This window comes from Mya arenaria, chromosome 5 (genome assembly GCF_026914265.1).
Source record: "Mya arenaria isolate MELC-2E11 chromosome 5, ASM2691426v1".
Lineage (NCBI taxonomy): Eukaryota > Metazoa > Mollusca > Bivalvia > Myida > Myidae > Mya > Mya arenaria.
The window spans coordinates 52,332,998-52,555,476 of NC_069126.1; the positions used below are offsets into that span (position 1 = coordinate 52,332,998).

A 222,479-nucleotide genomic window follows, 5' to 3' on the forward strand; every position below is an offset into this window, starting at 1 on the left:
TCATTTTGATCATATATTGTACACATATTATATAAATTGATAGTTTTTCGTTTATTACGGTTTATTGACTGATCGAATTATATAAAAAAAAAGTTTAAAGATATAGTTTAGAATGAAATATATGAAACACAACGTAATAACAGCGCATTTATGGGGTGGGCGAATAATTGGTACAGGATGGTGTTTATTTAGGAGAAATTATAGGGGTACATTGCATGTGGTAATAATTGCATCCACTGTAGTTTTTTAAACACGAAAAACATAGTTTTTTAAGGAAGAGCCAACCTGTATGTGCATCAAAATTTTATTGCAATAGCTATCTTGTGTCAAAAGAAGCATAGGAAAAAACTCTGTTTCCGGCAGAAAAAGGGGTCGCCAACCAATACAGTAATTATGTAACTCTATGATAAAGTATTCTTAAATGTAAACGGATAGTTTACTATTGTGATGTGAGTATCACCAAAGTTAATATTTTTTTAAACCTTACCAAAAGAAAAATCTGAAATCTTAAAAATATAATCCTTCAAATTTATTATTTTATACTATTCACATGAACATGCAAATCCAAAACACCTTTTCGTTATCTTAACATTTCACGTGGTAGTCAACTGCAAGATGTTTTTATTCATCAATAAGAGCTCTTTCGGTAAAAAGGTAAAACACAAGTCTTTTACATAGTTCTCGTCACCATCTGCACTTTTAATGAATTTAGGACTGTTGATCCGATGATGGCAAGACACCTAATTTCACAGGCCCAGGAATAATTGATACGTTTTTAGTTCGAAAGTTTTTTTTAAGTTTGTAATGGTGACGGATCAGGAAGTCAATGTGATTTTGCGTGTTGCCGTTTGTATTTGATGCACAGTTATTTGTTTAACATGTGCAAGATTTATATGCACCAATTTCACCCGTTATTTATCAATCTCTCTATCTCTAACTCAAATGTTTTTTGTCTGATCATATCCAAACTTGCAAAAAACTAAATATATCTCAACAAGGTGTAATTTTGTCCACGTGAACTTGCCGTTGAATTGCCATTATTACACAAATTTTATATTGTCGGCGCTTTATTTTCGATCATCGCCAAACTTGAACAGTACGTGTTTTAACAGATTATCACGACCAAATTTTGAAAACCATCTTCAGTTGCGTTTGAGTTATTACCCATGAATTTCTTAAGTTACAAACATGTTATATTATCAGCTCTGTAACTCGATGAGCTTTCTTCCGATCATCACCAAACTTGAACAATAAGTTTATTTGCAAAATATCTCGACCAGGTGTAATTACTGCTCATGTCGCCCCCTTTATTTTCCAGTTGAATAGTTCCCTCTGGGTTTTGAAAAGATGTTGCCATTTTTCCGCCGGCGGTTCCAGGGCAGCATTTTAAAAGCCTGATATCACATGTTGATAAAAAACAAACAATTTGGAACTATAATGAACCTAAAGAAGGAATGTTATTAATTTTTTATTGTATAAACGGCACATTTAATTAGCTCAATTAATAAGCGCATTATTATGCAATTGAATACTTTGTTTTGTATACATAGCACATGTTAAAAGCACACTTTCATAAAATTATATATATATTATTTTTTATGTTTGACATATTTAATTGTTAAGTTTGAATAAAGAAAAATAAAAAATACATGTTATTGCAAAAAAGAAGACAAACATGCATTGTTGAATTATGTTCAATGCATGCATACAATTCTCTCATAGGAATGTTCAATACAAAATAGAAGATTAAGAATGAAACATTACTGAATTGTTATTGTTTAAAAGTTTCATCGACAGTCCGCGACTCTGAGTTATTTCTTTATTTGCCTAGATGAAGAATGCCTTTATTGTTAAGGTGGACTTTTCGTTTTAATTCATGCTATTTTACGTCTGTTTCTTTCTTAATTCGTGTATATAAAACATGAACATAATTAAAGAAATGGACACGTCTTAAACTTCGATCATCGGATGAACTGTATACTAGGAAGTTTCGATGCATGATATTATATTGCAAGCATAACTAAGCAACATTTGTAAGATACAATGTGTTTGGAGAGATTGAAAACTATTCATAGATAGTAGAGAATCGTAGCCCTTCAAGTTATCGGTTTGGTCTTTTCAGCAAGTTCATAACAGTTTGGTTTAACTAAAGTATATTACTGTAGACTGCTAAAAAGATAGTTTTAATAGGAAATACAGAACTACCTTGCTTATTAAAACATATTTACACGTGTTATCAACAAAATGACAAGTCGTTGCATACTCATTTTTCTCACATAAAAACTTTCCTCGATGTTATATGGTAGTACTATAAACCGAGGTTTTAGTTATGACGAATAAACGAATAAATCTACCGGCTGTATGCGATTTTTCCGTTTTGACATTTTTCTGAAGATTGTTAATTGATCAAACTTTATTCATTATAATATAAGTGTTTAATTCTGTTTTTGTATACAGTTGTATAGTATACTATTCCGATTGGAATTATCTTCGTAAAATACATTCACACTATTATTCTTTGTTGCCAGTTGTGTGTTCCTCGTCACTGTCAGGTAGAGGATCTGCCTTCTTTGTAAGATCTACCTCTGCGTACTCCGTCATGTCGTCTAAACCATGAATCACGAGTTTTTTCTGTCCTTTCGGTGGATTCGGAAACACTAGATCAGCGTAAACGAGTCCATCCTGGTTCACATTTTTCTGTAAGTTAAATCGGAAACATATGCTATACATGAAGATGTAATTTATGATGTGCTTTGTTCAATTGCGGGATTGCAAGCCAAATAATGTAGTTTGACTAGGTTCTTAAACACAAACAAAGGTAACATATTCACTTATATTATTCATAACTTAAGGTATTAGCCGCGTAATACACACTTTTTTAAAAGCTTTAACCGACAACATAGTTATAATCACGGTACACTATGGGACTTTTATCCAAATTTTGAAGATTTTTTACCGTGAATTAAAAAAGTAATTTATGTTTCATTACACCCACCCCCAAACTCCAAGGGCTACAAAGAGCGACAAGTAAATATTTTGTCTATATTTGATTTTTTTTCGCATTATCAGAGATTATGAAATAAACACAACAGTTTCTGTTAAAATAAACTTCAGTTAACAGAAAACTCAAGTTCAAACGAACACATTATTGATACACATGGAAAAAAATCATTTTTATTGATCTTATGATTCTTCGGAAAAGAGCAGTTTTTCGATGTTTGAAAATATATAGCAGTTTTATAAAATTCATAAAAAATAGTTAACTATAAGGCAAGCTGCTGAAATCATTTTAGATATTATCTATGATGTCTATCAAACAATTTAAAAGACAATTTATGATAGTTTACCGTCCAGTTTTGAAGAAAATATACATAATGTCATGTCACCATACATTTTTATAGCTAATAAAATGCTTAAAAATCAACCTTTTTCTTGTAAAAAATTATAACGCTTAATTGGACTTATTCACAAAATGTACTCTTTCAAATAAATGAATTTTACTTATGATACTAACTCAGAATACAGAGTTTAAAACAAATGAGTGTACTTTTAAACTAAAATATGTGAAGAAACAAGAACACTAAAGTGGGCTCAACCCTCCAAAAATATCAGAGTGAAAGTTCTCAACTAATGTTGTTTTTTTTAATATTATAACATGTAAACAATCTCTGTGGGTAATTTGATGTATGTCTGTTTTATTTTGTCATTGGTATTCAAACAATTAGTTTTTTTCACAATAATTCTTCACTCTTCAACATTTGAAGTTTGGTCTGTTCCCATGCTTTCTACTTGTAGTGTGTGCACAGATGATAACTACTCAATGCTGAGTCAATGCTGATTTGGTTTTCATGCACCTTCAGGTACTTTACCCATCAATGTTTAGTGCTGTAAAGGAAAAAAGTTGTACTTTAAAGCCTTTCTAACTAATTAGTATAGATAATTATACTGCCATACATATACAAAATAAAATATAAACAGTTTAATATTTCTCGACATTATTTTGAAAAAACAACAAGCTGATACATACATGTATATGTATAAAGAAAATTATTAAATTTATCAATAAAATTCATCATCATCATCATCATCATCATCATCATCATCATCATCATCATCACCACCACCACCACCACCACCACCACCACCACCACTTGACAGCCATCACAACCACCACCACCACCACTTGATTATTGAATACAGTAGGTTTATAAAAACAAAAACCAAGTCAAATATGTTTTATATGAAATACTCACATCATCTCGATCAGATGCGACTGCCTTGTGGATGGACATGGCTGTCAAATCCGCTCTCAAGGATCCAACATAGTATTTAATGCAGACTGGAATTCTTCATAACCCAGTGTTGTTGACTAAGTAATATTCAGTCATTTTCCTGCCTGGAAGAAATTAGACTTCTGATTATCAACCAGCAGAAACTACCACAGTAAAATAGAAATGCACAAGTATTATACATTTTGCACTAAAACTGTTTTAGCCAAGAGTAAGGGTTGGTAGGCACAAATGTGTAGTTGTTGTGCATATGGTTGATAATGATTCACAACAGTATGGGGTTTTAAAAAGACCTACACCAAGCCAATGAATTCAATAGTGTCCTAGCAGATGCGGCTTCAAGCCCCAAACCACATACAACTTTTTTTCACAGGTTAAATTTGAAAATATGCATTTTGTAAACAAATAACGGGTATGTACATGTATTGTGGTATGTTAGAAATAGGTCACGTACCAAAACACATCATTTTTAAACAAAATTTTAAGTTTAATATTTTTTTCTAAGATAAAACAATCAATTTAAAGATTACATACTCATATTATATCTTAAACATAAGTTATGTACATAAGTACATATAAAAATATGTAACATGTACATAAGTACATGTAAAATATGAACATGCTGTCTAAACATTTAGCTAATAAAAATGGTTTCAGAATTCCAAAGATAAATTAAAAAACAAACGTTTTTGAACACATCAACGTACAAAACTGCTCAAGGATACTTACATTCAGAGCCCTTTGATACGAATATCCCAGTTCCATGCCGATTGTTGACAGTTCGTTTTTTCGAGAGAAAATCTTCTCTTACGCGTATATTTCACTTATAATCCATGTTTAACTGGAATGACTCAAATTGTTAGATGTATCGTAATCAACTGTCAGCGTGTACTTTTAGTGTTTATTTATTTTAAACGTATATTCATGAGAAAACATCACAATGTTTCCATTGACCTATGAATAGCCGGGAAATACCTTCTGTTTCTAAAAATAGCAACAGGCCGAATACGCCCGATGTTCGTCGCGATCTGTTACGGCGAGTGGCGATATATGTCGATGTTACCCGATGTTTCCCGAGTTGTATTACATGACTAATACCTTAAAGTATTAATGTTTTGCATTTACAAAATTACAGTTTATAACATGCTATCTAACGATATCCGTAACTATACGATCATGTTCTATGTTTCAGCGAAAATAAAAAAAAAATCTAATACAATAGATATATGGGGGAGCAGAAGACGTATTCTCTACTGATGTGAACTTAACATCAGACATAATTTATACATCGATGGTCGTTTATGATTAACGATATAATATCAATGACTTATAAAAGTATATTAAGATTAACTAGTGCAACACATTTATTACTACCTGTTTCATTGATTCCGTTTGCATATTACAGGAAAAAAATAATCACAATTCTTATTATTTCTTCTATTTATTGTATTCTAAAAATAAAAAAGATTCGACTTGAAGAAAGACATAAATTTAATATCAACATTTAATATTCTCAACAGAGTCATACGTGAATCATATCACGTCGACAAGGGCATAGCGCTTGAGACAAAACCTAACATTGTAAACGACGATGTGGACAGCGTTACAACATTCGCATTCATAAACAGTGGTTAGATCAAAAGCCATCCTCAATGAAAACAAGTGACAAAAGCACTGCATAGTTTTCAAATTTTGATCACATAAGAAATGAAATTATGAGATATTCATTAGGAAAATTATACAAAAAAACGCTAATCTTATTATCAATATAACTTATATGCCCGAGCTGTTGGGATGTCTGGACAGGAGGAGAGGCTGACGGACAGATAACGGAAAAATATTAGGGTTATTAGTACTGCATTTTCATGCGGGAAGTTGTACTCGCCTCGTGAAATCCGAATCTGCCAAAATGTACAAGAATCGAATACGACATTTAGGATAATAACCCTTTTATTATATATATTACTGGTTAAATCACTTAAAAGCCACATGTTTTCATAACAAATGTCATTTTAACGACGCACTGTTTTGTTTTATGACGTCATTTTAACATCGCGCAACGATACTTGTTATGACGTAACTTCACAAGAGTGGAATACGGCCGTACTGCACTGGAGTGGAATACGGACTATCGTATTTTGCGATATGTATTGCGTGTTGATTTATGTAGGGTATTTAATAAATATATTTATAAGAGGTTCAGGAAAATATAGAAATTATCTCAACGCTAACTGAAAAACATATTGTTCAGTTGCCTGCAACGAATCCAATGGATTAACACCACATACAGTTAGTCAAGTAAGTATATTATTATTAGGTTGTCTGCTAGAAGTTGGTTTTAATGATAATCCGTAATTGTCTTTCTAAAAACTATATATTATTTTACAAATGTAAGGTAACGGGAAATAAATCCTGAACCAGGCAAATGAGCAATGTATCATGTTTGCAGAAGGGAATGATTTAATGATAAATACTGAACTGGCGATTCTAAAAAAATGAATTTACATTTTTTTTAAAGCAATTTCGGACAAGTGTATTTTGTTTGTAAGATCCTATATAGGTCTTAATTAAATATGTGACTCCTGGGACGCGGCCAAATTCTTGCCCTATTGGATATGATATGAGCAAACTTGGTAAGGACACAAAACCAATTCTATACACCACATATACAAGCTATACGCCTAGCAGAATTGGAACCAAAGAGTTAATTCCTTATATATTTCCCTAGTTTAACATGTGACTCCCAGGGTATAGCCAGTTTCTACCGAAGGGGCATAATTTGAAAAAATAAATGTTAGCTAGCAACTGATCAAGGCTCTATATCAATTGACTAAGGGTTAGATCTAGACGTTTCAATCACAAATTTGTCATTTAAAAGTCTTTGTAAAACTAGTGATTTCTAGGGCGTGGCCAGTTTTGACTTAAGTCTAATAATATTTGGAATCTTATAGAGAATCAGTAGTCCACCGAAGAAAATCGAAAACAAAGGTTTTTAAAAAGAAAATCCATTTATAGTTTTACATAAATACCTAACGCACAGTGTGTGACCAGTTTTGATTCAAGGGGCATACTATTAGCAAAACTAGCAAAGAACTAAAAGTCAACTCTTCAAAGTAAGTCCATAAGTTTTGGGACGAAAAGTGAAAGAAATCATTTATAATTCTAAGTGGGTGTAGCCATGATACAAACCAGCAGCCGATTGTATAAACGTGGATAAATCCTAACCGGCGGTTATCTTTTGGTTATATCCCTGGTTTGGTCAAGTTATCCGATCACCGATTGTATAAAAATTAGGTTATCCTTACCAGTGCGTGATTCGGATAACTTTTGGACAAAATGTAACCGATCTCTGGGAGTATTGTTAACAGACTCATCCAAAACAAAGATGGCGGACCAGACATAAATAAAAGCTCGATTCTCAACTACTTTCGACGATTTTACAGACACATGGACTCTGACTAAATAAAAAACAATTGTATAACATCGATATCCATGATAGTCATTAATTCAGAGGTAAGTCAATTTCTTTTTTGTGTTCGAATTTATGCATGAAACTTATCCACGAAACAATGAAACAAAAACAGTGACCCTAAGCGGCATTTTGAGAACGATATCGACCTTGTTAGTGTGTGCATAATATTCCAAAATCTTACACAAGTTACGAAACCAACAATTGCTTGCAGATCTCGCCCTTCCTGGTTATAGATATACCCACGCTGTGAACACATTTTGTTTCATTTGCACATATTTACAATAAAAATAAACAGCGTGTAAACATTGAGAAACGTTGACAGCAATGGCGTCATTTTCAAGGAATCCTACTCATTCTAAAGTCTATTTCTACAACTTTTTCTTAATACACCCTGGTAGAGGCACCAATATTATTGCTACTGTTCAGTTGTATGTAATGTGTGTGTCTGACATAAAGGAGTAAATGTAAGCATAATTGTGATTTGAGACCTTACTGTATCCTTCGAATAACATCTCTTAAAACACTGGTCATTGATAAAAAGATAGATATATTATTTATCACATATTGTATTAATTTATAATATATTTATGTTTCAGTTGATTGATTTTACAAGCCAACGTTGGAAGAACCAGTGTTGTTAAATTCTACACAAGTCTGCTAGGGAATGGAACCGACACCAGATATAACACAACAAGAGCTGTGAGATAATATATAGCATTATTTGAAAACATATTCCAAAACATATAGCAGTATACTCAAAACAGTCATTTGAATAAAAGCAAATATATATATTTTTATATATAAGATTTGTCTTCTTCATAATTTAACTTTCACTAATGACAATTAACAAAGATATCAAATAATAAAAGGAGAGAAATAATTTATAGGAATTATTAAGAATGCCTACCCTACCGAATGTTATGGGAAGGATATTGAAAATCTGTCTGTTTGTCTGACTGACTGATGTCAAATACTTTGTCTCGAATTCTCCCCTTACGGGAATATTTTGTCTAAATGATGAATGGTTGGTAGAAAAACAGGGTTTTCTTATAATAAATATGTTAAATATATATATTATTGCCAGATTGTGTGTAGTTTTGCTGACTTGCTGTTATTTTAATTAATTTGCATGTCTCTTTACCAATAATATTTAAGATTTGATTAATGTAATCTTTAATACATGTCTATGTTGTGTGCACTTCTGACTTTGAACTTATTTACATATATAGTGTTATGAAAATAAAGACAAGAAATTATATCCCAAGTCTGTTGATTTTGTGGTCCTGTAAAGTGCAAATGGAATAATATAATGGTTTATCTAAGCCTATATAGTGAATAAGTTAAGTGTGATATAATATTATGCTGAGAGGGATAATTTATAAACTAATCATTTGTCTGTTCTGATACCAAAAGTCACCTGAAATATAACTGAGTTTAAAATTAAATAATAATACCCATATACTATTACAGTCAAAGATACTGAGTTATTTAGAAAAACATATAACACTATACGTTTTAATGTCAACATATTAAAAACATGATAATTATATTAAAAAAGTATCAATAGGAATGGCCCTATACAAAACTTATTTGATTTTTCCAAGAACAGTTCACAGTTGTATAGACGATGCCATTGTAATTTAATTAAAGTGATTTTTTTTTTATTTCGGGTTAGCAGATACAATTTATTGGCAGCTGTTATTCACTTAAAACTAATTATGGTATATTGATGAAGATTATAACAATGATGTTTGCATGTCCATGCATTATTAGTTGCTGAAATATCAAGCCTACTGTGTAAAGTAAAAGTTCAATACCTTTGTTTCCGGAATGAGCTAATCCCATGAGATGTTGCATGTGTAATATTAATCAAACTATCATTGACAGAAGGAGCTGATATCTTGTTGACAGTTTTTTTCAGGTATTTGGTTGAATATTTAACATTTAAATATGATGGGCAGATTTAATGAAGTATGTCATTAACTCTGCCGATGCACAGAATTCTATATTGAGGATTTATGCACTAGGAACAGGTAAGTGCAATTTTATTAAATTGCTACCATGATATATTCCCTTTTCCTTTGTCATATTTCTTTTTCAAAGGTACACCATACGCCCTATATATTGGTGTATATTAAAATAATTGGTACATGTTTACACTAATGTTATTTCTTTCAATGACATTTAAAATCAACGACCTTTTCGGGATGTCGTGGTATTTGCCCAAAAAGTCAACGATGCTAACAGAAAAATGCGGTAATCATGCTTTGACCGAAACCATGTTTGTCAGTGCATTGTGGGATATGTTTGTAAGTTTTGGTTAGGTTAAAGTTGTCCAAGTTGGTTGTCTTAGGCACTGCACTGTTTGGATAAAATGGCCAACTTAGTTAAAATTAACCGCTGGACAACTTAAACCATCGGTTAAATCTAGCCAACGTTTATACAATTGGCCACTAGTATATAAGATCTCGCCTTATGGCTTTACTCAAGAGTATTTTTATATTTGGCAACTAGAGTTTTGCATGAACTTTCAAGCAGATTTCAATGGAAACCATCGAAGGTTTAAACCAGTGGTTTAAGAGATGTCGCTTTAGCGAAATATTGACGTACGACGCCGTAAGCCGGACACAGAATGAAACTTATGACTTATTTCTAAATTAGACGAGCAACACGTTTAAATGCAATTACAATTTGTCAAGGACTGCAATTATAGTCCTTACACTATGCGTAAGTTTGGACAGCCTTTTCTTGAAGTATATGAATGTTCCATGTTCCATTCCTTTCTATATGTAATTTAAAGTCATATACACTGGACAAAAATGGATTTATTATTATTCCCCTACGTATAATTGCACTTCACCTATACCTATAGATTTTCCAAATTTTGAACTAATTTCCTAAGCCTCTATACCATAATACCAAGTAGGTATGACTATTCCATAGTGTAAAACTGCATAGTGCCATCTATTCGAAGTTTCACTTAATTGATAATAACTTCAAGAAGTAAATGCGTTCTGCTCCGGTCAAAAGTGATTGGAAAGCAGAAGAGGAAGACGAAAAGGAGAAACAAAAACAGAAGAAAAAAGAAAGGAAGTATACAAAAATTAGCCTGCCTTCGTTGGAATGAAAATATGTTATTGATAAAAAACCATTATATTCGGTTTTGGCCAAGCTACAATTTCGGCCCAGACAATTCGGCGTCTAGGCATATAGATTTATTATTATAGACTAGGCAAGGAACGTTTGGTATAAAAGTTCTAATGAGACTGCGCATAAAATCAAACGAAAATGCTAGTTTTCTTTAGACTTATGAATGACATCCGGGAACTTATGTTGTACAAAATGAGCTATTTAAAGAAGGCCGAACAGTACTTGGGTAGCTTTTATCTTCCGGATAGTAAGCGGTTATGATGTATTGTATCACTTTGCCTCCAAATTGAATAAAACTTTCTTTCGAAATCGTAGCCGACAAATTCAGAAATAGGTGATAGATAAATATACCATATTCCTCAGGCTGTACATAAGAACCGCACATACAGAATGAACCACGTCTAAAATCGTGCCGATCAGATTTTGGATACGTCTTACCGCTCAAAACTTACTAATGTTGTGGATTGAATATATCACAATACCTTGATTGGAGATGTTTTTCTGCCGGTGGATTGATATCCACTTGTGCCTACTCCATCACTGTTTTCGTAAATGTCTGCAAAATGTATAATAAGATAATAAAAACAAATATTTTTTTGAAATTGAATGAAAAATTCAAAACAATACTATTGCTACCGATGTAAATGATAGTTTTTGTAAATTCCGTTGGATAATGTTTTGTTATCAGCAATAAGAAAGAAGTATGCCTTGCAAATTGTCACATAGATTTTAAAGTAGAATTCATCTAGTATTTTGCCCAGATAAACATGCTTAGATTGTGTGCGAGGTGTTTTAAAGCAATCGTTCTGTCTAAGTGTAATGTCGATTGGGAAATAATGTGCATTCATGTTTTCTAGGGTATGATGACATGACCAAATTTTACTTAATAATTAAATTAAACTCATAATTACATTCTCTACAAGCTATGAAGCAGTAATTTCGTGACGATGAAAATATATGACTAAATAGGATTTATTTGGAAGGACGTAGTTTTACTTCAAATACATGCCTAAAACATCAAATTGATCGAACAAGTATGATCCTAACTATACAGATTATTTTCGAATTTATCACCTTTTTTAAAAACAAAACAACAAGAGACGTTTGTCGAACAGTATGCCACTTGAGCGCAGCTTTGTTAGAATCACGTGGAATTTTCATAAAGATGTGTTTTGATTAATAATTGCTGCACAAAAGAAATGTTTTAAGGAAAGTAAAGACATACATTTCAATGCAAGAGATAATCTGTACGGGGAATGATTACGTCATACGTTTTTTTTTTACTTTGTTTTCGCGTACAATAGGTTAATGAAAAAAACATGCATTTGTTGCAACATGCTTACGAATATATTGTTTAACATTTGTTTAATATCTTTCTGTATATTTTATTTAAATTTTTCGACAACAAAAATATATTTGAGTGTCACCATGTCTCATACTAATCAACAATGCCTTGTAACCCTTCTGAGATATTTCTGAATAAGAATTAGGATATTTATTGATTTAAGTGTACGAATGTTGTTTTTTTTATTTCACGATTGTCTGATAAATAATGAAGCCAAAGAGTAAAAATATAGTTTTGCTTTGATCACATTAAGTAGTATCTTACAGTAAAATCAGTATAGTTTCTGTTTTTGTATGCTTGAATTGAAGTTTTATTGGTATTTTCATTATGTTTTTTTAAATACTTCCGTTTTAAACAGAGTCTTTTCTACGTAGCTACCCGAGGGACGCCCCTCACGCAAAGGTTTGGAGACTGATAACGTAGCCATTATTTGACTGAAAATGGCAATCATCTATAATTTAATTGAATAACGTCGCTTTTCGTGGCATACACTTAAGTCGACTTTTTGACAATTAGTCAGCCCTAGATCGTTCATTTGCGACATACGCACTTGGCAATGAACTTGGTAACCAGTGACATTATGTAAAGCACGTTGTTTATTTAAACTTTGCTAGGGTGAATTTCTTATGTTTCAGGTGCGGATGAAAAGCCCAGGCCTAGGGCACATGCAAAAACGAGCCGTGTGACCGACTTTGTAGCGTGCTCGAAATCCGGATTTTCATTGTGTACTGGAAACACATATGTTCTTGCATGTCTTTGAATTACTAAAAACAAACAGTTTGAAATTAGTGTAAGCACATTGTATTCAACAAAAATATCATACATTGTAACATTAAATATCATACTATCATATACATTATACATTTGAAATCAGTGCTCGGTCGTAATTTTGTGCGTAAAACGTTAAGGAGACCAGCCCCAGTGCATAATCATTGTAATCCTTAATCAAAAATGGATTGCGGGTGGTGTTAGCCGGTGCGTCAGTTCAGGTTGCAAATCAGTGGTCGGTTGTTATGTTGTGCGTCGGAGACTATCCTCAGAGTTTAATAATACAAATGTGGGTGTATAAGCAGTGTCATCCGAAATAGAAATGGGGGGGGGGGGTTAAGCGTGTGCAGCAGTTTAGGTTGCATATCAGTGCTCGGTTGTAATGTTGTGCGTCAACTGTTAAGGAGACTATCCTCAGAGTTTTGAACTACAAATGTAGGTGCATTAGAAGCTATACAGTGAGGAGTGAGGTAAGCATTATCGGCATGATAGGTTGCAATGCAATGTTTTGGGTGGTATGTTCAGGGGACTGTCCTCAGTGCTTTAGATTACAATTGTGGGTCCATTAGCAGCTTTATCCGGAGTAAAAAAGTGGGGAGTGAGGTAACCATTATTGGAATGTTAGGCTGCAAATCAGTGCTCGGTCGCAATGTTGTGGGTAAACTGTTTAGGGGACTATCCTCAGTGCTTGATATAACGAATGTGGGTTCATTAGCAGTGTAAACGAGAATAAGAAAGTGGATATGGTTAAAGCGTTTGCGGCAAATTAGAGTGCAAATCAGTGCTCAGTTACAATGCTATGCGTAATAGTTCGAACGTGTTCGAAAAAAAATATGAATACATATTGAATTTGAAACCGTTTTTCCAAGTTTGAGGGTTTGCTTAATGCTACATGGATGTTCAATCATCCCGCACTGTCAGAGGCCAGCTGATTTCCTTGAAACGCATGTCGTTTTCCACATCAAGAATAAAAACCACGCTTGGTTGTTGACAAATATTAGGGTAGGTTTGGTAAACAGCAACAAGAGTTAATTGGAGTGGGAATTTGTTCAAGAAAACCTTTGAAAAACAGGAATACTATTTTTACTGCTGTCAATTCAATGATAAAAATCCGTATATCATCCAAAAGCATGCACATAATTATATAAGGTCTAGTACGATTAAAAAAAAATCACAAAACCACAATGCATTGTTGATTAGATAGTGTCAAATATGTTAGCACCTGAAACCATTCTTAATCTTGTTCAGTCTTGCGTCAAATTGCGAACAATTGTTGAGTCAAATTTTGTATAATCTTCTTACAAAAACTTTATTAAACTCTTAAAATACCTACATGAAATGACTAATGTATTATGCTTGCTAAATATTGATCATTTAAAATACATAACATTTACTTGAAGAAACATAAATATTCTGTTTTACGTATGTTTAAGTCAGTAATGTTGTAGCTATGAGAAATAACACTTTGTTAGCGATATATTTCTTTACGTCATCTTAACTAATTTTTGATACTAGAAGATATGTGTCTTTCGGTGCGAATGTGCTTAAACTTAAACTCGTATTACCTTGTTCGCTCGTTTTTTTCTGCCCGGTCTTCTTGCCTAGAAAATGAAAGAGAAGAATAAATATCAAAAGAGAAAACTTATTAACTTTACGTTCAATGTGCTGACAATTTTATGCACTGAACCAACCCTACACCATTGCTCCACTAAGTTGCCATGTATTATATTATTGCAAAATGTATAATGAGTGAGAATTTCGATTGACCATCATCAGCAACGTAAAAGCGAGTTATTCTACTCTTTGATTTAGCAATTTGCAACCTACCCCCAGGGCCATAAACTCTTGTTGATAACAGTGGCTTGATTTAGAACAGGTTGGTCGTGTTACCATTACAAGACAAAAATCATATCATTTCAATGCGAATGAAAATATTAGGCGTAGGGCTGGTGCGAAATCCGGCTACGAAACTTACAGTGTCTTTAAATTGTATCAGATTTGACAGTAAAAACATCAACTTGCGGATTAAAACGAAAGCAGAGCTTATTATGTTTCTCTCCGGTTTGTACATTGTACCAACACGCATGTGCTTCGGTGTAATCAGACGTCATAAAGCGCAATATTTTGTTCAAACTCGTTGTCAAAGATTTCCTAAGATCTTCGTATAAATAATATGTGTTTAAATTTACATGTTTGAAATGTCATGATTTAAGTTCCATAAACCTATGTGATTGGCACTTTATAACTGGCGACCCATCTTCAATTTGGTGTAAGATATTTTTCAAACACTGGTTAAATTGTCGGAAACACTTCTACAGTATGCCAGAAAAGATTCTCTGATGATGGACATGATCAGATATCCAAATAAAGTTGTAGGGACCATGATACTAGGTGGAGAGCAACTGCAACAAACCCATTAGCTTAAATTTAAATAATAGGTAATATGTTTTTGTCACACCAGATTGCATTGAGCTGAGATGAATTGACGAAGTGTTCTCTTATAACACACTGTCTTATTGAATGTGTTAAAACCATGCCTAGCCTTATACTCACAGCGTGATAATGCTTGGGTTGTTATTACAACATTTTTTCTTGTAAATATCCTATGTCTCTTATTTATTTAAAGAAATTTTAGTGGGCATTTAAACAGTTTTAATTTTGTTTAGAGCGCATTTTAACAAAAAAGTGTCACTTGAGATAGGTGCGTTTACTAGTAACTAATAGTTCACTGTAAGGAAGATTTCCTAAGTTGTCCGGCCTAATTCTTAATAATGACTCCAACTTCTACGAAATCTAGAAACTTCGCTCGTATAAATGAATGTCGTGACAAGTAAGTTAATCAGTTTAAATTCCAAGGGTTTTGTTAGCCCAAACATATATTTATAAAGACATGTTGTTTTTTATATGGTGGTAAAGAAATATAGATATAACCTGCCTTGTTTTTTGTTGTTTTTGTCGACAACGGCATATATATCTCCAGCTGGCGCACCTTCCTGATGTTTTCGTTTTTGTGGTACTGCATACAATGTCTGTGCTGTACTGGGAACACCCATGTCGTCAGCTCCAACATACATCGGATTTTCCACTTCGTCAGGCAAGGCTGTTATATACAAAACAATCACTGCAGCAAAACAAAGCGACCAGCTTTTTCACACTTGAGAAAATAAAGCTAGAAACGTTAAAATGAAAAAGGAATTAAATAACCAAACCTTGAAATGCGTTACATGAAAATGTTTCAAATACTAAATTGTCCTTTGGTTTAGGCATGAAGATACTGTTTTTTTCTTGCTAATGTATATGAATCATTTCTTATCTAGATTTGATAAGTTAAATCATTTTGAAGCGAAAATGAAAATTAGACCTTCCATTTGGTTTACACTATTACTGTACGAGTTGTCCTGCTGTGTAAGTTTTATTTTGGTCAAATGAACAGTGTACCCTCTCAATAGATTTCTTAGATTTGACCTTTCACTTAGACTTTTATTGACTTGGCATAACCCATAACCGAAGTAATAGTAAAAACGGTTATCATTTGACCATAAAATTATACATACTCTCTTCGTCATCTCCATCTGTTCCTTTTGTGAAAAATTTCCTCAGACGCCTAAAACACACAAAGTATTGATTTAGCAGTTTCGCTTTTATTGAAACTGTTCAAGAACCACTTAGGCTAAGAATATCCAAAACGACAAAGTAAAAACAAATCAGGACCAACAGAAAAAAAATGTATTAATGAACATGTTTCAAGCCCACAGACCAAGAAAAGCAAACACTCAATGTCATAAGAAGTGCCGAGTATTTATTTTTATAATTTTGTCCTTATCAATAAAATCAACATATTTAAAGGTAGTTTTTTGTTATAATTAAAGGCATTAACAGTTCAAAGTTGGTTGAAAAGTTTCAAATCTAATTAACGATGTCCTACCTTAATATGCATGTTATGCTAAATTTAACATTATAAGCAATGAAAAATGTATTATAGATCTACAACCTGATATACAGTCCATATTAATTAATTTTAAAAATTGCCTGATCGACTCAAAACATTATTGCAACCCTCATTTATTAAAATTATTTGCATCATGTTCATATTAGTATGCGATATTTTAATAGTAACTCTTTCATAGAAGGCACCATTTGGGTTAAATTGGAAGAGTGAAATGAAACATAGTAAGAATAGCAGCGTTCAAGGAGAAATAAAATAAGAAATTCTTGGCCGCATGAGTTTTTACACGCAGATTGCGGATTTGATGTGACATGATTGTTTAAAAAAGTCTTGCTGACTCATTAAAGACGGCCTCAATTTATTATGACATAAAGAGGTTTCTTTACGACTTAATGTATTATAATAATTGCCATGACTTTGACTGCTGAACTATTGACAAAAAAATTTGGTTTATGTTCATCAAGCCGGACAAGTGGGTTTCCTCCAGGAACTCAAGTCTCCCCCACAACACAAGACCACACTCTCGTGTAACATCGTACCAACGAGATTGATAAATGTTATGTTGTTACAACTTGTTTCACAATCGTTGTAAAATAAATAAGTTTAAACTAAACTTACTGACAAAAAACAACATAACTGTGTTATGTCCTTGGTCAAACTGTTTTAAGGACATATTTTAAGTAAGACTAGTAAACTTGCTCTTACATTTTGTCGTATTTACCTAAAAATCTAGATGATTCATCTGTCGGTCAATTACAAAAAAACCTAAGTCGAAATTTGCAAATTATATTCTTTGTAAACTATGATAGACTTCGAACATACTTTCTCAAATTAATAAGCGGGAAAAGAGATAGAAAAATTGTTTACAGTCCTATATATTTTTTAACTTTCTTAAGTCAGTCTGCGTTTATCTATGTTTAAACTCTTGTTCTGACAAGACATAGATTAACGATCTACCGACAACTAGCCAGACCAACGGACCATCCTACAGATATCTGCAAACCTACTTATTAACATTTCCAAGGCTAAGGCTTTTTCTAAAAACAGCTAGAATGTATTACGGTTTGTTGTACATGCACTTAACAAGTGTATCATTTGTAATTTTACCAAGAAACGACATTTTCTTGATTTTTATAATACTTTGTCATGTGAACTATATTTACAAGCAATATACTGCAAACTAAAAATATTTGACATATCTTAAAGTTGATTTTTGTGTAATTGTAGTATTGCAAGATTTTTATTTATGTTTACCGGGTGTATTGACCTCTTTTATGGCCGTTTAATATTTCTTTGAGATAGTTTAACAATAAAGCCATTCGGCAGATGTTCATTTTAAAAAACGAAAATATCAATTTAAATTCAACTTCTGTTCTCATTTTTTTTTTCGTTTTCCTGACTGTTAACACATTTTCAATGATGGAACTCTTAAATTGTTTTGATACATAATGTATCTTGATATCACAAAAAGATATAAAGATATACCAAAAGTTAGATTAGTTTAATGAATACACTAATATAAACCATCAGCTTTTTATTTAGAAGAGCCTTTTTGCACTACCGTGTCAAAAGTTTACACCAAGGCTTTGTTTGCCTATATTTGAGCATTTATATCCGGTGAAATATATGACCGATGTTAAAATGTCCGTCCGACGGTTGAGACGTAGCTTACACTTATCTTCAAACAAATAGAATAATGTATTAAATGCGCATATATATATGCACCCTTACTCCCAAATAATGTCAATAACAATGGTTATTATGAAGGATATCGAGTTTGAAATTGAAAGAAAGGTGCAGAAAACATGGGTTTTCTACTTTAAGAGGCGATAGTAGATCACAGTATATCTTTTATAACTCACTATTTTAATATTTATGTGTTTTAAGCTATTCAACACACGGTTACAACCTTGATATCAATAACTAATAGTTTTCACAAATGCATTTCTTAAAAATTAGTTAAAGGTTTATCATTTAAAATTATTTTTATCTCATAGATGTATATGCATTGATTTTAAATAAGAGTGTCACTTTGAAATAAAAAGTCCAACTTACTGGCCTCTGGTTAATCGATTAACGTCATCCTGTTTATCTCCTGGAAAGAATGTTTCCTTTTATAAACATTAAAAGATGATCAAGCTATGAAAAACACATTCGTATACCAAAGGGCAACTAGACAATCAATAACGTTATGCATTTTTTATAATAATTAGTTTAAAAGCAGTACAGTTCAAGGTTGAGAGCTCATGTTTATTTTTTCGGACGTTCGATTTTGCACGCTTAAGTTTATACCTTTTTAATGATGGCAATTTACTAAAACAAGAAATTAATTCAAATTAAGTATGGATTTAAAGTCTAGATGACACGACAAAAACATATTTCCTCGATATGATTGGTTGTGCCTTTGTTGTCTGACTGACAAGGTTTGAGTTGTATGCGCTTCTTCTCCATAAAAACAACACCTATATGCTGACCTTAAACACCTGAGAGACTGGTTAACCAGTCTTGTCGTTCTAATTGTCGGAACAGGCTCGTCGGTTTGATTTTTGTTGAGTTTACTTTACTAGTGTAACGCTTGTTGTGTTTGTGTCTTATCTGAAACCACTGCAAAGACTTTATGGTACCAAATCTCATTGTGCATTTCGTCAGAACGGTCATGTTGCATGATTTATTGTCAGAAAAAAATAACATCATTTACACATTGTCCGCACTTGTGACAGCTTAATTATGTGTAAGCTGTCGGCACGTTATCATCGAAATATTCACTGCGCAGTTAATGCTACCTCATATTATTAACGAGTGAATGAACCGCTTTCAAATTTTATCGAACTATCAACTTTTGATCACCGAAACCTTTTCAAAAAGTTTTGAAATATCTTACGTTGGTGATCGTTGGTGATCGTGTATACGTTTATTTCCCGGTAAAAGAGTAGGTTATTCCGCGAAATGACGTATATTTGGTTCGAAGTCAAAGATAAAATTTCAAGTGGTATATGTTAATCGTATGCGAAATCTTAGGAATTATAATTTGTAAAATGCGAATGAGACGACAATAATGAGAATGGTGGCTACGAAATTCCGTTCACAATAATGTTAGTTTTGATAAACAAGAGTCAAATGATATAAATAAAGATCGAGAATAGTAAGATAACCCTTCTGCTGAGGAATTTATTGTCATCGATAATGCATAACATGACACATTAAGGGAACCTCGTAGAAAATACCAAATTTTAGTCAAGTCTTGGAGAATGGCGATGAAAATGAAGATTTAGATTGGGATCAAGAATCCGATATAAGAAGAGACCTGGAAATACATGATCATGAAGCTTCCGATTGCAATGACGATATTGTCAAAGAAAAGACATAGAATGAGACCATTGATGAAGTAAAAAGAGATTTGTTGGAAATGAGGATGATTTTATCAAAAGTCGAAGAGAAAGAAAACAGTCGATTACGTTTAGAAAAAAACAATCAGGAGACAGGAAGCCGACGAAGAAGCCTTTGCATCTGCCTTGAAGATGAGCTTAAGAAATTGCAAAATAATTAATAGAAGAATGTACACAGGATGCAATGAAAGCTTTTGTTGACACGACAGAAGATCAAAGGCGATGTCAACGAATACAATCGAAAAAGATTCATGAATTAGGGATTTTGTTTGATATCGATTCTATAAGTGTGAAACCCAAACAAAATTAGTGATCAATGTAGATGGTTGAGTAGTCCTGAGTTCTTTGACACCTTACGGAATTGGAATTTTGACTCTGATTTGAATTATGTCCTTGAAGATAAGTTTAAAATATGTGAAGATCAGTGTTAGAAATTGTTGTGTATAAATGGAGATTTAGGCCTAAATTGTGATTTGTGATTCTTAACAAATGTTTTTGTTGAAGTGGAAACAACTAGTTCGTTATTTAATACCAAGTAGATAGCTATGTCTGACTAAAAGGAGGTTAATCTGTGTTTGCTTTAATCTAGATCTTATTAATTTAAATAATATTAATTTTACAAGATTTTGAAGAGAGTTAAAATAACTTCTGTGTCACTCTCGTTGGCACGATGTTGCGCGAGAGTGTGGTCTTGAATTGTGGGGAAACCGATGAACAAGGAGAAAACCCACTTGTCCGGCTTGGCTACCACCAACCAAACTCACATGCGTAAAGACCTGGAATCGAACCCGGACTGCCTTGGTGAGAAGTGAGTGCGCTAACCACTGCGCTAACCGAATAACCTTGATCTTGTGGATAATATTGTTGTTACTTTAGAATGTTTCAGCGAAATGAAGATACGTTCTTAATGATTGTTTTAATCTGAGCCGTGTAATATGGTTTACTGTAACCTAAAAGTTGTTTCCGTTTTTATTTGATTGTCAAATTGGCAAAACCTTTTACAATCATACACGTACTTTTAAGGTAAAAAGCGTTGTTTTGTATATACAAGAAAACATATTACATATTAACGACTAAAAACTTTCATTAAGATTTTTATGATTGATATATCGCTATTTTGTTTGCTTTACTATCCATAAGACGGTTAATGGTAAAATGAATAGGACATTTCGCATGCCAGAGTTATCTGTGATAGTCATTTAGATGAGAATAATTTTGTTCAAACAGAATGCTGATCGCGACTAATCAAAGTGTTTGGTTTTCAATAAATCGACGCTCAGTATGAATGACCAATGAAAGAATCGCTTTGCTCGAGCGCTTTTCGCGGCGTTATCTTTTTTGTTATATAATACTAGATGCAGTAACCAACCAGTTAACATCAAGAGTTATCAAGAGTTATTTGGTAATTAACTTGATCTTTGTAGTTGCGAAAAATTTTAATATAATAATAATATAATAATTTTAATTTTACTTTCTGATTAAGTGTTATTTTTTCAGTATCAAATATATGCACAAATATGAAAAATAAATATAAAATTAGTAACAGTGTTGCCATTTGTAGCTTCTATGTGGATCTGATATTCATAAGGTACGTTTGCTTTGATGAAACGTATTCGAAATCGGATAAAATCATGACTTATAGTATCCTTATATGTATTTTATTTATTGTAGCCCGGTGAGTTTTTAAGGTTGGTATTAATTGTATTTAACAGTAGTATAAAAGCACCTGTGGGATCATGACTGAATTTTCCAGTTTACTAGTTCTGTGATATTTGAACAGTTTTGAAAGTAAATAAAAGCAGACATGTATAATATGTTTGCGGTTACCCAATGATTCGATCCATATGTGAGTTGGTAAGTATTGGTTTTCATTGTTTCATTTTGCATTTGGCCACGGGATCAAAACAACAGTGATTTGAGAGCGTATACGCGAAACATAGTTGACAATGTGTAGGTGGCAACGACGACATAAAAAAAGCATATGGGGGGTAACAACGTCCACAGCATTTAAACGGCAAAACAATGGGCTTGCAGAGCGATGCTGCAAGTATAAATACAATGAGATCAGTGGTGTTAACAACTTAGATAAAAGGTAACCATGACGGCAAGGGTGTAAAAAAACAGCATTTAAAGGAGAGGCAATCGACGCATGAGTGGCAACATGTTGACTAAATTATTATTACTAATGATTTACATTTCTTAACTAAGATGCGTTGGGATTAAATAGTTTTCCCAGTTTTGCATCTGAAAACACTTATTTTATCATTATTTACTACGGTGTCGAAATTGCAGAACATATATAGTTATAGCTTAAAAAAGTATGTTTGTTTTAGTGGTGCGCAAACCCACGCCGTTAGAGTAAAGATAAACGAAAATTTCTTGCAAAATGAGATATTTTTACATCTTAACGAAACATTGATAACACCACGTGATAATGTCAGTCAACCAATTACGCGACAACAAATCTGTTTACGGTTATTGGAAAAGTGTAGTCTTCAAAAACGACATTTGTGCAAAATCGCTGATGGTTTCCAGCTTTGAGTATAATCTTATTCTTAACACTTCTAATGATTTGACACACTTTTTTCGTTAAACACAAGAAAGACATTTTACACAAACATGAGCGAGTACCAATCTACGATTTTTCACTAAACAATATTGACATGTTTCTATTCGAAAATACTTGTATCACATTTATTTTAGAAACAGAAGCTTAATTTCTGCATGTGTAATTTCATTTGAAATTATCAATATTTCTTACTTTCCAGTCTTTTCCGGAAGTAGATCAAGGACTGTTTGCTAAGCGCTATTGGGTGTCAATGATCCAGTTTGGAATTCCGTTGGTATTTGCCATACATTTCTTTGTACTTAAGCATCATGTGCACTTTGGAAATTTATCAGACACTAAATGAGACTCTATTATAGTTTTATACTCACGTTTTTCTCTTATAATTTGATATTTGATATAAATATAATTTGATACTTAGTGACACAGAGCTTTAAGCATAACTTCCTGATATGATTAAATTGTACATTTTTAACATATGTCTCCTTAATGATCACTAAATTTAATTTACGGAATAGGAATTTCACACAGATCTGAGAAGCAAAGTCGTAGTGTTATTTTGGAGGTCATACTATCATCAATTAGGCTCTTAAACCCAAACATACTGAATTAAGAAGGCACCTGTGACATTTTCCTCGAAAATATGGACACGAATCTTGTGCACGACACGTACTCATACTATGTTGGTGATTTCTGCCAAAGAATTTTAAATCCGACCATGAATGAGAGTTATCGGACACAATATAGTATTATATGTTTGTTGTGACCTTGACCTCCGATGTAAGAGCACCAGTTCTAAGTGCGACAAGTTATCATACAAAAGTGGTCACTACCGCTAGATGGTAGGACGGACGGACAAATGGACGGACGGACGTGACGATCTGCGTGACCTTGAATATTTGGTAACGAGTCTTGTGCAAGATACATCTTCATATTATGGAGGTTACATCTGCTAAATAATTTGGAAATTCGAACATGAATGCAAAATATAATGTACGAGTTATTAACAAATAAACTACGTTAAGAAGGTTTCTGTTAGTTTGTTCATAAAGGAAGTTAAAAACGGTGGGAAAAGAAAGGCTTAAATGCTTTTTGACTTCAAAAAATCGTTAAACATATAGGGAAAATTTAGTAATGTTTATACTACAAAATGTAGTTATCGATAAGTCTGCATATTGTCACTAAGCATTTGCTAAAAGTCATTAGTATACCTTAACTTTTATTTTGGTAAATTCATACATTTTACTCTTTTACCGGATATGAAGCCGAGATCATATTTCGTGTACTTGCTCTGCCTGGTTTTTTTTTAAATCTACCAATTCACCTGATTAAAAAAAATGGATGACTGTTGATTTTACAAAATACGTCAATGATAGATTTAAAAAATTCAAATGCAAACGATTTATATTACGATACCTTTTAGCCTCCTTCTTGCCAATAAAACAACACCGACAGTCACAAGTATCAAAACTGCCGAAATTCCCCCAGCAAGTCCACCTATCATCGCTGCTGGAGACGGTGTCGAGTCTGTGAATAACGTAAAATGATATTCTATTGAACATGGCCTAAATTTTACGACAATAAGTTACATCAAAATAATAAAATAAAAAAAAAACATTTATTGCAACAAAATGACTCTGATATGATTTTGAAATTCTCTTTTTGTCAAAAATATTGGGCGAGTCAATTTATACCTTCATCATTCTCTTAAAGGGATTGTTCACCAGATTGGCACGAAAAATGACTCTGATATGATTTTGAAATTCTCTTTTTGTCAAAAATATTGGGCGAGTAAATTTATACCTTCATCATTCTCTTAAAGGGATTGTTTACCAGATTGGCACCAAAAAAAATAATTTTGTAACGATTTTTTCGACAATTATTTAATAAAGTGCTTTACTCTTTGATATCGTAATTGTCAAACAAATACCGAAATGTAAAAAAATCAAGTCGGAGACCAGACTCGAAACAGTGTCGCCAAATTTTTAGTCCAGTGTTGTATCCACTATTCTACGAAGGCTAACCCTAAACGGCTGGAATATTTAAGCTATATACCTAACTCGGTAATATCACGTATTAAAATAAACAAGCCATCCACGCATTCGGAATGAATACTACAAGGTAGACATACCTAGTAACCTTTTTTAATGGAAAAATACGAAAAAAATGCGAAAGTAAATTAATTGTAAACTATGTGGTACTTCAGTTAGTAAGTTTCAATGCATTGTACACATCGATATCAAGTTTATATCAGTTTTCGACAGTTTTCTTTTTTTCGCTATTTCATCAGACGGAGTACAGCCCCTTTAAACCATTTGAAATAACTGTCTCTGTATCAGTTGGATTTATGTTAACAATTATTGTTGTTACATACCAGGCAGGTTAAAGTTTAAATATATTTGCAAGAACTAAGCTACGATAATATGCACGAACACAAACGGATGACAACATTCCATGGTTTTAGCATTATTGATAACACAAAGTTTCTTGTTACTTATAAATGTATATTACCCAGGGGAGCAGGAGTCGTAGCCTGTAAAGTGTAAGTGTGCTCACTTACACCAAGCTTATTGAACGCGTTCATGCGAAGATAATATTTTGTTGTAGGTTCCAATTGATCAACGTTTTGGTTGTATTGTTGATTTGTGTTCGGTACGGCTTCAGCAAACAATGTAAAATTATGCCAACTAACATCGTCCTTGCTGGTTTGTATAGCAAATGTCTGTTTGAATCCACCATTAAAATTTCCAAACCAAGAAATGGCTATTGAATTCTGCATTACTTCTTCTATCGAAAAATCCAGTGGGGTTTCAGGTGGACCTTCAATGTTTCAATTCACAAATACATATTTGATACATAAACGAGTACAGTATGTCTAAGATTTAAAATGATGCTATCGTTTCAACTGTATTATTGTAAGAAGCACTAATTCAAAACAAATATTTACGTATCAATTGAGACATACTAATTTAAATTTATCATGTGAATGATTATATTCAATGTATAGACATGCAGTTAAATGTACTTTTTGTACTGTATTTCATTTAATAACGGCATTTGTCGTAAGCTTGTTCATGACAGAAATTTTACAAATGCAAATAGTAATTGTTTCAATCAATTAAAAAACAAGTGCATTTCGAATCATAATTTGCATACCTTCTGCTTTAACTTCGATGTCTAGTAAAGTTGATTTGAAATCATTTTCAATACTGACAGGGTAGAAAGTAAAATCATCTGCTTCCTCTATGGTTATTGTGATATTTAAAACGAATCCACTGTCATTACGAACATGACCCATCACAGGTAATTCCACAGAAGTTTCAAAAACATCAATCGCAATGCTCGTGTTCTCGCTCGTATTATTATCGGAGTCCTTTAATTTGGCGACCACACTTCCGTAATTGGAGTATATCTTTACTTGTAATGATAGTGTGTCTCCAAGTTTGCCAGATAAAACGAAGACGCCATCATGCGATAATTGAGGAAAGAGTACAACAGGCGCATCTAAAATAACAAATAATTGAAGACGTGTTTTTTTATTTCTTTTTTCTCTCTGACAAAAATGCGTTCAAATATATAAATGGAAAATAATACTTACAGTTAAGGGCTAGCATTTTAAAATATGCTGCGAAGAAAACTAATTACAAAAAACATAGAAATAATAGAACAAATGCAACTACGATTTTCAATTCTTATGGAATCCCGGTCGATATATAAAACAATCACATTTACTGAGTTTACCTTTTTATACTTATGAGCATCGACCTCACAAGGAAAAGTTGCATATGAAATATGTGATAAAGGAAAATAGTATATGCCTCTCGGGTTCCTTACACGTTTGGGGAACGGACACAGCGAAACATATCAATATGACTTAACTCTAAGTCTATAACTCCTACACGGTTTGCTAATAAACAATATCAAATCCGTAAATAGCATAACAATTCAAAGTGTAAGTGGCGGAAACTCTTTGTTTTAAGTCAAACCCACCTTTAACAACCAATATTGGACACTTAAGAGAAATAGTCTGTTTGTTTCTTGTTTGTTTCCTTAAGTAAATTCTTATAACCATTTTATTTGTGCCATACGTTCTTTATTATTTATGTGACGTATGTTTTGCTGAAGAGCGTCGAATATAAGTTTAAAAATACATGTCGAATCCATGCTTCTTAATATCATGTTTTTATTCTATATATTATTTTATGACATTTGTCTTGTTCAGGCGTACCAATTATGAGTATTCATGACTATATCGTATGTTATTATCCTTATCATGGCTTATGTCGTGTGTTGTCACCTCCTTTTCCGTCTGTATAGTTTCCTAATGATTGAACTTATGTTAAGCTTATATGATTCTCTAGTAAGTTACTGGTATTTTTTCATTTAGTTGTCAGATATATCAGAAATGTATGGTTCATTTTAACTTGTGGTATTAATCTAGATAACTTGAATTACACAACATCCAATAGTGGAATGATTAAGCATACCAATACATCAATTAAGTGAAAACCTAATAAAACTTTGCAACGCTAATTTGATCCCCTGTGGCATTTACTTTACACGAAAGATTATTATATCTAGATATTGTAAATGCACTAGGCAGGCAAAACACTTAGTTGTTAAACATAGTGTAATAAACAGCCACAACAAACTAAAATACTACGTATGTACCTTTCACAAACAGGTACGCTGATGCTTCCATGACAGTCTCTGTAGTTGGATACTGCACTACGCCATTACTGACCGAGCATGTATATATTCCAGAATATTCGTACGAAAGATTTGTGAGGCGTAATGTGGAATATCCACTTTTAGGAATGTCTCTGGCTAAATTGAAACCTGGCCACTCCTGTTTCCAATTGGTGTATGTATATGAGTTTGGCACACCGTTTGCAATGCAGTTTAAGACAGCGAAAGTGTCATCGGATGTTGTGTTTGTGGTCTGTACGTGAACATCAGGGGGGTCTGAAGTTTTAAGTTTTAAAAGAGACGATTAAACAAAGGTTTAAACCATAAAAATGTTTAAATTGTTGGTCACCTGAAGTTAAAATTTTCCCATTGATTCACATCTGTATGGGGTAATACAATGATTTCATCGAGGGCTGCAAAGGAAACAAAATGAAGGTATACGCGTATTCTATTAAACTCAATATTTAAATAAGCTATAATGAGCATTTATTGAACGTGTGATCAAGGAACCTGACACCAACGACTGATCTGTCGCCTTACACTTACATTCGACTGTCAATATCAAAGTTGTCTCGGCTTTTTTCGTGTATTCTTCCGCGGTGTTTTCTAAGATGCATACATAGCTTCCAGCATTGTCTCTGGTAGCTCGCTCAAGTGAAAGTGTGCCAGAGGGTTGTATTGTAACATTTGCGGCGTTCATCCACTTCTGTCCACATACAGGCCAACAGTCGGAAGTGCATCCTATGCTTTGGATTGTTTCCCCTTCTGTCACAGTGAACGGGGAAGAAACGTTTAGAATAGCGCTCTCCGGACCATCTGCAGGCATATTTACATATACTCATATCCTGTGATGCCAAATAATAAATCATCGCTTAAGATAATGGACTCCATTTTAAGAAAATATTGACACAAAAGATGGTGTGCTTTTACATATGTTTGATAAAGCATTTCGATGAAAGAAAATGCAAAATTGTGCTTGCCAAGATCGTCATAGATTACTTAGAAACTATGAAATCCCGAACCGTCCATGCTCAAATATTATTTCATTTAGTAAGTATTAACAATCAAAACGTTAAATGTATAACAACTCATTAAGCAACAGTATATATTAAAATCGTTCAGTGTGCCAGTTATAAAAATAGTCGTATAAGATAACAGTGAGGTTAAATCATGGGTGTTAATTAATCTTGTAAACATTCTAGTTTTCGCGTTCTGGTACGTCGATGTATACTACAACAAGAGCTTTCACAGAAACAGCTCGCTCCACTTTTTCGCAGCTTTAAACCAGAATATTTCAGCAGAATAAAGAAGGGCCATCATTTGCATCATTTGGATGTGCATAACATGCAAAAAAAAAATAAACTGTCTTGGTTGAGTAAGTTGGATGGTTGGGAGCCATAAGCAAGCCACCAAATAGTTATTTCAACGAGATATTGACATACAAACGCTAACATGCAAGCCAATATCCAGGATTTCTTGCTTGAAACACATAACTAAAGTTTTAATGCAATACATATTGTATTTGCTGAGATATTTACTTAAAAATGTTAGCATGTAAAACCTAAACTAGAATGTCTTAGGCAAAACATAAACGGCCATTACTTGCATTGTACAAAAACTACCTAAAAGTTATCCAACTCGATAAATGAAGTTAGTTCGACGGTTGAGTACTGTCGTATAAAGCTTATTACATTACTAAATTGGAAAGCTATTAACCTATGTGTGCTTACATGCAAAACCTCTACCAGAAATTCTTAGTCGAATATTTTAAGGGCCATAATTGCATCATATGCAAAATAGAGTTATGTTACTTCATTAATTAGGTATGTTGATAGTTGAAAATACATATCTTAAGTTTCAATGCAAAATATGACTAAAAAAGCTATCAATATTCTTCGGAAAGCCGTGTTAAAATCATTGAGGAGGCAGACGGAGGGGTCTCTCTAAACAAATGTATATTGTTTTAATATGGAAAAAAAATCATGAACATTATTTACAAAAACTTATATATTGATCGCAAGAGTTCAAGTAGCATAACTCGTTCAAGTTACTGAATGATAATACATGTATATTTGTGACATTTCTCATCGTCTAACACGAGTTATGACCCTTTAATTAGTAAAAATTGTCTGAAATATCTTGTGTTGCATGTAGCTAAAAATGTTACATCTACACTCCTTAAAGTTTACAAAAATGTTGGTCAGCATTGGAAATTCTGCACTTGCAATTCTTCGTACATTTGCCATCTTTAACAAACGTTATAACGCTTGCAATTAAAGCAATGGTCATAAAACATGTCTCGCATATAGCACCAAATGGCCTGACCCTACACACGTAAAACTCGATGGATATGTTTGTCAGCATGTCTTTCTGTGCTCCTTCCATTTTTGTAACATTTCACTCGGTCAAACAAAATGACATGGACTTTTGTGCACCTGCCGGATTAACATGAGTAATGGCCCTTGAACAGGTAAAAACAGTTCCTTAAAGATGCACTCTTACTCCCAAATAAGGTTTACCACGAATGATGTATTTGTTTTTTTATACCAAAACAGTTGATAAAATGTCGAAAACAATGGTTTTTATTAAGGATACTGAGTTCAATTTGAAAGAAAGATGCAGAAAACAGGGTATTTCTACCTTAAGAGACTATAGTAGATCACAGTAAATCTTTAAGCATTCACCAATCATTTATTATTTATATCATTAAAACACGGTTACAATCCTGTTATCAGTAATTAATATTTTCCATAAATGCATTACTTAGTAAGTAGTTTAAGTTGTATCACTCAGTATTTCTGTTTGTTATACATGTTTATGTATTGATTTTGAATAAGAGTGTCACTTTAAAATGTTGAGTCGCTTTTAGCCATTCCTCTGTTCAGGTGGTGTCTGAGAGAAGTTTTATGATATCTCTATTCACTAAATATTATTATCGTCACATTTCAGTATCTCACACTGTCAACTTACATCTAACCTGGACTGTAATGGTAACATTAACAGATTTCTCACTCCATTCCGGGTTACTTGCTACACATGTGTACAGCCCGGCAGCCTCCTTGTGAAGGACGCCTAGACTGAGGTTTTCTTGGTAACTTGACGAAGACGGAAGCCACATAAGAGAACATTCCGGGAAGCAGTCAGATGAACAAACTACGCTGTCCATAGTGCTGCCGTCGTTCAGTACATACAGGGTATTGGCCGGAAGGACGGCCGCATGATCAGGTCCGTCTGCATTGTTTGAAAAATAGATATCCATACATAAATATATACGATGGTTTGCCGGGAATTTCATGCATACGGTTTAACACAACCTTAAAGAGAATTATTGTTTACAAATATGAATAAGATATCAAATTATTATTGTTGATAACAGACCCAAACCATTTTTAACAATTTACCATTGGTTGCCATAACAAGATCTTGCCATATACAGAGATTTTTGAATTTTATTGTATTATTTTTTAACAGAATGTGCTGATTCTCATTTCTATTAGTATTTATTACGTCAGTGCTTTGTAAAATTTATATGAGTCACTGCTAAGTTGTTTAAGGATTGATCACATGTGTTTGATATATGATCGAGGAAAGGCACGCGGATAAATTCAACAAACACACGAAATGCGATGTTTTCCTTACATTTACATTTTAAATTATTACTCATCACGATTTACAATTAGTAAAACTTTCTAAAGCTAAGTATTGTCAATGAAAGGTTATCGACTCTATATGTGTGTTTAATTATAATAACCGATTGTTGTTACGCCGCTACGTAACTGACGCTGAACAAATCAGAGAGCAATATCAAAATAACAATTTCGTCACCGCTATATAGATATCAAAAACAGCAAATGGACAAATAAAGAAATTAGCATTGTTTTTAAGATGTAAAATCGTTTATAAGTTAGTTAAAATGTACGATGAACATTTTTACATTAATTCCATTCAACGCAGGCTATTAGCATGAATTTTATTGCTTACTCTAAGATACTGGGGAATGGACGAGGGACAGTCATAAAATTCCCGGACGTTGCTTAAGATATCGAAACTGTTTACTTTAAAACCAAAATAACACAACAGTAAAATATAATCACCCTATTACACATAACCATGAACAACACGGAGCATTTTGCACAGAAATAATAACGCGACGTCACGTTTTACTTAGAATAGTTGAACCGTATATTTTGTAAGTAGTATATGGTAATAAGTATCTTATGTTCTTCACAGTTTAAAAACAAATATTTTGCTCACTTTTTTATAACATCAAAAAGTATAAACAATGACTAGAATGGAAGCAAATAGAACGCAACCCTAAAACACTTCATGAAATCATACATCATCAATTCAAAGTTCTCAGCAAAGTGGTAATTTGGAGTGGCTCATGATTTAACATTGTATGATATTTATTTTCATATTAAGTAGCCCTTCCGATATTTTACGTTTGAAAGGTTAACAATACAAGGTAAATATGCAGCTTAGGACACATATCATCAAAGACGCATTACGATAAAATATCTTAATATAAACTAAGTTCGTTAAACAATCAACATCGTTCTGAAAAAGAAATGTTCTAAAATGGCATGATGAAACGAGTGAAGGTATTTCGAAAGTGGTTTATACAATTTCTGATAAACATATCAAAATACAAAGCCCCGAACATGTATTTTAAATGGTCATTTAGAAACTTTTGATAATGATTGAACAGTCATTAATTTTGTAATGGAGGGCGTTACTAGCTTACATATAACTTGGACTACAAGTTGTTTGTCCATTGATCGTGCTCCAGTCCTTGACGCTGTGCACGAATAAACCCCAGCCTCCGATTTGTGTAAAGTAGCCAGATCCAATATAGCTGTGCTTGAAAACGGAACATGGTCCTTGCTCCATGTAAACGTGCAGCCCTTGCAATCAGACTGACATTCAACCGGTAGAAACAATGAGCCCTCCCTTTGTCTTATAGTAGCTAAGGATGTGTTGAAAGTAATGCTATCTGGTCCGTCTGAAAATATATATATCAATCTTATAAGCCTTATAACCAAATTGTCACCCTTTGATAATAGCAACCAAAGTATCTCGTTCCTAAATAAATGTCGTTAAAGAATTTAACATTGGTGCTGGAAATAGTTTAGCACAATTATGTACACTCATTGTAAACAAAATGGCGAATACAGTGTGCGTTTTATGAGCAGTCTCTATGAGAAAATTATAAGAAGAGATAATACAATTGCTCTGATGTAATGCTTACACATTTTATTGATAACCTTTGTCTGCACAAACTGCTGTTATCGCACACAGCATGCTTAGTTTGTTAATGCATTTTTTTAGCAAATCAAACACATTGTATATGTAACTCCCATGTAAATTTGCGATATTCTTTTAAATAACTTCCAGTGATAAAGATGATTCCAATTTACAATGATCATTACCACAATACCTTGCTATTAAAATGTGGATTTTACTGAAAATGTCAGCGTTCCTTTGAATCATCGTTTTCAAAACGTAGAACAGTTATATAATGGCAGAACAAGCTACAGACTAATTACTACCAAATAAAAGTCAGCCATTGTCTTTAATAAAAATACAAAAGATATAAGCGACAGTCAAGAAATGATTCACAGCAAAAAGTATTATATTTAAACATACTACGTTTAGGACTCAAATTACTGTCAAAAAATAAACATTTATGTTTTATGCAAGTTTGGTTTCATATTGTTTCATAATTATAACTCCAGCATTCTAGATTGGCCCAGTTTACAAGGTGATAGCCTGTATTCGATACAGCGACATTTGTATCTTGCAATAGTATTCATCTAATTATAATGAAACTTTGTCAGAAAACTTGTCTGTATGTAGTATTGCAATTTGTGAATTAATGCCATCTCATGTCAATAACTAGGTCACTAGGAAACCAATGATAATTGTCTCGTACAAAATATACATTGCGTAGGACAAAAGCAATGATGTGAAAGTGGTCAAATGAAATTTAAGATGTTCTCAGGACTTGAACGGACAGAGAAAGCAGAAAAAATCATCGTTATGTCACAGGTCTGTAGATATGGAGGAGGTGCACACGAATAACGCAGGAGTATTTTGAGTGTAACATGCGAATTATGTATCTTCGCATGAATAAGTCATTTTTGACAAAAGGTCGATGAATAGTTCGTGGAATAAAATAAGGCAGTTCGAATTTCAAGCCACGACTGATCGATCTATTGCCGCAAGACACCTATTTTTTTCCTACGACTATCGCACGATATCAAGTCATTATTTTCCCCAAATTATTATTATTATCAACATTATGTACAATTAAAAGGTACTGTACTCATGACCGGGAATACATTCCTTTCAAATGTTGGTCAATGATCGGGATCGCTGTATTGAGATTTTTTTTATTCATTCAGAAACTTGAACTAGAAGCATGCTCAGGTGAACATTCAGACTGTTTAAGAAAGATTGGAGTGTAATGCGCATGAAGGATGCATAATTTTGTTATTTTTTTTCGCTTTGGAACTTTTCTTGACATGTTTTTCGAACTCAAACCTTTTTATCCAAATAAATATGTTTGACGTTCAGATAAAAAGGCATTTCGAGATATTCAGACATTGTTTAACTGCAGTAATCGATTCTTATTTCATTCAAGATAGCTGGTAGTAATGACCCTTCTAATAAATCTGAATATAAAATAATATTTTAGGTTAAATGTCACTAAATCTTGTACAGTTCATATGACACCAAATCAGGAGTTAATTTTGTGTGTGCGTGCGTGCGTGCGTGCTTGCGTGCGTGCGTGCGTGTTGTGCTTACTTGAATAATGCAATGAACTATTGTTCAATCGATATTAAGCAACAAGTCACGTAATAAGCGCTACCGATACATATGCATCAACGTATTGATTTTTCGTTTATCGCAAAGACATAACCGTTTCTAAACCAATTATTATCTTCTCTGGTGTTCTTCTTCCATCTTCCATTGGTAACCGATGAATATTAGTTTCGATCGATAGCTATTAGCTGATTTCTTTTACATAAACCCATGTGTGAAGTTGTATTTACCCTCAACAATCATGTTAATGATAAGATTTGCTTTGCCTATATCATGATGTACACCTGTCACATGCAATATGTATATATGTTTGTGTATTAGCTACCTAAATGAACATTAGAAGGACGTCACTGTTTATATTTGCCATATTTCGTAAGCCAATCCGTAAGCTTTATCATAAAAATGTAAGATGCTTTTTTTCTTTTAGCACAGCCAGAGTTTATCTCCAAAGGATTTTAACATTTTAGTCTAAATGCAGTTTTTACGTCGCTTTTTTCAAGATTTCTCAAAGGCCAATCAATTTTTTGTTTCCACAAAAGAAAAAAAAAGAAAAAACATTATTGTATAAAAATCTCCATTTTTCGATCCTGATTCTTGTTTATAAACTTCATGGAAATCTAGAAGTTTGAATCTATTGATAGATATCTTTTTTTATGATTTACACATTCATTAATAATACGCTACCTTAAATGCTTACAATATTTTTGAGGCAAGAACTTATGTAATCGTCTGACTATGTATTTCGAATATTTGGAAGCATAAAAAGCAAAGTTAGGTTGTTAAAAGCGTTAGGCTGAAATCAATAAATGATAAAATCAATAGTTTTTAAAATATTTAAAATTTACGGTTCTTAAACATTTAAGGTCAAGATTTTACGACTCGGGTTTTTTATGCCAAATTTAGATAAATTAATAAACAACTTACAAACAACGTTAACATCAAAGTAGGTAGAGCTAACGGTTGACGTCCTGTCATTGGTTGCAGTACATGTATATCTCCCGTCCCACGCCTTTGTAGCTCCTTGTAGACTGATAGTTTGCCCTGAGGAAGAAAAATCCCCGGGCCCAGTCCACATGTATGAGCAAGGCCAACATGACGCTGAGCAGGTTACTGTAGCTAAGGTCTCACCAATTTCAACTGTGTAATGTGTGTCAGCTGGATTCAATGACCCACTGCTTGGACCGTCTGATAAGAAAAGTCATTGATTAAAGTTACACCTGTTAAATCATACAAAACGCATTGGTTCTCATTTTGGAATTACATGCTTAGGATTTTAAATATTGACTTTTAAGAGTATAAACGTTCGTGTTGTTTCAACAGTACAGCTCATTTGTTTTCAGATGATTTTCGCTTTTATAAGCTGTATAAAAAAAGAGAATAAGATGTTTTAGTCTGACCAACAGCAGTGTACCCTCGATAAATACACTTAATAAATCTTTAAAATAGTACTTTCAAAAACGTTACACTCACGAATGACTTTAATACTGAGTGTTTTTTCCTTTGTCGTAGCCCCGGTCCGAGATGCCGTGCACGTATACTGACCAGCTTCATTAACTAACAGCGACATCAAATTCAGAACATCTGTGTTTACAATGGTAGTTTGTCCGCGTGACCACGAGAAGCTGCACCCGTTACAGTCAGCTTGACACATGACTGGGTCGAGTACAGTGTTCAGGAGCTTTTCATAAGACGTGATATTGGGGCTGAAGCTTACACTGTCTGGACCGTCTGAGGAAAAAAAAAATACAGCATCCTACGCAGACGAAGGGCTTGGGCATGAACGACACATACGGCTTTTCTAAAAAGACGTGCCTGGATCTTAGAATCCGGATCATCTGACGGAAATTTAAATAACATAAATACAGCCCCGTCCGCAGACACGTGATTGCAGCAATAGAAGAGTTCATGGCCTTCTGGAAAGACGTGGCTGCAGCTGATACTGTCTGAACAGTCAGAGGGAAATAGAAATATAAGATAAACACAGCCTTGTCAACATTCACGTCACTGGCGCAAGAACAAAGTTGAGTACGTTATCATAGAACTCGGCTGTGGGGCTGACGATTACACTCTATGGACCTTCTGAAGAAAATAGAAATATATCATAAATACAGTCTCGACCACTTAAGTTTGACTTGGGGCAACCTTTTAAAATGCCGTAGAAGCGGATCTCACGCTTACATCTCTTGACCGGCTGAGGGAAATATAAATACAATATAAATATACCTTCGGTTGATCCCAGCGTTGATGGTCTTCTTCAAGAACGTTGAGGCGGAAGAGAGCTAAGAGTATCTAGACCGGCAAAAGGCAATATAAATATCATAATTATGAATATAGCATAGTCAAAAGACACTGGTGATGACAACGTTCAGTGTCTAGTTAAACGCCATTAAAGCGGGAATAAAGTTAACAGTCTCTGGACCGGCTGAGGGAATTGATGATTTTTCATGATTTTCTTAAAAGACTTGGAAGCGGGAATGAAGCTTACAATCACTGAACCGTCTGTAGTAAAAATAAATAATATATATATATATGTATTTTCCAAAGACACGTACCTTGGGAGGACAAAGTTCATAGTCTACTTAAAAAACATTAAACTGGAGCTGAATCTTATAGTATCATGGCCGGCTGAAAGAAACATCAATACAATATTAAAATTAAATGACTTCGTAGCGGGACTGAAGCCTACACTTTCTGGACCGTCTGAAGGAAAAATAAATACAATGTGAATTTAGCTTCGTCACGTGACTTGGAAGGACAGATATCATTGCCTTTTAAAAAGACGTTGCATCAATGCTGAAGTTTCCACTCTTTGGACCGTCTAAGGACAAAAAAAACATAATATAAACATAGACTCGTACTACGAGACGTGACTGGGAAAAGAACATAGTTCAGGACTTTCTCATAAGACGCGTCAGCTAACCTAAAGCTAATATAACCAGGTAGTCTTTCATAACTAGTGTGAGTGTTTTTCAGGTGTATATGTTCCGTTATGTTTGAATAGCTTCAGTGTGATAAAAGTCTCACGGCAGTAAACACCATTTTCTAACATATCATGTATTCACTGTCATTGCACAATGCATTAAATCCTTTGTTTCTTTTCCTTTCTTATTTACTTTTGACTTGCTTCTCTTAAGAGACAGAGCTATATATAAGTGATTCAATAAATACAATTATTTATACAATGTGATAAGAATCTTCAAGATTGTGTATCCTAAGTCAATGAGAATTGGAAATGATATTGCAATACTTTACATATACCTCAAATTACAAATTAGAAAAATCACATAAAAAGAATCATTTGAAAGGACCTATTAATAAAATAAACAAGCACTTATTTATTTGTTAACGATATAAATATGTTACATGAAAAATATTTTAATAAAACTTGTATGTACTCCAATACTAATTTACAATATTCACGATGTTTGAAATGACATATTTACTGTAAATATAATAAATTGCAAAAATCCTCATAAAACGCTTTGTTGATAAACAACGGTACATACACAGAACGTTTAATGTTAATCCTAAACTCTCGGACGACGTGTACCCGTTAGTAACGTTTTCAGTTGCCGAACATTTCATGACAATTGTGCTGTCCGTCTTCCGCACATCAGAAATAGTGAGTTGGTGTCTGGAAGCAGAGTACGTGTAACGTGTGTTGGCTGGGTTTGTATGACCATCTATTAACCAGGTGTAGGATAAACTAAGCCCGTGGTTTGTCGGTATGGTTGTGGAGGTACTACTGCACGTGACAATGACATTTCCACCGACGGAAGGGTCATTGTTTGACGAAATGATAGGTGGTTCTGGATCTCCTTCAAGCAATAAAATATACATATTACTCTAGTATTTAATTATTTATTCGGTAAAAACTACACAAAAATGCTCCATTCGTGGCTTAAGGGTGCATGTGTTAAAACAATTTATTTCAAACACAGAACGTCTAATGGCTGAATATCAATACGCTGAAAAGAAAACATTTCTGAATATCCTAACAGTCTAGTGTTGGTATGGAGCGGTATTCAGTTCAAAAATGAAATTGGCAATTTGTTAACTTTTCATGCTTTATTAATAATCTGTTTCAATACATTCCACTTATGTATTGTTTAATTCGTTGTAAAAAAGTGTTAAATCGTAATTAACATTTCTGTAACTGGCTAGCAAATTTCATGATGTTACAAACCGTTATGTGTCTAATGCTAAACGCCAAACCGCTATGTGTCTAACGCTAAACGCCTAACCGCATTACGCCTAACTCGATTTCGATTACGAAACTAAACTTGTAAATGTCAACTTATCACTGAAATGTTACTTCGTTTGATTTCAAATTGTCTTCTTAAATTGCAAATCGGAATGTAAACCGTGATTCGATATTACTAGAATTTGATTGACGAAACAGAAGATGAAAAATCACGGAAAAGTTACGTTCCCTTACTTTGAAATTGCCATTTGTACTATAGTGGAAATCACAGGCATCTGGAGCATTGAGTTCCTAAAATACCTCGGCCAGTATCAATAAGGAATTGGCCTCGGAAATAATAAGGTCCATCATGGCCTCCCAAGGAGATGTTCAAACACCCAAGCGATATGTTAGACCAAAGACAGAATGAGGGGAGAACTATAACCACCTACTTATGTGTAAGTGTTATTTTCACAGGTGCTCGTCATATTGCCTGGATACAGTAATACATACTTATTTTCTTTTATTTTTTTATTTTATTTTTTAATTATTTATTTATTTCGGTCAAGATAGTGAATACATGTGATTTAAAAAATTATTCCACAATTTTTCATGAAAGAAAATTAGTATAATATATAAATAAATATAAGGTAAACATGTGCAAAAAATCATCAATTCCAAACGGACCTAATTAATAGAGCATAGTTCCTAAAATAATAGAGATAATCTAATATTTTTTACTGTTCTGATAAGGTTAGATTCCCATCTACAAGAAAAATATAACTTTTATGCTAGTAAGATTGATCTTTATGGCATATTCAAACAAAATGCACCGACCAGAAGCTGAAATTCGCCATTACAATAGCACCGGGAGGTTGAAAATTAACGGATTTTTCCCCCTAAAACACGTTAAAATCAGACTGACATGCAAACTTTCCGTATGCATTACAAAGAGAAGCTTAAAATATAATTCCTACCGTTAAAACCTCGTTGAGTAAGACGCGTATTTATCAAAATCGAACGTTTTTTGTTGCAGTATTTCCACTTTCACTTCGAATCACCTTTTTGCAATTTTGACCATGACCGCGCACTTGGCTATGGCTTATATACACGAAGCGTTTTCATTGGACGGCTACCATCGACTTTCCTTGTTTTAATGACGTAACTGGAAAAACATTCAAATGTTATCCAAAGTGAAAGTAGAAATACTGCAACAAAAAACGTTCTATTTAGATAAATACGCGTAAATATTCACTATTTTGACCAAAATAAATAATTGAAAAAAAATAAAACAATATAAAAAAATATATATATAAAATGTATTCCTGTATCCAGGCAATGTGATGAGCACCTTTGGTTATTTTATATACATGATATATTTTTTTTTAAATATAAAAAGTGCCCATATGAGAAACTTAATGGAAATGTCTTTTATTTTTAGTGGGTGGGATTAAGTCTGCTTCCAATTGACAGATCCTGAGATAGTAAATAATAATTTTTGAGCTCCAGTGACCAGTGGTAAAATTAAGAACACAAATACTTTATAAATTTGATTTCTTTGAAATACAAATAAGTCTGAATCTGACTTTACTTAGATTGATAATAGGTCATACTTCTTATAAAGCACCAGTCAATTGTAACCACGGCCCCCAGGTCTGGGGGTATACTGGGGATAACCGAGGAAACGGGCTGTGTTTTGGCCCTGCAGTGCCGCGTGAATGCGTTGGTTTTATCTTCGCTTTAAATATAGTGGGGAATGAACCTTACCTAGGGTCCCTGAGGTGCAGGGTTTTTTGGCGGGGATTTGACCACCTGTAGGTTCCCGAAGGGCAAGGATTTAAGTCGGGTTGGCTGGACCAGAAGTCAAAGTCCCCGCTATTCCCCGGACCTGGGGGGAGGGGGGCGGCAGTGGTTACAATTGACTGATGCATAAACACAGTGTTTTTACAAACATAATTTTTTATAATTAAAATTTACTTTTCTTTAAGTTTAACCATAGACGTTTGGTTTATATGTCCGTGTTAAAACATACCTCTTCTTCAAATATAATGTTTGTTAGTGACATAGTTAAATACATTTATTCATCAAAGTTGTAGAGTGTTTTGATAACTGAGAGCTCAATGTAATGGCACAATAGGATGTCTGTTCACTAATAAAGATCATTATGCTAGTGGTCTAGCAAAATGGGTTTGAACACAAAAACCAGCACACATTTCTTTCAAGGTTAAATTCTATAATATCAACCGTTGGTGGTGATGCAGAAACATTGCAAGATGCTGACATTTTTACTCTGTCAATGAATATTGCAGACATTTAAATTTCAATCTTATCGTTATTTTCAAAGGACAGTATGGTACAAGTGGTGCGACCGGCTCTGAATTCCTGGCTTGTTCTGATAAAAAATGGCAGAAGGGGTAATGGTTGTGTTTTTTTCAAAATTCGGACAATTTAAAAATTCGGACAATTATTTAACAATTAAGTACCCTACTGGTTTTAACCAAAATGTACTTGCATGTTTATATAATTAATCAACAAAGAATGATGGTTATATCAGCATTGTATTGGAATTTCAACATGATAACAATTTCATTTTACATCAAATCTTAAATTTGGTCCAAAGCTTAAAGCTGCTCTCTCACAGATTGACAGTTCTTCTTGGTCGTATCTCAAAAGCCTTTCAATTGATATCAAAGTAGTAAGGGTAAGGGAGGTGAATATTTAAATTAAATGTATACAAATAGATGGCTTAAAGCAATATGGAAAATGATTTTTTCAGCAGTTTTCCAAACAATTGAAATCTGTCATATTATGTGTGACCTTATATGACTAAATTGAAGGATTTATGCCAAATTTTCAAACTTGAATATAAAAGGCTGTGATCTGATATTATGTCAGCAGTCTAATATAACTTTCTAGACAATTGCACAATAATTGCCAATTTGCTTGTTAAAAGACAAAAAAAGGTGTCAGAACAGTAAATCTGTGAGGATGCAGCCTTAAAATGGTGTGGCACTTAATAGTTTTTGAACAATTTCTATATATATATGTTATTGTACAGGCTTTTCAAATAATTGATCTGAATATCTCATTCCTATTTGTTCTGTTATATTTTATGATTTTTATTACAGGCAATGGAATGTAATCAAATGTGCCATTGTACTGAGGATTGACCTGCAATACATGGAAAACATGTAACACAACTGCAAAGCCAACCTGGAAGGGAAAATAAGTACAAGATGGAAACAAAGTGGAACAACATGTTCAGTGGAACATCTTGATATTTGATGACTAACATACTGATGTGAAGTTGCATATAATAGTTAACTGTTGGCCAGTGATTAGTAAATACAAAAATTATCATTAAACCCTCGATGCAATACAATCCGAAGCTGGACATTTACTTTACAACCTAGATAGAGCCAGACTCCTTAATTACGCTTGGTAGTGCTACTCAGTGGTAACCCTCTTGCAGTCAACTTTTAAATAGTTAAACTTATTTTTCAGAGTATTTGAGTGAACTTTACATTTAATCCGGACACATATATATTTCATTGTGGATTATTTTAACAATGGAAAGTGCATATTTATATATATTCATGCAACTGTGTGGTAAAGGATTCATCTACGCTTAAAACGGTTTTCATAAGAAGGAGAGAAGATAACAGAAACAGAAACAGATCGAATTGGCAGACCAAATAAAGAAAAACGATGTTGTTTAGTTCAATTTAAAATACTTAAGTCCTAATAGGGCACATGCCATATTGTAAATTGGGCTCTTTAAAATGTGAAAAGGTGCATGTGGTCTAGAGGATAAGCCTAGGTGTCAGCCTCAAATCCAAGGTTGTGGGTTGACGGTTCAAGCCCCACCGAGATACTTTCTGATGGCCTCAGAAAAAGGATGTCTGTACTAGTTTCTACTAAGGCTACAGACTTGAGAGTGATTATGCAAGCTTTCAGCTTGCGTAGCAATCTAGCTGAAATGATTAGGTTTAAAATAAGATACTTGCTGACTTTCAAACAGTTTTTTCCATTTGTGTTGATTTGTTTTTCAGTCTGTTAGAATGCTTATTAGAAGTGATGAGCATTGCTTACTGCAACTAATATTCATTTTTAGCTCGACTATTCGAAGAATAGGTGGGCTATACTAGTCGCCCCAGCGTCGGCGTCGGGTTAAAGTTTTAGGGCAAGTTGGGATTTTCACTTATAAGTCCAATACCCTTCATTCAATTGACTTAATACTTCACACAGTTGTTCAGGGCCATCACATGATGAGGTTAGATAACTCCATAATTCCATATTATTCTTTACACAGATTATGGCCCATGATTGACTATGGAACTTAGGTTAAAGTTTTAGGGCAGGTTTGGATATTTATAAATAACTTCTATACCCTTTATTCAATTGACTTTATATTTCACACAGTTGTTCAGGACCATCACACAATGAGGTTACATAACCCCATATTATCCTTAATACAAGTTATGGCCCCTGATTGACTTAGGTTAAAGTTTTAGGGCAGGTTAAAGTTTTAGGGCAAGTTGGGATTTTCACTTAAAACTCCATTCATTCAATTGACGTAATACTTCACACAGTTGTCACAGAGCCATTACATTATGAGGTTAGATAACTCCATATTATCTTTTATACAAATTATGGCCCCTGATTGACTATGGAACTTAGGTTCAAGTTTTAGGGCAGGTTGGGATTTTTATTAATTACTTCTATACCCTTCATTCAACTGACTTAATACTTCACACAATTGTTCAGGACCATCACCCAATGAGGTTACATAACTCCATATCCTTAATACAAGTTATGGCCCCTGATTGACTTAGGTTAAAGTTTAAGGCAGGTAAAAGTTAAGGGCAAGTTGGGATTTTCATGAAAAAAACTTCTATACTGTTCATTCAATGCACTCAATAAGATTCAAAATTATTTTCGACCATCTTTCAACAAGAAACATAACTCCATTTTAACCCTAAATACAAATTATGGCCCTTGATTTTTAAAAAAAAAAATGATTTCTTTTGAAAGGCATATTTGTATATTCTTAACCACATTTTCATATGGGAAATCAAGTTATATGAATGACTTGCGTCATTGTTCGGGCGGGCTGGTGGGAGGGCAGCATCAAAGTCACCTTATGTATCGAAGAATTTTAGTAAGGTTTGACATAAAGAGACCAAACTTGGTAATATTACATCGGTATTGTATTCACTTCTAAGTCAAAGCGGCATAGTCGAGCGCGCTGTCTTATGACGGCTCTTCTCTTTATTAAGTTAAATATAACGCACATAACATGACTTGTGATTTTACTGATACAATTTTAGCTCACCAGAGCAGGATGTGCTCAATGTGAGCTATTGTGATCAGTCTTTGTCCATCATCTGTCCGTCAATAATTCCTTAACAAACACCTCCTCTGAAACTACCTGGCGAAATTCAATGAAACTTCACTGGAAGCTTCCTTGGGTGTCCCTCTAAAAATACAACAAAGGGTTTCGATTGATTAATAACAATAACAACAACAAAATGGCCTACTTCCTGTTTTGCTTAAAAAACCAGCTCCTCTGAAACTACCAGTCCAGTTTAATGAAACTTTACAGAAAGCTTCATTGGTTGACCTTCTACAAAATACAAAAAGGGGTCATAAGTGATCAGCAATAACAACAACAACAACAACAAAATGGCTGACTTCCAGTTTTACTTCAAAACATCTCTTTTGAAACTACCACTCCAAATTCAATAAAACTTTACAGGAAGCTTACTTGGATGACCCTCTACAAACATACAACAAGGGGTCACGATTGATCAACAACAACAACAAATTGGCCAACTTCCTGTTTTGCTTAAAAACCCCATCATTTAAAACTACCACTCCAAATTCAATGGAACTTTACAGGAAGCTTCCTAGGGTAACCTTGTACAAAAATACAACAAGGGGTCACGATCAACAACAACAACAACAATCTGATGTTAAAATCTTTTTTTAGTTATGTAAAGTTTACTCGTAAGCAAGGGCAGCTAACCTTGCTCTATGGTCTCCCTCTCTGTTGAACAGTGTATTGTGTATTTTTAGTTTTTCTATTTTTAGTAACAAAAGATTAAATGTTATATTTTTACTTTTTTAGGTAACAAAAGCACGAAGTGCTCAATGTGAGCTTTTGTAATCGGTCTTTGTCTGGCGTCCGGCCGTCAGTCCATCCGTCAGTCAGTCAGTCCGTCCGTCAACAATTGCTTAAATAATTTCTCCTCTGAAACTGCCAGGCTAAATTCAATGACATTTCCCAGCAAGCTTCCTTAGGTGACTATCTACTAAAACACAACAAGGGATCACGATTGATCAACAACAACAACAACAAAATGGCCGACTTCCTGTTTTGCTTAAAAAGCATCTCCTCTGAAACTACCGCTCCCAATTCAATGAAACTTTACACGAAGCTTCCTTGGGTGACCCTCTATAAAAATACAACAAGGAGTCACGATTTATCAACAACAACAACGACAGCAACAAGAACAAAATGGCTGACATTTTAGCTTTAAAAATAATCTCCTCCTAAACTACAGTTCTAAATTCAATGAAACTTTACAGGCAGCTTTCTTGTGTGACCTTCTAAAAAATACATCAAGGGGTCAAGATTAATCAACAACAACAACAATTACAGCAACAACAACAAAATGGCGAACTTCCTTTTTTGCTTTGAAAAAATATCTCCTCTAAACCTAAACCATTCTATTTAACTTTACAGAAAGCTTCCTTAAGTGACCCTCTACAAAAATACACCAAATATCATGATTGACCAACAACAACAAAATGGACAAAATGTAAAAACTGATAGTTATGTAAAGTTTACTCTTGAAGCAAGGGCAGCAAGTCTTGCTATATGGTCTCTTTTGATGGAGATTCCACTTCTTTCTATTTTAGTAACAAGGGAGTAGATTTTAAATTTTATTAAGTCTTCAACATAGCCAACATTGCTCATTTTTTAGGTTCATAGATTCAAATAATTATTATAAACTTTATTTAGAAGGAATTTCATTTTTACTAAATAATAAATTTAATAATTAGAATTTCCCATTGAACTTCATGTAGATTTTTCTAAGCTACAATCTTATCTTCTGTGTGGGTAGTGAATAAGCCTTTATGGATTTAAAGAAAATTTGGTTTTGAACATGTGAAGGAAGGTGATGTTGACATAGATGGAAGAAGCAATGATATTAGCGGAAGGTGCTTAATGTGTTCTGATATTTGTTTATTAGAGCTTAAGGCACTTTATTGATTTTATTGGATGGTGCATTGTTTGTTGTCTGTGTATCTATACTAAAAACTCTTTCAGTGTGCAAACAATTTTACATAGTTTTGTTAGTGTGCAGGTAATTGAACGAAGTCCTGTGTGTGTGCAGGTAATTGAACAAAGACCTGTCAGTGTGCAGGCAACTGAAAAAGTCCTTTCATTGTGCAGGTATCTGTACCAAGTGCTGTCAGTGTGCAGTCAATTAGCAGGTCCTGTCAGTGTGAAGGCAACTGAACAAAATCCTGTCAGTATGCAGATATGAGAATCAAATTATGTCAGTGTGTAGTCAATCATCAAGTCATGTTAGTGTGCAGGCAACTGAATGAAATCCTGTCAGTGTGAAGTCAATCACTAAGTACTGTCAGTGTGCAGGAAACTGTGACAAGTCCTGTCAGTGTGCAGGCAACTGTGACAAGTCCTGTCATTGATTATCCAGGCAACATGTTAGATCAGTATATTTTTCAATATTCTTTGAGAACAAATATCAAGCTTTATTGATTACAACGGTTAAACTCTTTTACTCAGGTGAGCACTTTTAAGGGCCATTATGGCCCTCTTGTTATTTCATTGATTGTATGGGTGTATTTTCTAAAATCATTAAATGATATAATAAAAGTTATTCTGAGTTTCCTTGTTCTTGTTTGAAGAAAATGTGTTGAGGTTTTGGCAAAGCATAGTGTCCTCATCATTGTTTTGTGCAAATCAAAAACATTCAAACAATGTAATAAAAAAACACACGGTCAAGCGAAGTACTCAAGAGGCATAAGGTTATTGCCAAAGAGACTGGTAATTTATTTAGACAAATGAAATGCATAGAAAGATCTATAACTCTGACCCATAGTTATGTTTTAGTTCTTTTATTGTGAGTTTATGAAGAAGACTTGGACATTCAGTAGTTTTTATTATTAAGATTTAATTTTGTATTGGCAACTTAAAGCCATGAATAAGGGGTAAAAAAACAGAAAGATTGTGTAGTCTCCCAAAATACTCAATGCACTTAAAAGGGCTTTGCACAGAATGAAATTAAAAATAGGAGAAAAACCTAAATTATAATCAATATTACATTGGATTGCATACTGCTGGCTCCATCATTGCTTGTCTAATATTTGAAATAAAATTAAGGGACATATGCATGTTAATCAAATCTGAGAGTTACTGGAATTACCAGTATACTTGTTTGCATTTTATGGAGCTGGACATTAAAAAGTCATTATGGAATAGTGATCTATTAAAAAGGCTAATTATTCAAAAACGGTTGTTAAGTGTTATTGAAAAAAGGTCTGGTGAACATTGATGAAAAGCTTAGTAACCTAGCTAAATAGTTTGTTTTAGGCTTATTTTACCAAAAATGAATGTTCACTTGAGTATCTTATCAGTTACTGTTTTGGTTGTTATTTTTTAATAAAAAAGGACAATTTACTCATATATATTAAGACTAATAATTATTCATTTAGATAAATATTTTGTGTATAGAAACTTTTAATGAGTGTTTATTCAAAGCCTAAAAGAACAAGAGCTGTCACAGAGACAGCGCGCTCCACTATTCCGCCGCTTTTCAATGTAAGGATTGAAACGTTTAGGCGAAACATGTAGGATCACTGTTAGATTAGATTTCAATGCAATACAAGGTGTGCTGAGGTATTAACATAAATGTGGTTCCATGCAAAATTTTAACGAGAGTTTCTAAGTATAATAATAAAGGGCCATTATTTGCAAAATACAGTTATCTAACTTGGTTGGGTGGTTGAATATCATTGTATAAAGTCTCAATGTAATACATCAAATAGTTGCTGAGATATTATCCTATGTGTGCTAACAAGCAATACCTTAAGAATTCCTAAGTCGCATAATAAAGGGGCAAAGATTATTAATATAAAAGATCTTACTTGATTAAATAAGAAGATTAAATAGATGGGACCCTGTGTGTAAAGTTTAAATGTAATATAAGATAAATTCGCTGAGGTATTGACTTAAAAGTGGTTACATGCAAAACCTTAACCAGAATTTCTATGTCGAATAAAAAAGCGGCCATTATTTTAATTTAATGCAAACTCGAGTTATTTTAATTGGTTATTTAAGTAGATTGGATGGTTGAGTACCATTGTATAAAGTCTCAATGCAATCCATTAAGTAATTGCTGAGATATTAACCTATGTGTGCTTACATGGAAAACCTTAACCAGAATGTCTAAGTGAAATAATAAAGGCCCATAATTTGCATTATATTCAAAAAGTGTTATCTGGGAATACATATCTAATGTTTCAATGCAATACATGATATATTTGCTGAGATATTGACTTAAATGTGGTTACATGCAAAACATTAATTTAGTATGTAAGATAGTTGGGAATACATATCCAAAGTTTCAATGCAATAACTGATGTATTTACTGAGATAATGACTTAAAGGTGCTTACATGCAAAACCTTAACCAAGGTGTGACGCCGACGCCGACGCTACCGCCAACGCCGACGCCAGGGTGAGTAGTATAGCTCTCCTTATTTTTCGAATAGTCGAGTTAAAAAGTGAGCTCTATGTGAAGCATGATCTAACGTGATCAAATACTATTTGAAGACAAATCAAGTTCTGCCATCTTAGCCAACACAAAGATTTGGACGAATTCCAACCCAAAATAACTTATTACACAAAAATGTTCAGTTTGCAGTCCGAACCCAATAATGCTGCATGAAAGGCATGCATGGGTATTAACTGATAAAGCTGACTGGGGGGGGGCAAGCTCACGCCCACTCTATTACAACCCACAGAGTTCTGGACAATGCAGTCAATGTTGTTGTTTTTAAACAGAATAGTATTTTTTTTGAATGGCAAGGAAAGCTGAAACACACACGCAATCTATGACTTCTAACTTACTTTACATAGGGTAATCGTAAGCTGGTTGAGAAAATGCTGACATTTAGTCCATACAAGCATTTAATCTGATATATTGGTTAATGCATGCCATGAACAATATGACCATTTTGAATATTGGCAAGTACATTTTCTGTGTTTTCACCATTTTTCTAGAGGGAAAAGTGTACTTCTGGTATAAAAAACATCTTAGTATTCAAATGCAAACATTCTTTGATGTTACAATAAATCTCTTCTCTTAAACAAGCACATTTAATTTGACACTATCCATTTCCTTGTTGTTACAATGGGCCGAATTGAGAATAGTTTTAATCGCCATATAGTAATTTCGTATATCCCTAATACTATTTACGTGGTCTATCTCTTTGTTCCTAAAATCGTGCCATTTGTCATTTTCTGATATTTCCAAATAAAAATGTATTATCTATTTACAGAAGTATAAAATCACATCAATATTTCTGTAGTTGTTTACACGGGGACAAATTGAAATTTGGAATTTGGTGACTTATACGTTCATTTGGGCAGTTGTAGATAATCGTTTCATCGGCCCTGTTGTCCCAACTTAGTATAAATGGCAATTTTAAAGTCAGGGAAAGTAACTTTTCCGTGATTAGTTGAAGCTAGCATTGACAAGCTCATCTTCAGTTTCGTATTGATCAAATTCTAGTTTTATCGTATCGCGGTTTGAACTTAAGCAATAGACACATTTCGATTCGCAATATATGAAGACAATTTCGAATCAAACGAAGTAACATTTCAGTGATAAGTTGACATTTACATGTTTAGTTTCGTAATCGAAATCGAGTTAAGCGTACTGCGGTTTGGCGTTTAGCGTTAGCCACCTAGCGGTTTGGCGTTGAGCATTAGACACATTCAGCGGTTTGCAACATCGTTAAATTTGCTAGCATGATACAGACAATGTCTATTCATGAAACATGGAAACCATAATGTAAATAACGATATAGCACTTTATAACAACGAACTAAACAATACATGAATGGAATGTATTGTAAGAGTTTTCTAATAAAGCATTTAAATGTTAACACATTGCATATTTCATTTTGACCCAAATACCACTCCATATGTTGGTGCGTACGATTTTTAAAAAAAAAAATTGTTCAGGAATCACCTTTTTTCAAACCTTGGATTTTCACATATCCAAATGAAATTTGCTAAGCCATAATGGTTCTTATCCTGTCCCTAAAATAGTCCACAATACCATTTCTAAAATTTATACACATAAACTTCTAGCGTTAGAACACTGTTTATATAGAACGAGTAGCGTTCTGTTAAACAAATATCAGATAATGTGGTACTTCAGAGTTTACACCTGATATCAACAGTAAATACATGTTATATATAGTAACACGTGTGTGCAGGGATTCCGCGATTATTTGCATGACTCAGCGATTATCAGTTTTGCGGCCGAATATCATTTTGCGGCCCAAAGAACGTACTAAAGTGATATGGGAATCAGTCACTTTATCTATTATAATCTATTTAGATAACCAGTCTAAAAGAAGCTCACGTAGGGAACCAGCTAACAGGAAAAAGAGAGACTTTGACAGTCGACGACTGTCACCTGACGTACATTTACGTATTCAATATGCAACTTAAGTAAATCTTATGGTCATTCACCATTGACTTCATTCGCTGTATTGGTGTGTTATTTATACCTCGTAATCTAAAACGCTACATGATTCTTAGATCCAATTAAGACCAATATTGAATACTACCCCTGTTGACTATCACTCTTTACATCCATCATCATCCTTTACAATATTCGACGCTTGAGCTCATCTTTATTCAGGTATGTTATTTGGATGTTAGTTTATATGTCGGAACAACAATAGTACGCACGTGAATTCAATTTACGTCTTTAAATCCAATTTTGCGACTGTAAAATAATGTCTCAACTTAATAATCACAATTTATGGATCTGCCTGAACAAACTCATCAGTAAAATCTTAAAGGTAGTCAAACGCGAACGCAGTTTAGAAAATTATGCTTGTGTTTGATAAACAGTGTGGACTATACGGCGGCGTTTTTATACAGTGTGGTCTGTTGACATTCTTAATCCAAAACAAAGGTAGCGGTAAAATTGAATTTTCTACTTGAAAACAACAACTGTACATACATGTTGGATCGGAACATTAAATGACAACACGGAATTGTTTGCCTTTTGGCTGACTCTCAAAAACTAAATTTTCCAGAGGAAATAAGAATTCACAACTAGATTGCAGGTAAACTTTTAAAGAAGCCTTCAAACTTACAAAATAAAAAAAAAACAAGCATATGTATTAAAGAGGTTAATACACGGCGTGGCCAGGCTGTTGAATGAAAATTTGCCCTCGTACTCAAAATGTCCCTCGACTACGTCTCGGGCCATTATGAGTCGCCTGGGCAAATTATCAATCAACGGCCCGGCTACGCCGTGTATAAACCTCTTATTACCACACCCAATAGCAAATATATATAGGAAGCTTGTGAACAATATAAATATATAGGGAATCATTTTGAGGAATTGATAAAACAGCATTATTATTTATGTGCACACAGATAACAGTGACGGCAAAGTGATAAAACATAGGGTGATAAATACCAAGTACAAAAAGTGTTTTGCACGCCTTTTCCTCTTTGGATTGGACTTCGATGAGTTTATAGGTCCCTGCTGACGTTATCTGTACATTAGATAACGTAATAGAAAAGTCACCGTTGGCAGCATTTCCTGAAAACGTGCAGTCTGTAGGTTTGCATGGCTCTTGTTCCATAATCGCACCGTTATAGAAATCTATATTCATCAAATTGGTTTCGTCCTTCCGAATCTGGTAGCTTATAACGCCTTGAGTGTTCACAGTTGTACTCAATGAAATTTTTAAATCGGCATCATGTACCCTTTGAAATAGTCGAGGAGAACTTGTTGGACAAGCATATACCGTACCTGAACAAAACAAATATTCCCAGTATATTGTCGACAGGAACAATGACAAAAAGAGAGTACTATAATCCCCTATCATACTTAAGATCACACAATGAGGCACATGACAGCTCACAAGAGACGTAGATGGGTATATAGAGGATATCTGTTTGTTGTAAGATCGTAATATACTTCACCGAACAAAATCCAGAAGTAACTTTTGGTGTTCATAAGGTTAAATATATTGCTTACACTGCAACAAACAATTTTCTTTGTACAAAACGCCTAAATTATTGAAAGACATGTATTTACATTTTATACGAAAAACACGCTTATTTGTGTGCATACGTAGCGTCATTTGACATCGTTGATATTATGTCCACTTCATTGAACTGCTTCGATTTACCCCAGCCGCCTAAAATTGTCAACAACTAAGCGTGGTAATCAAGCGAAATCTAGTCGTCATAGACAGTGAGTGGTGAATGACTATTCTTGTGTCACTAAACTCTTAAACTAGGTTAAATGTTTAAAATGTATTTTTTAGTTTAAAGGAATATTTACGCGTTCGACCTTTTCAATTGTCATTCAGAAATGGTGACCAGTGTTATTTTCGTCAAGTATGCATGTCCATTTCAACTTGAAATCATTAACTGTTACTATTTGGAACATAGACGCATTCATAAATGTTCCTTTATGCAAGGTCATAAAATATTTGCATTAAAAGCGCGCAAATGACATAAATGAACTCTTCAGGATTATTTCCCGACTCGTCGGAAATAGAAATGTCAGTCCATGTCATTAGCTGTCAGACTGAGTGATCAGCGTTCCAAGGGTAGCGGCGTTACAATCGCGCTTTCCAAATAAGGGGGTTTTCAGAAATGACACTAGCATTCATAAATTTTACTCGTTGCCATAGAAAACACTATTTTGTCTCATGGCTTTGCCACTCGAAAAATAATGCTTTTCTCTGACACTCGTGAAATTGAACAGGAATTGATGAATCTTTAAAACCACCACCATCAAAAGCATGTTATACATTTTCATTGCCTGGGCATGATCTGAACAATGCAATTTGTTTGTGCTTAATATTAAAGTTGCACTCTTATAGATGAACCGTTTGACATCTTGTTGTTCACTTGCGTAAGTACATACTAACAACCTTTAACCATTCATCCATGGATACTTTACACATTTACAATAAAATCAAAGCGTGTACATACTTTCGGCATTCTACATTTTCATATAATGCCGAATGTGTATATGAAGATTTCTCAGTTAATCTCGGTAATTTCAGACCAGACTCTTCAGCATGTTGCAAATTTATAAATCATTATCGATATTAATATGTTAATTTGTCCACGAGTGATATAGGTTGAGGTAACTATTACTTATCAAATCATAGTATGTGGGTGATTCGATTCAGGACTTTTGAGCGAGGATCCTGTCATTGTAGAAATATACATTTATCATACACTTAATTGATATGTCCAGTGCATTTTGTTGGATACATTTGGTTCAGTGGTCATACCCTGGTAGTAATTTAAATAGAAGTGTACAGGGACTTTCCAAAAAAATGTTTCAATGCTTTATCCTTGAATAAGCATTGTTTATAAAACAAAAATTCCAGATACGGTTTCATATGCTATTGAACATTACTCTATAGCTTAGTAACTATTAGGGTATTCCATGTATTAAATTCACAGTCACTTGTATTCCATGGCTTTAATTTAATTGAGTAGCAGAATAAAAATCTAAAAATATTTGCGAAGGAATTCATGATCGTGCATAAACTACCTTAAAGGGGCTGTACTCCGTATGTAAAAATAGCGAAAAATAAAAGAAAATTGTCGAAAACTGACATAAATGTTTCTGTAGCTTTTTGCATATATATTGGCATCGATGTGTACAATGCATTCAAGTTTAGCCATTATTTCGTATTTTCTATCAAATAAGATTACTGGGTGTGTCTACCAGGTATATTTCATTCCTTATGCGTGATTGGCTAATCGGTGTTATCACGTGATATTACCGAGGTATATATAGCTTAAATATGTCACCCACTTTTAGTAAGCCGCCGTGTCTCAGTGGACTGCTATTTTGGCGACACGGGTTCGAAACCGGTCTCCGACACATTTTTTTTTTAAATTTTGGTATTTTTTTACAATAATGATATCAAAGCGTAACACATTCTATTAGATAATTGTCCTGAGATTCGTTACAGAAAAAAATGTTTTTGAGGCCAATATGGTGTACAGTCCTTTTAAGATGTTTATGTTAATTTGTTTTACAATTGCATGACTATACTCACAAAATAAAAATGGTCAAAAACGGTCATTCTATGAAAGTGCAGTTTAATGACCCATGAATGTGGTAACAGAAAAAAAGAGCTCTTTTATATTTTTGTTTTCATTTTAATACAATAAATGGCCTATGCTATTGGGTATTTCTCAACTTAAGCAGAATCATTGATAGGGATAAGTCAAATTAAATGATTCTTTGGAAGTTAAGTTATGCCCTGCACCATAGCTCATCTAATGACTGATTTCGCGCACAAACTAAATACGCCCATGGAATAATATTGTTAAGCCCCTTGCGAATATAAGGGTTTTTTTTTTTATTTCCAGAAGTAACAGAAACGATGGTATCAATTCATATTTAAGAAGTAAAAACTCAATCATATTAAACTGATGAAAATGACTGAATGTAATAAATCTATGACAAACTATTTAGTCATGGTAAGATATTTAACTGACTGACTGACAGACTGACTGTTTGACTGACTGACTGACTGACTGACCGACCGACCGACCGACTGACTTAATTAAAATGCAACACAAGACTCCGTCAATAGTATGCGCAAAATGTCCTATCCTCAAAAGTATCACAGGCCTAACATAACGCAGTGAAACTTTCACAAGTGCTTGAGAGTGGATTTTAAGATATTTGACGTGAGTCGCATTATTTAAGAAATGGCTGGAATTACTTAACCAATATATTATTGAAGGACAATTTCATATAATAATTTAAAATATCCCGTGACATCATAATTATATAGTAGTAAGCTATCTTGACATATTTGAGTTGTCTATGATAAATTGATAAAACATTAACCACACCGTTGTTTCAAAAAGGTAATTTCGAAACACTTGGTAATAAGTCACTTCTAAAATTCTCAATTAAGCAATTTTACCTGAAATTACAATAAGCCAAACACACACCAAACACATAGTTTTACTCATGGTATGAATATGTTCACAAGTCCACTGTAAAACTGTCGATAGGCTTCTGTATAAAGCTCCTCAACTTTATCTCTTCAATACATGGTATAACCTTAAGGTTTAACCACATAAACTATTTCTATAGTATGCATATTTTAACTGTGATTCTCACCCTTACGTTTATGCCACATTTTGTCAAGCTTTCAGAATGGTACTCAATGTACAAATTTGTATTAGTGTAATTTATAAAATATTTTCTAAAAAAAAAATTCAACAGAATACACCATTATAATATAGATGTAGATCAATATATTATTTTTTCAAAATTTACAAGCAAAAAATTAATCATGCAAATATATCGCTTATACGACGACTCTTTTCCATTTTTGTTTTTTTGGAAAAAAATCGACTCCCATAGATAAAGAGTCCCTTGCATTCTTTAACTTCGTGAAGAAGTGTTGAAATATTACGACCCGGGAGTCGATATATTATGAACTGGGGTTACTATTTTTGAAGAAGATCGACCAAAGGGACGAGATTCTATGATGGGGGTAAAAGTACTACTAGGCTGGAAGGGCTGATACATATTTTTAAAAGAACAACACTAAATCATGAAATTGCTATTGTTATTTCATGGCTTAATCATGATAAATAAATAAATGAAGTGCCATCATTGTGATGAACAAAGCACTGGAAGTGCTGAGAGGCTGGGGAATGATAGTAGTAGTAGTAGTAGTAGTAGTAGCAGTAGCAGTAGCAGTAGCAGTAGCAGTAGCAGTAGTAGTAGCAGTAGTAGAAGCAGTAGTAGTAGTAGTAGTAGTAGTAGTAGTAGTAGTAGTAGTAGTAGTAGTAGTAGTAGTAGTAGTAGTAGTAGTAGTAGAAGTAGTAGTAGTAGTAGTAGTAGTAGGAGGAGGAGCAGGAGGAAGAGGAGCAGCAATAGTAGTAGTAGTAGTAGTAGTAGTAGTAGTAGTAGTAGTAGTAGTAGTAGTAGAAGTAGTAGCAGTAGTAGTAGTAATAGCAGTAGTTGTAGGAGGAGGAGGAGCAGGAGGAGGAGGAGCAGCAATAATAGTAGTAGTAGTAGTAGTAGTGGTAGCAGCAGTAGTAGTAGTAGTAGTAGTAGCAGCAGTAATAGTAGTAGTAGTAGTAGTAGTAGTAGTAGTAGTAGTAGTAGTAGTAGTAGTAGTAGTGGTAGTGGTAGTGGTAGTGGTAGTGGTAGTGGTAGTAGTGGTGGTGGTGGTGGTGGTGGTGGTGGTGGTGGTGGTGGTGGTGGTGGTGGTGGTAGTAGTAGTAGTAGTAGTAGTAGTAGTAGTAGTAGTAGTAGCAGTAGCAGTAGTAGTAGTAGTAGTAGTAGTAGTAGTAGTAGTAGTAGTAGTAGTAGTAGTAGTAGCAGTAGCAGTAGGAGGAGGAGGAGGAGGAGGAGAAGGAGCAGGAGGATGAGGAGCAGTAATGGTAGTAGTAGTAGTAGTAGTAGTAGTAGTAGTAGTAGTAGTAGTAGTAGTAGCAGTAGCAGTAGCAGTAGCAGCAGCAGCAGCAGCAGCAGCAGTAGTAGTAGTAGCAGTAATAGTAGTAGTATTGGTAGTAGTTGAACATTTCAAGAGAAACAGTGGTGGAAAGGGGTCGTTCTATAAAGCATGTGGAACAGTATACAAGCATAGACTTAGACAAATGGACACGCATATGGCACAGTCACGCATAAGAAAAGGGTTTTATTGAACGGGTTCAGTATTGTTTTCATTGATACTTTTATATTATTTTTTCGCAAATTGCAATATAAAATCAGTAAATAGTTTTCTATTTTCTAAAAGATAACTAAATTGCGTTTTGTATTGTAGTTTTCAATAGCTTTTACAAAATGATATCAATGTTAATACAGTTTTATTGTTTATTAAATTTTAACATTTAAAAAAGGTTAAATCATACTGTGAGTTTATCTTTAATACTTACTCTTTAAATTGTAAAAGTACTCGGACTGTAAGTCTGATTAAAACCAGAGTAAAGTACGCTTTTAAATAAACATATCGCACAGACTATCACTTTAAATATTTTGAACCGAAATTTTTTACACCACATATTGCATCTAAACGTAACGCCTCGTTTTCTGTGAACAAGATTTCTTTATCATAAACATTATCTAGAATACATTGTACAAAACTATTTTAAATAACAAGATTGTTCCATTTGTAGTCTTGCATTATAGGGCCTCATCAATTTAAGTTTGGGCAAAGTTATTGTCTGACCAAATATTCAATTCAGTACCACTCACCGCTACCGTTTGTCTTGAGGAGCGGCTTTCGATTTGGAAATTATAAATGAAATGCGTCAAAATCTGTGAAAACGTTTGTGAATATAATCACAAACTACTTTTTGTACATACAACCTTAGAATTAGCCCTTACAATTTCAAAACCAATTTAGACTATTCTCTCAATAACCGAGTGTAGGGTACACTTGATTCCCCTTTAACTATGCTATGATTCAATAAAACTGATAAAAAAATAAAAAGAAACCTATAGCGGTTTTCCTTTTATAATCAGTTCGCTTTTTACTTTCAGCAAATACGAATGTTACGTATCAAACCATGTGGTATGACAACAATGATTACAAATGCAATCGATTTTGCCGTACGACTTTTTATTGGGGAAAACAAAATAAAGACAAATCTGACGCTGATTCGTCGAGAAATATATACTAGTATGTGTTAAGAATGTTCATGATACCCATATACAATGAGGACAAACAATATTAGTTTACATTCAAATCTGGTCACAATGTTAAAGAATTCCGCCGCAAAAATGAATTGTGTTAATATATGCAATCACACCTGGTTGCAACTACCAAGCGTATTGTCCCCATATTTCTAACTGGGACGTAAGTTTCCAATCACCATGTCGGTTGTAGGTTTAAACCGAAGTGATCCAATATCCATAAGTGGGTTGTAGGTTTCCAAGCGAAGTTACCCAATATCCCAGGTAGGTTGTATCTTTGCAAGCAAAGTGGGAAGTAGGTTTCTAAGCGAGGTGTCCCAATATCCCTAGGAGGGTTGTAGGATTCCAAACGAACTGATGCTGTATCCCTAGGTTGGAAGTAGGTTTCCAAGCGAGGTATCTCAATATATTTAGGTGGAAAGAATGATTCCAAAGGAGGTGTCACAATATCCTATAGGTGGAAATTAGGTTTCTAAGCGAGGAGACTCAATACCCCTAGGTGGTTTGAAGAGTTCCAATAGAAGTGTCCTTATATCCCTAAATGGGTTTTAGTTTTCAAGGCGAAGTGTACCAATATCGAAGCAAAGTAATCCTATATCAAGAGGTGGGATATAGGTTTCAAAACTAAGAGTCCCTTTATCCCTAAGTAGGTTGTAGGTTTCCAAGAGAGGTGTCCCTATTCCAAGGTGGGAAGAAGATTTCCAAGCGAGGTGTCCCTATATCCCTAGGTGGGAAGTAGGTTTCCAAGCGATGTGTTCCTATATATCTCGATGGTTTGTGGGTTTCCAAGCGAGGTGTTTCTTTATTCATAGGTGGGTGGTAGGTTTTCAAGCGAGGTGTCCCTATATCCCCAGGTGGGAAGTAGGTTTCCAAGCGAAGTGGCGCAATACCCGTAAGTATGAAGAAGGTTTACAAGCGATGTGTCCCTATATTCCTTAGTGTGAAGTCGTTTTCCAATCGAGGTTCTACTTTATCTAAAGGTGGGAAGTAGGTTTCCAAACGCAGTGACCCTTTAATCCTAGGTTGGAAATAGGTTTTAAAGCAGAGTGACCCAATATCCCTAGGTGGGAAGTAGGTTTCCAAGCGAAGTGTCCCAATATACCAAGGTTGGCAGAAGGTTTCCAAGCGAGGTATCCCATTATCCCTTGGTGAGAAGTAAGTGTCCAAGTGAGGTGTCTCAATATTCCTAGGTGGGGTGTAGGTTTCCAAGTGAAGTGTCCGGATATCCCTTAGTGGGCTGTATGTTTCAAAGCGAAGTGTCCCATATCGCTAAGTTGGTTGAAAGTTTCCAAGCGGAGTGATCCTATGTTTTGAGGTGCGTTGTAGGTTTCCAAGTGAAGTGTCCTTATATCCCTACGTGGGTTGTAGGTTTCCAAGTGAAGTATTCATATAACGCTGGGTTGGAAATACATTTCCAAGCGAAGTGACCCAATAACCCTAGGTTGAAAGTTTGTTTCATAAAAGCGAGGTATCCCAATATCCCTCTGTGGGAAGCAGTTTTCCAAGCGATGTGTCCCAAGGTTGGAAGTAGGTTTCAAAGCGAGGTATTCCAATATCCGTACGTGGGCTGTAGGTTTCAAAGCGAAGTGTACAAATATCCCTAAGGGGGTTGTAGGTTTCAAAGAGAAGTGTCCCAATATCCCTAGATGGTAGTAGGTTTCCAAGCGAAGTGACAATATATAATGCGGATGGACGAGGTTTTCAAGCGAAGTGTCCCTATATCCCTAAGAGGGAGGTATATTTACACGAAAATTGTCCCTATATCCGTAAGCGGGCTGTAGGTTTCAAAGAGAAGTGTCCCAATATCCCTTAAAATGGTTGTAGGTTTCCAAGCGAAGTGTCCTAATATCCCTACGTGGGTTGTAGGTATCCATGTGAAGTATTCATATAACGTTAGTTGTGAAATAAATTTCCAAGCGAAGTGACCCAATATCCCCAGGTTGAAAGTTGGTTTAAAAAAAGCGAGTTTCTAAGCTAGGTGTCCCAATATCCCCAGGGTGGATGTAGGTTTCAAAGCCAGGTATCCCAATATCCATATGTGGGTTGTACGTTTTTAAGCGAAGTGTCAAAATATTCCTAAGGGGGTTGTAGGTTTCAAAGAGAAGGGTCCCAATATCCTTAGATGGGTTGTAGGTTTTCAAGCGAAGTGACACTATATCCCGCGGCTGGTTGAAGTTTTCTAAGCGAAGTGTATCTATATCCCTAAGTGGGAGGTATGTTTACACGAAAAGTGTCACTACATTCTAAAGTGGGGTGTAGGTTTCCAAACGAGGTGATCTAATATCCCCAGATGAGTATTAGGTTTCCAAGCGAGGTGTCCTAATATCCCGAAATTGGAAGTAGGTTTCAAAGCGAGATATCCCAAAATCCATAGGTGGGTTGTAGATTTCCAAGCAAAATGTCAAAATATCCCTAAGTGGGTTGTTTGTTTCAAAATGAAGTGTGTTAATATCCCTATAGATGGGTTGTAGGTTTATAAGTGAAGTTTACCTTTATTCCTTAGTTGGTTGTAAGTTTCCAAGCAAACTGTTCCTATATCCCTAGGTCAGAAGTAGTTTTCCAAGCAGTGATCCAATATCCCTAGGTTGGAAGTTAGTTTCCAATCGAGGATACCAATATGCCTAAGTGGGAAGAAGGTTAAAGCTAGGTGTCCCTATATCGCTAAGTTGTTTATAGGGTTTCAGGCGAAGTGTCCATGTAGACCTAGGTTGGAAGAAGGTTTCCAAGCGAAGTGTCCCTTTATACATAAGCGGGTTGTAGGTTTCCAAGAGAGGTTTCCCAATATCCCTAAGTGGGAAGTATGTTTGCATGCAAAGTGTACATATATCCCTAAATGGGTTTTAAGTTTCAAAGTGAAGTGACCCAATATCTCTAGGTGGGAAGTAGGCTTCTAACAGAGGTGCCCCAATGTCCCTAGGACTGAAATATATTATTAAGCGAGTTGTTCCTGTTTCCCCGGGTAGGAATTAGGTTTTCAATCGAGGTATCCTTATATCCCCAGACGGGTTTAAGGTTTCCAAGCGAGGTGTTCATATGTCCCTAAGTGTGGCGTAGGTTTCCAAGCGACGTGACCTAATATCCCTAGGTGAGAAGTAGATTTCCTCGATGGGTTGTAGGTTTTCAAGCAATGTGACCCTATATCCGTAAGTGGAAAGTAGGTTTTCAAGCAAGGTGTTCCTATATCCCTAGGATGGAAGTAGGTTTCCAAACGAGGTGACCCTATATCCCGGAGTTGGAGCAAGGCTTCCTCGCAAAGTATCTCAATATCTTATGTTGGAAGTAGGTTTCAACGAGGTGACCAAATATCCCTAGTTGAGAAGTAAGTTTCCAAGGTGGGAAGTAGGTTTTAATGCAAAGTGACCCAATATCACTAATTGGGTAGTAGGTTTCCAAGCGAGGTAAGCCAATATCCCTTGGCGGGTAATAGGTTTCCAAGCGAGGTAACCCAATATCCCTTGGCGGGTAATAGGTTTCCAAGCGAGGTAACACAATATCCCTTGGCGGGTAATAGGTTTCCAAGCGAGGTAACTCAATATCCCTAGGCGGGTAATAGGTTTCCAAGCGAGGTAATACAATATCCCTAGGTGGGTTGAGGGTTTCCAAGCGAAGTGTACTTATAATCCTAAGTAGGTTGTAGGTTTCCAAGCGAAGTGCTCCTATATCCCTAGGTCGGGAGTGGTTTTCAAAGCAAAGTGACCCAATATTCCTATGTTGGGAGTATGTTTACAAGCGAGGATGCCAATATCCCTAAGTGAGAAGTAGGTTTCCAAGCGAAGTGTTCCTATTTCTCTAGTTAAGAAGTAGAATTGACCCAATACCCCTAGGTAGGAAGTAGGTTTCCAAGCGAGGTGTCCCAATATTCCTTGATGGGTTGAAGGTTTCGAAGCGAATCCCTATATCAGTAGGTGGGAAGTAGGTTTTCTAGCGAGGTGACCCAATATCCGTAAGTGCGTTGTAGGTTTCTAACCGAGGTGTCCCTTTTTGCCTCAGTGGCATGCAGATTTCCAAGCGAAATGTACCCAAATTCCCAGTTGGAGTGTAGGTTTCAAAGCGAAGTGTCCCTTAATATGGGAAGTAAGTTTCCAAGAAAAGCGACCCAATATCCCTAAGTGGGAAGAAGGCTTCCAAGCAATGTGTTTCTTTATTTCCCTATTTTTTTGTAGGAAGTAGGTTTTAAAACGAGGGGTCTCTGTATCTCTAAGTGGCTTATAGTTTTCCAAGCTAGGTGACCAAATATATTCAGATGGGAAGTAGGTTTCCAAGCCGATTGTCTTCATATCTCTTCTTCGTTTTAGGTTTCCCAGCGAAATGATCCAATATGCTTAACTGGAAAGTAGGTTCGAAGTGTCCCTTTAATCCTTAGAGATTGTTTCCAAGACAGGTGACCCAATATCAATATGTGGGAAGTATGTTTCCAAGCGAAGAGTCGTTATATACCTAAGTGGGAAGTAGGTTTCCAAGCAAAGTGTATAACACTAAGTGGGAAATAGGTTTCAAAACGAAGTGTCCCTATATCCCTAATCGAACTGTAGGTTTCCAAGCGAAGTGTTCCTATTTCCCTAGTAAAGAAGTAGATTTTCAAGCAAACTGACCCAATATCCCTAGGTGGGAAGTAGGTTTCCGAGCGAGGTGTCCTAATATCCCTAAGTTGAAGAAGGTTTTCAATCGAAGTGTCCTATATTCCTAAGTGAGTTGTAGGCTTCCAAGAAAGGTGACCCTATATCAATAGGTGGGAAGTATGTTTTCAAGTGAAAGGTCGCTATATACCTAAGTGGGAAGTAGGTTTCCAAGTATCCCTATAAACTAGTTGGGTTGTAGTTTTTCATGTGAAGTGACCCAATATCCCTAAGTTGGTTGAAGATTTCCAAGCAAAATTTTACCCAAATCTTAAGGTGGGTTGTAGGTTTCCTGCGAAGTGTCCCTATATTCCTAAGTAGGAAGTAGGTTTGTATATACATGCTGATGGCGGTCTTCAATGATATTGGCCCTATACTTACAAGTGGTTGTCAGTCTTCACAGTTATGGTCCTAAAACTGGCAAGTGAATGGTTGTCGGTCTTCAAAGATATGGTCCTCATACCAACATGTGAATTTGAGTCTTCAACGATATGGTTCCCATACTAACAAGCGGTTGTCATTCTTTAAGTATATGCTCCAACAACCAGCTAGTGGTAGTCGGTTTCTATGGCTCCCATACTTAAAATTGATTGTCAGTCTTTAAAAATATTGTCCGAATACCTCTTAGTGGTTTTCTGTCTTCGTGGATATGGTCTTTATCCCAACAAGTGCTTTTTGGTCTTCAATGATATGGCCCCCATCAAAATAGGTGGTTTTCAATATTCAAGGATATGGTACCGAAACCTATAAATGCTTGTCGATCTTCAAGAATATGGTAATCATAGGTACAAGGGGTTGTCGATCTTCAAGGAAATAGTACCTATATAAACAAGTAGTTGTTGGTCTTCAGAGATATGGTCCCCACACCTACAATTGGTTCTAAGCCTTTAAGTGTTAGAGACTAGGTGGTCTGTGACCAAGTATAATAATGACTTTGTTGTTTTTCATTAGGTGTAATTAAACGTGTAGATCGACATTGTCTATCAGTTCGTTCCCTTATCTTTGTCAGGCTTAATCCACGCCCAGAGTTTAAGCGGGTTGGAGGACGTGAAAAATAACAGTTATTGAGCAGTTATTGAACGTGATTATCATGTGAACTGATTATTGCTTTGCGGCAGCCGAGCCGACCAACGTGGCCGAGACAGCAGCTAGATTTGGAACATCTGTAGCCCGCGTTAAAGTGAGAGCTCGAATTACAAGCCGTATAAGACGAGCTTGTGCGAACTGAGCTAGATGACGACAGTGACTCAAACTCCAGTGTTTCGAGTGCACCACAAACCAAAATCCGATCAATCCATTTGCCAAAACACTGTGCTTAGTTCCGACAAAATGGTTCGGAAATATGTAAGAAGTATTAGCAGTGTTTCACAAACGTTGGGTCTAAGTTAAGCCCCGATGCAGCCCAGTTCTAGAGTGCGGATTTATTCAATGGACTTACGGCTATGACCAAAAGGGTGAAGGAAAGTTTAAACCTACCAAAACCCGAGTTACTGACTCTCACTGGGAAACCAGTCGACAACTGCAAATTCATAAGCATTTTGAGCCGAATGTTGAGTTATTTAATTCAGTGTTGTCAGGCTCGCAATAGTGTCGAAGATTGTGTAGTCTTGTCGTCAGATAAAGAATTTACTAGCCCCAAATGTTTTGCTGACTTGATATGGTAAGACCCATCTTGTAGCTAGGTCCCATGTTAAACGACTCATTAACGGTAGCCCTGTTGAATCTAACGATATGCAAGGTCTAATGAATATGTCACTTGATATGGGAAAGTGTCTGATCACGTTTTCTCAAATAGGATTTATGTCTGATATAAATAACACCGAAAATCTAAAGAAAATTGCTAGGAGATTGCCTATGCATATTTGATGAAAATGGTTCGAAAGGGCTAGCAGATTAATTTAACAGGGGTCTGAACCTATTTTTAACGACTTTCTAACGTATGTTCAAGGTAAGGCTCTTGTTGCAACTACAATGTATGGTCAAAACCTAGCCAACGAGACCAAACACTCGCAAGATTCGAAATTCAAGTTTACATCAAAACCACTTCTCAGCGTGGGAAAGCTGTGGCGTTGTACATCAGCGCTCGTGGTGCTGGTAGTAAATTTCCAGGTAATGAGTCATATGTAAACCACCAGAACGGCAATTTATCTTGAGTGTATTGTAAACAGAAAAAACTTATCGACTGTGGCAACTGCTTTAAACTGCTTGATTAGAGGGAAAAAATGAGCATTATATGGCATAAAATGTGCGAAAATTATCTGAAAGGCCATTTAAATGGTCTTACTTTGATGAAAATTAATGATAGCCATGTGTTTGATGTAAGCTTCAAAGAAAAGAACCATAGAAGACGTGGCATATTGTCAGTCGCGAGGTCTTTGTATAACCCTTTTGGGTAAGTTACACCTGTGACTCATATCCCAAAGTTGATATTACAGAATGCATGCCGACAAAAGCTTCAATGGGATGAGAAAATATCCAATGCCATAAAATGGACCGATTGGTTGCATTGCCTTCCTGATATCTCGAATATTCGAATTGACAGGTACCAGAAGCCAGGTAATTTAGACAATATTCCCCTAAGGTTGAGATGCACATATTAAGCGATGCATCTGAGGTAGCATATGGTTCTGCAGTATATTTGAAGATATATGACGCAACGGGAAACAATTTCAGCAGTCTCGTCATAGGTAAGCTCCAATAAAGGCTATGACAATAGCTCGGCTCGAGCTAGCAGCAGCAGTACTAGCTGTCAAATTGTACCAGTAAGTTACAAATGAATAAGATATGAGTGTTGATGGTAGGTACTTTTGGACGGATTCGATGAAAGTCTAAGGGTACATATAGAATGAGAAAATGTGTTTCAAGACGTTTGTTGCACATAGATTGGCAACTTTACATGACGTCACGACTCACGTTGGAGGTATGTACATACGGAAATAAATCCTGCCGGCTTGGCTTCAAGAGGTATACCACCACACGAATCTGAAAAACTTGCAAAAATGCTGCATGGGCCAAAATTTCTAGAGAAGGATAACATGAATGGTCGGAGATTGCAAGTCCAATTACTCTGGACGATGGTGGCTCAGAATTTAAAACCGTGCTTCGAATGCAGGCGGACTAGATAAGGCCGTTTCAAGTTTAGATGATTTGTTAGTTAAATACTCTGACTGGCATAAATAACTGTAGGCTGCATACTTAGATTCAAGACATATCAAGTAAGAAAGTATTTGTCTGGAGAGGAGAATGATGGTTTTGCGTTTGCCATATCTATACGTGGTTTTCGATCTTCAAGGATATCGACCACATACCTATTAGTGGTTTTGGGTCTTTAAGGATATGGTCCCCATTACTGCAAGTTGTTTTCGGTCTTCAATGATATGGTCCCAAAATAACTTTGTGTTGGTCTATAAGATAGAAGTGGTTGCCATTCTTAATTAATATGACCCTCATACCTACATGTTGTTTAAGGTTTTAAGAATATTGTCCTCATACATACAAGTGGTGATCGATCTTCAAGGATATGGTTCCCAAACATTTAAAAGGTTTCAGATTTTCGAATATATGACCGTCATACTTACAAATTGTTAACGGTTTTCAAAACTGGCCCCATACATCTAAGTGGTTTTCTGTCTTCAGGGATATAGTCTCCTCACATGCAAGTAGTGTTCGGTCTTCAAGGATATGGTCCGTAACAAGTACATGTTCGTCTTTAATGATATGGTCCGCATTACTTACAAGTGGCTCTCCATATTTAAGGACATGGTCCCCAAACCTACAAGTGGTTTTCGGTCTTCAGTGATATGGTCCCCTTTCCTACAAGCGGTTGTCAACCTTCAACATTATGGTCCCCCATACCTACTAGTGGTTTCCGGTCGTCAAAGATATGGCCGCCAAACCAACAAGTGTTGTTTTTTTGTCTACTTTGATATTTACCGCATACCTATCAGTGGTTGTCAGTATTTAAGGATATCGTCCCAAAACTGTCAAGTTGTTGCCGGGCTTAGGATATGATCCCATACCTGCAATTGGTTTTTGGTCTTCAAGCACATTGTCCCTATACCTACAAGTTGTTTTCGATCTTCAAAGATATGGTCCCCATGCATGCAAGTGGTTGTCGGTCTTCAAATATATGGTCATTTGACCTACAAGTGGTTGTCAGTCTTCAAGGATATGGTCTAATACTTACTTGTGGTTGTCAGTCTTCAAGGATATAGTCCCCATACCTACAAGTGGCTGTCAGTCTTCAAGGATATAGTCCCCATACATACAAGTGGCTGTCAGTCTTCAAGGAGATAGTCCCCATACCTACAAGTAGTTGTCGGTCTTAAAAGATTCCCATACCCACAAGTTGTAGTTGATCTTCTAGGATATGATCCGAAAACCTATAAGTGTTTTTTGGTCTTAAATGATATCGACCCAATATACCGAGTGATTGTCGGTTTTCAAAGATATGGTCCCCTTCCGGCGGTTTTTGGTCTTTAAGCATATGGTCCCCAAGCATAAAGTAAATTTCGGTCTTCAATGTTAAAATTGTCATACCTGAAAATGGCTGTCGGTCTTTAAAGAAATTGTCCCCAAACATGCAAGTGGCTGTGGGTCTTTAGAATAGGTGTTCTCAAACATCAGAGAAGTTGTCGGTCTTTAAGGATATGGTTTCAATACCTACAAGTGGCTGTCAGGCTTTAACGATATGGTCCCCATACCAACAAGTGGAGTTTGGTATTAAGGGATATGGTCCCCATACCTACAAGTGGTTTTTGGTCTTCAATGGTATGGTCCTCATCCCTTCATACTACTTATGTTCTATCTTCAATGAGATGGTCCTTATACTTTATTATGGATGTCGGTCGTCAAGGATAAAGTCCCAAAACCTAAAAGTGTTTGCCTGTCTTCACAGATATGATCTCAAATCTGCACGCGGTTGTCGGTCTTCAAAAATATGATCTCCATACCTGCAAGTGGTTGTCGGTCTTAAAAGAAAATGTCTCCAAATATGCAAGTGGCTGTCGGTCTTGAAGGACATGGTCCCATTACAAACAAATGGTTGTCGGTCTTTAAATTGACACTCCTATTCAAAATTAATACATACACATGTATAACAAACATTAATTTTGACAGATAAACCTTACTAAATAATGCATTTATGGAAAATATTACTTACTGACAACAAGATTGTAACAGTGTATTTAATAGCAGAAAGCGCAAAAATATTAAATATTTGGTGAAAAGATTAACTGTGGTGTACTATAGTTTTATAAGGTAGAAATAAGAAATACCGTGCTTTATGCTCATTTCTGTCGAATTAAACTCGGTATCCTTCATGAGAACAATTGTTTTCCACATTTGTTCATCCTATTGGAATATTGAAACAATGTTATTAATTGTGGTAAATCTTATTTGGGATTAATAGTTTATCTTTAAGGATATGACCCCTATACCTACAAGTGGCCGTCGGACTTCAATGATATGGTCCCCAAACCTGCTAGAAATTATTGTTCTTTAAAGATATGAGCCCCATATCTACAATTGGTTTTCAGCCTTCAAGGATATGGTCCCCACACCTATAATGGTTGTCGGCCTTGTAGAAAATAGTCCATATACTTACAATTGGTTCCAGTCTTCAAGGATATTGTTCCCAAAACTGCAAGTGGTTGTCGGTCTTCAAGGATATGGTCCCCATACCTTCGGGAGTTTTTTGTGTTCAAATATTTGTTCCTAATACCTACAAGTAGTGTTCGGTCTTGAAGGATATGGTCCACAAATCTGTAACTGGTTGTCGTCATCAAAGATTTGTTCCTCATAACTGCAAGTAGTATTCGGACTTCAAAGAAATTGTCACCAAGCCTGCAAGTGGCTGTCGGTCTTCAAGGATATGTTCCTCATATCTGCAAGTTGTACTCGGTCTTCGAAGAAATTGACACCAAACCTGCAAGTGGTTTTCGGTCTTTCAGATATGGTTCTCATACCAGCAAGTGATACTCGGACTTCAAAGAAATCGTCACCAATCCTGCAAGTGGTTGTCGGTCTTCAGCTATATGGTCATACATGCAAGTTGTACTCGGATTATTTCAACGAAATTGTCAAAAACCTGCAAGTGGTTGTCGGTCTTCAAATTATGGTCACCATACCTGCAAGTTGTTTTCGGCCCTCAAGGAGATGGATTCAATCCCTACAAAGGTTTTCAATTTTCAATAATATTGACCCTAGACATATTATAAGTTGTCTGTCTTCAAGAATGTGGTCCTTATACCTACAAAGTGTTGTCGGTCTTCAATGGTATGGTCCCCTTACCTGCAAGTGGTTTTCGATCTTCATGGATATGATCTCGTCTATACCTACAAGTGGTTGTCGGTCGTCTAGGATATGGTCATCATAAGTACAAGCTGTTGTCGGTCTTCAACGAAATGGTCCCTATATCTGTACGTGGTTGTCGGTCTTCAATGGTATGGTCGCCATAAATGCAAGTGGTTGTCGGTCTTCATAGATATGGTCCCCATATCTACATTTGGTCGTCGGTCTTCAATAATATGGCCGCCATACCTAAAAGTTGTTGTCGGTCTTCAGAGGTATGGTCCCCAAACCTACAAGTGGTCGTCTGACTAAAGGGTTATTATGGTCTTTCTACACACAAGTTGCATTCGAGCTTTAAGGATATTGACCCAAAACCTATAAGCAGTTTTCGGTCTGCAATGATATGTTTCCCATACTTACAAGTTGTATACGATCTTCAATAATATGCTCCCCTTCCCTACAAGTGATTTTCGGTCTCCCAGATTATGGTCCCCAAACCTACAAGTGTTTTAAAGTCTTCAAGAATATAGTCCCCTAACCTACAAATGGATATGGTTCCCAAACCTACCGGTGGAAGGAAAACGGCAACAAACCATATTGTTTTCAATTTGTTTACATTATTTCCCGAAATATTTGAATAAAAAGCAATAATGCAACGAACAACTCTTTCTTTCACGTTTTTTCATGTTTTTTAATGAAATATGGAGATTTATCAGTGAAATACCTACAGTGAAAATATCAATTTGATATTTTCACTTCAAAACAAGGAGTGAAAAATCAACTTTCATAACTACTTTAAAAAATTCATTGTAAAGTAGTTACTTCCCCTTGATCAAAACAGAACATTGTCCGATGCTTTTTCTTATTTATGTTTACGATATTGCCGACTCCCTTGTTAATACAACGCGACTCTTTGCAGACGATAGTTCTCCAGCCGTTTCTACGTCAGATACCAGCTATTACCAGCTAGATATTGAATCTACATTAAAGAGTGATCTTTAAAAGATTTCAAATTTGGCAAAACAATGGCTTGTACAGTTCGATCCCCTAAAGACAGAAGTTTTTTACGCTGTGCAATCAGATTCTACAAAATATCGTGTTCGAGGGCAACTTGTTGAACTTTGTTTATCTTGTTTATGCGACCTTTGCTTAAATATTCATCTTTAGTTTGGGATAATTGTGCCGTCTACAGGGAGGAATGTTTAGAAAAAATGCAATACGAAGCGGCTAGAATTGTAACTGGGTTAACCCGATCAGTTTCTCATCATAGACTTTTAATTGAAATCGGTTGGTATCCACGAAGTGAGCAGGGAAATGCAAAATTTAAATTTCATATATCGTCAAACGTTCGGTAGCTTGCCACAGTATCTTCGCGAACAAATACCACAGACAATTGAACAAACAACCAATTATCCGCTTTGAAACAGATATAATTATGTCACCATACCTAGACGTTTAAGTATTTACTCGAAATCAACAATCCCATCTTCCATAGATTAGTGGAACCGGCTTGATGTTCGCCTTCGTAACAGTAACACGTTTAATGAATTTAAGGCACGTTTAAAAGATACAAACAAAGCCTCATTTGTTCCGAAATATTATCTTGTTGGGGATTGACTTTCAAATATACACCATACAAAAGTCTGAAATGCTTGTAGCAACCTTAATGCACATCTCCACATAAATTTTCTTCGTGATAATCCTATTTGTGACAGTGGACAAGGCACAAAAGATGCAGAACATTATTTCTTTAAATGTAGTAGATACGACGAAGAACGCGTGTTATTTTTTCGAAATACTCGAATATTTCATCCTTTAAGTACATCTAAATTATTGTTCGGGATAGAAGATAACACAGTCGATGAAACAGTGTGCTTTTTCTTAAAGTTCTCAAGTACATAAAATTAACGAAACGTTTCTTTTGATATAACCCTCACTCACGATATAAACGGTCTGGGATGTTATAATATTGTATTTTCTTTTGGTGGTAACCAATTCTTTTTTTTTCAAAAGTAATTAAAGTTTTCTCATTTTTCTAGTTACGTTTAATCATAGATTTAAACGACATTGACGCAATATTGACGCCTGGGAAGGGCTGAAACTAATGTTGTAATAACTTGTAGCCCAACCCATTTGATCTTTTTGTTTTATTTGATTGTAATTGTACGTTTAAATTGTATGCAATTATATCCAATGATTATCTGCAATTGCTTTGCCAACACATTTGACATTTCAAATTTTTATTCAATTAATGGCGGCGTAGTAATTTGGTTATGTTTTCATACCACGCTTTAAATAAAAGTGTTTTCGTTATTTTTCGAAACATGGATCTTTAAAACTTCATTGATTCATTGACAGTACCTTAAAATATTTGCACTAAAAAACGAGCGTATAATAAACTATAAAAAGAATATCAGAGAACTCTTTTTCAACAAACCGGAAATAGAAAATTACCAGCTATAATTTTGCATGAGGGGCGCCCACGGGTAGCTGCGTAAATAATACCCTTTTCAAAAAGGGGGTAATTAAAAAAGTTAAACATTCTGATTGCCATAAATGATTCCACGCCGACGCAGATTCCCGGCGGACGTCATTAATATATTTCTCATAGCAGAAAAGGGGTGTCGTTAACAATGGAATTGGAGATATTTCAAGTTCCTTTCCATGATGAATTCGTCAGTTTGCATGTCAGTTTGTATTTTACTAGCTAAAGGAGGGTTTTTGACATATAGGTACAAATTCGTACTTACAGTTTATACAATATGTAGTCTGAATTGAGTTGTTTGTAGTCTGGTTTAGGCCAGAGCATTTTGGGAACATTTCAATGGTCTTTACAAGAGTTTCAAAGTAATGTTTTGCCATAATAAAAAAAATGTAAAATCACTTGCAAATATAGATTGTTTTATAATTGGGACCGTGATCTGAATTATTGTAATGTATCAGCTGAGTGTAATATAGTTTGTAAGCAGATAATATGTCGTAGAAAGCGGGCAGCCCTGTCGAATGTCTTTCTCATGTCAAAAGGTTGTTCAATATAAACTGTCATACTCTGAATGCGAGATATTAGTGTATATCTTTTCAAAAGAGATTACTAATGTCTGCAGGAAATCCGACAGATTCTCGATTTTTAATATTTTGCATATCCTTAACAGCTACTTTTCATTCGGAGCTGGTTGAAAACAATTTGAATGTACGATTTACCATAAGGGTGGTCTAGTGATGGTTTCATTTCGTCAGTGTTAGGTTGATTAATATCAGAATTCATTTTTGTAGTTTTATTTTCTTTTTTTATAAGTTCAAAATATTATTTTATTCCTGTTATTGTTACATTCTCTACTTTAAATTTGTTAATAGCTTTTCCTCCAGCGGGCTTTTTCTCTAGTTTGGCAAAATAGTGTGATATTTGTTTTCATTGATTACAGCATGAATGGATACAGCTCTAAGTCAACACAACTAAAATACGAAAACACGATACGAAGTTATACATTGACAGTAAATTGACGGTAGTGGGTTAATGGCGGATCAAGGAGTTGACGTCGAAGAGGGCGCAAATTTATGGCACACTTTTTTGACATTCGTCTCTCCCATCGAACCAAAATTCAAACAGTTTAAGTGTCGATTGGTTTTTAATAATTTCACCGAAATGGTGCTTTTTGAGCGTTCCGTTTAACTTCCACTCTTTGACATTGACTTGGAAGATTTAGGGGGCTGTGTGTGTGCGTGCGTGCGTGCGTGCGTGCGTGCGTGCGTGCGTGCGTGCGTGCGTGTGGAGGGGGGGGGCGTGCCAACTAAATTTATTTTACTAATAGGCCATTTTTCGGTTGAAAATGACCTACTACATTTGGAAATGTATTCTGCAGTTTGAAATGGATTTTTGATTGATTGAGCGAGATAAAAAAGAACAGAACAGAACAAATTAAACAGATTTACGTAAGCATTACAAGCTCATCATCATAAAAACTGATTTACAGATAACAAATAGTATCTTTTAGAACGATACTCGGCTGTAGTTAACAAACGGGATGACTAGTGTAAAAATGGTTTCAATGTTCGACATGTAAAAGATATTGTTTGGGTTTGGTTTAATTGTAATTGGGTTATTCCTGAGCCGTAACGCCTTTTAAAGGGAACACCATAGCCATGTACAGTATTACAGAGTACTGCTATGTTTGACTAAACACGTGTTATTTTTCAATACAGAAATGCTTTTACCCCTAAATAGGTAAGGAAACGCCATGTGTTCTTATTAATTATTTGTAGGGCTTCAATATATGACCAACAGAAAATAGTTCTTTTGAACATTCGCTTAGACGATAAAGATCTACCTTAACGGTAGTACGCCAGTCTGCTTGTGGTTATACACTACTAATTTATTTCCCTTCTTATTTCAATGCAAACAGCCAACACTTCGGATTGGAAAAATCCTTTTTTGGGGTTTCGCGAATATGACAACAATACATTTCCTTAAATTCAGTTAAAACCCAATTTATTTAAACAATAAAAAGGTATGTCGCGTTTCTCCTCATGAGATTTATTCACTTTTTAGCACCTTTGTTTTTCGGAATACAGCCAAGTTCTGATCCAGCAAAAATATTAAATCTCTGAAATTTTATTATATTGTTCTCTGTGTGCCGGTTTTGGACTGAATTTAAGGTATGACAGTTTCAAATTGTGTGCATCAGGCAGACATTTAAAAACAAAATATCAATCGGCAGTATTTTTCTCAATCTTAGATATAAAGAGGGCATCCTGGACCACATGTTGTACTCCTGTATTTACTCCTAGCATTTAGTTATAACGTATCTTGTGGGATGAAACTAAAATTAAATTTAAAAACAAAAAATCAGTAACAAGGTATGCTTGAGTGTTAAGCAAAGGCATAACTAAAATACGTACAGAATTTTTATAGATGTCATTAAATAATAGCCTTTCCTGTTTGATTTCTTGTTGACAGTGTCATTTTAAAGAGATTTGTTGATAATCATTATCTTAAGAAATGGTTGAAAAAGTGTTAGTAACACTATTTCACTATTTAAGGTTTTGATTCACCAAAATCTGTTAAATTGATATGTCAGTGCTTGATGGGTTTTCTTCATAAATTAAAGAAAAAAACACAGTTTGAACGAAGTTGGAAACAAATATTGCTAAAACAAAGTCTGTGCGTGAGTCTTTTTAAGATTTGTGAAATTCTCAGAAACATTTGCATAAATTATCATCATCGGTGGGGAAACGCTCGTTTTTAATCTTCATTATGTAGGAAACAGGTTGTGTTGCATCCACCAACTCGTGTACATGTTACCTGAAGACAATATGTATTGAAGATTAATATTTTAAACCAAAAACAATCATTAGCATGCATTCAATTCTTCGGAAAAAAGGAAGCTTTCAAATGATATTAAGAATACCCATTTCTTAAATATTTCAAAATATGTGAATAATACTCATTTTTCAAATATTTCAAATGACATGAAGGGTACCCATTTCTCAAATGGTGTTTAGAAACACTGAAAAGAGGTCAGCAGCTGCCTTAGTATAGTATCATAAGCCCCCCTCACCTCCCCCCCCCCCAAAAAAAAATAAAATAAAAATAAATAAATAAAATTATCAGCTATTTAAACACTCCAAATAAATGAGTGCACTGCATATTTCAAATTCTTTAGAAAAATTCTTTAAAAGGACCTACAACAAAATATTGCATTATTTGAATACCACAAAATGACGTGAGTCCTAATATACTTCATAATTGTTAACGCAATGGAGATATTTACTCTAGTTATAAGATAACTCTGGAAAAACAAATGAATGCTGACTTCAATTTGATATAAAAGTATGCTTTTATTAAAAAAAGATTGGTTCGTCAAAGACCTTCGTTATTACACATCATTACACACCCCCTGACAAATACGCAATGCAATGGTTTTACACAGTATACAATTACTTCCAATATCCATAGTTTTACACAGATAATAATAACTTCAAATGCCCTATACAATGGTTTTACACAATATATTACGCATAATTATAAAAAGCTCAAAGACCCGCACTCTGTTTTAAACATAGTAACTTTTCACGTGTACTTGCAACTAAAGAACTATATGACTGGTTGCCATGTCTGCTGGTTGACATACTTTTTATTAGCATTTTGTCTCAAAATGTATATGAAAAACTGCAGAAACAAGCTCAGTAACCAAAAGTTTAAACATAAACCTCGTTTAATGGCATAGGGTAAACGCTATAGACAAAGAACACAAAAACAAAAAGATTACAAACATGGAACAACAGCACAAAAATAACAAAGTGCATATCTACTATATAAACAAACTAGGTATGTTTATCAACCAAAGCTTAACATATCGTCAAAAAGGACTTTTGTTCTATTTACAAAAGTATGATCATCCAGTCTACAGAACTGAGAACATAAACAATTGCTTTTCTTTTTCAAACTATTCATGTTTTTATTTACATTAATTATAATTAAACCATTAATGCAGCGAATTGGCTTTTAGGTTTGTTAGGGAAATACCGTTTGTAATATTGACTATATCAGATGGGCTGACTGTTAAAACTTCATTATATATAACATACTAATATCTGATCTCTTAAACCTTTTAGTACCAGTACTATGCTATTTTGCAACTACAAATTATTGTCAAATATAATTTTGACTAAGGTGTACAAGTTGCAAGGTAATAATCATTCATTAAATTTATATTTTTCTTACCATAATAAATTACAACAGTGTCCATTTATGAAATTTTCTTCAGAGCAACAAGATCCTTTGATTTTTCTGAAAATCATGTAAACATTTATTTAACGAGTTAAATGTGAATCAACAAACATTTTGACATATGAAACATTAAGTAAGCTTTAAAGCTTCTATTAATTTGAATGCATTTTGAAAGGAAAAAAGTAAATAACCTAATGCAACACAGATAGGATATCATAGGATAGCATATCCTTTTTTTCGGTGAAATAACATAACTACCAATTTTTTTAACCTGCACTTTTGATGAGCCGAATACCCAAAGCAATATGCTATTTCACACGCTATTTTAAATTCTTAATGAATAAGCCAAGTACTTAATGATTGCCTATCAGTAATTTCAATTGCTTAAATGGATTTTGTACTAAAAGCAGAACGCATAACAAGATGATATCCAGTAAGAATCATTACATAAACACTTTAAATAGTGACATAATGCATATAACAAGATGATATCCAGTAAGAATCATTACATATACACTTTAAATAGTGACATAATATCTGGTAATATGACATCATGATTTGTTGTATGCCCATAAGGTCAAGTGCCTAGTTATTAATGACTGGCTATCTGTCATGTTATTGGCTGAAAATGTAGGTTGTATTCAAAGTAGAACGCATATTAAGATCATATCAAGTAGGAGTCATTAGATAAACTCTATACCGGTACTTTAACAAATATTGCTTTTTTAAATAGTGAAACCATATCAGATAAGATGTCATCATAATTTGTTGTATGTTCATGAGGTCAATTTGTGTTTAAACACATCAAGGATTAAACATATTTAAGCAGATTGTTTTACGAAATTAGGAGAAAATGTCACGTTTACCTTAACAAATTTAAATACAAAATAAACCCTTCATATCATGAAAACAAAATGAAAAATAAGTGTATGAATCGCTGAAATATTGCCAGTAAAGCAACTATTTTTTCAACTAAATTGATTATTTTCTGACCAATGAAAAACCAAAAGTTTAATACTAAACAATAAGTGATGGTTAAAACCAGAAACAACATATGACATATACCATAAATGTACATGTTGTCTTTGGCAACTTAAATTGAATCATGTTTGAGAATGTTCTCTGTTTTCGTCTTCACATGAAATCCATATCCGAACGCTATCACAAGGAATGGGCGTTACCTGTCTATAACTACTGCGCGGATGAATCATATCTATTCAATTAAACTGCTAATTATATAGAGGATAATCGCTTGCTTCAGTGTAAGATCGTTATATATTTAACCAAATGAGCACCAAAAGATATATTTCAGGAGTAGCGTAGCCACGGGAAGTTAAATATTCGATTTTGGTGTTCACGAGGAAAATTATGTTGCAATCATACACTGAATCAAACATTTTTTTTATTTTATTATATGCCAAAAATTGGAGTTAAAGGTCGTTTTTTTTTCTTTGAGGAACGCACCAATTCGTATGCGTGCGCCACGTACTTTTTGGAAATGCCGTCGTAAAAATAGTGTCCAAGCCCTATGCGCTGACGTATAACTTAGAACAGAGAGCGGGGTAAAATTTCAAAACAGTAAATAATATCAATTTTATATTTCCTCTAATTCAAACAGTGATATATTAATTTTATTTCACTGATAAATCTCTATAAACCATTGGAAATCATATGATAAATACGTGTCTTGCCAAAATAGTACAAAACAAAACGCCATCCGCAAATTCCTTGATTTAAACTATACCCTTGTGCCGAAGCTCTCGTTTACAATCTCATTTATTAAAGCTAAAGGTGCTGTTACTATGACTCAGCCAAAACCGTCAATTGCTAAAAATTATAAGCGGGATTTAGATCAGAACAAATGTATTTAACTTGTAATAAATAAGCTATTATCTAGCTACTTAATCAAATTAATGTTTACACACTGCATGGAATTTATTTTATTCCCATCTAACCGCAAATGTCTTCAATTGGTGTTTTTATGAACTGCATCCAAAAAATCAGTTCAAAATGATGGACGCAAGATCCGCTTGCTTCTCTGAAATTCATGTTGACTAATATTTAACACTTGAAAAGAAACTGATCCTATCCTTACAATAATTTAAGTGGAGCATTTTTATTGGAACACGTAGAAAGTTTCATGAGAAATTGCCATAGTTTAAGCCAAACTAAATCTTTTTTTAAATTAAAATAAATGAAATAAATGTCAAAACTTTAAAGTTAAATTGAATTACTTGGTTGAACTACATGAGTAGATCATTAAAATACCAATGCTTGGGTGTCGGTTGGAGTGTTCTACTGTATGCAAGTTTTTGAAATGAAATTTGAAGCAAACATAGGTTCTGGAAAAAAATTAGGCATTAAATTTATACTATCATGGCAGGTCTATATATTGGATTTAACTCTTTAGATAGTCAATGAATCTGGATGGATGGAAATTATTCATTTGAAAAGGCCCGCTGATCCCCTCCCCCGACAATTAGACTTTTATTTTTAAAATGATTTTTGATGGCAGAAAAGACTCCAACAGCAGGAATTAAAAAAATCCATTTCAGGAGTTGGATTAGAAAAAAATCTCAATCTACAATAATTATATTTTACGATCTAATTTAAATGGACTGTTTTTTAACCGTCCGATGCAAGGTAAAGGTCTGAGTGTTTTATTTATCATTTAACCCATTAACTCCAATACCCGTACATAATAAGTAAAATAGGCACAACCGTTCTATTTAGACTGTGTGAATAAATGCATCGTAAATCACTCATGGTTGCTCCATGCTCTAAAACAATGGCATGTACCATGACCCTAATACGGATTGTTTGTATGTGAATAGAAATACATTTAACTGCTGAGTTATTCACAATCTTAAATTTACACCAAAATAATTGTTCTGAGCAAAAAAAAAAAAATTGTAAAAGGGAAAAGGTTTTTTTTCTAACAATATAACTAGTAAAGGCTTCCTGAAGCTCACAATGTTTGGTCTTCATGTAAAATTATTAACATTTTTTTCCACTTTTTCCAAATATCAACCATTGGGGTGACTTTGCTAATCTATGAAACGCATAAGTGTGTATAGGGAAATTTGCATTTAAGTTCAAACAAAATTAATCGATTTTACTTATCGCCAGTGAATAAACATGCATCTGTCACGAGACAAATTGTTTAATTGCTCAATGTGATTTGCCGGGTTCAGATGAACATAAGCCAAATTTTGTTTGGGTATTACAATTTAACCGAACATTAGTACATACGAGCACTTTTACGCTAGATAATAACGTATAACCTTAATCACGAAGTTTGTGGGTGACGTTATTGTAATGGTTCATACATTACAACTGGCAGAAAAAGAACTTTTGACTCAAACCATACGGCACGAATTTGAACAAACCTCGGTTATAACGTCAGTAAGCCAAGGCGGATGTCTTATGTTGCCTTTTGAATGTAGAAAAAAAACAATGTTGCCATATTCAGTGACATGTTCGTTAATATAATTTAAGAAGGGTAAATAATTTTAGGATGAGGCTATGAAAGATTTACACTTTACACACATTTAACTTAAATTAACATCGTTCAAATCATATGCAATACATCAGTTATTCAAAGGTTGTTGTCACACAATGGTGACTGAAAAAATCCAAAAACTGATATGTTCGTTATCGGACTTTACATAAATATACAGTTTACACTCTCTTTTTAACTCGCTGACGCTTAGCCTTGTGCTTAATATTTTATATATTCAAAAGTTAACATGGCGGAACTTTCAATTCTCTTTAAAGCATACACTATTTTGAAATGTTCGTTACTAAAACATAAATAAATAGGTGTAGTTATTTTTGTACGATCATGACGATTCATGCTTTCGACATTCGAGCGGGAAATATGGCCGAGGCTTATGTTTTTAGTGTCAAACAAGTGTTTAACACGATATTGTTTGCTGTTGCGAAGATAGGTTTATTTATATACACCTATTGGCTATTTTTAATTGTGCTCATAAACATCTGTTATCAAAATGGTTTTGAAATCTTCATTTGTACCGCTTTTAAACTTTCCATGGAAGTGCATATACAAGAATACTGGTAAAAGTATTTAAAATATTTGTATTACACCGTTTAACGTCATGTTAATCGAAATATTGTTTATGTTAATAAGATGGTCATTTTAGAAACTTTAGAGAATTTAGTCTGGTTTAACCACTGTTAAATGATCTTATAGCTATTGTATATTTTTGTTAAATTAATAATTCAACATTGTTTTCTTATGTTGAAGTCTGATGTCGCAGAACAAAGTATTTTAAAGTTCTGAGTACAGAGAGAAGAAGAAGGCGCTGGAACGAGCAGGGGTAAACAACAATGGTGCTGAACATGACGGTCTAAGTACTAGCAGGTAGGATAGCTCATCTTCTATAGAGACACATCAAGCAGGACCTAGTCGATTTGTAGTACAAATGAACTTTCCTGCACGTGCTCGTGGGTCACGAGTTAGAATGCAAAACAACCTGAATTAATACCATAAAAGATGAAATCCTTCAGAGAAATAGAAATACGAGAACCTTCAAACAAAGTAAAGAAACAGATTGAAGACATACAAAGATCTTGAAAGAGGTTCATGGTGATCAATTCACTCCAAGATCAAAGACAGACATGCAAGTATGAGTAAGACATAAAAAAACTCAATCCAAGACAGTAAGAAAATAACTGTTGTTTAACAATGGCCTTTTTAAAGAAGTGGATATTGCGAGAGAGCAGGTACAGAAACGCCGATGGTAAAATTCTAAAGAAGTACTGATGTGTGAAGATGGCGAGTAATCGAACCGGAATATGCAGAAACAAATTAGGTCGTGTTTCGACTAAATGCAAAGCAATCATTTATTTTATGGAAAGAGACGACAATAGTCCAATGATGCCTGGGAAGAAAGATGTTTAAAAGGAGTATAATGAGAAGAAACAAACACGAGACCTGACATATTACATGTCGAATGTGCACCAAAAGTTTCTGGCGGAAAACCCAACGATCAAACTGACGCTTGCCTCATTATGTCGAATTCGACCAAAAAACATATTGCTAGCTTCATTTATTAGCAGATTGACATGTCTGGGTACTCGACATCAGAACATGTCTCTCACATTGAAATTGGCCAGAAATGAGAATGTTAAAGTATCAGTGCATGCAGAAAATATGCTTGACACTGAGGAAAGCTTCATTAAAGATACACATTGAAGTTGAAGAAAAGGGAAAGAAGAAAATGGTTATGAGGATAGTGGATCAATAGATGACAAAGAAAGACTTCTTAGTTTATACAGAAGCACAAACAAAATATTTTGAAGCTCATGTAAAACGCGTTAGAGTACAGCACGAGGATATCAGACGTTTGAAAGACAACTTGTCTGAAAACAATGTAATTGTGCAAATAGATTATACTGAAAATTACAGATGCAAAGCACTGACTTAGATCTAATTATCATATTGGAACATGACAAATGTAACGTTGTACCCTTTTGTCGTCTATAATCGACTATCAGGAACAACTGACACAAGAGTGTTGTAAACGTGTCGGATGACCTTGCTCATTCCTCCAATACTGTATTGAACTTCATCGTGTATATCCTAAGGTAAGTAAGACTTATCTGCTTATCTGCTCAGGTGTGCCATATATTTACTACTGGACAGATAGTCCTACTTCCTAGTACAGGAATAATTGCATCTTCCTGGAGGTTGCAAACCACAAGGAAGACCATGGCTGTGACGCTAAATAAAATTATTTTGAGTCCGGCCATGGGAAAGGACATTGCGACGACCTCGGAGAAATAACTTTGAGAATGGCAGACGATGCTGTTAACACTGGAAAAGCAATAATTCAAAATCTCCAGGACTTCTATGGACACCGACAGATATATGTTATTTCCAGAACATAAAGTTTCTTTACGTTGCAAAGGAAGAACGTGAGGCGAAGGCTGTAAAACTGAACCAGAAGAGAGACATAAAAGCAATAAGAGGAACAATGCAACTTTAAGCCATTACAGGTCGCGGTATCGTACAGTTTGCCTATCGGAGGAGTTAACATGCGGCTCTTGGAGAAGAGAAAACATAGAGTAGGTTAATACGAGAGCTACTAGTGAAACTGAAACTATTGAAAGTGTTGAAGGTAAACTTGGAGAAAACATAGATGCATACTCAAAAAATGGACCGGATACAGTACCATATGAAATAAATGAATATAAAGCTGCAACATTGGTACAAATTGGTACAATAACAGACATAGATTAAGAAGATATGGAAGTAGAAATATCATCTATGGAAAAGAAAAAAAGAAGAGGCTAAGTCGTCCTGACATTAGATATCATTCAGACTTAGATGAACCAACCGGAAAGACAAAAAGGCTATTTAAACGTTCTCACTAAGACAAATTTGATGTTGAACAATTTTTTAAGGAACACAGTGGAAAGTAAAACTGGTACTTTACATGTGTCATTGAACGGAAATGTTTGTTACGATATACTGAATTTCAAAATCGTTGTTAGAAGTTGACTTAAACAGTGTGCCTATGTTCACAATTACAGACAAGTACAAAGTTTGAGCAATACTCTCAGGAACACTGTATAGAGTGTTGGTTTGCATAAATCACATATTGCGTATAACCATGAAAACGGTAACGGATTTTTCAAAGTAAATTTGGTACCATATTGTTGGTATATACATATAAAACATATTTGATTTAAGTTAGTTATCAGTTAAGTTATTTAAATGTTGTTGTTTTGTCGGTACTAACCGTGAGCAGTTTAACTATTTTCCTCTCATGTTTGCTTGATAGTTCTATACGTATAGAAATAGAGACTGTAATAGAAAAAATAGGCATTTATGTTGGATGTTCGAATTCGCAAAGTGTATCTTTTGATCAAGTAAATCAAAAACATCGTATTTTGCTTTGTGAACTAACCATGTTGTTATAAATACGTTGTTTTCCCGTTGCATAAGTGTTATTTAATTGTTTTCTGCAATGGTCATATTACACATTCTACGAAATGTTCGTTACGGTTTGCAAAATGTTAAAAAAAACTCGATAAAACCAGCTTAGTTTTATAGCAACATGCCAAACACTCATTTATGTAACATTTAATTGTTTCACTCGCGAATATAGTGTGCTATATATTGTTCATTTGCAGAGGAATCAACATTTAAACAATTAAAATCTTATAACATTTTACAAAATTAACGGCGTTGTATTTTGTATTTTTCAGGTTTCCGATTTTTGTAAATAATTCGTTCTTTTAGTTCTGTAAACATGTTATGTCAAACAAACTTTCTATGCATTATCTGCTTGAAAACTCTGTTTTAGCTTGCATTAAACTGTAACAAATGATCTAGAAACTGTTTTGAAAAAGAAAGTGTCATGTAACGAACATTCTTTAATCCAATATGTATTTTTATGGTCACTTTTTCCGATCCTTAAATTGATGTAAAACAATATCGTCTTCATAAGGTTATAGCAATTTTTTTGCTGACAAAGGTTCAAAGTTAGAAAGTCTTGATATAATAAAGCTATAAAAAGACATTTGAGATTCAGATTTTAACACCATTGAGGGGAAACGCCGCCCGAACACTCCCGTTTCAAACTTTTTGTCACACAAACACGGTGTTGCATGACAAACGGGGACACCCCGCCACAGAATTCCCGTACATACTGTTAGTTTCCATCTATCAATCAGCCATGCTGATGGTTGACAGGTGTTTCCATTAATAGCCTTTTTAAGTCAAAAACTCTAATTCAGTCTACAGTCAACCACTTATTTTTTCAGTCACAATAAATGAACTTCCCACTCGCTCAGTCACTGATTCAGTCATAGTGATGTAAACACAAAATTAGGGCGTCATTATTTTCATCAAATTCATGACCATCTCAACTGTGAAACTGAAAGTATAGAAAACAATCACACAGTACCTTTTCCAAGACCAGCTCTAATATGTATTGGCAATAGTCCAATCTTCTGAAAGTTGCAATGTCATACAGAAAAAGAACTAGTTCTAAGGGAACTAATCAATAAAAAACTGAAAAAATTAAACACGAGTATATTAGCTGAATTTTATTCAAAATTGATAATGCAAAGAAAGTAAGGGAAAGTAGGAAATTGTTGAAAAGAATAGAACGCTTGAATAAGAAACACATGTAATGAGTGACACAAAAAAAAGCCTGAACCTGAAAATCTCGTACAAAGTATCAACTCAAATCCCTGAAGTTAAGCTCGACAAAAGAACGGCAAATAAGAAAGCAGCTGATGTTTGGTAACGTGCTACAGGACGAGTTAAAAACCAAAACACCAGCATGTCAAAGATAAACAAAAAGAAAAACCAAGGTCTTGATAATAACACTTGTAAGAAAGTACAAGTTCTTAAAAGCTATTGGCAGTTTATTAAGTACCGATCACTGAGAAAAGATGGAATTGTTAGGCATAGTATATGAAAAGAAGAGGATTCTTATAAAAAGAAGAAGTTAAAGTTGAATCCTTTTTTGAAAGGGAAATCAATGCAACAATGATACCTGGAAAGAATGACGCCATAAGAAAAGAAAAGGTTCAGAAAAGAGTTCTAAATGACTACATGCAAAACCTAGCATTCCAAATTTAGCCTAGAAAATCATGGAACAAAAAATATCAAGGAGCAGTTTCTGCCAGATGCGACCGAAACATGCTTTACTTACATACTTCTGCAACCGAGCAACATGCCTATGCTTTCGCCACTTAAAGGTGGCATTAAAGTTAAGAGCAATTCACCAGTGAGTACCTGTAATAAGCAAAATTCCTGACACGTTTATTTCAAAGACAAATCGATTATATGAATTGAATGCTGAAATCATCAGTATGATTGAAACCGCCCATGTTAAGAGAAATGACATTTAAATTGCCAAGAGAAAGCTTCAACATTCAGTCCAGAGTCTTTATGCCTAGGTAAACTTAACAAATACATAACTATGATGGCATATTACTGCCGTAAGATAACCTGATAGCATCCGCTAATTATTTCGCGTTAACCACTTTATTTTCGTAATAATTACCTAGCTATCTAGTTAATATTCGCGATATGTTTTAGTAAGATAAATATCATCAGACTAAAATCAGGCTTGAAAGTGCCCAGAACTGCCACCCATTACCCTTTTTACATATTCCACTTATTAAGTAAAATGATTACTGGTAAACTTGATAAGATTCGTGTTACCAGTTATCAATAAATATATTTATACAACTGGTTATCTACTTCTGACTTGCGAATTTCACTTAGTAAGTGGTAACACGAATCTAGTTAACCAGTGAGTATGTTAGTTACTAAGTGGAATTCGCAAACAATAACTATATAACCTGTTAGCGCCTGGATCTGGGATGCATATATAGGTAACTTGAAACACGAATCTTACCAAGTTAACCAGTGGGTAAGCTACTTACTAAGTGAAATTCGCAAATCATAGATAACCAGTTACTGCTAAAAGACAAAATGCATACATAGGTAACTGGTAACAAAACCATAACTAGTTAACCTGTTAATGTTGTACGGCTAAAAAGGGTAACGGTTGGCAGGTCTGGGTACTGGGTACTTTAAAGCCAGTTTTTAGTCTGATAATAGTTATCTTGACGAAACAGTTTTGCGAATGTTAACTAAATAGCTAGATAATCATCGCGAAAAATAAGTGATTAACACGAAACAATTATGCGAACGTTCGCATGTTATCTTACGGCAGTTGTATGCTACCATACATAACTATGTATATTAGATCTCAATTACCAAAGTAGCAATTATAGACTGCTACTATGTTGTATGAAGTATGATGAGTCGCACATAAAATGACTTTTATAGTGTTGATTTCATGAAATCGTGTTCATGTTGTATGAATTATGGTGCTTTAGACACTAAATGATTTTCAAGTGTTGATTACAATTTGTTTTAGTAAACCGTACTTTAAAGCTCCATTTATTTATAAGAAGATCTATATATAGAACCATTACATGCATTTTCGAAAGAAACAAAAGCTAATTTTAACTTCCGTTACTATAAAGACATCAGTTTTTTTCGTAGTATATAAATACATGCTTAGTATGAGCCAATATGGATTGACCAAAGTATATAAAAACGTCATTTAGATAAAAAAAATGTCTTTATTGTTCAAAAGATGAAAGGTCCGTGTTTCGCAAATGGTGTTGATGAAGAAAAATTGCATGTTAAATTATTAAACGTAATCTAACATCCGTTACTTCATTTGTAAACTTATGCTATCACAAAAATACAACAAAGACATAAATTCTTAATTCTGTAGTAAGAGGCGTTGAAACACCCAATCAATCCTCTTTCTTTAGGAGTAAGTTTGAAAAATATGAAATGAACATAAATGTATATATATAGGCAGATATGAAAATATTGAAAGAAATGAACAGAACAGAACAAAATTTATTACACGTAAACTATACAGTTTTTTGTGTTTCATATACATAATAAATATATTACAATTACAATTATACAGTGTAGTGTGAACTATTAAATAAATATTATAATCAACTTTTTTAAGGATGAACTGGAATTGTAAATCACAAATCTATCAAACTAAAAAGTATACAGAACAGAACATATTCTATAACAAGTAAATTTAACACTATGTGTGTTATGTTTACATATAAACATATCAGCATACAACTAAATTAAGCTGATAGCGAATAGTATTATTGACATAAAAAGGAAGAACTGAAAAAAGTGTTATTGCAATCATCAAAGTTAGTACAAGGTTTTTATTTGACATTTGTATATGTATGCATGTTGGAACAATCATTTTCAATATGTAATTGAATACATGACGACAATAGAATTAAATATCATAACTTAAAGGCAAAGCGTGATTTAAATATTCTAAATGATAATGTAAAAAATCAAAAAAACTACTTATTACGATGAACAATTAATGATATGGTTTATATATTCATTAATAAAGTATTACGAATCTTAAATGTTTCCGATATATATATTTACCTAACATAAATGTTTCAGATTTATTTTGTGTATTTAACAGCTGAACAAGTTTAAACATACTAGGTCTAATTCTGTAATAACGTTTAATATAATTTTGTCTTAACATAACATATAATGAACACAAAGTGATACTCATCTTCTAATTCATTAGAATCACATAAATGACAATGACGCAAGTTTCTTTCCAGTCTATCATATCTACCAGTATGTATTCTTAGATTATGGGAACAAATACGTAATTTTGTAATAGCAATTCTCAGGCTTCTTGAGGCGATATTTTCTAAATAATATTCAAATTCAAATGAGGTTTTAAGTTCTCTATACAAAGTTAAAATACCATTTTCGTTGACATTTCGTTGCCATTGCTGTAAATATTCGCCTATAAGACGTTGTTTAAAAATACAAATAAAATGGTTTTCGTTTATCTGTGAATCATCACACCATACATAATAAAATCCATATCGTGTAAGAAGGTTCTTCACATTACTAAACCAGTTTGATTTATCATTATCAATATCTAACATAGCATCTTCAATGACCGATTGAATAACTATAGTATCACTTTTCTTAAGTTTAAACCAGTATTTTAAAATCCGTATATATCTATTAATATGTAACGGGTATCTACCCAATTCACCATATATAGCAACGTTGGATGTTGTTTGTCTAAACCCAAGTATACTTTTGCAAAACTTCAAATGTATCCTCTCCAACTGTGCAGATTTTGTAAATCCCCATATTTCACAACCATATGTAATAATAGATGAAACGAAGGCATCAAATAACTGCAGTGCTAGCCTTGGTTTACATTCATACCTTTTTAAATTAGAAAACAACGTGTTCATTGCTTTTAAACCTTTACGGTACAGTGTTTGGGTATTAAGATTAAAATTGCCAGTATAATTCAACGTAACGCCCAAATAGTTAAAATCGTTAACAATCTCCACGTTTTCATTTCCATATATCCAAGTCTCATTTGGTTTTTTACCACCCCTTTTGCGAAATACCACGATTTTTGTCTTAGCAATGTTTACCTCTAAACCCCAAGTACATGTAGTACAGTAATTATGTAAATATATTTTATGTATTCATAATGATATTGAAGACAAATATCAGTTTGTTTTGATTTGTCCACAGTATAATGATATAAGGAAAACTACATAGATAAATTATACTATGCAAGACCATGCAAGTACTTTTAAGTTTAAACAATTATCAAACTCTGAAAATACTTCATGTCTTCGAAAACTAGCTTTGTATTGCGACATGCTTTTAAGATATAGTTAAGTGACGCTATAACGCTTTGAATAATAATGCTCAACTTTATTGCTTTTAACATGTCATAATAAAACCATTGATATGTTTATACATGTTTATGCACTCTCGTATTTAATCGTTATGCCATGTGTTTTTGTTATTGTAATAACGATGAACTGTATATATTCCAGTTATCAATAAATGTTCTGTTCTGTTCTGTCAAAAGTAAACATTATGTGAACTTATTTTATCTGTTCACCACATCATGATGTTGTGCTATTTTCGAATGTTTCACATTTTCCTCCGTGGGCATGTAAAATTTGTTTTACAATGGCATATATATATGTTAATCAACTGAGTCAAACAATGAGCTGTTGTTTCGTTGTACACTGTGAGATGTTTTTGTTGCTTCTTTTACAAAGCCGTTGATAAATAGTTGCAAATTCGTTCAACCTACTACTTATTCATTTCAACAGTTATGCACTTGATGGGTATTTAAAAATTGTTTGTCTACATGGTTGTATATGACTACTTTCATACATTAGATGAAACAGTTAAACACGTTTTCATATTTGTGAAGCTAATTTAAAATGTAAACAAATCCTTTTAATATTCGGATGTTACATTGAAACTGCATTGGTTATTTTTAAACAGCAGCATTCTGTTTGTCCCACATAATAAGAAGACATAACTTTTAAACTTGTTACCTGAGAATACGCACATATTGCAAAATTTATAATATTATAACGGATTTTGAAAATATCAATTTTACTTCATTTTTCAAACTAACAAACATAATAACAACATACATTTCTGGTATGCCTGATCCACCGTATTGTGTGGGCAGTGTTATGGAAAATCAAGTATGGGAACTAAACGCTGCACGCGTATACTTCGGCATACTGGTACGATACAAGGTACGGCCACAAGAGAAGAGTTAACTATGCAGGGGAGATGATTGTACAATGTGAAAGAAAAATCAGCCTGAAAATGTGTACAGCTACTCTTTTGTTTTTTGGATTTTTAGCTCCAGGTATAAACGTTCTTACGTATTTTATCCAACAGATTTAAACTGAATGTATTGAATTAACTCATGTTCCTGAGAAATCTGGGTGGGGAAGATCAAATGATTTGTATTTTAATACTAACATTTAGTTTAATCTTTTTCAAGCGGTACTGGAGTGTAGTCTGTACTATGTCTTGATCAATAAAAAGTTTAAAAAAATCTTCGTAAATATGATCCCAAGCTTTTTGGGGATTATCAAATATACTGAATTAAATATGTTATTATGCCCCCCTTTGAAGAAGAAGGGTATATTGCTTTGCACATGTATGTTGGTTGGTAGGTCGGTCTGTTGGTTGGTAGGTCAGTCTGTTGGTAGAGTGATAACTCAACAATTCCTTGGCACATGGTCTTCAGACTTGACATGAAGGTTGGACCTGACCAGTAAATGACCCTTATTGTTTTAAGGGGTCATCATGTCAAAGGTCAAGGTCACAGTGTCCTTAAATGGTAAAAGGATTTTAAAAATGTCCAACTACTGATAACTCAACAATGCCTAGACATTTGGTGATCAAACTTGACATGAAGGTTGGACCTGACCAGTAAATGACCCTTATTGTTTTAAGGGGTCATCAGGTCAAAGGTCAAGGTCACAGTGTCCTTAAATGGTAATAGGATTTTAAAAATGTCCAACTGATAACTCAACAATGCCTAGACATTTGGTCACAATTTTATCCCTGATGTCATTATCGCGGATAAAAGTGAAAGCAGTTTGGCCGGTTAAAATATGTGTGGAATCCGAAGGACTTTCATCTGCCCAACTGCGTTCATATCCTGATAATGACATCAATCATACATTCTCAATTCATTCCTGAAATGATGTTACATAAATCCATATTATCCTAAATACAAATTGTGGCCCCTGATTGACTTAAGAACTTAGGTTAAAGTTTTAGGGCAATAAGTGTTTTAAATGTTACTAATTACTTTTATACACTTCATTCAATTGACTTATTGCTGCACACAATAATTGACGACCATTTTCCGATAGGAATCTACATGTATGTTAGTTACATAACACCATTTCATCCTTAACACAATTTATGGCCGCTGATTGACATAGGAACTTAGGTTAAAGTTTAAGGGCACATTTTATCTCGAGTTAAAATTTGCCACCAACTTCCATGAAATGCCATGGATTTGGTGAACTAGGTGGCACTTGGTGGAAAATAAAGAATTTCATCAATTGCCATGAAATTTCCACCCAACTGGAGGTGGCATTTGGTGAAAAATTGAACTCATTTCTTTTCATGTGGCACTTGGTGAAAAAGTTGAACTTAGTTAATTTTTGGGGTGGTATTAAGTGAAAAAGACTTAGAAAACAGTCTTTGCCTTAAAAAAGTTTCAGCACTTGTCCTTTTGGGCAAGTAATTTAAGAAAACCACTTGCCCCAAAACAGTTTTACTTGCCCAAAATAAGCAATTCATGCATAAATATACGAAAGATAATATTTCAATATAATAATAACGTTCAATCTGTGAATTGTTGCTGAAAAATTTATGAAAGCAGAGGGATCTAAATGCACTTGCCCCTCGGGCAAATTTATAAAAGCAGAGGGTATTTACACTTGCCCGAAACAGTATTTACTTGTCCCGGGCCTCGGGAAACCCAGTTACGACCAAGACTGAGAAAATCTCTAGAGTTCTGTATGGTGGAACTCAGCAGAATTCATCATTAATATCATCATGGAATTGAAGTAGCATTTAGTTGTGTTCATGCTGCTGTTTTGGCATCATTACATATATATGTGCTACTATTTAAAACTAACTGGTAGCACTTCTATTGAGGATTTCTCCCACTACTACTATAACAACATGCCCTACTACTCTTCGTCATGTTGCTGGTTCTATTGATGATGATTATAAGTTGGTGGTTCTATCGATGATGATTATGATGTTGGATGTTCTATTGATGATGATTATGATGGTGGTGGTGGTGGTGATTATGATGGTTATGATGGTGGTGGTGATTATGATGATTGTGGTAGTGGTGGTGTTGGTGAAAATGATGATTGTGGTAGTGCTGGTGATTATGGAGATTGTGTTAAAGGTGGTGGTGATTATGATGAATGTGGTGGTGATGGTTGACAACAACAACAGATGCTGATGATGCTGTTGCTTCTGCTGCTGCTGTTATTGCTGCTATTGCTGCTTCTGCTGTTGCTGCTGCTGATGATGATGATGGTGGTGATGATGCAATTTCCCCAAGGTGAAGGGATCCCATTAATGTTTGACCTCTCTGCTGGAAAATTTGCTCAAAATATTTGAATCTTCTGACAGTTACTAGCATTTGTGGAACTTTGAATAGTGAGAAAATTGAGATTTTTGTGCAATTTTGTTTAATTAAATGTAATGTTAAAAGGGTAATGTTTTTTTATGGAATTAACAACCAAAAAAGATCATGTCTTATCATATTTTTTTATTTCACAGGTATTAGGTTTTTTGTCTTTGTTAAAAATTTGACTAAGAGATATTAAGCTTTATACATGTGCTGTCAAGTATGTTTCACTCTTTTCCGAAAAAATCAAAGAATATTCAGTGTAGGTGTCTACTAAGTTTAAAAAGTATCATTCAATTTGTACAATGAAGTTGAAGATACAATGTACCTGGTCGAGATTCTAAGACCTTTATGGTAAATAATTGAATATTACAATAACTTGAAATGATTATAACTGACCTCATAGTAGTTTTATCATATTTCATTAGCTAATACTTATTTAAATGTGCCAAGCAAAAAGGGTGAGATAAACAATATGAAAAGTCAGACAAGAAAAGATGTAGAAGATGTATATGATCTATAGCTGAGTTTTTTTTAAGAAAAAAAGTTGAGGCTTCATGACAAAGCCTTGGTGTTAGGCCTAAAATAAAAAAATTCTTGTTTGGAGTAACGCGACCGACCCATAAAAATTGTTGCCGACTCAAATTTTATTTTGGCATTTTGATCCGCGAATTTTTTTTTCAACGCCTTTCCGCTTCTATTTTCTGTTTCTGCTCTTTTCTTCTGTTTCGGTTCTTTTCGATTTGTAGACACACTCGTAGAGCTTCGGTTTTTATCGCTGATCGCAATGAGCGTTTCGAAAACATGGCTGACTGCAAGTTTGTCGAACGTGAACCGAACGAAATTACGTTTTGTGTGACAATAAATTACTTAAATAAAAAAATTAAAAACAACTTTGTAAGAAAATTCAATGTCGACTACACATGGTACGATGTATTTGATATTTTAATGGAGAATGATGAAACAATCCCGGAGAGCTACTACGACAACTTCGAAAAAATGTCAAAAATAACGGTCTCGTCAAAGCCCTCAGAGACTGCAACAGAAAAATTTAGTCCACATTCATATGACAGGATTTCAGTCTTAATTGACTTTGATAAAACTTTAAAATATGTAACAATTGCCAATTTGTTTCACATTTTCGTTTGCTTATCTTGAGTGTCATAAGTTTGTTTTGTTGAGTTCATCTCTGTGTCAGTCTTAAGTAAATTGAAATTCTTTGAAATTAAAAAAATAACGGATCAGAAGTTAAGATGTTTGTTGTTCAAAAGTTTATTACAATGCCTTGAATAACTAGTGTTATGTAGTGAATGTACTGTACACAAGATCCAGTTGTCGTTGGAGAAAAAAAAAACAAAAAAAAAAACCTACATACCTACCCACCTTAAAAAATCTGGGTAGGGTTACTCCAAACAAGAAATTTTTTAAGGTTGGCCTTATTGTTGTTGTTGGTCACATTATTTGAAAAAAAATAAAGATATTCGAATGAATCTTGGTGTACACATGTTTCCAAAGACATTTGTATACAAAGTATATCCAGCCCATATTTCTGGCTTAAAATGTAGAACAAATAACATTTTTCTGTGAGGCAAACCCTGTGATATTGAACAGATTTACTTCGGTTTCCTTTTACAAAAAAAAATATGAATATAGAGGACTTCAATAGCAGAAGAAGTATAGCCAAACTTGCAGAAAACAACAACATGATGTGCAGAAAAGAAAAAAAAACATGCTATTTATCCTAATATTCAAAATGCCAATATTTAGTTAAATTAACTTTTTATTTTTTTAGTGGATTTTATTCAGTATTGTCATAGCTAAAACAACAGACAGTGCTCTTGTTATACATACTTGCAATGATTCAATGTGTAACTACCCTGAGAGTCGAAGTTCATGAATTCATGAATGGTTCATGAACTCCACAAACAGTTCATGAACAGTTCTTGATCGAATCCTGAAAAATAATTGGCAAGATTCACAGACATAGGTCATGAACTATTGAAGGGCAGTTCATGAACAGGTTGTTTTAAAGTTGTTGTTTTTTAAAAAGAAAATTTAATTCAAGAAGTTATGATGAACTTTTCAGGAACCTGATCAGTCATACATGGTTCAAGAAATGTTCATGAAATACTCTTACAAGTTAGGTGTTAAAGAACAAATGAAGAATTTTTCAGGAACCCAAACATCTAAAATGGTTCTGAAATATTTTTGATTGGTTTTTCTTGAATAAGAAAATATTTTAATTTTTTTTTAATAACCATGCTCTACATATATAATTGATTGGCATTTTATTATATAGTCATTTACAAGTAAATTCAGGGATGATAACAGAGCCAAGTTACCAATCCTGAAAATGTCTGCGTGGGGTTCAGGGGGGCGCTTAAGGCCCCCGATGGGTCCAGGGGGACAAGGGGGGGCAAAGCCCCCCGAAGCTTTCAGTATTTCAGGGATTCTAATACCCTTTTTTGCCTTAGAATAGAGTTCAAGGAGTCAATTTTTATGTATCATATAAAGAGTATTTATTCCATTTTCTGCACATTTGATGAGAATATAATGTTATTAATTATTATATATATTATTCCAAGTAATATCCAAATGGGACTTAAATGCTTTGGCAGTGTAGCCGTTGTGGACATGGTGGACTTTGACGTATTCTGGTCCCTAAGCCAGATTTTTTCCCCTCATGGTGTTACATGAGTCCAGTAGCACACAAACTAGATTGTCCCTTGGCAGTTCAAGTCTCTCAAACAGGCTTTCAAATTCTATGAAAATTGATTCAGAATCAGCCCTTGTGATTTTAAGGAGGCCAAATGTCTCAACACTATTTCTTTCTCTATAGCAGAAAAATAGCTGCAACAGTTTTCTCATTGTTTGTGTTTGTTGACTTGTCTTAGTTGAAACAAAACTGAGATCCATTAACTCCTCCACATGTTCATCATTGAAATGGCTAGCCACTCCGTAAGTCATCTTGTATGATGCTGTACACCTTTGAAGTTTTAATTCACCAAGAGCTTTTGTATCTTTGGCAAGCGTCTTAAGTAAGACACACTACTGTGGTGCCAGGGAGCATGTTCAGCCATAAGTCCAAGTATCATGGCCTCTGGATTAAATTGTCAGTCATTGACAGGAACAACTGGATGCACTGGCTGAGGTGTATGTTCATCCCTGACTTTTGTAACCATCAACATACCTGAAAATACAAATTACAACTATAGAATTTAAATCTCACTCAAACTGGGTCCTCAAGAAGTTTTGTTGAACTGTCTCAAAAAGAAAAGAAAATGACTGCCTCTACTTAATATGTATTACTACTACAAAATATTTATTCATTATCTTATTTTAATTTGAACCAAACCAATTTTCATTTGAACCTCCCATTATGGTCAACAGCCACTTCTTGTTGAGAACAATGCTTCAAACATTATGAGAATAATAAAGAAACTTTACAGCGCAAATAAAATTTGCAAAATAAAAATTGATTATTATGACACAATCCGAATCGGGATGTCCGAAATAATGCTACATGCGCAAAATTCATTATCAGTTTGATCACTTTCTATTATCTTAAAAAGAAACGTTTCGAGAATTTCTCTTAAAAATAAATGGCAAATATACCCTCAAAATTGACGAATCGATGTTTTTAGAAATTGGTGGTGGTCGTTTTTTCCAATTTTCCAATACCCGTTTATTCGTCTTCGTCGTCTGTCATATCCGGATACTGTCTTCTAGTCCCATCGGTAATTTCCGTAATCACCGGATGCTACCTTAACCAATCATATAGCTTGATTGCAGTGTTCTCAATAAGAACCGGCTGCCGGCCAAAATGGACGGTTCAAATGGCAATTGGGCCGGTTCAAATTTGGAAAACTAAATGAATTTTAAGTAGAATAAGTAGAAGCTAGTCGGTTACTTTACTATTTGAGACGGTTAAACTGAAACTTATTGAGAACCCTGGATTGCCAAGACGTAAATAGGTTCGTTAATTTCCGGCTTTACACTTCCGGAAAACTCATCTTTCATACCCATATTGTTGGAACTGAGCTCGATTCGCTCCCTGTACCCTTCCCCCCTAGAAAAAAACTAAACGGATTGACATTAATCTCAAAATCGATCCATGAAGCCTGTAAATTAAATTCCACAATTAATTAAAATACTGAATTACATTCTGTATATTAAATAAACAAATGCCTGGATTCTTTATTATTGCTTTGGTTTGCAATCGTCTATATGCCGAACAGTTACGTTTTTAATCTCCCCTATTAGACAGTGTGAAAATGAAATAGCTGTTTGATCATTATTTGATAGGATTTCTATCCTCAACAGCAATAAAACGTCCATTAGCTGTCTTAAAGCTACACTCTCACAGATTGAACGTTTTGACAACTTTTTAGCTCACCTGAGTGATCGGTCTATGTCCAGCGTCTGTCGTCCGTCTTCCGTCGTCAACAATTGGTAATAATTATCTTCTTCTCCTAAACTGCTTGGACAATTTTGATAAAACTTCATAGGAATGATCCTTGGTTGATGCATTTTCAAAATTGTTCAAAGAAATGAATTCCATAGAGAACTTTGGTTGCCATGGCAACCTAAAAGAAAATGTCAACAATTGGTTATAATCATCTTCTTCTCCTAAACCACTTGGACAATATTGATGAAACTACATAGGAATGATCCTTGGTTCAGGTGCTTCTTCAAAATTGTTCAAAGAAATGAATTCCATACAGAACTCTGGTGGCCATGGCAACCTAAAGGAAGAGCGTCAACAATTGGTTATAGAAATGAATTCCATGCAGAACTTTGGTTGCCATGGCAACTTAAAGGAAAAAATTATCAATCTTTTTTGGCAAATACTATGAAGCCTAGTGCTAAAATATTTGGTGTGTAACATTGTCATTTGGTTATCTACCATGTTTATTCAAATTATGCCCCTGGGGAAAAAATGGCCTCACCCCGTGGGTTACAAGTTCATTATAAATACATTTTGTTAAAAAAATCTGATAGTTATGTAAAGTTTATTTGGAAGCAAGGGCAGCAAGTCTTACTATATGGTCTCCCTTTTTGTTGGAGATTCCACTACTTTTGTAAAGTCTTCAACATAGTCACTTCTGAAGTTATTATTGTTCTTTGTTTAGGTTCATAGATTCAATGAATTATTATACACTTTATTCTTTAGAAGAAATCTCATTTTTACTAAATAATAAATTTAATAATCAGACTTTTCCATTGAACTTCATGTAGATTATTGTTCATGCAGATGCTACAATCTTATATTCTGTGTGTATAGTGTTATTCACTTAAAAGTTATAATTATGAAGAAAAATATTTGGTTAAAAAAAAAAAATGTCTGTTTCCTGTAACCCGACCGACCGTAATTTTTTTATGCCCCAAAATTTGAAAAGTCAAATTTTTAGTGATCTCTGGCCTGTGATGACAACGATAATTTAGTAGTGTCCGAATCGTCGCATAGTTACAAACGTTTCCGGTTTGACAAGTTGAAACAATGGCAAAAACCTTAATGGCTGTGACATTAAACTGCAGGGCTTTCAATTGACCCGAGCTCCCAGATTTTGACACACAGAAATCGTGCCCGAAATCAACGCAGCATACATTTGTAGTATGCGTCAGTTTTGACCCGGGATATTTCGGTGTGAGAGTCGGTATCATCTGAAAGGAGCCTCAATGCATGATCTGAATGTTTGTTTAACCCGCAAGAGCAAATAACACGCGAAGTGACAAGTGATTATCAATCTGGAATCTGATCGGTAACCATGTCAATTAGCAGCACTCAAACTCAATGACGTAATATTAACTCTGCCAATTATGCAAATTAACGGATACCTTCCGCTTTTTCGCTAAGTGCGATGGTTTTGAAAAACAACAATGCTAAGATATATTTTGTTCATTTATTTTAAGTTGTTTTATTATATCTCCGGTTAATTAAAAGAATATTCTTCTAAGTTTTTTAGGTCCCTACATCTAAGATGAAAGATGCAATGCTGAATATGTCAGGACATAAGAGTGTAGGCTGTCAAGTATAGGTCATATTTTTTTTGTTCAGAGGCAATTATAGACAAGATCAACTTTTCATGTACTTGTTCATAGGTCAATGTCACATTCGGGGGCATTTGTCACATACTGTGACAGCTCTTGTTCAATATTCTTTGAGAAAAAAGCTATATTGATAACAAAGGTTAAACCCTTGAATCAGGTGAACGATTTTGGGCCATCATGGCCCTCTTGTTTATTTTTTGTCTTGGAACGAGCCAATTTTTGCGAAAATCCATGGAAACCAGTTATATAAGACAGATGACGAAAAGTTAGATCGCATATTTTTATATTTAAGTTCAAAAATGTATGTTTTATGCATTTTTCTTAAACCAAGCCATAAAACATTAATTTTCGAACAGAAATATGAAAATCTACAATCTGATTTTTTGTCAGCAACCTAATTATATCATTGGTTTGCAGATATTTATGCAAAAATTTGCTCTTTCCAAGACAAAAAATTAAAAAAGTTGTAAAAATGGTAAATCTGTGAGAGAGTGCAGCTTTAATCACTGACCATTTTGTAAACACAGCTGAAAGACAACAATAAGCCACCATTTTGAATTTGAACTGGTGCACCGGAAATACATTTATGCAGACGATAATGGATGAACCTTTCAATTATTTTTGTGTAGTTTATTTGACCATAATGGAGAACTGGTGAGTTTTTACCAATCACTTGAACATAGTGTTGAACTAAATTGGTTTTGATTCCATTCTTAATGTACAATGTTATTCAATGACAAGATCAAGTGACTGTGTAAATTGCTGGAAAGAGCATGTTAATCGTCAGTTTACGTTTTACGTTTTCTACTTATAAATAATATTTTTTCTTACAAAACCATTTATTAGCGCTTATAATAATTTTGCATCATCATTTTTAAATGGTTTTCCTTGTGAAATACTTTTATTCGTCGGAAAAAGACAATTTAAAGAAGTCGCGAAAATATGTGACTGTTCAGATTTATGATAGTGACTGCATTCTGATTATGTTCTTGAGTGATTGGGTGAAGATATCATGTCTTACTCATAATTGTTCATGATATTCAGAAAATTGATTCTCCATTATAGACTCAATGAAGACAAGTTCTACAGTTAATCTGCTATGTGACGAAAGTGAGGATGTCAACTGTCCCTGTTACTAGAGTAACAGGTAAGGGGCTTATTTAAGAGATTTTAAAATTTATGACGTTTTTTCTTGTCATGAAAGGGCGTCATCATTGTTGATTTAATTTCAAAAATACTTTTTATATTTGATTCATTTTATTAAGCTGTGTATCCCAAGTTGTACCGTATTATATCATGTATAGGACGCTAGCATAGATAGGACGCAGGCAAAAAAATAGTTGAAAAAACGGGTAAAAACCCTTAATATATAAGATAGGACGCAGCGAAAAAATGTCAAAATCGGAGCCGAAAAATTGAGGTTGGTAAAGAATTTATAACATATATTGAAAAAAAAAAAAAATAATGTATATAAGGCATATTTCGATAACTGTCTTGTGTATTTCAATAATTATCGTCATATTTCGGTAATTTTGTGTACACAACAATGATATAAGTCTTGACATTTTGAGAACATTCACGCTTATATAAGACTTATACAAATGCTGTAATAGTCCTGAAACGCCTTCTGACTGACAGTCAACCGTTGCAATAGTTCCACATGCCTTTTGAATGACAGTCAACCGTTGCAACCATTGCAATAGTTCCACATGCCTACTGACTGACAGTCAACCGTTGCAATAGTTCCGACCTGCGTTCTGAATGACAGTCAACCATTGCAACCGTTGCAAAACTGTGTATTGTCAAAACTAATGATTGTTTTGATAAGGCTAATGTCGCTGCGCGGATTAAAGCATGTCAGGCATAATTAATGCGTGTCGGTAATTATCCTTGCCAGCGGAAGGCACGACGGGTCAAGTGCGAACCAACCAATTTATTTATTATTCATAACATAGGAATATATTGGATTTATAGTGACCTGAATTGTGTGAACTCCATCTCAGTGATCATGAGGGATTATCCAAATCACACATTTACCATTAGAAAGTATAGTGTTCATCAATTGGTGAGATTGTCCATAGTGCCTAGACAATGGATTATACCTGATCAGTGTGTTTTGACTAGATTAAAAAGCCTGGGTATATTGAACTATAGAAGGAAAAAAGCTGGTCGCCCTAGGAGTAAGAAGCAAACTGGTGTAAATATCAACAATCTTGTCTATCCAAAGAAGACGAATACACTTAATAAATACAATGAAAAAATATCATGTATAACTTTAAATTGCCATTCCGCAGTGCATAAAGATGTCATTATAGGCCAATATTTAAGAGAGGAAAGAATTGACTTCGCAATTTTAACTGAAACCTGGTTTTCAGATGAAAAACACAATCAAGTTGACACCTCTGACTTAAATCAAAACGGCTACAAACTAAATACAGTAAATCGCCAGAACAGAATCGGTGGTGGTGTAGCTCTAGTCCATAGGAACGGGGTTACTGTCAGCAGAGTACCGACCATACCTAGAAAAACTTTCGAGCATGGCCTTTGGAAAATAATATTCAAAAACATTTCAATGACAATCTTGGGATTGTATAGACCACCATCTTTGGGCACTGAATTACAGTTTGTCTCGGAATTCCTCCAATTCTTGGAAGAAATACTGCCCTCATATTCGAACCTGATGATTCTTGGAGATTTTAATCTACACCTGGATGACGGTACCAGTGCATCTACAGACTTCAATAACTCTTTGTATTCACTTGGGCTAGAACAACATGTCACATTCCCTACCCAAATTGAAGGAAATGTACTTGATCTTGTCATATCTGAGGTCACGAATGGCATCAATGTACTGTCATGTGAACAGGGCCCTTATATTTCTGATCACTGTGTCATCAAAGTCATTACTAATGTGAAAAAGGAAAACATTAAAAGTGAATCGGTATCATTCCGAAATTTTAAAGCAATTGACAAATCAAAGATTGCGAATGATCTGAACGAAATATCTCTCACGGAAAACAATGTAGATGGTATAGTTGAAGAGTTCGAAGATCAAGTTCAGAAAATTTTAGATACACCTGCACCTGTGAAAGAGATAACTTGTGTACGTCGTGCTCCAAAGCCGTGGTTTAACGAGGATATCCTGCAATTCAAACGAAAATCTCGTAAATGTGAACGATTATGGATGAAGTATAAGACCCCTGAGCACTATCAGTTGTTTAAACAAGCAAGAAACAAGTATCATTTCGAACTGAAAGAGGAGAAAAGAAGGACACTTAGTCAGACAGTACTGGATCTCAAAGGAAACTCAAAAAAGTTATATAAATTTGTTGCTGACATCACTGGAACAAGTGCTGATAACCCAATGCTGAATGGAGAAAACGACAACACCACAGCTGAGAAATTCGCCGATTTTTTCATGGACAAAATAAGCAAACTCCGAGAGTCACTACAAACATTTGATCAGTTTGAACCCCAAGTGAAGGATATACCATCTTTTGACAATTTTGATGAACTGACAGAGAATGAAGTTAAACAAATCATAGGAAACATGCAATCTAAATCATGTGAACTAGATATTCTACCAACTAAGCTTCTGAAACAGTTTTTAGGTGAACTTTTGCCATTCATTACCAAATTGGTCAATGTATCCCTTATGCAAGGTGTCTTCCCTAGTAAATGGAAAAAAGCCATTGTTCGACCTTTGATTAAAAAGATTGGCCTTGAACTTACATTCTCAAATTACCGACCGGTCAGCAATCTTTCATTCCTTTCTAAAGTGATTGAAAAGGCAGTGCTTCTAAAATTAAATAAACATGTAGATGAAAATAATCTACTCCCCAAAAACCAAAGTGCCTATAGACGTTATCACTCATGTGAGTCTGCTCTCTTGCGTCTAGTTGATGACATTCTGGGTGGGTTGGAGCTACAAGAGGTAACAGCATTAATAGCCATAGATCTAAGCGCAGCTTTCGACACAGTCGACCATAGTATTCTTGTAGATGTGTTGAACAAGCAATATGGCCTCTCCTCTACGGCTATTGCATGGGTTGACTCGTACTTACACCCTCGTAATTGTAGTGTTAATGTCAATTTGACGTATTCAACACCTCGAGAACTAAAATGTAGTGTGCCCCAAGGAAGCTGTCTAGGCCCATGGTTGTATCTCACTTATGCAGGTACCCTGTTTGATGTGATACCCCCGACCATCACAGTGTACGGTTTCGCCGACGACCATACTGCCAATAAACGTTTTCGGCCAAACATACCTTCTGCAGAACAAAGTGCTATTCAAGACATTGAACAGTGTGCTGTAATAATCAATGATTGGATGAATGAAAATAAACTAAAAATGAATACAGCAAAAACTGAGTTCATCATGTTCGGGAGTAGGCAGCAACTTGCAAAATGTCAAACAAAAAACATCAATATTGTTGGTGACAGTATCGAAGCTGTACACTGTATACGTTACTTAGGTGCCTTTCTCGATGAAACTTTAAACTTTAAGGAGCATGTAAAACGAAAATGCCGAACAGCCATGCTAAACTACATGAGAATTAAAAACATTCGAAAATATTTGACCAAAGAGGCAACGGAGATTCTTGTTCTTTCACTGGTAATGTCACACATTGACTACTGTAATTCCATCTTTTGTATGGCATTGCTGCCTGTGATATTCAGAAAATGCAAAGAATTCAAAACATGTGTGCAAAACTTGTGCTTTCTCGAGGCAAATATGAAAGCTCCAAACAATCTTTGTTTGAATTACACTGGTTACCAGTTAAAGCTAGGATAAACTTTAAAATTTTAACCATCATGTACAATTGCTCGGTCGGAAAGGCACCGGCATACCTAGTAGATCTGTTGACAGTAAAGCAACCACCACGCAATCTTCGTTCTTCGCTATCCAGTGTGGGGTGTTACGTCGTACCAACAAACAAACATAAAACATTCTCTGATCCGTTGCCGTTATAACTCAAACCAGTTAAAGTGCTGACTCACATCGAGTTTTTGTGAGTAGCGTCCCTTTTGTAAAAAAGTAAACACTCATGTTTGTTTTCAATTTATTTCTCAATAAATCATTTTAAAGTAAACATTTCTGCGTGTGTTAACTTGCGTGATTTTACCTATGTCAGTTGTTCTCTTCGGTGACGCAGTACAGATACTTACTTTTACCGCGTTCTTCCCCGGTCCGATATTTTCGACCTGAAATGGACTTGGAAAAAAACAGATGCAATTCTAATAGCATAGAAAGGACGCAGGCCCTATTTAAGACGAGAATTGGAGGTAAAAAAGTGCGTCCTATGCATGATATAATACGGTACATTTATTGTTTTTCCCTGGAGGACACATTTCTCTCAAACATAGCCTCCTACTCTGAGAGCAATGCCTTTCAACTGTCAACTTTGTAGCAGTCATATGACTCCAGGACTTGACGGTTGATTACAAATAGTTTACTTCTACCTTAGGGGAATCGCCCTGTACCAACAATGCTTGCAAAATGTGTTTCAACAGCACGATGAAACTTCCATGTGAACAGCTTAATATCTCTTCAATTTTCCTCGAGATAAAATTATCTTAAATTGGCCTGATTTGAAGAAAGAAGACTTTAATTATATTTTAAACTTGTTTATTATCATCAACATCTAAATTCAATGTCATATATTTTTCAGAGAAAACAAAAGAGGAAGACAACCACCATTTGAGAAACAAAGTGAGGAAATGGAGGAACACTGCAGTATAGAATCAACCCTGCCATAATAACTCCATGTCAGTTACTGCAGGCTTCAACATTGATACAGATGCCATTCTGGAAACTGTGACAAAAAACTGAGTTTGCCATCTTTTTAAACTAAGAAAGAAGTGAAAAACTGTTCCTGTATAGAGAAGACTAAACCCAAACCAGATGCAAAAGAGTTTGGCATGTTGCCATTTAGCAATTTGACACACTGTATTTTTTTTTGTTGGGTATTCATAAATTTCTTTGATAATTCCAGTATCTGTGTTTCATATTCTTGTATTCCAAAATATTTCCAAACATTCGTGAAGAGTTTCTGCGTTGTCATGAACAAATGGTCACATTGATGTTATTTGGTTCAAGAATAGTTTTAGAAGATTTCACGAACATGTACATTCATGAAATATTCTTGATATACCCATGAACAGAAATCATGAACTGTTCATTGAACATTAAATGGCCCATTTCAGAAAAAATCATGAAAATATAAGTTCATGAACAATTCAAGAACTAATGCAGCTATGAACAGATTTGTTCAAGAACCATTCATGAATGGTTCATGACTTTATAGGTGGCCATTTAATCTTCATGAATAGTTCATGAATAGTTCATGCACTTGGTTCATGAACAGTTCAAGAAAAGAACATGAATTATTCATGAACGATTCATAAACATTTCGCAGGGGAATTGTCTGGCTGGATTCTAACATTTTGTTATATCATTTTGTTGTAATACTTGGTATTATTATTGCTAGGGCCTAAAAAAAAAATGTTTGGTTAGGGTTACATCCTTTTCAGAAATAGGTAGGGTAGGTAGGCTTCTTATTTTTTTTATTTATTTTTTTTATTAGGCTTTTTATAAGAATGCATTTTCATCATTGGAGAATGGTGATAAAGTTATCTCCTGTATAAGCATTTAAGGTTTTAAACTCCATATTTAAAAACCAAAAAAAAAAAAGATTTTCATTTTTTTTTTCAAACTGACAAAAATGGTAGGGTCGGCGCCTATTCCGTAGGTAGGGTCGGGTAACCCGAACCAAATGTATTTTTTTTAGGCCTAGGCCTAAAGCTCAAGATATATATTTAAGAATATGTTTATAATGTTGTTATTTTATTTATGCATCTAATCTTAAAATTAAATAAATTTTGAATAATGGTATGCTTATGAAACCTCCAAATTGAATAATACTAAAACTGTTTTTTTTAGCATTTCTCAAAATGTAGAAATGCAGACAGCTCTTCACCATCAACTGTGACCCTTTGTATTTTTGTGTACATATGAAACTAAATAAATGCAAAGAATGATTATGTGTTTTTTGTTTTATGCATACTTCATAATCCTAAGTGCAACATTATTTCCACCAAGTGTCACGTTGGCGTGGCATTTGGTGAAAAAAAGATAAAAAAAACTGATCATGGCATTTGATGGAAAATTGTTGGAAAATGTTCCAATACTTTACCAACTGCCATGTGGCACTTGGTGGAAAATGTTCCAATACTCCAGAAAACTGCCAAGTTTGGGTGGCATTTGGTGAAAAAAAGAAATGTTGAAAATCATGTCAAAGTCCCATTGTCTTCCGTTTTTCATCGTTTTTAACAAGTGCCACCCATTCCAATACTCCACCAACTGCCACCCATTTTCCACGTCCAATTTGTGGCAAAAGGGAAGGAACGTTGGGGTTTTCAATACCGTAATTACTTACAAACCCTTCATTTTTGATACTGCCCTTGATTGATTTTTTTTTTTTTTTTCTGTTGCTTTTGACACATTTTTTTTCAACCAAAGTGTAACCTGGTTGTAAGAATGATGTACTCTGTTGTTGGGGCTAATTTTTTTGTTATAAGGTTTGAAAAATGGTGACCAAACTTGGTATATACATGTATTTCATTTGTACCAACTAATTTATTGTCATATTTATTCAAACATTGTAATCCATTTGTTTAAAAAATTTTTTAACACAATGTGAAGAATTTACTATTATTATGTTACGTGCTCTCTGATTGGACGAAAAATCTAATTTAACCAATGAAAATCCACCTTTATATCTCTTCAGTTAACTTGACACTAATGTGACGCAATATAAATAAGATGCTTAAAATCAAAACATTGTAACATGTGCCTTGATGATTGATTTACCATAATTACTATTGTAGTTTATACACTCCATAAATTTACCAATATTCAACTTCATTTTCAACTTGAATAGTCCTCTTGACTTTCCTTTTGGCGTTGGACCTTCAATACGGCAAATAACGTCTTTTATATTAAGTCCTAACTCATCAGGAGCATTTGGCCATCTGTACAATTTGACTTTAAACTTCAACTTTCTTCCATGAATGTTATGTCAATGGTCTTACTTTCTATGTCCATTCCAGTAACCTTTCCAACATACCATTTCTCTTCATAAATGGCAGCAACAAACTGTCCTGACTTTAGATCTGTAATTGAAAGACTATTCAGAGTGTCTAGTTGTGTGTTCTTGGTTTTAACTTCGTCTACCAACTCTTCAGATAGTTGTGCTTGTTTCTTTAGTTGATTTTCTTGCATTTCTTGTGATTTGATGTTGCCTTTCTTTGCTGCAACCTCCAAATGCTGCATAACTCACCCTCTATCAAGCGACCGTCACAGTGACACGAGACAACTGAACTGAGGTGTACAGTTTTTTCTTGTTGGAAAGGCAGCATATAGTTTTTTTGTTTCTAAAACATTGTCTCATACTCATTTTCAGAGTAGAATCGGTAGTTGCATGAGACTTTTGGTTCTGAACTCCCCATGCAAAGAAATCACTAGCGTTCTGAAGACTAATTTTGCATTGTTTAACAGCCTCAGATGCTGTTGTTTTGGCTGTTCCATCGACTACATCACATGGCCCCATACCCTGTCTGGCCTAAAAGTAATTCCAACATGCACTCATCCCAAAAAGCTCATTGTGCCACTCAACAACTTCTATGATAAACAGTTATGTACAGTATTGCGAGGATGGATTATCAGTCCAATAAATGTTTGATTTTCACGGTTTTATTAAAATAAATTGCATATATTCATACCTCATAAGATACGTTGACATGCATAAGATACGTTATTCATTTGCCATCCGGATACTCTTTCCAAACTACTACATGGTCTGTTTCATTTACCTTAAGTATGAATAGACCATTAATTACTAAAATCATATACATTAATAGTAAGTTATCCTAAAGTTATTGAGATATATAACAATTTCAATTGCAAAATGTACTCACTTTGTCCTCGTCATGTATCTTTGACGTTTCAAATGTTTGGCCACGTTCAAAGCGGGGACCAGGGAATGGGTCAAAATTCTGTGGGATTTTTTTCCCGTCAAGGGATTTGGCATGTATGGTGTCATTTTAAAAGTTTATGAAGACCTTTCATGGGATTGTGTTTGGGGTCCCTAGGGTCAAGGTCAAGGTCAGTCTTACTAAAAATAGAAAAACGGTTGAAACTGAATAACTTAAGTTAGGGTTGACAAATCTTGACCAAACTTAATCTATAGTAGGAGTTTATGGGTACCTTTCATGGGATTGCTTTTGGAGTCCCTAGGTTCAAGGTCACTGTTACTAAAAATAGAAAAACGGTTGAAACTAAATATCTTTAGTTAGGGTTGACAAAATATCTTTAGTTAGGGTTGACATATCTTGACCAAACTTGGTCTATAGGAAGAGTATATGGAAACCTTTCGTTGGATTGCATTTGGGGTCCCTAGGGTCAAGGTCACTGTTACTAAAAAAAGGAAAAAAAACACAGGCTGAACTTCTTCTGTCAATCATTAAAAAGCTGGTTTTGTCGCATTGCGGTGTTTCTTTTTTCTTCTTAAAAAGAGAATGATTGACTAATATTTTAAAACCTTAATTACATCACAGTCATGTATCTATGTAATATAAACAGCTTCATAAGCAATAAATCAATATGATCGGGCAATCACCGAATTAACCTATAATAAAACCCTCTGTGGAAAAAAGCAATTCTGTTAAACTCAGCAGAAATTAGCACGGAAACCGGTTAATTGCTCCGATGAATTCTGCAATTTACTTGTATAACTAGCAGCTTTACCATCAGTGTTTTTTTCAACTTTTTTTGTGAAACAGCCCATGCCTTTTCTTTTGTGAAATTTAAGCGTGTTAAAGTTCAAAATTGTGAAAAATTAACAAAACATTAATATCTTAATTCTGAAATACAACTCATAGTTTTAGTGTCTGTATTGACATTAAAAGGATAATATACAAGAATGAAACTTTGATAATTGTATATTTATTAAATGCAAAAGAGTTAAAGATAACAGCATTGTAGATTCTTGATTTACAACTTCAACTTCCTGTATGATTTGAAACTGTTAACAAAAAAGGTGTAAAATATTGTTGGTGTACTGGCAGCGTGGATCTTTTTTAATTTTTAGCTCGACTATTTGAAGAATAGGTGGGCTATATACTACTCGCCCCAATGTCGGCGTCCGGTTAAAGTTTTAGGACAAGTTGGGATTTTCACTTATAAGTCCAATAGCCTACATTCAATTGACTTAATACTTCATGCAGTTGTTCAGGACCATCACATGATGAGGTTAGATAACTCCATATTATTCTTTGCACAGATTATGGCCCCTGATTGACTATGGAACTTAGGGCAAGTTGGAATATTTATTAATAACTTCTATATCCTTTGTTCAATTGACTTTATACTTCACACAGTTGTTCAGGACCATCACACAATGAGGTTACATAACTCCATATTATCCTAAATACAAGTTATGGCCCCTGATTGACTTAGGTTAAAGTTTTAGGGCAGGTTAAAGTTTTAGGGCAAGTAAAAGTTAAGGGCAAGTTGGGATTTTAATAAAAAAACTTCTATACCGTTCATTTAATGCACTTGATAACATTCAAAATTATTTGCGACCATCTTACAACAAGAAACATAACTCGTTTTAAGCCTAAATACAAATTATGGCCCTTGAATTTTTTGAATTTTTTTTTTAATTTCCTTTGAAAGGCATAATTGTATATTCTTTAAACCACATGTTCATAATGGGAAATCAAGTTATTTGAATGACTTGCGTCATTGTTTGGGCGGGCTGGTGGGAGGGCAGCATCAAAGTCACCTTATGTATCGAATAATTTTAGATAGGTTTGACATAAAGAGACCAAACTTGGTATTATTACATTGTTATTGTATTCTAAGTCAAAGTGGCGTAGTCGAGCGCGCTGTCTTACGACGGCTCTTGTTTCTAATAAAACTTGACATTTTGCCTATAAATATCAATTTGTTTACAAATTTTGCTGTGTCATTTTGCTCCACGTGACCAAGCGCTTTACAGCCAGCGCTTTACTTAAAAGGGTGCGTCTACTTGATCGGGTATTGATAAAAGCCATCATACGGTATTCTATATGTATTCGAATTCGCAATCGCCGTAAATATTTTGACTAAAATCTTCAAAGTTTTACACAACTTTTACAAGTTTTTACACCGATTTAATTGAAAAACACTTTGTTAACAAGTAGCTCTTGGGATTTGTGAATTTTTCTTCATATTTTATGAATTTTGAGCAATTGTGAAAAGGCCGATATTCAGCGTCAAATTGTTTATAAGTAATAAAATCACTGACCGTGAAAAGTGGAAGTCCATGTGGTGTGGAAAGTGGACTCAATTTTGTGAACTGTGTGGTGGAAATGAATAGGTTGAGATGCAAATGTACTGTTTTATGCTTATTATGTACACAGGTTCTTAATAACACACCATGATACCAAGAATTGGTGACAAAAATTACAATAAATTTTGACTTATATGTTATTCAATCTTGTCCCATCATTACTAATGCCTTAAATAATCTATATTTAAGCATGATTAAAAACTATAAATGAAGATTAAAGTTTTCATTGAAATTTAATATTTGTTTCAGGGGTCCTATGCCAGTTCAACCTTCCCCTCCCCGAAGATGTAACGGCGACTGTTGCTGAAGATGTCACCTTAACTTGGGATATAATGCACTTCAGCCACATTTCAAACATTTTATGGAGTGTTACTTTAGATTCTAGTCCTTCAACATCATTTGATATCCTTGTCTGGTTTACTGCTTCTGGAAAAAGCATTGTTCAAAATAACTATAACGTTGAAAACACTACTGACGGGAGCCTAACCTTAAAAAATGTAGCTCTAAACAATACTGGAGTTTATAAAATCTTTGTAACATACAAAGCAACGTCACCTGGGGATGCAACTGCTGAGGATACTGTTAATGTGACTGTACAAGGTTGGTGGATTTGTTTTTACTTTTGGATACGTAAAATATGTTTCTATAATTTAATTATGGAGACAAATGTAACAACATGGCATTTTTAGACCTTCATAGTCACCCATTATGTAAATTAAAGGCAGGTTTAGCTAACTAGAGGGCTTTAAAAAACAGTAATGCTTAAATATCAAAATTGATATTTTATTCATTGCATTGAAATATATTTAATTTATCAGCTAAAATCTAAATATAAATCTCAATTTTTTAACAGAAAAATGTTTATTTTTCCCACATTGTTTAAAAAGCATGGGAAACAGGTGCCTGTTTACTTTAACCTGTCAATATTAATGAAAGTGTCAGAAAGGTGAACTGTTAGACATAATTAAGTAGTTGTCAGTGTACAGCAGGTTCTATTATATATATATATATAATATATATACCTTTTTATTTCTTTGCCATGTTTTTTTCAAAATTTACAATCATAGGAGTATTGGCAATATTAAGAGTTACATTGAATGTTTTGGTTTACTTCCGGAACTTGAAAGTGAAAATGAATGTAGAAAAGAGAACAATGATTTGGCACACTGGTTCATATATGATTGTCACAGACAAGGCTGCATTCAATAAAAGAACAAAGTCAGTTAGAAATCCACTTATCCCTTAAATTTTAACCTACTAAGGATGAGCCAGGCAGTGCAACCCCAATTGTAAAAAAAACTACTTTCAATCATACGAAAGTGCAGAGTTCATGTTTAAAGTTGCCATTGCCGAATACATGTTATTACAAAGTTGAACGACATTACTACTGAGGTAACTGATCTAGGTCAGAAATTTTGCGAACAAATGACCCGCTTTGATTTTTGTTATACCAGATTAAAAAAGTAAATTCAAGGGTAAGGATGGTTCATAGAAAACTTATTAAAAACACAATAAGGCGAGTTTGTATGTGGTTATTGGACCAGATTCAGTGGCTTTGGTATGACCATGAAAGTGATGCCATGCATTGTGAATCATTGTTTAGTAATTTTTGGGTATTCCACATATTTAATGAATATTTCGACTGATACTCCATGATTTCGATTTAATTTAGTGTATATATCCGCATAAAAAACCTAAAGGTATTTGCATGAAGGAATTCAAGAGCATGCATTCTTCATATATGTTGCAACTGGCACACACATGGGTCGCAGTGCTAACGTGAAGGTTATAGGTGGCGCTTGCGATTGGTGTTCTACGTCACGTCTATGGCGCTTACCATGAGGTTTTTTTTCGGCATTTTAACAATTGTACAGAGCAGATACGGCAATCATTGCGCTACCAATGCACTTCTCCCGCGTTGATCAGCGTTTACATGACAATGAACCAAACAAATAGTGGATCGAGTACATATATGCAATTAAACATTAATTTCACCATAACTGATGTGCAACATCAATCAGGGCTACTGCTTGCTTATATGTAAGTCCAGCAGATTGATGATGATGCAGATGCTTTGGATCTCATTCTAAGACAATGACGGACACGACCCCAAGGCATAAAAGGCTTTGGGTTTGATCATGGATGGATGAAAGCAGTCAGTTGCAGCATAGTCTCAAATGAAAGAATGGAGTACAGATTGAGATGTCGTTTTTGTGGGCAGTGCAAAATAACATGCAGACAGCGCAACCACCAACAAGAACTATGTAGGAACATAGTAGAATGCCATGGAACTCTGTAGAAATGCCAAGGTCACCATTAGAATGCCTTAATGTTAACATCTTCATGAAAAATATTATTTTTTCCAGCAATGTCACTGCGCTCTGGGAAATATAACACCACCCTGAAATCACAGTTGCTACACATCTCGGTGTGACAGAGGCTTAACATTTTGGAAAAAAAAAAAAAATGGAACGGAGGAATTTTACATATGCCTTCCAAAATTTTCTGTTGTAAAATAAGTTGCTGGTTGATTCTTCATATAATATAATTCAAAATCCAATCTTTTTTAGCTTACCTTAGCCGTAGGCTGAGGGTGAGCTATTAGGATCAATGAATGTCCACTGTTTATTGTCCATCCAAAACTTAGTTTGTTAACACACTAGTGGTCACATTTTTGCCTCAATTGTCAAAAACTTGCTCTGGATATTTGTCCAGGTATTTACTGGAAAGAGTTTGGTTATGGGTCATCTGTGATGAAAAAATAGATCACATGACCCAAAAATAGAAAAATCTTGAAAACACCCTAGAGGCTACTATTTCAGACAAAATATCCTGGAAATTTGTCAGAAAGGTTGTTTCGTTGATTTCTAGCTCAACTTGAAATATGGGTCATCTGGGGTCAAAAACTAGGTCACAGAGCCCAAATATGGCAAAACCTTGTTAACACTCTCGAGGTAAAATTTTCAGCCCTAATATCCTGAACATTTGTCAGAAAGGTTGTTTCAATGATTTCTTTCTCAAATTTCAAATATGGGTAATCTGGGGTAAAAAACTAGGTCACACGGAGCCCATATATAGTTAAACCTTGTTAACACTCTAGAGGTAATATTTTCAGCCAAAATATCCTAGAAATGTGTCGGAAAAGTTGTTTTATGGTAATTTGATAGTCAATTTCGAATATGGGTCATCTGGGGTCAAAAACTAGGTCACAGAGCCCAAATATGGAAAAACCTTGTTAACACTCTAGAGATAACATTTTTAGCCCAAATATCCTAGATTGGAAGAAAGGTTGTTTAATTGATATCTACTTCAAGTTCGAATATGGGTCATCTGGGGTCAAAAACTAGGTCACAGAGCCCAAATATGGGAAAACCTTGGTAACACTCTCGAGCTAAAATTTTCAGCCCTAATATCCTGAAAATTTGTCAGAAAGGTTGTTTCAATGATTTCTTTCTCAAATTTCAAATATGGGTAATCTGAGGTCAAAAACTAGGTCACACGGAGCCCAAATATAGTTAAACCTTGTTAACACTCTGGAGGTAATATTTTCAGCCAAAATATCCTGGAAATGTGTCGGAAAAGTTGTTTTATGGTAATTTGATAGTCAATTTCGAATATGGGTCATCTGGGGTCAAAAACTAGGTCACAGAGCCCAAATATGGAATAACCTTGTTAACACTCTGTAGATAACATGTTTAGCCCAAATATCCTAGATTGGAAGAAAGGTTGTTTAATTGATATCTACTTCAAGGTCGAATATGGGTCATCTGGGGTCAAAAACTAGATCACAGAGCCCAAATATGGAAAAACATTGTAAACAATATAGAGGTAACATTTTCAGTCCAAATATCCTGAGAGTTTGTCAGAAAGGTTGTTTCAATGATTTTTAGCTCAAATTCGAATATGGGTCATCTTCGCCCAAAACCCAGGTCACAGAGTCAAAATATATGAAACCTTGTCAAAACTCTAGAGGAAACATTTTCAGCCCAAATATCAATGTAATTTGTCAGAAATGTTTTTTTGTTGATTTCTAGCTCAAATTCGAATATGGGTCATTTGGGGTCAAAAACTAGGTCACAGAGCCCCAATATGGAATAACCTTGTTAACACTCTAGAGGTTACATTTTTAGCCCAAATATCCTGGAAATTTGTAAGAAAGGTTTTTAAGTTGATATCTACTTCAATTTCGAATATGGGTCATCTGGGTTCAAAAACTAGATCACAGAGCCCAAATATGGAAAAACATTGTTAACACTCTAGAGGTAACATTTTCAGTCCAAATATCCTGAAAGTTTTTCTGAAAGGTTGTTATAATGATTTTTAGCTCAAATTTGAATATGGGTCATCTTGGCCCAAAAACCAGGTCACAGAGTCAAAATATATAAAACCTTGTCAAATTCTATAGAGGTAATATTTTCAGCCCAAATATCCATGAAATGTGTCGATGTTTTTATGCCCCCGAAGTTGGGCATATTAAAATTGCACCGTCCGTCCGTCTGTCCATCTGTCCGTCCGTCCTTCCGTGTGTGCGGCTCAGTAACTCGTGTCCGTGCTCTAACTTTCCCTTGTATGGACAGATTTTAAAATAACTTGCCACATGTGTTCCACATACCAAGATGACGTGTCGCGTGCAAGACCCGGGTCCCTACCTCTAAGGTCAAGGTCACACTTAGTGTTTATTCACAATGGAGTGCTGCATATCGTGTTCGGGCTGTAACTTTCCCTTGTATGGACAGATTTTAAAATAACTTGCCACATGTGTTCCACATATCAAGACGACGTGTCGCGTGCAAGACCCGGGTCCCTACCTCTAAGGTCAAGGTCACACTTAGTGTTTATTCACAATGGAGTGCTGCATATCGTGTCCGGGCTGTAACTTTCCCTTGTATGGACAGATTTTAAAATAACTTGCCACATGTGTTCCACATATCAAGACGACGTGTCGCGTGCAAGACCTGGGTCCCTACCTCTAAGGTCAAGGTCACACTTAGTGTTTATTCACAATGGAGTGCTGCATATCGTGTCCGGGCTGTAACTTTCCCTTGTATGGACAGATTTTAAAATAACTTGCCACATGTGTTCCACATATCAAAACGACGTGTTGCGTGCAAGACCCGTGCCCCTACCTCCAAGGTCAAGGTCACACTTAGTGTTTATTCACAATGGAGTGCTGCATATCGTGTCCGGGCTGTAACTTTCCCTTGTGTGGACAGATTTTAAAATAACTTGCCACATGTGTTCCACATATCAAAACGACGTGTTGCGTGCAAGACCCGTGCCCCTACCTCCAAGGTCAAGGTCACACTTAGGTGTTTATTCTCAATGGAGTGCTGCATATAAAGGCATAGAGTATAGGTTGTCGTGTCCTGGCTGTAACTTTCCCTTGTATGGACAGACTTTAAAATAACTTGCCACATATGTTCCACATACCAAGAAGATGTGGCGTTCAAGACCCATGTCACACTTAGGTGTACCATGTCGCGTGCAAGAACCCTGTCCCTACCTCTAAGTTCAAGGTCACACTTAGTGTTTATTCACAATGGAATGCTGCATATAAGGACATAGAGTAGAGGTTGCCGTGTCCGGGCTGTAACTTTCTGTTGTATGGACAGATTTTAAAATAAATTGCCACATTTGTTTGACATACCAAAACGAAATGTTGTGTACAAGACCTATGTCCCTACCTCTAAGGTCAAGGTCACACTGAGGTGTTTATTCACAATTGAATGCTGCATATATAAGAACATAGAGTATAGGTTGTCGTGTCCGGGCTGCAACTTTCTCTTGTATGGACAGATTTTAAAATGACTTGCCACATGTGTTTGACATACAAAGACGAAGTGTCGCCTGCAAGACCCATGTCCCTACCTCTTAAGTTCAAGGTCACACTTAGTGTTTATTCACAATGGAGTGCTGCATATAAGGACACAGAGTATAGGTTGTCGTGTCCGGGCTGTAACTTTCTCTTGTATGGACAGGTTTTAAAATAACTTGCCACATGTGTTTGACACACCAAGGCAACGTGTCCTGTACAAGACCCATGTCCCTACCTCTGAGGTGAAAGATACACTTAGTGTTTATTCACAATGGAATGCTGAATATAAGGACATAACAGTGTAGATTGTCAAGTATGGGTGGTATTTTTTTATGTTCAGAGGCAATTTAAAATAACTTGCCTTGTGTATTTGACACCTAAAGGCAAGATCAACTTTTCATGTAATGACATTGTCATAGGTCAATGTCACTTTTGGGGGCATTCTTCACATACTGTGACAGCTCTTGTTTTGTTGATTTCTAGCTCAAGTTCGATTATAGGTCATCCTGGGTAAAAAACTAGGTCATAGAGCCCAAATATGGTAAAACCTCGGTCACAGAGCCCAAATATGGAAAAACCTTGATAACACTTTAGAGGTAATATTTTCAGCACAAATATCCTGGAAATTTGTCAGAAATGTTTTTTGTTGATTTCCAGCTCAAGTTCGAATATAGGCCATATGGGGACAAGAACTAGGTCACAGAGCTCAAATATAGAAAAACCTTTTGAACACTCTAGGGGTTACATTTTCAGCCCAAATATCCTGGAATTTTGTCAGAAAGGTTGTTTTGGTGATTTTAAAGTCAAATTCGAATATGGGTCATCTGGGGTCAAAACTAGGTCACAGAGTCCAAACATGGAAAAACCTTGTTAAGTCTCTAAAGGCTACATTTTCAGCCGAAATATTCTGGAAATTTATTAGAAAGGTTGTTTTGATGATTTCTATGTCAGGTTGGATTATGGGTCATTTGGGGTCAAAAACTTGGTCACAGGGCCCTAGTACCGAAAAGCCTTGAAACTATTTAGAGGCTACTTCATTTTCAGCCCACTGTCAAAAACTACTAAAAATACACTGACAGTCTACTGACAAGTCCTGGAAGGGTTTACAAGTTGATCTGCTTAAAGTAGACTAGATACAATTGGAGATTTTGTTCTCAGTGAAGTACACAAGCCTGTCAGGCTAAAATGCTTTATTGGATAATGAACAAGTCTGACAGGCATGTTATGAGTTTCAGGTATGCAGGCTTAAATTGTGCTAATTTCGACCACCGGGTCAAGATTCTTTTCAAAAGTCTATTAAAAACTTTTCTACTATATAACTTGTGAATGGTTTGACCTACAACCATGAAACATCAGTAGTAGGTTGCCCTTGATCAGTATTTTCCCAATTATTGTTTTTCTGGTCAAAGATCAAGGTCATTAGGTCTACACAGTCTGATGAATACTTTGTTCACACTTTAAATTAAGAACAGATTAATATATGACCAGGAAACTTCAAAAGTAGGTTGCCCTTGACCAGAGTAGATGATTCCTATGGTTTTTGAAGTCAGATCAAAGATGACGCCCATTATCAACAGTCTAAAGAAAACTTTGTGAACAGTTCAAACAGTGTAATGTTTGTCAAGATTTTTTATTTAGAAATCGAGTTATGATTTATATAGAACCAGAGAACATGAAGGATAAATAAAAATATATATTTAATAATCATTGTTTCTGATGCTATTGATAAAATTACTAACCACAGCTCCTTTTGATGTTTTTCATATCATTGCCATGTCTGTTGATACTCCCATCGGAATATTTCATATCATGCCTGTATCAGTCGATGTTTTCATCAGCATATTTTATAGTATTGTTGTATCCATCAATGCTCTCATCATTGTATTTCATGCCACTGCCATCTTCTCTGGTGTTTCCATTCTCATTATAATTAATGTCAGTTCCAAGTTCCTGTGTTATTTTATGTGAATCCTTGAGTTTATTTTATATCACTGTCATGTCTGTCAAGGTTCTTGTCAAAAGTAGTTTTTGCAAAGCTTATTTTTCACCACTTTTTAAAAAAAAGAAATTTTGTAGATACTTCATACAATAAATATGGTTGTGAAATGTTTCAATAAAGGGAAAAGCCTGGACACAGTTGACCAATTACCAGAAAACACAGTACCGATAGTTACCTAACTGTTACCTGACTATAGTACCGTAAATTCGAGTGCACATATTATCTTAGTGTGAACCAGACAAGTTCATATGTCTGGTAAATTTTCTAACCTTATAAGGACCAATAACTCACACTCATATGTTATTTACTCAAAGGTTACATGCAAAATTTATAAAAAAAAGAGCAACATTTTTCTTTCTGTCAAATAGTTAGATATAGTATAGTCATATATATATATTTATACATTAATTAGCATGACAATGCTGTTGTTTTTTACAAACTGTGGAACAAACCTTCACCATTGTTTCAAATAAAGTGAGGTTGAATGTGTTGTCACATGTTTAAACAATCGTTAGACAGTTGTAATGAAAGTGTTAATTTATATTACCGGTAATTCATATAGCGGTAAAATTAAATTGTTTTTACTTTTATCATATAAAATTTGTTATGCTTACCTTCAATTGTTCACATAATCAGTTTCATTACTAAAGCTGACTAGAATGAGATATTTCAAGAATCCACACCAGCATCAAATAGTTCCCTACCTGATGTAGTAACAATATTATGTAAAGCAGTAATTTATGCTGAAGCAAGTTAATTTTCACCAACAGGCAGCTGTACATTGGCATAAGTTAGAGGTTTCGTATAGGTTGTTTATATACCTTAACAGCACACTGGTGTAAAAGCAGGTGTAAACTGGTGTTAAAAGCACAAAAGCTGGTAATACTGTTGTTGTTGGCACTGAGGCTGAAATATTTTTTGTGCAAGCACAAATGTCTTCATCATTAACATTATAAGGTTAGGTTTACATGCATACTCTAGACATAGGGGAGACATACCTTCCAAATTGGTTAATAATTTAACCTTGAGATACACTTGCATGAATGTGTAATGTACAGCTAACTAATTGATAAACTGTGAGTAATTTACTTCCAACCTTTATCTGACCTATATCTGACACATCTGCAATGCATATTGACATATTTGGATGTATAAGACTCATGTCTGATGTTATGGAATACTTTTTTGAACATGCGGTCTGTGTATTATTATAATAAGGGGGCCTGTGAGTAGCTCACCACAGCAAGGAGATCATGAGTAGGTGAAATGTTTGGATGATGATGATGAGAATGATGGTGTAGATGGGATCATCTTTCCTCTAGTATGTACCTCGGCTCCTGGCTGACTTTTTGGTTGCTGCCTTTTTCATTTTCTTAAGTGCATGTTGATGTTGATAGCTTATTGACTACTCTCTGAACATAAGGTACTGTAGAGATCGACACCGAATTTATGCACAGCGTCATGTGATTTTCTGCAACACGCCAAGGGCTGTGCAAGCCCATAGGTTGGTTAGTAAAATATATGTATACTTTCGCTTGTCAGTGTGTGAATAAATGAATTAAAGATCTTCCTGTTCATTGCCAGGTCAACCTACCACTGCAACAACCACCATTACAACAACTACTATGTCATCCACTACAACAACCACGCCTAATACTACAACTACTACTATGCCATCCACTACAACAACTACGCCTACTACTACAACTGCTGAAACCACAACCACACCTACTGAAGCCATTACTACTACCACACCTTCCATAACCGCTGAAACAACTGATTCTACCGAAAATTCTTCTTTTACCCCTGGTATTTCAAATGAAAGTACAGTCATTATTGTGGTGGCCTCATCAATAGGTGGTGTTGTGTTGGTAGGTCTGGTGGTTTTCTTAGGTCTGTTTCTGTACAGAGCTAGGAGACATGGACATGGAAAACACAAGCATAATCACGAGAGAAACACCAGACGACAACAATCTGGTAGTGCATATATCCATAGTGGGCCAAACAATTTTCAAAATATGGAAATGTACCCCAGTAGGGCCTTCTACATGGATACCAGGCATAGTTATCCTCACTCTTCAAAGGGATATCCGGATAGGTGCCTTGGGGTAACCAATCAACAACAACCAACCCAGAGACATGAAGGAATTCAGATGAGAAGCACACACAATGTTAAATCAAGATATAGTGTTTACCCTGGGAATTTGGTTCATTCTGGAAACTCACAGAACTTCTCTCCCAATCATTACCCTAGGTATGAGGAAAGGCAAAGGCCTGCAACAACTGGCTACATACACCAAGGCCATGTTAACCATGCCCATCAATCTGGTTACACTTTATACCATCCTCAAGATTATTATGATAACTGGAATATGTACTGATGTTGAAGTCAATGGATTAAATGGCAGAGTTTGAGTTGACATTGACACAGTATAGCTTTTTATAAATTCAGACGTGAGCCATGATGTTGTGAAAAGCAACAAATTTTGAAATCCTTTTGAAGCGATGTTATGTACTTTAACTTATTTTGCACACTTTTGCATAATGTTTAGGGTTAGTTAGTGCAAAGCTGATGTAATTCTATCAATTTATACATAATTGAAACTCAGCCTATAAATACAGGGATTTCACTCATCCATCCCCAGTCAAGATTTCAGTGGTAAACCACTAGAATACAACTGGAATACCAGCTGTAAAGTTTGGAGGTATTCCACTAAAAGTTTACTTCTGATACTCCAAAATACCACAGGAATACCAGCGGTAAACTTTTCAAGGAATACCACCAAAATATATGGCTGGTTTACCCATGGAATAAAGTAGCTAAAAAAACAAAATAATTTCTAAAGAGCAAATATAATAGCAAATACATATACATATGTTGACTTATATGGAAAAACCTTGAGCCAAAACACATTTCTTATTCTTCTAAAATTGTTCCCTTTTAATATTGTCTACTTCTAGCGCAAGTGTAGAGTCACAACACATTTTTTATAGCTCCAAATGTCTGCATTGGGCAAGATAGGTGACATGCATTTATTAGAAACATTGTATATCCATATTGCATGTTACAACTTATTTACTTCCAGGTCAGTTTAAACAACAGATTTACAGAACAAAATCTTACAGAACAAAAGCATTTGAAAGATATTCAAAAACCTAAGTTATGCAATTGAACATACATTAATCTATAACACCTGAAATCACTAAATGTTTTATAATGGTTTAAGAATATATAATGGAACAAGACCAAACATTACAAAATACGACAGTTCCTAACTTCCTATGGTTTTGTCAGGAAGTCCAGAGTCCATTATTAACAGTTTTCACTTTTTATGACACAAAACACAATTGTTTAAAAGTTTGGCATGTTCATCATCATCTACAATGTTTGCATCACTTGGCAAGGAGTATATTCCTTGCCGAGTGATGCAAACATTGTAGATGATGATGATGAGTCTTCTTTAGGGTTCTGTTGTAAGTTGCAAATTTATTTAATCACTACAACATGCCAAACTTTTAAACATCTAGATTGGGTAAACCTTCACTATACAGGAACAGTTTTTCACTTCTTCTTTAGTTAAGATGGCATAACTCAGTTTTTTTCACTATTTAAGTTTGGACTAGTGCAATTGGTTTCGGGCTAGTAAAATTTCTTATCTGGTAACCTCGAATGGGCTAGTGAATTCAAATTTTGTACACTATTGCAGTAACTGTAAAACATCAGTGGTAAATTGCTTCACCTTTAGTGCTAAAATGTTTCCACTCATGCTCCATTTGGCAGACATGATTTTTTCGATGTTGGAAAAAATTAAGACCCAAAAAAAGATAAGGCAGTTTCTGTATAATAAACATATTCAAAATAACACTTTTAAAATAAAACACAAACATATATGGGAAAACTCTTTAAACGAAACACTTAATTGGAAGGAAGTATATTCCCTGCCATAAAAATTATAGCAACAATTGACACATGTATGTGAGCCTTTCAGTTTAAGATAATCAACAGAATTATACCAACAAATAAATATCTATTTAAATGCAAATTATCCCATTCTAGTTTATGCAACTAGTGTTCCAACTTTGAGGAAACAATAAACCACATGTTCTGGGAATGTCATATCATACAAGACCTGTAGAATGATTTGAAACGCTTTCTCCACTCAAAAAATATAAGAATTGAACTAAATCTAAAAAATGTTTTTAATATTAGGAATAACCGTTGAAAGAAATTATAGCTGCATTAACTTCATAGTTATACTTCTAAAATTCTACATTTTCTGTTCAAAAAATTTCTAACTTCCGAAATTTTGAAAAATACTTATATATTTGAATCAATATTGAACGTGAAATAGCTATTATGAAAGATAAAATTAAATGTCCATTTGCAAAAATGGGCTTTTCTTTTATAATAATCAGATATATAATTCATTTTAGAAAGCCAGATTGTCTCTTCTCCTTTTCTTCTTCTTATTAAAAAAATATGGGTATTTTCTTTCTTTCATTTTTTTTTTTTTTCGCCCAATTTCCCCCCTTTTTTTCTATATCAGAAAATCGCAAAACAATTGGTTCTTCATATGAAAGATACTTTTTATATACATGTCAAATGTTTTCTACGAATAGCTGTATGAAGTGCTTTTTGTATATGTTTGAATAAAAAAAAAGACATGATATTGTACATTGTGCCCGAAACTAAAATGATTTCTAAGCATGCATGGTTATATATGTAATAACCTTGATGTGTAGACATGACATAACATTGATGTATATAGTCATGACATGACCTTGATGTTTAGTCATGACATGACCTCGATGTGTTAATAAGTCATGACATGATCGACCATGAGGTGTAGTTATGACATAACCTTGATGTGTATAGTCATGACATGACCTTGATGTGGAGTCATTGAATGACTGTGATGTGAAGTCATGACATGACATTGATGTGTAGTCATTGAATGACCTTGATGTGTAGTTATGACATTACCTTGATGATTGTGTAGTCATGACATGACCTTGATGTGTTAATAAGTCATGACATGATCGACCATGAGGTGTAGTTATGACATAACCTTGATGTGTATAGTCATGACATGACCTTGATGTGGAGTCATGACATGACCTTGATGTGTATAGTCATGACATGACCTTGATGTGTAGTCATGACATGACCTTGATGTGTAGTCATTAAATGACTGTGATGTGTAGTCATTGAATGACCTTGATGTGTAGTCATTGAATGACCTTGATGTGTAGTCATGGCATGACCTTGGTGTGTAGTCATTGAATGACCTTGATGAGTAGTCATGACATGACCTTGATGTGTGTAGTCATGACATGACCTTGATGTGTGTAGTCATGTCATGACCTTGATGTGTGTAGTCATGACATGACCTTGATGTGTGTAGTCATGACATGACCTTGATGTGTGTAGTCATGACATGACATTGATGTGTGTAGTCATGACATGACACTGATGTGTGTAGCCATGTCATGACCTTGATGTGTAGTTATAACAGCTATGATTACATTTATCCTTTCTGGTTACATTTCATATAAAAATGTTAGCTTGAATAAAATGTGTAATTGAAAGGTCCCCTGACAGGGATTTGTTGTGCCATTTTTTCTGTGGTCTGATGATGCTTGTGTGTTTACAGAACGAGGAAAGAGTAGCAGCACTGCTTCAGCAATGGTTGAGGGGACTACCATTGTGACTGCCCTTTTATCTGTTTATTTGAGATGGAGGCTGTGCTGAAAAACCTGGTGACAAACAATTTTCTAGCATGCCCTTAAAATGAACTGGGAGAAATTATTTTTCTATTTGTATATATAAAATATATATACTGAATTAACAGATACATTTTCTCAAATTTGGTCGAATTTGGCCTTAATGCATGAATATCATTGGATGCATATAGATTTTAAGGAAGGTCACGTAAATTGAACAAAACATTTTATTTACAATTTTGTTTTGTTTCTTAGATTTTTCAGATATGGGTGGTTTAAGATGACAACCCTTTTCTTTTTTGATTTTTAGATTTTTCAGGGAAACAAATTTACCTTTGGCTTAAATAGAAAAGTTGTTAAATAGTTGGATGACTTAATTATGTGAACCATTGAAACACTTTATTATGTCTACCCCATTCATGGGGAGACATATTGTTTTTCTCCAGTGCTTCAATCCGTCAGTCTGTATTTTGAGATCACTAGGTCAAAGGTGAAGGTCGCCGTGAATATGAGGTGAACCAGGGAACTTCATACTTGGTATAGTAGATGACCCCTATTGATTTTGAGATCAGTATGTCAAAGGTCAAGGTCGCAGTAGATGTTCACTATTTAATACGGGTGAATAAACAAAACTTCACTATTGGTTCGTCTCCTGTCCAAAATTACAAATTTGATGGCCATCATTTATTTTTTCTCAGCTACGATCACACAATAGGGTAGACAAGCGCTTTTTCAAAAAAGCAATCTCTAGTTACTTTCTTAGGACAAAAATAACAAGATGAAGATGATATCCAAGGACAAAAACAACAACCTGAAGGTGATACTCAGTTTTAAAACTTTTTTTGATACAATGAAAGTGATGGGAAAACAACCAGTTCAAGTTGTGCTTATCGAGGTCTATGGCAATAAAGCACAAAAATAAATGAGTTTTCCTATTCTTACCAGGGCCAACCACTACAGCTACTGCTAGTACCAGAATTACCACTACTACCACTACTCCTACTACCACTACTTGTACCATTACTACCAATACTTCCCCACCCACTACATCTAGTACCACTACTACAAGTACTACAACATCTGCTTCTTCTACTTTAACAAGGACATCCAGACAACCTCCTCCCACAACCAGTAACGACATTCAAATAAGTGAAAGAACGATCATAATTGTGGTATCCTCAACAGTTGGTGGAGTTGGATTGTGTGGTCTCCTCGCATTCCTAGGACTGTTCCTTTACAGATCACGGACATCTGTCACAGCTAAACACAAACATGGCCACAAGAAAAAATATTCGGGACAAGCAACTAGTAGCTCATATTTCTATGGGGGACCTCATGGGTGTAGTAACTATTCTATTTATCCCCCAAATTACATAAATAGGAATATCATCATGGGACCTTGAAACCATCATTCTACAGATAGAGAACACAAACCAGTTGCACATGGACATGGCATGCCAAACCACAAATCAGCTTACAATAACTCAAATTATGCAGTGCATCCTCCTACGTCCTATCCTGGAAATCCACAAAGGCACAGGTCAAGTAGATTCTTACCTTATGAGTACCAAATGAATGAGGGAAGGCATAGGCCTGCAACTTCTGGTAGAGGACACTTGGCCACATATCCATCTGGAGGGATTTTTCAATGATAATACACATATACAGATAAATGGGATATGTATTGAGGACATTGAAAATGGCTGCAATAACAGGAATGATGAAACCATCAATACAGTTACTAGTGTTTGCAAAAAGATTTAGTTTTTAGGGATTTTGAAGCATTGGATTGACAGTCCACAACTAGCACAACTGCCAATGACAAAATGATTATAAACACGCAATCAAATCTGTTTTCACAAAGTACAAATGTTTAGCCTGACTGTTTACAGGTATAGGTGGTTTAAGATGACAACCGTTTTCTTTTTTGCTTTTCGGTATTGTTTCATTATGCAATGTTTTTTTTAAACTGACCAATCAATGTCTTGTATTCACACTGATCAAAATCATGTGCAGACTGATATCCAAAATTTAAAGCTCAACTGTTAAAACTACACAGAATCTGATGTTGCTGACACCATGTTACTTTTTAAGAACTGGATGGATTTGTTTTCATATCATATTTGTTTTTATTTGTTTAAAAATGAAAAGGTCTGATTGTTGCCTTCATAACATTAGAATTATGATGATAATATTTATACTTTGCATATATATCAAATGATAATTAAGATAATGATCCAAATACTGAATTTTTGGTTAGACATGATTCTCATACTGTTCAATTAATGGTTAATGAATTCTTGCTAGTAGTCCTGTAGATCCGTTTTGGTGTACTTTATAGTAGATAATATATATATATGTGTGTTGATTGAGATTATGAAATTATGACACTGAATCTTTTTCATATGCCCATTATGATGTGTTATATGCTTTGTGTAGCCTAAATGGAAAGTCTATTTTTTTGTCACTCCAGATACTATAGTAACATGATACACATGTAGTCCTCTTTGCTTCTGTAAGGGTCACAGGAGTATAGTCATGTAATACATCAACAATATTTTTCTTCTTATTTCTTAAAACAAACAAAAATGAATTTAAAAATAAGTTTATCACAATAGAAAGCAATAGAGATATTAAACTTAAAATGACTGTATGTGAACTATTATATATTGTCAACTTCTTTTTGAGCAATTTCCTGTGGGCAAATGACTGTCACTTAATTTTGTTAGAACATGAAGACCCTTAATGAGATTATGAATGTTCAAGATACATGTGCAATATTTGTATTTTGTATTTATACAGTATTTTAGTTTAAGCCTATTATATTTATGTATTTTTTTTTTTAATATACTTAACCATAATTTTATGCTTAATTTTAAACATGTTGGATAATCGTACACATTTCATAATCCATATTCAGATGAAAATGAACCACCAAAATTGATTATCATCATAGGAAATAATCAGCTACTACCAATTAAATAATACTAAAAGTTATTATGAAAATACTGTTAATGTTTATTTATATATTTCCCGAAATTGACCCAACGTATTGAAAAGCAGAAGAATAATTTTAAAATGTTGTTATTTTGTACATGCATAGCATCACATTAAGTATAAAATGTTGTGCACAAACGATTGATATTATGTACAGTCAAAACTCATTTTGTCGACTTTGTCGGGACCTAGGGAAAAAAGTCCAAAAAAAATATCATCAGTCCCAACACATTTGAGTTTGATTTATGTCCGACACTGTCTTCTGCCATTGAACGGTCTGGTTCTGACATGAAAACAATATATGTATAATTATTGAAAAATAAAATGAAATAAAAATTATTTGTATCAAATTATACTGGTTAAAACAAGTATGTTATGCCAGTTTGTTTTCTACATGCATTGTAAAGAAATTTATTATCAAGTAACTTTCGATGTTGTCGAATTTTTTGAGGATGTCATTGGCCTCTGTGTGCGTTTCAATGAATAGCTTGGGCAAGAAAAATGTCCTTTAATCCAAAACATAAACAGACAACTTCAATTCACACTTACCAAGTTACGTAAATCTCCAATTATGACAGTTTGTTATTTTGATATGCACGATAATTTAGCCACAAACCGTCATTAATATTTTCGAACCTACAACTCGATCTACATTTTGACATAAGGGACAAGGACAATGTGTGAAATTTGACCATAAGAGACTGAAATAGGAGGTTGACATAGCGAAAGAATTAAGATAGAAAAATTGACTCAAGCAGATTTATTTTTATATAGAATAAGACGGAATTAATTCGGGAACGGAGAAAAAAGTTACCACAACTGGAAAGTCGAGATATCTGATGTTGACATAGCATGTTTGGACCATAGATGTTGTTTTTTGGTTTGAAGTAACACACGTATGATGAAAATTAACTAGAAATAAATTAACATGTATGATTATTGATTTTTCCCAATGAATGCCTTGTTCAAGGGCTTTAAAAAGCCCTCAATCTGTCGGGGTCTGACCCCGCCATCCAATAAAATACACACCCAATTTCCCCCCCCCCCCCCCAAAAAAGCCAGTTCAAATGTCTGAAAAACAAATATGTCACACATTTTCGGATATGTGTTAATAGCTTTTCTTGATGTGGCAATACGTTAGCCATGCTATTTAGCAATCATAGCCAATTTAGATTTGTAATTTTGACTATTGACTATTGACATGCTGATCTTTCCCAAAATTGTAACAGACACTTGATGTTGTCATTAAATAACGGGGTACAAAACCAAATTAGTTCAACAATACTGTTCAAGTGATAGGTGAGAAATCACCAGTTTGTCATCGTGTTCAAATGACCCTACACAAAAATTGAAAGGTTCATCCATAATCGTCTGCAGAAATGAACTTCCGGTTCAAATCAAAATGGCGGCTTATTGTTGTCTTTAAACTGTGTTTGCAAATTTTGTCAGTGATGAAGACAACTAATAGCTGCTATCCCCTACAGCTCCAATGCTTTGTAGAAGGGTTGTCGATAAAATTTTGCTAGTTTTGGAAACCATTTGGGATCATTCATCAATAAATGGGCGGCGCTTTGCCATCGGGGCTGTTCGGCATGTATTCTGATACATTCACGGAGTGGCATACGAAAGGTTGCGTTATAAATGCCGAAAACCTATCTGAAGTAGCCGAATGCGATGCGGAAGAGTACCAACAGTTCCGGATGGCTCCCGAAAGTTTCTCGATCATGCGGAATGGTTGTGGTTACATTGCAGAATATGCTGAAGAGTTGTCAAATTGTCGGCGATAGAATGCTGAAATGTTGCAGAGTTGAGAGTAGGGGTATATAAATGATGCCGAACTACTATTCTGTTATCAGTAACTGTTGCTAGTGGGACACCATGTTAGAGGCCTTTACCTTGCACTTAAGTTTCAAATCCAAGCTGAAATGGATGCCATGCTTGGCTTCATTTACTCCAGGCTTTGTATTTGAGACAGAGAAGAAGAAGATGCCATTGATGGTAGTTACGCCCCTGGCTCCACAGACGACAGGAGGCTTCAGTGTGGACAATATGATACACTGATGTAAGAACTCCAAAATGAAGATACCTCCTCCTTCAAAAGTTATTTGAGGATCATGTCAACAAAGTTTGATAACATATTCCAGCGATTAATGCCTCACATTCAGAAAAAAGGACACCAGGTTCCGTATTGCCCTTCCTGCTGGCCTAAAGCTTGAGATGGCGCTGAGGTACATGGCATCTTGGGACACATACGCCGCCTTGGTGTATGACTTCCGTGTTGCTGTGGAAAGTGTATTCCATTTCGTCCCAGAAGTGTGTACTGCTCTGCTTCAGGAGTATAAGGATGACGTTCTGGCCATTCCCAATACTCCAGAGGCCTGGCTTGAAGTGGATGTCCGATTTTAGAGAAGGTGGAACATGCCTCATACTCTTGGTGCCCTGGTTGGCAAACATGTGGAAATCAAGAAGCCACTGTGTTCGGGAAGTTTGTATCACAATTACAAGGACTTCTTTAGCATTGTCCTGGTGTTAGTCGATGCAAACTATAAGTTTATCTGGTTTGATCTGGGGGGCATGGGCTTCGAGCCAGACTCCTAGATCTTTAATGAATCTGAATTGAAGGAATGTATAGCTAAAAGATTACGAAGCCTTGTAGGAGGCTTTCTGAAGATGCAGAGTAAATAGCAATTGGTTCCCGAACTTTGCGATTGGTTCCAGATGGTTTTCCAAAGATCCCAAGGTCATCCAGAATTACACCTTCAGCGTCCAAATTTTAAAACTATTAATTTAATTTAGATACCGATTTTTTTTTTGATCCTGATTTGGCCCAAAGTGCCAAGAAGGTTTCCAGAAGTGTTAATTAAGGAAGAACACAAAAGGGTTCTCGAACATCGGGCAGACATCAGCTGAAACATCCCGATTTTGCAAATTCCGCTTTGCGAACCCTTTGGGGGCCTAGTGGACGGCAGGTATAATGGACTTTGAATTGCTCTAGAGGATAGAAATCACATCTATTAATGATCAATTTTACCAGCTATCAGCTAATATGTTACATTTTAGACTGTCTAATAGTGGAGATTAAAACTACTGTTTGGCACATTGACGTTATCTCAGACCAAAGTAATAATATTATAAAGATTCCAGACATTTGCTGAATTTAATATTTAATAAACTGTGAATTATAATAAACATTTAAACGACTGTGAATGCCTATCAATTATATACCGTAAATGACTGGTTAAAAGACAATACAATATTTTTTTTTAAAATAATAGTCTTACGACACAACATATAACAAGTCATTTACGGTAGAATGTACAGCATGGTTACTAAAATAGAAGTTGTGTATGAGTAAACTATTCCTTACACCAATTCAAAAATATTTCTGATCCAGTTGTTTTGGTTCATGAGAAATTCTTCTCTTTTTTTTTTCAACACCTTGTTAAGAATATTTCTTGAGCCACATATGACTGATCAGGTTCGTTAAAAGTTCATCATTTATTCTTTAACTGAGTCTTCTTTAACAAAACATTAAACACACTGTTCATGAACTGCTCTCCGGTGGTTCATGAACCTATGTTCTTGAACATTTGTTCATCAAACTAGCCTATTATAATTCATTAATCAACCAAGATCTTTTAATGAAGTTGATGAACAAAAAAAGTAAAAACATGCCACATTCCCTCTTTTTCCCTGGTATACCCCTGACCAAGGGGAGGGAGGGCATGGTTACAATTGCCTGACTGGTGCATTAATAACTAGAAAAAGTATGTTTAAATGTGATTTTGGGACTAAAAATGCTTAATTCCCACTTAAGTTTCAAGAGGGCCAGACTACTGACTATTGATTACAATGTACCTGTGGAATGAACAATAGGTGGATAGGACCTTGCTCATGTTACAATTGTTGTCAACAGTGTGTTGTTTCGAAAGTTAAAAGGTGAAATATTTTATGTGCTGCTCATATATATTTAAATAAAACAAGTACAGCTGAAACAGTCTCAAATCTTTTTAGAAATTCTGCAGATCACAAGTGTATTAAATTTAACTTCCAAAGCAGTTAATTTTCTAAAGTTTGCAAGGATGACATTAACAATGAAAAATTTGTTAAATGTTCAAAAGTTCAAATTCTGGGTCCAGAAACTTCATACTTGCATGGTATGCAAGTTTTTTATGACCTAGGTATGACCCTATTGATTTTGAGATTAGTGGGCCAAAGGTCAAGGTCATGATCATTGAATATGGATTAATTGGCCACACTTCAAGGTCACACAATGGGGGAGACAAAGGATTTTCAAAAAAGCAAATTCTATATATAATTAAAATTGACAAACGGACCGATTTTAACCCTTTTTTACTGGATAGCTGAATTATTTCATTTGTATTAACAGCAACATCTACACAATCTACTCCAGGTAATAATTATTTATACACTGTATATCATAGTTTAAAATGTAAACTTTTCTCGTTGTCTAATGCATGGTACGTACACTCACACTCTTGCTATGAATCTACTCATTTTTTTGGCTGCATGGTGTTAAAACTATGATACTCAGACTGCAGCCAATCGGCGCTTGAAAATGTATGCTCCTTAACACAATATTCGTTTGGTAAATGGATTGATCCTTATAATCTATGCCATGTAAAATAAATCCGGGGATAGCAGGGGAAATGGGCCGTGTTTTTACCTTCCAGGAGACCCGGCAGTGCTGAGTAAATGCGGTGGTTTTGTTTTCACTTCGAAAATAGTGGGGAATGGGCCTTGTAACCTTAGTATCCTGGGTTGCGGGGGCATTTTGGGGGGATAATTGGCTGGACTGAAAATAAAAGTTTTCGCTATTCTTGGGGGAGGGGGGTGGGGCTTGGTTACATTTATTGTCTGGTTCATTAAAACAGGCCCGTAACTTATTTTTGCAGTCATGATATTACATGTATACGTTTGACTATTCAAGGACTAGCTCCGGTGATGTGGACATCATATATTCATGTGTATTTAAAAGAAAGGAAATAGCTAAACATTTAAAAGGTGCATATAGTTATTAAAAATGTTGTTTTTAAGCCACATGTATATCCCTGTAATTTATAACAGCAACCATATATTAGTATGCAGTAACAAAACACTGATGAAAGTCCAGTCAATGTGAATGTCTGTCGGACAGTGACAGACGTGTCTGGTATATATATATTATTTCCATTTTGACCGGCGAAAATTTGTTTTCAGAAAATTGACTTTCACTTACTATTTGATAGTTTTCAATAAATGTTTATTGTTATTTTCAACTATGATATCATGATTATTCAGCGTATTAGTCAGTGTATCACTATTTCTAAAAACCATTTTGCACATGTTTCGGTAAAACCTGAAAATACACGTAAGGCTCCGATTTTAGCTCGTACTAATTAAAAGACAGGATTTTACAGAAATGTTCTGAAATTGCAAAATTAAGTATGTATTAGTTCAGCGAAGTGGATCCCAGCAATCAAGCTAATTTAAATATGATGATGATGATGATGAAGAATATACCTTGCTGACACTCTTTCCGCTCTGTTTAACATTGTCAAAATGAATATAAACTCTAATTTGCTTTTGCATAAATGTTGTGTCTGACTTTGACTTGTAATACCATTCATTATGTTTTATAACCATTCTGTATTTTTAATTTCAAGATGAATAAAAAGAGTAAGATCTAGCTGCTTTATGGTTGGACGAACCGAAGGAGGACTATTAATATGAGTTTTTTGGGAGGCAAGGGAGAAAAAAAAAGATGACTTAAAGATCCAAAATATTGATTTTTATGCCTTGATGTTCAGCTTTCTTTTTATTTTATAACAGTAGGACACATATAACCAAGAAAATCTAAACATGTTATAGTGGGGAATTAAAAAAAATATAAATTTAAATAAGAGGCTTAAAATGACCATTTAGGCTGATGTTACTGAATACTGTTTGTAACATTGCGACAGGTATAAATTTGTTGTGACAGGTAAACTTTTAGTGTCACAATGTCCTGTAAAAAAAAAGTTTTTCGCATTGTCTGAAAGTCTAGGCATATAAAACAGTATTGTATTTTAAAAAGAACATGATATATTAATGCACATTATATAAACTTTAAGTTTAACTTAATAAAGTCTAGCTTATTGTTATATTTCTAAATTAAACTCCATTTGTGTAAAATATTAGAGAGCCTAAGCAAACAGCAGATTTACTAAGATAAACATGAACAGTATTTGTACCTTCTGAAATGTTGTTCATTTGAATCAGCCTTTTTGCAATGTGGTGTTTTTGCTGCATAAATCTTCATCCTGCCCAGTGCATGCTTGGCTATTTTCATGTACATATTTTTGATATACCTGTTGGATACTTTTTCACAGTTCAATAAAGGCACTGTACCATTATAAATTTCAGTATCCATTTATTTTAAAATATCTCTTTGGAACTATTTGGAAAGGCAATCATATAAAAGTGGCTTGTTGATGGCCAACAGTGTAATCACCATTAATATTTTAGCAATATTTTTCAGAGTGCAGGGAATGTTGTGCCTTGCAATCAATATCTGTCTTATGGGATAGTCTTCATGAGCATGTTCCTGTAGCTTTTTTCTGTAGTTTCTTTGTATTATTGTAAGTTGTATGTCTCATTTCAGAAAACACTGACTGCTGTTGCTGCAAGGACAAGAAGAAGAGAGATGCTGCCTGTGGCACAACCTTAGCTCTGTGCATTTGCGTAATGGCTGTGTTAGTGTTTTGCTTTCATGCAGGTAATAATTATATGATCATTGTTATTGTATGTATATAAGAAGAAGTGGTGGTCAAGGAGTTAAGCTTCCTGACCCAATTTGTATGAGGCCTAATATTAAAGTTATAGCTTTAATTGGTGCTTTCTGAAGGCCTCACAATATGAACACAGCTATTAAGCATAGCTCATATAACCTATCAGCTATGATGTTGTAATAATACTGTTCATATTGAGCCACTTATTAAATGTAAAGTTAATGAATATTTATTTTAGGAGGTATTTGAAGTAAACTCTTGAATGTATCTGTTATAAATGTATTAGATATGAAAATATTAAATTTATTGCATTGATATACAAAGCTTTTTTATTTCAGTTTTTCCTCCAAATCGGCCAATAGGAGCAATCCTATTGATTTGCGCCATTATTCTCTCCATTGCTGCATTGACTGGGCTGATTTTAAGTGCCATCTGCCTGAGCAAAGGTAATGTTTGCTACATCATTAACACAATTGAAAAAGTCAATGTTCGCTCACCTTGGCTTATACACTATACCCCAAGCAGAGCTATTGAAAAAGTGTCTTCTTGTTGTAAGTGGACCTGCACGAGAATTTTGAGTAATCCCATTAGCCGATACATTGTATTTAGAAAGGCCATGATATTAATCTAATGTTTATATTTTGGAAATTTATTTCTATTTATCTATAATTTATAAATCTGTATTTGTTTATTTATTAATGCATTTATTTGCTCACTAATATATGCAATACACTTATTATCGTATAATTTAGATACAGTTACTCATTTTTTTCTTCAAAAGTGCCCTTTTACAGACGTAAGAAACCGTTTCGCTGTATCTATTACATATTCACTTGTGTTTGAGTCTAGGTTTGAAACTCACAATCAGAAACAAAAAGTTCATTGTGTTGTATAACAGATCCAGATTTTTTTAAGGCAATATAGAAAAACAAATATGCATAGAATATACCTGAATGGATTATTTTATACTTAAATTGGTTAAGCATCTAAAGTCTGCCTCTTAAGGAGGACTCTAAAAATTAAGACCAAATTTGGAGGGATGAATCCAGGGGTCCACGTTGCATGGGCCCACTTTAACATCAAGTCCTGTATCTACCTCTGGGAATTAATTATAATAAAGCCTGTACCTGTTCTTTGGAACATGCTCAGCGATTATCACTATCAATGCTTTAGTAGTAGGACTATAACAATAAAATAAGATTTGCTTTTTAATCTGAAACTCCAGGGCTTTTTCTAAAGAACCCATGGATCTGACTATCAAACCCATTCCGAAAGCAAAATATAACATTTTTTTATTGTTATGAATGACTTTTTACCTGTACTGGTTCATTCAACATAATAATAAATTATGTGATGTACAGTTTTGGGGGTAATTAAATTAAGAAACCATTGATTTCCATCACATTCAGAGATCGGTATGAAAAATTATCTGTCATTATTTGTTGCAATTGATATTTCAGCCTTTTCAGGTCTTTTGAAAGGGAAAGGAAACTTATACTTAAAAATTTCCTCATTCGCAGGAGACTGGAAAGCTTGTTCTTTTAACTGTAAAATTTCCCAATTTCCGCATATTCCATGATGCAAGTTTTCCCAAAATAATTAGGGTCTTTTTCCCAAACTGGGCAGAAAAAGCCCTGAACTTAGTCTCAGGATGCTAGTGAATATATCTCTCAGTCAGAAAATGTAGTACTGAAGATAAACTTAGTAAGCCAATCAGTGTTTATGCTCTCAGGCAGTTTAAGGGAAACAAACTACTGTTTATAACACCTTATTACCCTTAAAATGCACAACGAAAAGTTACATTTACATTACCAAGATGCTATTTATAAAATCCCCAAGCATGGAGATACAAAGTAGTAAATAGTCCATCAGATTCTGTAACTATAGATCTCCACGGTAACTAATAATACTCAATTGTATTCAAATTTCATTCAAACATTACAGATATGTATAGCATCATAGGAAAGTATGTTTTGCATGGCATTCATGTTGTCGCCTAAAAGTTTATGGTCACAATGGGCTATTACTCCGACAAGGTCAAATATTTTTTCTTTCATGTTGTATAAAAAATGTAAAAATGTCAAGTTTGTTTATAAGACCCAAAATCGGGTTTCCAATGAAAATTGTTTTCTGAATTCATCATTCATTTGTGTCTTGTATTCTTTTGTTGTAGAATGTTGTTCCGGCATTGAAGACAGTTGTAAAGGTATGTCAAATTAAGTTATAATTATAAACAAGAAAACTATTAATGATTTATTGTGATATTTCAGAAAAGACATGTGCCTCTTTATTTATGTAAAAATTTAGTTTTAGAACAGAGAATGTTCACTTTTGTCAAGCTTGCTTCCAATGAGCTTGACATAGTTGTCAGAGTGTCAGTGGATGTGCGTGCATATGTCTGTGGGTCTGATTTGGACTTGTTCAGGCTGTCATTTGGCCATTTACTGAGTCATTTTAAAATAACTTGGCACAAATGTTCACCATGAGAAAAGGGCATGTCACATGCAAGACCCAGATGCAGTTAACAATGACAAAATTTTATTGTGCTGTGTCTATTTTGACTAGACGTATGGCCCTTTCTTGTTGGTTTTCTACTTTGAAGAGTATACATTCCAAACTTGTTATGTCAAAGTCATTGGAACCTAGGAAAAAAGTTTGAAATAAGGAACATTCGATACATCCAAAATACAAAAATATAGCACTAAACCCAACACATTTGTGTCCATATTATGTCTAAAGTTTACATCCGCCATTAAGTTGGTCTTGTAATATATTTTCATCGTGAAAACAGCTAAATTTATTATTTAAAATAAAAAAAGATTTATTTGTTTCAATTTTATTTTATTCACTTTTGTTGATTACACAAACACAGATTTAAAGTGACTCGCTCATGTTTTTGGACCAAAAAAAATGCAGAAAAAAATACAGTCATAGCATAATAAAGTATTTTGGCTTTAGTGGGGTTCAAACCCACGCAAGTAAAGTCAAGAAAAAAATAGAAAACAGCCGGCGTATCTACACGGCCACCAGGACTTTAACAAAAGTGGTGAATATGTTGACCTGTTAATGATTCATTGATAACAATACGGGATAATGTCAATTAACCAATCAAGCAACACCACAGCCGTAATTTGAGCAAATATCAACGTTTGCTAAAGGATTCCAGCTAAATTTGGTATTTTTGTTTTAACACTCCTTATGATTTCCCACAGTTATTTCATAATTAAAAGAGTGCATTTAACAAACCATGAGTGAGTTACTTTAAAACAATCATTTCATACGATGTCCTTCCTTAAATTGGTCGGCCGGAGCACTGGAACTTTTAAGCTTTTACATTTAAAAGTTATTTTTTCTGTGCCCATCATAGATTGTCATTTAATAAATGTCCATGTTTCATACTGTTTTGATCAGAATTGACACAATTTATGATGATACTTTAATAATTATTAACTTAATTATCATAAACCGACATAGAACACTGGTTATTATGATTTACAGTTTGCATGTGTGAAACGAGTTATGATATGTATACATTTCCATATTAATTTTCAAAATGCACTGATTTATATTTCTACGAACGGATATTTACATTGCATTCTTTTCAATATTTTTTTTCAATTTTGATAATGGCTGAAAATAAGACAAATTGAAAATGTTTCACTCTAAAAGAACGTGTCGAGTGTATACAATTATTATAAAACGGCCGTAGTGCTAGAAGAGTTGCCAAGAAATCTAACTGTGGACGGACTCAATCAATTTCTTGCTTAGGCATAAGCTTGAAATTGTGGAGGAATATCAGAGCATAAAGCATTCATCTTATACCTTTTATTTATAAATTTGAAATAAAGTTATTTTATCTACATCTGTTTTTAATCTTCTTTAATAATAATACTACTGATGATACTGATTGTGGTGTGAGGCTGTGATGAAGTTGCATAAAAGACCTCTGTTTGAACAAAGATAAAATGGCAGAAATGTCCAACCTTGATGAAGTGGCCACCTAGCAGCCACTTTGACCTTTTCCCAAGGGTGGTCACTTAATACAGGTTTGACTGTATACTCCAAATTATGACAGTTTGTTATTTTGACATGCTCAGTAATTTAGCGTCATGCCGCACACTGTCATGGTTTTTTTCCCACCTAACGCTATATCTGCAGTTCAACATAAAGAACATAGAAAATGTGTGAAATTCCACCACAGGGGTTGCAATATGACTTCGGCTTAGCGGGAAAATCAAGACAGACATATGAAAAATCTATATATAGCTATTGTGATAGTGTGACTGTCCGTTTTCCATCATCATTTCTCAGTTGTCCATCTATCGTCAACATTTTCCTTCAATCAACTTCCTCCTAAACCACTGGGACAATTTCAACCAATTTACTTCCCAGGATCCTGGAATTTCCATTCTCGGCCTCGTGCTTTTACATCACAATTAAAAGTTACACCTGTGATTGACAGTATAAATAAACACCTTCTGATTTTATCCTGTGATCATTCCAACAAAATATCAATACCCATAATGCTTAACTTTACTTTTTTAAACATCTGGGATATTGTTTACAAAAAGGAACTTGCAAGATTGAAATATTTAAATGACCCATTTGAGATGCAGTTGATGTGTCTGCATCGAGTAGTCAATAGAGTCGGCGATAATGGGCAATGTTGGCCAAACTTGTTCACATACGCTACATATTTTTCATGTTTTTATAAGCCTGTTTAAAAAACGGGACATAAAATATTTTCATCTGTGATGAACGGGTGGGAGGACTGTCAAGTATGTTGTCCAATCAATAACTTTAGAACCCTTTGTCCAATCAGGTGAGTGATATAGGGCTATCTTGGCCCTCTTGTTTTTATTTATAAGCCATCACTTATTACTTCTTTTTGCTTTGTTTCATTTTCAGCAAAGAATTGCTTTAAAGACAACACCATCGCAGGATTCAGTATGGCAGGAATCAGTGTAGTTGGAACAATTGTAGTAGTCATATGCATTCGGATTTTCCTGAATCCTGGAAATCCTGGAAATCCTGGTAAATCACATTTTGTTTCAGTTACTTTAAAGCCTACTGATTAATTTTAATAGCATTTTGAAGTTGTCTGATAAACATTAATTAATTGAATGTATTATGGTGAAGTTGGTTTTGTTCATTTTTGTTTTTCCGCTCCAGTTTTTGTGCTGCTTAGCTGTTAGTCACAATCTTGTTAACTTTTCCATTTTGATGTTGAATTCATGTCAAATGAAGGAAGTGAAAAGTTTTTATCTTGTCTGTCTGGATTTAAAAGAAAGTAGTAAAGAGTAATTGTCATAGCCCTGGTGTTGTTGGCGTTGTGACTTTGTGCAAAAAAATAACTTTGATATTCAACAAAAAACAGAACTATCAGAATTTAGAATACAACCTTTTAACATAAGAAATAGTAATTTATTCTGGTTTTCCATGATCAAATGTTAAAGCAAAATAATTTGACATATGATTCAAATACATGATGAAGCCAATTAAATCGCAGATAGGCAATCATTAAGCACGAGACTTAATTATTAAGAATTTCACCCTTGGCGGCTGTTTAAATGTCTGCCTACTGCCACTCATCCTACGTCAGATTTTGGTCAGATTTTGCGTTGTCTGTGTATGAGCCAATGAGGTAGTATTTTAAGTTAGTAAGATGACCTAAATTAAATTTCTTATTGATTAAAAAGGGCCAGTTCGCTACGATCACTCGGCCCATTCTTATTCAGTAAAAATTTACTTCATGTCATCTCACTATTACATAGTGTAAATTCTAACTCTCAATAAAATAAGGAAATAGATAGAACATAAAATAATTAAGTAAAACCTTATCAATTGATTAAGTTAAGTTTCATGACTGTTAAGTCTGGTGGCACAGAGGTGACATGCGCAATGACTTATATACATTGTGGCCACAACTTAGTAAATTGTGGCTTCTACTTGGTAACTTGTTGCAGCCACAATTTAAAAAGTTGTGGCCTCAACTTAGAAACTTGTGGCCAAAACTAAATTTAGCCAATCAAAACAGCTGTGTCATCTTTGACTCTTTGTGGCTTTTACCGGTGATAGCACTGTACTTATGATTGATACCCCAGATATTTCGCCTGCACATATCAGCTTTATTTAGTCCTGATGGAAGCAAAGGGAAGAAGAACAAGGATGGAATGCTGTCATGGTGGTGAGTTATGGTTTGGACATGGAGGATAAACTCAAACCTAATGCTCATTCCATAGCAAGCATCGTTGTCACATAACTCTGTAACCATGAATTTGTCTAGAATGCTCAATCATGTTGACAACAAAGTGTTAAACAGAACGAGCGTCACTGTGCCAGGTATTCTCTTCGTCTTAACGTCAACGATCTCAGTACTCTGTACAAATGACGTAAACTAATTTGAATTATATTATTTTGTCTCAAATCGGTTACACTTTTAGCATATTAGATTAGCATATTAGAAAGGCCTTCCTGAAATTCACAAAATCTGATAAAAAACTACGTATCCCTATCTTCATAGATATTTTTCACTTTTGCTGGGTACAAATGGTGTTTTAGTACCAGGGGTGTGAACTGTGTAATTACAATAAAGCTGGAAGGCAAAACAAGTGTTTTGATTAAATAAACTAAAGTTGAGGCCACATGTTACTTAAGTCGTGGCCTCAAGTTACTAAATTGTGGCCAACATTTACTAAATTGTGGCCTCAAAAATACAAAGTTGTGGCCACAATTTACAAAGTTGGGGCCTCAAGTTACTAAGCTGGGGCCACAAGTTACGAATTGTAAAAAAAGAGTTGCCTTTGTCACCTCTCTGCCACCATAGCTAAGATATCAAACTGGAATTTTTATCAATTAGTGGGGTACTGAATTGAAGTCCAATATGCAATCCCATTGCAAATGTAGGTTTTTATCTAATTTATGCTATTACCTTTATTAGATACAATATTTATTTAATAATCCTCTTCTGTATGATTATGTCTATATAAGATAGATTTGATAAACATTTCATTTTCTGTTTATAGGTTAAGGCAAAAAGTAACCTGATGCTCTGAATGAGGAATGAAATGTGTCTATTAATGCTGGATAATCATGTTGAATTTGATAATTGTTTGTTTATCAACCAAAAACAATAAATTAACAGTTAGAATGTTACCATGTAACAAAAGCTTACAGTTATTAAAACTTTATATATATTTTTTTAATCTGATGTAAAGCAAAATCAAAGAAAAAGATGGTGTTATTTTGAGTGGATACTCATGATTGTAAAAACCCGGCTGAATGAGGCAGTGTATTTGTTGAATTTTAAACAGATTACGGTATATTTAATTCATAGCTTAATATGTTTAATCAGTTTTATGAACAAATTTGTTGACCATAGATTTTTAAAGTTTAGGGTCATAAAAACTGAGACAAATAAAGGTTTCTACATGTATACCCTACATTCTTTTCATTTTGAGTGTATGTGTGGGGTATTATTTGCATGGCCCTGTTATCCTATCTGCTCTTGCTTAAACACATCTGATGTTGTATCTTTGCTTCATATAGGAGGGTCATGGCAAGTTAATGGCCTTGTATGCCCTTCACCATTTACCAGAATATTGAAAGATAGATTCAAGAACTTCTCTGCTTTTAGCACATGGGACTTTGCTTAATCAAATATATTTGGTCAATATCACTTGTTTGTGACATTAAAGGGGCTAGACACCAGATGATGCAAGAAAAAGAGGAAATTGTCAAAAACTGAATTAAACTCAACATTGTTTTGTACAGCGCATTGAATCTTACTTAAATAAACTGATGTATCACATACCTTACAACCCATGAATCTTTCGCAGTTTTTGCACATTTTTCCATATCAAAATTTACTGGGGTTGTCAGTATTAACCAGGTAAATCCCGGTAAGTTTATAAATAGCATCAGTATATTTATCTGTGCGAATAAATAGATATGGGAAACCATTATGCACTATTTTAAACAGGGAAACACAGATGACACAGATTGTTGCATTTATTGTTTTATTCATGTAAAATGATGTATTATCAGCCTCCTAAGACTGATTGATTAGCACTAAAATTCTATGTATATAAAGTGATTAATTATCCTCTTACCTCGCTAGTTGTCCACCTGTTTTGCACATCTTTAAGCACTCAAAATGAGGAAATGCTTGTCTTTCTTTAAACAGCACTTTTTATACAATACAACAATTTTTGTTCAGACCAAATGTACTTTTGATCTACCATATTTGTTATACCCAAGGATTTATACTCCCATATGTTACTCAGATATTTGAATCCATATATGGAACATTGAAATTTTGAAATATATTATTTGCAAAAAAATAAGTTAAATTTCTTAACATTAATAACAGCTAAAACTATGTGAAAATATGAAAGTAGAAACTGTTCATTAAAACAAAAACAAAACTCAATTATTTGTTACATACTCATTATATACAATCATGAACTTTTGCTGTTTTTAATCTAATCTTGATTTTAAAATTTCTTTTTACATAGCAACCCAAAGACATTCAGTAACTTAACATTAAATTGTGTAACACTTCTGCTAACGATGATATTTTTGGTTTAAGGTGATGCTGAAACAAATCTTACAAAAAAACTAAAATCATGAAGAATTAGATATGAATGTTTTAGATTTCAATATATTGTTAAATTACTTAAATTAATGTTTTATAAAAACTGTTTGGTACATTAAAATTATACCATACCCTCTACCAGGCTAAGTATTCACTTGTCTCTTGTACATATTACTAGATGTTGTTGCATGACTGTATAAAATATTTTCTGTAATGTCTCAAAATTGTATATAAAAAATTATTGCCTAGTCTGAAATGCCCTTATGCCCCCATCACACTTAGCCCTAGGCTACGTTCACACTACGTCCTCTAAAATCTGGTAGGATGCAGCGAGAGCTTGGTCAATGTAGAAGGAACGCAGTAGACACCTATAAGAATGTGGTATGGTCTTTATGGTCATGAAGGACGTGAGCGGACTTTAAACATGTTAAAAAAACGTAGTGAGGATGTGGTCGAATCAAGACCTAGTAAGAACTTAATAATAATGTATTGACGTTAGTGCTCAGGCGTAACTCAAACCTAGTAGGAATGGGAAATATTAAGTGGTGTTCTCATTGCGTTATCTCTAGATTGTCATTGCGTTCTTGTATGTCAATGGAGTTCTCACCACAACCTCTCCACGCTCATTTGGTTGTTAATATGTCCTTTTTGTGGTTAACACGTCTTAGGCACGTTTGTATCAGGTTCTTACCACGTCCGGTCAGGTTCTGAACAGTGATCATGTATAAATACGGGATTCAACTCCGGTATAACTTCTTTTTATACCAACACTAGATATGAATGAAAAAAATTGGCCAATTATAAATAGAACATGGTAATTCCATCTTGATTACATTTTCAAATAAATTCAAGTCATAAGAATGTAATGAGGACGTGATAATTAGCACTTAGTAGGCGCATGGTGCAATCTTCCTAGAACATACAAAGAACGCATTGGATGTGGTGCTCACTCATTAAGAACGAATTGGACGTGGTGGGCGCTAGAAGATGCGGGCAGTAAGAACATATTTGTAACGTGTGAGACTGCAATGAATGCCTGGCAGGGACGCATTAAGGACATTATTTGAACGTAAGTAAAGCATTTTTTGAGAATTTGTCTGCGTCCTCGCTGCGTTCGTTGAAATTGCTAGGACTTAGTGCAGTCTTCATGGTTTTCTTCTAATGTGATGGGGGTATTAGGAACGCTTAATGTTCAGATGCATTCATTGACAATAGAATTGGTTGTGTTGGCCAATGTTAGGTCATTGCTTGAATGTTGTGTTAAACTATATAACTTATAAATCATTTTGAAAGATCATCCACAAGAAACTTGGTATTCACTGTCACATTTATAATGACAATGAGCAGATGAGCAGCAAGTCCAATAAGTCTTAGTTACCCACGGAAAAAGGATGTTGTTTTTAAACTTACATCTGATTGAAAGAACTGAAAGTTGTGTATTCGTTAAAATGGTGGATCACTTAAATTGATATCTGAGGAGCAGTCGCCTTAATGAGAGCATACCTTATAGATGCTTCGTTCAATGTTAATAAAATCTTTGTAAGCTTTTCAATTATTAAGGTAGGACTGGTTTTATATTAATCTTAATCTTACCCTATTTTGTATAATGCTTGTTGATGCCTTTCCCGGTGATTGATGTGTATTGTAAGGAGGTTACAAATGACTGTCTTGTTAGTGTTACCATGTGGACTTCAAGGTCTATTCTAGTCTCCCAAAACACATTCTTAATGTAGTGATTATAAACATAAACACATACACAAATAAGGAAGGTAAATAGTTTTATTTTTATACAAAAAAGGACTACAATAAGATATTAGGCAAACAATTTTATGACTTTAGATACAACTTTCAGTATGTGATGGAACACAAACAAAAATACACATACAAGTTACAGTTTGTAACCTCATTATAAGAAAGATATGTATGTTTCTATTGCAATTATATCTGCTTGTGTGGTAATCCTGTGCTTAATCATGCATAGCACTCAAAATGAAAGTTGGACAAGATCGTCTTTTTGCATAAAACAATAAATCCTTTGTGTGTCAAATGATCATTTTAACATCTACATTGCATATTAATCTAGTGATACTTCCATTCAGTGTGTTATCCTATTTGAAGTTTTAGTTTCATCATGTTAATTTATTATATGACATTCAATAATGTACAATTTAGATGCAACATTGTATGTAGTAAAATCTGTGTTAAATGAATATATTGTAGAAGTCTTGTTATGTGACATCTATCCTAAGTTTTGTACATTCGTTACTTTTGTACACCTTCCTATTTATTAATACAACCAACTGGTGAATTATCCATTTGTCAGTATAACAAAATGTGTACTTGTTGTTTAAGGAATCATATTGTTAAACTGTGCAGTTATCAATTTTTGAGTTGATATATATATATTAGGGATAGCAACGAGTAGTAAAATTAGTACTCGAGTACTCGGACAATCTTTCGATCGAGTACTCGGGTACTCGATTACTCGGAAAAAAAATGAATTTGTTTTCGGGAAAGACAAGATCGTGAATACATTGTATCGTTCATGGCATATATTGTGCGTTAAATTATGCCCATTAAGAAATCAATGCTCATAACGGTCGCTACTCGTTCGCTCGTTAGCGTCCATTGTTTGGTAAAAGGTCTCTAATTGGTAAACAATAGAATTGTGTAGGTGAAAGTTCCGCTATCAAAACTTAGTTAATTGACATCAGTGCTAATTAGAAATAGGGGCCCTTTGTTGACAGTTTGCAACTCTCAACCAATTTATTTATATATTACATTATTGAATGTTTTAGTTGGGTGTTTTTCGCTCTAAATAACTTTAAAAGTATTAGTGTTGTAGTCTTTAAAACAACTGTGATTTGGACCTTCAAAACTGTGTGCCATTATATATATATTTGATCTTCATTTTTTTTACTTTTTGTCCTGTATCATGTTCTGTTAAACTTATATAATAAGATCATTTCGCATTGTCTGTTGAAAACCATGTGAGTGACATGAACTTTGTATTTGTTATTTTGGTTTGATTGTGATATTTATGATTGGAGATATTGACTGACTATTAGAAGGCTTATATTTAGTAATAGTAATTAGTAATGGAAAAATACATATTGTTATAAAGAAGTAAAACACTTTAGTAAATATGGAATTAGTTACTCTTTTTACAACTAGTAATTAGCCATCGAAACAATTCCATCATTGTTCTTATTTCTACAATCAATGGTGTATGATCAAGCCCTAACCACAATTTGACATTTTGATTAATAGAGTATTGTTTCAATCTTGTTATGTCTCCTGCATAGCCTGGCAGTTAGAGTTATTGCCTTTGTTACTTTTTTCTATTTCAAAGCTTAACTTTGAAACAATTGGATGGAATTCAATAAAACTTCATACAATGATAGAATATTATAATGAGAGGAAAGGCGGTGTACAAGAATTATAACTTGATTTCAGCTTATTACAGAGTAACTACACTTTGTTACCTTTTCATGTCCAGAGCATATCTTGAAAACTACAGAATGGAATTTAATTAAACTTCATTCAATGGTTAAGCACAATGAGCAGAAGTGCAGCATACAAGAACCATAACTCTATTTCAGCTAACTATTGAGTTATAGTAGCCCGATGTTACTTTGATACAAATTGTACTTATTTTTAATGAGGTATGTAAGATACTGTGGTATTTCAAATGTCAGTAAAAATGGCAGTTAACTGACCAATTATAATAGATTTGTTGGAATATTGAAAAAACACTTTAAAATAATTGTGGCGTTTTAATTCATGATTTTTTTATTAATCAGTTGATGATTTTTTTGTCACCTGCATAGGAATTGCTTTGTCTTTGGCTTCACATTTTTGTTTTCAATCAATAGCATTTAAACAGTTTTGTTTATTGTCTTCAAATTGCAAAACACATTGGGTATGGTTAGTAAATTTTAGTGTCAATAGGGCAAGGCCATGGGGACATGAATTGTGGTCGCTTTTGATTCCAGTTAATAACTTTTGAACAATTTTGTTAAGACTCTTCAAACTTGGTCAATATTAGTCAATAAATGACTCTAATTGATTTTCGGGTAAACACGTCAAATGTCATGGTCATGGTAACCTTGACTAGAAAAATTATGGTTGATATAATATAATAAATTTGTATACAATAAAAGCTGGTTTTGTTTCTGATCGATTATTTCTGAATGACCTGGTGTAGAGTCATGGTCAGTAAATGACCTCTATTGGTTTTTGGGTTAAGTAGATCAAGCTAAGGGTCAAGGTGACTAGAAAGATCATGAATGCACAGATAAGTAACACATCCAATTTGCTGAAATCTTGTATTTTGTTTCCCTAATATTACCTCAGTATCATACAACTCTTGATGGTGTGAACTTTCATTTCGGTTTGGAAGTGTAGCTTGTGTATATTTTTGCTGTAAGATTGTATTGTACAATACATGCTTTTGAAAGATTTTAATACAAAAGAGGATATGTGTAAGAACTTGTATTGTATAATATTGAATATCGTATACTTTTACGTACAATTACAGCTTTTTTAATGAATGCATAGTACATCATAATTTGCCCAATAACAAGGAGATAAAAGATTTAGAAAGGAAGTAAAAATGATTAGTTTAGATGCTGAATTGTTTGTATTGGAAACATGTAGTCTTGCTTTTTGTTTAATTATTTATTAATTTTTAATTTTAATAATATACTAGTGTGCAGATTTTTAGCTCAACTATTTGAAGAATAAGGAGAGCTATACTACTCACCCTAGTGTCGGCGTCGGCGTCACACCTTGGTTAAGGTTTTGCATGTAAGCACCTTTAAGTCATTATCTCAGTAAATACATCATGTATTGCATTGAAACTTTGGATATGTATTCCCAACTATCTAACCTACTAAATTTATGAATTTAGATAACACTTTTTTGAATATAATGCAAATAATGGGCCTTTATTACTTGACTTAAACATTCTGGTTAAGGTTTAGTAAGTAAGCACACATAGGTTAATATCTCAGCAACAACTTAACGTATTGCATTTAGCCTTTATACAATGGTACTCAACCATCCAACCTACTTAATTAACCACATAAGATAACAACTCTAGTTTGCATTCAATGCAAAATTATAAATTGCCCTTTATTATTCGACTCAGAAATTCTGGTAAAGGTTTTGCATGTAACCACATTAAAGTCAATATCTCAGCAAATACATTGTATATTGCATTGAAACTTAAGTATGTATATCCAACTATCTAACCTACTAAATTTATGAATTTAGATAACACTTTTTTGAATATATATAAGGCAAATTATGGGCCTTTATTATTTGACTTGGAAATTCTGGTTAAGCACACATAGGTTAATATCTCAGCAATGTATTGCATTGAGACTTTATACAATGGTACTCTACCATCTAATCTACTTAAATAACCAAGTAAAGTAATTCTAGTTTGCACTAAATAATTCAAATAATGGCCCTTTTTTATTCGACATAGAAATTCTGGTTTAGGTTTTGCATGTAACTGAAAAGCGGAGGAATAGTTGAGTCTATGTGACAGCTCTTATTTGAATGATTCTGTTAATCCTATTTCTGTTCTTGTTTGTGATATTTTAATGAATAAATGGTCTGTTGATAATTTCACTTTTAATGTACACCATGTACCGTATACTAAATAATTATGCATATTTATTATCAATATACTTCATAAATGTCATTCACAAGAGTAAAGCTATGAAACTTTTATCTTCAAAACCAAAAATATGTCTGTATAATTAAGGAACTAATGTCAGTTAGTAGAATACAAATTTATAACAAACAACAAGTCAAAAATAGATACAAAGAAACAGAACTACCAAAGAGTCGAGAAAGAGGGAAAGTTAATAATTAAACAACACCATTCTCAGGCACCACATCTGGCTGTCTTCTGACAAACATATTTCGCAACAATTCAAATGAAACCTTTTCAAACAGTTTACATAAGAACCTGTTTCTTCGAAAACAAACTTAAGAAATATGTAAGTATGGTACATTACATTACAAAATTGATTAAAATGAAAGTTTACCTTTGATCTAAATACAATCAACCTACACCTTGCACTGGACAACTAGTTTCAATTCAGAAGTTTAACTTTTTTAACTTATTTGGAAACATTGACATGTTTAAACATTTTAGACCAAATTAATCTGCATTTAATTGATCTGATAAAAATTGGTATTGATCTTTTTCAAAATAGGTATTAAAGCTTGCAGAAATGATAATGTGGCCTTCCTTTCTTTTTAATAATAATAATACTACTACTAATACTAATACTACCGTAATAATAATAATGTCGAAAAAAATGATAATAATAAAAATAAAGATAAAACTACATGTATAACATAACCATGACAACAGGGGACGGATGGGACTGTATGAGTCATTCCAGAGTTACCGATGCTCCAAACAAATCACCAGACAACAAAGACAAGCAAGACCAGGAAAAACATAGGTAAACTTACTGACACCTTGTTGTATTCTTTATCTGTAAATGTATGTGGTACATACATGTATTTATAAGATTTAGCTTGGCTGCTTTTCAATGAAAAAAAATACGTTATTTTCATTATAAAGCATTTGTGCAGTCTTTGGTTGTTGTTTTTTTTTTCCATTAGTGTTGACCATAAACTAACCTTGGCCATAAAATATGTGCGGTCAAAACTAGGTCACCAGGTCAAATCGAAGGAAAAGCTTGTTAACACTCTTGATGTCACATTTATGACTGTATCTTCATGAAAGTTGGTCAGAGAGTTTATATTAATACTCTTTAACTCAAGATTAAATCTGGGTTATGTGCGGTCAAAAACTAGGTCACCAGGTCAAATCATAGGAAAAGCTTGTTAGCACTCTAGAGGTCACATTTATAAATGTTTCTTCAATGAAACTTAGTCAGGTTGATAAGCTCTAGGCCAAGTTCGAATCTTGGTCATGTGCGGTCAAAAACTAGGTCACCAGGTCAAATTTAAGGAAAAGCTTGTTAACAATCTAGAGGTCACATTTATAAATGTTTCTTCATGAAAGTTAGTCAGAATGTTTATATTTATAATCTCTAAGTCAAGTTGAAATCTGGGTCATGTGCGGTCAAAAACTAGGTCATTAGGTCAAATCATAGAAAAAGCATGTTAACACTCCAGAGGCCACATTTATGACCGTATGTTCATGGAACTTGATCAGAATGTTATTCTTGATGATCTTTAGGTAGAGTTTGAAACTGGGTAATCAGAGGTCAAAAACCAGGCCATTAGGTCAAATCATAGAAAAACTTTGTAAACACTGTAGAGGTTACATTCTCTCTTTGATCACCATGAAACTATGTCAGAATGTTTGTGTTTATGAAATCTATGTCAAGTTTGAAACTTGGTAACCTGAGTTCAAAAACTAGGTCACGAAGTCAAATCATAGAAAACATTGTTAAAACACTGTTGAGGCCATATTTTCTACTTTATCTATATGAAACCTGGCAAGGTAAGGTTTTGCAACTGGGTCATCCGTGATATTAAAAAAAATCTTCCGTGATATTAAAAAAAACTTGGTCACTAGGAAGGATCAAACCCCCTGTCACAATTGCCCTCGCCCTGAAAACACTTATTTCACACTTGAATTGGACCAGGTGAGCGATACAGGGCCTTCTCACAATTTTATGGTATCAAATATTTTTATTAAGGTTCGTCATATGATGAACAAACTTGGTATATAGGAAGAGTTTATAGAGACCTTTCCTTTGTTACTGAAAATGGAAAAATTGTTGGTACTGAATAATTTGAGTTGGGGTTGAAATATTGCAACAAGAAAGGTCAAATAGTTAAGAAAAGCCCTTTGGATATACATACAAAAAATAAGTTTCCATCACTCAAACATAATGGGAATTTAAATATTTTGATTTGTTTTATGTAAATATTATGATGGCTTTTAGTGTGTCTACTTTTGTGTCAATGTTTGTGATGGATGAAGATGAGACATCATACACAGTAGTTTTTGCATCATTTCTACATATATAATTAAAATATGTTGTTGTTTTTTCAGAGCAATGCATTTGCCCCCATTAGGACAGCAAGGATATTCAGCTTATTCAGGGGGTGGAAAGGATGTGGTAGGTAAGAAGGAAAGGCTCCCCCCTATAGAACAGAAAGTCGGATAAGATGCAGAGGAGGGTGGGAAGAAGAGGTAAAAGGACAAAGGCAATTGTGATAATGAATTAAGCACACACAGAATGTTATAAGAGTGACTAAATTAGCTAGAGCCTAGTTGACATGGTTCATACTACCTGGACCCCCATGATCTGAGTCTGCAATAGCTGTGATATTACTTCCGTTAATCATCTTACACACATATATCAAAAGCAACATATATTAAAAGAAATACAATATACATGTACTAAAAGAAATAGAATAAATGTATCTTATCAAATTTTAGTAGTTAACAGGTTATTTTTCATAGTTAAAAAAAAATCTTGAAATGTGTTTCATTTAGACAATCTTATTAAATAAAACTGACTTGAAACTGGCCAACTACGGCAACTAGACTTGATTCAAAGAAATAGTTGGTGACTTTTTTAAACTTGCAAATATAAGAACTGATTTGTTACATTGTCATACATGTTTAATGCAACTCTTATTTTCATGCTTGAAGAATATAAGTTTCCAAATGGACGAAAAACAATTGTTATAACCATAATTTAACCATATTTAAGATACTTTTAAGATACTACAAGAGATTATCAATAAAATTAAATCATAAACTAAGGTTGTTTGTACGGGAAGAATTTGTAAATTGAATGATTATTTAAATATGTGCAACTAGCAATTAAAAAAACAAGGTCAAGTCCATGTAAGTTTTGTCAAATGTATGACCTTTCAAACTGAAGATTAAGTGCTGTACAGAAAAATATTTATAATGTGATATTTATGACCCTCAAAATGCAGACTAAAGCTTTTTATAAACGTAACATCTATAATGATGATATAACACTGGAAGTTTATTTATTCATAAGTAAACAAAGCTCTTCTATCTCAAGTACAAACAATGAAAATGTGGTGTCATTATGTAGAACGTTTATGTATAGTGGCGTGATTATGTGGAATTCCCCTATTTATTCCATGTTACAGCCGCTTATTGATTCTAAGCTACTGATGTAATACCTGCTCCATTTCCTCACAGAATGTCTGATAAGGTTGTATTGACTGAACGAAGAGTTTATTAAAAAAAAACAACTTTGTAAAGATTATTTTTTCTTGTCATCTGGTTGTGAATTTGGTTTCCAAGTATATAATATATCAAAGTATTTATTTCCTATACAGACATCAGTGTATTTGATATCATGATGATGTATATCAAGAGCATAATAATCATCCTTTAGTATGATAGTGTCTCATGTCATTCCTTTTGTTTGTACATGTAATGTTATTTGTCATTTAGATATATCTATATTTTTAGCTAGTCAAGTTCTTGTCTAGCCTTGGGGTTGTTGTCAGCAGCAGCATAAGTGCTTTGGTTTCCAATACTTTCAAGATATTCAAATGGCACTTGAACTTGGAACACATTTTGCTCGAGACAATATGTACAAGTTTGTTAAGGCCCATAACTCTAGTTTTAATGATTGTTGAGCTATATGCCCCTTTTCATTAAAAACAATATGTTTACAAGTGTTTGCTCTGTTTGTGTTCGCTCTGCAGTGCTGTTGGTAAACATTGATCCGTTATCCGTCCACAAGACCTTAGAGGTCTGTATGCTTATTTCTTGCTGTGCAGTAAAGTATTACTCAGTTTTAGTTGGAGTATTTTTTATATGCTTGTATGTTATTTATAAATGATTCAATCATGTGCATCTGATGCATTGTTTTGTGCCAAACTTGCTACTAATATGCCTATGTTTCAAGCCTTGTTTTCATATTTTAAATTCTTTTGAAGTTACCTTTCATTGATTTATATTACTGTGAATAAGTGTCCATGTTTACCGGTATATGATGATTGTATATGATGATGATCTATACACAAATATCTGCTGTACTTGAATCTTACCCAGAATTCCAGCAATGCATACAAGTTAATACACATGATGTGTATACATTACTATAACTGTGCTGCTACAAGTAGCTGTTTTGTTTAGAATGTTAAAAGTGAACATGTTTTTTTAGCTAGATACAGAATTATATAACCAAGAAATTTGAGGAGATATGATAAATTTAAAGAAAACGAATAGTTTATCTTTTTAATTTTTAAAACAATAGTTTAAGTGTATGATTACTGTTTGTTTATTTAGTATATTAAATCTTTTTACATTGTAAAACAATGGTTAAAGTATTTGTCTATATATCTGTGTGCAATGGTTAAAGTATTTGTCTATATATCTGTGTGCTGCATATGTCCAGAAAACATATGCTTATTGAGTGCCATAATAGCAAATTGTGTAACATATATCATGTGACAGTTAAAGTTTGATATTTGTGTCAAGGTTTATTAATTGCTGTACATGTTTTGAATGTTTTAATGCCTTGCATGTTGTTTTATAGCTCTTTTAAAGGAAAGCAAACCCTCTTTATGAAAGGCATAATCATGATGTAATAAACCATTGTGCTTCACTTAAAAATAATTTACAACATGTGAAGTATTATACTGTATGAACATTACTCGTAGAGTTTAATATTTTGTAAGCAAAAAATAATCTTCAAATTCAATAAGAACTTAAGAATCAGATTATGTTGATGAAATTCAATATGATAGGCCAATGCATAATGTGTTTGTGATTTATTGAATGGCAATTAAAGGCAATTGAAATATTATCAGCTGGCCACAACCTAAAGTATCTCAGTGCCATAAATATTTACCCAGTGTCTTGACGATATGGAAAAAAACACACCAATGTTTACCTCTTTGATTGGAAAATATGTTTTAAGTCTGGCCTGTAGATCAATGAGATACTCGTTTACAAATTAAACAGTTGAAACCAATTGCATTGCGGTAAACGTAAGTTATAATAATTTTAAGATATTCGAAATTATATATATTTTGTTAGTAACCCCTGATAATATTATTAGGAAGTTTCATCCACCATTTAGTGATAATTCAAGTGTTTGATAAACAGTATACAGTGCAGCATTCTTGTACTTGACATAAATGAAACGCCCTATTTTACTAGTGCATTATCATCTTAATAGTGCATCTGATATAAACATGCATGTGATATGCTTGCAATCTGTAGTAAAGTAGGCAGTCATTGTGCAGCATAAATAGTGCACCGTTGAAATTCAATCCTTGTAGGAATGTTAGGGGGGTTTCCCCATAATAACAAGAGCGAATGAAAAATGCTCCTTCAATCTGCATACCTTTGATATCTAATTTCATGCCAGGTTTATATTCAGCGGGCTTACTGCATCTTCAGGGTATGCTATTAAAATGCATATTTGAATACCTTATCAGTGATTTATATAGAGGTGATCGTTTTGTTACTTGATTTGCATGTAATAAACTCTTTATCAAAAGACATGATAAAGCATGTTTTCTACCTATCTATTCCTTTAAACTAAACATGAAATATGTTTTTATATATGTATACTGTCCATGGTAAATGTAAAATTAATGTCCATTGCATGCTGTTCTGTAATTGTGTATAGTTCCTGTTTTAAAAAGGTTTTATAGATCAAACCATTACAGCCGTTTTTGTTATGAATGCAGACTTGTGTTGAGTGTTACCATGTTTGTTTTCATTGTGCCATGGTTACGTAAATCTATGCCATTACGTAATGGGTTTGTTTATTGCCTTGAGAGAGTAGTGCTTAAAGACATACAAACATGAAGCCAATAACACTTTAATTGATTTAAGATCAAAGCGATCAAATGAGCATACATATGGCATTTAGAGTTTGCGCATTGTACAAGCATATATATATATATATCAATGTGTTGGTTATTGCTACAATGGTTTTGAGTAATTCGTTTGATTATTTGCAGTGCAATTAGTATTTTAATCATTGTTATATGTATAAGGTTGTTTAAATTTGCATTAAATGCTTTTGTTTTCTGTTATTCGTATGAATGGTTCTTGAATAAAAGTTTCTTTATCTTAAGTCGTGTTATTTTATGTCTCGAGAGGGCCAAATATAGTAATCGAACTGTCCCCACGGTTTCCGATCAATGACTTGCATATACCTAGGCCCAGAGATCACAAACTCGGTAGACATGTTGGTAATGACCAGCGGATGGACATTATTGATTTAGAAGTCACTGTGTATGAAAGCAAGGTCATGGTGACCAAGCTTATGCTGAAAATCTGTTTTTTATCAACCACTGATAAATGCTGGGACCTAAGGGCCTTACACTTCATAGACCTGTCTGATCATGATCATTAGATGAACCGTATTTATTATGAGGCCAGTAAGTCAAAGGTCAAGATCAATAACGAAAGAATGCCGATACCCAAGGTTATCAAACTTGGTAGACAGGTGAATTACGACCATTATATGAACCCTCATAATGTCCAGAGAACTTGTGCTTTTTGATTGCCATAATTTTGTATAACAAATTGTGTAACAAATTATATCATGTATGTATATAAGCTAAAAGGTGACAGGTTAAGTTTGTTATTGGTGTTAAAGTTTGTTATTGACTATACATGTTCTGAATGTTTTAAATGCTTGCATGTTGTTGTTTTTTCAATGGAAACCAAACGCAATTTATAGAAGGCATACTAATTTTGTCAATGTGCTTCAGTAAAAATGTTTTACAACATATGAAGTATATTTCTGTACATCACTCATAGAGTTGAATATTTTGTGAGCATGATCTTCAAATTCCATAAGAATTGATCAGATTATGGCATATGAAAAACGATATGATACGTCAATGAAAATGTTTAAATGAATTATTGAATGGCATTTGAAGGCAACTAGAATGATATCAGATTGTCAAAACCTAAGGTAGCTCATTGCCATAAATATTTACTCAGTGCCTTGACGACAAGGCAAAAACAGTGTTTACTAATTGTAATGGAAAAAAATACGTTTTAAGTGGGGCCTTGAAAAGAATGAAGGTACTTCTATACATAACAGTTGAAACAAATTGCATTGAAATACACATTGATTTAGTAAAAAAAAATGATTGTGAGACATTTCAAAGGATACATGTATAGTAAACAATGATCATATGATTCGGAAGTTTCATCCAACAATTGGTCACAATTCAAGTGTATGACTCATTGATAACAAGTAAACAGTACAGCATGCTTGTACTTGACAGAAGTGTTACGCCCTATCTTAAAAGTGCAGTAATATCTGATATAAACATGCATGCTTTATTATTAACACAGTGCATTCATGCTGTCATGCATTGCTTAAACAGTATTCACTTTTGTTTTGTAAATTACAAGGTTACATTTACTTATCCATTTCATGCATTGAAAGATATATATTTCCTGCTTATGTCATTCAGGAAGTAATTTGATACACTGTTTAACAATCTGTAGTAAACAGTGCATTCATTGTGCAGCATAATCTATTTGTATGAATGTAAGGGGGTTCCCCTGAAACGGAACGCCTATGAAAAATGCTCATTCAATCTGAATACTTTATATCCCATTCTATGCCAGAGTTAACTGTGCATATTTATAATGTAATATTAAAATGCAATGTTCGAAAACCTTTTGTAGGTTATAGAGGTGATCGTGTTGGTACTTGTTACGCATGTAATAAGCTCTTTATTAAAACGCATGATAAAGCATGGTTCTATCTAGCTATTCCTCTGACCCTAACATCAAATATGTATGTTTATTAATGTTTGTTCTGTCTCTGTCAAATGTATAGATAATACATGTGTTTCAAAATGTACAATACATGTGTTTGTTCATTACATGCTGTTCTGTACATAATAAGAGCATTTGTGTTAAGTACCTGTTGTTGTTTTTTAAAAAGCTTTTACAAATCAAAACATGACAGCCTTTTATGTTATGAATGAAGAATTGTGTTGAGTGCTACCATGTTTTCATTGTGCAATAGTCGCGTGAATGTGTGTCATTACGTAATTTGTTTGTTTATTGCATTGAGAGAGTACGTGCTATGAGACATAAAGACATGAAGCCATCTTGAATAACATTTTAATTGATTTTAATATCAAAATATTAAAGTTTGCACATTAAATTAGTATCTTTATATCAAGATGTTGGTTTTTGCTTGTTTGTAGTTGGCTTGAGTGTTTGCAGTGCAATAAGTATTTTAATAATTGTTATGCACCAGTCAATTGTAACCCCAGGGACCCTAGGTAACGCCCATTCCCCGCTATATTCAAAGCGAAGACGAACTCACCGCATTCACCCGGCACTGCCGGGCCACCTGAAAGGTAAAAACACGGCCCATTTCCCCGGTATACCCCCGGACCTGGGGGGGGGGGGGGGCGTGGTTACAATTGACTGATGCATTATTGATGCATTATATGCATTATGTTGGTCATATTTCCATGACATGTTTTTGAATTCTGTGTAATTGGTATAAATGATTCTTGAATAAAAGTTTTCTTTATCTTGAGTCGTGTTATTTAATGTCCCTGGAGGGCCGTCCCCACGGTTTCCGAGCAATGACTTGCATACACCTTGGCCTTGGGTCACACACTTGGTATGCAGGTTTGTCATGAACAGAAAATGAACCCCATTAATATAAAGGTCAATGTGTACAAAGTTAAGGTCATGGTGACTTTCAGTTTAAAAATCTGTTTCTGACCAATAACTGAACAATGCTGGGATCTAGGGGCCCAACACTTGGAATACATGTCTAGTCATGACAATTAGATAGATAAACCTCATTTATTTTGAGAGGTCAGTAAGTCAAATGTCAAGGTTGTGTTGACTTAAAGCTAAAAATCCTTTTCTGATCAATTACTGAAGAGGCAGGGTCATCAAACTTGGTAAGGCAGGTTGGACACGACCAGTATATGAACCTTATTGATTTTAAAGTCAGTGGGCCGAAGTATTAAGGTCAATTGTCTGATGAACACTTGGACCTTAGTAGCCTCATACTTGGTATGCAGTTTAAATCACCATTTGTTATGGAAACTAGGATTTCAATAATTAAAAACATGATAAACCATTTAACCTTCTTTGATCATTAAAAATATCAACTGCTAGTTATTTGGTTTCTTCAGCCTCGTTAACATTACTTTTTTCTGTCACCAAAAGTGGCAATATTATAATAGCACCATCCGTCCGTCCGGTTCAATGTCTAGTGTCCGGGAGGTTATGTTCTCTTGTATTGACTGATTTTAAAATAACTTTACTAGTGTGTTCGACATTCCAAGACAAGCGTGTCACGCGCAAGACTCTTGTCCCAACCTCAAAGGTCAAGGTCAGACTTAGTGTTTGTTTTCTATGGAATGCTGCATATAAGGACACAGGATATAGGAGGTCGTGTCAGCGCTATAACTTTCTTGTATGAACAGATTTTTTTTTAAAAACTAGCCAAATATATTCGACATAATTATCATATAGGGACATAGAGTATGAGTGGTCGTGTTAAAGCTGTAACTTTCTCTTGCTTTGACATGTTTTAGAATACATTGCCACATATGTTCGACATATCAAAATAACGTGTCGCGTTCAAGACCCCTATCCTTATCTTTAAGGTCCGTCCGCCCGTACGTCTGGCTCGATTCCATTCTTCATCCACACAGTTCATTGCTAAATGACATTTGAATCGCACTCGCACATACTTCGGGGGCAATCACCACTCATAGTGAAAGCAAATATTTCAGAACATTCGTAGCTCACTTGAGCACGAAATGAGCTATTGTGATTGGTCTATGTCCAGCGTCCGTTGTCAACAATTGCATGACGCAACATCTCATAAAATGCGTGAACAATTATTTTGAAACTTCACAGGGATGTTACTTGGGTGGTACCCTTTCAAAACGTTCAATTAAACAATTAGCAGAACCCTGTTTGCCATGGTAACTTAAAAGAAAAACCTTGACAAAACCCATACGGACTAGAGCTTAGATATTTTTTGTAATATTGTATACTGGTCCTATATCAAGCTTATTCAAGTTTAACCCTTGTGATCAAAAGTTTGTCTCTGGGGATCATCTGTCTTACATAACGATATATACGAAGATCTTTGGAAAATACTTTTGTCCAAAACAGCTTGGTCGAGACCCTTTATCCTTGGTATATAGCAACATATAGGGGTCCTGTACCATTTTTTTTTCAAATCGGGGGCACAAATTTTCTGTAGACTGATAAAGAGAAACCTTTGAAAATCATTTGCCTGAATCCGCTAGCCACTGACCCTTGATGTTTGTATGTAGCATCATGTACTGGTCCGCTACCAAGTTTGTTCAAATTATGCCCAAGCGGAAAAAATGTTACAAGTTTCTTATTTACTTAAACAAAGAAATCTTTGAAACATTTCTGGTCTGAAACTGTGCCGTATTACATTGACTAGTGGTATAAAGGTTAAATACTCTTACTCAGTTGAGCGATTTAGGGCCAAAATGGCCCTTCTGTTTCTTTACTAGGTTTTTATTAACAACTTGAACCCGTGCAAAAATATCTATTTCTAAAATATCTCTTAACATATTGTAATTTTTACATTTATATATGTGCAATAATATCCAACACGCTCATTTCAAAATAGAACAAACACGAATTGACATTCACTCCCTCTTGCATGACTAATCGTCTTCGTGTTCGTACTTTACTTTTTTATAAATGTTAGCGACCAATTTATGAATTACCGAAAAAAAACTGCAAGGGGAGTTGAACATATGTTTGATACTTAAGGCTATCTGTTCATACTGCCCTAAATACTAATGGCTGGCTGTCTGAGGAGACCTTCCGGGGGCATAAGTCACGTTCCAGTGACCTTGTATAAGTGCACAAGGATCATAGGCAAATATCGGGAGACACGAAACCACACAAGATAACCAACATAGTTTACAAGACATTTTGTTTACATAAATAGAGTGGGTACCTTCCTAAAACCATCAGAGAAGAGGAGTGTGGGTAAAATCAGTGTTCGTGCTCGTAATTGTTATATCTTCGATGGTTGAACAGCTATAGCAGTGTTGCCTTCTTGAACATTACTCTTTTGTGTCATTTTAATCATAACCACGTTATATTTAAGCTCATATATTATATCTTTTAAATCGGGGTTTAACCTCATGTGGTTTTGTCCCTAAGGTTAGAATTTGTCAGTTAGCAGAGGTTCACCATGTACAAAAATTACCTAAAAGTAATTTCAAGTACTCAACGGCCGAAAACCGACATCGCCTGAATTAACCAAGCCTATGCAGCACTGCTAGTAATACAATAATAATAGTACGTTTTAGGAAATGTCAAGTAAAATTAAGACAGATATAACAGTTTTTAAGTAACCTTTTCCTAGCGGTTGTTGAAAGAAGCACAACTCTAGCTTTAGTGGTATCAAACCTGAGGAGTTTGGCTGTCTTATAACTGAAACATTATCTGAGTTGAAATGGGCGATATTCCTTTCTAATTTCTTCCTGTTCAAGTGCAATTATACTCAAATTTGGCATTGAACTTTTTTATACCTGAAACGGATGGATTGCTCATATATGGACAAGGAAGTAAAATGCAGTTTTGTAGACAGACGACAATTCTCCAGCGCTCGGCTCGGGGTCATCTCAAAGAGTTTTAAAATAGTTCAAGACAACCGTTTCTGTATAAACCGATGATTCTCTGAAATATAATACACATAAAACGCATCACAACAGATGTCTTGGAGAATAAACATAATTCACAAGAGACCTGTATGTCGGAGGGTTTAATTATGGTTCCTTGGAAAAGAATGTTTTGAGATAGTCCATGTTGTCAAACTAAAGACTAACATTCTAAACACGCCACGAAGTCTATTTTAAGCTGTGTTTTATTTTTAGAAGAAATCACACTTAATTGAATCATAGCACTGGTATTTGAACGCCAAACTAAAACGAAAGTAATCGAGTTTTTTTTTTATTAAATGAGGGCCTGAGAGAAAGTCTCTTGACTTTTAACATATTTTTCTCCAGTTATAAATAGTTATGATCGAGGCTGGCGTTGAATTTTAAAAATTGCATAAACCAGTATGTAAAGCTATAAATAGACATGAAACTTAGTTATCCTATAACTTATGTAGTGCAGAAAGCTGTTTGATCTTTAAAATTACGTTATTCAATTTTCCCGCCTTCACAGGTTATGTTCTACCAAAACATACCATTAGAAGCAAATGTTCTATGTGCGGTAAGGACATGCACTGCGCTTAATTTTTATGGATTGAATGTTTTGGTGTGGTTCATCGGTGTATAAAAACATTTGGTCAGTTCATTGTGCACTGACATTATTTATTTACAAATTTACTCTTTCATAATTCAACTATAAAGCTGAAAATAACACTTCAAATCTAACTTAAAGAAGCATTTATTCGGCTGTTTGAACAGCGGCGGCTTCTATGATTGCACTTGTTTTGTAGACGTCAAAAGCATTTTACAGCGATAAAATTTGACCAGTCACAAAAGTTATTATCAGACGGTTTTCGAAGATGTTGCATTTGTCGAAACCAAACATCCAGAAATGTATAACAATTGGGAAAACGCAGTTTTACGGTGTAATCATTATGCTTCCTGATCTGTATTCAAAACTATCTCTGTTATGAACATGAAAAAAAAAACACGAAAAAATGAGGACACAAAAGACGTAAACAAAACGTGCTCCTGTTGATTCTGTTCTTATAAAAGTAATTGAAACTCTTCCTGATGCAATATGCCTGCTTTATATTTATGACATAGACTAACTGAAAGTCTTCCTGAAAAATATGCCTGGTTTATAATTATATCAGGAAAGATATCATCTAAGAGTCGATTGAAGTTACATCCTCGTACTTGTATGTTTCGAGTGATTAGCATCTTAAAATTAAGGAAGCTCTCACAAACAGGACGTATAATATGACCTGTCAACATTTAAGTAGCACTTTCAATCAGGAAGGAAACATTTTAAACCACCTATTTCTTCACGTAAACAGAACTTAACTCAAATTTAAAATTAGGGGTTAGTTCAAACGTGTTGATATAAATAAGAATGATAGTTTTGTCAAACACGACCACAGTTATACGATTTGTTACAAAATTATTTAGTACAGGAGAATAGGTTTTCATTGGCGTTTACAATGCACCAAGTCATTTCAATTTTAATCAATAAACTAGAGAATAGATCCCAGCTATTTGGTCATGGTCCCCCGTTACGAGGTTTCCTTCCTGGTATATGACTGATAATGTACACATATCCGGCGTGATTAATGAACGGGACAAAACTCGAACTACGTCGATCTGAAAATATGTTTGTATTCATGTCCCATAGACCAGTGAGCCTATGCTTTGCAGATAGTTACTATTTTCCCAGATGTCCGTCCGTCCACTTATGATTCCTCTTGTAACCGCGGGAAGGATTACGAATTATCATGGCCAAATATTCACCACACGGACGTGGCATTTAGAGTGCAGGTATCGGCCCGTTAACTTCAAGGTCAATGTCACACGTCATGACTTAAAGGGTCAATGGCCATTTTTGAGTGCGCACCAGAACTTATTTACCGATCAAATGGTCGCAGAATAATTTGTTATAAATGTTCACAACATTCGCAGACTTTCAGGAAACGGTGCCGATGACGTAAATTGCAATTTGTAATGCACCATGGTTCAATTTTACGTCGTTAAACACGGTCTGCTACACCAATGATATTGAGACTTTGATCCCGGTTCAATTGCATATCGTTTAGATTTGTCTATTACACTTTCAGGAACAATTGCAGACTTCAAGTATTTGGTGCAAATGATGTTAAAATTTATTTATTTTTGGTCCCGCTTTAATTTTACAACGCTCAGAACAATTTAAGACATTTCCGGGAGGAATCACATACTTTCCGGAACTGGTGCCAATGATTCTAGGTGGGACATTGAGAAGATACCAAACAATTATTGTTCAATCTATATTTATTTTTTTCAAAATATAACACAGGATGAAACATGTTACTAGGGAAGCGGAAGCTGTGAACACTATTGTGAGCTGTTAAAATAACGCCGCCCAATAACGCCGATTTTGGGCGAATTTTTTATCATCTCAATTTCGTTTTCTGTCTAGCATTCGACCTACTGTACTGGCTGTTTCGTTTTACTTCCCCTCCATCGCCCCTTCTCCTCCTCGCTGTCTGGATGATAATGGACGGGTAATCGCAGAGGGTTCGTATCTCTAAAATATCGTATCAACCAAGAAATTAAAGATTTAAAGCTGTATGATAATAAGATTTTCATTATAAAAACATAGTTGCACTAACGATGGGAATAAACATTACAGTACTATATTTGCTTGTGTTTTTTTTCCAAATGCCAAACCTCGGTATATTATTGGAATAATTCGACTTCATACGCTGAGACATTCCGACTGAACCAAAACGGCTCCAAATATTTAGGTTTTAAAGATAACAGGACTCTACACATGTCCACTATTGAAATCAAAGGACTGAGAGCTTAGTTATGTAAAGACGCGAGATAAAACTTGATATTTTTGTAAGGAATTATCATCAAACAAGAGCCATATCCCCCGAATTAACTACAGTGTCAAATTAGCCTTACAACAAAGGATGCCAATGCACATTCATTAAAGCGCGATTACCCTAAAAGTCTTGCAGCCAGAGTTATGGTTCCTGTGCGCTGCACTTCTCCTCATTGGGATATATCTTTATATGAAGTTTAAAATCAAAACCTTAAAAAAAACTTTCAAGTAATGCACATGATAAAGAATATGCATGAAAATTAACAAAGGGCAATAAATAAAAGAAATTTGCAGTTAGAGCTATGGTTCCTGTGGACTGTGCTTCTTCTCAATATATATATGTAACGTTGTAGTCAATACCTCAAGGACGTTTCAAATTATGCTCCGGACAAAATAAGTATGAATATTAACAGGAAAATAACTAAAATAGTACTGCCGCAAGAGTACTTGTTTCTTTGCACTGCACTTCTCCTCAGTGATATATGTATGTCTACGGTATATGAAGTCAATTCCTCAAAGACTTTTCTAGTTTAGCTCTGGATGCATGTATAATCACAAAGCGCAATAACAAAACAAATACTGCAGCCAGAGGTATGGTTCCTTAGCACTGCACTTTTGGTCAATGGGATATATCTGTATATGAAGTTTGAAGTAAATACCACAAAGAATTTTCAAATTATGATCCGGACAAAATTGACAAAGAGCAATAACTAAAAAAAACTGCAGCCAGCAATAAGTTTTCTATGCACTGCACTTCTTCTTAATGAGATCTATTTGCATATAAAGTTTGAAGTCAATACCTCAAAGACTGTTCGAGTAATGCTCCCGACAAAAGAAAGTACAGTATGAAAATACAGAAAGGGCAATTGCTAAATTAAAAACTGCATCCTGATTTATAGTTTCTATGCACTGGACTTCTCCGAAATGAGATAAGAAGCTCAAAGGCTTAACTCAAGGTCTTTTCAAGTAATGCTCAAGACAAAAAAAAAATGAAAATTAACAAAAGGTAATAACTAAAAAAAAAACTTCACCCAGAGTTATGGTTCCTGGTAAAAATATATTAATTTGTATTTAATTTTGTTTTTCAAAAGTAAAACATATATCCTTTTCAACAAGTTTTGGTGTTATAGGGAAGAGAGAGAAAAATACGAAGGAATATTAAATATCATAGATTTGTTGAAAATCCGTTTGCATTTTTACATAAAAAATGTTTTTCGACAGTATGAGTATGGTTGGTGTCAAAATGTTGCAGACCAGCCAATATACATATCGTGTGGCTTCTAAATAAGAAGGGTTTCAATAAAAAAGAGATCCATAAGGGCTTAAATTTATTGCATTTATACAAACATTCAAATATGGTTCTTAGAATGAAAGAACACATCTCAGAACACCTACACATTTTAAAAATGACACATATATTGTGCTTGCAAAATATTGAACCTTTAAAAGACATAAAAATAGACCTTTGACTTGATTTCTGAAATTAAATCAATAAAACAATGAAAAATAAATATAGATATCAGCTTCGAACGAATGACACTATTTGCACAATACGTATGGTACTAGCAATGAAAGAAAAGCAAAAGCACCGGTTCAAATGAATGAAGCACTGCAATCATGCAAGCATACATGGTAAAATGAATAGTATTAAAATCAAGCTAATACAAGAAGGGCAACTTAAACAAGATACACATACATAATACCAAAAAACAAAACAAAAAACCCCCCACAAAGAACCCATCTGAATAAAAATACATAAATCCATACTTGTGGATGCTGGTGAGTTTTTAAAACCGAATTACAAGTGAAAGAAAAAGGAAGCATATGAAGATGTCCTGGACCCCGTTTCGATGAGATATATTTGCCGTAAACCTTGCGCTGCTTCAGGGGGCTCAGGTAAACCCGTTAAGTTACAAGCAGAATCTATGCGATAAATGTCAAAACGATAGTTCCATAGAAACGCAATTTACGCCAAAAGCAAAGTTACGTCAGGAAATTTACGATGTTAAGCCTTACAATCTTTATTGAAACGGGACCCTGGCCAGCAAAAACATAACGGTCACGGTAAAAGCATTTATCAAAATTACACGAAAAAACATCAACTAGGCTTCGTTCATTTGTGATAAGCTTCATTTTTTCAATTGAAGCCCGTGCCTATATTTCGTTGCGATACGGTTTTACAGGCTAGAGCAAAAACGATGTTTGTGCCACGTCATAATTTACTAATTCTAATTTTGGCTTCTGGTTCATACTTTTGAACCGAATAGAACGAAACAGCAGCATAAAACCCCTGCTCATGCCGTTGTAATGGTTGAGGTAAAGCCATAGATACAAATTTGACAATCAATAGCGGTAACCCTCAATATATATCATGAAGCACATGCCTATATTTTCTTTTGACCCGATAATGTTCCATATTTCCTTACCAAGACCAAAAACTGATGGTCATGCTCCGCTATTACTTGGAAATATCTTTACTCTAATTTGGTCGCTTAGCGTTTTCCGAAACATCTCACGACTTTATCATTTAGCACTCTATGGAGCTATAACGCACAGTGGAAGTGACAGCGGTAAATTTGTACCATAACATGTAGTAATGTATAGGAAAAATCATTGAATTCGCAATGTCACAACCATGAACATCATGAGCTATAATAGTTTATACAATTGAACACCATTGTCTATTCCTGGTTGATAATCATTACTAATGAATGACGAAGCTCCGACCCGAGATGGAGCCCGTGATCCTATGACCCAAAGTCCGATACTCAGATCAAATTGCCATTTCCGCAGATGAACGTTCGATTTTCATTTGATTTTGCATTTCAATTCCCGGTTTAGTGGAGCAATGCCATTTTATAATAACCATGAGCGTTGTCGTTATAATTCATTATGTGTTGTCATCGGATCCTCTGCATGCTTATAGTGATAATTGATCATTTACATATTTTTCTTTTTTTCATGAGTTAATGAGTTTAGCATGCTACACGCCTGATCTATACTTCACCGGCGATATAAGGACTGTGGTGATTTCCAGCGTACTTAAATATACCAATTAACATTTCTGACAACCTTTCCTTAAGGTTTCTGCATAACCCGTACCTCGTCTAAGAAAGTGGCTTTTTACCTTCACCTATAGCAAGTTTGCTCCTGGCCTGAAGCCTCGGTTTCGTCTCAGCTCTCCCTAGGTCCTGATTCCTGGTTATATCGATTGGACTTATCTACAATCTTGGTACCAGTATTGAATAATACCACACTCTCCCCCATCCTATTATTAAGGTTGGGGATACGTGACGCTAGCAGACTTGTTTGATCCCGTTGGACACTGAGACTTCAAAGCTTATGACCTACTTTGATGCCTCAGATAGTTGAATCCCAGAGAGTACCTCTGAGATACTGGTTGTCATGACTAGGACCCTTTAAATGAACTGGACGGACTTCTTTGAGGTTTCACACGATACCGCAAAGTGACCATGTCTTATTACATAGAGAATCTCTATATTAGTTACTAATGAGCATCTCTTCTCATCAGCCCACTACCAACCACAGCATCTTTACTTAGAGAACAATTTGCAAGTTTGAAAATATCATTACATTATAATTACCAGATATATAATTACATTATTAGCGCCAGATTGTATTAGGTGAACCCCAGAGAGAACCTCTGATATACGGGTTGGCTTGACTCGGACCCTTAAAGGTGAACTGGACCGACTTCTTTTAAGCTTCACACGATACCACAAAGCATACATGTCTAATTACAGAGAGAACATCTGTACTAGTTACTAATGAGCATCACTACTCATCAGCCCACTACCAACCACAGCAGCTGTGTCTTGGAGAACAATTTGCCAGTTTGAAAGTGAATTACAAGCACTAGATTGTATTAGTACTTTAAAAGACAGAACATCACTCTCAGTGTGAATATGTAAAACTTAGTTAAAATACACTTCTACTCTAGTATAAGGCAGAACAGCTCACAGAGTTGGGAGCTTTAATTTGGTATTCAATATTAAACATCTCCTGAAACTCTCCACTCTTAACTCGTGGTGGGATAGAACATCTCACCAAGTATGAACTTGGAAATACCAGTTTTATGACAAATGACTCTTTTAATTTTACTTAAAATATAAAAATGTGAACATTTTAACATACCCCACAATAGCTCAGTTTTACAAAAGGTAAGTTGCTGACCGAAAATGTATTATTAAAGTCCATAATAAAATTTCCCGCCAAGACATATGATGCTACGACCATCCCTATAGATCCCATGTTAGAACCTTTTTCTCAAGATACCGCCGATCCAAGTTTGGGTTAAGCATCTGGAGGACAACCCTCAGGGGTAGTCTGAGGACCTCACCAACGCATTGCGCGGTGACCTCAAGGAGGCCGACAGATGACCTCCCGTGCCACCTGAGAGACCAACGACTGAAATATCCATACTTTCATTGCCTCAATCTTGGCGTTCTTAGAGGCCCACACAACAACCATATTGGTAACACAAAGAAGATGACAGTGACTATCAATGGCGGTCGCGTGCTTCATTTACCCGTTTTACACAGTGACTCGCCTAAAACTAATCGTTTACTGAACATACAGTGAATCCTGGAGAACCCTTGTTCACACTGTTACACAGGCAATTGACTACATTTCTGCGTGCATCCCAGTGGACGGCCGTACCAAGGTCTCGAAGACCTCCCGAACAGTCCTGACAATTGTTAGTTACAAACTGTACATACCGGGCTTTAAACAGTACAATGTTGTCCACTTCCTGAATCTCTGCGCAATATTAACACATTCGACCGGGTAACTTTGCTACCCCATCGTGGCAACCTTTGCACTATCTATGTAAGTGTAACCGGAGTCTGGACTCATCCATGCAAACCATAAGCCCAGCTTCTTTATCCAGCATACTCTGACAAACCCTCCTGGTAATTTGGGAATTCATAAACTTTGCAGGCAAGAAGAGCCAAGGGTCATAAATCAATTTCTGCTAGCTCAGTAATACCAAAACGTCCCTCACAGATTGGAGTACGAAATTGGCTTTCAAAACGTAATAATCAGCTGCTTTGCCTGAAAGGCACCAGCAGAGAGCATATAAACATTTTTCATCTGTCCTACTAGAATATTCAGCATAACGAGTGGACTTTAGACTAAACACACTCCATCGCTGCAACTATGGACATATTTTGGTGCAAATTCTGCCGGAGACATTAATTTCAGGCTTTGTTGAATCATTCTGTGGATTGATATTGACAGGCTTGTAAAATTCGGCCTTAAATCAGATTTACCTGACGACAGTACTTCTTATCTGAGGATTTAAACTCATTTTGTAAACAAATAGCGAAAGTCCAAGACATTGACGAATTGCAACCATATTGGTAAGTAATTAATTAGAGAAATACTCGATCGTAGACATACTATATTGTATAGAGCTTTATAAGACATATATTATCTTGAGTTTTATTGCATTGAATCTTGAAAAGCAAGCTAACATGAAATGTGACCAAGGCAGAACAGCTGAGTCACTAAGCTTCCGAGTGGTCGAAAATTACAACTGTTCTTTTCGACAAGCGCTGTCACCATTGTGGAGATTTGCAACTTACTTTAAGAAACCAATTTACAAAGGTTTCGTCACAGTTTTCCCGATGCCCTAGTTCCCGGTTATGTTGTCATTGGATCCTAATGCACCAGTCAATTGTAACCACGCCCCCCCCCCCAGGTCCGGGGATAGCGGGGACTTTGACTTTCTGTCCAGCCAACCACGCCCTGCGAGGACAAACAGATGGTAAAATCCCCGCCAAATGCCCCCGCACCCCAGGGACCCTAGGTAGAGCTCATTCCCCGTTATATTTAAAGCGAAGACAAAACCACCGCATTCACCCGGCACTGCGCGGCCATCTGAAAGGTAAAAACATGGCCCATTTCCCCGGCTATCCCCGGTATATCCCCAGACCTGGGGGCCGTGGTTACAATTGACTGGTGCATAATCATGCTTTTAGTGATACATTTTATTTTTTGGCATATTTTTCATGGGTTAAAGAGTTTGCACGCTGCGCGTCTTATATATACTGCATGAGCGATATACGCTGAGTAAGAACTCAATTAACCAGACATACAACCAAAGGCTTGCAGTCTCTATATAGAGAGGTTGCACCTGTGGGTGATTTTTACCCACGCACCGTTTGGCCGCCATCTTGGAGGGACAGATAAATGTAGCGTACAAGTAAACAAGTGATTATTATTAAGATTTGAAGTGACAGCAGAGTTATATGAACATTTATAGTGTGAAGTATGAAGCCTATGGACTCGCTCTCCGAAAAGAGACTCTATAGGGATCTTATTTTGCAAGAAAATGGGAAAGCTGTAAAGAACAGTAACCCCGCCAGAGAGTTTATGGGTACCGCTTATAACCGCATACTAGACATTACGTTTTCAGTTAACGGTGCTCGAGGTTATTTTTCGTTGGGTTAAATAAAATAGAAAATACCAGCGGCAAATTCGGACAGAATCAGTAAATCACCTTTCCTTATAGCTGTGCGGTTTCCCGTTATTCCGCTTTTATCATTTCTTTTCAACATGATCCGGCTTGTCAGCGAATTGAGTGGTACCTGTCAGCGACATTGTCATGCCATAGAATAACAAGAAAACCTTGTTGACAACTTCATGTAATTTTATGATGCGTAGTGTTCATGTTAATATCATTCACAAAGTATAAAGTTGTTTAGGATGCCATTACTAAAATTGTAGCTTTTTGTAATTCTGACATCTCAAACCAACTTAATGCTATGAGCGAAAAAAAGTCATTGAGGCAGGGCATGCTACTTAAGTAAACACAGTGTTTAACGATTTTATATTTGTTATGATTTATTTGTACAGTAGGTGTATATGGACATTTGTTGTTTGTTAATCATCAGGGCTCATTTCAGCTGTTATTAGCCATCATCTATCTCTATTCCTAATGCCAAAAAGTTTATATTTTTTACAATTTGCTAAAGAAAATAGAAGGTTCAGTTTGGCCACTAAAAGATTCTTCCAAATAGCAATTGTAACTTTGTCGATTATTTTATTACTATTACTTTATATCGTTCACTTTCATTTAATAACTTTGCTTAGTTTCTTGCTCTTTTTTCCCAATTTCTAACAGATCTAGTCAAAAATTTCCAATTTGTGAGTTATTCACTCAGAATAGCTGAATAAAGCCCTGTATATATAGACCTCCAATATGTGATAATCTACACATAATATTTATATTATTAGTAAGTTCAATTAAAAGTTTGTAGTAAAGCATTATACAGTGTACATATTATATTAGTATTCATAATTGCTTTCAGAACCAAGATGAACAGAGAAAACGAGATAGCAAGGCAGTTGCAAAATGGGCAACACAAGAAATACACTTCAACTTACAGTCCTCCGATTCAGCAGCGTTATCCAGACAAGTTCAAAGTGTATGTTCCATTTGCTGTGATGTTGGTATTAATTTCTGTAGTTTAATTTCAGTTATAAAATCACAATTTTCTTGAACAAACTAAAAAAACTCAATGTCTAGTTAGTAGATGTTCATATACTATTATATTAAAAAGATAATAACCTAAACACCCTTAAATAGAATAATCAAACTCCCTCACCATCTGCCACCCGTCCTGGTATAATAAAGTCCACAATTTTTACAGGTATTATGCTTTATTAATTCTTATGATGGTCTTATCACAATTAAGGTGATTCTCCTAAGTTTTGTATTCCTTTTGCAGATGGAAAATATTTCTTTACGCCTTGCATAATCAAACTCAAATTAGCTTCCTTGAATATGGTACAGTTTTTGTATTATCTGTATCTTACACAATGAAGTGCAAAATACTTAAAAACAATTTAGCCCACTCGGTGATTCACTTAAAGTACAGCAAAAGGCGGAACAATCGTGTTTTGTGACTGATATCAACGAACAAAGAATAAGGACATTTTCACATGCGTTTTAAAAAGATGTTATGATAGTACGGATTGTTTTGACATAAAAATGATTAAGAGCATCAATGTACCTGTGTTTTTTGGATTGTTTTGACATAAAAATGATTAAGAGCATCAATGTACCTGTGTTTTTTGGATTGTTTTGTAAAAATAATATGGTTGCTTTCAAAATAAATGGGCTGATTTCCAAAGTATGCTTTACATTTTTGTTCTGCTTTTCAGGTTGTTAAAGGGCCAGGAGCTGCAGTTAGGCAATGGGTGACATAGCATGTCAAGTCTACAGAGTAAGTCCTGCAAATTACAAGAGATTTTATAACAACACAGTCTTACCACTATGAAGTTGTACCATATTTGGAGGAGTCGCCCAATATGTATATTAGATAGTAAAACATAACCTAAGATGAAGATAATCTGTTTGGCCCTAGAGACCCTTTATTTGTGAAGCATGAGGGTAACAGCACCCCAGCAGAAAATATGGGGTGTGAAAACATGATATGCTAGCGCCAGATGCACCAGTAAACTTTACTTTCTCATTAACATAATCATACAAAATTATGTATGTTTGCAGATAAAAACAAATTATAACAGTCATTTTTGCATGCTACATGTTATTATTCCTTTTTTAGAACAGTTGAGGTACCTGGCATTGTATCCTTAAGGTCTCTACATGATAGCAAAGACCTCAACCAAAATGAAAGCTTTGTTCTAAAGTAAGTTTTGAAGAAAATCAATAAACAATTTCCAATGATAACAATTTTCATTTCAATGTTGACAACTTTCGGTCCAATAATACTAAATAATGCCGCAATTAAATAATGCCACAATAAAATAATGCCACAATTTTTAATTCAGTTAAAATGATACATAAAACTTTCAAGTCTATCTGTCTACAGTAGTGATATAAAACAAAATCAAACTGTTGAAATTAAGTACTCAGCTCCTGCCGCCAAGTTTTTTTAGAAAAGTTATACATTTGGTTCTATTAAAACAGCTCCTGATGGGGCCATAATAAACTGTTCATATTGAGAATAGTTTAAGTTACAGAAATATTTATTTTAAGTCACATTCATAAGTAAGTAAGGCAAGATGTTAGGAACATTTTAGCTTGAAAGGTAGAATGCAACTAGGACTTTTTTCTGATTTTAATGCCCAAGTTTGGTACAGTGTACACATAACATAGCATTTGCACAGTTTAAATCTGTTCTTATATAGCTTTTCATAGCACAGGATGTATTATAGTTTCACCTGCGGCATATGTCAAGCGGTGGCCAGTATGTTGTCTGCTTAATAACTTCAGAATGCTTTGTCCAAACATCACTAAATTTGGCCAGAATGTGTACTGGCATACTATCTTGGACAAGTTTGATAACCAGCCATGTCACTCTAGTTACTCAAGAGTAATCCCCCTTTAATTATAAAAATTATCTAAAATTGGTCTTGTCCCATCAATAACTTTAGAAGCATTTGTTCAATCAATACCAAATTGGGTCAGATGGTGTATGGGCATAATAACATGAAAATGTTTTATAACCAGCCATACTGCTTGAGTCCATTGAGCGTTATCACCCTTTAATTATAGAAATTACCTAAAATTGGTCTTGTCCAATGAATAACTTTAGAAGCATTTGTTCAATCAACACCAAATTGAGTCCGAAGGTGTACGGGCATAATAACATGAACATGTTTTATAACCAGCCATATTGCTTGAGTCAGTCGAGAGTAATCACCCTTTAATTATAGAAATTTCCTAAAATCAGTCTTGTTCAATGAATAGTTTTAGAATCTGATGTCCAACCATCACCAAATTAGGTCAGAAAGTGTATGGGCATAATATCATGGACAAGTTTGATATCCAGCCGAATGGATTGAGTCTTTGGGAGAGGTATTGCCCTTTAATTATGGAGTATTATCTACTAAAAATTGGTCTTTTTTGATCAATTACTTTAGAAGCCTTATTCCAATCATCACCAAATTGGAGCAGAATGTGTATTGGCAGAATATCTTGGTCAAGTCTGATAGCCAGCCTCAGTCAGTCAAGAGTTATGACCCTTGAATTGGCAAAAGCTGTCATTGCAGTGTCCACTCTCTAAATTCGGCTTAATGTACAACCACTTATCACCTAATTGTGGTACAAAAATAAGGACGGGTGTATTATGTGATAGCTGCTGCTCTTGTTTTACATATATTTATATAATAATTTCATCAAACAATTTGTGGACTATTTTTAAAGAAACCAACTTCATCACAATCTTTCATCTTTTCAGCTTAAAGTGGCATTTGAATATCTCCTTAACTATTGCTACATTGTAGTTAAAGCAAGACATCTGCTCCAGGTTACAAAGTGAACTACAATGTTGGTGGGGAACAGTTTGAGGACACCAAACAAGCCTTACTAGAGCAAAGAGCTGCTCTCACAGGGGAGATAACTACAACATCGAGAGATGTTGGCCATTTTGAGCACGAGGTAGAGAGAATGACAGCAGAGGTGACCCAGACAAGTGAGTAGAGACAAAGGAGAAATATAATACTGCGAGACTCTTTGCACTGCTTTGATTATGATGGCCTCTAGGTACATGATGTACATGATGGGTGATTGAAACGGCATACTGGTATGTTAACAGAATCTTTATGTGCATTTTTAACATTTTTCAGCCGGACCATGTTGATTTGCACTTCTTTCTTTTCCAAATGAATCTGCTCAGTGTGGCAACAGTATATAAAGGATGACTGCATGTATATAAGCCGTATGTATGTATATACTGGATTATTCTTACAAAAAAACTATCCAGTATTTTAAGTGTGAATGTGTAAAATATTTGTGTACACATAACAAACTGTTTGTGACCCTCCTGTGTGGAAGGGTATTGAAGCAAAAATTGCATCTTGCATTCTGACTTGTACATTTTGCTTTCAGACATTTACATCTTGCATTCTGACTTGTACATTTTGCTTTCAGACATTTACATCTTGCATTCTGACTTGTACATTTTGCTTTCAGACATTTACATCTTGCATTCTGACTTGTACATTTTGCTTTCAGACATTTACATCTTGCATTCTGACTTGTACATTTTGCTTTCAGACATTTACATCTTGCATTCTGACTTGTACATTTTGCTTTCAGACATTTACATCTTGCATTCTGACTTGTACATCTTGCCTTACTGCATCCCTAGTTTGTTCTCTGAGCATCTTTAGGGTTAAAAGTGATATTGGTCTTGTTGCTTCATACTATATTCTATTCAGTTTAATTTCAAAGTTAATACTGGATTTTTGATATCTGTTAGTTTAAGTTGCATAATGCTTTTTTAGGAATATACAAATCACTAAGAAACTTCACATGCTCCTAATGACTAAAGAGCACATGTAAAATGGCTCTGTCTTTGGACACCAGAGGGCACAAGTTCAGAAAGTTATGCAGAACCGCACGGAAACTCTCGGATGTAACTCTTGAATTTTGTATTAAGCAGTTCGTCGTCCGCCCGTATTTAAATTCTATTTCTAGAAAATTACAGAAATAGCCAACATGAAACACTCATATTATGACTATTTGTATGATGCTTGCTATATTCGGCTATGCAGTATTCGTCATGATGCTTGCTGACATTCGTCATTCATGTTGAGTATTGGTAAACAAAGCAAGGGAAGAAAGTTAGTCAGAAATTAAGCTGTTAAGCTAGCTAGAGTAAAAAGACAAAATAAGAATATTACACTGACATTAATGAATACATTAATAAATGACTGTCAAGAAATTCAGATAAATCTTTTAGCTTTAAGAACTACAAACTTGTACCTCGACATGATTTTTCCAATTTCGATGACTTCATGTCAGGTACAAGTTTGTAGTTCTTAAAGCTGCACTTTCACAGATTTACCGTTTTGACAATTTTTTATTTTTTGTCTTGGAATGAGCCAGTTTTTGTGTAAATATCTGCAAATTAGTGATATATGACTGCTGACAAAAGGTCAGATCGCAGATTTTCATATTAAAATTAATGTTTTATGTCTTAAACCGTTACTAACGTTACTCACAGTTTAAGGAAAATGCATTAAACATCAATTTTTGAACTTTAATATGAAAATCTGCGTTTTGAATTTTTGTCAGCAGACTTATATCACTTGTTTCCATGCATTTTCTAATAAAATGGCTCATTCCAAGACAAAAAAAAAAAAAATTGTCAAAACGTTCAATCTGTGAGAGTGCAGCTTTAAGGCATTTAATCTTGCTGCATATCTGTGTTCTGTGTTCAAAACTGTCAAAAAACTTTGTGGTATGAATGTTGTAAGTATAAAAGAAATTTTTAACTTGACTGCTTGTTTCAAGTATAGTACAACATTACCTATTTTCATATATATAACACTAGCGTAATATAACTTGACGTTGAATTTATATTTGTCTACATATTTAGCACTAAACTTTTTAATAAAAAATGAAATTTATCTTAATTATTGTCAGAAAATGTGTGATATGGTATAAGTTAAGAATACTAAATTCGTTGCCATTTTTTTATGAAAGTTGTTGCAGGAAAAGCTCAACAAAGGCTCACTTAATAACTTTTCCTATTTAAACTCATTTCATATTTGTTTGAATGGCAGCTCATGTAAAATCTTGTTTGTCAAATGTATTTTATGTAATTATTATCTAAAGAAAATATATCCCATCTTTTAGAAGTAGTTGAATTCTCTACTTGATTGTCCTTCCATGTTACAGAGCGGAAGTACCCGCAGGTTATGGAAGTCATCAACAAATCCCGTCATAAGGCAACCTTTACTGCCGACAGCTGCCTTCAAATCCAGGGTTCAGTAATTTTGTTTGATACATTGTTCTACTTATTCTCATTTCATATTACAGAGGGGTAGTACCAGGAGGTTAAGGGAGCCATCAACTACTCCCATTGTACGACCGCCCTCCTGATTCTGTTCTGTGTGAAATCTGCTGACTCAGCTTCACAGTATCCGGAATATTTGGGTTGTCTCCTCACCAGGACAGCTGCCATCAAAGCCAGGGCATAGTATGTGTGTTTGCTACATTGTTAATGTAAAATTTCCTCAATGTTTTGTGAATTTTATTTATCAAAACTTAAAAATCATTAGTTTTATGCTTAAAACCGCTATTAACATTCACTACACAGCAATCCACATGATGCCAATAGGAGTATAGCCACGCCTGGAGGCTGTTTGTATAAGGCTGTCAAAGTAATCCATAAAGATTATACAGACATGTGCTGTTATATATTGACAAAACATCATCCCTTAATTGGTCAATTGAATCGTTCAATTACAACAAGCATCGTTAGTTAATGACAACATCGCATTAAATTGTGCCGGTTATATAATGGATATATTTTTAGTTCCTAGTTACTTGATGACAGATATACTCACAAACGGAGGAGCATTTCACCAAGAATCTATTTCATAGTGATTTTCAACAGTACATTTCTACTGCTGAGTCTCTTCTAGGTATAAAATAACTGCTAGGAGTCTTGATAAATGCCCCAAGTTCTTTAGATCTCAGTTTATGAATCAACCATTAATGCATCTAATCTTTATCATTTTGCTTTTGCACTTGTACAAATTTCCGTTGTTATATCAGGAAAGGCTTTGGGACAGAAGAGTACTATAGTCGAGAGGCAGCTGGTGGAAATAGTGAAGGGGAGGAAGAAACAGAGGGAAAGACACCTGCACTGGAGACTGCTTCCATGGTAAGTAGGGGGAAGACGAGGTAAACAGTTTTGTATTATAGTGGAAAGTTGCACAGGATGGAAGGAGAAAGAAGGAGGAAATGGAAAGAATGTCACCCATATTGGAGACTGCTGCCATGGTAAGTAGGAGAAAACGAGGTAAACAGTTTTGTATTATAGTGGATAGTTGACCAGGATGGGTGGAGATAAAGATGAGGACGAGAAAACTGAGGGAAAGACACTTGCACTGGAGATTGCTTCCATGGTTAGTGTGGAGAAGCGAGGTATGGGTATGTATTATAGTGGATAGTTGGCCAAGATGGGAGGATAAAGTGACGGGGAGGAGGAAATGGAAAGAAGGCCACCCATATTGGAGACTGCTGCCATGGTGAGTTTGGAGAAAAGGGAGTAAGTTGTTCATATTATAGCCGACAGTTCACCAGATTGAGTGGAGATAAAGATGTGAAAGTAGAGACAGAGGGACACACACCTTCATTAAAGACTGCTTCCGCTGTGAGTGGGGAAAAATATAAATCTTGTGGGGTGGGGTCAGGGGGTGAATTGTAGTGGTCCAAGGGCTGGGTTAGGTAGGAGAAAGAGAAATTTCTATTTCTTCAAACATCCAGATGTTGTAGCTTTGGTGTTGTTGGCTGTGCCAATGTCATCTTTTTTAGATGTTGAATTTGTAAAGTTTCTTAAAACTGTATGCTTTCTTCACCAAGGAGGATTACTTTTCTTCTGCTGAGTCTCTCCTATGAACTACCGAGGTAACTCCAAGTTCTTTAGATCTCAGATTATGAATTAAACATAAATGAATTAAATCTTTGCTTTTGCACATGTACAAACTTGCATTGTTTTATTAGGAAAGGCGGAGGAGTATTAAAGTCAAGAGGCAGCAGGTGGAAAACTTGACAGAGAGGAAGAAACTAAGTGAAATACACCAACTAGAGATTGTTTTCATGGTAAGTTCGGGAAACGAGGTAAACAGGTGTGTATTATAGTGGATAGATGGCCAGGATGGATGGAGGAAGTGACCGGGTGGAAGAAATGGAAGGAGACACACGCACTGGAGATTGTTTCCGCCTTGAGTAGTGAGGTGTTTATTCTAGTGGATAGGTGGCCTGAATGGGTGGAAAAAGTGAGGGGAAGGAGGAAATGGATGGCACCCACACTGGAAAGTGCTTCCACAGTATTTGGGGAGAAACAGGGTAAAGGGGTTTGTAATATAGTTGTATTATAATTGTTAGTTGGCAAGGATGGATGGAGACACTGATGAAGAGGATAAAATGGAGGTAAAGACACCTGCACTGAAGATTGCTTTCACAGTAAGTGGGGAGAAACAGGGTGGAGGGGTTTGTATTATAGTTATTAGTTGGCCACGATAGAGACAGTGACAGGGAGGAGGAAATGGAAAGAGGGTCACCCATAATGGAGACTGCTTCCATGGTAAGTGGGGAGAAACAGGGTAAAGAGGTGTGTATTATAGGTGTTAGTTGGCCAGGATGGAGAGGGTGCTTTGAAAATCTTCTCCTCATAATTCGCTGGCCCGAAAAATTAAAATGATTTGAGAGAAATGATTTCTTTGGTGACCCTCTATTAAATTCCTTCACCCCATGTTGATTTGTAAAAAAAACATGGTTAACACAGACAGGGATATTTTTCACTGTATGTCTTTATGGAAAACTTTGAAATATTTTCCTCTAAATCCGTTGGCCTGATTTAAAATAATTTAACAGAAATGTTCTTTATGTGACCCTCTATCAAATTTCATCACCCCATGTTGATTTGTAAAAAGAACATTTGTCTGTATGGAAACTATTGGCCCAATTTCAAAATAATTTTACCGAAATGTTCGTTTGTTGATCAATCAGATGTCAAATTCCTTCACACCATTGTGATTCATAAAACTTTGTGAAATAATTCACAGTAACAATGTGCTCCTATGTTACAAGTTATATAAATTAAGAACCCTTTATCCAATCATCACCAAATTTGGTCAAAATGTGTATGGGCGTACTATCTTGAATAAGTTCCATAACCAGGCATATCGCTTGAGTCAGTCAAGAGTGATCACCCTTTAATTATAGAAATTACCTAAAATAGGTTTTGTACGATAAATAACTTAAGGTGCCTTTGTCCAATTATCAGCAAGTTTGGTCAGTATGTACGTGGGCATAATATTTTGGACAAGTTTGATAACCAGCCATATTATTTATTCCCTAAAGATTAATCACCATTTTATTATAAAAATTACCTGAAATTGGTCTTGTCCAATCATTAACTTTAAAAGCCATTGTCAAATCCTAACCAAAGTTGGTCAGAATTTATATTGGCATACTATCTCAGTAAAGTTTATAACCAGCCATTTGGCTGGAGTCATTCCATAGTTATCACCCTTGAATTTAATTATAAAAAGTGTCCAATCATCACCAAGTTTGGTCAGAGTGAGTAGGCATAATTTCCCAGAAAAAAGTTAAACAAATGCATATTTTTTCATGTTTTTATTAGCCTGTTTAAAAAACAGGACATATTATAGATTCACCTTCAGTGTATGGGTGGGAGGCGTCCATTATGTTGTAGGCTCAATAACTTTAGAACCCTTTTCCAATCAGGTGAGCGATAAGGGGCCATCTCAGCCCTCTTGTTTTAAATAAACAATAGATGCTGTAGCTTTGGTGTTGTTGGCTGTGTCAATGTCATGTTCATCTTTTTTAATGTTGATCATAGCTTCTAATTGTAAAGTTTTTACCCAGGATATGACTTCATACCAACTTATAGCTATCTGAGTGGAGGGTTCGACTGAATTGAGCAAGGATACGATAAGAAAGTATATAATACTTTGATACACTTGATCACTAGTGCAATATGCATGTGTGTACCAAAACCAAGCACTGTCATTATGCTGATAATATTTGTTGACTAATGTCAATTTATGATTCAACCGTTGAAAACAGATCAAGCTTGTAGGATAGAATGATATCTTGTGCCTGTTAATTAACTCACTGCCTTTCAAAATATTTCAAATAATGAAGTATTGAAATATCTGTAGATACTAATGCTTGAGAGCTATTCAGAGATTAGCACATTTCTACAAGGCAGTTGAAAGGAGCATTGGCGAACGATAAGGTCTTGTTGTAAGTAATAACATTTGGTACTTTGAAACAATATCATTCATTGTTTCTTGATTTCCTTTGAGGGTTATATTCCATTTAACCATACAATCTGACCCAGAGGCACTTTCTAAATAGATTGTCCCCATTTAGAAGTGAATTTCTTCTTTGTGTTCTGTAAAAACAAAACTGCTATCACAAATTTGAATAACTCTTCTTCAGGGCTGTAACTCCAGGACTGTTTATTTTTAACATATATTTTAACGATAGCAAAATCATAACTATGAAATTCCACAGAAAAAACAGTGTTGCAATAGTCATTTATTATTGGTAACTGTAATATTGTGTTTACAGATTCAAGTATGATGGTGGAGAAGTCATGGATCTGGCCAGACAGCCCTCCTAAATACGAAGTGTGTACATCAGTTATTCAGGTACATATAATATACTTATTAAGATTACAAACATTCCCAAGGATTTTTGCATTCCAACATAAATGTACCAGGAAGTCATGGCCTGACATTGTAGAAACATTTTTTTCTCTAAATACTGGTAAAGTTTTTGAGTTCTGACAAAGCATAGGTAATCAATCCATAAGTTAGTTTGCACAATCAGTATTGTGTATTGATTATCACTGATTGAATAAGACCCTTTATTTGTACCAATGCTGTCAAATTTTCACCAAAATCTGGTGAGTAGTTTTTAAACTAAGAGATATCTCCAATAAATAATTTAAAACACTGGATGTATGAATTTCCTTGGCATCAAGTTTTGAAGTCTTTCTCTAAAATCAAAGTATTTATTTATTTTCGTAAAAATAGTGGAAGTACCAGTAATACTACCACTTCATAATGTGAAGACAAACTTAAGATGGAAATATCAGTTATAAATTAAACCAAACTCATTTTTTTAACATTTCAATTTCTTTACATATAGAAATAACAGTGTTGAATTATTTATTACAGTAGCAAGATAAAACATGAGTTAGTGAGAATTATTCAACATATTAGGAAAGGGAGGCAAATATATCAATGGAAAATGAAAAAATTAAAATCGCAGTGGCTTCCCTTTGACTGTAGAATTTATTCTCTATTATCATTATTATTAATAATGATATTATTATTATTATTATTAACAGCTCTTCTGTATTTTGAAGAACAAAAAGTTATTGACGTCATTGTGGTAAGCGTTAGCTTGGTCATAGAACGAGGACATTTTGTTTTTCAAAATACAGACAAGTTTATGATAATATTATTGATATATTCAAATGGAACTTGGTACAAATGAGACAGTATAGAAAGGCATATGTACAGCATGTACCATAACTCTTGCTTTACTTATCAAATCAGGTGGCAAGGGGAGCTGTGGGCGTAGCCTGCCGACTGAAATGAATTTTAGCCCTTTTAGATTGACAATTCGAAGAGTAAGGAGGCTTTACTTGACATTTCAAAGAGTAATGAGGCTTTACTTGACAATTCAAAGAGTAATGAGGCTTTACTTGACAATTCTAAGAGTAAGGAGGCTTTACTACTGGCCCCAGCATAGGTGTTGGCATCCGTTTAAAGTTTTAGGGCAGGTTGGCATTTTACTTATTTATTCAATTGACTTATTTAATACTTCACACAGCTGTTCAGGACCATCACACAATGAGGATTCATAACTCCATATTATCTTAAATACAATTATGGCCCTGGTTGACTTAGGGACTTCGGTTAAGTTTTAGGGCACATTGGGACAGGTTTAAGTTTTTGGGCAAGTTGGGAATTTTACTTATAACTTCTTTACCCTTCATTCAAATGATTTAATGCCTCACACATTTGGTTACAGCCATCACATAGTTACTCCATATTACCCTCAAATACAAATTATGGCCCTTGATTGTTTTTTTTTATTTCTTTTTTGTTGCTTTTGACAGGCACATTTTTATTCAAGAACCATAACTCTACCTAAACTAATTACTGAGTTATTGCTCTGCATTTGTTTTTTTTTCTGTCAAGTTTTTTTCCAGACATTAACTTGCAAACTACTAGATGGAATTCATTAAAACTTCATACAATGGTTAAGCACAATGAGAGGAAGTGAAGTGCACAAGAACCATAACTCTATTTCAGCTTATTACAGAGTTACTGCCCTTTGTTATTTCGGGGAAAGTAGCGTGTATTATAGTGGATAGTTGGCCAGGATGGGTGGAGAGTGTGACAGCAAGGAAGAAATGGTGGATTTGACACCCACATTGGAGACTGCTTCCGCGTTGAGTGGAGAGAAACAAGGTAAGGGGGTGTTTATTATATTTGTTTGGTGGCAAGGATGGGTGGAGAATGTGATGGGAAAGAAGAAATGGAGGGGATAGACACCTACACTGGAGACTGCTTCCACGGTGAGTGAAGACAAACAAGGTAAACGGGGGGTGTTTATTATATTGGAATGTTGGCCAGGATGGGTGGAGAATATGACAGGGAGACGATAACTGAAAAAAGGACACTTTTGAGACAGCTTCCGCAGTAAATGTGAGAATCAGGATAGGGATGTGTATTATAGTTTATAGCTGGCCAGGATAGGTGGAGGAGGAAATGGAGGGTAAGACGCCCCCACTAGAGACAGCTTCATGGTAAGTGTGGACAAAAAGGGCAAAGATATTTGTATTAAAGTTTTCTAGTGGACAGTTGGCAGGATTGAGTGCATATAACGATTGGGAGCTGGAGTAGGAGGGCCAGACACCTGCATTAAAGTCTGCTTCCGCTGTGATTTGGTGTGGAGTGGTGGGGGCTTGAATTGTAGTTGCTAGGTTGGTTAGAGAAATAGAGGATGAAAGGAAGTGAACATCTGCACTGGAAACTGCATTCACAGTGAGTTGTGAGAAAAATTCCAACTACTATATAAGTATAAGCTTTATTTAAAAAAAGATCAAAACAAATAATATCCAGATGCTGTAGCTTGATTTAATGTCATTTTTTTGTGTTTTAAAGGTAATGATCATTGCTTTGATTTTGTAGAACACTATATACTTATCTTACCAAGGAGGATTTGGTTTGACCCAAACAAGGGGAACATTCTAGTGGCATTTCATAAAGGCTTCAACCAAGGAAATGATTCATTCCAGCTAATAGCTGTCTGAGTTAAGGTTGGGCTTGGATAAATTACTTAAAAAAATCACAATATCTTCGTTACACATGATCACAAGTTGTCAACTTGTGTTTACACCAAAACTGAGTACTATCATTCATTCTATCATATTTGTAATGCCCTTTTTATGCCCCCGAAGGTGGGCATATTAAAATCGCACCGTCCGTCCGTCCGGCTCTGTAACTTTACCTTGTATGGACAGATTTTAAAATTACTTGCCACATGTGTTCCACATACCAAGACGACGTGTGGCATGCAAGACTCGTGTCCCTACCTCAAAGGTCAAGGTCACACTTAGTGTTTATTCACAATGGAGTGCTGCATATAAGGACATAGAATATAGGTTGTCGTGTCCGGGCTGTAACTTTCTCTTGTATGGACAGATTTTAAAATAACTTGCCACATGTGTACCATATACCAAGACGACGTGTCGCATGCAAGACCCGTGTCCCTACCTCAAAGGTCAAGGTCACACTTAGTGTTTATTCACAATGGAGTGCTGCATATCAGGACATAGAGTACAGGTTGTCGTGTCCGGGCTGTAACTTTCCCTTGTATGGACAGATTTTAAAATAACTTACCACATGTGTTCCACATACCAAGACGACGTGTCGCGTGCAAGACCCGTGTCCCTACCTCAAAGGTCAAGGTCACACTTAGTGTTTATTCACAATGGAGTGCTGCATATAAGGACATAGAGTACAGGTTGTCGTGTCCGGGCTGTAACTTTCCCTTGTATGGACAGATTTTAAAATAACTTGCCACATGTGTTCCACATACCAAGACGACGTGTGGCGTGCAAGACCCGTGTCCCTACCTCAAAGGTCAAGGTCACACTTAGTGTTTATTTACAATGGAGTGCTGCATATAACGACATAGAGTATAGGTTGTCGTGTCCGGGCTGTAACTTTCCCTTGTATGGACAGATTTTAAAATAACTTGCCAAATGTGTTCCACATACCAAGACGACGTGTGGCGTGCAAAACCCGTGTCCCTACCTCAAAGGTCAAGGTCACACTTAGAGTTTATTTACAATGGAGTGCTGCATATAAGGACATAGAGTATAGGTTGTCGTGTCCGGGCTGTAACTTTCCCTTGTATGGACAGATTTTAAAAAAACTTGCCACATGTGTTCCACATACCAAGACGACGTGTCGCCTGCAAGACCTGTGTCCCCACCTCCAAGGTCAAGGTCACACTTAGTGTTTATTCACAATGGAGTGCTGCATATAAGGACATAGAGTATAGGTTGTCGTGTCAGGGCTGTAACTTTCCCTTGTATGGACAGATTTTAATATAACTTGCCACATGTGTTCCACATACCAAGACGACGTGTCGTGTGCAAGACCCGTGTCCCTGCCTCAAAGGTCAAGGTCACACATAGTGTTTATTCACAATGGAGTGCTGCATATAAGGACATAGAGTATAGGTTGTCGTGTCCGGGCTGTAACTTTCCCTTGTATGGACAGATTTTAAAAAAACTTGACACATGTGTTCTACATACCAAGACGACATGTCGCGTGCAAGACCCGTGTCCCTACCTCAAAGGTCAAGGTCACACTTAGTGTTTATTCACAATGGAGTGCTGCATATAAGGACATAGAGTATAGGTTGTCGTGTCAGGGCTGTTACTTTCCCTTGTATGGACAGATTTTAAAATCACTTGCTACATGTGTTCCACATACGAAGACAACGTCCGTGTGCAAGACCCATGTCCCTACCTCTAAGGTGAAAGATACACTAAGTGTTTATTCACAAGGGAATTCTGAATATAAGGACATAACAGTGTAGGTTGTCTAGTATGGGTGGTATTTTTTTATGTTCAAAGGCAATTTAAAATAACTTGCCATATGTATTTGACAGGTAAAGGCAAGATCAACTTTTCATGTACTGACCTTGTTCGTAGGTCAATGTCACATTGGGTGGCATTCGTCACATACTGTGACAGCTCTTGTTAAATCTACTGTTGAAAACAAATCTTGCTGGTAGGAGAGGATCTTGTATCTTGTGCCTGTTTTAAATTATGAATTATATCACCTGTAGAAACATGTACGAGAGACCTGTTCAGAGATTGGCACAATTCTACAAGACACATTGAATGGAGCCTTGGCGAATGATATGGCATTGTTGTAAGTATAAACTTTTGTTACTAAAATTGTAACAATATTATCCATTGCTGGTTTATAAACCAGTAGTGAACTAAATTTCAAGCAAGGGTTTTCATGATATCAACATTCTAAAAGGACTTTTAAAAACTTAGTGTATAAAAATCATCAGTTTAATGTTATGTTTTCCGTTTGTCTTTACGTGTATACTTGTTACTGGGGTCTTTTCTCAACCCTGGTTGTATTTTGATGAAGATACAGTATGCTGATTTGGTGAAAGAAGCCGATAAACCTATGTTTTGTGAAAAGGAAACCTATGTCATAGCTAAATTCACTTTATAAGATGTATAAAAGTATAATTGAATGAAGAGTTGAAATGAATCAACAATTTAACACATGTCATTTCCAAACCTCAGTGAAATATATTTTTTGATGGGGTTTTGAGGTTGTGTCTTACCCAGTAATTATTTCCTGGATCCGCCACTGTCAAAGTTAATACATGAAATTAAACCATCATGTTCACAGCAACCATAAACAATGCGGTAACAAGCTCTTTCTCCCTGTCTGATATTTCTTGATTTGTGCCCTTACAATAGTAATGAACTTTGTGAACTATATGCTTTGCGTTTTCAATAGAACTGTTTGTGGGTTCTTCCTGAGAGGACATTAGTTGAGATTGACAGGTAAACAGGAAGTGACATCATTTTGCTCTCTTTCTATTCTGCACCTTGTTATGTGTTTTTGTGCAGTAAAAGATGGGTAAAATTCTTCTTTGTGTTCTGAAAAGCAAAAACTATCATGTTAGATGAAAATGATCACAAACTGAAAGGACTCATTTTGGCTGGGCTAACACTACAAAAAATATTTTTTAACAATCCCACATCCTTGTACAAGAGTGTACATCAGTTGTCATCTAACATTGGTAATTGTAATATTGTGTTTACAGATTCAAGTATGATGGTGGAGAAGCCAGGGATCTGGCCAGACAGCTGTCCTTGTACAAGAGTGTACATCAGTTGTCATCTAACATTGGTAACTGTAATATTGTGTTTACAGGTTCAAGTATGATGGTGGTGAAGTGACAGATCTGGCCAGACAGCCCTCCTTGTACAAGAGTGTACATCAGTTGTCATCTAACATTGGTAACTGTTATATTGTGTTTACAGGTTCAAGTATGATGGTGGTGAAGTGACAGATCTGGCCAGACAGCCCTCCTTGTACAAGAGTGTACATCAGTTGTCATCTAACATTGGTAACTGTAATATTGTGTTTACAGATTCAAGTATGATGGTGGAGAAGTGACAGATCTGGCCAGACAGCCCTCCTTGTACAAGAGTGTACATCAGTTGTCATCTAACATTGGTAACTGTAATATTGTGTTTACAGGTTCAAGTATGATGGTGGAGAAGCCAGGGATCTGGCCAGATAGCCGTCCTTGTACAAGAGTGTACATCAGTTGTCATCTTACATTGGTAACTGTAATATTGTGTTTACAGGTTCAAGTATGATGGTGGAGAAGCCAGGGATCTGGCCAGATAGCCGTCCTTGTACAAGAGTGTACATCAGTTGTCATCTAACATTGGTAACTGTTATATTGTGATTACAGGTTCAAGTATGATGGTGGAAAAGTGAGGGATCTGGCCAGACAGCTGTCCTTGTACAAGAGTGTACATCAGTTGCCATCTAACATTGGTAACTGTAATATTGTGTTTACAGGTTCAAGTATGATGGTGGAGAAGCCAGGGATCTGGCCAGACAGCTGTCCTTGTACAAGAGTGTACATCAGTTGTCATCTAACATTGGTAACTGTTATATTGTGTTTACAGGTTCAAGTATGATGGTGGAGAAGCCAGGGATCTGGCCAGACAGCTGTCCTTGTACAAGAATGTACATCAGTTGCCATCTAACATTGGTAACTGTAATATTGTGTTTACAGGTTCAAGTATGATGGTGGAGAAGCCAGGGATCTGGCCAGACAGCTGTCCTTGTACAAGAGTGTACATCAGTTGTCATCTAACATTGGTAACTGTTATATTGTGTTTACAGGTTCAAGTATGATGGTGGAGAAGCCAGGGATCTGGCCAGACAGCTGTCCTTGTACAAGAGTGTACATCAGTTGTCATCTAACATTGGTAACTGTAATATTGTGTTTACAGGTTCAAGTATGATGGTGGTGAAGTCAGGGATCTGGCCAGACAGCCGTCCTTGTACAAGAGTGTACATCAGTTGCCATCTAACATTGGTAACTGTAATATTGTGTTTACAGGTTCAAGTATGATGGTGGAGAAGTCAGGGATCTGGCCAGACAGCCGTCCTTGTACAAGAGTGTACATCAGTTGCCATCTAACATTGGTAACTGTAATATTGTGTTTACAGGTTCAAGTATGATGGTGGAGAAGCCAGGGATCTGGCCAGACAGCTGTCCTTGTACAAGAGTGTACATCAGTTGTCATCTAACATTGGTAACTGTTATATTGTGTTTACAGGTTCAAGTATGATGGTGGAGAAGCCAGGGATCTGGCCAGACAGCTGTCCTTGTACAAGAGTGTACATCAGTTGTCATCTAACATTGGTAACTGTTATATTGTGTTTACAGGTTCAAGTATGATGGTGGTGAAGTCAGGGATCTGGCCAGACAGCCGTCCTTGTACAAGAGTGTACATCAGTTGTCATCTAACATTGGTAACTGTTATATTGTGTTTACAGGTTCAAGTATGATGGTGGAGAAGTCAGGGATCTGGCCAGACAGCCATCCTTGTACAAGAGTGTACATCAGTTTTTGCAGGTATCTATCAAAAAAGTATTAAAGCTACAAACCTCCAAGGATTTTTGCATTCCTACATGAATTCCTATATTAATGTACAAGGTTAATGACCTGACTTTTAACAAAAAAGATTTATTCTAATTATAGTAAAGTTTGTGATTTCGGACAAAGCATAGTTATTTGATCAATAATTAAAGCTTTGCACCATACTGATATTTTATTTGTTATCACTAATTAATACAGACCAGGGGCCGTGATTACGAACGGTCTCAAGTATGAGTCTGGACTCACACTCACTTATTACAGACTCTATTTTTTTAACGGTGTTTACAAAGAGACTCAGACTCAGACTCTGACTCAAATCATTGAGACTGAGTCTGAAAACGTGAGTCTACTACGTAGCTGTCTCACGTGAAGTAAATATCAACTGTCATGGCGGACAGACAACTTGACAGATATTACCGGTATCGTAGATTTAGGTTGCCTCGTCGACCGCGTGTATTTACCGACAGAAACAACCCTTTAGAGATTTTAGATGTAGAGAGTGTCCGGAAAAGATATAGATTTTTTCCGGACTCAATCATGATATTAGTTGGAATCGTGGAGCCAACGATCGGAACAGCGACGATGAGGAGCAACCCGCTCCCCCCTCTCCTGACGGGATTGTGCTGCCTTCAGTTTTTTGCAACCGGAGCGCATCACATCGTAATTGCACAGGCTCATGGCGTGTCCAGGTCGGCTGTCGGCAAGGCAATTCATGCCGTATCTGTTATCCTTGCAGGACTGTTGAACAGATACGTTAAATTTCCAACGGGGTTGGAAATTGAAAGTGTAAAACGAAAGTTTTACAGTGTCGCCGGTAAGTTTGGCTTTTTCTTGTTTTGATGTACTTCTTTGCTGATTTCACAGCCAAATATTTTGAGGTGACTCAGACGGAAATGTCATTTTATTGATTTGGATTTCTTTCTGTTTATTTTTTGAAGTTATGATGAGCAATATCGTATTTGTGGATTTATTAAAAGAATCAATCACAACAAAGACACTAAATTTATGATGACAAAGCATGTGGACTTAAACATTTATTTTTGTGGACATTCTATGTTGTAACGTTTGTGGATTTTTTTTAATGCACCAGTCAATTGTAACCGCGGCCCCCGAGGTCCGGGGATAGCCGGGGAAATGGACCGTGTTTTTACCTATCATGTGGCCCCGCAGTGTCGGGTGAATGCAGTGGTTTTGTCTTCGCTTCAAATATAGCGGTGAATGGGCCTTACCTAGGGTCCCTTGGATGCAGGGGCATTTGGCGGGGATTTACCATCTGTTCATCCCCGTAGGGCGGAGATTTTAGCCTGGTTGGCGGGACCGAAAGTCAACGTCCCAGCTATTCCCCAGACCAGGGGAGGGGGGCCGTGGTTACAATTGACTGGAACATAACTTGGGAGTGTGTTTTTAAAGATTGTGCCTGGTGGATAAATGGGCTACCAGACAAATCGGCCCCTTACCAAATCGGCCCCTAGCTCAAACGGTTACCTTTTCGGCCCCTTACCAAATCGTCCCCATCCCGTAGACGTTTCGGCCCCTGATTACCGAGACGTTTCGGCCCTTATTTTAATTTTATTTTTTATATCTAAATACATTGTTTAAGTAAAAAACATGTAATTTCATTTTATTTTTTTTTTAATAGACAAAGCTATATACATGCATACAAAGGTATAGATAAAAATAGTTTTAAAGAAAATATCTGTACACTTGAAAACATATATTTATTTTATTTCTAATTATAAGTAAAAAACATGTAATTTCATTTTTTTTTATTTTAAGAGACAAAGCTATATACATGCATACAAAGATATAGATAAAAATAGATTTAAAGAAAATATCTGTACACTTGAAAACATGTAAAGATATTTTTATAAGACGAAATAGAGTTGAAGAAGAAATGTTTAAACTTCATTTTTTTTAAATAATCTTTAAATATTATACATAACTATGTTGCTAATATTATGTATAATGACATGTCCATTGTCTAACATCAGTCTTCACCAAACACCCATCGCCCGCCGTAGATGGCACCAACATTTTTCAGGACTCCTCGCAGGTGACCTTATGCGAATCGTATGAGTCCCACTCATCCATGATCCTGGCGATGATGTCCCTGTAACGCTTCTCGATATAAGTTATAAATTTTATGAAATTCAGTTATTTATATTCAAATCAGGTAAGGATAAAAAACTATTATTAATCTTATATTGAATACGTATGCAAAACCATACTGGCTTAAACGGTGTTTTTAGACAGACGGTCTTATGGCGAATTGTCACATTCCACAGAGGTATTAGGCGTTGGAATTGTGACACTTTGTGTTTACAAGCTTATAAATACGTCTACAACGTTTGTTCCGACTTTCCCAACCGCTAATTCTCACACTTAAAGATTAATACCAATTATCTCTTCGCACCTCAAACAGAATATTATTTCACTTTTTTATTACGGATATATTGTTTTACTCTTTTTAAAATGCATTTGAACTATCAAGTTGTATCTTGTTTGCAATTCATATCTATAAAACAAACATTATTTCCTAATTATGTTTAGATAAAACACTAATTGTCAAAAATAATAATTAATAATTATTCTGGAGCAATAGTATACCACATAGATAACAAATTAATGGTTGAAATGTAAAGGCATTTTTAAAAAACGCAACACGTTTAAAACAAATGGTACCCACTTTTAGAAACGATTTAATATATATACTTACGTTGTTTATATTACTCAAATCTTCTTTAATCAACTCTAAATAACATTAACAAATTAAAGACAATTATTCATTCACACGTCTTTGAATGTCTTTTTCACACCCACAACACTAACAGTTTGCCTTGCAAAAAAAGAACGCATGGTTCAAAGACAAATTTTCTTTGAAGTCTTTAATGATCAATTAATAATTAACAGTTATAACAAATAAACTTTCTTAGATTTTCTAACATTTTATATTAAAAATCAGGGTTAATAGTTATTTAGATTTTAATTATATTTTTTATATCAGTCATATCAATGTTTTTCATGCATATCTGTCTATTTGTAAATTTAAAGATTTTATTTACAACTTATTTACAGATCTCATTGACATTTATAAGACGACCTACAATGTTTTTCTTTATACCCAAGATAAAAAATAAAATAAAATTAAGGGGCCGAAATGTCTCTGTTGAAAATCACTAAGGGGCCGAAACGTCTCGAGTCATTTTAATTAAGGGGACGAAATGGCAGGGCCGAAACGTCTTAGGGGCCGATTTGGTAGTAGGCCGATTTGGTAAGGGGCCGATTTGTCTTGCTCCCGATAAATGTACCATTATGAGAAGTTTATGCTACTGTACAGATTAATATTACTTAGTTTTTGATTTGAAACAATGTAATAAAATTATGTTGTTTTTGGTCAATTACTGATAATTCAACAATTCAACCCAGCTAATTTATAGTACTGAAGGTGCCATAAATGGATTACAGGATTTGTGTGTAAAGTGTGGTAAGTTTTTTACTTTTGAAATAACTATCATATTTCTATTCAGTATTTGATAAAATTTGTATTTTTCCATACAAGGTTTCCCAAATGTAGTTGGAGCAGTTGATGGCACTCATGTCAAGATACAGGCACCACCAGACAACGAGGCAGATTATGTGAATAGAAAGGGCTATCATTCCCTGAATGTACAGGTATGAAAATATTAATTTTATATGTTTTCGATTCATTTTGGAAATCTTTTTCTAAAACCAATACTTGTTCCTATGTTGAAGCTTGTTTTAACATTAAAAACTGTTGGTCAAGAAACAAAACAAATCATATTTGGATTCTTCATCTAGGATCTAATAATGGTGAAAATATGGTCACTAACTTGTACTTGTTATCTTTCAGATGGTATGTGATGCAAATTACAGGATAACTGATGTTATTGCTAAATGGCCGGGATCTGTGCATGACAGTCGAATGTTCTCAGAGGGGATCTTGTGCCAGAAGTTGGAGACTGGTAAGTGCATTTGACTTAGATGAAGCTGCAGGTTTATGATGTGATAACATGAATACTTCCATACGTATACAGTAACCCTGTTTGCTAATAACATTTGCTGATTCTGCGATTGGTTCACAAATTTATGATACTGTGTGTGTGTTTACTGATATTACCAACTTCAGTCCTGAACTGTATGAAATATTGAATGAAATTTTCTTAATTTTTTTTTTATGTACGAACCAAAGTGAAAACATCAAAATATGAATATAAAATAAGTCGGTTTTTAAAAGTATTACAGATAAGTGATATGAATGTTTCTCTTCGCAGGACAAATTGATGGACTGCTGCTTGGGGACAGTGGGTACCCATGTCGAAAATACCTCATGACACCCTATGCGAATCCTAGAAATCTGTCGGAGGAAAGGTATTGATAAAAAATCAAGTATATTCATTGATAATTGTTTTCTATCACATCAGTGAATATCAGATGATATTTTACCTGTATAATTATGATCTCATACATCTGTCTCTTTTTTGTTCACATAATGTTTATTTAGCAATGCATTTTAATAAAAAATAAATGACATCAGTGGTCCATTTCAAGTTTTTTGGTCAGTCGGACCTGCCCAGAAGTATCATATGGAATGTTGACGTCCTATAATATGGACAGCTGACGTCCTGCATTATGAACTGCTTACGTCATAAAACTGGTGAATGTTGCTGGCAAATTTCACGACATTTATCATTGATCACAATCCAGGGAAATGATATTAAAAGTAAATCTTGTGCAGCCTTTAAGTATTTCTGATATTTTCAGATTCAACACAACTTTGTGCCGCACCAGAGTGCTCATAGAACAAACATTTGGAATGCTGAAGAGGCGCTTCGCAGTACTGAAATACGGAATAAGAACGACACCAGACAGAGCGGCTGTTTATGTTGCCTCATGTGCAATGTTGCACAACTTTGGTTTTGAGCATGGAGATGTGTATGGACGCCAAACATACGAGGATGATGACATGCCACAAGTGGACAACCAAGGTGTTGATTAATGGGCGGACCCAAAGGGATTATATTACCCAAAGGCACTTTGCTGTTTGAACAATCACCCTGTCAATCATTTGTCATTGTTGTACGTGTATATTTTCATATTTCAGTTAAACAGTTACTAACTATTTAAGAAATAAGCAGAAATCATCTAATTTTTATAAACTTAAATATAAGATTCTGCGATCTAATTTTTGTCAGCATTTTTACATAACTTGTTTCCATGGATTTTCAAAAATTGGCTCGTTCCAAGATAAAAAATAATAGTTTTCAAAACGTTCAATCTGTGAGAGTGCAGCTTTAATATCTTTGATAATACCAATTATTGAATGTAATATGCAAGGCTACTTAACAGGGATATGCATTGAAGACAACAGGTTCCTTTAAGACATTAACTGGCTATATTTATCTATAGATGAATTGAAAAAAAACAAAAACTTTTATACTTTATGTAGCTGTAAGTCCATGTTTAACATGTTTAACAATAGGAGAAACTACATAAAACATGTGCTATACATTTAATGGCAAAAGTGTAAGTTGTGGATATCACTTTGAACATCTATCAACGATTGTATTTCTTATTCATTAACACATAAATAAATGTCAGTTTAACAAACAATTCATTATAACTATGTAACTTTACCAAATGGAAGACTGATAATAACACAACATTAACAATCAGATATTACAGTAAAGTGAGGTTCCATAATGAAATGAAATGAAAAACAATATTATACAATTATGTTATCTGAATTGTTACAGATTGTTTTTGATTCGTTATGCTCTTTTGCAATAGTTTATAAGCAATAAGGGATATTTTCAACTTCATTTAAACAGTAACATTCAGTTTCATGGTGTGTATTGAGTAAAGAATGTATACTGTTTATGTCATATCACAGTTCTGTTATTGATTTGTAAAAGATATTGACCAGCATTATTTCTCATCTTTGTTTTTGTAATGGTTTGCTTAACACAATATGGATTTTAGCAAAATTTGCTCTGCTCACCTTTACTGTAACAGTTATTTTGCACATTTTGTTCATCATAATGCATGAGTGTAATTCTTTCTGAAACTGTTGCATGAGTCCACTCGGTCAAATTTACACAATTTTTCATCAGTTGTTTTTGAGTTGTATTGAACAAAGTAAAACTTCATGAAATTATTGTAAGATATGATATATCAACAGTAATACCCCATATAATACCAATGACTAAAATAACCTAGACATTCAAGTTGAAACAATAAATGTATTACAATTTAATCAATAAATGTAGACTTATTCCTATTACACAAATAAGATTTTTTGATTGTAAATACTTTCCATCAAAATGATTTTAGATACATCATCAGAGAAAATACTTCTACACACTTAATAATAAAGGATAATTTCCATCTCAATAACACATGTTGTATATGTTGAAGAACAAATGAGTAGCTCAAATTGATATTACGGTAAATGATTGGTGAATGCTAAAATATTTACTATGGTCTACTTAAGTCATAGTATGAAGAAATAACTTGTTAAATGTTCATTTCTTTCGAATTAAACTCAGTATCTTTCATTAAATAAATTATTTTAGACATCTATTCATCCTTTTTGGAATATTAAAACAATATCATGGAGTGTGGTAAATATTATCTAGGAGTAAGAGTGGATCTTTAAAGCTGCACTGTCACAGTTTGAACAAGTTTTTTTATTTTTTATCTTGGAACGAGCCAATTTTTGTGAAAATCCAAGGGAACCAGTTATATGAGATTCATGACAAAAATTAGTTCCCATATTTTTATAATCAAGTGCAAAAATTGATATTTTATGCATTTAAGCCATGAAATATTAATTTTCGAACAGAAATATTGAAATCTATGATATAATTAAAGACAAAACATGAAAAAGTTGTAAAAATGGTAAATGTGTGAGAGTGCAGCTTTAACAATTTATACTGCATTCAAAAAGAGATCTTATGAAAAATTGTAACTTTCATTTCCTAATCCTGGAAAAGTAATGTTGAAATCCATGTTAGCATTTCGCATGGCATTCTCCAGAACAGATTTTTTCAATTGGAAAAGTTCACGTTGTTGAGCTATTTTTAAATCTAAAAGTTCAATCTCCTTTCTTGCTCTGCAAACTTCAAGGTCATGAAGCTCCTCGGTGAGCTCAATCCTATCCATGCACTTCCTACGACCTATGAAGAAATTGTATATTTTTGTTTTTAAGTTTATACATTTATAATGTACACAACAAAAATGCAAATATTCCTTAGCATGGATTATAATGAAAGCAAATTTACTCTAAATACATGCATATATTGCTGTTGATGATTTGAAAATGAAATAAGGCATTAAGACCACCAATGTTGAAAAAAAAAATATCTTTCAAATGCAAAAGGCAGTTAACAACTGAAATTAATATGTTTTCTTTTTTAACCAAATTTCATCTGCATCCATATCATTTCGTGTAAGTGTTTAATATTTATGATTTGACTGATATACATATATATCATATGTTCCTGATTTTGTGTTAAATATGAATATACCGTTGAAAATGTACTCATAGAAACATATCAAAACAATGAGTTATACAAATGGTTTACGTTTCTTTGTATTTGTCTGCATCACTCTGGGTTCATCTGGGTGTTCATGGGACACACTTGGATGTTCAATGGCATGAACTGACACTGTTTCTTGATGCGTGCTGATGTGCTTACTCTCTGTCACTGAAATGTTCATGCAAAGTTACAGTGATGTATAAGAAAATGTGTAAAACTTACTCTCATATTAGATTATGAAAAGTAATTGGACAGAACATAGAGTACCGAGCAGTACCACTTGTGAAGACATTGACAATTTTGACCACTTTCTTTCTTTAGAAAACATTCTAACCCCCTTTAGGATGCTATACTACATCTCAACTGGAGGCAATGGTAACATACTATAAAACTACTGTGTACAAAAACTAAACATCACTTCAATTGATATCATTCTACATGTAGAAATTGAAGATGAGAGAAGAAGGTAACTAACAAGAGCTGTCATAAGACTCGACAAACCCAAAACACAATATCAGGAAAGGTCTCTATAAACTCTTCCTATATACCAAGTTTGGTCACAATATGTAGACCCTTTCTTAGGTTATTCAATACCAACCCTTTTTCTATTAATAATATTAAGTCAATCGAAGGAAGGATATTAGACTTATAAGGGAAAATCCCTAAATCCCAAAATTTACCTTAAAACTTTAACCAGACGCCGACGCTGGGACGAGTAGTATAGCCCTCCTTATTCTTTAACATTGATTATAAGAATGGTGCCCTAAAAAAAAAATCATGACTATCATTTATCAAGACAAACTGAACTTTAATATAAAAGGCCTCATAAAAGTATATTATAAGACTCTTACTTGGGGCTTGTTGCACAACCAAATCTGCAACACTGGCAGCATCTTCCACAGGCTCTATCACTGAAAATAAGATTTGTTTCCCTATTAATGGTTCTTATAGCTACAAAACATCATGCAATACAGTGTAAACTAGATTGTGCCATGTTAAATGTTTTTTTACATTGTTTCCATTATATCATTTTACTTCCATTATGGGAATTATTATGTTAAAAGGTAACATCTATGATTGAAGCAGTTGCACATTACCATTATTTTAACAGGATAAAAAATGGCTGAAACATATAATTCAATTAAGTGATACATTCAGCAATTCTTCAAAGGGGTACCTCCAGATTCTATCCCGCCTGGGATCCCTATGAGTTGGGGCTTGTCCTTCAGAAATTCAAGGACAATTTCCTCTGCCAGTGTTATCTTGCCAACTGGACCGCCACCAGTGGCCATGTTTTCGTTATACTTTTTCTTGGCTAAAAGAATAATGGATTCTTTATACTGATGTTTAAATACATAAATAATTGAATGTAAAGCTTTACTGAATTTCCACCATGATATAATTCAAAGATTTTACTCTTAAGACTTTGCACATATGAAGTGTTTTGATTAGATAATAATGTATTATTAATTATGAAAATCTGTATAATATACCAGTGATAAGTATCAAAACATTTATTACATTATACCTCTACTTTTCACATTCTGGAACAATTTCTTAACCTCTGCAGGTGTCCGCTTTACATTGCTTGATCTGCAATTGAAATGGCCACCCTTCAGATTAATCAATTTTTTTTATAATGAACAGGAAATATTTTACAAGTAATTAAAATAATATAAATAAATTAATTCCACTTCCAACATAGATTCTATATAAATACAAGCAGTCAGAATTTCTGCAAGAAAATACTTTCCCAGAAGAGAAACATATTCAAATGAGACAAATGAGGTCTTTCAAACCACCTTAAAGCAGCAGGTACATGTAATGCTGTATGCTGTTAAAATCCTATTGCTCATAAAAGAAGTTCTTTAATGCAGACTTTGTATTGATATTTATACACTCATTGCGTTAAATTTAAGATGAAAATAGCCACTGAAAGCTTAATCATTTAAGGTAACGTTTAACCAGCTTATCTAACTTACGCATTCAAGTCATCGGCCACCTTATTCCAGGCGGCCGACTTTTCTTTGAATGTGATTCCGTCGGCAAATCCTCCGTATAACACGTCGTACTGTTCAATCACTAGCCGCACGGCACACAGTCGCTCTTTTTCATCCCAGGTCGTCCTTTGTTTTTCTAGCGACATTTTACATCAAACACAGCCGACAGTCACTCAGGAGCTTGCATTGTACAGGTATCTGATTTTGACTACATTGGTAATATGCGTCTAGAAATTCTGAGCAAAGTTCAAGAACGATAACGCTTGAAAAAGTAAACAATGGCCGCTTACGTTCATGCAAGTATAAATATTGCGGAATCGGACTCAGGCTCAACGTTGAGACTGAGTCAGAGACTGTTTGAAATCATGTAATATTCGACAAGCTCAGCTGAGTCTGGACTTGGACTCAGGTGCTGAGACTGAGTCCAACTTTCAGACTCAGTCTTGAGACTGTTCGTAATCACGGCCCCAGTTCATTTACTGATGCAGACTCATTTTTACCAAGATCAGGGGCCGGTTGCTCAAAACCTCAGTTAAATTTAACGGCTTGTTAAAGTTTTAACGGTCCGTTTAATTTTTAGCTCACCTGTCACGTAGTGACAAGGTGAGCTTTTGTGATCACTCTTCGTCCGTCGTCCGTCCGTCTGTCCGTCCGTCCGTCCGTCCGTCCGTCCGTTCACAATTGCTTGTGAACACAATAGAGGTCACAATTTTGACCTAATCTTTATGAAACTTGGTCAGACTGATCATCTCTATAAAATCTAGGCCAAGTTCGATATTGGGTCATCTGGGGTCAAAAACTAGGTCACTAGGTCAATTAGTAGAAAAACCTTGTGAACACAATAGAGGTCACAATTTTAGCCTAATCTCAATGCAACTTGGTCAGAATGGTCATCTCTATAAAATCTAGGTCAAGTTCGATATTGGGTCATTCGTGGTCAATAATTAGGTCACTAGGTCAATTAGTAGAAAAACCTTGTGAACACAATAGAGGTCACAATTTTAGCCTAATCTCAATGCAACTTGGTCAGAATGATCATCTCAATAAAATGTAGGTCAAGTTCGATATTGGGTCATCCGCGGTCAACAACTAGGTCACTAGGTCAATTAGTACAAAAACCTTGTGAACACAATAGGTCACAATTTTAGCCTAATCTCAATGCAAGTTGGTCAGAATAATCATCTCTATAAAATCTAGGTCAAGTTCGATATTGGGTCATCCGCAGTCAATAACTAGGTCACTAGGTCAATTATTAGAAAAACCTTGTGAACACAACAGAGGTCACAATTTTGACCTAATCTTTATGAAACTTGGTCAGACTGATCATCTCTATGAAATCTAGGTCAAGTTCGATATTGGGCCATCTGGGGTCAAAAACTAGGTCAGTAGGTCAATTAGTAGAAATACCTTGTGAACACATTAGAGGTCACAATTTTAGCCTAATCTCAATGCAACTTGGTCAGAATGATCATCTCTATAAAATCTAGGTCAAGTTCGATATTGGGTCATCCGTGGTCAATAACTAGGTCACTAGGTCAATTAGTAGAAAAACCTTGTGAACACAATAGAGGTCACAATTTTAGCCTAATCTCAATGCAACTTGGTCAGAATAATCATCGCTATAAAATGTAGGTCAAGTTTGATATTGGGTCATTCACGGTCAATAACTAGGTCACTAGGTCAATTAGTACAAAAACCTTGTGAACACAATAGAGGTCACAATTTTAGCCTAATCTCAATGCAACTTGGTCAGAATGATCATCTCTATAAAATCTAGGTCAAGTTTGATATTGGGTCATCTGCGGTCAATAACTAGGTCACTAGGTCAATTAGTACAAAAACCTTGTGAACACAATAGAGGTCACAATTTTAGGCTAATCTTAATGCAACTTGGTCAGAATGATCATCTCTATAAAATCTGGATCAAGTTCGATATAGGGTCATCCGCAGTCAATAACTAGGTCACTAGGTCAATTATTAGAAAAACCTTGTGAACAAAATAGAGGTCACAATTTTAGCCTTATCTTAATGAAACTTGGTCAGAATGATCATCTTAACATAAGCTAGGTCAAGTTCCATATTGGGTCAACCCAGGTCAAAAACTAGGTCACTAGGTCAATTAGTAGAAATACCTTGTGAACACAATAGAGGTCACAATTTTAGGCTTAACTCAATTCAACTTGGTCAGAATGATCATCTCTAGAAAAATATAGGTCAAGTTCGATATTGGGTCATCTGCAGTCAATAACTAGGTCACTAGGTCAATTATTAGAAAAACCTTGTGAACAAAATAGAGGTCACAATTTTAGCCTTATCTTAATGAAACTTGGTCAGAATGATCATCTTAACATAAGCTAGGTCAAGAACCATATTGGGTCAACCCAGGTCAAAAACTAGGTCACTAGGTCAATTAGTAGAAATACCTTGTGAACACAATAGAGGTCACAATTTTAGGCTTAACTCAATTCAACTTGGTCAGAATGATCATCTCTAGAAAAATATAGGTCAAGTTCGATATTGGGTCATTTGCGGTCAATAACTAGGTCACTAGGTCAATTAGTATAAAAACCTTGTGAACACAATAGAGGTCACAACTTAAGCCTAATCTAAATGTAACTTGGTCAGAATGATCATCTCTATAAAATCTAGGTCAAGTTCAATATTGGGTCATTTACCGTCAATAATTAGGTCAATAGGTCAATTAGTAGAAAAACCTTGTGAACACAATAGAGGTCACAATTTTAGCCTAATGTTAATGCAACTTGGTCAGAATGATCATCTCTATAAAATCTGGGTCATGTTCGATATTGGGTCATCCGCGGTCAATAACTAGGTCACTAGGTCAGATATTAGAAAAACCTTATGAACACAATAGAGGTCACAATTTTAGCCTAATCTTAATGCAACTTGGTCAGAATGATCATTTCTATAACATCTAGGTCAAGTTCGACATTGGTCCAACCGCGGTCAATAACTAGGTCACTAGGTCAATTAGTAAAAAAACCTTGTGAACACAATAGAGATCACAATTTTAGCCTAATCTTAATGAAACTTGGACAGAATGATCATCTTAACATATGCTAGGTCAGGTTCGATATTGGGTCAACCCGGGTCAAAAACTAGGTCACTAGGTCAATTAGTAGAAAAACCTTGTGAACACAATAGAGGTCACAATTTTAGCGTAATCTTAATGCAACTTGGTCAAAAGGATCCTCTGTATAAAATCTAGGTTAAGTTCGAGGTAGATGATTGCTGTCACTGTCATGATGTGCATCCTGCAGTGCCTGATGAGGGTGGAGATGCCCTTACAGATCCACTGGTGTCTGTGCCTGTGGTTGCTACTGCAGCTGGGCCATCTGGTTTGGGTGCAGATGAGCTTTCTAGCCCATCTGTGCAGGGTACTTTGAGAAAACAGATGGAGGTCAATACCCGCCTCTCTAAGCTCTAAGAGCCATCTGTGCCTTGTGATTTGCCTTATGAGTTGCCTTGTGATTTGCGTTATGAGTTGCCTTGTGATTTGCCTTATGAGTTGCCTTGTGATTTGCGTTATGAGTTGCCTTGTGATTTGCGTTATGAGTTGCCTTGTGATTCGCGTTATGAGTTGCCTTGTGATTTGCCTTATGAGTTGCCTTGTGAGTTGCGTTATGAGTTGCCTTGTGATTCGCGTTATGAGTTGCCTTGTGATTTGCGTTAGGGTTGCCTTGTGATTTGCGTTATGAGTTGCCTTGTGAATTGCGTTATGAGTTGCCTTGGCCTCACCCTGGGTGTCACAAGTTTTACATAGGCTTATATAGGAAAAAACTTTAAAATTTTCTTGTCTGAAGCCACAAGGACTAGGTCTTAAATATTTGGTTTGAAGCATTGCCTACTGATAGGGTCATGTGGGGTAAAAAACTAGGTCAGTGGGACAAATAAAAGAGTGGCCTCTAGGGGCCATACTTTTCATTGGATCTTTATGATAATAGGTCAGAATGTTCACTTTATTTAGCAAAGCTACAGGTGAGCGATACAGGGCCATCATGGCCCTCTTGTAACTATTATTGGTATGAGGTTGCTCAAAATAAAGTTAGAATTTAACAGCGGGTTTAACGGTTGAACCAGCCGTTAAATGTAACGGAGGAATAGACCTACGTTAAAACATTAACGGAAGGTTTCCAAGATGGCGGCTCTATTTGTAAATCATAGAATAGTGAAAGAATTTCGGCACACTGCACATGTACAGAATATGCTAGACAATGAGATGTATGCCAGATACAGATATACGAATGGTGGAATAGATTATCTAGAGGATTTGCTGAAGGAATCGCTGGAAAGAACGACAAGAAGAAACAGAGCACTTACTGTTAGACAGATGATTCTGATTACGTTGCGCTTCTTCGCCACAGGAGCATTTTTTAACATCATTGGTGATAGCATGGGCTACCACAAGTGCACTGTGTCACGTGTTGTAGCCCAAGTAACAGAAGCAATTTGTGGTCACATACATCAGTTTGTGATGTGGCCTGATGCCAATGCTCGAGCATGGAATATGACAGAATTTTTTAAGAAAGCTGGTTTCCCGAATGTTGTTGGATGTGTAGACGGAACACATATCCGAATCCAGGCGCCATCCGAAGACGAACCAGCCTTCGTGAATAGGAAAGGCTTCCATAGCATCAACATGCAGGCTGTATGTGACATCAAAGGTATAAAACTTTGAGTTTTCCACTTTTGTTTTCAGTATTTCCATCTTTTCTTTCGAACGCTTAACATAATAATTATATTGTCAATTCGGCCAAAACACGTCCGGTTAAAGGGCGATACTAAAAGGCTGACTGGAGCGCTGACAGTATACATAAAGAGGGAAAATGCTTAATTAATACAATAATTCAAGTCGACGTACTATATTATTTATCATTTTTTTGTTAAATAAATAACTCGTAGACATAGGTAACATATGGTACCGTACTCAAAAAGATTTTGTATACAGAGTCTATGCATACAGATTGTGAAGAGTTTGGAAGGTGCAGGACGAAGTGAACCATTACCCAAGTGAACCACTGCCATTTGCGGATTCAACTCTGATTATTACTGCACAGTTTAATTGTTTAATCATTTTACAGGAAAATTTACAAGTGTAAATGCAAGCTGGCCTGGGTCGTGCCACGACGCGCACGTCTTCAGAACGTCGGGATTGGCAGCCAAACTGACCATTGAACATGTGGCGTTTTCAGATGGTGTCCTTTTAGGAGACAGTGGGTATGAACATGAAAAGTTTGCTTGAATCCATTAAATTTCCAACTTTATATATCGCAGTAACTTAGAGCTAAGGGAAGTAACCGATACTTTAAGTTTTAACAGTACTTTCATTTAGTTTTTCGTTGCGTTCAAATCGCTTTATGATGGCGGACGGCCAGGGGGGACATCGATCTAAAAATATTAGATTACCCTGGATATTGGTCGTCCAGGTGCTGGAAAAGTGCAAATTATTCCAGCGAAATGGTTAGGGTCATTCAAGCCCAGATTCTTATAAAACTAGGCTTGATCGACCCCAGCTGTGCTCACATATTGAAATGAACGTCAAGATCAGTCGATGTAACAACTGTTTGAAGAATGGAAATGTTTACCGTCCAACTCCGAAAATACGTGAGAAAAAAAATTGTTTCTTTAATTTCCAAGTACTCGTTATTTTTTATAGCTAATGTCATCCAAAACCAATGTGTTATGACTCATTTTTTTCAATTTATTTTTAAAAACCGGTTTAATAATGCACCAGTCAATTGTCAATTGTAACCAAGCCCCGCCCATTCACTCAGCACTGTGGAGCCACCTCCAAGGTAAAAATACAGCCCATTTCCCTGGCTTTCCCTGGTATACCCCCGGAACGGGGGGGGCTGTGGTTAAAATTGACTGGTGCATAAGTCATTGACAAATTTGTCCAAATGACAAAACATGTGTATCATACAGGATAAGACATGGTTGAAAAATGCCTCTGGTAATTATTATGTGCACTGGGGCAATTATCAACCAAAAGCCATGGTCAACCATGTATTATCTTTATAATTTACATAATAATGTAATAGTTATAAATATATAATATTTTTATAATATTTATTTGTCATCTTAAGTAAACCTCACCATGAAGTGTTCCCTTACTTCATAAACCTTGGAATATTTTTTTAAAATAATTTTTAGAATTATTCAATATGCCAGAAATAATACCTGTTTTCTGACTGAAGCATAAGAAATGAAATACACATGAAAACAAAGGTCCTTATTGATATATACATCAGAAAATGATGCTTTTGTGATACTGTCTGATTACAGCTGATTAATCGGATAATGGATCGATCAGGGTCTCCGATTAATCGATTATGAAAATCCAAGGTGATTGCCCATCACTACTACATAGATAAGATTGATTTTGTTACAGTAATAAGAATATGTATTAAAGGTTCTTTATTGGATATATTACTTATGAATCAGAGACATCCATCCTTGCCAAGTTGCATTATTATGTCTTATTATATGCAGGTACGCCCTGAAACCATTCCTCATGACCCCTTTTATTAGGGTTGACAGTGAAGCATTTCCCTTGTATCGAAGTCTCCCATACATACCTCTATAATCAAAGTTTCACTAGCTGTGAAATTAGGTTTTTTTCTCCTTTTTTGTTTTTCAGTATCATAAGCAGAAGACTTTATGATGTCGGCCATCTTGGATGCTGAATGATGGTGACAGATGAATTATGGGACAGGAAGTTGGATTTAATTGACTGTTAAGCATTTAACGCTAGCGTTACTAAACGGCAGCGTTAAATAGCTATGAGCAACAATAATTAAACTGACCGTTAAGTAACAGTCAGTTATGGATTTAACGGATGGTTAAGGTAACGTACTGTTAAATTTAATTGAGGTTTTGAGCAACCGGCCCCAGGTGTGTAGTTGTTAACCTCAACAAAGATATATTTCTGCAGAGCTATTTAAAATTTGAAACTGAATGTTTGAATTTGCTTGCCGTCAATTTTGGAAGATTATCTCTGTGTGAAGATTAAGCCACATCAACACTAAAAAAATCCACCATTTTCCACATGCTGTGTAACAAATAAACATTTTGCAAGAAAACCATTACGAATTCATGTACTCAAAAATATCAAAACCTCATGTGTTGCTAACATGCAGTGTTAGATATTGGGGGGGGGGGGGGGGGCAAAATATATAATTTAACTTCCTAGCCTTCATCTTCTGAAGATTTATCCATGTTTATAGAAGTTTTGTATTTACAGAGACTAATTTTTGGACTTTTAGCCCATTTTTAGGGAGAAATACTACCAAACTTCCTTTAAATACTCTGAAGTTGTTACCTTAAACATTTTAACGGACATGTTCGTGATTTATGTCACAGTGCAGTCATTGCACAGATTTTAGGCCTGTCCAGGAAATAGAGGAAGTAAACTACCACTTCAGAATCTGAAGACAAAATAAGTTGGCTATCTAGTTATATGAAATAAACCAACACATTGTTTTTAATATTTAAATTCTATAGAAATAACCATATCAAGAATGTGTTGAAATAGTTAACTGTTAAAACATTACTGTTCAACATAAAAAATTTTGTTTTGGTGAGAATGTCAACATGTAAAGCAAGGGAGACAAATCTATCATGAGAAATGGTGAAAATGCAAATCTCAGTGACTTCCCTTTGACTGTAGAATTTATAACTTGTTATCATTATATTCTGATCATTATAAGCTCATCTGTGTTTTGAAAAACAAAAAGTTAAGTTATTGACATGAACATTGATGTCGTTGGCGTTGTTGTGATTTAAAAAAAATAATATTGCTATAACTCCAAAAATGTTCAAGATATTCAAAGAAAACTTGGCACACATTTTGCAAGAGACACTAGGCACATGTACAGCAAGTCCCATAACTCTTCCTTTAATTATTGTAGAGTTATACACCAGACCTCACCTGTCCATATCAGACCTGCTGTCTCCACTATACACCAGACCTCACCTGTCCATATCAGACCTGCTGTCTCCACTATACACCAGACCTCACCTGACCTCACCTGTCCATATCAGACCTGCAATCTCCACTATACACAAGACCTCACCTGTCCATATCAGACCTGCTGTCTCCACTATACACAAGACCTCACCTGTCCATATCAGACCTGCTGTCTCCACTATACACAAGACCTCACCTGTCCATATCAGACCTGCTGTCTCCACTATACACCAGACCTCACCTGTCCATATCAGACCTGCCGTCTCCACTATACACCAGACCTCACCTGTCCATATCAGACCTGCTGTCTCCACTATACACCAGACCTCACCTGTCCATATCAGACCTGTCCATATCAGACCTGCAATCTCCACTATACACAAGACCTCACCTGTCCATATCAGACCTGCTGTCTCCACTATACACAAGACCTCACCTGTCCATATCAGACCTGCTGTCTCCACTATACACAAGACCTCACCTGTCCATATCAGACCTGCTGTCTCCACTATACACCAGACCTCACCTGTCCATATCAGACCTGCTGTCTCCACTATACACCAGACCTCACCTGTCCATATCAGACCTGCTGTTTCCACTATACACCAGACCTCACCTGTCCATATCAGACCTGCTGTCTCCACTATACACAAGACCTCACCTGTCCATATCAGACCTGCTGTCTCCACTATACACCAGACCTCACCTGTCCATATCAGACCTGCTGTCTCCACTATACACCAGACCTCACCTGTCCATATCAGACCTGCTGTCTCCACTATACACCAGACCTCACCTGTCCATATCAGACCTGCTGTTTCCACTATACACCAGACCTCACCTGTCCATATCAGACCTGCTGTCTCCACTATACACCAGACCTCACCTGTCCATATCAGACCTGCTGTCTCCACTATACACAAGACCTCACCTGTCCATATCAGACCTGCTGTCTCCACTATACACCAGACCTCACCTGTCCATATCAGACCTGCTGTCTCCACTATACACCAGACCTCACCTGTCCATATCAGACCTGCTGTCTCCACTATACACCAGACCTCACCTGTCCATATCAGACCTGCTGTCTCCACTATACACCAGACCTCACCTGTCCATATCAGACCTGCTGTCTCCACTATACACCAGACCTCACCTGTCCATATCAGACCTGCTGTCTCCACTATACACCAGACCTCACCTGTCCATATCAGACCTGCTGTCTCCACTATACACCAGACCTCACCTGTCCATATCAGACCTGCTGTCTCCACTATACACCAGACCTCACCTGTCCATATCAGACCTGCTGTCTCCACTATACACCAGACCTCACCTGTCCAAATCAGACCTGCTGTTTCAACTATACACCAGACCTCACATGTCCATATCAGACCTGCTGTTTCCACTATACACCAGACCTCACATGTCCATATCAGACCTGCTGTTTCCACTATACACCAGACCTGCCGTCTCCACTATACACCAGACCTCACCTGTCCATATCAGACCTGCCGTCTCCACTATACACCAGACCTCACCTGTCCATATCAGACCTGCTGTCTCCACTATACACAAGACCTCACCTGTCCATATCAGACCTGCTGTTTCCACCATACACCAGACATCTCCTGTCCATATCAGACCTGCTGTCTCCACTATGCACCAGACCTCAGACCACACCATGATACTGTTTGTTAAGGGCTGACTTCTTTGTTACAGTGCCCTGAAGACAGGTGTTATGGACCTCACTATACACCAGACATCTCCTGTCCATATCAGACCTGCGGTCTCCACTATACCCCAGACATCTCCTGTCCATATCAGACCTGCTGTCTCCTCTATACACCAGACCTCACCTGTCCATATCAGACCTGCCATCTCCACTATACACCAGACCTCACCTGTCCATATCAGACCTGCTGTCTCCACTATACACCAGACCTCACCTGTCCATATCAGACCTGCTGTCTCCACTATACCCCAGACATCTCCTGTCCATATCAGACCTGCTGTCTCCACTATACCCCAGACATCTCCTGTCCATATCAGACCTGCTGTCTCCTCTATACACCTGTCCATATCAGACCTGCCGTCTCCACTATACACCAGACCTCAGACCACACCATGGTACTATTTGTTAACGGCTGACTTCTTTGTTACAGTGCCCTGAAGACAGGTGTTATGGACCTCACTATACACCAGACATCTCCTGTCCATATCAGACCTGCTGTCTCCACTATACACCAGACCTCACCTGTCCATATCAGACCTGCTGTCTCCACTATACACCAGACCTCACCTGTCCATATCAGACCTGCTGTCTCCACTATACACCAGACATCTCCTATCCATATCAGACCTGCTCTGTCTTCTTTGTTAGAGTGCCTCAACTTTAAGATACTCCAGGAACTGATGCAGATGAAACAATTTGAGGTTTAAAGGCTTCTTTTTTTTTTAGTTGCTATTGTTGTTGGCGTTGTTTACAAATTTTTAAACTTTGACCACAACTCAAACATGTTCACGATATTCACATGAAACTTAGTACTCAGTGACAATGCAATGACCACCATTTATTCCATTGCCACAGACATATTGCAGTATACATAATTACACAGTATATGTATAACACTGGATGTCAATACAGTGCGCACATACAAAGTAGAGCCTATAACACTGGATGTCAATACAGTGTGCACATACAAAGAAGAGCCTATAACACTGGATGTCAATACAGTGCGCACATACAAAGAAGAGCCTATAACACTGGATGTCAATACAGTGCGCACATACAAAGTAGAGCCTATAACACTGGATGTCAATACAGTGTGCACATACAAAGAAGAGCCTATAACACTGGATGTCAATACAGTGTGCACATACAAAGTAGAGCCTATAACACTGGTTTTAATAATTGTTGAGTTATGCCCCTTTTTCACTGAAAGCCATCATACAATGTAGGCATCTGCTTATAGTTTGCTGAGTTTGTATACACTGATCTTAGACATCAGTTACCATGGTACATAATAACATTAACATGGCATTTACTATGCTGGCATTAATTTGATTTATTGATGTCCAAAAGTTATGTTTGTCTCTCTGTTTCCAATTTACTTCAACTCAATACATATCTTATGTAAATTGTAGCTTTAAAGAAACTCATCACTCTATTCATGAAAGTATTGCTTTCTTCATTGTTCTGTGTAACAAGCATTAATCTTTTACATAAATCAACAAATACCTTCTTGACCTAAATATGAATTTGATCTATTTCTTAGGCTCCAGAGTGTATTTTGTCCAAATGCATACAAATACGGGCAAATAAACTTGGTGGGGGACATTCTACAAAGGATAAAAAAGGGAAGCCATGATAGCCTCTAGAAGAACAAAAGAAGATGTGGTCACCTATATCTTAGGTCACTGCTGGTAATATAATCATTGCAATGTATTAATGTTTCTTCTGATGCCAGTTTTTGAATTACTGTGGAACTTTATTTTAAAGACTTCAAAATGCTATTTGTCTAGGGCATATTTGCCAGTCAAGTTATTGATATGTAGGTGAAACATAAATGAGTATGTCTCCCCTATACAGTAAATGAGGAGACATATTGTTGTCGCTTCAGTTGTCTGTCTGTCCGTCACAAATCATGTCTGCTCCATATCTCTTGAACCGCTTGAAGGAATTTGAAATAACTTGCAACAAATGTCCTGAGACTATCTGCAGAGCGAATGTTACAACAGCTTGGTTCAAGGTCAAGGTCACACTTAGAGGTCAAAGGCCAATAAGACTACATTTCTTGTCAACTCCATATCTCGTTAACCGCAGGTCAGGATAATGATGAAACACTAAATATATATATTAACAGATATTGTGATGAAATGGACTCTCTGTAATAAACTGTTACAAGTTGAATGTTTATCTAGTGCTCTTGTTTGTAAATAATGTTTTATGAACTTAAGATGTGAGTGATAACAATAACACATCTCTTGCAGAGTTATGTGAGCGTGCACTTGAGACTGACAGTCATCTGCTGCGACAGACGTTATCATGGTTACAGGAGAAGACTTCCCGCACCAACCAGGTCCTAGACAACTGTACACATGCCAGGCAGGCAGCAGACAACTGGTAGAGAACAGTTTATATATATGTACAGGCTGAGTATTGTGTCAAAAGAAATAAGTTGGCCCCAACAGGGGTAAATCATGGTCACAGTTCTGGTTTCTACCCAGACAATGTACTTGACAGTGATGTTATAAGCTATCAGCTTTTGTCATAATTAAGCACAATGGAACTTATTATAAACTTAAATAAGATTTCCAGCAGTTGACTAGCAAACAACCAAGAAAACCCTTACACCAAGGGATCCCCGACGCTGCCAATATATGTAGCTGGAACCAATAGACAGGGATGATTCTTTTCAGAATTAAGCAGGGGATCATGATTGTTTTCAGAAATAACCCTGAAACGGGATTGGGAGCTTTCAGACTAACATACAGTTGTTAAAAGTTATTTTTTTGCTGGACTTTGCATTAAAAATAGTCATAAGTACCTTAAAATGGATATAAATGGCTTTGGATGTTTTTTCAGGCCTTAAGCTGATTTTGGCATTCATGACTTCCTTAGACTAAAACTGATTTTTTACCAGGTTTTCAACGAAAACCGGTTTATTAGAATGAGGTTGTCGTTTTCGTCAAACATTGGTTTCTGTTCAATAACTTTAGTTAGCATTGATAGATATTGATGAAACTAGGTGTGTAGGTAGCTTATGGGAAGAGCTAGCTTGGGATTGCTTTTGAGGGTGGGTGGGGCTAAGGTCAAGGTCACTGTTACTAAAAATAGAAAAATGGTTTCTGCCCAATAACTTTAGTTAGCATTGATAGATATTGACCAAACTTGGTGTGTAAGTTGCTTATGTGAAGAGCTAGCTTGGGATTGCTTTTGAGTGGGGAGGGGCTATGGTCAATGTCACTATTACTTAAAATAGAAAAATGGTCAAGGTCACTGTTACTTAAAATAGAAAAATTGTTTCTGCCCAATAACTTTAGTTAGCATCGACAGATATTGATGAAACTTGGTGTGTAGGTAGCTTATGTGAAGAGCTAGCTTGGGATTGCTTTTGAGGGGGGTTGGTCTAAGGTCAAGGTCGCCTGTTACTAAAAATAGAAAAATGGTTTCTGCCTAATAACATAAGTTAAGCTTATGTGAAGAGCTTGCTTGGAATTGCTTTTGAGTGGGGAGGGGCTACGGTCAAGGTCACTATTATTAAAAATAGAAAAATGGTTTCCACCCAATAACTTAAAATAGTTAGGATTGACAGATATTGATGAAACTTGGTGTGTATGTAGCATGTGAAGAGCTAACTTGGGATTGCTTTTGAGTGGGGAGGGGCTACGGTCAATGTCACTGTTACTTGAAATAGAAAAATGTTTTTTGCCAAATAACTTTTGATAGCATTGATAGATATTGATTAAACTTGGTGTGTGGGTAGCTTATGTAAAGAGCTAGCTTGGGATTGCTTTTGAGGGGGGTGGGGCTAAGGTCAAGGTCACTGTTACTAAAAATTTTAAAATGGTGTCCTCCCAATAACTTTAGTTAGCATTGATAGATATTGATAAAACTTGGTGTGTAGGTAGCTTATGTACAGAGCTAGCTTGGGATTGCTTTTGAGGGGGGTAGGGTCAAGGTCGCCTGTTACTAAAAATAGAAAAAATGGTTTCTGCCCAATAACTTTAGTTAGCATTGATAGATATTGATGAAACTTAGAGCGAAGGAAGCTTATGTGAAGAGCTAGTTTTCGATTGGAATGGTATCATTGGAATTAATTGCCTGGAAAGTTTTGTGAATGAGTTTGTATCACTGTAAAAGCTTATAACAGAAAAAAAGAAAGATATTGTACTTTATAATATGCCTATCAATTTCTTGTTCGGTATCTAACAGTGAAAATAGAGCATGCCGTATTGAAACATCCGTATCACCATACCGTCTTCTTATTCAGTATCATACTAGTACCGTGTGTAGTGAAGGAACTACTTTTGCGTCACTAAAAATTGCGTGACAAAATACTTTTTACTCATGCCACCAAAAGCATGTAACTATTCAGGAACATGGTTCTTCATAGAAACATGAGGATAAGCACGAAGCATAAAACAATTCCAATCTATCTAGGCAACCAGTTGTTTGCCAATTTGAAGTTCATTAATTGTAGCATTATCATAAACATAAGCGGCTCGCCTATACAATGAAGGTGATGATTCGCGTCATCGATAGTTATAGCTCAATCCTGCATATAATGTTTGTAAATAAATCTCTCAAACATTCACTTTGTTAAAATGACGATTAGTGTAAAAACTTGCTCATAAAATAAGTACCGCTTATGTTTGTTATTTTTGTCCTGTGACATTTGATAATTGTTTTCGTCTTGGAAATAAATTATTTTTGCATTTTCTTCTTATTTTTTTCAATAATGTGATTTCTGTAACTTCTGAATTTGTTTTGCTGGAGTAGCCTCCCTTGACTTCAATACTCGAAGTACATATCACATTCATACGCGCAAGCCATTCCATATTTTGACATTTGACCGATAGCAGTTAATTTAAATTAAATTAAAACTGAAAAATAGAAAGGAATAGTTAAATAGGCAGGTATATAATAAATGGAATATTACGATAGGACTCTTTTCTGGTGACCAACATCATGTCTCCTTCGGTGAGTAAATATGTATCCGTCGAGACCGCGTTAACACACCAAACTCGACGTGATACAGGTCACCAGAAAAGCGTCCTATCATAATATCCACCATGTTGATAAACCATCATGTCTAATTTGTAAATAGATTAAATCAGTAGAATGGGAGAGATAATTGTTGCTATTAAAACATTATAATGTTTCACGGAGCACTTGAAAAAAGACATGATAACCATTCAGAAGTACAGTCTTGGTTGATATCAAATTCTAGATTAAAGCACTAAAACGCCTTATGATAGTGTGATGTTTGCTGTTACATTGTGCTAGGTTTTTATGTCTCCTGACTTGACTATCAAGTGTTGACTGTGATAAACCATGTTTTCTATACCAGGTGGATGAAGCCAGAAGTGTGTCCCCAGGGTGACTGTAGATGACCACACCTTACAGCAGTACATGGACAGATGGACAGTCCTAGTGACCAGCCTTATACAACAGCTTCTACAAATCCAGTGAGGGAATCCAACTGTTATTGCACATAGACAGATTTCATTTACAATGTACCTCCAATTGCCCTGTTAAGCTACTGATAGAGCTTGAAGAGGCCAAATTTCAGTGCCCCACTGGATGAGCAGATAATTCTTTATCTCAAATAATTCACATGTACAAACAACAAGGTTAACATCTTTGACAGTGCTTTGATAACATGAATTGCTGTTACTGCTGACATCAAGGATGTGGTCAAATTATATCATATACATTATTGAATACAAGTCTGTAACTTATATAAAATTATGTTAAATGTAAAAGTTAGTGACAGATGTACAGTTAAAGGACCTAGGAACCAGAATTATATGCCTGATCCTCGCACTGAAACAGATTATAAACAATTGAAAAGACAAGTCGACTGGGCAGATTAAGATCCTTTTGAACAAACAACCATAATCTCGGTACATTTCTTACATTCTTAAGTTTCATCATACATTTCCCCAGTCTTCGTTTTGTTCTTGTCTGTGTCATTAATATGCTTGCAGTTGTGGCGCTGTTTTGCAATAACATCAATACTGAAAATATATCATACGAGTCTGCCATAAGAAAGTTATAAATCTCTTAAATAAATCCAACTCATAAATGAACAATTACATGTACATGCCTCAATGTCACAAAATATGCCTCTAAGATAATAGAAAACATGTGGAAGATGCCAGTGCAGTTGTTTTAAGACATCGATGCTCACAATATATGCACTTGTGTACACAAGCATAGTTAGGTTTGTTGAAAGTTTGACTATTTTGTAAAAAAACAAATCTTGTCTTGTTAATTAATTCTTGCTGACAGGTGATTCAATATAGACAGTGAATTACTGTGATGTACTGTGACTGGCATATTACTGGTATGTAATATTATACCTCATGTGATGGTCCCATATAAAATTTGCATATACAAGCTATCAGCAAATCCGTAATGTTACCCTGTGACATAATGAATTTTCCATGTGATATCATTTCTTTCCCTCCCACGTGGTCTAAAAATAGTACCATGACGTAATTAAAGTACTGATCGTTAGCGACTTTTTAAAATATGTAACAATCAAGTACTTGTAGTGTTTGCAGACAAGATCATCTGTCAGATTTGACAGAATCGAAAAATGGATGTAAATAAACGATTTGCTTCGTTGTCTTGATATGGTTTTCTGGTGTTAAATCAACAGACAAAGTGTTCATTATTTGTGGGTAAATGGTGTTAAAAGCTGAAATCTCTTCTGAAAATTAATAATAAAGTGGTGAACTGGAGTAATTTTACATATAAGAAAGAAGAGAATCTCGCTGTGAGCCTTGACCTAGAAGCGGAAAACAGATTTTGGTATAACTCAGCTTATTTGCAGTGTACAGAAATGAAATTTCACACACAAGCTCCGGAGGGTATAGGCATATTGTTTCGTAAAGGTTTTTGTAATTTAATTTGAATTTCAATTTTAAAATTTGATGTTTTTTTATCATTTGTCTGCCCCTGATTATGTTGAAGAATTCTGGTTCTTTGAACTGTTGTCTGCAACTTCAAAACCTGGTTTCAAGCAACAGGACACATTTTTCTGATATTTCTGTCAGTTGACTGCAATATAAGTTGTATAAGTTGTATTCATCAATAATTCAGGTAAAATACTTCATTTTTTCCATTCATGTCCTGGAAGACACTAGTTCATTTGTTTTTATTCATGGATAGGTTTATTGAATAGTGTCATGGAAAGGTAAAACTTTTCAGTACACAGCATATAAATTGAGAATGTTTTGTGTGGTCCGGCTTTGTGAACAAACACACAAGGCGGTAATGGTAAGTTGCGTCAAGAAATCCTTGGGACCCCCCACCTCGGACATGCTCTTCAAATCTTGTTTCGCTGATGGTCCATTTGGGGATTTTGATGTGTTATCCAATTCAAAACGCTTAATGTTTAATTTTTATGCAATATTAGGCTTTGTTTTAATGAGGACATTTTTGTCTGTAAACAACATGTTAATTTCTATTTGCAGTTGCTGTTCGGGACATGTAAGTAAAGACAATAACCGTCTACCAGACTGCAAGATTCATCTCTTCCAAAGGATGTCATAGCTTTCCAGGTGGGTGTGCATTTTTTGATTGATTAATTGATTGATTGACTGACTTATTGATTGATTGATTGATTGATTAAGTGTGAGCTTGTGTAAGTGAGTAAGTGTGAGGCCATAACTCAAAGACTGTTAGGGTGTGCGAATGTGTGCATGCAACTTCACATATTATCCATTTTGGTGGGCATATAAGACCATCTTTAAACATTCTGCCAGGAATGTGACAGAGTTAAAGGCCATTTCTTATTTTCCTGTGTTACTTTGATGGTGTTTCAATTTGATTAAATTTACTCCGCCATGTTACTGAGTAACACTTTGAATTTGGGCCTTAATCATCAAGCTGGGGCTTGGCATATTTATTCTTTTACATACTTCTACCAAATTTCTTTACTTTAAAATAATTGCCCGTGTCAAGTTCACGCTTTGTGCAGTATTTATCAGCTTTCTGAATCTTTTTTGTGATTTCTAGATCTTTATGAGACTACTGTCAAGTAACTAGATGCCCTGGATGTGCACGAGGAGACAAAGGCTGCCCAGTTATAGTTGTCTTTTTTCTGAACAGAAATGTCTAGTGAATTGTTCCTTTGCAGTGTCTTTGACGCCAGAGAACCAGCACAGCTCCATGACAGATAAACATGTTTCGGCATTGTTGACAGTACTGCTGTCATCTGATACACTCATAACTGACTGTGTATGAAGGCCTAATTCCATTAGAGTTTCCATACGCGCATGGTCATTCTCTGTTATTTTCAGGTACTCGGTGTGTTGGCAGAATGGTACTACCAGTCACCTAAGCCACCTTTCCCCTCTCAGACAAGAGTCTCATGTGGAAATTCCCTGCAGTTTACAGCAAAGCTCTTAGTTGTAGCCCTACAAACTTCAGGTAAGCGATAAACCTGGGCTACAAGCCATCTGCACTCGCTATTAGTCCATAGTTGTTTTGAGCAAAACGCACAGTTTCAGCATCAAAATTCAAGTTTAGATCCCAGACCAAACCTTGTCTCCTTTAGAATATTTAAACTCAGGTTTTTAAAATCCACTTACTTGTACACAACTTATGATGAGTAATAACTTTTTCAAAATGTTTATAAATGCGGTTTCCCAGATTTACACTCACCTTGCAGATACTGCCGATGGCGTAGATCCAGTGCACTGGGCCAGTAATCCAGACGTGTGAAATAGACATCTCCAGCTAAACTTAAGCCAGGACTTATATTAGACTCATTAACAGCAAAGTGAGCTTCTGCCTATTTATTTCCAGGCTAGTAAACACTGCCAGAAGTCAGCGTTTTAGCTTTACATTCGTCATTTTTACAAAAAGTAGCTAGAATTTCTCGATGAAAACACAACTGTGACAGCATTGGAGACACATACTAATTGTTGTTCCATTATGTATAGAAAGCCTTTTTAATGTTAGGCAAGTAGACAGGATTCTAATTGATTTTAAGATACCTTGTGGACCTTTCATTCTTTACTGGGGTTAAGGGCACTGATTAAATGCTTAAGAGGGTGGGGGTGTAGAGATAAGAATGTAAATACTGTTTTTAAAAGATTTTTTTGTTTTTCTTTAGTTACCATTTTGAAGCTTATTATTGTATATCAATAATAAATGCTAAAAATAAATCAAATTTCATAAATAAAACTTTTACATTTTTGATCATTATTCAAGTATGGAAATGCATGATTAGCTCGACTATTCGAAGAATAGGTGGGCTATACTACTCGCCTCAGCATCGGCATCGGCGTCCGGTTAAAGTTTTAGGGCAAGTTTGGATTTTCACTTAAAACTCCAATACCATTCATTCAATTGACTTAATACTTCACACAGTTGTTCAGAGCCATCGCATTATGAGGTTAGATAACTCCATATTATATTTTATACAAATTATGGCCCCTGATTGACTATGGAACTTAGGTTAAAGTTTTAGGGCAGGTTGGGATATTTATTAATAACTTCTATACCCTTCATTGAATTGACTAAATACTTCACACAATTGTTCAGGACCATCACCCAATTAGGTTACATAACTCCATATCCTTAATACAAGCTATGGCCCCTGATTGACTTAGGTTAAAGTTTTAGGCAAGTGAAAGTTAAGGGCAGGTTGGGATTTTAATTAAAAAAACTTCTATACCGTTCATTCAATGCACTTAATAAAATTTAAAATTATTTACGACCATCTTACAACAAGAAACATAACTCCATTTTTACCCTAAATACAAATTATGGCCCTTGATTTTTTTTTTAAAAATTTCTTTTGAAAGGCATATTTGTAATATAATTCTTAATCACACTATAATAATAGGAAATCAAGTTTGAATGACTTGCGTCATTGTTCGGGCGGGCTGGTGGGAGGGCAGCATCAAAGTCACCTTATGTATTGAATAATTTTAGTTAGGTGTGACATAAAGAGACCAAACTTGGTAATATTACATTCTTATTGTATTCACTTCTAAGTCAAAGCGGCATATTTGAGCGCGCTGTCTTACGACGGCTCTTGTTTTTATTTGAAATTCAAAGTTTTTCTATCATAAAACTCGAAAAACGCGCTTTGAATGGAGTGAAGGGACTAAATCAGAATTAAGGAACAGGTATTACACAAACTCTGTATCATGTTTTTTATTTCATGTAAATCTATTAATCATATCTGAAGAAACATATTTAGAAACAAATTACTCTGATCTCCATTACTCAGAACATTTAGCCGACTGTCAGATCTATTCCATCAATGAGTATCACTGTCTTTAAATTGCTGTTGTGGTACAGTTTTTCATAGCAAATTCTTTTCTTAGATACGCACTTAAGAGTTAGGAAAAGTAATGGTTTTAAATGTATAAAGAAGTTAAGGTTTGCATATTCCATAAAGCTGTCTGCCCACAACGAAATGCTTCCGGGTCATAATGTATCCCTTCAAGTAGTTCTTAAAACAATGTTTCTCCCCACTAAAGTAGCATTTGATGATGTGAACATTGCATTCTTGTATGTATTTTCAAGTTTATACATGATTTATATCATATTTGAAGACATTAATGTGGTTTTGAATCATATTTTGCAGAACCTCTCTCTTGGGTGGATGGATACAGAGATGACCCCAGAGATGCGGCCAGGACTGTGGCACATGGACATTGTAGATAGTGACTGTAAAGAAATGATGATAGCAGAAACACGAAACTGTGGCACATGGACATTGTAGATAGTGACTGTAAAGAAATGATGATAGCAGAAACACGAAACTATCTTGATACAATTTTCTGGTGTTAAATCAACAGACAAAGTGTTCATAAGATGTGGGGGAAAAGTGTCAAAGCTGAAATCTCTTTTGCAAATGCATAATAAAGTGGTGAACTAGAGAAATTTTACATTTAACAAAGAAGAGAATCACATTGTCAGCTGACACTTTTTCGTAGATGGCTCTGCCCTCTGCCCATGCATGAAGTAACTATGAATGACAGTTAAGGATGCCGTTTTCTGAAGGCAGTTGCACCTTTCGTCATGAACCTGAATTTGAAAATAGATGTATAATCAGCTGTCAAATTGTATTGACATCTATTCAGTGAACAATTAAAGTATTTATGTGACAATATTCAAATATAAATCTCAGTTATGTTTTTCCCCGTTAAATGCTCTTTATAATATATAACCAATCAAACAAATTCAGTACCAAAGTGTGCAATCTTGCAAACGTGAATTTCGTCATGCTAATGTAACGTTTAATGTTTAACGTTTAATGTCATGTTATAAGACAGGGTCATATTCACAAATATATATGCAAAGGTCAAAGCTACCTCTGAATTTTCTGTGACAACGGATGCCTTGGTGTTGCTGTTTATTATCGGAAAATCTTTGATAGCTTTTCAGTAATTGTAGAACTAATACCGTATATAATTCAAAAAGGACCTTAGTTCAGTTGGCTTGGCACATGTCATTATGCTTTTGATAGGCATTGACACCGTATTTTAACAAGTTGGGTGTAGATCCATTGACATTGGTGCAGGTGTTGTACAAGAGGGCAAACGATGCCAAACAAATATCAGAGAAATTACTTTACAATGGAAAGTGTGCTTTGCTCTTGTTTTTGCTATTCGACATTTTAAAATCTATATAACTGTTTCACATTCAATCATTGTTGTCTGCAGTGATCACAATCCTTTACATAAACTGAAAAAAAATAATCCAACGGTTGCTGAGTTGGAGTTTCAGGAACATAATCTTGAATGAAACATATAACGGGAATTAAGTGTCAAGAGTTTGTGGCTTGGCATATGCCGTGAAGCTGCCTTGCCCTTTGCTCCTGGTGTTAAACGGGTCGGCTGTAAGGCGATCGTAACTTCAGAAGTTCAAACAATTCATTGACATAGAAGCAATATTTACTGCTTTATACACAAGAGCCCTACATGTCTAGTAGTTTGACCACTATGACTACCATGTCTAAGCAATTGCCACCGTTGCCGTTATCATCTTGTATTCCAACTGCAACCCCTGATCGTTTTGTTGATGTCAATGCCTGGCGCGATTCGGAAGAGGACGTCTCCCGTCGGAAATTAAGATTTCACCTCAGTTTGAAAATAATAAACACGTGAACAGGAAGCCGCCATTTTGTTGGGATTGATTGACACCAATGCTAAACCAGTTACAACATCCAACGCATCGGCTACTTCCCGTTACAAAACAATACTCTAAAACTGTCAAGGGAAGTCACTGCGTAGGAAAAATTAAAAAAAATCATGCTCGCGGTTAAAACATAGTTGCTTGTGAAATCTTGCTGCAGCGTGATATTTATAACGATTTAAGACCGATTTTCAAAAGGTAGCCATTTCGACTCCTGTAACAATGCGAAAGGTGTACAACTTGTTTAATAACAATTATTTAAGCACAGTGCTTTTCTGATTTGCTATATTTGAAATACTGGATGTATTGATTTGACTCCATAAAACACAATAATCTTTCATTGCTGATGATATACAGGACTTTGAATAGAGTTGTTTCACATCCTTTGTTAGAAAACTGTAAACTATTGTGAGAAGTTCATATTTTTTTTTAAGTTTATTGTTGACATAATATTTTTCTCAATTCCAATTTACATTATGATTAATGAAAATGGAAATATTGTTTTGATTTTCAACTTGCTCTACGCGTGTTTAGTATCTTTCAACTTGTTCTACGCGTGTTTTGTATCTTTCAACTTGCTCTACGCGTGTTTTGTATCTTTCAACTTGCTCTACGCGTGTTTGGTATCTTTCAACTTGCTCTACGCGTGTTTTGTATCTTTCAACTTGCTCTACGCGTGTTTTGTATCTTTCAACTTGCTCTACGCGTGTTTTGTATCTTTCAACTTGCTCTACGCGTGTTTTGTATCTTAAGTTTTATAATCTGTATGAAAAGCCGATTGCCGTGCATTTTGACTTTTCTGCGTTTACAAACGGACATACTGTATCCCAGGTGTTAAAGGCAACATGTTACACGGTGGTTTCTCTCACTATACCAGGGACGCTCATCTCCCTGCATCTCCCACATTACTTTCTTTGGAAGCAAGCCTTTTCACTTCAAATGACGATATATTTTCTTACAGATTTATTATAAATATCAAAATGAAGAAATCAAAAGTAAGTCAAAAGCGAGTTATTTTCTGTAGATGTATTAATTTTGTCGTGTTCAAGAGAGTTCTGTATGTGCGAATCATCAGCTTAGGGAGATAGCTCTAATGGAAAGGCGGAGAATATGTATACTGACCATTTTCTAATGGTTTTCATTCTCTTACACCAACTAACCTACTAGGCTACTACACTTAAGATGCAACATAATAAATGATAATAATAATTCAAGAAATCTGTTAAACTATGTGATATTTCATAAACAAATCACAATTGTTGTCAATTTACTACATGCCATTTCTAATTTCCGAAATCAGTAATTCTCCTTTATCTCTGCCTTCTTTCAAGTATAACTCTATCAATCATAAAACATCTATTTCTAATTTCAACTTTTGTCAATACAGAAAATTTGAGGATATATACTAATTTTTCTTCACTGCTCCACTATATGACGCTTAATGTTATTAACTCTGGTAAGCTGTTCGTTATAAGGCATTTTACTACTAAACTGTACTGTTTGAATTGATAAAGCTCGTATCAGAAGAAAAACAACAACGTTTTTTTTTTTTGTATTCGCTGCCATAGCAATATAATACAAAGAAGACAGTGTTTCGACACTCGTTCAGGTTTATAGCTTGCCCCACTCATTACAACCACCATGTTATTATGCGACACAAAGTAGTAGGGATAACAAACTGACCTTTTTGACGATTTACAAACGCTACAATGTTCAAATATATATAAACGTTACGTCGCTTTTAACTTGAATAGAAAGCTTGCAAGCAATAACATTCGCCCTATGTATTCAGTTAAGTTGGCACAGATTATTACTATTTATTTTGGTGATGAAATACATTGGAAATGTATGTTGATGTATATGTTGGTCACAAAAGTCCACAAGTTCAAACTGGCTCTGTAACTTATGTTTTAGATCTTTGGGCTGTAATTCTTTCATTTCATTGGAGATCAGAAAGTTAGTATGCACAAATGATTGACGATATCAATACGACATGTCATGCTCAACACACACGGACATGTCTTAAATGTCAAAGTCAAATTTAGAGGTAAAAGGTAATGAGCTCCTGCATATAGTTATGCTTATAGTGTAGATGGTCAAGTCCGGCCTCTTAATTTGTTAATCTTTTGGGGATTTAGAAGTAACTTAGTACAAATACTCACCATATCAATACGATGTGTCACGTACAACACCAGCTGGTCCATAGCACAAAGGTCAAGTTCAAAATTAGAGCTTGAACGTCAAAGGGTCCTAATATAGCCCGGCAGATTAGTGAAAATATCGTTCACATTGTGGTACAAGCACCAAAATTGACATGGAGACTCTTTTGGATCAACTTATTTGGATAATCCCGTTAGCCACGAAAAATTCAAAATAGCCGCTATTTTTTCAAAATGGCCGCCATTCAAGTTAATCATTACTGTTTTTATTATTTAACTTGACATGCATTAACTTAACGGGTTTTGATCAAAAATTATTTATTTAATGCATATTTGAAAAAAATAAGATTTACAAAAAATAAAATATTGATGTGTATATTGTGTTAATGTTTTTATGTGTTTCATTAAAAAATATTAGCTTTTTTCTATTATTTTCAGCTTTTTCTCTGTTTTTTTTTCTCTTTTTTTTTATTTCAGAACAAGTCCTGACTTTGAATACGTTCTAGCCTGCACAATTGTATTGACACAGAGCTGTACACGGGAGTCTAAATCAATAACATTTCCACTTGGTGGAAGTGCTGTCCAAAAGATTTGCCACATATCACCGTGCCTTATCCAGCCCTTGTCAGCAGGGCTTTCGATTTCCATTTGACATATAGTTGATAGGCCCCATATGCAACTTGCTTAGTATGCAGCACGCTTAACATGTTGAAAAAAAAGCTTCTTGCATTGGATGAATTTATTCAAATGACATATGTTTTTGAGCAAACAATGTCAAACTTGCTTCGTCAATACTATCAGTGGCGCTAGAACTATCACAAAGTGACTACGAACTTTTCATGAATATTATGATCCTTTTTGTCACTTGTTGGTGAGTTTTATAAAAACAGTAAAAGCATACATTCCATGTTTGTCATGCACTCTATTTCCCTTGTCAACAGAATGCAGATACGACATCATATTCAATAAAAGTATGGATATATAGAAGGCCGTTGGATTTCTGGGCCAATTGACACACTTATATCATGCATGAAACCTCAAGTGTTATCCTTGACCAAATGCACCCCGCAGCTTTTCTACATCAAGAAGCTGTGTGTTTTGCATACAACTGTTAACTATTATTTGGACACATCTTCACAACATTATCCACCAGAAAGTTTAATAGCTCAGTCTTGTTGCATGTTATCTCTCAAGACGCTACGCCAATATTGTGGGATAATCTTTGTCAGTCACTCTGCGTCTAGCTCCTATGCCTCGCATTTTTCGTGTTTCAAATTTTAAATTAGAGAACCAGTATACGTCAAACAAAATATATATTCCCGCGTAAGTACAACTTCGTGCTTGTTCTTTTGAGACTACTTCTAGTGATGCATACTAAGTCGATTTGGCAAAAATGATGACACCAGCGTCTAGAATTGACCCAGGTTGCGATTTTAGGCAGCTATGGAGATTACCATTATCACTCAGTGCAGCGGGAAAAGACTGATTCTCGTGCTGAAGAAAAACGGTCACATTCTCTAGACAGGCAAAAACAGACGATAGTCGTTCTTATTAAGATTTTTCCCTATGAATCATCCGCTATTGGCTCTGACTTTTGCCGAAAGAAAAAATGTCGTTTTCTTCTTGTTTGGCTAAAAAATTAGCACTGTATCCATCCTTTCAAGAATTTATTGAAGCGGGTTTAAGGTAATCATAATGAGAAGCAACCATTTCATCAGCATTAAGATGTGCAAAAGGTGTTGTATCCAGTGTAAAAATATCCTTATTCTCCCCAGTAGTAGCATTGCCCATTTCATTTAGTGCACAGCTTCTGTACTTTATCAAAGAAGGCCATTTGTGTATGTTCTTTCTGTTCGTAATATCTGGTATTTTTATTTGCATCCTTGACTTCAAATGCCAATTCATACTGAGCAATCAAGTTACTGACTTCAGCTCCAGCACCATGGCACCATCCACCGCCAGAGTTGGATGGGTCTTCAATCACACCAATGGCACCACCATCACCTTTGATAACAGCACGCGCTTTCTCATAAGCTTGGTCAATAGCTTACGCTGAAAATTCACGATTAGATTTGTGAACAACAGATATTCCGTTATGGAATTCTAAAGCTAGCTGAGGATGTGCATGCTCAAGCACCATCATGTGTCTGAGATGTATTGGGAGCCATCACGCATAGTTCACATTGTTGTTTGCAAAAGAGAGTGGCTTCTGCATGCACTACAATTGATGGTATAAAGTAAATTCTGCTTCACGGAATGATCAGACCATTATAAATTCCATTGTCAACACCAGATTTCTAAATTGATATAGTGAACTTTCAGTTTTTCGCCTTTAACAGCAGTCAACGATCCATAAGTTCATTGGCCCTTGAACACTCACTGACATTTTACAGCCTGTAGGCTTCTTTAAGTAGCTTGAAGAGAGTGCTAGCTTTAACCTGGTGCATTTGCCGTGTCCTAGTGACACTTGAAGCAGAAAGAAAACATATTGCTGTCCCTGAGGAAGTAGTCCCTGCCTCATCAACGGCTCCTATCCATCTCATAATTTGATGGTTCCAGTGGACTGAAATGCCACCAGTTCAATATGCAGACCCAGGACATATGTCAATCGTGTCTTCACCTTTCTTTTCAGGCCAATGACACTGTTTTGCTAATGCGTAGATTGTGTTTTTTCATCTTGTTTGTACAATGATTCACTGACCGTTCCAGGAAGGTATCCCATCATTTGACGGTAAAGCAATGTTGATGATAGTATGGTTTCTTGAAAATGGCCGCCATTTTGAAAATAAGATGGCTGACGGGTTTCTCCGAACAAGTAACCTTATAGGAAAACCTATGCAAATTGTGATGCTTGTATCACAAACTGAACGATTTTTCTTAATATTGACTTAAACTGCCGGGCTATAAGGATATGCTTATAATGCAGAAATGGTCGTGTCATTTCAGCAACTGTTGTTATTATTAGGGGATTTATTTATTTAATACTGTACTTTATTGATAATACTTACAGTAGAAATTTTGAAGAACAGAACAATAGTGAAGTTTCACATTATAATGAAAACCAATAATCGTCAAATTGTGTCGTTTTTGATTTTTTGAAAATTAAAAATGCTCACATTTCACAACCGAGGAATATATATTATTCCACATGCAACTATGCTCTCTTCTCTTCTTCTCTTGACAATTTTAACAAGAAGCTACACACCTTGTGGAGTGAACATTCAAATGAGGGTTGGTCAGTTACATGTTTGATAACGAGGCAGTTCAGACCCAGCAGATGCCGCCCCATGTCAACCAATGAGCTCTATTCTCAAAGTGACACCATGG

The 222,479-nt window shown here is 35.0% G+C and overlaps 5 protein-coding genes and 1 long non-coding RNA gene across 10 annotated transcripts; 3 read left to right on the forward strand and 3 right to left on the reverse strand.

Moving 5' to 3' along the window:
* Positions 1-1,455: 1,455 nt before the first annotated feature.
* On the reverse strand, positions 1,456-55,034 carry LOC128233734 (hemicentin-1-like). 2 transcript variants are annotated; one of them, XM_052947553.1, is made up of 18 exons: positions 54,888-55,034; positions 51,383-51,721; positions 37,943-38,254; positions 35,907-36,164; positions 35,361-35,621; positions 32,356-32,613; positions 30,582-30,842; positions 28,158-28,427; positions 27,594-27,887; positions 26,079-26,426; positions 25,434-25,742; positions 24,339-24,449; positions 19,026-19,065; positions 16,579-16,628; positions 15,960-16,124; positions 14,590-14,625; positions 11,394-11,467; positions 1,456-2,697 (listed from the first exon to the last, which is right to left on the reverse strand). In XM_052947553.1, the coding sequence occupies exons 1-18, from the start codon at positions 54,934-54,936 to the stop codon at positions 2,512-2,514; spliced, it is 3,621 nt and encodes a 1,206-aa protein (XP_052803513.1). In that variant the 5' UTR covers positions 54,937-55,034; the 3' UTR covers positions 1,456-2,511. The 2 variants fall into 2 exon arrangements, with proteins under 2 accessions (XP_052803513.1, XP_052803514.1); XM_052947554.1 differs by lacking the exon at positions 51,383-51,721 and having other exon boundaries at positions 54,888-54,986.
* A 33,357-nt stretch (positions 55,035-88,391) lies between these two features.
* LOC128234910 (uncharacterized) lies at positions 88,392-152,298 on the forward strand. The gene is made up of 9 exons (XM_052949530.1): positions 88,392-88,545; positions 108,549-108,899; positions 129,225-129,248; positions 131,478-131,591; positions 131,943-132,050; positions 133,778-133,810; positions 136,513-136,638; positions 146,595-146,688; positions 148,260-152,298. The coding sequence occupies exons 1-9, from the start codon at positions 88,467-88,469 to the stop codon at positions 148,372-148,374; spliced, it is 1,044 nt and encodes a 347-aa protein (XP_052805490.1). The 5' UTR covers positions 88,392-88,466; the 3' UTR covers positions 148,375-152,298.
* Positions 152,299-160,188: 7,890 nt separating this feature from the next.
* On the reverse strand, positions 160,189-168,621 carry LOC128234266 (uncharacterized). Its single transcript, XR_008260917.1, has 3 exons — positions 168,386-168,621; positions 168,165-168,240; positions 160,189-160,451 (listed from the first exon to the last, which is right to left on the reverse strand). It is a non-coding gene; the product is annotated as an uncharacterized LOC128234266 (long non-coding RNA).
* An 11,074-nt stretch (positions 168,622-179,695) lies between these two features.
* Positions 179,696-190,958, forward strand: LOC128235786 (putative nuclease HARBI1). The gene is made up of 9 exons (XM_052950581.1): positions 179,696-179,783; positions 184,128-184,178; positions 184,348-184,353; positions 185,464-185,526; positions 186,287-186,364; positions 189,110-189,222; positions 189,422-189,533; positions 189,843-189,939; positions 190,333-190,958. The coding sequence occupies exons 1-9, from the start codon at positions 179,696-179,698 to the stop codon at positions 190,565-190,567; spliced, it is 843 nt and encodes a 280-aa protein (XP_052806541.1). The 3' UTR covers positions 190,568-190,958.
* A 38-nt stretch (positions 190,959-190,996) lies between these two features.
* Positions 190,997-195,327, reverse strand: LOC128234264 (uncharacterized). The gene is made up of 6 exons (XM_052948393.1): positions 195,092-195,327; positions 194,638-194,702; positions 194,287-194,424; positions 193,961-194,020; positions 193,155-193,277; positions 190,997-192,746 (listed from the first exon to the last, which is right to left on the reverse strand). The coding sequence occupies exons 1-6, from the start codon at positions 195,253-195,255 to the stop codon at positions 192,523-192,525; spliced, it is 774 nt and encodes a 257-aa protein (XP_052804353.1). The 5' UTR covers positions 195,256-195,327; the 3' UTR covers positions 190,997-192,522.
* A 3,116-nt stretch (positions 195,328-198,443) lies between these two features.
* Positions 198,444-215,956, forward strand: LOC128234265 (putative nuclease HARBI1). Of its 4 annotated transcripts, XR_008260914.1 has the most exons (10): positions 198,444-199,794; positions 200,212-200,347; positions 201,771-201,977; positions 206,378-206,525; positions 207,093-207,225; positions 210,176-210,293; positions 212,310-212,396; positions 213,138-213,267; positions 213,509-213,619; positions 215,441-215,956. XR_008260914.1 is itself a non-coding variant. In XM_052948394.1 (3 exons), exons 1-3 carry the CDS (start codon positions 199,269-199,271, stop codon positions 201,814-201,816), a joined length of 708 nt encoding a protein of 235 aa, XP_052804354.1. In that variant the 5' UTR covers positions 198,444-199,268; the 3' UTR covers positions 201,817-202,203. The 4 variants fall into 4 exon arrangements, 1 of the variants encoding a protein (XP_052804354.1); XR_008260916.1 differs by lacking the exons at positions 198,444-199,794; positions 200,212-200,347; positions 201,771-201,977 and adding an exon at positions 205,126-205,535; XR_008260915.1 differs by lacking the exons at positions 206,378-206,525; positions 207,093-207,225; positions 210,176-210,293; ... (2 more) ...; positions 213,509-213,619; positions 215,441-215,956 and adding an exon at positions 204,822-205,112.
* Positions 215,957-222,479: the final 6,523 nt, after the last annotated feature.

What these genes read in the sequence shown, in the direction of transcription:
- LOC128235786 (XM_052950581.1), top strand. Translation starts at nt 179,696, where the DNA reads ATGGGTGGAGAGTGTGACAGCAAGGAAGAAATGGTGGATTTGACACCC. An exon ending in GTTGAGTGGAGAGAAACAAG is followed by an intron (nt 179,784 to 184,127) that starts GTAAGGGGGTGT and finishes TTGTGTTTACAG; the next exon opens with GTTCAAGTATGATGGTGGAG. An exon ending in AAAGTTTTACAGTGTCGCCG is followed by an intron (nt 186,365 to 189,109) that starts GTAAGTTTGGCT and finishes TTTCCATACAAG; the next exon opens with GTTTCCCAAATGTAGTTGGA.
- LOC128234910 (XM_052949530.1), top strand. Translation starts at nt 88,467, where the DNA reads ATGATTGTACAATGTGAAAGAAAAATCAGCCTGAAAATGTGTACAGCT. An exon ending in TGTTAATGTGACTGTACAAG is followed by an intron (nt 108,900 to 129,224) that starts GTTGGTGGATTT and finishes TTGTATTAACAG; the next exon opens with CAACATCTACACAATCTACT. An exon ending in CATTGAAGACAGTTGTAAAG is followed by an intron (nt 133,811 to 136,512) that starts GTATGTCAAATT and finishes TTTCATTTTCAG; the next exon opens with CAAAGAATTGCTTTAAAGAC.
- LOC128233734 (XM_052947553.1), bottom strand. Translation starts at nt 54,936, where the DNA reads ATGAGTAAAACTATGTGTTTGGTGTGTGTTTGGCTTATTGTAATTTCA. An exon ending in CATCGAAGTTAAAGCAGAAG is followed by an intron (nt 25,743 to 26,078) that starts GTATGCAAATTA and finishes GAAACATTGAAG; the next exon opens with GTCCACCTGAAACCCCACTG. An exon ending in TACGACTCCTGCTCCCCTGG is followed by an intron (nt 24,450 to 25,433) that starts GTAATATACATT and finishes CGTTATTCACAG; the next exon opens with ACTCGACACCGTCTCCAGCA.
- LOC128234264 (XM_052948393.1), bottom strand. Translation starts at nt 195,255, where the DNA reads ATGTCGCTAGAAAAACAAAGGACGACCTGGGATGAAAAAGAGCGACTG. An exon ending in GTGGCCGATGACTTGAATGC is followed by an intron (nt 194,703 to 195,091) that starts GTAAGTTAGATA and finishes TTTCAATTGCAG; the next exon opens with ATCAAGCAATGTAAAGCGGA. An exon ending in GGTTGTGCAACAAGCCCCAA is followed by an intron (nt 193,278 to 193,960) that starts GTAAGAGTCTTA and finishes TGAACATTTCAG; the next exon opens with TGACAGAGAGTAAGCACATC.
- LOC128234265 (XM_052948394.1), top strand. Translation starts at nt 199,269, where the DNA reads ATGGCGGCTCTATTTGTAAATCATAGAATAGTGAAAGAATTTCGGCAC. An exon ending in GGCTGTATGTGACATCAAAG is followed by an intron (nt 199,795 to 200,211) that starts GTATAAAACTTT and finishes ATCATTTTACAG; the next exon opens with GAAAATTTACAAGTGTAAAT. An exon ending in GTCCTTTTAGGAGACAGTGG is followed by an intron (nt 200,348 to 201,770) that starts GTATGAACATGA and finishes TTTGTTTTTCAG; the next exon opens with TATCATAAGCAGAAGACTTT.